Source organism: Lynx rufus, unplaced genomic scaffold (genome assembly GCF_022079265.1).
Source record: "Lynx rufus isolate CCGP_SWC_20201006 ecotype Redwood Valley unplaced genomic scaffold, mLynRuf1.p SCAF_7, whole genome shotgun sequence".
NCBI lineage: Eukaryota > Metazoa > Chordata > Mammalia > Carnivora > Felidae > Lynx > Lynx rufus.
Genome location: NW_025814889.1, coordinates 120,753,599 through 120,997,179, shown reverse-complemented (window position 1 = coordinate 120,997,179; position 243,581 = coordinate 120,753,599). Strand labels below are relative to the sequence as shown.

The 243,581-nt window shown below is 37.8% G+C and overlaps 4 protein-coding genes across 5 annotated transcripts; 1 reads left to right on the top strand and 3 right to left on the bottom strand.

Moving 5' to 3' along the window:
- Positions 1-57,706: 57,706 nt before the first annotated feature.
- On the bottom strand, positions 57,707-107,242 carry SLC17A8 (solute carrier family 17 member 8). Its single transcript, XM_047066853.1, has 12 exons — positions 107,123-107,242; positions 91,936-92,188; positions 82,918-83,036; positions 80,956-81,070; positions 78,802-78,889; positions 74,749-74,835; positions 74,013-74,152; positions 73,737-73,886; positions 72,637-72,769; positions 65,822-65,932; positions 61,119-61,246; positions 57,707-59,102 (listed from the first exon to the last, which is right to left on the bottom strand). Exons 1-12 carry the CDS (start codon positions 107,221-107,223, stop codon positions 58,758-58,760), a joined length of 1,770 nt encoding a protein of 589 aa, XP_046922809.1. The 5' UTR covers positions 107,224-107,242; the 3' UTR covers positions 57,707-58,757.
- A 13,994-nt stretch (positions 107,243-121,236) lies between these two features.
- Positions 121,237-190,072, bottom strand: SCYL2 (SCY1 like pseudokinase 2). Of its 2 annotated transcripts, XM_047065286.1 has the most exons (18): positions 189,877-190,071; positions 173,678-173,876; positions 164,205-164,362; positions 160,195-160,339; positions 154,062-154,211; positions 152,515-152,736; positions 151,103-151,219; positions 150,403-150,528; positions 149,414-149,590; positions 147,313-147,435; positions 143,232-143,345; positions 139,419-139,551; positions 137,488-137,606; positions 127,166-127,266; positions 125,520-125,586; positions 125,289-125,384; positions 124,187-124,306; positions 121,237-122,883 (listed from the first exon to the last, which is right to left on the bottom strand). In XM_047065286.1, exons 2-18 carry the CDS (start codon positions 173,852-173,854, stop codon positions 122,236-122,238), a joined length of 2,793 nt encoding a protein of 930 aa, XP_046921242.1. In that variant the 5' UTR covers positions 173,855-173,876; positions 189,877-190,071; the 3' UTR covers positions 121,237-122,235. The 2 variants fall into 2 exon arrangements, with proteins under 2 accessions (XP_046921242.1, XP_046921243.1); XM_047065287.1 differs by lacking the exon at positions 124,187-124,306 and having other exon boundaries at positions 189,877-190,072.
- Positions 189,585-202,877, top strand: DEPDC4 (DEP domain containing 4). The gene is given in 9 exon segments (XM_053722160.1): positions 189,585-189,856; positions 189,898-190,358; positions 193,144-193,158; positions 193,161-193,218; positions 193,220-193,470; positions 194,396-194,445; positions 194,447-194,483; positions 202,748-202,801; positions 202,804-202,877. Coding segments are annotated over 9 exon segments (1,272 nt in total).
- Positions 202,878-207,601: 4,724 nt separating this feature from the next.
- Positions 207,602-235,265, bottom strand: ACTR6 (actin related protein 6). The gene is made up of 11 exons (XM_047066904.1): positions 235,173-235,265; positions 233,246-233,363; positions 232,693-232,761; positions 230,928-231,051; positions 229,347-229,482; positions 229,199-229,255; positions 221,278-221,376; positions 221,105-221,183; positions 213,838-214,009; positions 211,816-211,954; positions 207,602-208,307 (listed from the first exon to the last, which is right to left on the bottom strand). The coding sequence occupies exons 1-11, from the start codon at positions 235,238-235,240 to the stop codon at positions 208,178-208,180; spliced, it is 1,191 nt and encodes a 396-aa protein (XP_046922860.1). The 5' UTR covers positions 235,241-235,265; the 3' UTR covers positions 207,602-208,177.
- Positions 235,266-243,581: the final 8,316 nt, after the last annotated feature.

The window sequence follows — 243,581 nt, the reverse complement described above, 5'->3', positions numbered from 1 at the left end:
AAAAGAAGAAATCTTTTTAATTAAGTAAATATAGGCAAACTATGAATAAACATAATGATTGCCTTGGGGGTATAAACTCACTTATATACATCTCATAATAGTACGGTCTTCTTAGCAGCTCCTTACTGGGATTGGCGACTTTAGCCTTACCTGGTTTGTCACGTAATGAGCATCTACCATGTCCCAAGCATTTGACAATTGTTTCCACATATATTATTTCTTTCATTAGGGTTACTTCTATGTCCTCCTTTCTGTAATATTTTCCACCCTCTTGTTATGGGAAGAATTGCAATGGAAAGCCTAAGTCCCAGGAGACCCCACACCTTAGCTCTGCAGTCTTTTTTTCCCCTCAAATCCTCCCTTCCATATAAGGAGTCATATTTGTAGGTTGAGAATAAGCAATGAGTATTCTTTACACTAGTGGCCTCGGAATAGTTTTTGTTCATTTATCCCATATAAAATGGTTGAAAAACAATATACTCCATCAACACATTTTTTGGTTTATATCCATAGTTTTTCACATAAAAGTTGCAAAAAAGTTAACTTCTGACATATTATAAAAATTGACATTTTATGTGTTATTACATTATTCTCAACCCTATTCAATTACTCTTAAATCTACTCTTAAATACCACAGCAACTTGATATCCTCCCTTATCCTTCAAAGAAATACTCCCTTATCCTAAAAAGTGTTAACATCTGGAAAAAAATTTTTTATCATTCCTGTTCCTCTCTGAATTCACATTTCATTCCACTAGACTGCAGAATCTTACTCTAGTGTAGCACATTTTAATGACTGGATGTCTATAATTGATTATCATATCATACTTTTCTGTAACTAAAACATGCACATAAATATGAATTTAAAAAGTCTAATGAGCTTAAGATTTTTAATGTTTAAATAATAAATATTCTGGATTGAGTTTATTACTAATTATTATCAGTGGCCATTTCATCAAAACTATACCTTGCCCATTAGGCTTTCTCTACAAATAGCATGGATCTTTCTCCTTGGAGCCAAAGAGCACAGGTAGAGAAAGTCTGTTGTGGATGAATGAGCATGCAGATGAGAAAGGAAGTCACCACTGTCAGGCACCAGCCACACAGCCAGCAATGACTAAGCACATGCATTAAAAGAACACCTGCTTAGAAATACGGTTAAAGGTTCTGTTTAAATACTGAACTTTAAGAAACTATAGACAGAGAACCTAAAAATTCTCTGGAGTTAGTAATAAAAATGCAGATCACAGAAAGCCATTATTTCTATTCAGATAAATTCATGTGTGTGTTAATACACAAAGGATTGAATTTAGAATCAGAGCAAAGAAAGAAAGATGTCTGAATTTGCACACAGGCTTCCCTTTCTGTTTTCCTGAAAAGTTAACATTTATTTTTAAATGAAAGTATTTTTAAAATAAAAGAACCATTGCAGAAAATTCAGACAATGCAAAAAAGCATTTGAAAATGCCAAATTGCATTCTATAATCTTTTTTTAATCTACACTCCCGGCAGCATTCAGTAAGAGTGCCTGCCTTTCTCAGCACACCTTCCTTCAACAATCTTCTCTAACCTGATAGGTGACAAATCCTATCTCACTGTATTAAATCGCATTTCTTTGATTATTAGTAAAGTTGAAAAAAAAACTTTACATCTTTTTTTTCTTTTTATTTCTTTGTTTTGAGAGAGAGACAGAGAGAGAGACAGAGAGGGCATGTGCCCATGAGCTTGGGAGAGGCAGAGAGAGAGGGAGACAGAATCCCAAGGAGTCTCCATGCTTTCAGTACAGAACCCAACACAGGACTTGATCCCACAAACTGTGAGATCATGACATGAGATGAAATCAAGAGTTGGATGCTTAACAGACTGAGCCACCCAGGCGCCCTTTTACAACTTTATTGTCTATATGTGATAGTTTCTTTCCATTTTCTGTTTATGTTCTTTGTCATTTTTCTATGGAAGTGTTCATCTTTTTTGTTGACTTATAAGTTCTTTGCATGTTGAATGTATTCCTATTCTGGAATATCTGGAATATTTACTACAAACATTTTTATTTGCTTTTAATTATCTTCACCTGAAAAGTTTTTCCATTGTATGTGGTTAAATATATCAGATTTTTTAAGCTTATTTTTATTGCTTTTTATTTTTAAGTTTATGGTACAAGGTGACTTTTCTCAGAATTGTTTCTTAAATACTTTTTCCCACTGATCTATGCTCCTTTTATTGACTCTAAATTTAGTTTCCCATTGATCTCACAGTTCTATCTTGTACCAATATTATCCTTCCCTATTAAGGTTCATTCTTTTTCAGTATTTCCTAAGATACTCTCATCTTTTTATTCTCTGTAGTAAATAATCATATCTTGTGTCACATTCTTTTTCTAAAAAGTTTCTTTAGGAGTTTGAGATGGTACCAAACCTATATATTTAGGTAGGAGGATTTACCTCTTTATAATATGCAATTTGCTTTTCATGGGCAAGTATGTCTCTATTTACTCAAATGTGCTCTTATAGCTCTCAGTTTTGTAGATTTTTTTTCCATGTATGCCCCAATTTCTCCATGGACACTCCTCTGTCATTTATCTTTCTCCTCCTCATGTGGTAATTAATGAGTTAGCTACATCTGTCATCTTCCCCTTTGCAGCACAGGATTGTAAATTCGAAGAAGGCTGGAGTCACAACTTATATTTCTTTTGTGTCCTCCTATCACACCTGGTAGTGCTACACATACACAGAAGCAACAGCTGTGGTCTAACAGAGAAGAGAGATGAGACGTGAGATTAGGATGGAGAACTATGCTGACCTTCCCTAGCTTCATGTATGACCTGGGACTATCCACTTAACACTCCCCTCCCCATACTACACTCTGAGCTTCAGGTGAATGAAAACTTAAAAGTCTAAATTATAGGGCTGCTGTAGAGATTAAAAGGTAACCCTTCATAAGTGTTTACATATATGTATAGGTGACATGTACACAAATGTTCACTGCATTGTTTCCAATAGTAAAAAACTGGAAACAGCATATATGTCCATCAACAAGACAATGGACAATAAATAGTACATGTATAATGCAGTAAGTATATTCCTAAATGCTATACAACACTTAAAGCGAATGAACTAGGACTATCCATATGTATTCATATGGATCAAACTTAAAACATCTTGAGCAAAAGAATCAGGTTACAGAAAAATACAGTTTGATAAATGCATGTAAGTTTAAAGATACGCAAACAATGCTCTATATTACCATTGATACTCTAATGCAGGGGTCAGTAAACTAGGATTCATGAGCCAAATGCAGCCTGCCAAAGATCAAATTTGCCCTTTTGTTTACATATGTCTGTGGCTGTCTTCATGCAACAATAGCAGAGTTAAGTAGTTTTGACACAGTCCATATGGTCTGCAAAGCCTAAAATATTCACTATCTGGCCTTTATAGAAAACACTTGTGATCCCTGCTGTAACCTCTAGAGACACGTATGGAAGTGTTGAATCCACATTCAGAACAGTGGCACAGAAAGACTGGGTGGGTACATAAGGGAATTTCCACAGCATCTATAATACTCTCCTTAAGCTGGAGGGTAAATACAAGGAGGCTAATGATATTACTCAATTTTTTGCATATGGGAAATATTTCATAATGAAAAAAGACTCAATGAAACTATGTATGTGAAAAGCTTCCTCATCTGTGAAGTTACACAAGTTCATACAGGATTCTATCATTCTTAAGGCTCTGAGGAGAAAGTATTCCTTTCTGTAAAATGTTTGGGGACTCTGTGTCAGTGTGGAGCTAGTGGAAATGCTGAGCAACACAATGAGATCTATGTTCAAAAGTACTCTAATGAGAAGGTGGCATGGGCAGGGTAAGCAGTAAAAGGAGGAAATTTGCTGCTGAAGTGAGATGACTTTATGCTTAGCACAGTGGTGTCTAGATGGATGGAAAGAAAGAGACTTGAATAGAGCAGATATAAAGGAGGGGCGAGGACAGAAAGAAGCCTAATGATTCAAAGTTTAAGCCTTGAGTATTTGTGGGAGCAGGGATAAAATGTTTATTTTACTTTATGTTTATTTGTATGGTGCTGCAACCTAAGTCTCAACTTAAGGACCCAGGAATAGTTTCAGTAATGGTATGCACTGTTTGTTTTTAATGTGATAAGACACATAGTGACTGGTAACTTGGACTCCCACTTTCTAGTTATCAATTTTTACTTGTTTAGATACTGCGTGTGACAGGAAGTTCATGGTATGTAGAGCTTTTCTGATGCAGCATAAACCATGTGCAAATAGAGATCTTGGAAAGACCCTGTTCCAATTAAATAGCTTTGACTGTGATTTAGAAGAATCTCAGTTTTCAGAAGATGAAGATAAAAACCATTTATATATGTTGGTTCCCTATGAATTCTACACACCCAAGGACACAGTCCTTGGTGACATTTTTCTCAGATGAACCCAGTTGTTGATGACAAAGTATACCTTTTGTTAAAAATGTAAATCATTCTTAAATAGCAGGGAAAAAGTAAACTTTTTCTAGCTATCATTATTTCATGCCCAGGGGAAGCCCTGGATTTAGCCCAAAGTCTGGAAGAATGTTCTTAAGAGAAAGGAGCTCTAACGGAGCTCCTTAAAAAAAAGAGAGAGATTTATCTATCCAGGAACTTAGTTTTCCCAGAAACATTCAAACTTAAGTCATTCTTTTCAGGGCAAAAATACAAATTTAATTTAAGGTAAATAGATCTTTCTCAAAGTCCACAGAGATTTATAGGACAATCTGTGGCCAGTACCAACCACAGGTCAGGCAGGATGACTGCAAGTCAGTACGGCCATTGTGACTACATTATTCTGAGAATGATGCCCTATAGGAACCAGACCATATTTATTACTATCAGAGTAACTAGTACACATTTGGGGAGATATAGATTAAAATAATATCTACCATACTATGAGTACTTAGTATGTGGTAGCATCATCCATGCTATGTTATCTCATTTAATCTATAATGAGCCAAACAAATATTAACATACACACTTTATAGATGAGAAAACTGAGGTTCAAAGAGATTAAGCAAACTTTTCAAGCTCACACTGCTAGTAAAAAGCAGAATGGGGACATAAACCCACATCTAACTCTAACTTCATGCTCTCTCGTGTACTCTCCCACCAAGACTGTCACTAACAACTTACCAGCCCCTAGTAAGGGTGAATTGGCAGTTCTGCAAGGTCACTTCTGCCTAAGGCAGTCAATGTGTTCATATGCACATATTAATGAAGTAAGCCTATACATGGCTTGCCCATTATATTGTTTCTTCTTTTGTATTTCTAAAGTACCCACTTAAAGGTATATTTCCTTGAGGCATTGTGAACCAAAAGTACTTAAGCCAACCAGACCTCGACAGCCCTTTGAGTTTCTGTGCTCTGGAGGTTACACAATGGTGTCTATAGAGTGGCTGAGTTTGGGGCGCTCCCCGGGTGGCTCAGTCATTTAAGGGTCTGACTTCAGATCAGGTCATGATCTCATGGTGTGTGGGTTCGATCCCCACTTTGGGTTCTGTGCTGAGAGCTCACAGTCTGGAGCCTGCTTAGGAATCTGTCTCCCTCTCTCTCTTTGCCCCTCCCCCACTAGCGCTCTGTCTTTCAAAAAATGAAAAAATGTTTAAAGAAATAAAAAAGTGGCTGAGCTTTATTTCCAGCTGACTATAAAAGTTGAGGCCCTGAGAGCCAAGAACTTGACAGTGAGTACTCCTTCCATTCTGTACCTGCTCCCTGCTGGTCTTGCTCAAGCTCCAGCCTGGCTTCTCAACTACCTTCACTAGCACTAACCTTCAGTAGTGTTTGATACCACTCGGTACCTCTTCTTGTCACAGTTGTAACTCTGTCTTTGTGTTTGTGGTGAGTAGTTGTCTATCTCCCCCACTGGACCATCAGCTCCAGGAGAACTCACATTGGATCTCCAGTGCCTAGCAGACTGCCAGGTATGTATTAGATACAAAATACTTACTGATTGAATGAATTAGAAGGTGGACAAATTAACTGCACACACATATGAAAAAATGAATAATATACCTTAGTAGATAACCACCTTTAGAGTCCATCTTGTTTGGGCCACAGGACCATTAGTGAATAGAAATGTACAACAGCAACACACATAGAAACTGAAGAAGGATTTTTTTTTAATCACATACAAAACCTGACAACTAAGGCTGTTTTCTCCCAATGAAGCCCTCATTAGTGAACTGTATCCATTCTTGTTGGAAATCTCTTAACTATTTTAAATGTGAATTGACCATCCAATAAAATAGTTTTAATAATCCTCCCAAATCTCCTTTTGTTAATTTCTCTTCCCTCAGAATTATCAGAAATAGTTTTGTGTCTTCTTAATGTTTATTCTTCATAGTCAAGAAAGCTGTCTCTTTTCCTCCATAATCTTCTATAGTCAGAATGGTCAAGAAATTATTTATGCTTTCTCTATTACTGACCTATCATCTTTTTTCCCAAATAGTTCATTAGATCTCCTAAAATTTTATGATTATTACTTATGTAAATTATTTGTTATTTGTGAAAGTAGACACTATACATTCTTCCATTCTACACTCCATTTTGCAATGTTAGTTTGCCACTACCCCTCAACAGATGAAGTCTATTCTCCAGCCCTCGAACATGAGCTGATCTGGTACCTTTCTTGACAAGTAGAATGGTGAACACAATGCTATGAGACATCTGAGTGAGACCTTAAGAGAACTTTGAGCTTCTTTTCCTCATCTAGGAATGTTGCCCTGAGAGTGGCACACTATGTATAGATGCCCTCAGATACAAAACCTTTAGGACAGAGAAGTCCAGATATCCCAATTGTCCCAGCTGACAGCCACATCAAAACTATAGGCATATTTACAAGGCCGTCTTGGACCTTCCCTTCCAGTTGACCTTGTATCTGAATAAGCCACATGAGTAAGTCCCTGCAAAAATGGCAGAGAACCTACTCAGCTGACTCATAGAAATATGAGAATTAATGAATCATTATTTTTTTAAGTCAGTATGCTTTTGGGTAGCTGTTAACAAAGAAAAAAATAACAGATATAGAAGCAGTACCTGTCAGAGGGAGGATGTAAAAACAACAATACAAAAAGGGCTAAAACGTGTGGCCTTGGCTTTGGGATTAAGGGTTGGGCAGAGCCTAGAAGGGCAGTAAGGAGACTGCTTTGGAAATTGGAAGAACAGTGAGAAAATTACTATAAGAAACTGCAAAGGGGACGGATCACTTTTTATAGTCATGAAAAAATTGGCAACACTGTCACCTGTGGTAACTTGGGAGATGGAGAGTTTTCTAATAAACTTGTGGACCTGATTGAGGAGATTTCTAAGGAGTATAATGAATGTGTCAGTTGGTGTTTTTAGCTACGCATGATAAGGTCCATAAAGAAAGAGATGAATTAATGAAGGCACTGTTCATTTTCAAGTAGAATTTAAAGTAAAATGATGCGTTCAAGACATGCTAAGTTGAAAAGTAAGACTGTTTTGCATTTTTGGTCTCTCCATATGGCAGAAGATTCTCAAGTAAGAAATAGACAAAGGGTAAGTATCAAATCATGGGTGTGGCTGTAAGATCCTTGCTAAGAGTTCAAAAAATTTAAGGAGATGCCTAATAGATATTCACATCTAGGTAAAAAGGCATTCTAGGTAAACGGGCATAATCCCGTTATCTCATAGCATTGTTCCACAATTGCTTGACATGTCCAAAGTAGAAAGAAGTCTGTCTCAAAAAATTATGGATGTAGGTTTTCAGGCACAGAGTGAGTCCTAAAAAGGCTCATAGTAAATCCATAAAGTGTTATGCAAATTGCTCTAGTGAGACCAATGCTATCTTGAACCAAAAGCTGATTTTGCATTTTTTCCCATTATTGAATGAAGTCTATTTCATCAAGTCTATTTCATCACCCCTCTAATGAGCTGTTATTACAAATTTCTTTGACCAATAGAATTGTTTGACTTCTGAGGCTAAGCCTCAAGAGACCTGTGACTTCTGTTTTCACCCTCTTGGAATGATGGGCTGAGGCCACCATGCCATAAAGAGGCCAGGAATAAAATACTCCAGGAGAAAGAGACTTGGTCATTCCAAGCATCCCAATCAACAGCCAATATCAGAGACTTCAGTCATGGGAGTAAGACCTAGTTTATCTTCCAGTTGAAATCAGTTGCATGACTGAGCCCAGGAAAAACCAGCAGAAGAATCACCTATCCAACCCATAGAATTACAATAAATAATAAATCATTATCTTTTTCAGCCATTAAGTTTTGGGGCAGCTTGTTACACAGTATTAGATAACTGATTATAATCCCCTAAATGAACAATATGGCATGCTGGCTTTTGTCTCACTGGTATCTAAAGAAAGTGAGTATTTCCTTTAAAGTAATATATTTACTCTTGGGGCACCTGGGTGGCTCAGTCGGCTGAGTGTCCAATTTTGGCTCAGGTCATGATCTCACAGCTCGTGGGTTTGAGCCCCACATCAGACTCAGTGCTGACAGCTCAGAGTCTGGAGCCTGTTTCGGATTCTGTGTCTTCCTCTCTCTCTCTGCCCCTCCCCTGCTTGTGCTCTGTCTCTTTCTGTCTCTCAAAACTAAATGTTAAAAAAAATTTTTTTAAATGAATAAAGTAATATATTTACTCTTTAAAAATGGTTTCTCAATGTCAAGTTCCAATGTCAATGCCAAGTGAATTCATTTACTCACTTATTTATTCAGCCAATATATATTTATCAACCCTGTGTCAAGCATCAGATATAAAGACAAAAAAAAAAAAGAAAGAAAGAAAGAAAGAAAAATCATGGTCCTTCAGGAAGCTTAGTATAAACATCAGTCAAAGAAACCCAGTTAAAATAGTGCGGGGGCTGCTATGACAGAGGTAAGCATAAGTCCCTTCAGGAACATAAACAAGGACATTCATTTATTCAACATTCATTAATTCTCCACTATGTATCAGACTTTGATTTAGATCTTGGAACTAGAGTGAAAGATGAGAAAGAAAAAAAAAATCAGTACATTCTAGTGCAAGAGATGGATAGTTTGAAAATAAACAAAAAGTGAGATTTCTACTAATGATAATAAGAAAATAAAGGGGACAAGTGATAGCACGGTGCCATCGGACACTGTTTTGGACAGTGGGAACCAGAAAGAGCTCTCTGAAGAGTGGAAATTTAAGCTGAGAAGTGGAGGATAAGCAGCAAAGCTCCAAGGCAGAGTGGTCAGCAAGTTCTGAGAGCCAGGCTCAGGATACTGGAGGACAGCAAAAGCCCAATGAAATGAGTGAGCAAAGGGAGAGAACAGGAGGTGAGGTCTGAGAGAAGACAGCTTTCATACGGCCTTGTTGACTGTGGTAAGCAGTTTGGATTCATTCTAAATGGGAATCACTGGTGGGTGTGAAGCATGTGACTAGGAAATATTTCTGAGGGTGGAGGGCTGCCTCTTGAATTTAATCCTGAGTGGGCACTAGACTAGGAAGAAGGCATGCAGTGGGGATGGCTATAGGAAGGGAAATAGCATGCTGTGTGCAGCATTGCAACAATGCTAGTGGATTCAGCTGGCATCAGTGGGGGAAGAATGACCTACCTCTTCAAGACATAGTGTCCAGAAAATTGACAATTCCTTTGAGGGAAAAAAAAATTAAAGCTTTGTACCTTGTATCATGCTTACAAATAAGTCTCGGGTGGATTAAAAACTTTAAAATTATAAAATTATTGAGAGAAAATATAGGAAAACACATTCATGACCTTTATGAATGTAGGGATTAAGGAGAATCTATTAAATAATAAATAAGTAGCAAAAGAATAAATTTGACTATGTTAAAAGAAAAAAGAAAGAAATCAAGACACCATAAACAGAGTTAAATTTAGGAAACAAACTGGGAGAAAATGTTTACAGCATAAATAGCAGCCAAAAATTAGTCCAAACCATACATAAATAACTCCTATAAATAAAAACAGAAAGGATATACAATCCAAGAAAGAAATTGGCAAAGGATATAAAGAGGAAAATTCACCAACAGGAAAACAAAAATCCAATAAACATACAAAACATCTGAAATTAATTAATTAGAAAAATGCAAATTAATGTAACTAGATAGTGTTTCCACCTATCAGATTATCAAAATATTTTGATAATATGTATTTTCACAGACTGCTAGTGAGGGCATAGGTTTTAGTCTTTTTGGAGGGCCCTTGAGCACTGTATATTAAAATAAAATACAATTCTAATACTTAAATATGGCTCCTGGATAAACCTTTGCACACGTGCACAAGGATGTTCATTGCAACATTGATTCTGTTTAGAGTGGGAAGTAAAATCTCAAAGTTTATTAGAATTTTATCTTGAAAAATAAAAATTAATCAAAATCTATATTGCATTCACACATATTAATTTTTAGTCACCAGAACTCTGTTGTAATACTTGGACCTAACAAAGAAAAAATATGTTACTCTTTCTATGCATTATTTCACTTTGCAATCAAGTTGCATTATATTATTAGCACTGTATTGACACAAATTTACAAAAAGAGAGAGGATAAGAATAGAAGACACTCCTTTATTACAAAAATTGGAAAGGGGCAAAGTGAGGGAGAAACTAACTGCCTGTGGAGGGCACAGGGATTAAAGAATGATAGCATAGGGAGAGAGAAGACAAAGATGGGTTGGTATTTTTATGTAGAGACAACGTTTGCCTTCCCATGCAACTAGGTAACTAAAAACACTCGTATAGTATGTGGCCACATCTCCACTGGCAGGAAATAACACCACAATAGGAAATAACTGGGAAAAAGAAAATTGGTCCTATTTCTTTCGGCCCCTTCATAATCTATGTTGCTAGGATGTAAGAGGAAAATGAGACTATTAGTGAAATGAAGGGGAAACTCTTCCTATCAAGAAAAGAACACATGCCTTCATGTTTTCCTTTATTCATTCACCTGAGGACAATGTGAGCCTTTTAAAATCTATCACATGGTGATGTGTATTCTCCAGGCTTTCATAACCTGCAGACTCTATGAACCAATAGCAGTGTTGAGCTCCTCTTGGACATCCCTAATCACAGCACCATGGTGGGTTCACGGAGTCTTTAATTAAGATACTCTTAACTGAAATCTCCAACCAGCATTCCCAGACTGACCTCTGGGTTAAAGCAAATAGTGCTGAAACTTTCCACTTCCCCTACTCATGGTGTAGTCACTAGAAAACACCCTACGAGGCTTTGGGAATCTTCACAATTGTGCTATGGCTAACGCATCACCTCTGTCATCTGAATTACTTCCAAGCAGATCCTCCTCCTCTCCCATAATTCCAGATTTCAAGTTTTCCCAGCCTCCAACAATGTCAGGGTGGCAAGGAAAGGACTTTGGAGTCAGAAAGACTCCATGTTCGGGACCTGCTACTTCCTAACCATGTCATCGTGGGTAAGTTATTTGTCTTCTTTCATGAGGCGCCTGGCTAGTTTCAGTTGGTAGAAACGTGATTATTGAACTCAAGGTTGTGAGTTCTAGCCCCACACTGGGGGTAGAGTTTACTTTAAAAAAATGAGTTGTCCTCTTTGAGCCTCTGTTTGCTCATCTGAAAAATGAAAGACAAAATTCAAGTAGGCTTATTGTGAGGTGGGAACAGGCAGTTTTAGTAAAGCCTGTGACCTGTTAGTAGACGCTCAAAGCCAGTTCCATTACAAACTCATGAACACACACACACGTTTCTTTTCCTTTCCTTACAAAGTACTCAGGGCCTCACAACTATAGGGTGTTCCATTACAATCTGACCAGATTTGGGAGGTGTAGAGGTGTGGGAAGACCAGATTACATTACTTCACCTCTCCAACTATGGTGAGAGGGCAGAGGAGCCTAGAGAAAAACACTGCTGCAAATAGTGAGGAAGGGTCTCAGGACAAGAGTGTGTTGTCCCTGGCTGGTACTTATCAGCTACCTTCAAGTTGCATCAGCCACATTGCAACATTCTCAGCAAAAGAGAAAAGTCCACGGTGCAAATGGCATAGGTCCATAGTTTGGAGTGGGGCAAGGGGAGCAGTGACTCAAAGATGAAAGTGTCTACCATTTCATAAAATCACAGTGATAGTTCCCTCAACATCTTTCTCTACTTCTCTTGTTAATACTGCCGAAGTCCTTCTAAGGCAGTGCCAGTGACACATCAAATTTCTTTAAAACTCAGGTGAGATTCCCAGAGAAAGAATCCAAAGTGAGTCATGTATATCCCCTCCCCCCTTCTAAATAAAAACTCAGTTAAAAGAAATGATCCAGGCTCACCTTTCAGTTGCTTAATTCACTGTGGCAGTAAGCAGACAAGGAGATGCCTTGTCTGTAGATTCAAACCTTGGACACTTTTAATATCGAAGTTCTTCCTAACATTTTCCATCTTTTTTTAGTATTTCCATCTGATATTAGTATGATAAATGGAAAGCAGCTTTACAACCGAAATCAAAAGAGAAAGCTTTTAAACCTACTCTTCTAGGAAAAACTTTTATTTTAATTAAGAATGGTTTAAATATTGTCCTGTCCCTAGGTCCCAAGTCATTTGATATTAGCAATATTCCCAGACTCACAGCAAGATCTGATAAATCACCAAAATAGAGCACAATATACAGGTCAAATTGTCTATGGAATCAGGACAGAAAACATTTCTGAAATTCACGGTCTCTGGTGATTCTCCTGGGTGACCACAATGTTTAAAAGATATCCCTAAATAATTTGTCAATAAGGTAAGCAACTGTTAGACCCAATAACTCCTGCTGCTTTTTGTTTGTTTTTAGTTTCTGTTTCTCTCCCTTCTTGTTTTCAGGATTTTACATCAAACTCTACTAACTTAGAATTCGTTCATCGACCACACTTCTTAACGTTAAAGAAAAATTTTAAATGATAACTTCCCCTCTGTTGCCTTGAGATAGACACCCCCTCCCAGAGGAATTAGGTACTCACTTGGATTGTCTCAGGTCAGAGATGAACTTTCAAGGCCCTGGGAGGATTCTGAGTCCAGTCTTCCTCAAAATCACAGCAATTCTGCTACAAATGTTCAGAACCTGGGTTTGCATTGGGGTGAGTCCAGGAGACAGTGGGGTGAGGAGGAGGAGGAAGAGGAGAGAGTTCTAGCAAAATCTGTAGATGATCACAGGCGGCCTTCCGGCTCAGCAGCAACATCTCTTCCTTGGCTCTGTGCCTCATGAACACAGATTAGTCATTAACAATCCTTTCCCTGATAAATGATATAAACATAGAAAGGAACCTTGGGAGAGCCTCGAGATTCCCAGGACAAACTCCCAGAGCCCCAGAGTAGGGAATGGGACCCAGTCAAGGAGCCCTGAAACTTGCCTTTTAAAACATTTCTCCTCAGACTGCCTGCAGGATTCTGAGAACCCAGGTTCCTGCACCAAGGCCTTAAACTGGAACTGTCCTCTCCCCTCCCCCCATCCCCAATTTCTTTTAATAGCTCCACCACCTCCCAGGGACTGAAGTTAGCAACTGAGCCTTCTTGACCCTTCCCTCTGCAGGGCCTCCTATATCAAGTAATAACAGATTCATGTGGATTCTGTCTTTGGAATGTCTCTTATTTCCAGCCCACCATGTTCCTCTGCTAATTTGGGCCTACCACAGTCTCCTTCTTGAAGAATGGCACTGGCCTCATATCTCTTTTCCTCTTTTCTTTCTCTGCTTTCCAAGTTGCATAGCGGCATAAAGCGTGGGCTCTGGTCAGATGCCTACTTGTTTGTCACAGCCCTCGGCAAGACACATAGCCTCTCTGAGTCTTAGCTTCCTCATCTGGAAGATGGAAATGGAGTATCTCATGGGCTGTGGTGAGAATTACTTGCATAATTAAAAATGTGTAAAATGTTTGAAAAAAAGTGCCAGCAGGCGCACAATAAATTTTAGCCATTATTATTTCTTTGCTTTATCAATTGAACTAATATTGATTGGTTGTCTGCATACCCTGCACCCAGCAAGCACCCTGCTAGATGCTCTTCTAATCAAAAACCCCCAATGGGTTTCCATTGACTACAGAATAATTTTAAAATGCTATGGTTTGACATTTAGAACCCCTTCCACCTTCTGACAATCTAGCCCTAATCTATCTTTCTAGCATTTTCTCACATCCTGTCTCTCCATAGACCTTAACTTCTTGCCTACATATGCCAAGCTCTCAGACCTCCATGCCTTTGCACAAGTTCTTCCTTTTGCTTAAATCACCTTCCTTTCATATCTTCATGTCTGCCAGGCCCACCATAATTGCTGTGTTCTCCCTGAAGACAACCCCGTTCTTCATCTGTCTCTATGCTGCCCACCAAACCCTCCTCACCCTTTATTTGTAGTTCCCTCAATGTCCCTTAATTCTTCTGACCTTGTCTATTAATGTTACCTACTTATCTCTTCTACAAGAACAAAATTTCTGAAGGACAAGGACGGTAGCCAACTTGTGTTTGTATCCATCTCTGGTCTTAGCATAGTATCTCTCATGGAAAAACGGTTGCATAACTATTTGTTAGCTAAATCAATGAGTGAGCTGAGAAAAGAACAATTTTCCAAAGTAGCATACCTGTGCACACACATGGGTGTGTGTGTGTGTGTGTGTGTGTGTGTGTGCAAGCACCAGTGTTCCCGGTAAAGTTAGTGGAAGGTCTACATTAAAATCTGTTAGGAATGGTAGATTTTACTCCTCTTGTTAAATAGCATGTGTTGGTCCTACAGGTTCACACTCCTTTTACCTGTGGACTCCCTGTATACTGAACCATGCCCCCAGACACACCCTTCATCACAAGGAAGAAGAGAAACTTAGCCCTATAAATTACCCCCTCCCATTTGGAGAGTCTGTGGTGACACTCACCCTGCTCTGGAGCTCTGGGCACCCCGAAGGACTCCTGCATGACTCCCAGACCAGTTCTTCGTGGATGGCAAGAGCCTATGCTATGATTTCATTCTCCCCAGTAGCAGTGGAAGGTGATGGTGGAGGACACACACTCTGGAACCTATCACTTGTGTCCAAATCTCAGCTCTGGCACGTATGAGCTGTGTGACCTTAGACCTTAGGATTTTATTTAACATCCCTAGATCTCCTCATCTGTAAAATGGACATATAATTACTACCCACTTCATGGGGGTTATTATAAAGATGAAATCAATTCATATGTGCTACATGCTAGTACATATAGAGAATCTGATACCTAGAAATGCTATCTAAGCATTAGCGATTATTGTTTTCCCTAGCATTTCATACTATTACATCTGCCCAGCTGGACTAGAACTGAAGGAACTCAGGTGTCTTGAGAGTGAAAGGTATTGAGAAGAAAATTTCAGGCAAGGGTAAGGCAGCAGCAAAGCTCTGAGCCAGGAGGTAGCTTGGAGAATCCCATGAAGTAAACGAAGGCCAGTGTTTTTCAACAGAGTATGGAGGACGCATGAAGAGATAGGGATAGGGGCAGTTGTATGCCCGGGAATGTTTAACAGTCAGCTCTCAGGGAGGTGAGTACATATAAAGACACATCCTCATGTTTCGCCTTTTTAGATATAACAGATGTGTAACATGTTTCACAAATAATAATAAAACATAAAATTTTTGTGTATTGTAAATTCCATGTAGCCAATTGACTCTCACAGAATGCTTTTAGTTAACTTGCTGAATTCTCTTGTATTGGTAACTGGTTTCCAACCATGATTTAACAAATGGAACTGCATTCTAGTCCACTGATGCTTTCCCTAGTATATTTGCTGTCATGAAATCACGTGTGCAATGTACTGTTGAACTGTTACCGTCACACAAATTATATTCATTAAACTGCACCCTCTTTCAGCTCCAACATATATGTTGCATCACTTAATCAGTGATGCAAGCAGCTTCTTTGATGAATCAAATAATAGTTTTCAGACATCGGAAGACATTTCTTCATTTTTGGGTGTGTGCTCCTCACAATGTAAAGCTACAAGCATGAGGTGCTTTTAAGTTTAATCTTTACTATTATCATTTTATACTCAGCAAACTTTTCTCTAAAGGGCCAAAAAGTAAATATTTCAGTTTTGCAGCCACATATGATCTCTGTCAGATTTTTAAAAAATATGAAACTTCTTAGTTTGCAAGCTGTACAAAAATATCCGTGGGCCAAACAATCGACAAAGCAACAAATCAAGTCCTGATTTATAGATTTTGCTCATTTCTGTGGTGTAAATATTCTCATTGTAGCCACACTATCAACAAGATGTTACTCAACCCAAGGTTGGAAAGAAATGTACAGTGGCACATCATTATTTAGTATTTCCACATTACAGATACAACAGATGGAATTAACCACAGGGGCAGAGATAATTGTAAAATATAGTAAAATAACTAGCAAGTGATGAGTTTTGAGTATTTATTACCTCTGTTTTTAAAATGTATTTAATTGTAAGTTTATTTAATTTTTAATAATGGCTATATTTAACAACCAACTCACAAAGCTCCTGAAAATTTACCAGTTGTCTCTTATGAGCTGGGACAAGCCAACTCAGCACATCACTGGGGGCATGAGGGCTTCTTACATTCAGTCCTTATTAGTTAGAAGCTAGGAAGTATTACCTCCATTTTACAAATGAGGAAACCAAGGCTTAGAGATTCAGTGACTTGTCAAAAGCAACAAAGGTGGGCTTTAAACAGCTTTGTTTCCTTCAAAGCTGATCTAGTTTCTCCTATACTTTATTCTACTACTAAGCCAGGCAAAGTGAGATCAAAATATTTATGAAATGCTTATCAGAACTGGGATATTTTAATTAATTGCTGAATAGAATACAGACGAGGGAAGTCATTAACATATTGCTAGTGATCAATTCTGGTATAGTATTAGGTGTGCAGCAGAAAAACCATTCTGTCACAAAAAGATCTCTATTCATAGAAATTAATATTTTTTGACTAATGCTTTGGCTTCTTTATCTGCTAGAGGATTCCTCCTTTTTTTAATTGAAAATTCCCCCCATCTACCCTAATGAATGAGTTTCTCACAGATCAAGGATGATAAAAGATCCTGAAGCAAATGGGAAGCAGAACAGGTACACTGTGAATATTGTAGCAAGGGTGCAACCTAACCTAGGGACAGGAGGTGTGTGTGACCACCACAGTCAGAGAACAGAAACAGGGCACTTAGCTTCACAGGGCAGTGACCACAGTGGGGACACTGAAAAGCACAAAAGGAGAGAAGGAAAGAGAGCATGGATAGTCGAGTTGACCTCTTTCCCCACTGGCTCACTCCTGGATGTGAGTGTGAATCTCTGTCCCAACACTGAACTGGTCTTAGCAGAAGTGTGTGTGCAACAGTCCTTATACTACAGCCTTAAATAACTTCTTTTCTCTGGTTAGGCACCACAACCCTCAAGAAGCTATGCTCTCAAACCAGAGAAAATTTCTAAGACCTAGGACAACATGGTAGGGGCAGTGGCAAAAGCATGGGCTAATATAAGAGTCAGGGACGTAGGTTTGAGTCCTGACTCTGGTTTTGTCATATGACCTTTTGCAAGTCAATCTCTCGATCTTAGTTTTCTCCCTCCAAAATAATATAATAATGGAAAACGATGTCCACAACATAGGATTATTGTGAAAATCAACACGAAATATCATATGAAAATGCATGGTATAAAAACAGCAAAGGGAAGCAACTGCCAGGCACCATCAGATGTGAAATCTTCTAGAAACTGGAAACCATACAAGAGTCTGACCCATCTCTCTGCCATCACCTTTTTTAAGTGACTCCCTAAAGTCATGGGGTCTACATTGCGGAGATAGCCCACCTATAGATGGTGAAGAACATAGCTGAACATTTATCTGAACCCAGACAACCAATCTTAATAATCAGAACCTTTTAAAAATAAAATATTCATAACCTGTTTTAAGATGTAATCCATGAGATAGAACATTACTATATTGTACTTAGGAAGTCTCAAGTTAGCTTCTCCATTCATCCTAGATCAAATGCACTTTGCTTTTTGTATCTTCCTTGCCCCCCCCTTTTTTGGAGGAGTCCTTTATTGCTGTTGTTATTGTTTTTAATTCATAAGTAGCAATGGTAATTGTAGAAAAATAGAAAATACATATAATCATAAAGAAGAAAATAAAATTCACTTATATTCTTACAACCTATAGAATCATAGAATATACTATCCATACTGATCTATTTCCTTCTTAACTTTTAATGCAAATAGGTATATCACAACTTCTCATCTCATAAAAATGATATATGGTATATACTGTTCTGAATCTGCTTTCCTCCTTTACTGTATCATAAATATTTTAATATCACTAAATCTTTTACATATAACATAATTTAATGACAACATAATATTCAGTTCATATATATATATATATATATATAGCCCTCAATTGACCAATTGCCTACTGTTGAAACTTTCACTTGTTTCCAATTTTCCTCCATTATAAATAATATTGCAATGATCACCCTTTGTACTTAAATCCTTAGATTCTAAATCCTTAAAATCCTTGAGATTCTACAGTAAACTTAGCAAACTGATTCCGGAAAGATTGGGCCAATTTATATTCTCCCAATAGGGTCTAAATGTGTCTATTTCTTTGCCAGCAAATGGGGGCCTTGTTGGTTCTTCTCTTTTCCAGAGGAAATGTCCTATGTGATGCCTCCCATCCTCACTTACCCCTCCCAGTACAGAAGCAACATGGACATTGCAGCAGAGTCTTTTGAACTGTGTGACATGACCCATTAGTGGTTCATAAAATCAAGTTAATGGGTCATGACCAGCATTTATTTGTTTTCAATGAAATAGAGCATGTGTTTAAAATAGTATAGCAAATATCACCATTGAAAGTAGAAAAGTATGTACCAATTACTGGAGCTTTTGTTTCACTTATATATGTACATGTTGATGAGGCCTAGATTTCAATATAAAACAGTTGTAAGATCACAGCGTAGATCTAACTAAGCACTGGTTAGTCAAAAGATCATAGAATCCAGGTTGATGGGGTATAGATTCAGGGCATAATTTGGTGGGGAAGGAAGCAAAGGGAATAGAGAAAGGACACACATTCCATTCATATTCCCTGGTAGGAAAGCTATCTTTCTTCAATGGGGAGAAAGCTACGTTATTAATAGAAATGTGATAGAACTCTCAGAGGTACACAAAATTAGCTACTTAAAAAAGTGTAACATAAGTCATGGTTTTATAGTAGGTGAAATTATAAATTTCAGGGTGGGACAAGTAATCTGTACCTCTCTTCTCCACATATTTCTGTCACATTATGTCTATAGTTTTAGATCCAGGGGCTCAGTTGGTTAAGCATCCAACTTTGGCTCAGGTCATGATCTCACAGCTCGTGAGTTGGAGCCCCACATCAGGCTCTGTGCTGACAGCTCAGATTCAGATTCTGTGTCTCCACCTCTCTCTGCCCCTCCCTTGCTCATGATTTCTCTCTTTCTCTCTCTCAAACATAAATAAACATTAAAAAAATTTATAGTTATAGATCTGCCTCTGCTTATCCCACCAGTGTTTGGGGGGCAACTCACCTTATCTCTCTAAGCCCCAGCTTTCTCACCTACAAAATGAGGATATTCAATCAGATGACTGCCAACGGCCCTTCCACATCTGCAGTCCCAGGGATCTGTGCTGTGCTGATCCATTGCAGCTTTCAGTGGCCCATTAACAGGAGCTGTTAATTGCATGGCTGTTCATGAGCATGCAATCTATGCAGTCATACAGGGTCCCTCGCTTAGAAGGCCTTGTGCTTAGTTGAATGCTTTATTGTCATTGTTTTGAAAATTCTTAATAATTTTTTGACAAAGGGTCTCATATTTTCATTTTCCACAGAGCCCCACAGATTACATAGCTGGCCCAGTCTATTAAGTCAGACAACATGAAGTCTTCCTGATAGGAACATGGAGTTCTTTCCTCTGGCACTGCTGGGAGCTGACGCAGTGGCTCTCAACCCCAGTGGATAAAGTACAAGCTGCTTAGAGGGTTTATGACTTGCAAAAGTCTGCGGTGCACTACAAACAACACATAAGGGATGCTGTTTAGAACTTTTGTTCTGCCCAAGGCTTGTGTTCAATTGTTCCAGCCCCAGCTGGAGTGGATTGTCCAAACCGCATTCAACTCTTATAAAAAATAGTCTTAAAATAGGATGACCCATTTAATGCCATGTGCCGCTCTACGGGTTAATTGGATGTGAAACATTCACAGCAGGTTCTCAATAAAAGATATAATAGAAAGATGAAGGTCAGTGTTGGGCCTGAGTACTATATTATGTCCAACCTGCATTTTAAACCCAGAGGCTGCTAAAAAGATGATTAATAGGTAGAATAAAGAAAACATTTGAGGGCATGGTCCATTTTATATTTGAAAAGGCCCCCATCTGTTTGGAAAATTCAACTGATAGCTCAATGGTAAGCTATCTTTCTTCAATAGGGAGAAAGCTACTTATCATCAAGAAGGCATATTTTCAGACTTTTATAATGGTGGTGACATTGTATTTACACTATTCATTTTGTTTTTCCAGGAACCAAATATAGACCATGACAATAGAGCAGCATCAGATATGGTGAAAATCATAATGCTGGTCTCCTTACAAAATCATGACACTGAAACAGAAGAGGCAAACAAGGTACTTAAAATGTCTGTCTTTACACATAGAACAATCATTTATTAAACATCTGGTTTAATAAAGACTTTGTTCAACCTTTGCAGAATTCCCTAATCGGCATGGTCCATGTGAAAATGTTATCTATTTTCTGTACCCTCAAAGCACTCCATGTTCACCCCCCTCCATGCACTTTTTATTCATTATTGCAATTGTTTATTTCCTCATCTGTCTCCTTTACTAGTTTGCAAGCTCCTTGAAGGCAAGTCCTGTAGTGGTGTTTTTTTAGTTTCTCGATCTCTAGTCCTCACACAGCACCAAGCCTATTACAGGTGCTCATAAAATCTCTACAGTTAACTAAAAGAATGAGTGGCACATTATATATGAAGAGCTTTTACAAATCAATAAGAAAAAGATCAACAACACAAAGGAAAAATGGGTAAAATACATGCAAAGATGATACATATAAGAGGTTGCACAAATGACTGTTAAACATATGAAAAGACTTTTTTCCTTCAAATTTTAAAATTCTAGTTAGTTAACCTATAGTGTAGTATTGGTTTCAGGAGTAGAATTGAATGATTCATCACTTATGTATAACATCCAGTGCTCATCACAAGTCCCTCCTTAATCCCCATTGCCCATTTAGCTCATCCCCCCCCCACCTCCCTCTAGCAACTCTCAGTTTGTTCTCTATCGTTAAGAGTCTCTTATGGTTTGCTTCCCTCTCTTTTTTTCCAACATATAAAAAAGACATTTAAACTCAATCATAATAAGAACCATAATAAAAGACAACAAAGGATATATAAATGGCTGATAACACATAAAAGACATTCATATTCAATCATAATAAGAGAAATTCAAGCTATACTGAGATATCATTTTTCACCCATCAGATGGGCAAAGATAAAAAGAAGTTTGCTAACATATCATGCCAGTGAGGATGAAGAAACAAGTACTTTCACATATTGCTGGTGGGGATGTATATTGGTACAATCTCCAAGGAGAACAGATTGCAAGTGTATACAACCTTTTACCCAGTAATTCCCCTTCCCGGAGTCTATCCTAAAAGATACTCACTCAGATGTGTGAAGTGATACTTGAATACAGTGCTAAATTCACCTAGTATGCTCCAGAGGTACTGTACTGATGATTAAAATATTAAAATTCTTATTTGTTGGGAAACATAGCTGTCCTGAGCCCACCCAGCTGCCTACTCCTGCCCTGCCCATCCAGCCCCTTCCCCAAACCCCAGACCTTGCTGCAACCAGGCATTTCAAAAGAACAAACTGAGGGTGGATGGAGGAGGTGGGTACAGGATGGGCTAGATGGGTGATGGCTATTAAGGAGGGCGCTTGGTGATGAGCCCTGGCTGTTGTATGTAAATGATGAATCACTGAATTGAATTCCACTCCTCAAATCAACATTGCACAGTATGTTGGCTAACTAAAATTTACATTAAAAAAAAAAAAGAAGTAACACCTGATACTGCAGGGGCCTCCAGGACCATGCTTCAGCACTGTGGCCAGCCTCATTCTGATTGATTGGTGCTTGTGCTGTAAGGGTTGTTATATATTTGGATAGCACTCCTATGTCCAAGGCTGTTCCCTGAAGCATAGGATGCAATAGCAAAATTTGGGAAACAACCTAATCAAAAGCTAACATTTATTGAGAGCTTACTATGTGCCACTCACTGTTCAAAGCACTTTACACTGATTCTCATATTTAGTCCTCATGACAGGCCTAGGAAGGAGGTACTGTTATAATTCCCATTTTATAGACAAGAAAAGGAGGCACAGAGAAGTTAAGTAAGTTAACATATAGCCAATATCATATACTAATCAGTGATGAACCAGAACTCTGTCAGGGTAGTCTGATTCCAAGGCCTATGGTCTTAAAACAAAATGTGTTTCAGTAGAGACTGGTGACATTAATTAGGGTATACCCATGGAATAGAAACTTATACAGCCACAGAGAAGATGGGGAAGCTCTTTTTTTTTGTAATGTTTATTTATTTTTGAGAGAGAGAGAGAGTGTGAGCTGGGGAGGGGCAGAGAGAGAGAAGAGGACAGAGTTTCCCAAAAGGGCTCTGCACTAAAGGCAGAGACACTGATGCAGGGCTTGAACTCACAAACTGTGAGTTTATGATCCAAGCCGAAGTTGGTCACTTAACCAACTGAGCCACCCAGGTGCCCCAGGGAAGTGCTTTATGAACTCATAATTGATATAGCATTCAAGCTAAACTACTCATTGTAAAGAAAGTACAGAAAAATGTGTGTAGTACTTATCCAATTTGTGGATACACACATGTGTGTATATGTATTTAGATACATAGACATATATATGTATGTATACATATATGTGTGTATATACACACACACACATACACACACACATATATACACACACACACATATATGCACACACATAAAATCACAAATTGGATACGTAGGATGTGTCTGAAATGATACATAAGAAACTGGTAACACTGGTTGCCTGCTTCTGGGGGACAAGGTATTAAGAAAAATGTTTGCTGTGTGTACTTTCTATACCTTTTGGATTGTATACTATATGCACATACTGCCTGTTTTAAAAATTAAACTGCAAATTAGTGTTTTAAATGAATGATATGTACACAAAGATTCTGAGTCAGAAAGTCAAAAGGGCTTAGAGAGAAATAGGAAAGGTGTCCAGGTGGTCAGAGGTGAGTGAGATTACACCCTTCTGGTCATCAGGCAGAGCTGAGCCTTTAAAGAAGGGAAAGTTGTGAGGATATTCGGGGAGTGGGGGAGGGCAGCCTGCTGTGGGGCAGGTAAGGGGCCTGTGATGAACTTTAGCACACAGTGAAGACTGTGTGTCCTCTCTGGATGTGAGTACAAGCATAGGAAGCCAAGATCTGGGTGTGAAGGGTCTGGGAGGAGCCCCTGAGGTTGAATGCAGATTAGAAATCAGCCTTTTGTTGCCCATTCTAGGGAAGTTCAGGGGAACATAAACTAGAAGTGCCCAAACTTTGTCTTGTCTCACATCCAGGGCTGGTAAGGAGTTAAGCTGTGGAGCCATTCTCAAAGGACTGGACAAGAAACAAAGAAGTAATTGAAGGGTTGGTGGAAAATAGGGCTGAGGAAAAATGGTCCAAGGAGCTGATATTGTTGGTTCTGAAGGAGGACAATTACTGTCCCCTTCTTGACGACACATCATTGTCATTGGGAGGGTGACCAGCTGTTCTCTGTCACCACAAAGGAGACAAAGAGGAAAAGGGTTTCAACTGTAGCATGAGCAATCTAAATTAGATTCAGAGAAAATCTTTCATCAGAAAAAAATTAAGTTGTTAAACACTGAGGGAACAGACTCCGAGAGAAGATATGGTATCACTATCCCTCCCTCTAAATTAGACCTAATGGTGTAGAAGCCAAGCTGCACCTGACTCAGTCATCATTTGTGTATCCAGTGTCTTCATCTTAAGCTGTGGGCAGCAACACCAACCTCATAAAGTTGTTAAAAAGGTTAAAAGAGAGCCTGTGTGACCCTGAAGGACCCTGAAGGACAATAGCTGCTATCGTTCAGTAACACTGAACGATAGCAGCTATTGTCCTTCAGGGTAAAATAGACAGTGTCTACTAACCATGAAACTCTTCAGTGATTTAGATGGTCACTTGGGATGGTCCCTAGTGGTCTTTTGAATTCAAGCAAATATCCCAGTGCTTCAATGGTTTTATGTCCACAGCTTTATAAGGAAATTCTAACTTTTCTTGAATAAATAGTAGACCATTCATCTCATCTGCTTTGGTTGTAAAGAGTTCTGATGTCAACCATATTCCCAGAAGTCACATTTAAACAACTTCACTCTCTGGGGAAGTGCAGACCACAGTTGTTCAAATATTTTGAATTGGGACCCAAATAGTAAATAAATTTCATACCACAACGCAGACCACAAATGCACACACGCACACACACATTCATATATGTGTGACTGAAATAAAAGTTCATAAACAAAAATGCTTAGGCTTCTATGTGTCATCTATTCTGATATTTTCTATTTTATTTTATTCTAATTTTTAAAACACTGATCTTGACCCACTAGATTGATTTCATGACCTGCCAATGGATTGTGACCCATAGTTTCAAAAACTTGTGTCAAGTCTAAGAGCATTGGGCAAGTTTCTGAACTGTTCTGGGATCTACTAGAACAACTATAAAAAGAAGATTAAAGTATCTATATCTTGGTGTCTTATGAAGTTTAATTTAGAATATCAAATACACTGGACTTCACTTTCATTTAATAGACCCTCCTCAATTAAAGTTGATAATGTCATTAAAATGGCTGCCACGAAGGCTCTGCATCAAAGCCAGGCTTGGGTCCTGGCCCAGAGCCCATTTGCTGTTATTTGGTAGGTATCATCCCAAGTCAAGGTGCTTGGTTTCCTCTCTGATAACAAATGCTCATCAGCAAACCAGAAAAGAATCTAGAACAAGGTGAGAGGTGGCCACAAGCAGGAGACCAAAGTTTTCCCCAAAATATGAGAGGACTCTGTTTAATATGAAAACCCAGAAGAGAGTGAGTGTTGGGGAGCTGCAGAGAGAGGTAAATTGTGTCCTCTTCTTTCATGTAAAAGGCAGGGTAGAACAGAATGTATTTTAGAGGGCAAAAATCTGTTCCAAGAGGCAAAAATACAAAAAATAACTAAATATTTTGTTTCTTGAAGAATCCATGCTGGGACACCTGGTGGCTCAGTCAGTTAAGTGTCTGACTCTTGATCTCAGCTCAGATAATGATCTCCCAGTTTGTGGGTTCAAGCCCCATGTCGGGCTCTGCACTGACAGAGTAGATCCTGCTTGGGATTCTGTCTCTCCCTCTCTCTGCCTTCCCCCTCCCCAAAATAAATAAATAAACTTTAAAAAAATCCATCTTGGGTGTTGAAAAAATTACTGGAAAGAGCTCTTCCTTCAACTACGACAAATGCAAGAACTATCAGTGCCATTTGAAATAAATTGTCAGAAAGAAAGAATGGGCATTTCACCCATAAACACAGCCCCCTTTTACCTGGTAGTTATGATTCCTTGCTTTGAACCCCAAAAAACTAAATACAAACAGTTTTCAAATTTTGTTTCTATCATGTTTATAACTTCTTATAATGAACTGTGAAGCAGGATATTAATGGGATATATGTGTGTTGTCCCTCTATTCTCCAGTCCCTCCAGAAAAGCCACCACTCTACGCAAGTAGATAGATCTTGTGCATTTCCTTTTCTTTGCCTACCCACCCCCATGGTCCCATATATCCAACTGGGGAAAAAGTAGAAAACCCCTGAAAGACCTCTTCAAAAATATTTTAACGGTAACCTGAGAGGAGAGAGAGAAGAGAAGTGACTTGTGGGCAAGATTTAGAATTTTAGAGATCCTGACTGAGAAGAATATGGTGCCAACATTACCATTCTCCAAACATAAATCAAAATAGAAAAAATATTAACCCATAACATCAATAAAAAGAAATCCAATTAAGGGTGCCTGGGTGGCTCAGTCGGTAAAGCATATGACTTTGGCTCAGGTCATGATCTCACAGTTCGGGAGTTCGAGTCCTGTGCGGGGCTCTGTGCTGACAGCTCAGAGCCTGGAGCCCGTTTCAGATTCTGTGTCTCCCTCTCTCTGCCCCTCCCCAGCTCGTGCTCTGTCTCTCTCTGTCTCTCAAAAATAAATAAACATTGGGGGCGCCTGGGTGGCGCAGTCGGTTAAGCGTCCAACTTCAGCCAGCCTATTTCCGATTCTGTGTCTCCCTCTCTCTCTGCCCCTCCCCCGTTCATGCTCTGTCTCTCTCTGTCCCAAAAATAAATAAACGTTGAAAAAAAATTTTTTTTAATAAAAAAAATAAATAAACATTAAAAAAAAGAAATCCAATTACATTTAGATTTCTTTTGATCAATAAAATGATTTTTTTGTAATATCAATTCTTCTAAAAGTGTGTGTGTGTGTGTGTGTGTGCACCCAAGCCCCTGCATTGCTAATACTCTAATTGACTATTCAACTCTTGGGTTTATTTAACACTTAGTGCTTTAGAGGAAAGATATTCTCAATATTGGAAAGTAGAAGATTAGTAAGAACTCTCACTCTGCCATGTGTAGTGAGGGGACTTCCAAGAAATGACTCCAAGGGGTTTCTAGAAAGTCTGGGCTTGAGGCCCAGGGGTTCCAAGCCTTGCCAAAGATTCGGGCACCCTGCGTGTGGTGCAGAAACCAGTGAGCTGCAGAGAAGGCCCCTGCAGTCTGGGACAATGGGTAGCCCCGTGGTGAACACTGTGGATGGTGTCCCATAATTGATGAAGTTGTACTGTGTGTAAGAGCTTGACACAACACTAGAGTAGAATCCCAATAATGACCAAGACTGATTATCATGACAGCTTGGAAGAATGGAAAATAGGTCTATTTTTCACACACTTGAGTTTCTCGCCAGCAATTTAAACTTGCTCACTGCTGGACCTGACATCTTAGTGATACCTCTGCAGATGTGGCTGAAATCTTTCTTCCTGGACCATGGAGCCTATGGCCTTTGAGAACACTTCTACCAATGTCAGGCAATTTTCTCCCCTGGTCCAGCTCAGCCAATTAGACTTTATACCCTGGGCATAAGTTGTCAGGTTGGTGTCTTACAAGCAAGACTTGAGCAATAGGCAAAAGATGAGCTGAATACCTATACCTATCTCTTGGGTTTTACATTTCAGAAACGAACTCATACTCCTACTACAATAATACATCATCATCTGTTATATCGAAAGGATATAAGGCAAGGTGACACTTTAGGGAGACACATCTCACTAGAAAATGAAAAACTGTTTCAGACATAGGATGCTCTCAGCCCATCCCCCCCTTTCCTATTGGTAGGCAGAGGAAGGGAATGTGTCTGTATCAGATTTGGGGATCAGATATCACAGATGAGGCTGAAAAGAGTGAAAGCTTTGTTCTTTTAACAAAGCCCATTTTCAAAATATTGTCCCTCCCTGCTACTATACTTATCAAAGAGAATCAGATTGTCATCAGAATGAGGCCCAGTATCATTTTATAAAGAAAGTAGATCATTACTCACTGGATTTTAATTACTAGGTTTCATTTTGTCGATGCCACCTCCTTTCATTTTTTTTCCTCCTAAAAGATCTCCTTGGAAGTTTCTTCCATCCTTTCTGATTTATGATTCCATATCTTATGAATATTAAATACTCGGTTTATTAACATTTTTTCTTAATTGATTTTTAAAATTCAGTGCTAAGCATAAGTCTCTATAAATCACTTTGGTAATATCTTCTCTGTGAATCTATAGCCAATGGTTAATACAACCAATCATGGGCTTTTTCATTAGTGGATAGTTTATTAAACTGTTATTCTTATAGTGTAATATTAAAGCATCTATCCACAAATGTGGGCTTCCCTGGGCTCAATTGCTAAACGTACTATATTGAAAAAGCAAAGCTACTATCTACAAGATAAAATGAGCAGAATGTGTCTATAACAATCACATATGAAATCTGAAGTTATAATCAGAGCTGGAGTTCCTCTTCTCCCTCCGAAAAGGTAAAAGGAAATAAGATGGAGAAGGTAATTATGAAAATCAAATCAAACAGATCTTCAGCAATAGTAGAAAGGGAAACGTGTGAATTATCATTCAGACCAATGAGGGTATTGGAAGACTGGACCCCTCATCCTCAGGGGCAATGTGATATTAGAAAGATTTCCAAATCAGAAAACTTGATGCATGGTGTAATGAGGATGAGTACAGTTATGGGCACAAGCACTCCCCACTTCACCCTAATTCATTCATTCATTTATTCATTCAATCATTCATTCAATACATATTTATTGAGCCCTTGGTCTGAGCCAGTCATTGGGCATACAACAGAACACAAAACTGATACATTTTCTATCTTCATGAAGCATATTATCTAGTAAACTCCAAATCTACTTTATATAAACAAACACCATGAAAAAAATGTGTAAAACCAAAAGCAACTGAAACAAACTTAGACCTCCCTGGCTGCAAATAAGAATCAAAGAAAACCAGACAATCATCATCATACTCATTATGTCCTGACCTGCCATTTTACATATAATTATCCTAGTACTTAAAAAACTTTTTAAAGTAGATCCTGTTACCTTCTTTACAGCTGAGGATGCTGAAGCAGGCTAAGGGACTTGCTTAAAGCCAAGGGCTAGAAGGTAGCCACAAGACCCACAACATTCTAGTGCCACACTCTTTCCCTGGACAGGAATGTCTTCTCTGGGCAGAGGGCTTTTCCTGCAACTGAAAAACCAGACTCATCATATTAGAATAACAGAAAGAGGCCTACCTAGAGCATATTAGCTTAACTCTTCATAGAAATGCTTCATAAGGATTTATCATCTCTTTTAGAGATGATATTAGATCATCTATTAGAAAAATAACTGTTATATATAGATCACTTCTGTTTCTTCTAAAATACTGCAGTTGAAGATACCATCATTTACCTTACCTCTATTATTAAAGACCACACAATAACTTGTTTTGCCCAGCTTCCATGTTTTCTTACATTAGATACATAACTCATCATGGTTCCCTTTTTGCTCTAGCTTCTAGGAACTTCTAAGCTTAAAATGTCTGATTTTACTTTAATTCACTCATTTGTTCACTCAACAAACATTTATGGAAAATGATTACTTTAGTGTGATTATCTTGTACCTGCCTCAAAGGCTTTTGATTTCCTTTTTATCTTTATTGTAATTGCTTTTCTATTATATGTTATTATAATGTATTTTATTACTTGTGTTTTTGGGAGTAGGAGAGAGGGTATAAAATGTAAATGACTGACAGCTAAAATGGTTTTACTGTAAAAATGATAGAATCTGGGATACACTGTAGTAGCTGTGACTGAGAGCACAAGGCTTAGGATCTTATAGCCTCCGGGTTCAAATCTTAGTTCTGCCTCACTCACAGTGTAAACTGAGACAAAATACATTTTCTGAGCCTCTATTTCATAAAATGGGACTAAGCATTCCCACACAAGATGTTTCTAAAAACTAAATAGGATAATGTATATAAAGCATCTAGCACTGCATGGCACATAGTGTTTATTAGTCACTACTTGTGATTAAAGCACATAAATACACAACAAATAATTCTACCCGTAAATACCCAGTCTCTGAGGTAGGTTGAGCTTGGTTTCCATGGAAAATAAGTGGACATTTTTAAAACCTCAAAATTTAAATTAATTTTAAACTGCTTCCCTTTGGTCCTCTCCAAGATTCTCGGCAATGTTCCATCACCCCTGGTTGTTGAGCCCTCTTGTCTAATTATAAACCAAATTCTGGCTTGTTAGCAGAAAAGATTTTCTCAGGCTCTGTTCTATAAACAATACCAGAAAAATCACAGATGCTTTGAAAACTGGGAGGGCCCTCCCAGTCTGAAGTTTTTGGGTTTTTTTTTAATCTTAAAGATCCCACAAATGAGTCTGGCTTTAAATTTTGTGTATTTGCTATCAATAAGCACAGTACCTTATACTTTCCTCTTTGATAACATGAATCACACTTTCTTGTTTATGTCCATGTCTGCCTTACCCATAGGAAACGTCTTGAGGGTGGGCAGTATTTCCCATTCCGCATTCATCCCCAGTTCCCAGCCCAGTGGCAGGCATATAGTAGGTGCTCAATAAATATTTTCTGAATCAATGAATGACTTAACCAGTTAATAAAAAGCTACATTAAGCCAAGGACCATATCTAATACCTTGTGTTATCTTCCCATAGCACCTATCATTGTGAATGAATAAATGATCATTTAGCTGAGTCCACTTGAGATACAAAGAAATTTTTAAATAATAATCATTTAAATATATATATTTTAGCTTAAGCCACGAAATAATAACTTTTTAAAATCCCAGAATCAATTTTTGGAGAATTTTCAAAGCCACGACCAGCATTTAAGTATGGATTTCTTTGTGACTATATTCATCAAAATTCTCAAACAAACCTTGTGAAGAAGTTCTCACAGTGTTCTGGTGTGGAGTCTTGGTGTTGTACTTTTTCTCTTAGTGATAGGGGAAGCTGGGACAGAGAGGGGTGAATGGACTCTCCCAAGATCAGACTGAGTTTAGTAAGGTCTGCAGCTGGAGCCTGGCTGTGTTCTTCCTAGAACTCAGGTCTACTTTTCATATCTAGAAGATGTGAAAGAGGACTGTCACTATGAACACCCAGGAAACTATAGAGAAATTACTCTCCAAAATTGGGTTCAAGGACACCAAGCCCATGGAGGGTGATTCTGAGTGCCTACATTCGTGAACTGTTTCCCTGTTCTTTATCATGCATATTATTGACTTGCACATGAAACTTAACCCCTTCCTAGATTCTAACCCATACATAAAACCCAACCTCACAGAGGCTTTCTTTAAATGGCAGACCTGATAAAAATTTGGAGAGTCTAGATTCTTTGTCAAGTAACTTGGTAGCCCTCCCTTTCTCCTCTTCCTGATACCTTCATTTACCCATGCAGAGAAATATCCAAACTCCTTTTATCCTACCTTCTCTTCCTAGACTTTGCCCTGATGCTTTTATTTTTATACCCAACTAACCCATAAATATATTTCCCTAAACAATACACTTCCCTTTATAAGAAGAATCTTGTACCAGCTGTTAAAGAATGATTTTCACCACTTGGGCAGAGATTCCTAATTATTTCCCAATATCCATTCTCCTTTCATAAGCTTAAAACTAGAACTCTTGAATTTTAACTGGGCACATGGACACCCAGAACAAAGACTTTCTCAGCCTCCCTATGTGCCAGGTATAATCATGGAACATAAGCAGAACTAACACGAGAAACTTACTAGTATTCCTTACAAAGAAGGAGCATGTCCTCCACTTTCTTTATATCTGTTTCCTATTGGATGAAATGTGGACATGATGGTGAATGCTGGAGCGACCATCTTGGACCATATGAGGAGGTTGTATGTTGAGAATGACAAAGCAACAAGATCAAAGGAGTCTGGGTCCCTGCCAATGCAGAGCTGCTATTTTAGTCCTGAACTACTTAAACTCAGACCATTGTGTGAGGGACAAATAGATTTCTCCCTTGTTTAAGCTACTTTTATTTTGGTTCTTCATGGCAGCCATTAAAACTGTATCCCGCCTAATACACCTCTTTACACAGATATTGGCAAACATAAGCAACATCAGTAAATACTGTGACAGGCATTCTAATCAGATTATCCATTGGAGTAAGCCCTGCTCATTTCCTATTGCTTTTTTTTGTTTTCCTTTTTATGTAGACTCATTCTGCCAACTCTTATCAAGTTGACAGATCTCTATTGTTTTGGTTATAAGTAAAAAGCTTAGCATTTTATATGAAATGGAATTTTTTCAAACATTTCCAATTAACACTGCATGCTTCTGAATTTAGCATTAGTTTACATTTAACTTAAATTTAAATTTTCTATTTAAATTTTCTATTTAAATTTCAATAAGCTTAAAACTTTTCTTTCAGATTGTGTCCTTCTATAAATGTTTTAGAACGAAATCTTCAGCTATGCAGAGAAAATATTTTTTAAACTCCAAGAAATCACTAATCAATCATATTCAAGAAATTTTAAAGCTTTGTCGTACTTGTTTCATTTAAACTTTATGTATATTACTCTGTGACTTGCTTTTCCATTCAACAGCAGGCTCTATTTCATTCATTTACATTCTCTTTTATAATTATTCTGCAATGTAGCCATCCTCCCATTAATGAACATTAAGGTTGCTTTCAATTTTTCACTATTCTGATCAATGCCAAAATGAACATTCTTACATTCTTACATCTTAATCCCGGGGTCACAGGTTCAGATGTTTTCTAGGATATGTCCCTGGAACTGAGATGGTAGCACTATAGTGTATGCACACTTTCAACATTAATAGACTTTACTGAATTGCTCTCCAAACTTGCTCTACCAGTTATAATCTCATTTCTCTACATCTTCACTGACATATGATATTGTCAGCTGTTTTACTGCCAATACGATGAGTACCAAATGGTATCTCATTTTAATTTTCATTTCTTTGATTACTAGTTAAGCTTCTTTGACATTCAGTTTTGCTACTCTGTGACTTGCCTCTTAATATTCTTTGCCCATTTTATTATTGGGTTGTTTGGATTTTTCATTGATTTGTAGCTAAAACTTTACATATTTGGAATCTTCAATTTTTCTGGTTACATGCATTACAAATATGTTCTCCTTATGGGCTGTCTTTTAACTTTGATGCACAGAATTTGAACACTGTAATGTTGATTCTGTTTCGCTGTGTATTGTGCTTTTGTCCTGATTAACCATACAAATATCCTTCAATATTTTATTCTAAAAATTTTTAAGTTATTTTTTTCAAATACAGGTCTTTAATCCATGGAGAAATAATATAAATTCGAATTAAAAATGTTTAATACTGGGAATACAAAATTATACCTTTTTTGACAATTTAAAAATTGGCAAAAGAAAAAAATTGTGAAAAAGTAGAAATGACACCCAAAGTATCCACAAAAAAGATCAGAAGTAGCTGAAAGAATTCTGTCACATGTATTGTTTCTTTTTATGTAATTTTAAAGTACTCCCTGGATCCTTTCATCCATTTCTCATGCAACATATAACCCTCAGCTTATGTATCGAGCTCATTTTATGCCCCACTCCAGATCTGCTCATCCTCACATATCCTGCAGCCTTGGCCACTTGCCCTTCTTCCCAGGCTGGAGCAATCCCAGAGATGGCTCACATCCCAGCTGCTGCCACCATCACCTCATATTAGGTTATGATCCCACATCTCCAATTTTCTCATCCTCCCTAGAGATGAAGGCTGGGCTTAAGCACAGATTCCTCTGCGCCAGCTGTAAGGGAACTGCAGCAGGTCCAGGGTGCAGCCCCAACCTGCTTTTCCCAGCAAGTCTTTGCCCAAAGTGAGAAACTCAGTGCCCTGTCGGGCAGGCTTTTCCCAAGGAGAAGAAGATGGAAATAGGTTTGCAGATAAATGCCATGCCCTTATTCTTCTTCCACAGTGGACTGTTCTAAGAAGCAATGAATCCATGTGACCACTCAGGAGATGTCCCACATTAGCTAGCAATGTTTTCTTGAGAAGGTGTGCCTAAGCTTGGCAACATACCAACTTGTATTGCTTTCCCTCGTTCTCTGCCTTATTCCCATTTTTCCCTCCCTCTTGCATTCTTAGGATTGCATCCTATTCTCCAATAAGCACTGGCATGAAAGTTTTGCTTCATACTTTCTTTTCCACACTAAGAGAGCTTGCCTAAAATTTTCAAACCTGTATTATCCATCGGTAACTAAAATTTATAATTTTTATTAAAACTAGTAAGCAGTTTTGGATTTGCATATATGACCCATTTCTAAGGCCAGGAAGTCTACTGGAGAACCTCTAGGAGACATTTTTTTCCCTTGATAAAACAGAGAGCCACATAAGAATAAAGCTCTCATCTGCCTTCAAAACCCTCTTCCTTCCCACTTTAAATGTGTTATGTGGAAACCTGAGGTTTGGAGCTTTAGCGGCCATCTTGAAACTGTGAGACAGCCTTGGGAATGGCAGAGCTGAAAGGTAGAAAGAGTATTGGTACCTGATAACATCTCTGAATCCCTGAACTAACCCTGGAACAGACTATCTCCCGACTTCTTGTTCTATAAGATGGTTCTATAAATATCATCACTCTTAAGCCATTATTGGGTATTGTGATGTTTGCAGCCAAAGTCTCCCTAAACAACGCAGATATCATCTGCATACAATAATTGGAGCAATAGGAGTGGATGAGACCAGCAGAGAAGGCCTTGGGTAGGACTCCAAAAAATGCCAATGTTAAAAGGACAGACAAGAGAGAACAGAATCCACCAAGGAGTGTTAGAAGGACTAGCTCAGATGTTAATAATTCCAAATAACAAAGGCAAGAGTACTCATAATCTAGCAGCACCACAGGGAAGAAATGTAACTGAAAACTCACGATTTAGCTCTTTAATTGCAAATCTGTTTAAATATTTGGCCAAGATAAGGTGGAAAACAGGAACCACAGGTTTTTATCTAAATAAATGTTGTTGTTGTTGTTGTGTTGTTTTAATTATGGTAATTTTATTCTTTTTTTCCCCATCCCATTATCCCCATCAAGAATTAGAATGGAGTCATTCACTGATAGATAAAGTGAATATCTTCAAATTCCTTGCTTAAGAGTTTCCTATGCGTTTGGGTCATGAAATTCACTCAGCCCTGGAGAAATAATTGCCTGTCAGCATGAAGCCAGGCTGATGAGTAATTCTGACAATATCACACACCAAATTAGTGAACTGGCCAACTTCAAATTTCTCAACTAGCTACTGTTTCTGCCAAGTTTTTAATTGTGAATGGACGTGATAAGGTTATCCCTGTCCCTTCACTTAGAATAAATATTTGTAGACTCACTGACATTACCCTGCCCATATAATGCATTTATTCTGTCATTGTGTTAATGGTGGTTTAAGGATAAATACTCTGCTAGACCAAAGCATAAAAGATGAGATCGGGAAATACTTCGTGGGAGATAATAGTGTAATTTTAGAAATTTTTAAGGTAAACTAATTTAGCACTAGGAAGAAGAAAGGGCCTGGGAAAGAACTCTGGAGTCAGAGCTGCTGTTGAATTTCAGCCCTGTCACTTGGAAACTGTGAGAAATTAAGCAAGTTGCTTGGACTCTCTGAATCTCAGTTTTTACTCTGCCAGATGGAGATAATATCAACTCCATAGGGTTGTTCTGAAGACTAAATCGTGTCTTAAAAGAGCTAGCACAGTGCCTGGCTTACAGTACATTTTAATGAATAACTAAAACTCCTAAATCAAAACATTTACAGATTGTTTTTAAGAGATTATTGAGGCTAAATATCTATTAACTACATTGCAAAAACATTCTCCCAAGCAGCCTTAAATTTCTTAACTTGTATATAGTGTTTTTCTTTGGGCAAAAAATTTCCACGTTTATGTCGTTGTGTCTGTCCACTTTTTTCTCTTTATGGCTTCTGTCTTTATGTCTTGCTTAGAAAACCATTCTCATTTTCCAGATTTTAATATGTTGCCCCTTATTTTGTCCTAATACTTGAGTAGTTACATATTGCAATAATCAGAGATTTTGTGTTAGATTATGACCTAACTTTTTTTTTTTCAAAATCAATATCCAGTAATCTCTCTCTTCTATTGAAATGACAACTTTACCATAGATTCAATTCTGTAAATGTATACCTCCATTTCTAAACTTTGTCATCTGTTTCATTCATCAATTTATCTATTTCCACATAAGTACTACATTGTTTCCATTAATACTGCCTTATAGTATGCTCTAGTATCTGGTAAGGCAAGATCCTCATTATTCTTTTTTCTCAAAATATTTTTTATTCTAGCACAATTTTTTTTAATCAGATGAATTTAAGAATCAATTTATTAGTTTTCTTTCCCACCCAAAAAAAAATCCAGCTGTAAACATTATTGGGATTGGATTGAATTGATATGTTTATGAAATTCAGTCTTCCCATCCAGATCTATTCAAAATGTCTTTTGTAGCCTTTAAAAGAGGTTCCTGCACATTTCTTGTTAGGTGTATTCATAGACATATTTTATACTTTTTAAATTATAAGAACAATTCTTGTTAGGTTTTTGATCCCCATTTTATAGTTTTGTTGCTAAGATAACAGGAGGGTTTTTTTTTTACACTTTCTAATTGGTCTTCACTGCTATACATGGGAAAGCTATGGTTTCTAGCTTCTTGTGTGATCAGGTGTGTGCTCTTCTGAATCTTTATATTAGTCTTACTAGTTTTTCCCTGGTTTTCTTGAATCTTTAAAAACAGAACATCAGATTTTTACAAAGAGTGACAATTTTATCTCTTCCAATCAAATGTTTATACTTTCTTCTTTTTCTCATTATATTGTATGTTTTAAGCTCTCCAGTATAATGTTGAATATAGTGGTGATAATTGGCCTCTTTGTCTTGTTTCTGACAGCAGTAGGAATTTTTCTGATGTTTCACCATCAGGCATAATTTTTTCAGATTCTACATTTGCTGAGAGATTTGATGAGGTAGAGGCACTGAGGGTCATCAAATACCAGTGTCTATCTACTTGCATCTGTTAGCAAATAGCTTTTCGAATGTTGAAGCATCCTTGTATTCCTGGGATAAACCCTACCTTTTTGTGAATTTTGTTTCTACATTGCTTGATTTACTATACTGATGTTTTGTTTTTTCCCATTCATGTGTCAGTGGGTGAACATAAATTTTCCTTTGTGTGTGTGCTCTCTGTGATAGTTGTTGAGTTACTGTCTCTCAGCTCCAAGCCCACCCTTCTATACTTTGATTTGTGAGGCTAGAACTCTGCAAACCATATTTCTGCTCTGTCAGCTGGCTTTTTATTAGGTTCCGACTAACAAAGGAGACTGCAGGGCTAGAAGAGGAAGAGGGGATTTACTCCTTCCTGACAGCTTGCTGTGATATTCCTGTTTGCTCCATTTCCTGTGTGTGGTTTCCTGGCAACCGCACCACTTCTTCACCCAGGCAGCAGCGGTGCCTTCCCATGGCAACAGCTGAATCCAGACTGTAGTTTTATTCAATACTTGCAGAACCAGCCTCAGCATGTTCCACACCCCTACTCCACCACATCCTAGACACCAGCACCAGTGGGACAGCAGCCTCTCTTGAGAGATCTGAGTTTCAGTTCAGGGGGACCTCTTCCAAACTTCTATATTTTAATAAATTTAAGTTCTTCCCTTTATTTCTTCATGCCCTGGGGTGGAACCTGTTTTTTTCAGTTGCTACAATTCTGATACCCTAGAGTTCACTTTCTATTCTTTCAATTACCTGGGTAACAATTTTACATCTAGTTATCAATTCTTTCCATTATTTTATCATTTTTTCAATAATTGGCAAGGTTTCAGTCTCCTGACTAGACCGTCACTCATCTGCTACCCTATCTGGCTTTTGGTAGGGTCTGCTAGCCTCTTTGAATGAGTTGGAAAGCTTTCCTTATTTTTTCATCTGTTCCATGAAGTTTAATGAAACTCTCCTATAGATACTTCTGGGCCTGGTGCCTTTTAAGAGCTATATATTGAAACTAATTTTTAATTTCTTCTATATAATTCTATTCAATTTTTCTATTTCTTCTTGAGTCAATTTTGGGAATCTAGATTTTCCAAGAAAAGCATCCATTTCAACTTAATTTTCAAATGTGTTCCTATTAAGGTATTCACAGTATTTTCTTAAAATTCAGTTATCACTCATATTTTAATTTGCCTGGTTATAGAATATTAGATTCAAAATCAAATTCTTTCAGGCTTTTGAACATTTAGTCCACTGTCTTTTAGCATTCTGCCAATGAGAAGTCTGTTACCACTTAGCTCTTCTCCCTTTTGTAGAGAAAGCTTCCCCTTTTCTTTCCTTCTTTCTCCCTCTATAAAAGTTTCCTAATTTTTTTCTTTATTCTTTCAGAGTGAAGAATTTTCACCAGATTGATTTTGTTGCAAAAAAATTTCTGCTTGTAATTCTCTGTAAAAATGTGTCTATTTCCATGTAACATGTCTATTCACTTCTAGAATTTTTTTTCTGTTGTTTTGATATTTTTTTATTATTTGCCTTCTCTGGAAATCTTATCAGATGAATGTTGGACCAGCTTCCATTCCTGCCCATGATAGGGTAATAGGGATTGAATTTATGCTCTTGCTTTAAATGATTAGAAAACTGGACAAAATATATGAAACAATGGATGTTAGACATTGGATAATAGAATTTAGGACTATCATCTCTAAGAAAAGTGAAACAAATTAGGTGATTGTTATGATTGGCCCAGCTTACTTTGGGGAGGCAGTTTCCAGGCCATAATGCAGGGAGGATGCTGTGAAACAGAAATAATTTGGCAATCTTGTTAAGTTGGGTAGTTCAGGGAACTACCATTGCTTAGCTATCAGATAGCCAAAAATTAAAAAGTATGATCTCACTTTCTGTTGGCAAGACTGTGGGAAAACAGGCACAGAGGCCCTCATACATGCTGGTGGGAATGTAAACCAGTAAAACTCTTCAGGAAATATATCAGGCAATATATTACAAAAGTACATATGTACTTACCTTTTGAACCAGCAATCTCACTTCTAGAAATCTACCTTGAAGATACACCTTCAATTATATATATTCATCGCATCATTGTTTACAACTGCAAAAATATTAAATGATCTAAATGCACATATATAGGGGACTAGTTAAACTATGATACATCCACATAAGAGAATATAATGCCACTATAGAAAAGAATGAGGAAGACTATGAGATAATAGAGAGTAATTTCTAGGATATTGCCAAATGAAAAAACAAAGTATGAAGAATGTAAATAGTATGTTCTCCTTCCTGTAAGAAAGAAAAGTATATAAGAAAATATATTTCTGCTCATTTGATAAGAAGAATTAACCAGAAACTAATGCGATTGTCACCTGTGAGGCATGGGTGAGAGATGGAAAGAATAGGGGAAGAGGAATGGGGTGATGGGGTGAGAAGGGTAATGACACTTCTCTGAATATACAATTTGAGTAGACTTGAGTCTTAGAATCATGGTATGTTTCATATGCCAAAAGACAAACAATCCATCACCACCAACTAAGATGAGTGTATGCAGAGAGGAAGGGAAGGGGAGGACCCAAAATGGGATGCAAACAGTAACAAGTGAACCGAACCATCATACAAGTGAATAATAGAGTCACACTTGCTGCATCTCTGCAAAGTCAAATCAGAGTCCAAACCAGACAGCCAGGATGCACTGTACCAGCCTTAGACTGCCTCATAGTAGGCTCATACCTAATTTTGTTATGTTTTTCCAATGCCTGTATGTCTGGAGTCCTCCGACTGTTTTACTGATGTTCAGCTATTTGTCATCACCCTAAGTGACATCCTTAGTTAACATCTGAAAGAAGCCATAGGCTTAGGAAAATGTTCATTAATGTTTAGATTTGGCTCTTTTTTTCCATTTTAGAAAATTTGGGGTAGGAGGATGTCAGGGGGAAGGGAGGAAGAGAGGGAGAGCGGGAGAGCGGGAGAGAGAGAGAGAGAGAATGAATCTTAACCAGGCTCCACACTCAGTGTGGAGCCAAACACAGGGCTCAATCCCATGACCCTGAAATCATGACCTGAGCTGAAATGAAGAGTCAGATGCTCAACTGACTGAACCACCCAGGTGCCCCTAGATTTGGTTCTTAGTTTTGGAAATATCTGCTATTGGGATCAGGACCATTCCCTGCCAAATAAGGGGTAGAGAAAGAGAGATTGGTTGGCATAGGGTTGGTGGAAAAGAAAATTCTTCTTTTGTGAAATAAAGAGCACTATGGTGGATGAAAAGATTTCATAATCATCAGTTTCTACATGATTTTAGAATGTTCTTCATGCTGATTAACAAAGATTAATTATAGTTAGCCTTTTCAGTTTAATCAAAATTGGAAGAGAAGTAGGCACAGGTTTTAAAAGCCTGGTGAGACATTGAATATGTGAGTGCTTAAATGATTCACTGCTGAGGACCTGAACTCTCAGCTTATCAAGATGTGTTAGGTATAATACTGAGAGATAATCAATAATCAAGAAGTCATTTTTTTTACCTTTAAAAATATTGACTTGCTGATTTCATGCTCAACAATTTCTCATGAGAAAATCATCAGAGACACATGCAAGTGTTTATGTACAAAGACTGCAGCATTATTTTTCATAGCACAATAATGGATGGTACCTAGATGTCCAACAGCAGAGAAACAGCTAAGGACATTATGTTACAGCTATACTGTGTTATATTATGCATCTATTTAAAATGTTTTCCAAAAAAATAATAAAAAAATGTTTTCCAAAAACATCTAATGAAATGGAAATTCTCAAAATATTAGAAAACAATGCTACAGGGAAGCTTGCCTTCATAATGCTGCCTGCAAACAGAAAAATTCTGGGTATCAATAGCTCAGAGGTATTTTCATTATGTTAAGTTTTTTTAAGTAAGATAAATATGTGTGTGTGTGTGTGTGTGTATACTGCTTTACATATGTATTTATATATTTTTATTTTATGCATACACACACACAGAAAAAGAGCCTAGAACAATTAATAAGGAAGGGGAAAAAATGACTAGATGGAAACATCAAAATTTTAACAATGTTTATCTTTAATAGGAACTTTGGGTAACTATTGTTTTCTTCTATTTTAGATGCTTTCCAGATATCCTGCAGTAAACATGAGTTACTTTTGGTAACTGTTTTTCCTATTGCTCAAGCCAATAATCTTGGAGCTATCTCAATCCTTTTTCTCTAAGATCCCATATCGAATCCATCAGCAAACCTGTCAACTCTACCTTGAAAGCAGTACTGAATCTGTTCACTCACTTATCATCTCCCCTTTTGATGGTCCAAATTGCTCTCATCTGGCACCTGAATTTCTGCCACAGTCTTCTTTCTGGTGTTTTGATTCCACACTTACTCTCCACTCGTATCCTCCATCTTTAGAAGGGCTAGAAGAGGGGTTTTAAGAGAAAATTATGGGGAGTAAAACAGGGTCCCATTTACAGAACAAGCCAAAGTCTAAAGAGGAGCATTTCTAATGGGGGAATTCCAGGAAAGCCTGATACATTTCAAGGAATACTAGAGTTTGACATTGCATATGAAGTTATGCTCCTGTTCTGTTCTTAAATTGCATACCCATATCCCATTATCAACTCAAAACACACAATGAAAATCTCGTCTCCATATTGAGAAAGTAGGAAACAAGAAAGATAACAAACAAAGAGCAGGAAAGAACTGGAGAAAGAAGTGACGGACAGGAATCTTCCAAAAGCACTGAAGTAGAGCATGGAATTTCCCACAGTAGGTGTGAGGAAGAATTGAGCCATTTAACTCCCACAAGAAGAGAAAAGGGACCTCAAAAGTCTGGAGAACTTAAGTACATCCACTCAGGCAATTATGTTACATTAACACAATATCAGGGAAACAATGGTTTGGACAGATGTCATTTCCACATTGCTTTCTTTTTTTTAAGTTTGTTTATTGAGAGAGAGAGAGCGAGAGCATGCAAGTGTATGAGAGGCAGAGAGGGGGAGAGAATCCCAGGCAGGCTCAGCACTGTCAGCACAGAGCCCAATGCAAGGCTCAATCTCACAAAATCATGAAATCTTGACCTGAGACAAAGTCAAACACTTACTGACTGAGCCACCCAGCCACCCCTCTGCATTGCTTTCTAATTGGCTTATGCGAATATCTCATGAGCAGAGGCAGTGCCTCATTAATCTTTATATGCCTGACACCTACCACGGGACCTGCCACAAAACTGGTGTCAGAAAGTCATAAAATTAGTGGATCAGCGAATTAGGAAGGAAGAAGGAAGGGAGGGAAGAAAGAGGGAAGGAAGTAAGGGAGAAAGGAACAAAATAAGGAAGAGAGGGAAGAAGGAAGAAAGGGAGGTAAGAAAGAGGGAAGGGAGGGACAGATGGAGGAAGGAAGAAGAAATGGATGAATTTACAGATAACAGTAAAAATGACTAGTGCTTCTGGAGAATTTACTATATCACGTGCTATTCTAAGTGCTTTCATGTACTAACTCATTGACTAAAAATTAGAATTCAGTTCCCCCTGGCTTTCTGTACCTTGTATATTTTCATTATTAGTGTCACCAATGATCAGATTCATGGTGCAAAGAAACTCTCTAATGAGACTGATTTTAAAAAGCAGATGTCCTTAATTAAAAAAGATGATGCTCATCAGAGCTGTTCTTATATAAGTTGTCCAGGTGCTGTTGGCTTATGAAAATGCGTACGAGCACCAGAGGTTAGAAATGCTGAGGGGATGTCCTCATTATTCCATTATATGAACAACTAGAATTGACAGGCTAAGTCAAAGCAAAGTAATTATGCTGTTAATTCAGGCCTCCCCAAAAGCTGCTGGTCTCGGCAGTTGTCTTAGTTCACTAATAACAAACCTAACAGATTTGTAAATTTTTCCCAAGGGTCTTCGAGTTAATTCTCTTTCGTTTAGTCATTCAATCAGTATTTACTGGGCCTCTACCTTGCACAAGGCACCATTCTAAGTGCCTGGGTACAGAAGTAATGAGAACTCTGTCACTGCTCCGTGGAGTTCACATGACCTCACAACTGAGACAGCAGAGCAGTAATCCCCACTTCACAGAAAAAGAAGTTATGGCTCAAAGAGTTTAAGAGACTCTGCTTATGATCAGAGATAATGACGCTAGATTCTAATTCTTGCTACTTAGAATTTAAAACATGGGAGCTTATATCTCCTTATATAGAGATAAAATAGTTTACAGTATTTTTGTTTCTCCTCAGACTGAGGAATATTTTACCATGTGTCACACACATAGTGTGAAGGTAGAACCCTCTATTCCCTTGTGGCAGTGTTGCTTAGAGGATTCAGTGGGGAGGTCCTTGGTGGGAAAGCTGTAGGCATCCTTGATTCCTTTCTTTCTCTCAAATCTCTCAAAAAATCTTATCCAGAACCCAGTCGCTTCCCTCTACCTCCATTGCTGCACTCTGGCCTAAGCCATCTTGATCTCTTGTCAAGGTGTCTACTGTCCTTGTTCCTCTTTACTTTCCTCACCACAATAACCAGAAGGATGCTTTTAACATGGAAGTTGGATCTTGTCAGTTCTCTGACCAAAACCCTAAAAAGACTCCTCCATTTCACTGAGAATTAAAGTCAGCCAGCATCCTTACAGTAGCCCACAAGGCCCTACACAGTCTGGCCCCTATTTTCACCTGACCTCATCTCCTTCATTCTCCTCTTTGACTCTTGCTGTCTAGTCACACTGACTTTCCCACTGTTTCTCAAACCCACAGGGCCTGTTTCCACCTCAGGCCCTTTGCACTAGCTCTTCTCTCTGTCTCAGAGTTTCACCCCAGATATCTTCTAGTCTTTGCTCAAGTATTATCTTCTTAGGGATAGCCTGCCCTGAGCACTCTATTCGAACTTGTTACACTCTCAGATACTTCTGAAATCTCCCAAACTCCCTTATCTTGCTCTATTTATTTCCCTTGTCACATTTACCACCTTCCAAAAAACCATATGGATTGTTTCTATATTATGTTCATTGTGTTTCTGCTTCCACAAAGTTGGGAATCTCTCTTCCTTTTATTTATTTATGTAATCCCAGAAACTAGATTAATGACTGGCATATTTAAACACCAAGCATGCATAATCATTATTATTACTATTATTTGTGAATGTCAAGGGGCAGGAATTAAGACACCAGACTTCAGGGAAGAAGATGAGAATTTTTCATAGTCAAAGATAATTAGATTTGAATCCTAGCTCTGCCATTTACTTGGAGCCTTGAGCCAGGTACTCAGTGTCTGTGACTTTCAAGTCTCTCGAATGCAAAAATAGGAAAACTATTACTTACCTCACAACGTTGCAGGATTATGAAATGATGTAATATAGAGAAAGTATCTACATGGATAGATACTTGGGATCTGCTTGGGATTCTCCCTTTCTACCACTCTCTGCTCCTCCCCCAACTCATGTTTTCTCTCTCTCAAAATGAATAAATAAACTTAAAGAAAAAGTTTTTGGTGCAATCAGAACACAATTAATATTGACCCTCCCACACTGCTACTCAAGTAGCAATTTTGTTTTACTTTGGCCAGATTCTTACTTAACAGCATGGCTTTGAACACAGTCCTTCCCCTTTCAGTCCATACAGCTATATAATGAAAGGGTTCGTTGAGATGTTCTCGTAGCCCATGACCACTACCAGCTTGGAGACTTCCATGGGAACCAGTGGGAACCTTGGGCCTCACAAGACATTGCTTCACCTCTTCCAATGAGTTAGCTAATCTACCTCTGTTCATTACCCAGCCCTTTAAAAGTCAACAGATAATAACAAGAGATAAATAAAACCTTTGTCACTTACTGCTGCCTCAGTTCTATGCAAGTGAGATGCCAAAAGGAATTGCAACAGGAACCTTTGAACAGGAGACCAGTCAAATGGCACATGCTGATAAACTTGTTTAGAATGCAGTTTTCCACTGAAATTTCTCAGAATTAGCCAACTGCATTAACCAAGACCCTTCTAGACAGCTGTTTGGACTAGTTGTTCCCAGACTTCTCACCATTGGACATCCCCTGTTTTCCCACAACCTCCCCATATAAGCCCAGGTCTCCAAAGTTCTTTCTACCAAATAAACTGATGTAGATGTATCAAGTGATAATTCCTGTATTTTTTCCATTAGTTGAACTAATAGTATGGTCAAAGACTTACGTTCATGGGAACTTCCAATCAGCATGAGGTAGACATATTTTCAAGCTGCATGGTTATCCTTCAAGCCACAAAGAAATGGTGATATTTTTCACAGCCTGAGCAGCCTAATTTGAAGTCTATTCATCTGTTCAACATATATTTAATGAATACCTGTTATCTGCCAGACACTATTCTAGGTTCTGCAATAAATATAGCAGTGAACAAAATGCACAAAAATTCCTACCTCCATGGATTTTGTGTTCTAATGAAGATAGACAATAAGAAGAAAAATAAATAAAATCTACAGATAGCATAAATTCTAAGGAAAAGCAGGAAGGAAGGTGGGATGCTCAAAACATGATAGGGGTACAGGGTTTTTCTCTTTAATGGTGAGGTTGTTCTTTTTAATGGTGAGAAGGTGACATTTGAGCAAAGATCTGGAGGATGTGACAGAGTGATCCCTTGAGGCATCTGGGAGAAAAGGAACAGGCCTGAGGAGGAAGCATGCCCAGTGTCTTTGGGGAGTAACTGAAAGGACAGCTGAGAAGCAGGAGGCAGAAGAGAATAGATCTAAAGAAACTCAGAGTTTTTGCTCAGGATCGGTTTTTACTATTTGTGAGAAGGGAGCCATTTGGAGGGTTTTGAGAAAAGCAATGGCTTGGACTTCTATTTAATGACACCATTCTAACAGTTGTGTGAGGCAATGGGATGTTTCCAGTAGTACCCTTGAAATATTTAAAAGGGCTCCTAAGGGGCGCCTGACTGGCTCAGTAAGTGGAATGTGTGACTCTTGATCTTGGGATTGTGAGTTTGAGCCCCATGTTGAGAGTAGAGATTACTTAAAAACAATACCTTTTTCCAAAATTCCAAAATTGCTTTGTTAAAAAAAATAAGTAGGGCACCTAGGTGGCTCAGTCAGTTAAGTGCCCGACTCTTGATTTGGGCTCATGATCTCACGGTTCATGGGTTCGAGCCCCACATCAGACTCCACACTGATGGTGCAAAACCTGCTTGGGATTCTGTCCCCCTCTCTCTCTGCCCTGCCCCTGCTTGATTTCTATCTCTCTCTCTCTCTCAAAATAAATAAACATCTCCCTCTCTCTCTCTCTCTCTCTCTCTGTCCCTCCCCCACTCACACTCTGTGTCTCTCTCTCAAAAATAAACATTAAAAAAACTTGTTTAATAAACATTAAATAAAAATTTTAATAAAAATAAAAATAAAAAGGGCTCATGAAAGTAGTAAATGCAGAGCTTAAGCATTAATAATAGCCAAAAAGTGGTAACAGCACAAATGTCCATCAATTGATGAACAGATAAACAAAATGTGGTATATTCATATAATGGGATATTATTTGGCCATAAAAAGGAATGAAGTGCTAACACATGCCACAACACGGATGAACCTTGAAAGCATTATGCTAAATGAAAGAAGCCAGTCACTTAAGGCTAATATACGATCCTATCTATACGAAATGTTCTCAATGGGCAAATTCACAGAGACAGATAAAGTAGATTAGTGGTTGCCAAGAGATGTGAAAAGCTGGAGTGAGGAGTAACTGCTAATGGGCACTGGGTTCCTTGGGGGTGATAAAAACACTCTGGATTACATAGGGACGTTGGTCGCACAACTTTGTTAATATGCTAAAAGCTCCTTTAGCTTCACATTTTAAAGGAGGGAATTTTATGGTATGTGAATCAGTCTCAATCTTTTCAAACAAAGGATTTCGCTTTTGGGAAACCAGTGCCAAGAAAATGACTTTCTCTCTGCTCTCTGCCCCACTGTCCTCCCCTCAGGTAACATGCAGCACTAAGTGAAGTCAATTTTGTGAAAGCAGTGAATTGAAGTCACATGCGAGACCCCAGGAGCGACCAGCAGAAGAACCACCTGCCTGATCCCAACCCAAATTGCTGACCTGTAGAACTGTGGGCCATTTCATAGTTTTGTGTTTCAAAACCATAAAAAACCAAAAGTGATGGTTTTCTCTGCAGTGATAGATAAGTACTACAGAAATCTTTGGAGTTTCAAATAAGGTGTGAAATAAAATTTTTATCGTTTAAAGACCAGTTTAATTCCAAATATACTGATGAATCCATCCATAAAAACCATGGTCTTCAGGGGTGCCTGGGTGGCTCAGTCAGTTAAGCGTCTGACTTTGGCTTAGGTCATAGTCTCATGGTCCGTGGGTTCGAGCCCCATGTTGGGCTCTGTGCTGACAGCTCGAAGCTTGCAGCCTGCTTCAGATTCTGTCTCCCTCCCTCTCTCTGCCCCTCCCTAGCTCACACTCTGTCTCTCTCTCTCAAAATTATAAAAATTTTTTAAAAAACATGGTCTTCAAGCTTTCTAAAAAAGATAAAAATATTATAGCCTTCATTAGTGACAGTGCAGCTTACAAGTCTATGCTGGGTCACAGGGGTCTTAGTCCCTTCTCTTCAAAATGAAATCTTAGCCTCAAGCATATTAAAACCATGTGAAACCACAAACACTAGACAAAAAAAAGAGCCAAAAGTCATTTGACTCTTTACCCTATTTCAGCTAAGAATAGTATGAGAAAAATTCTGATGAAAACCAAGATAGCATTTTAGACCAGAATTCATTATGAAATGTGTTTCTAAAGAAGATTAAAAAGGAAGTATCTGTGAGTCCTAAACTGTGGCGTTTAGATTCTGTGTTATGCTGAAATAATCAAGGAACCATTACATCATTCTTAAAAATGTGAAAGACTGAAAGATGATCTTTGAACATACAATCTTGGAAACAACTTGAAAACAACAAGCACTGTTAAAATATAAAAAGCTATTTTGTGAAAAAATTCTGTAATTAGTGAAAGCCAAGATGTTTGCTCTTGCTGTGCATAATTATTTGATCTGCAGAGAAATGAGATTCACTTTTGTTATATAAATAGCATTATTTTTTAAGTGGTTCTTTAAGTGATAATATTTAACCAGGCTTTATGGCTATTTATTCATAGTACCTCATAGTACTTTCCATTAATTTCTCAAGGATGTTAACATTATCTTCCTGGGGTGTTCATCATCATGTTTGATCACATATTTTGGTCAGATGGTATATGGCTTGACAGAAAACTATGCATAATACTTTCAAAATGAGTTTATTTAATTCCAATGTCTTATAATCATCTTATATTTCAATATCTTATAGCAAGGGTGGGAAAACATGGAAGAGAAATAATTTAGAGAAGTTCTTGCCCCACCATTCCAAGCCAAGTTTGCCCATTCAGTGTAGGACAGCAGAGAAAGAAAAGAAGGGTAGAAACAGACAAGAAAGGAGAAAGGAGAATCCAAGTGAAGTAAGGGGAAATATGATAAAAAATAAAGAAAGGAAATTAGATGAGGAAAAAAGGGGAGATGAGAAGGCCAGATCCTTGAGCAAGAGATTTAGGCTTTCACAAACAGCATGTCAAGCAGTGACTACCCAGCTGTTGTGTAACTATTAGGGTTCCTTCAATTTCACACCTGTAGCTCATTCTGGCAAATCTGAGCCTCTTTTGGATCATGGACAACTTTGAGAATATGATGACAGCTATAAAATGTAGATAGAGCCTCTCTCCAGGCAGAAGTGAACATATACACTTACCTTTTACTTCACATTTTCTGGGGGGTGTTCTATAAAATTTGGTGTTCTATCCGTAATTGAGAAGTTTCCAAGTCTCATATCAAGGCACTTGGGTAACTACCCCCACACCAACATTACCTGGAACCGCAGTGGTTTTACCTGGCTTCAGGATCCAACCATAATTGCTCCTCTTTCCCTGTGATACTCTCTCCACATGAAATTTGTGGCAAGGTGAGCGCTTTGCTAGAAAAACTTGGTCTCCTCCCCCAGGAGTAAAGGAGGCTACTTCTACTCTGCCACAAGCCATGACTGAAAGGTGGTGCTATCCACCCTCATTTGAGAAATTTAAGGAAGAAAGGAAATAGATTCACCTGGCAACAACTGCTAAGCCAATCTGCAAATACTACAAATATGGCTGAAAGAGCTGAAAGTCTCTTAAGTTGGTGGTATGTCTTAATTATCTGACTGAATTCAAACTTTATTTCACAATCCAGACATTAGGAGTGGAGATGTGTATGTGGAGTGATAAAGTTAATTCATATATCAGGACCCACAGAATGAAGGCAGCCAGAGTGGCCCAACCCACACCCCAAATCTAAACCTAAGTCAGCCTGCACATAGAGAAAAAACACCTGTCAAGGAAACATAAAATACGCTAATCACAGTCCTGCACCTCAGCTTTAGCTAGCTTACCTTACCCTGGAAAGTACAACCTGCTCAACTTCTAGGAAAATCCCCGACCTCCTAGCCAATCATGCCCTGTTTCCATATTGCCGCCTCTAATGCTCTATAAAACTCCCGCTTGCCCCAAATCCTTCGGGAACAGTGTTCCACGGCTTGTGAGGCACTGTACTGCCTCCATGGGCTGTTTTCCCTGGGATAAAGGACATGAAACTCATTACTAAATGGTTTTAATTTTTAAAAAATTAAAAATAAAAGTAAATTGTTTCATTTTGTCATTTGACAGGATAGAAAGACAAAAGGGGAAGGGAAGGGAGAGATGAGAGAAAAATGCTATTACTTTGTGCTATTCCTGTTTGAAGTATTTTCAGGCCCTGGAATTTTAGTTAGCTATTCTCTTCAAGTGTAACTAATAAAGAAATGCATTTCAAAGCCACCTTGAAACCGTTTTTCAGGCAGCCACATTTTGCATCGTCTGTTCTGTTGTCACTGCTAATAAGTTTGACTGGTCACTTATTGAATGATGAATAATATAGAAATGGAAAGTCAGATTAATTTTCCCTTGAAAATATCTCTCACAGGTGAGGTCAAGGATTTATAATCAAGAACTATTATTTAAATAGTGGAAGTTTAGAAATTGCCTATAACATCTAACAACTGGCCTAGGCACATAAGATGAAATAATAATACCAATTGGCCACTTTAAAAATCATGGTTTCATCTGCAAGGATGTGGAGCAATGGGAACTCCTATTCATAGATAATGGGAAAGTAAACTGACATAACCAGTGTAGCAAAATGTTGAGCAGCTTCTTACAAGCTTACACACCTATGCTATGACCCAGCAGCCCCACTTCTAGAGAAATAAAAACATGTCCACAAAAAGACAAGAATATTTATAGCAGCCTTATTCACAATCACCTCCTCCCCCACAACTGGAAACAATCCAAATGGTCTTCAATAGGAGAATGAATAAACAAATCTTGTTATATCCACACAATACAGTATTATACACCTATAAAAAAAGGAACTGCTGATAAACACAGTAACATATATCAATTTTTAAAATAGTGTACTAAGAGAAAAAATGGTAGGATTTGGAAGAGTTGATTCCATCTGAAGCTCAAAAATAGGCAAATTTAGTCCACAATAATAGAAATCAGAATAGTGATTACCAGTAGGGGTGGTATGCAGGTGTTATGTATGCAAAAGTAAAAATCAGTTCATGTATAAACCTGAGATTTGTGCTTTTTACTCTAGGTACATTATATCTGTAAATCATTTTAAAATCATGTTCTCAGGGCGCCTGGGTGGCTCAGTCGGTTGAGCATCCGACTTTGGCTCAGGTCATGATCTCGTAGTTCACAAGTTCGAGCCCCACATCGGGCTCTGTGCTGACAGCTCAGAGCCTGGGCCCTGCTTCGGATTCTGTGTCTCCTTCTCTCTCTGCCCCTCCCCCATTTGTGCTCTGTCTCTCTTTCTATCAAAAATAAATTAAAAAAATATTTAAATCATGTTCTCAAGGAATATTTAAAGACATGGGAATTTATTATACCAGGTTAAGTGTAAAGAGCAGGACATAAAACCATTTACTCTAGTATGATACCAAATTATTCAAAAATACATTATGTGTAGAGGAAAGACTGGAGGCATGTGTGCTAAATGGCGAGAATAATTAAATCTTCTATAATACTAGGGTAATTTTTATTCCCCTCAATACATTTTTCTATATTTTGAAATGTTTCTACAAGGAGCATATATTACATATTTTAGGGGAAAAAAAGGTTTTCTAAGCATTCTGTAACTACCCTCTCCTCCCCATTTCCATTGCTCCGATCCTGGCTCTGCCCTCATTTCTAAATTATTATAACAGACTCCTAACTGATGTCCCAGACTCAAGAGTCTATCTAGCCCAATCTGCTTCTCTGGATATTTCTTCCTTTTTAAAAAATAGAATTCTATTTTTGTGCCATGCGTGCAATATTTTTTCTTCCCTTTTACATTAAGATTTATTCTTATGTCTACATAGAAAATAAAAAGCCCACCCTTTATTAAACCTATACATCTAAGATTCTGTCATTACCATGACATTAAAACTGCTCTAGTCAAGGTCACCAATGATCTTCATGTTGCTAAATTCAATCATCCATTTCAGTCCTCATCTTCCTTGACCTTCCTTTGACACAACTGATCACATCATAACCCTAAAACCATCTCTGAGCCATACTTTCTTCACTCGGCCACTAAGTTCCTCTGCCCACCCCCCAAAACCCTCCTATCCCCCATGTACCCATCTCTCCTGCTGATTCCTTTTCATCTTCCTGATGGGTCTGTGTTGAAGCATCCCCAGGGCTCAGTCATGTTCAAATCTTGATTATCTCATCTGGTCTTGTGGCTTAAACTACCACTGTTTGATGTGATGATGATTCACAAATATACAACCTCAGATCTGACCTCTGCCCTGAATTTCAGAATGTGTTTCCACTGCCCATCTGATATTGCCACATACATATCAATAGGTAAGTAAAATTCCAAAATCAAACATGTCCAGCTTCCTGATCCCTTCCTCACCAATCCTGATCCTCTTCAGTCTTCTCTCTCTCAGTAAATGTTCCATCTTCCTTCAAAATATCTCTAGAACCTGACTGCTTTAAGAACCTGGTGTTCTTTGAATATGCCAACCAAGTGTGTTCCCACGTGAGGGCTTTTGTACTTGCTTTTTTCTATTCCTGAAACTCTTCGCCCAAATATGCTTCTGACTTGTTCCCTCACTGCTTTCATTTCTCTGCTCAAAGTTCATTTTATCCCTGAACACTCAATATAACACAGCAACCCCTACACTCCCTATCTCATTTACCCTGTTTTATGTTTGTTCTTAGCATTTACCACCCTCTGCTATACTGGATTTACTCATAAACCTGCTTATTTTTTGTGTCTGCCCCCTAGAATATAAGCCCCATAAGAACAGAGACTTACTTTGTTAACTTGCTTTCTATTCCTAGTGCCTGGACCATTGTAGGTACTCAATAATTGACATGCTGATTATGAGTGCTAAATAATTGAAGGATAAATGAATGAATGAATGAATGATGCACTTTCTATTACCACGTCAGGGCTTGGTGGGTGGCCTCCACAGAGAGTGAGTGGGTGGTTATTTTGATGGGGAAACAAACCCTAAATGTCAATGGCTATATGCCTTTCTCTTAGTGAATTCCCACTCCTCACCCCAAGATTCCTTCAATTTCCTGTATAGGGGATATAAACCTGACCACCAGTGTTTTGGAAACTCCACTCACAAATGCAGCTGAAAACTTTCAGTATGCAGTCTGAAAACTGTTAATTAATTTCTCTGTGTTTAGTAAGTTTCATTCATTCATTCATTGGACAAATATTTACCAAGTACTGTTCTATGTACTTGAGATATATTATCGGTGACCACAACAGACTAAAATCTTTACCTTTGGAGCTTGTATTGAGCTACCATTGGTGTTCTCGAGTCCAGAGATTCCCTGTCCAGAAGATAGAACTACTACTGTTTTTCCACTAGGTACGGGGAGAAGCAGTTTCTTGGTTGAGCTGGTCAGGAACAGACTCTGGGGTTATAACTGCTCCTTATATACACTTCCAGCAGGGTTGCGAAATCTGGCAACTCTCACTTTCAACCAATCCTTGTGTTTTCAACCCCCCTCCTCTGACCTCATTATACCCACTCTGTCTGTGCTCCAGAGGTACTCGGGGCTGGGGCCTTCAATTCTTCAGCTTCCATGGGTGCAGTAACTCAAAATAGCTTCCTTCTTATTTCACTCGGTTCTGCTGAGGTCAGTTAAGAATGACATATCCCCATTCAACTTTCTAAATGCAGTTTTCACCTCCTTTCTTTTGTGTTTGTGTTGCCATACTTGGGGTGCCTGGGAGAAATTCAGTCCTGTGAAACCTGTCTCCACCCTACTCCCCAAGACACACACCCAGTAAGCATTGGGTTCAGCCTTTCCATGTTACTGTTTGTGTACCCAGGGAAATAGGGAAAAGATAAGGACCTCTAGTTCTTAATCTCACTTCAGTCCAGCAGTTGGTGAGATGAGAGATCTCACCTGTTCATCTGCTGTTTCACCTGTCCCTGTGCTTGGGTCTAAACTGTCATAACTCATTCCATCAGCTGGTTCATGTCTCGCCGAAATAAGTAGGACACTCTCCTGACTTTCAGAATCACCATTGTCTGGAATTACCACAGCCAGGAGAAGCAGTGGAGAACAGAATAAAAATTAAGAAGATTAAAATATGGCCATTAGAGCCTTGCTTAGAGGTTCTGCCCAGAAACACCATTTACTTCTTAATAAATGCTTGGGAATAGATAGTTGAACCTTCCTCATGGGGTTGCCACGAAAATTAAATGAGATCATGTATGGAAAGGCCTTAGCATAAGGTCTGGGGCATAGTTACACATGATATCTAAAGAAAAGTTCAGTTTCTCTGGTCCTTCAAATTGGTCCATATGGTTATTAACTCAAGTTTGAATCAGGCCAGAATCTATTCTACTCTAATGAATTGATATCTTTATGGTGTCTCCTGGAGGGGGCTCAAAACTCCCTCCCATTCAAGATTTCTTTCCTATAACCTAGTTAGGAACTTCCAGAATGCCACATAGCAGACTCATATCATTTATGGAACTTGGGGTTAGGAGACTAATTCAACATGCCAAGTAAGAGTTCAAAAGACCCTGAACCTGGGTCACCTGGGTGGCTCAGTTGGTTAAGTGACCAACTCTTGACTTATGCTCAAGTTATGATCTCATGGTTCATGAGTTCGAGCCCTGAGTTGGGCTCTGTGCTGACAGCATGGAGCCTGCTTGGGATACTTTCTCTCCCTCTCTCTGCCCCTCCCTCTCTCTCTGCCTCTCCCCAGCTTGTGCCTGTGCATGTGCGCTCTCTCTCTCGCTCTCTCTCTCTCTCTCTCTCAAAAGAAATAAACATTAAAAAAAGATGGGGCACCTAGGTGGCTCAGTCAGTTGAGCGTCTGACTTCAGCTCAGGTCATGATCTCACAGTTAGTGAGTTTAAGCCCCACATTGGGCTCTGCTGACAGCCTGTCAGCACACAGCCTGCTTCATATTTTCTGTCCCTCTCTCTCTGCCCTGTCCCCGGCTTGTACTGTCTCAAAAATAAATAAACATTTTATAAAAAAAAGAAAGAAAGAAAGAAAGAAAAAAGACCCTGAACCTAGGCTAGAACTAAGTGGCAGATGTAATTAGTGTTCACTCAGTAATCCACATGCTCCCCTTCATTCCACAGCCACCTCTGAAGTTAAGTTGGGACTATATGGCTAGTGTAGGTCAATGGACTAGAAGCAGAGATGACAGTGTCATTTCCAAGTGGGGGCCCTTTTGCATGGTGATATCAGAGGTTATATGTTCCAAATGGTGAACTACAAGATGGTGAGTGGAGAAAAAATAAATCCTAGATACCTGAGTGACTGTCTGAAACAAGTTTCCAGTCTAGTCAATTAGTATACATAAAAGAGAAACAACATTTGCTGTTAAGCCACTGAGATTTGAGACTTACTACCACACTATCCCTAGGGAAATAAATCAGTTCAAGAGAACTTGTGAAGATAAAATTAAAAGAGACTTCAGCGTCCATTAATGGTAGGCTATGTAATTCAGATGAACCTTCACACTAGAAAAGCTGAATAAAATTTATTTATTTTTTAAAATATCTGCTCAACAGCATTGGAGACTCATCATAGAAGTGAAAAATTACCCGGTTACCATCTTGCCATCTGGACAAAGATAAAAATCCAGAGAAATAATCCTGACATTTGAGGCCGCTTTTCTCCTGGGAGCATTTGTTAATTATAACAAAGCCAATGTTTGATAGCTGAGCAGTTTGATGGCTGGGTATAGAAACAAAAGTTGGATGCTAGTAGAGCATGGTAGTATGGGTTGGGACCACGAGGTTTTGTACTCTAGGAGTAAAGTTGAATTGAAACTACTGAGCATTCATGCTGCCTGTAGCCCAGCTTCAAATCATCTGGGTGGCCCAGAAGATCTCAGACTTTGCAACTGGAAAGTCTTTGGGCTCTTGGAAGAAGCAAACAAAAATCCTTTCTGGAGAGGGAGAGAGAAAACCAAAAGGCATTATTTTAAACCTAAAATCATTTCTACAAACAACTTTTCAAATACAATTTTGGATACAGACTGACATAAGATAATGTGAACAAGAATTAGCAAAACCAACAGAAAATGGAATCACATGGTCTCCAGATATTGGCACTGATCAGACTTTAAAATAATTATCTTACTGCTTTCTAGAAAATAAAATACAAGATTGAAAATTTCAGCAGAGAACTGGAAATATTTTTTAAAAGACAGCAGAATTTTAAAAGAATCGTTAGAAGTTCTAAAAGTAAGAATACAATAACTAAAATTAACAATACAATGGATTGGTTTTTTTTATACCAGATTAGACCTTGCTGAAGAGAGAAATAAAGAACTTAAAAATAAATCAGAAGAAGATATCCATGATGACACAGAAAAAGGAAAAAGCCTGGAAAATATAGAAAATGTAGAAGAGATTTAGAAGAGACTGTCCCATACACTGTCCAGCATCTATTTAACTGGACTCTTAGAAATTGCACAGAGATGAAGCAAAAGCAATACCGGAAGAGAAAGCAGCTAAAATCCTCCCATAATGGATGTAAAACATTGAGCCACAGACTGAAAGCAAAATTAAATGGATTTGGCAGGGAAGAGAGAGAGAGAGGTTTACTTTTTTAAAAGTCCAAGGTGACTCCAAGATTTCTAGCTCCAGCAAAAGCTTGATGTGATGAGCTAAGAAACACAGAAGGAACAAGTTTGTTGGGGTCAGCAGGAGGCAGTGTGAAAGAGAAACAGTAGGTTCCAATTTTTATCTGCTGAATTTAGCATCTATACAGGGATAGGAAATGTGTCATAATTTCTTGAATAATTTTTTTTGGGGGGGTCATATTTAGGAGTCTCCAAGGCTTGCATTCTCTAAAAAGGGCCAGTCAAACCTTTCTTGTGTCAACAATCTGACACTCTCAGATTTTCCCTTCCCTTCTGCTAGAAGCTATGGTTTGCTTTCAAGGGCTGATCTACAGATGGATATTGCAACAAATTGTACAATGACTTGAAAACTGTATCTGCCTGGTGTTCAAATGTAATTACCTGTACAATGCAACCCTTGGAAAACCCATCACAACAAAATAATGTGTTTTCATTTTTAACACCATGATCCAGAGCTTCATAGGGTTTTTTCTGAATATTAGAAGAGCAAGTTACAGGAACCCTACATGCTTTGACTTATCAAAATGTGGACTTTCTGCATATGACATTGACTTTAAATGATGGAGCAAACACAACTTTGTATTGCAATCTGTAATACTACCTTAGGGATTGTCATGAGTTTTTTAAATAGTTGTTTGACTTTATTAACAGAAGAAAAAATAAAACACTGGCTACCATAAATTTCTCATTTTTTTTTTACTTAGAAAACAGCACGAGTTTCACAATAAATTCTGGCTTATGGATGAAAATTATATAGCATGCTTTTTCTTCAACAGAAGAGTCCCAAAAAAGGTTGCAAGATGATAGCTAATGTTTATTGAGCACTTTCTACATGCCAGGAACTGTTCTATGGGACTTACATGCATTCACCCATGAAATACATTTAAAAGTATATAATAACATAAATTATATACAATGATATATTGGATATTATTTACTAGAGAGTCAGGCAATTCCTTTTTACTCTCAAAATTATTCTTTTTTAAAAATACACTACAACTCTGCTGGTACAATAAGGGACCAGAAATGTATATAGAAGAAATTACAAAAAACACTTTATAATAATAAGCTACAAGCAAAGCTAATTTTTTCTTTAATATTATATTTTTCTTCCAAAAGTAGAAATGAAATTTTCAAACCAATAAACAGGAAAATAATTTTATTTTCAAACAATCCTTTATGCGCCAAATTAAATTTTTTTTAATGTCATTAAATTTTAAGATTTATCCAGAGAGTATCCATGCTATTGCCTTATGTGATCAAAGATGAATTTTTCAGCACTGTTGGTCTAGTTGTCACAGGTGTTTTCTGTCATGCTCTCATTTCATTTCCCTATATAATTACTGCCATATTATTATGGTTTTCCTCAGTAACATTCCAAATACACTCATTAGGAATACTTCAATCATAGTTGTGTGTAGTTTGATCAAACTTCCAAATATGACCAGCAGAAATGTCTAAAGACATAAATTTTTTTTTATTTTTTTTTTCAACGTTTATTTATTTTTTTCTTTGGGACAGAGAGAGACAGAGCATGAACGGGGGAGGGGCAGAGAGAGAGGGAGACACAGAATCGGAAACAGGCTCCAGGCTCTGAGCCATCAGCGCAGAGCCTGACGCGGGGCTCGAACTCACGGACCGCGAGATCGTGACCTGGCTGAAGTCAGACACTTAACCGACTGCGCCACCCAGGCGCCCCAAGACATACATTTTTTAAAACAGAAGACTCTTTCAAGAGAATTTTACCTAATAAAACACGTGAACCAATTTCTTAAATTACTAAATGTCTTAAAGATGTATAAGTAATTTGGGACATTATTTACTTAACTAAATTCTTGATATTTTGAAGGGTTGAAATTCAGCCAAACCCTTCTTTACTTCTTCTCAGCCATTCTGGACACCAGATTCTTAGAAATTTAGCCATCTTATTCAGCTTTTTCCCTTTTCATTGTTCCTTTTCTTTCTTTCCTTTTTATTTTCTTTTTGTGTTCTTTTCTTTTCTTTTTTATGGTCTAACCTCTCTCTGAACCCAGGATCTTTGAATCCAGCCCCTGCTACAATGACAATGCTTTCTGCCATATCAAACCAGATGTTGATATGGCAGATGTTTCCCATTCTCCATGCCTGCCAAAATAGGGAATTATCCACAAGACCACCCTCTCCATTTTCAGTTTTCATTATTAAAAAAAAATGTGCCTTCTCTATACTGAGGTGAAAACTTCCCCAAGACTGCCACCTATTTTGGACCCTGTGAATCTCAGCCCTGGCCCTCGGACAAATCAATATTGTGTTGCTTTAGCTTCCTTAGTTGTAAAATGAAGATAATAAATGTATGTCATAGAGGTGTGGAAATGAAATGAGAAGGTTTATAAAGCTCCTGGCACGATGCAGGGTCCCCATGAGCAGTAGCCTTTATTTGGAATAGGAAACCCTCTTCTGCGTGGCTGTCCTCAGAAATGTGATGACAGCTCTTGTTTTCTCTGCTCCAGGCCAAATATGCTCAATTCCTTCGATTTTTCTTTGCATCGCATGGCATTGTCTCCCTTATTCTTCTAGTCATTCCTTTCTGAATAAGTTCAGAGCTTTGAGAACTGAACTTTGAGAACTCTTCTTTGAGAAGAGTCTACTGACAATCCAAAAATATTATATTTTTATACCCATTTTGTCAACTGAGAGCAAGCTCCATACCCATAAGTGTCATTGCAAGATATTTTTCTTTTCTCTTCTCTATTGCTGGTCAGGTTTCCTTTCCTCCCCCTCCTACCTCCAGTGTCCCCATATTGACTCTCCGGTAAGCCAGGCTATGGGGAAGGTAATAGGTATGGATACTTTCTGGTTCTAAGGTGAGGAGAAGATGGAAGTGCCCTTCAGACACTAGGCTGTGTCTGAGAAGTTTCCCTCTTCATTCTGGTAGGATGTCAGCTCTTCCTCATCGAGGGTCACTCCTCTCTGTCCTCTCCATTTCTCCTTCTGGACTTCACAATTCTGGGTGGTGGCACCATAAGACATCTTCTTTTTGGGACTTGCAAAACTCTCATGGTTGAGTTCTGTCTCCTCAGCTAACTCATCTTGGTCAATGATTCCACACTTCTCCTCAGAGAGATTCTCAGGGTCAGCCCATTCCTGTTTCTCCCCAGAAGCAAAGACCCCATAGAAGATCACGCCACTGTAGTGCACCAGGGCAGCTATGAGGAACACATTCTGCCATTCCTCACGAGTCTAAACAAGGAAACACAGTACCAATTAATGTGTTTTAACCAAAAATAGAATTTTTTTTAAATTTATTTTGAGAGAGAATGATATCAGGGGAGGGGCAGAGACAGAGGGAGAGAGAATCCCAAGCAGGCTGGTGCACTGTCAACACACAACCCAATGTGGGACTTGATCTCACAAACTACAAGATCATGACCTGAGCCGAAATCAAGAGTCAGGCACTTAACCAACTGAGACACCTAGGCACCCCTTAACCAAAAATAGAGATTAACAGTAGGTTCTAGAGGCTTTCACTGGGACAAAAACTCCTGCCCACCCCAAAGGCAATACTGTGCATCTAGGAAAGACGTAAGTCAGAAGCATGCCCAGGAGTCAAACAGAATTTGAGTGTTTAGAAAATGAATGTTAAGGGAACGTCTGGCTGGCTCAGTTGGCCAAGCAAGTGACTTTTGATCTTGGGGCCATGAATTTGAGCCCCATGTGTGGTATAGAGTTTACTTAAAAAAAAATTTTTTTTAATGAGAGTTAACACTACAATGAATATAAAAATTACAGACTACAGTACATGTGCTTTTTTTAATTTATAAAAATACTTTTTAATATAAACAATATGTAAAAATCCATGCAGCACCATTTCACAGGTCTTTTAAATATACAATGTGGTTTCCCTTCACACGGTAGTTTAAATTAAGCTTGCTTTAGAAACCACCATTTTAAATATCAGACATCTCCTTCTTGCTTGCTGTTGGATACATAACAATATTTGAACCATGAAAATGCTGACTCTTAGTTGTCAATAACTTACTTATAATCATATTTTCTGTGTAAATACATTAAATCAAAAAATAATGGGAATTTGTGTGTAAAGTTAGAAGAAGTTGGGGCACCTCTGTGGCTCAGTCTGTTAAGCATCTGACTCTCGCTTTTGGCTCAGGTCATGATCTCACAGTTTGTGAGTTCAAGCCCCACAATAGGCTTTGCACTAGGCAGTGTAGAACCTGCCTAGGAATCTCCTTCTTTCCCTCTCTCGCTGCCCCTCCCCCGTGCTCCCTCGCCTGCACGCTCTTTCTCTCTCTCTCTCTCTCTCTCTCTCAAAATAAATAAAATAAACTTTAAAAAATACATAAAGTTAGGTGAAGTTAATATCTGAGATTTATTAGTCATGTTACCCATCCCATGATCTCATGAACAATGAGGAAGAACCTAGATCTTCTGCCTCTAAAATCCCCAAATCCACCTTCATTTTCTATCAAAAAATAAGAAAAGTTAACCTACACTTTCTCCTCCAAGAAGCTGGAAGATTTTCTGAAATCATATTAGTAATAGACAATCCAACTAAGAAAATAGTTGAGTAAAAACTCCATAGAATCAAAAAATTCTTATTTGTGGAAGGTAGCATCCTAAAACCTTTTCAACGACAGAGATTAAGAAACCATGTGGCCCGTGATTGAACTCTGGATAGATCTGGGTTCCTCCTCTATACCCACCCTCGTCTGAACACACAAAGGCTCAGTAATGACTGAGTGCCACACCTTTGTAGTTCTTATGGAGGGCCATTAATGTATTGTTCATTTTCTTCATAATAAGGAAGTCTAACAGCACTAATATCTTTACGCTGGAACATGCTAAGTAATAGATGGAGACAGGCTATAAAGTTTAATTGCTTAGAATTATAAAGCAATCTTGGGTAAATTATTTATCCTGAGTTATTGCCTCAGTTTCTTCTTTGTGTCTCTAAATAGTCATTATGATGATCGCTTCCCTCCCCCACGCCCCCGAACACATGCCCCTTTTACTTCTCTGTTGAGAAAATGTGGAAACAAACATCAATCAGCCCTACTGCCATCAATAAATAATAATTTTTTTAAAAAATAAGAAGGAAGAAAAAAAGAACTTCAAATGACTCAGCCAAGGTCAAGGACATACACATTTACAGTCTGGGGCAGGACCTTGAGATCTCAAATCTGTATAGTACTTCAGTCCTCTGATACTGCAACCCACAGCCCCAAAAGAAAACATTACCTTGTGCTTGGTCATTGCACCGACAATGAGGGGACAGACCATTCCAGAGAGAGTTCCCACTCCATTTGAGATCCCCATGAGAATGCTGGCATAGCGCGGGGCAATGTCCAGGTGGTTGACGTTAAAACCTACAGTGAAGCCAAAACCTCAAAATCAGAGTCAAGAACATTTTGGGAACTACACAGCTTTTCCCAACTCTCATCAATCTATTTGGTTTCCTCTGTGATATGACCAATGGATACCTCTACCGAGAGGGCTGGGTTGAGGATTGTCAGGCTGTGTCTGCACAGCGCAGAAAGATGTGCTGTGACTGATTAGCAATGGCTCCCATGGGTTCTCCGTGGGGAGAATTAGGACACCTGTGCTTGTAAGTTTGGAACTCCAAAGTAACCGTGTTTGGGGCAATACTGAAAAATTGAACGGCTCACACTTACTCAGAGGAAACAATCACACTGTTTACAGTTTGATTAGAACCAGACGGGACCTCATAATACCCTCCTTCCCAGTCCTCAACTCACTCCCAAAAGGCCACCCAAGGTAAGCCTGTCTTAGATGCTGCATGGCACAGTGAAAAAGGTACTTTTTTAATAACAAACATTTGCACAAACATTGGCGGAATCCTCTGTAACTTACAAGAGACTTTCACATAATACTTGACCTGGAGTCTGTAAATCTGGATCCAAGTATTACTTCTACCACTTAAGTAATTTTTAGGCCTTTGTTTTCTCCTCTCTAATATGGGGATAAAATGACTAATGCATAAAGATGCGGTGAGATGAGCCTCAGGAAATGCGTATGCAAGAGCCCTTGGCAAGCAGCTAAGCTCTGCCAAACTGTGACCACTACACCTGGGACTCCGCCCACTGCTGCCACTGGGCTAAGTGTCTCCCTCTTTTGAGGTCTTCTATCAAAAGATAATGCTGCTAGGAGGGGTAAAATAATAAGTTTCCAACACCTCACTATTTACCTGTTTATCAATAGAGAAGAATGAGTGGAATGAAGGGGGAGGAGTGAAGACAGGGGAAGGGGCTCGGTTCTGAGAGAGGAGGCCACCAGCCCTGGGAACCAATTCTATCAATAGTGCCCAGGCGTGCATTGTAGAGTTGAACAGACCTGCCTCCGGCAGCTCAATTGAGATGCAAACCTGGACAAAGGATTTAAACTTTCTGAACCTCTGCTTCTTCATCGATAAGCAGGAATAATCATTCTTATAAAATTGTTGTAAGAATTCAGTTAAATAACATATGTTAAATACATGGTACATACAGGTAAAAACCAACATGTATGTTCCTTATGGGTGGTTACCCATCTGTATCATTTACCACCATCTTCCCTGAACTGGAAAAGTGCTTGGTACATAGTACACACTTGATAAATAATTATTTAATTACCCATTTGAGCCATTGAAATTACAGCAGGGGATTGTAGGTTTTGTTTATTCATGTTTTTGTTTTCCTTTGCCTTGCTTTTTAATTCTCTATTCTGTGCAAATAACCTGAAAATAGGATTTAAAAAAAAATTTTTTTTCCCGATCTGGCACATTAGTTGTTTTTCCCTACCTCCATTCAGGGAGAATTTTGAGAAAAACTTTTTTGCAATAAATATACCTTCCTTTCAGATCCAAGTGGCAGACCATCAGAATATAAAACAGCTGCAAGATTAATTAATCTTACTGTTGATTTGCAAGCGATAAACACTTTATTAGAAAAGAACCCAGAGATAAGAAGCAATTAATATGATCGTTGAGTATTATATTCTGATACAAAGCCTAGGCATCTGTGCTCAGCTGAAGATAATGTGAGAAAAGCCACTTAGATTTCTAGTTGCACAATCCTGGTGTTTAGAAGAAAAAATTCATTGAGAAACTGAGCTATTGATTATTTTGTAGTGGATTAAAAAAAATACACACAAGCTGGGAGAGTCTGTCTTCTCTACATAGGACATTTTTTAAAGTAAGTATCACCCTTCCTAATCTCACCTGTCTCAGCTCTCATGTTGATAATTCCCTAATGGTACCTCTCTTCCCGGCATCCCAAACCCCTTATAAAGTTGGCAGATAGTAGGTCCTGAGGAATCATCATCCACCCAGAGCCACAGTCCTTCCCACAGTGTCACTGTTGGGTCAGATAAAACTTCCCCCCACCCCACCCCCATCCTAGCTACTCAATTTATGTGGGCAAGTTAAGTCACCTTTCTAAGCCCCAGTGTCTTCGCTCTGGTAAAACGGATATAGCAATATCCTTCTCATAGGCTTGTCAGGAGGATTAAAGGAGGTATGTCAAAAAGTTGCTAGCATTGAGTAAGTGCTAAAAAAAATGGCAGAACTGTTTTTTAGTATTTGGGGTTTCTCTCCTTCTGATCATGGCATAATTGGCAATCCAGGAACAATGTGAAATATTTCATTACTGCTGAGGACAGGATATGAATCCCTTTCGCATCACAGAGCTATCAGGGGAAGTTGTTCCTCAACATCTACTGGAAATAAGTCATGATTGCCCTATCTTTGCTGCTCAAAGTATAGACCAAAGATCAGCAGCAGCAGCATCACTGAGGAGCTTGTTAGAAAGGCTAAATCTCAGGCCCCAACCTGAACCTGCTGAATCAGAATCTGCATTCTGTAAGATGCTAGGGTGATTTGTGTGGGCATGAAAGTTTGAGAAGCCCTTGGCTAAAGTGTATAATAACTGAACAACACGATTCACAATACTGAATACTTATTAATTTTGTTGTGCATCTGGCACTGCTAGGGGTTTCAAATGCTTTATTTCCACTGGAATGTAAACTTTATGAGGACACCATCTGATTTTTTTCCACTGCAATATCCCTTGTGCTGAAAACAGCACCTGGCTCATAGGAAGTATGAGCAAATGCATGAATTATCTGAAGTTCATTGCAATCTCCCAACAACGCTGTGAGGTTGTCATTATACCTCTCCAATTTCTGAGTGAGGAAACCAGGGCTTGAGAATTTAAATGAATTAGCCAACTTTTCCTTTTATAAGTAGCAAGTAGTAAAGAGAAACCTCAAAATCAGGTCTATGCAAGGGCACCTGGGTGGCTCAGTCAGTTAAGTGTCTGACTTCTGCTCAGGTCATGATCCTGTGGTTGTAGGTTTGAGCCGCACATTGGGATCTGTGCTGACAGCTCAGAGCCTGGAGCCTGCTTCAGATTCTGTGTTTCTCCTTCTTTCTACCCCTCCCCCACTCACAGTCTGCCTCTCTGTCTCAAAAATAAATAAACGTTAAAAAAAATTTTTTTTTTAAATCAGGTCTATGTACCACGAAACCCAAGCTCTTGGTTGCAAGCTACTTTTAAAATAGAGGGTTTTTTGGGGCGCCTGGGTGGCGCAGTCGGTTAAGCGTCCAACTTCAGCCAGGTCACGATCTCGCGGTCCGTGAGTTCGAGCCCCACGTCAGGCTCTGGGCTGATGGCTCGGAGCCTGGAGCCTGTTTCCAATTCTGTGTCTCCCTCTCTCTCTGCCCCTCCCCCGTTCATGCTCTGTCTCTCTCTGTCCCAAAAATAAATAAACGTTGAAAAAAAATATTTTAAATAGAGGGTTTTCACCCCTAATTTCACTGTTTAACAGCTCTATTAATTTGAAAAGATCACATCTTTATTTTAGGGTAGTTTAGAAAACTACCAGAGGTTCCACATTTCCCTGTCTTGGGACATTGATCTTTCAGGCAGCCTGGAATGGTAAAAAGAGCACGAACATGGAGACAGCCAGAAATGCACCTTACTTGTTCCTTTGCCACCAATTGTATGCCAGTAGAAAAATACTTTTTCTGAGTTTTAGGTACCTCATCAGTAAAATAGTGGTATTATCCACTTCCTTCACAGTGCTGTGAGATACACATGATATTTGTAAACTGTCCTGTAAGTGATCACTGTCAGTGTTATAGTACGTTTTAAGGGTAAAAAAAAACAACTAAATTTTACTTTTTCACCCAGTTTTGCATAGGGAGCTTCTGAAGCCCGTAAGACAGGGTATGATAGCACCCTGGCCTGTCACACAGTTGGTCTCTGCTCCTGTAAAACAAAGAGACTGATGCCACCTAGGGTAGTGTGAGAATTACACAGAGGGCTTTGAACAGTCCCAGGCACAGAGTTGTGCTTGGTCAAAGTTAGCTCTCACTGTCATCATTATTATTCTTACTATGTACTCTCGCCTATTGGGAAAGTCACTTCCCCTCTGCATTTCTTTCTTTAGAAAATGAAAGCCATGGAGAAGACAAAAGCTTCTAAAGACGCTTTCCACTCTAAAAAAACTTCTGACTTTATGGGACTATGTCAAGTGACTACATCATGTGACTTTTGAGCTAATATTAGCCATCTCTAGTTAGAGGGAGGATAGAAAATCAAGAGCCTCTGTGAGGAAGAGTGACCTGGTCCTGAAGTATCAAGTGGCACTTAACCCAGGACACATGCTTGTGCCTCTGCCCACAGCTCAGGGGCGTTGCCTGAACTTTGTGTCTTCTTCAAAGCAGGGAGGTAGGGACAATTCCAGCTTGCCTAGGCTCCTAAGCCTAGTCCTCAATGATCTTACAAAGTCATTCCCACATGATGAAATTCTCCAGCCGGTAGCCTGCTCCTTGGGAATGGCCTGGCTACTAAAGGAAAGTAATACAATATTTTTTTTCCTTCCTTCCTCCCAAGACTTGCTGAATCTGTAGAAAAGATTTGGAAAACCAAAGGACACCTCACCTGAAATAGCAAAGCCACTAAATCCTACAGCAAGCACCAGAAAGGAGATGGCCACCCCTTTGGTATGGGAAAAGCCAACCACCAGGAGTAAGGTTGCCTCCATGCCAAAACCTGCAAATGCAAACAGCAGGAAAAAAAAAATATTGTTTTCATGTCAGTCAGCTCAGTTTACAAATTTATCAAATAACAATCTATTCATATTTCCATGGGCCTAATTTTTTAGTATGTACATTCTGGCACATTGCTTACAATATTACCTGCGTGCTTCATCACTACATGACTATGCTAATATTACCCCAGTGTTCCGTGAGCCTCCCAACATGTGTCCTGGTGCATGTTGAATACTGAGAAGTTCCAGCACATTCCAATGATGCCCCTGGGGTGGGGGATGTTTACTATCAGTTGCTTCATGGGTAGTTGCCCCTGCCATTTCTAAATACTAAAACTCTCTTATATACTGTCAGTGATCCCCTCTTTGGTTATGTAAGTTATGGCCTCTCACAGAAAAATACAATGACAACACTCTAATATATATCACCAGAAATGACCAGAACACTGTAGAGAATATCAGAAACAAAAAGCAGATCTTCATCTCTTGTAAAGCATAAGGCAAAAATTTTCCCTTTCAGAAGTTCACCAAGCTCTCAAGCTTCTTTATAAAAGCCATGAGACATTTGCACAGAAATAAAGCAGAACAAAAGTACTTTCTGTTCCTTTCATTCTAAATAACTGAATCCAGTACAATAAAAAAGGATGAGGAAGTTATGAAGATGTTCCTTCTCACAAAACACACACCACACACATACTCACACACACATGTACACACACTCGATTTCAGCCAACAGCAGACAGAAAGAAGATGTAAGTGCCATTTCCAGGTATATGAAGTGCCCTGGGGTATATGAAGACAATGATGCTTCATTCTGGAGACTGTCTGCTGATTCCAGACATCTCCACCCGACTGTCCTGTAGTCACCTCCAAGACCATAACAGATAGAATTAATCTATCAACCTATGTTTAGAACCCAGACTTTAGATTCAGACAAGCCTGGGTTCCGGTTCTACCACAAAACCACTAACTATGTGACCCTGGACAAGTCCCTTCACCCCTTAGATGCCTCATCCTCAAAAATGGGGCTAATGATACAACCTTGTAGGATGCTGGAAGAGTAAATAAAATTGGGTTTATAAGGCATCAAGTGCAGTCCCTGTCACATGAGCACAGCTCAAGTCAACCAAAAGTGGGATGCCTGGCTGGCTTAGTCAGTGGAGCACGTGACTCTTGATCTTGGGTTTTGAGTCATACCCCACATTGGGTGTAGAGATTACTTAAAAAAAAAAAAGACTTAAAAAAAAAAGTCAACCAAAAGTCAAATGTTCAAATCACAGAATCATCTTGGACACTTCTCACTCTTCCTCAGCTTTCACATACAAATCTGTAGGTGTCAAATATGACCTCTTTTTATCCTCCTCCACTGTCTCGGTCCTGGGTCCCACTACTTCTCACCTGGACAAATTCAATAGCTCCTTTATTGGTCTCCCCACCTCTTCCTCTGACCTGTTCTCCGCATCACTAGCTCTCTAAACTACACATTGACTCCATTGCCCTTTTGCTTAAAACTTTTGTCAAGGGTCACACGTTGTCAGTACAGCACTTATAATAAACCCTCCTGCTGGTCCAGGTTCATCTGCCAGCCCTCACCGCCCTTCCCCTGCCCCATATAAAGCCCTCTGTTGTAGTCGCATAAATCTATGAGCATTTCCTACTCACAACACTGTTTCATCCCCCTGACGTATTTTTATAGGCTCTTCCTTTGCCTGCGATACTCTTCTCCAGCCACTTATTTCTCTTTTTCTGGAGCAACCTTACTATCCTTTAAAGGCCGTTTCAAATATTACTTCTAGGAAGCGTCTCTGACAACACTGCCCTTCCCCACACTGGTGAAGCTGACATCTCCTTTTTATTCCTCATATTACAGAACCTTTCAACATTGCTTTGTAATTTTTCGTTTATGTGTCTGCCTCTGCCACAAACTGTGACATTATCCAGAAAGATACCAAGTAATAGCACAGAGCCTGGCTAGCATGTAGCGGGCACTCAATAAATAATGGTTAATGAATTAATGTAAAGGAAAGAAAATAAGACCCAGAATCAAGACAGATTGAAATATAAGCTAAAATACCTTTTGTAGAACTTGGTGAATTGCTTACCTTCTGAGTTCGTTTTCTCAAAACTATCATAGAAATAGAGCAAGCATCAGTAATTGTTTTAGATGGCCATTCAAAGAGAATCAGATGAAATGGGGGAACAGTGGTGCTTTTCAACTGGGGGCTTTATACCACTACTACTTGTTAATTTTGTTTCAAGATTTTAAATTATACATAGGGAAAAATTGCTAGTATTTTATATGCTAACTAAAAGTGCTTTTGAAGTGGCCCATTTTAAATAACAAGGCATCTTGCTGAAACTTTTTTTAAAATTTTATTTATCTGTTTTGAGAGAGAGAGAGAGGAAGAGAAAGAATGTGCATAAGCCCACAGGGGAGGGGAAGAGAGAGAGGGGGAGAGAGAGAATCCCAAGCAGGCTCCACACTGGCAGCGCTGAGCCTGACACAGGGTTCGAGCTCACAAACCATGAGATCATGACCTGAGCAGAAATCAAGAGTCTGACGCACAACCGACTGAGCCACCCAGGTGCCTTTGGCTGAAACTTCTTTTATCTTAGTACTCTAGACAAAGGTTGTAAGGAAAAATTAATTCCCCCAAAGAATTAGAATGGAGACATTTTGTGAAAAATAAAACTTACAAATGACACACTGGTTCACCTATAAGGGGGAAAAAATGATCTTTGCCAAATAGTTAGTAGATTTCCAAAGGACAGGGCGGGGGGGTGGGGGGGTGGGGTGGGAAAACATTTAAGAGCTTAAATAGTTTCTGTCTATAGTGAAAAATGCTAGAGATAGGACGACTATGTTCCAGGAGCTTAAGGATAAAATTTGAACGTCAGAGGTGATCAAAAGACCTTGAAAGTGAACCTATTCAGAGCTGACCAGAAAAATAGAACTAGGATTTAAAGGTCTGAGAAAAATGTTCACTTCATATTAAAACAATCTAAAGTTCACACAGGCAACTGATGGAGCCAGACTAGAATTTTTTACCTCAGTCACACTTAACAAGTACCATAGAGGGAAGTACAAGGATTTGACATCTGTTTTCGAGGATCTTGGAAATGTGCCCTGACTGAGAATGAACTAGAACAGACCTTCATGTCTTAGGTGATCTGTTTGTTTTAAATGATTCTAGCAGCAAACATCCCTTGCCTATGGAAAGAGAAGAAAGTGACAGACTCTAGCAAATGTGCGATCCTTCTCAGATGAGAAATGTCCTCTATATTTCTTCTTAGAGAATATGAAACCAACTAAAATTACCTATAAGATCATGCAAGTGCTTCATTATGTCCAAATCAATCTGGCTGGTTCAATGATGGCACAAAACTCTCTCTTCATGTATTTATTTCTAGTCTAGCATCTTCGTATATAAGCAAAATAAGACAACTATTTTTTAAAACATTCTATGTAGAACTCACTGGTCCTGCTATTTCAAAATATAAAGTGACATGACAAGATATGCAAAGAGGTTTTGGGGATTTTGTTTTGTTCTTTAAGATGGGAGAGAGGCTAGGGAGTTTCTATGTTTATGTTCTAGTTTTGGTGGGGTGAGGGGAAGAGATCTGCTTTCAACAGTCACTTTGTTAACACTTTAAAATCTTTGAGAATTCTCACCACCCCTCCTCCCAATGCCAACACTATCGATTGTGGAGGATCAACGGGTGAAGTGATTGGGGCAAAATTAAACACAAACAAGACATTCCTATAAAGTATGTTCAGAGTCTCCAAGACATCTGGCTTTAGAAAAGTTTGTACAAGTGGAATTGAAATCCAGAATTTTCTTTCAAATTCCAGGTTAAGAGGTTGCATATTTTTGGCCGTGGGAAATACACTTGAATAGCAAATACTTATTGAATGCCTCCTTAGAAAAACTTCTATTTTGTTAGTGTCTTAAACACAGGAAAGGAAAAATGCATTATCTACCAAAAACCTTCTATAGGTTGGACCCATGCTAGGTGAATTTGTACATTGTCTCATTTAACATTTGTAATAATCATTGAAAGAAAATATGATTATTCAGATTTTAAAGAAGAAAGTTGGGCTCAGAGAATTTAAAATCCACCCAATTTTCTCCACCTCCATTGACACCACTTTAGTTCAAGTTACCATCTTCTCTTGAAAGAGTAACCAAAATAGCCTCCTAACTGCTCTCCCTTCTTTTACTCTTGTGTTCTTTTTTTTTTTTTTTTTTTTTTTAATTTTTTTTTTCAACATTTATTTATTTTTGGGACAGAGAGAGACAGAGCATGAACGGGGGAGGGGCAGAGAGAGAGGGAGACACAGAATCGGAAACAGGCTCCAGGCTCTGAGCCATCAGCCCAGAGCCCGACGCGGGGCTCGAACTCACGGACCGCGAGATCGTGACCTGGCTGAAGTCGGACGCTTAACCGACTGCGCCACCCAGGCGCCCCCACTCTTGTGTTCTACATTCTATTCAGATTTGAAAATATAAGTCAAATCATGTCACTTTCCCTGTTTTAAACCCTCTACTTGCTTCCCAGGGCATTTCAAATAAAACGCAAGCTCTGCACGTGTCTACAAAGCCTCCCAAGATCTGGCCCTCATCAAGCATTCTGGTCCCATCTCCTGTCACTCTCCACCTCACTCCTTAGGCTCCAGCCATTTTGAATTTCCCTCTGCTCTCTAACATGCCACATTAATGCCTGCCTCAGGGCCATTGCACATGCTATTACTGCTGCCTAAAATGCTTTCCTGCAAGAGGTATAATAAGGTACCAATCAAGTGCATGCATGGGCAGGAGCAGTCACTGGAGGCTGATGTAGACTTCACAAGAAGGAGGATGAACTCATGTGGAAGGATGTGTGGATAGGACTAGGGTGAGAAGAGAAGGTGAGCATAACTCACAGTCAAGAGCAAGGGAGTAGGCAAAGTCAGAGGTGGAAAGGGATATCCAGGGCCTACTGTGGAGGGCTATTCAGCTGGAGCACAATGTGGTAATCAGAGGAGTGGCTCCTGTATGAGTTTCTGATTGCTGCTGTAACAAATTATCACAAATTTACTGGCTTAAAACCATACAAACTTATTACTGTATAGTGCTGGAGGTCAGAAGACTGAAATGGGTCCTGGAGACCTAAAATTAGGATGTTTACAGAACTGTGTTCCTTCTGGAGGCTTTAAGGGAAACTCCATTCTTGCTTTTCCCAGCCTCTAGAGCCCACCTGCACTCCTTGGCTTGTGGCTGCACCACTCTGATATTTGCCTCTACCATCATATCTCCTTCTCTGACTCTGTCCCTCCTGCCTCCTCTTATAAGGAACTCTGTGATTGCATTGGGTCCACCCAGATAATCCAAGATCATCTCCCCACCTCAAGGTCCTTAACTTGATCATATCTGCAAAGTTCATTTTATTATATAGGGAAACATAAGCACAAATTTTGGGAATTAGAACATGGACATCTTTGGGGGACCATTATACTGTTTACCTCAGCTACCTTGAATGCAGTGCCTCAGAGCTTCACCTCTCACCTTCCAGAGAGCAGATCCACACCTGCCAAACTTCAGTCTCCTACAGAGAAGTTCACATCAATGGCAGGGCCAAACATCTCTGCCTGGGACCAGCAGTCAAACTGCTGGGAGAACTGATGCCAATAGGCTATTCCCAAGCTCCCTGGTCAGACTTTATACCTGAAATGCTGTTGGATCAGATTATGTCTGCTCTTGTGTAGCCTTCATATAATCTTCACTTTTAAGTGGTCCTGACCCATCTAATCTAGAGTGACCGTCCACCCCTTCCCTCCTTTCCAACTTAATATTGCAGCTGTGACCTTTCACCCATAGATGGCACTGTTCTCCACCTCCTGCTTGCCCATCCTGACCCCAATGCCCTGGAGGAGTAGCTTCAGTGACCGGGACAATGAGCTCAGACAGAGATCTTGCACAGGATCTGCCATGTGAGCAAGTCACTTTATTTTACCCCAGTTTCTTCACTGTAAACCACAGTGAGGACATAGCTTAGTGTCTGACACAGAAAGCATCCAATAAATGCTAATTTAAACACACACACACACAAAAAAGATTTTTAAAAAAGTGGAAGGTTTAAAAAAGGTGAGCAGTCATAAACATTGTAGGGGTTCATGATTATCTTTACCTCCCTCTTTAGGAAAATCACCCAGCTTCTAATTTGTCTTTGCAAAATCGAAACATAAAGCAGAAACTAAATAAAACAGAAAAGACTTTGTGTGTGTGTGTGTGTGTGTGTGTGTGTGCACATGCATATGTTAAGAAAGAAGACTATTCAGAGGAAATACTTTTCTTGTATTTCTTACCAAAACCTGTATATACAGAAAGGGATAAGGGAATAAACTACAAAAGCAAAGGATTATGTGTATGGGAGAATATATGGGAAGGATAAACAATAAAGATATGTCGCAGGAAATCAGTTTGCTTCGGCTTAAGAGTAAACGAAAGAAGCATTTCTGCAGTTGGAGGTGAGCACTGATCTATCAACTAAGTTGTCCTATTTCAGGCTGCACAAGCTGGATGACCAGTTAGCAGGGGTGTGCTGGGGGATGGATTCAGAGGCCTTTAAGATCCTTTCTAATGATTACACAGAACCCCCAAAATATGCTCTGCAGTTCATCTCATTCTGTAAAGGCTACTTAAGCCACCTATGAAATCCACAGTACCTCCACAGTTCATGATTTTTCTGACAGCAGTTGTGGTCAAAATTTTTCTGCTTCTTAAATAATCAGCCAATTGTCCTCCAATCGGCACAATGATGGTCATAACCATGTGTGGGACTGCTGACAAGAGACCCACCTGGAGAGAAATAAAAAACAATGAGCTATTTTTAGCTGCTTCAGACAGATGCACTTCCCCAATTCCTTGCCCACTCCCCACCAAGTTTAATCATCTAATTATATGAGACCCAGATAGGCCTGAATTTTATAATAAATAATGAATGAGTGAATGATTTTAAGTATAGACCTGTCTCTCCCACCAGACTGGAAGCTCCTTGAGGACAGACCTGACTTGTATTCATCACAGAGGCCCAGCACCTGCCAAAGGGCCCAGCACATAGAAAACACTTGGCACAAAGTGAGCATTCATGGATGGCTTCATGGATATATATATATATATATATATATATATATAGCTCCTCCATGGTCACCCCAGACAGTACCTGGGGCTATGAAAACATCTACCTCTACAGGCCGCTGTTCTTTTCCTGTAGGAAGGTGGTTAATTCTTTCATGATGATGGCTATATTTCACCATCTATACCTTTCCTCCCTGAAACGCAGACAATCTAATCACAGTGGCTGGAGACATTGAAGGAGGTTTTTTCTAAACCATACAAGCCAATGGTTGTTATTACTATAACTACCATTATGGAGAGTACGGTGGTCTGCAAAACAAGCTTTAAGTCTCTTACTGCTACTCACCAAGTACATTATAAGGGGAAAAAAAACCTTCTTGCCTTCAAATCTTTTTATTCTTACCTAATATGCAGTTCATGAGTTTAGCTTCAAAAAAACCTTTGAGATAGAACAGAACATAAATCTTTAAAAGCAGCTTAAAACAGCTTTGATCCTTACAAAGAAGAAATTAAATAGCTATGTATACTGTGCCCAGAATGTACAACTTGTCTGACCTCTAGGGTATTAGGTGTCACAGAACTGTTATGAATTTTGATCAGCAATTTAATTATTTTATCATGCAAAGATTTTCTCAGTAGAAGCAAGAAATTTAAGGTTAAAGAACATTAGAAGCATCTATGTGTTTACCTTACTTATTGCAAATCCAAAGACCTCTTCAAAATAAGCAGGCTGACTTATTAACAGCAAATAAAAGGTCCAGCTTCTGCAAAAATTTGCCACAATGATTGCATAAACTGGCAACGATGTGAAAAATTTTTTCCATGGTGTGTTAAATTTCTAGAGAGTAAAAATACCAGGAGATTTTTAGTGACTATATTGACATATTTTTTTTCTTGAGAGGACAACACAATCACTAAGAAAAGTAGAAAAGAGGCAAGTCTTCATCTGTCCATCTCTACTTACACTGAGACTAACCACGTTGGCTCCTTCTCCTATACTTGTCTCTATGTAGGTCCTCTCCTCACTGGATATTGTTGGGTGAGCAGCGGGACATTCATAGGCCTGCAGCAGCCAAAATGTGTACCAAATAATCCCAAACATACCTGCAGTAAAAAACAAAAGGCTTAATGATATGGTTTCCTGGTCTTTTGTCTCTAAATTTCCCAAATCTCAAAATATTGCCATATAGCATGAAGTTCATCTAGAAAGAAGTATTTCTTTGCTTTTCCTGTTGTTGTTGTTGTTGTTAGCTTCTATTTAAAGAAAGGCAATATTGTTCCCATTAAGAAAGTAACTTTAATACAAGCATTAAATGAATCATAAACAGACAAGTATTCCACTTACATGATAAACTTGTTTTAATAATCTCTATTTTCATATAGTAAATTCTTTTTTTAATGTTTATTTATTTTGAGAGAGAGAGAGAGAGAGAGAGACAGAGCAAGCATGGGAGAGGCAGAGAGAGAGAAAGAGATTGCCAGGTAGGCTCCATGCTGTCAGCACAGAGCCTGACGCAGGGCTCAGTCTCACTAATGGAAAGATCATGCATGACCTGAGCTGAGATCAAAAGTCAGGCACTTAACCAACTGAGCTACACAGGCACTCCATTCATACAGTAAATTCTTAGCCAATCCCAATATACAATAAAATTCCATCTCTATGAGTCAACCATGGGAACTCATAAAGTCCAATTACTCACCATAAATATAAAAGACAGAGGCCCATCCAATGTACTGTACCAACACCCCAGCCAGAGGCATGGCAATCACTGCCCCCGCATAGGAACCTAGAACAAGGAAACATGGATGGAAACTTAGCAACAGTCACTCATGCCGCCTCAGGTCATCTCAAGTTCCTGCTGAGATGATGAATCGAACGGAGCTAGAGTCACAATGCGCCTGTGCAGAAGGACAAACTCCCAGGGTGCCTTACCACAGGGCTTCCAGCAGAGAAAGGTCACCAGGTGCCCTTTAACTACATCCAGGTACCATGGAGGAATGAGACAAAGATTGCTTGGGCACAGCAATTTGGAATTACATGAAAAAATAGAACAAAGTGGTGAGAAAACTCTCAGAGAAATTTGAAAAATTCAACCAGGTACAATATTTTTTTTTAATGTTTATTTTATTTTTGAGAGAGAGAAAGAGAGTGTGACCAGGGGAGGGGCAGAGAGAGAGAGAGGGACAGAGGATCCGAAGCCGGCTCCACACTGACAGCTGGGAGCCCAAGTCCGACGTGGGGCTCGAACCCATGAATCGTTAGATAACGACCTGAGCTTGAAATCAGACACTCAACCAACAGAGCCACCCAGGCCCCTGGGAGAGCCACCCAGCCACCCAGCCACCCAGCCACCGGGTACAATATTATGTACTGAAGACAGCAAGCAAAGGCACAAATAGATCTTCCTTTCAGAGTTCACAGTTCGGAAGAATTATCACCTAGGTCTTTAAATGAGGGACTTCAAACTATTAAGAAATCAGGGTTTTTAGAGTCTTGATTTTTTTTTTTTTAATCAGGAAACAGTTCTGTTCCAGGATGGCAGTAGGAACAGGATGGCTGCTCTCTCCACCTACCTCCAGAATGGGCATATGTTTAAGTTTATTTCTTTGTAAATACTTAACCTTGTAAATACCTATATGTGGATGTTTATCTTGTCTAGACAAGATAACGAAGGCTAGAGGTCTGGTGTCCACTATGCCCTACAGCTCCGTGATATCTGCTGTAGAAACATGAGCCCTGAAAACTCCTAATCAATATTAACTGAATCAAAAAAACAAAAAAATTACTACCTGAAATTCCCTCTGGGCTGTGAATGAAAAAATTCTTGCTCTGAAAAAGTGAGTAGCAACAAGATATTCTATATCTCAGACTTCAGTGCTAAGGAAGACCTTCAGGAAATGGGAGTTTGGGGATCCTCCCAGAGAAAGAGATTAAATTCCATCTGTCCAAGCTGGGACTGACTGGCCAGGAAAGGCCCAACCTGGAATCTCAAATCTGAGCATCATGACACCTGAAGGAGTTTCTCAATCTGTGGGAATCATTTTCCTCAGATAGAAGATAGGAATGAAATCTCCATCTCACATAGTCATTTTGAGAATCAAATAAACTATGTCTGTGAAGATGTTTTGTAAGCTGTAATTAGAGCTGCACAAACGCCAACTATTATGCTACTGTAATGTACAGAATGACAATGCATTTTTTTTCAACCTCAGACTTCCTCAAACGAGGAAGACAAGCATTCCAAGGCAATTGTTTAGAAAGAGCTGCAGGCCTAACTCTGCTGTGGGTGTGGAGAAGGTGGTCTTTCCTGGGCCAAATTTCCTGGAAGTGAGGGGTAGGGAAATGCTAGGGATAGGGAAGGTCAGGGAATAACCACCACCAGCTAAGGTGCATTGGATGCTTTGTGTGTGCCCTCTACTAGGTTGAAGATTCTAGACCCAAGATTGTATTTAACCCTTTTTTCAACCTCTTGGCATTGGTACCAATATCATCTCCATTTATGGGAGAAACCAAGGCTGGGTGAGGGGAGGTAAATTGTCTGAGGTCACACAGGTGTGAGTGATAGGAATCCAGAGTCTTTATCCTTAACTATTTAATAATTCAGTCCTGCCTCCTCCACTTAAATATGCCCATTATTTCCTCATACTAGGAAGCATTCTTCCATGGAGGACATTTTACACTTGAAACTGTCCTTCCCTGTCTAGTAGACAAACTCTCCCTCATCCTTCTGGACATGGCTGAGTGTCATCTCCGGTCATGCCCACAGCCTCTGAGCATACCCCCACGGGGTGCATCACCCAAACTGCCCTAGGGGAGCTGACTGTACCTTGATCCTTCTGTGGGCTGGCAGCGGAGGACAGAGGAGCCCTCCAATGCTTGTGGAATGGTGGGAGAAAGTGGAGTAGCCATTAGGGGTAGGAGAGTCCCCAGTTCTGTCCTCACTAGCTGGGAGAACTTACTTGACTCGATATTTCCTAAAGTCCCTGTCAACTCCAATATTTTTTGTGTAAGAACCGATTAACCCCAAATCTGGGTTTCCTTCTAATGACATTTCTCTTTGGCTGTTCTTTCAAACCAAGGCTACACCTTAGCCAGGAAAAGTAATAAAGCCTATGACTTTGATCAGGTAACTTTCCTTGAGAGTCAAACCATTTCTCAAATCAGCGCTTTGAGGGTTATAAAGACACTAAGAATGGAGAGTGGCAGCTAGTCATTCTTGCTTTGCAGGCAAATCAAAATGAAAAGCCTTATAAATAAACCATCCAAAGAAAATAAAGTCAAGGATCTGACAGTTCACAAGGTCAAAATCTTATATTCTTCTAGAGCTGGCACAAGGTCAGTAGTGGAAGGGGAGATGATCCTGAACTACAAGTGAGAGGAGAAAAATGGTTTCTAAGGACAAGAGAGGCTAAAAATACAAAGACATCTCGACTTTGCATGTAGTTCCAAACTAGGCATAAAATAGGTACACTGGTGAATATTCACACAAAGTCCCAAAGATTCTATAGTATTATTATTATCATTATTATTATTATTATTTAAGGAAGTAAAGAGAGAGAGCAAGGGAGAAATAAATTAAAAGATTCACAGAAATTAAGAGGAAACTTTATTTCTCCCTTTAGCTAAGGAATACAAGTTAGTTTCTCTTAGGAAAGGCACACTAGCTTGAAAAACTAGACAGAACTAAATTCTGATCCTAATTTTGCCGAGTCCCCATTGTAACTTTCATGGCCTAAAGCACTTTTGTCTTCCTGGGCCTCTTCCCACATAAATATATATATATATATATATATATATATATATATATATATATATACACATATATATATATATGAAAATATATTTTACAACTGTGTTGATGGTGTCAGCATGCACTGTCCTTGTTCAATTATTGAAGGTAGACCCTTCAAACACCGATTATTTCAGAAATTCTTAGAGGGCCAGTCCCCAAAACATGACCTGGAGTGAGACAACCTTAGCAAGGTGAGGTTTGGTGACCCAGGAATTAAAGTCACATCACTACTTAAGGACCACTAACATACTTTCAGGTAAGATGGATGGCCTCCATTTTCATCTGGAATGTAATGGCAAAAATTAATTAAAAGACCTCTGTGACAATGTGTACATAGTAATGCAGTGAGGAATGTTCTGAATTAAGAACCAGGTGGTACAGGGGTGCCTGGGTAGCTCAGTCAGTTAACCGTCCAACTCCTGATTTCAGCTCCAGTCCCACATTGGGCTCTCTGCTGTCAGTGCAGAGTCTGTTTCAGAGCCTCTGCCTCAATCTCTCTCTGACCCTCCCCCCATCAAAACTAAATAAATAAACGTTAAAAAAAAAAAAAGAAGAAGAATCAGGTAGTCTAGCTCCCCTTCCATACCCCGTGTAAACTTGGATCTTAATTTCTGTTCAATGAAACTAAACTATAAACTTTCATTTCAGTTTCTCCATCTGTAAAAAGAAGAGGAGCAAAAGGTTTGATGATTCTCTCTCTTCTGCTTTTGATCTTGGCAAATATCATTTGTTGGCTAATTCAACAACCACATCCTTCTTTTTTACCTTTCTCTACTAAAGGTGCTGGAAAAGTTAGCTTTTCCTAGCTGCCTCTGTAGATGATAAAGCATTTGATGCAATTAGGGCCAACTGCGTCACTCTGGGGCTTCTATTATGTGAAAAAAATAGACTGTACCTAGTAGGATCTTTACTTGAAGCCAAAGCATTCCTAAGTAAAACTTGCTATTCTAATACACTTACCACAAAAAGAGGTTGTGGCCAGTCGGCTTCTCTCCAAAGGTGGTGCCCACTTACTCCACATCCCGTGGCAGGCTGGGTAAGTCACACCCTGGCAAAACAGTTGAAAACAGACTATTTTATTTGACTCCAGTTTCTGTTTGTTTAAAATATAGATCCTGCTTCTTTAAGACAGGCTACAACATAAAAGCCCAATTCATAAATACCAAGTAGCCTGTGTCAGCTATTTTAACTCACAGCACAGATGCTGAAATTTGAATATCAGTTCAAATGTAAGAATGGTGGGGAATGGGGAAGAGGTCTTTATATTTCATATTATTATAGAATATCAGTATAGAAAGGGACTTCTGCAATCAATTGATCCATCCCCTTATTTCAAGATACAGAACCTGAGGTTAAGAAGCATTCAGTGACTACACTCTAGTCTTCATGGCTGTTAATAGCATATTCTTTCCACCCATCATTATTTTCTAAAATGCAGTATATGTCCCTCTAGTGGCACTAGAGTTAAATTTGAGTTGCTACAACAACCTACATTTTTTTTAAGTTTATTTATTTATTTTGAGAGAGAGAGAGAGAGAGCACAAGCAAGGGAAGGGCAGAGAGAGAGGGTGAGAGAATCCCAATCCACATTGTCAGTGCGGAGCCCCAATGCAGGGTTCAAACCCACTAACTGTGGGATCATGACCTGAGCTGAAATCAAGAGCCAGATGCTTAACCAATGGAGCCACCCAGACGCCCCACGACCTACGTTTTTTATCATAATTGGTGCATGTATATTCTAACAGGTTTTAGAAAAAAATGTAACTGGCACATCAAATCCATGATTTCAAAGATATTGTTGCTTATGATGAGGTTCTTTTGGGGTGTGGGTTTTTTTTTAATGAATTGATCTAGGGAAACACTGTAGGTAAAAAATAGTACAAATTGTATATGGATATGACAAAAGTGACAAAGGCTAGAGGTGAATGACTGAGCTTGGGAAACACTGCTCTACATCAGGGCTTGAGAAACTATGACCTGATTTAGCACACCATCCGTTTTTGTACTATTCATGAGGAAGGACTGGTTTTCACATTTTTTTTCTCAACTCACATTTTTATTTTCTTATTTTTTATTTTTTCATTAATTTTTTTTTTAGAGGTGCCTGGGTGGCTCACTTGATTAAGCATCTGACTCATGACTTCAGCTCAGGTGATGATCTCATGGTTCATGGGTTTGAGCCTCCCCCCCCCACCCTCAGTTGGGCTCTGCGCTGAGAGTGCACAGCCTGCTTGGGATTCTCTCCCTCCCTCTCTCTCTGCCCCTCGCCCCCCACGCTCTCTCTCTTCCTCTCTCTTACAAATAAATAAACATTTAAAAATTTTCTTTTAAAAACTTTCTTTTTAATTCCAGGATCAGTAACATACAGTATTATGTTAGTTTCAGTTGTACAATATAGTGATTCAACAGTTCTATACATTACTCAGCATTCATGGTTTTCAAGCGAGTAAAAACAAATTGAAAGGAGAATAATATTTCATGGCATGTAAAAATCATATGAAATTCAAATTTCAGTGTCCAAAAAGTTTTATTAAAGCTTGGCCATGCCCATTTGCTTACATATTGTCTCTGGCTGCTTTTGTTCTACAATGGCAGAGTTGAGTAGTTGCCCCACGGAACATACGGCAAAGTCCAAAATATTTACCTTCTGGCTCTCTACCATGCTACCTCTTTCTCTGAGTTAAATCTCTGTGTAACACTACACCCTGGAAATTTACATATTTACATATTTACAAATTTACATATTTATTAATAAATCCATTTAAATTGCTTTAGCGGAAAGGGACCCTGCGATGTGAACTAAAGGATTTGGGCTGTGGTCCTATCATTTATTAAAGGAAAGAGGTTGGATTAGATTATCTCTAAGATCATTCCTGGTTCATCTGAAATTCTGCACTCTATGAAATGGTTATTTATTGTGTACAAATTTGTAATCACGCAAGGCATTTTAATTAAAGTACTCATAACTGTAGTCACAAACAGAGAGTGAAAATAGCAGGACAATGTGGAAGATTGGAAAACTAAGCAAAGCAGGTTTTCTTCAGAAGCTGAATTTTCTAAAGGACCATACTTTATCTATCAATATCAAAAACCATTAAGGAAAGAAACTCCTACCTCCACTAGACCTTGCAAAATTCTGACACCCATGACACAGCCGTAATGCACTCTGGCTGCAGAAGGGATGAACATGTTCAAGGTTGATGTTAAGAAGATGGCAGCTCCAAAGACCCTGAGGGACCAAAACACTGTATTAGTGGGCAGGCCCACTCATCGATGTGGTACTTTAGTCACACATCAGTAATGAACCTCACCATTCATGGAAAATCACCATGGAAATTAATAGAAAGAGAAATAGATGTTATGTTAGGATCTGGTATATCCCAAGCTGGACTCTTAGGCTGCTTTCCTTTCCTTTCCTTTCTTTACTTTGATACCTGAGCTCATCCCTGGACCAATTACAGACAGGTTTTTGGCAGTATAGGGATGCCCTTCCTGAATGAGGTCCTGAAGCTGGAGACTGAACAACAGGAGGTGAGCTTGCTGGAGATACACCATTCTGCTTGGTTCTACCCAACTGACTCACTCTATTACCACATGACATCTGCACATTTGGATTGCGTCTCCTGCTTCGCAATTCTGCTCTGACTTTACTACAAGGCCACCCTACCTAAAAGCATGCTGTGTCATAAGATTAGCCAAGCACCAAAGAGGCTGTGTAACTCCGTCTTAGCGCCCAACTCGCTGCCCAGTGTCATTTGCCTTCTCTGCCCTGCCTGGACCAGAATGTTCTGGGAAAAGACAGCAGGCAGCATTTTCTTCCTTTCTCACATATTAATGATGCCTCAGCACTTTTAACATGCTGGGAAATATTATGTGTGATTTCTTTTTATGGCAGAAGTGTAAGCAGTAAACTCGAAGACCGTATGAGCCGATATTCTATCACTTTTTGAAAAGAATAGATAAGTGACAATGAATGAAGGACACAAATTGACAAGAACATAGGTAAATACAGTCATGCTTGTACATATTTAGATATTATGGTAGTGACTTTCAAATTTTTTTGACCTTGACCTACAAAATAAAATATATTTTATATTGCAATCCAATACATAATCATATACACAAATGTAACTAAAACAAGTTTCTCAACCACTACTTTGTGTGCAGTGAACTAAGATATTTTCTATTCTGTTTTATTTTATTTGATTATCTTCTCTTCTATTTTTCTCTCTTTTCTTAGAAAATGCTCATTGGTAAATCACTATGTTGCTTTCATTATCATCTAATGAGTTGTGTTTTAGAGTTTGAGAAACACAACTTTAGAAAATGTACAATTCATGAATTCCATATATGTACAAATCACACAGGACATACAATTGGAAAGAAGCTGGAAACATTTAGTACACTCCTTTTCTGCTACATATATACCCTACATCTCCTCCAAGTGGCCATCTTCTTCTGCTTGAATACCTCTACTGACAGAGAACTCAACTGCTCCTTGAGGCAGCTCATTACATCTTGGACACATTTAATTGCTCAAACAGCTATTACAGAATCTCAAGGGCACTGAAGACATCTTGCAATCTAGAGGCAAGCCCCTACTACCCACATGACAAAACCTTTATGGTACAGGACTATATTAACATAGTATATAGGATCACAGAATGTCACTTGTCAGAGAGAACTCAAACACAATCTAAACCATGCTTTATATCACAGATGAGGAAACAAAGACCCAGAGAAGGAAGAAAAGTGACTCAGTAGAGGTTACCAAGTGAGTTATTTAGGGCCCAGGAACTAAATAACTGAGTCTCCTGACTCAGATTCAATTGCTAATTTTACTACATAATCACTAAAGGAATTGAAAGATAAATTAAAATTAGACAAGAAAGTAAATAAAAGGAGACTCTTAAGAACAGAATCATATGGGATCAGTATCTGTGAACCACATCTATTGGAATGCCTCCTGTCTCTCATTCTGCAACTCTAAATTGAGAGCCAACTGTGCAGATTTTGTAAAAACACAAAATCATGTTATGATCTGTACTGCATTCATGTTATGTCAGTTTGTCTTACCTGTTAGCAGCAAACTTATTTGAAATGAAACCACCTGGAATTTGTGTCACAATATAACCCCAGAAAAAAGATCCATGGATAAGGCCCACTGTCTCTGGATCCCAATTAAACTGTGCTGTCTGAAATGAGAAATCAGATATAGTTACGTTTGTAAAAGAAAATTTGGCCATCGTTTTTCAATGATGATCTTACATAGTAACCCCACAAGGCCCTTCTTTCCTTCCCTTATCCAACAAATATTTTTGGAGGGCTTCTTAGATGCTTGGGATATAGCAATGGATGCAAAAAATTCCCTGTTCTCAATGAGCTTCCCTTTTAGTGAGGGCAAGGAAAGATTATGTACAAACTTAAATACACCCATATGTATTTAGTAATGATACAACTTTTAGGCCATTGAAAATGTGAGTCTCCAGGACTGGACTCCCTTTCCTTACTTTCTTCCCAAAGTAACTCATTCTTTTCAGACTCCTTGAAAATGTCCCTTCTTGGCACAAAAACAGACACACAGACCAATGGAATAGAATAGAAACCCCAGAACTAGACCCACAAACATATGGCCAACTCATCTTTGACAAAGCAGGAGAGAACATCCAATGGAAAAAAGACAGCCTCTTTAACAAATGGTGCTGGGAGAACTGGACAGCAACATGCAGAAGGTTGAAACTAGACCACTTTCTCACACCATTTACAAAAATAAACTCAAAATGGATAAAGGACCTAAATGTGAGACAGGAAACCATCAGAACCTTAGAGGAGAAAGCAGGAAAAGACCTCTCTGACCTCAGCCGTAGCAATCTCTTACTCGACACATCCCCAAAGGCAAGGGAATTAAAAGCAAAAGTGAATTACTGGGACCTTATGAAGATAAAAAGCTTCTGCACAGCAAAGGAAACAACCAACAAAACTAAAAGGCAACCAACGGAATGGGAAAAGATATTTGCAAATGACATATCGGACAAAGGGCTAGTATCTAAAATCTATAAAGAGCTCACCAAACTCCACACCCGAAAAACAAATAACCCAGTGAAGAAATGGGCAGAAAACATGAATAGACACTTCTCTAAAGAAGACATCCAGATGGCCAACAGGCACATGAAAAGATGTTCAGCGTCGCTCCTTATCAGGGAAATACAAATCAAAACCACACTCAGGTATCACCTCACGCCAGTCAGAGTGGCCAAAATGAACAAATCAGGAGACTATAGATGCTGGAGAGGATGTGGAGAAACGGGAACCCTCTTGCACTGTTGGTGGGAATGCAAATTGGTGCAGCCGCTCTGGAAAGCAGTGTGGAGGTTCCTCAGAAAATTAAAAATAGACCTACCCTATGACCTAGCAATAGCACTGCTAGGAATCTACCCAAGGGATACAGGAGTACTGATGCCTAGGGGCACTTGTACCCCAATGTTCATAGCAGCACTCTCAACAATAGCCAAATTATGGAAAGAGCCTAAATGTCCATCAACTGATGAATGGATAAAGAAATTGTGGTTTATATACACAATGGAATACTACGTGGCAATGAGAAAAAATGAAATATGGCCTTTTGTAGCAACGTGGATGGAACTGGAGAGTGTGATGCTAAGTGAAGTAAGCCACACAGAGAAAGACAGATACCATATGGTTTCACTCTTATGTGGATCCTGAGAAACTTAACAGGAACCCATGGGGGAGGGGAAGGAAAAAAAAAAAAAAAAAAAGGACGTTAGAGTGGGAGAGAGCCAAAGCATAAGAGACTGTTAAAAACTGAGAACAAACTGAGGGTTGATGGGGGGTGGGAGGGAGGGGCGGGTGGGTGATGGGTATTGAGGAGGGCACCTTTTGGGATGAGCACTGGGTGTTGTATGGAAACCAATTTGTCAATAAACTTCATATAAAAAAAAATAAAAAAAAAATAAAATTCTCTTCATAAACTTAATTTTCTCCCTAAATGTAAACTTACTAATTGTGGCAATTAAACATAAGAATTACTGAGGTCAAAAAAAAAAAAAAAAAAAAAAAAAAAAAAAAAAAAGAAAATGTCCCTTCCTCTGAAAAACTCCCCAACTCCCTTTTGAAGTGGTCACTTTTTCCTGCACAGACCTCTGTTCTTACAGACATGGCCACTGCAACATGCTGTTCTCAAACTAGCCATTCACACATACATTTCCCGCACTGGTGGCAAGCAACTCTAAGGTGGCAGCCATGTCCTTTTGACTTTATAGCCTTAGCACCTAAAATAAATTCCTGGAAGGTACAAGTAAATATTTGCCAAATGAGTGAATACATGAATGGTTTCATAAAGCATTGGGGAACCTGACTGAGTCTGTACAGCATGTAACTCTTGATCTTCGGGTTGTAAGTTCAAGCTCCAGGCTGGGTGCAGAGATTACTTAAAAATAAACTCTTAAAAAAAAAGCATTGATATCAAAATGTAAGGTGTTCCTATCATGGAGGAAGGGTTCTTAATTATCAAGATAGTATGCCTTATAAATTTTCATCGGTTTATTTTCCTGTCACAAGTTGTTACGTATTTATTTGCTCATTTATTCAACATTCACTTAGTGCCTCCTGTGTGCCAGGTCAGGTGCTAGATAGTGTAAATACTAACTCAAACAAGAATTGCCTTCGTGTCGTAGGAGATCACAGTCCATGTAACACTGGCCTGTCCTCTATGCTGTATTTCCCGTTTTGCCAATTCAGAAGTTGAAATTTAAGAGCAAAATGAAACTGGGGTGTCTGGCTGACTCATTTGGTGGAGCATGCAACTTGGGGTCATAAGTTCAAGCCCACTTTAGGTATAGATTACTTTTAAAAAAGAATAAAAAAGGGGTGCCTGGGTGGCTCAGTCAGTTAAGCGTCCAACTTCAGCTCAGGTCATGATCTCACGGCCTGTGAGTTCGGAGCCCCGTGTCGGGCTCTGTGCTGACAGCTCAGAGCCTGGAACCTGCTTCAGATTCTGTGTCTCCCTCTCTCTCTGCCCCTCCCCTGCTCATGCTCTGTCTCTCTGTCTCAAAACAACAACAACAACAACAAAAAAAAAAACATTAAAGAAAATTAAAAAAGAATAAAATGAAAGTAACAATCATTAATTCAAATTAACTCAGTAAATTTTTATTTTATGCTACTATGTGCCACACATTGTTCTAGGCACTGGAGAAGACAGTGATTGCTGTTCACAAAGATGCCAGTGAGGACAGAAGATAGTAAACAAGTACAGACTGTGTTAGATGGTGATCAGGGATGAGGAGAAAAATAAAGCAGGGAAGGGAACAGGGAGGGCTGGATAGGAGTGCAGTAGAATGCAATTTTAGACAGAGGAGCCAGGGAAGGCTTCTTTTGAGTAAAGCCATAAAAGAAAGAAAGGAGCAAATCATGCTCTTCATTATCTGAGAGAACTTTCTAGGCAGAGAAATAGCAAGTGTAAAGGCCCTAAGGTTAGAGGAATAGCAGGATGTCAGGATAACTGGAAGGTAATGAATGAAGGACAGGAGAGTAGGAGTTAAAGTAAGAGAGGTTCAAATGATGAAAGGCCCTTTAAATCACCATAAGGACCTTGGTTTTTATGCAAAAGGAATGGAAACCATTGGAAGCTAGGAGCAGAAGAGGGACATGATTTCGTTAAGGCACTGTCTATATATTTCCTCCCTTCATTCTTACACCTGGAGGTAATTATTGGCTCTTCTTTTGTAGATGAGGAAATTGAGGCTTAGAGAGATTAAGCTACTTGCCCAGGGTCATACAACTAGTTATAAGGAGAGTCAAGATCAGGACCTCTTATCTTCTTGACCCAAAAAACAATGTTTCTTTGCACTACTTGTAGAGACTTGACTTTCTTACTAAGAAGTAGAGATTAGACTTCTTTGTCATTCATTCATGGAATAACCCAAGGAACCAAGGATCCAAGACAGAGGGATCTGCTTCATCCAGAAGCTAATTATCACTCACAGTGACCTTTGCTCATACTTTTCTCTGAGGGAATGGTGCTTAGGTCCATTCTCCAAAGGAGATGATACATGACAAAGAGCATGTAGGCTTCCTGAGAACTGATTTCATCATCTCTTGAACCCCATTAGAATCATAATGGCCCCATGTATGCACCATTACTATAAGCCAACCACCTTGTCAGGTACTGTGTTAGGTGAAGAATGACCCCCAGATTTACACACAAAATCTCTGGAACCTATGAATGCTGCCTTATTTGGGAAAAGGGTTTTGTGGATGTGATAAAATCAAAGATCTTGAGATGAGTTATCCTGGATTATCCAGCTGGGCCCTAAATCCAATGACAAATGTTCTTATAAGAGAAAGGCAGAGAGAGATTTGAGACAGAAGAGGAGAAGATACACAGCAAGAAGCTCACATGAAAACAGAGGTAGGATTAGAGTTATGTGTATGTATGTTAAATACGTAACAACTTGTGACAGGAAACCAAGGAAGGCAAGGAACACTTGGAGCCCCCAAAGATGGCAGAAGCAAGGAAGGATTCTTCTGCAGAGCCTTCAGAATGAGTGTGGCCCTGCTGACATCTTCATTTCTTTTTTTTTTTTTTTTTTGAGAGCGAGAGATGGCACGCGTGTGTGAGAAGGGGGAGGACAGAGGGAGAGACTGAATCTCAAGCCAGGCTCCATGCTGTCAGCACAGAGCCTGACACAGGGCTCCATCCCACAACCCTGGGATCATGACCTGAGCTGAATTCAAGAGTCACTAGGCCAAAGGAGCCACCCAGGTAACCCAACACCTTCATTTCAAATTTCTGGTCTCCACAACTGTGAGAGAATAAATTTCAGTTGTTTTAAGCCACCATGTCTGAGGTAATTTGTTACAGCAGCCTTAAGAAACTAATATAGGCACTTGATATATCAGCACCAAGTAACTCATTTGATCTGCAAAGTAGGCCTTTTATTCCCATTTTACAATGAGGGTCAGCAAAGAGTTGCTAGAAATGCCAGGTTCCCGCCTCCTTGCTCACATTTCCTTCAGACAACATTCCCCACCCCTGCCCCCCATCTCAGCACCCTGGGCCTCCCCACTCCTGAGTGGCCAATCAGGATCTCTCTGTCTGTCTCTCTCTGTCTCTCTGCATCTCTCTCTAATCTGAACCCAGAAATTGTACTTAGAAAACATCGAACACTTGAACTGAAAACAAGTCTCATTGGAGTCAAGGCCAACCAAGTACATCAGGTCCCAGGCAAGGCACTTCAGCTTTCGAGTGCAGTGAGAAGCCATGGAAAAGGAGAGAAGACAGTCCGTGGAGAGGCCTGGGACAGTAGAGCATACTCAGAGAGAAGCAGATTAGGGACCATTTGGAACAAGGAAGCTGGAGACCTGAGCTAAGGATCTCCTAGTTCCCAGTAGGGTCAGCTCCACTCTGTCTTCCTGGCAGGGCCTCTGTTTATGCCTTGGAAAGAATTAGATAAAGACTCCTTTTCTGCCCCTCAGGAAGACAGACTAGATTTCAGTCCCACTGCAGGGCACAGACCCCACTGTCCAGGGCACAGACCCCAGTGTCCAGGGCACAGACTGCACAAATATATACATCAGACCTGCTTTCTGCTCTTCACTTTCATGAGATCCCCTACAGCCCTACCATAATTCCCTTTTTAACTTGACCTGGTTTCACTGCATTTCTACTCCTTGCAACCAGCAATTCCTGACCAGGACATAAGGGCAATTCATTCAAGGTCCCAGAAGTCAAGTTTGAAACAAGGTCTGGCCAATTCCTAAGCCTATCCTAACTCTTCAGGACTCATGTTTCATGGGACTGAGTTTGGACTTGTCCTGAGGGTAAAAAGAGATGATTGCAAAGTTTCTCAAACATCAGTCATTTATTGCTTGCCATATGCCAGACGCTATTTTAAGTGATTTTCATGTTTTAAAATTCATAATTATTAAACTAAAAATGAATATTCACACATCAGCTAAAACTACGCTGTGTACCTTTGGTAGAATATATGACACTTATTTGCGAGACCTACATATCTATACTGCTTACTTCTCTCTCTCTTTTGAAAATGAGTATTTAAAAATATTTTAGTAAAAAATATCTAGTTTTATCCTCCCATAAAATGAAAAACCAAATAAACAAAAATTCCAGCCATTTAGAGCCTTTCTTAAAACAGTGAAATCTTTGTCATCAGGTTGAACATGTTCACCTGGTATGTAAGCTTTGTTCTGTTTGAGTGAAAGGGAAACGGCCTGCTATAAATTGGATTTGCCATAGAGTTTCCAAAATGCTACAAACTCCTGTTTTTGAGACCAGAAAAAAATGATGCAAAGCATATTTTAGATCTCAGTCAGTTTCTCTAAGACTTCAAAGGGAAAACCATAGACACAAGAGAGCACACACTAGCATTGTTCCTTAGGTTTATCAAAATGTCTTTTCCATATGCCTCAAAGCAGATTCTGTTGACCTAGGCCTATCTTTCCAGGCAACAAACAAATGCAAACCAGCATCTCATTTGATCTGGGCCTCGGCAGACAAGTTTTAATTAGCTGGCCTTGCTCACAAAAGGCTGGGAGAATGCATGTGATACACATCTGAAACTTCACTAATATATGTCATCCTTTATTTAAAAAAATGCATGGCTTGCCCCATCACACTTCTACTGCACTCCCTCCCCACCAAAAAATAAACAACTAGCATATCCTTTTAGAACAAATTCAGCCATGGTATCAAAAAGAGGCTAGAAGACTCTCCATTGTGCTCTTTTCATCTGGCAGAATAATCTCTTAGCCAAAAACAAGACAAAACGAAACCAAAAAACCACACAAACTTGCAGAGCCATCTAAAGACTTCTTTTTAATGGATCAAAATCAAATTTTCCCAAATCAGTGCTTGGCAGGAACTGTTCCAGGTAATGCTAATAGATGTGGCATGAAAGAAAGTGCTCCACAGTAAAGTCCGGGAAATAATGCATACCATGCACACACATCACACACACACACCCCACAATTGGAGTTCTCACAGGACACAGCACAGTAAAGGCCCCCATTTCATATAACACCTTCTTCACAGCAGAGCCAGCAGAACAGTGATTTGCCAAACACAAGTTTGGGAAACTCTGATCTAAATGTTTCTCCACATATGGGCAAGGACCAGACAACTATTAATGCCTCTCTACAATCTGTATGTATTTCCACATGACTTATTCCAGTGTGTGTGTTCAATACAATGAAGTATGTGTTTATTGGGTATCTACTGCACATACATTTTCCTTTCTTTCCCCATAGCCTCCATACTTCTCTAGGCCCACTATTTAAGAAGAAAGCCAGATTGTATCTTTCCAGTGATTCATAAAAACAATGCTTTTAAGTCACATCAGAGTATGCTTGCTTATGACTACAACAGCTTTGGTTAGAACTGTGCCTCCTACTTCCCCTCACTTCTATCCCAGTCCACCGGGAGATCACTGGCTGGACAGCAATTATTCCAGAGTGGATTTGATCATACCACCTTTCTGCCTAAAGCCCACCTACGACTCCCTACATGGTTTAACAGGCTTTACCTGGCCTAACCCTTATTTACCTGGGTGTCTCCCTGTCTTGATGTTCACTCTAATGCTCTACTATATTAACAGAGGTCCTCAGCCTGGAGTCCAAGGATGGAATCCTGTTGATCTGTGAACTTGGATGGGAAAAATCATCATTTTTATTTTGACTAACTGCTAGCTGAAATTTAGCATTTTCTGTGATCATGAATGTAGGCAACAAACCACAGTAGTTATCACTACCTGTGACTCTATCACTAGTGGAAATTATAAATCTGTTTGCATCACAACTGTCACCACTATCTTAAACTATGGTTTATACTTCAAACTTCAAAGCTACAGCAATCGTTAGACCCATTACTAGATTTTATCATCTGATGTGTTCATAAAGAAGTCCATATGTCTCTATATCATGAATTTTATTTTTAAACACTTTGAGGGGTGCCTGGGTGGCTCAGTCAATTAAACGTCCAACTTTGGCTCAGGCCATGATCTCATAGTCCATGAGTTTAAGCCCCACGTCAGGCTCTGTGCTGACAGCTCAGAGCCTGGAGCCTGCTTCAGATTCTGTATCTCCCTCTCTCTCTGCCCCTCCCCTGCTCATGCTCTGTCTCTCTCTCTGTCTCAAAAATAAATTTAAAAAAACATTAAAAAAATTTTTTAAATACTTTGACATGTGTCCTATTATAACTAGTTTCCTTTATAATCACGTGCATTTTATTGCAAGAATTTAAAACATTGTTTTGACAAAGTGTTTAAAAATCTACCACAGGTTGCCAAAGGGGCCCTGGCTTTGCACAGAAAAGATGAAGATGAAGATGAAGATTTCTATCTCAGTTCCCAAACACCATCCCCTCTCTCTCTCTGTTTCTTTCCTTCTCTCTCCCTCCCTCCCTCCCTCTTCTCTCGGACAGTCTTTAACACATGATATGTTCCTTTTTCTTCACTCTTCTTCCCACCCCACCAAACACTCTTTGTCAATTCCTCCTTATCTTTCGAAGCCAGCCATCACTTCCTCTGGGAATTCTTTCAAAATATCAAAGTCTGGTGTAGAGTTCTCCTATATGACACCCAGCATTCTGAACACCTTTAGCTTAGCACCAACAGCTATGAATTTTTTTTAAGTGTACTTATTTATTTTGAGAGAGACAGAGACAGTGCCCGGATGGTAGGGGCAGAGAGAGGGTGAGAGAAAGAATCCCAAGCAGGCTCCACACTGTCAGCATAGAGCCTGATGCAGGGATCAAACTCATGAACTGTGAGATCAAGACCTGAGCAGAAACCAAGAGCTGGAAGCTTAATCAACTGAGCCACGCTGGCGTCCCAAACTATGAATTATAATTACTTACTTGCACATCTCTATGAGGGCAAGGGCCCATCCTGTGATGTTCACCATTCTATTCCCCTCACCTTACACAGTGACTGGCAGGTGGTAGCCATTCTAGCCATTCTACATTTTTGTCACATCAATGGAAGAGGTGCATGCTTTCTTTCCTATAACAAATCATTTGCACACCTATGGCCAAAAGAGCCCCCACCACATTCTGACCTGAATTTCTGGTTTTCCGTCAACATATACAGTGCTGTTGTTGACCATTTCCACAATGGCAACTCCAAGATTGCAGCGAATCCCAAAGGAAATGCAGAATCCCAGCCCACTCATAATGGCAATGATGTAACGCTTGGGGATGCCACAGCAGTGGCAGTTGCAGAGTGGGGGCCTCTGCCTGGAAGTCTGCACTGGCCTTCCTTCTTCATTCAGCTCAGTGTTATCTTCTTCATCATTGGTCCCATCGATTTTTCTACAGTGGAAGAAAAATGGTCAGAGAAGAAAGGCCAGGATTAGAGAAAAAAGTAAGTGTACTAGTCACAAAGAGTATACCAAAGAAGAAAAAGGGAAACCCAAAGTAGGATGTGGCCTGAATTTCTAAAAGTTGTTATTGTCATTAAAATAAATGATAATGGCTAAAATTACTGATATTCTGGATATTGTATTGCACTTTTATGGGCATTAAATCATTTAAATCTCATAACAACTCCATGATGTAGATAGTGTTATCTTGCCATTATACAGATCAGGAAACTAAGTCATACTAGGTGGGATACAAGTCAAGTCCAAGTCTGTGTCCTCAACAATATGCTTTACTGAATTTCTTGCTGGAAGAGTATTGACAGACTTCAACTATATTGAATGACCCAGCTAACTATCACACTTGACCTTCAATTTAGTGTCACCTAAAGTTTGCTAAAAAGATACACAGTGGAAAATCAACCCATCTGCAGATTCTTTTCTTAGCTAGAGGTAGGGAGGTACATTTTCTCTCACAACATGTGCCCAGTTGGTTGTATATCCTTTCTTCCTAGGTGGTTCTTCTAAGGAGGTGCTCCTTTGGCACCTTTTAACCAGATGGTAGGATTTTTCATTGACTTCTATAGGTTCAGATTATGGTATGTCAGTTATAGTGAATTTACCCTTTTCTCAAAAAAAATAAAAAGTAATTTGGCAAACTGAACACTATGTCAATTATAAAAGGAGCTATTTGTATCTTCTTATATATTGTAACCCTTTTGAGGATGTTGCCAGGCCTAATTAATGTTCAAGTTTTTGTAAAAATGAGCAAACTTTGTAAGTTTCCATGAATATGAAATTCAGTAATAAGTAGCTAATACAATGATTAACAGAATAGATTGAAACACGGAATAATTTTCCCACCAATCCGTAGAGAATATGATCTTGGAAGCTTCTTAATTCTCAAGCAAAATCAGGTCTAAAGTATATGTATAGAGAAACAAGTAAGCTAGATTCAATTCAATTCATCAAGTATTTATTCAGTGAGTACTGTGTGTCAGGCACTGTGCCAACTGTTAGGGAACAATGAAGAATGTGACATGTTCTCTGCCCTCCTTCATCTCTTAAGCTGATGAGGAAGAAATACACATATACAGGGAGCTATAATTACTGGAAGATGCAGGTTTTATTGAAATCAAAGTGAAGAGCAATGATAAAACAAGGGAAGGAACTTTCAATTTTAACTGAGCTCAGAGTGGTAGCTTAATAAATGTGTGCACGCTGAAGAAACCAGAAGAGAACTTCAACAACCTCTCAGTGTACCTATCTACCTAACTGCACTTATACTGATGTATTCTACCTTTTCTTCAGTAATTATCCATGCTTCTACCCAAGGCCAACCAGATCTCACACCCTCTCATCTACTCAAGGATATTGTTCCAGAAATTCCCGCTCCAATATCTCATCAATTATTTTCTCCTCTCTACTAGATCATTCTTATTGTCTACAAACATGCTCTTATTTTTCCCACCTTAAAATTTAAAATAAAAACACTTTCTCCTCCAGCTACCTCTCCCTCCCATTTTTCATCTTCCTTTTTTAGAAAAATTGGAAGTTACTGTCCTCAATTCCTCTCCTCCCATTCTGTCTTGGACACACTCCAACCAGGTATCCCCCAACCTGTCCAAGAAAATTGCTCTTCTTAAGGTCATCAGCTCATTCCAATGGTCCCCAATCTTTGGTCATCATGTAGCCAGCCTATCAGCAGCACTTAATACAACTGATTACTCTCTCTTCTTTATTTTCTCTCAGGAAACCACACTCATGTGCTCTTCTTCTTAATGCTCTGACTACTCCCTCTGTTTTGTCCCCTTAGACTGATTCCCTACTTCCTTGACCTATAAGCACTGGGATGCCCAGGACTCAGCCCACAGATCTCTTTTGTTTTCTATTGATACTCTATAGATGACCTTATTCCATCTGTGGGCTTTAGATACAATGCATATGTTGACAGATCCCAATTTTCATATAGAGACTTAATTGACATCTCCTTGGACACATAATCAACATCTCAAACCTAACATACCCAAACTGAGTTTCCCCCAAAAATATTAATTCCTAAGATCTTTCCCATCCCAAGAAATGATAATTTTGTTCCACTGGTTGCTCAGGCAAAAATCTTGAAGCCATCCTGCATGCTTCATTTCTTCTCCACCCCATATCCAATCCAGGAGCCAGTGTGACTTAGCTTGAATATTTACACTTCCACTTACTTAACTGTGTGACTTTGGCCTAGTTAACATGTCTGGGCTTCAGTTTCTTCATCTGTAACCTAGGAATTATAAAAATAGTTTCTTCTTTGTGGGGTTCTGCTCAGGATTGTCATAAGTGGATTATTATATTTAGATCATGTAGAACAGAACTTAACACATGTAAAAACTCAATATATACCAGCTACTTTTATTATATTAATCCTCACAAACATTTAATAGTCCATTCTGCTAGACTGAGCATTGATGCCATGTATTGCCATTTACACTGATGTCTAAGAGTCCTAGGACTCTGCATAATGTGCAGCCCCAGTGTTCTCCATGAATTTCTGGCATCAGAACATATATAATTTGAATAGCATGGAAAACTAAGGCTCTAATGTTGACAGAGCATTACTATAGTACTCTTAGTATTTGCTAAAACAGGGATAATATACAACCACACTAATATTTGTATAAAGCAAATTCAGTTCTCTCTCCCCACACTTTCATATCATGATTTCATTATGGTTAAAACAGTTCAGTGAGACATAGGAAGGCTAATACTTCCATTTGGCACAAATGTAACTCTAGTCCAGAAAGCAGGAGTGGATTGGCCAAGACCACACAGCCAGAAGAGGGTAGAGGCAAGGTGGAAAGGTTTTCTCCTATCAGGTCTCCTGGTTCCCTCTCATGGGTGTTCCCAGCTTGCCAGGCTATGTTCTGCCTCAGTGATCTTCCTGAGTCACCTTGCCATCTACATTCCATGACTTTGTGGCCCTTGCCCAAGCCACCCTGAACAACCCAAGTAGAGGGAAGTAAGAGAATGGACTCCGGAATGAAAGCAACTGAGTGCTATTTCTCCCATGTGCTAGCCTGTGACTTTGGCCAAGCCACTTGAGCATTCTAAGCCACAATATGCTGGTATTAGTTTGCCAGAGCTGCCATAACAAAGTACCACACACTGAGTGGCTCAAACAACAAAACTTTATTTTTTCACAGTTCTGGAGGCCAGAAGTCCAAGGTCAAGGTGTCGGCAGGATTGGTTTTTCCTAAGGCCTCTCTCCTTGGCCTGCAGATGGCTGTCTCCACATTACCTTCCCTCTGCATATCTCTGTGCCCAAATGTCCTTTTCATATAACACCAGTCATTTGGATTAGGACCCACCCTAAAGACTACATTTTAACTTAATTACCTATTTTGTTTGCTTGTTTAATCTTTGTATTCTTTTGTTTGTTTTATCTCTGCATTCTTTTATTTATTCTTTTGCTAAGCTTTTCATTTTGACTCCAGTATAGTTAACATACAGTGTCAAATTAGTTTCAGGTGTACAATATAGTGATTCAACAATTCTATATATTACTCAGGGCTCATCAAGATAAGTGTATGCTTAATCCCTTTCACCTATTTCAACCATTCCCCCTCCCACTCTCCCCTCTGGTAACCATCAGTTTGTTCTCTATAGTTAAGAGTCTCCCTCTCACTCTCTCTCTTTTTAATTACCTTTTTTTTATTTACTTTTTAATTTACATCCAAGTTAGTTAGCATATAGTGAAATAATGATTTTTTTAATTACCTTTTTAAAGAGCCTATCTCCAAAAACAGTCATATTCTGAGGCACTGGGGGTTAGGACTTCAATATATGAATTTGGGGGGAACACAATTCAGTCCATAACAACACCCATTTCTAAAATGGGCTAATGATCATAGCTATCTCATAGGGTTGTTTTAGTGATTAAATGACACAATATGCACATAAATTATTTAGTGCAGTGCCTGGTACATAAAAGAGCTTTCTGTAAATGGTAAGTACTACTATTACTGCTAGTAATAAAATTGTTACAAGCTATAAGCTTAACATTTCTCTATAATCAGTCACGTGCTTTGGATGAAGAGTAACACAGACTAACATTTTCAGGCACCATGGAGTCTTGAGGAGCTTAATTAAAGACAATCCCAGCTGATATGCTCTGAATGCACCAGGATTTTGGCTGGAGTACTACCTTCCCACAGGCTGCTTCCCACCAAACACTGAACACAGCAGGGATAGAAGGCAGGCCCTTTCCTGCAAGAGGTGGGATGCCTCTGATAGGCAACTGGCTCCAGAACTCCCCATTGTTCTTACAAAATCTTCTAGTACTGGGGTGTAGTCTGAGACTCTTTCTACAAAATCTCCCCACCCTTTCCCCTACACAGATAGCATTGCAGTCCAAATGCTCTCCCAGCCCCCCTCAGCTCTTTCCCTATTTTCCCTTAGAGAATCTGTTCCTGTCCTAGCATCTCCTTCTTGGAGGACCTGAACCAACACAAGCACTCTCTGTGTGCATGATGCCATCTGGGGTGTCCTGAGAGTTTCCAGACAAAGGATACAACAGTATGGGGGACAGAGAGAAAGGAAAGAGGAGTGTGGTAAACAGGAAGATATACCACAAGGAAAGAAGTGTGGGCTCCCCAAGTAGCAGGACCTATAGCTGCCTCACCTCAATTGAACCACCTCTTACAGCACTCCCCTGAGTTGGAGATAGGATACGGGGAGCTGTGGAGAAGAGGCCTGGGCCCTGGGTCCCAGTTTCCCTTGCTTAAAGTACTAGCAGAGTCACCAGACTTCAAGCCACCATGGAACCAGACCCAAACATGGATCACCCCCACTAGAGGGACCTCCTGAGTTGTATGTGGGTCCTTTGCACAATCTGTTTGTGGCAGGAGGGGCCCACCCATATCAACTGAAAGTTCATTTACACCAGGCTAGGGCCTCAGAGTCAGGTTTGAGTTGTTTTAAAAACAGTTAAATAGTGGAACAAAGATCTATTCACCCTTGCCCAGAAACGAGTTTGTTTGTTTTTTTAAAGAGGAGTGGGGTCATAAGAGTAAGAAAAAGGGACTCCTTTCTTCGGAAGTGGAGAGCTTTAATTATCCTAAAGAGCTCTTTATCATATTAGGTTTTTAGGTGTTTGTCTGCGCTTGGTCTATAAGATCAAAGAATCTTCAATCTTGCCAGGGCAACGTCTGTCTTGTTGTCTCTCCAAATACAGAGAGCTGCTATCTGTGGGCTGCTGGCTCCTTACACACTAGAGAAGTACAAGCTCACTGTTCACAAACAGTTGTCCAGTAAACAGCTCAGCCCCAGGAGTCTAACTGCTTACTTACTTAAGAATTCAAATGTATCCAGTAATTATGGAGCAGGTTTGGTTTGATTTGGTCTGGTAGGCAGTAAGGTCAACATTTGGAGCACAAAGCAAACAGACTTACAGATCATTTTATGACTTTTAAAATCCATTCACTTGTGGGGCACCTGGGGAGCCCAGTTGGTTAAGTGTCCGACTTTAGCTCAGTCATGATCTCACAGTTTGTGAGTTTGAGCCCTACGTTGGGCTCTGTGCTGACAGTTCAGAGCCTGGAGCCTACTTCGGATTCTGTCTCTCTCTCTCTCTCTCGCTCTCTCGCTCTCGCTCTTGCTCTCGCTCTTGCTCTCGCTCTCGCTATCTCTCTCTCTCTCTCTCAGATTCTCTCTCTCTCTCTCTGTTCCTCCCCCACTTGCTCTCTGTCTCTGTCTTTCTCTCTCTCTCTCAAAAATAAACAAACATTAAAATAAAATAAAATCCATTCACTTGCTCACTTATGGTGTTTATTTTTTTTAATGTTTATTTTTTGAGAGAGAGAGAGAGAGAGAGAGAGACACACACACACAGAGCGTAAGCGGGGGAGGGGCAGAGACAGAGACACAGAATCTGAAGCAGGCTCCAGGCTCTGAGTTGTCAGCACAGACCCCAATGTAACTCAAGAACCACGAAATCATGACCTGAGCCAGTCAGACCCTTAACCGAATGAGCCACCCAGCTGCCCCTGATAAGTATGTATTATGGGCTGAACTGTGTCCTCACGGTTCCCACCTTCAATTCTTATGTTGAAGCCTTAACCGTCAGGACCTCAGAATGTATTTGGACAAAGGGCCCTAAAGAGGTAATATGTTGGACTTGGAGCCTCCAAAACTGTGAGAAAATAAATTTCTGCTAAATTTGTTACCCAGTCTCTGGTACTTTGTGACAGCAGCCCAAGTAGACTAAGGTGGTACTCTAATTTACCTTCCAGAAGGGTCACATTTACTTCAGACTGGTTTTTACACAATCATTAAGTTGCTATTCTACTGGAAAAAGCGAGGGAATTGAAAAATATCAACTACATCCTACACTAGTACAGGCTGAGGTATTATATATATGTGTATATATAATATCTCCCTTAATCCTCAGAACAATCTTGAGAGATAGAATTTATTCCTCTCTTACAGCTTGGGAGACTGAGACTCAGAACATTTCAGAAACTTGCCCAAGGGGTGCCTGGGTAGCTCAGTTGATTGAGCATCTGACTCTTGATATCGGCTTAGGTTGTGATTTTGCAGTCGTAGGATTGAGCCCACCTCAAGCTCCAAGCTGACAGTGTGGAGTCTGCTTGGGATTCTCTCACCCTCACTCTCTCTCTCTCTGCCCCTCCCCCACTTGAGTTCACTCTCTCTCAAAATAAATAAATATTTAAAAAAACATTTAAAAACATTTAAAACACTTAAAAAGGAAAAGAGACTTGCCCAAGAGTCACCCAGCTGCAGTGGGTGAAGTGAAAACACCAGATTTGATATCAGGCCTACTTCTAGAATGCTGCAGGACCTAACCAGAAAGAACCTTACAAATATCAAGTGCTTCACCTAAGTAAACATTTTTAAAGGTTCTGAGAAGCAATACTGAAGAGGGATTGAAGGAACATGCTCTAGAGTCAGACAGTCCTGTGTCAAATGCTGAGTTTGGTATTTATTAGCTGTCTGAAATTGAGCAAGTTACTTAGACCTCTCTGAACAAAACTATTGTGAGCACTAAATGAGATAAAACTTATGAAGTACTCAGTATCATTCCTAGCACCTGATAAATAATCATGAATGATAACTTCTTTTTTAATGCCTTATTTATTTTTGAGAGAGAGAGAGAGACAGAGTATGAGCAGGGGAGGGGCAGAGAGAGAGGGAGACACAGAATCTGAAGCAGGCTCCAGGCTCTGAGCTGTCAGCACAGAGCCCGATGCAGGGCTCGAACTCATGAACCATGAGATTGTGACCTGAGCCAAAGTCGGATGCTTAACCAACTGAGCCACCCAGGCACCCCATGAAATGATAAGTTTTAAAAAAGGGGGGAGGGATTTAATATCTGACTCCCAGAGCTAGTTTGGGATTTGAAATAGGATCTCATGAGTGTGGCTCTCAGGACATCAGATTCAAAAAGATCTCAAAATAATGCACCTGGTCAACTCCTACGCAATCAATAATGTCATAGTACCTGTATTTTTGTAATTTTTCAAATTAATATCTCCCTCTTCCAGTAGACTATAAGCTCAAAGTCAGGAGCCAAGTATCCCTAGCACGTAGCACATTTCCACAAATTTTGAAGTGTTAACTTGTTTTTATTTTTCTCCAGGTAATTTCAACATTTCCTGTCCCCTCATTCAAGGAGAGAGTCAGTTCTTATTACCTAATCAGGACATGATAAGATAGATCATAAGGAAAAGAAAAAAAAATACTTGGTCTCTATGGCTTTTTCATTCCAAAAGCCTAAGCTACAGGTGACAAACTGACAGCTCAAAGGCCAGTCTGGCCCACAGACAGGTTTCGGTTTATGGTTTGGTGTGTGTATGGTTTTTTAGAATTTGGATTAATTTCCAGAGTTTAATGTTTATTTTTATTTTTGAGACAGAGGGAGACAGAGCATGAACGGGGGAGGGCCAGAGAGAGGGAGACACAGAATCTGAAACAGGCTCCAAGCTCTGAGCTGTCAGCACAGAGCCCGACGCGAGGCTCGAACTCACGGACCGCGAAATCATGACCTGCGCCGAAGTCGGCCGCCCAACCAACTGGGCCACCCAGGCGCCCCTAATTTCCAGAGTTTAAAAATCAGGACAGTGCTTCCAAATAAAAACAAAAATATATGTTCAAATCTTAACCTTCCAGTGCCTGTGAATATGACTTTATTTAGAAATAGGGTCTTTGCAGATGTAGTCAAGACGAGGTCATACTGGATCAGAGTGGGCCCTTAGCCAACAACTGGTGTCCCTATAAAAATAGGGGAATTAGCAGATAGACACGGAAACTCTGGGAAGAAAGCCATGTGACAACAGACGCAGAGACTGGAGTGATGTGTGTCTACAAGCCAAGGAATGCCAAGGACTACCAGCAGCCTCCAGAAGCGAGGAAGAGGCAGAGATAAATCCTCCTCAGAGTCTTCAGAGAGAGTGTGGTCCTGCTGACACCTTGCTTTTGGACTTCTGGCCTCCAGAATGGTAAGAGAATAAATAAATGTAAGCCATTCAGTTTGTGGTGCTTTGTTATAGCAGCCTTAGGAAAAATTAATGCAAGGGGCATTCTCCCTTGAGACAGGATTTAACATCCTGGCAAAGGCCAGAAGAAATAGTTCTGAGCTACTAGTATGGCTCTCAGAGGTTTAGACAAAGTAGAGATGCCAAGAAGAGCCTGACAATTTCTCTCTCGTTTAAAAAGAATAATTATGTACTAATTTCTAGTCATTATTGCACTGTGGGCAGAGATTGGCCACTCTCACGTTTAAAAAAAAAAAATGACTCAAGAGTTTCTTGTGGGTCAATAATTGAGCAGAGCAGATTGTTGAAGTGGATTTGACTATCAGTGACTTCTGACCATGAATGACTTCACCCTTTGAATAAGAACATAAAGATAGGGACCAGGAGAAGTCAGGTCATGGTTTAATAAGCATGTCCAACATCATTCCTCTTGTCATTCAGATTCATTTCAAAGAGAGAATAATCAAGGCCAGAAGAATATTCTTCTTTGGGTTCAGGGGCCCACTTTCTCTCCTTTCCTTCTTTGTCCGATAAACCTAAATTATAGGCCTATTTCATTTTTTAATGCCTATTACAGTGACTACTAAATTTGAGTGGCCCATATAGATGAATTAGTGAGGATTAAATTAGCTAAAATTTTGAGGTCTGTTATTTAGAATAAAAATTCATGACATATTTTCAATGTCAATCAGAATCGTCAATAAATTGGTGTCCCTTTAACCATTTTTGTTTTTTATTTTTTCAAAAAAATTTTTTGATGTTTATTTATTTTTGACAGAGAGACAGAGCACAAGCAGGGGAGGGACAGAGAAAGAGGCAGACAGAATCCGAAGCAGGCTCCAGGCTCTGAGCTGTCAGCACAAAGCCCAAGGTAGCGCACGAACCCACAAGCTGCGAGACCATGACCTGAGCCAAAGTCGGACACTCAACCGACTGAGCCACCCAGGAACCCCAACTGTTTTTGTTTTTTAGGAGAAATGCCAGAACTATTATGGCAGGTTGTAGAGAAAGGGACTGAAAGTCTCAAAAAAGGAGATATGCTATACGTATTTACTAGATAAGGCAGAAAACCCACAAGCTAACTATATTCCTCAGGAAGCCAGAGGAACCACATTCCATTTACCAAGGCAATAAGGAATGCAGGGTCATGGGGCCATCAGCACCAGTGAGCCTCTCTGCAGTGGCTGTCCTAGGCAGATCCCGTCTGACAGCAGGGGATACTGTTCCAGAACTGGGCTCCCCGGGGCAGTCAGAACACTAGAATCTGGCAGTAGCAGAGGCCAATGGCAGCACTTCAAGATCAGAGAGAAGGATAGCAAGGTCAGAATGGCGTTTGAGGGATCTGACTCACAGCAACTGACAGACAAGAGGATGAACACAGAGTACGGACAGAGTGTGAGATGTTTGGGCCGCTCATGAACACACATCACAGACCTTCCCTTTGGAAAGGGAACTGAACGGTCAATGGACGGCTGGCTTGGCTGGTGGATATTAGCCAGCTTCTGCTCTCAGCCGCCCAGTTCTAGAGCAGTGGCACATGGAGTGGCCATGGTAGCAGAGCTAGAGACTGTGCTTGGGAACCCACTCACCAAGACTGACGTGGCTACCACTGCTGTCAGCACCAAAACCAATGCTGAGTCCCTGCTATGGCACAATCCCTCAGGAGAAACCAGCCTCTTGGTGGCAAACTATTTATATCTGACTCCTTCCGTCTTGGAAAGAGTAGCAATTCATCTTGAGTGGGTGGGGCTGACATATATTCCATATATGAGCCTGCAAGTCTTGGCCAGTATCACTATCTGAGGATTCACAGAATCCTGATCAGCCAACATGAAATCCCACATAACATCACCTAAGACCAAGACACCCAATTTATGGCAAAGGAAATATAGCAGGGGGCGCATAACAATGGCATCCACTGGACCTACCACAAGCTGCAGTGTGCAGAAGGGTAGCCTGCCAGAGCTGAGGAAGCCTCTTAAAGATGCCACTGAGGCATCAGTTCAGAGAGGAATGCCCACTAGGATAGAGCACCATCCTTCAGGATGCAGTATGTTCCATAAACCGATAGTTATTGTAATAGTGCTATGTCCCCAACAGGTGGAATACACTGGTCTGAGAAAGAAGGGATGAAAGTAGAAGTAGTCCATTTATCATCATTCCCAATAACCCACTTCTGGAATATCTCACCTCTTCAATTTTAGACCCACTGGGTTTAGGAGTTCTGATGCCCAAGGAAGAATTCTTCCACTTGGGAATGCAATGAAAATTCCATTAAATATAGTTATAACTGCTGCCCAGTCATGTTGGTGTCCTCAGGCCAAGACCAAAAAGCAACGCCAAAGGTCACCATAGTGGCATGGCTGACTGGTCCTGAACTGGTTGTAATCCTCAGCAGGGACAGCCCACAGTCAATGACTGATGCAGAGACATAAAAGACTGGCTCTTTTGCTTAAAGGGACAACTCAGTGCCAGTTATGCCCCAGATCCTCCCGCTCTGACCCCAGTGCATTACCTAAGATCACATCTTTGCTTGGTGTTCTCCTTTACTATCCTGATTTACTCCCTCCCAACTTCATCCCCAATAAATCATATCCTAGACTCTCCAAATCCCTGTTTCAGGCTCTGCTTTTAGAGGTAGAAATGGAGCAAAATAAAGCAGGGAAGAGAAACAGGGAATGGGGGAGAGGGGCTTTATCTTTAAATAGGATGGTCAGGAAAGTCTTCCCTGGGAAGGTAACCTTTGATGAGAGACGTGAACATGGGAAAACAAACCATCAGCCTATTAGAGAGAAAAGCTTCCAGGGTGAAAAAGATAGGGTGCATCATCTGGCACAAGAGTAGGTCTGGGAAGACAGTGGGTCTGGGGAGTTCCAATAAAAGTGCAGAGTATGGCTGGAGCAGAATGAGGCAGGGAAAGAAGGCCAGAAATGCCAGACTTCTCAAGTTCCCACAGCCCATGTAGGGCCTTGAAGACCATTGAAAAGATGCTTGCTTTAACTCTGAGAGAGGTGGGGAACCGTGGGGAGGTTTTGAGCAGAGGAGAGATGTGATCTGACTTTGTTTTTCTAGAATTACCCTGGCTGCAAAAGTGGAAGCCAAGCTGCCTGAGGTTGTACAGGCAGAACGTAAATGATGTCACAGCAATTAGAACTGCCCACCTGACCTCAGAGCCTGCTCTCACGCACTTGTGTTTATCAATGGAGCACACGGGGCATGTCTGGTGCATATGTTGAAATCACAGGCACTGAATGCTGAGGATGGACACAATACCCAGGGATTTGTCCATCTCTTTAAAGGGAAGATAAAAATATTTATAAGGAGAGTAGGCACCCCTTCAGTTTCCCTTGTGGGAAGTCTTCAATACTACATACTACAAGTGATTAGGAGAAAAGCCCATACTTGCCATAAGATCCAGAGGTTGCTGGCTACGCTGCGGCCCAAGTGACTCCCTAAGCCTACATGAGTCATTAAGTCTCAAGTCAGTAAGTGGGAAGAGCAAAGACACTTAGAGAGGTCGCATAGTGTAATGAGTAAGAATAGTGGTCATAGAAGTTCTGGTCGGAAACCCAGCTCTGCCACTTATAGTCTGTGTGACCTTGGACAACTTACTTAACCTCGCTGTGCCTCGGCTTTCTCATCTGTAAAATGGTAACTGTAATAGCCCCCACCCCATAGGGTTTAATACAAGTAAATGAGTTTACAGTGCCTGGAATATATAATGTTTGCCATTATCATTTTATTACACATAGACAATTAGAGGACACTCATATTGTCATGTAAGTTGAACAAATCTACATGTCAATTTCTAGATGTTAACTTCCAAATTTAATGCCTTCTATGTCATCTGTTCTAATACTGGACTATAAATAAATGTATTCTTTGTTCCTACGCTTCTGAAATATTATTGTACTTTTAGCTGATTAAACTGTCCAGCTCCTTTTTATCAATAACTCTTCCAGGAGTAACAGGAAGGCTAATAATGCCTGACTGTAATCAGCCCCAGGTGCAAACTTCAAATGCTTCCCTATGCATTTGCCACTCCCCTGACTGTGCAGAATGCTCAGTAATTAAAAAGCACCCCAAGAATTCCATTTAGATGATGATTTCAGTATCAAATATTACAAGACAGTGAGTTATATACTGCTTGGTAAGTTAGGAAGTCAGAGTTTCTAACTTCCAAATGTTCTTGTTCCTTACAAAACAGAAAACAGTTTCTTCTGATTTTTGTTTTCCCCATTGGATTCTGCCAACTGGTTTTAGGTGAAAAATTAGCAAGTGGAGGGAATGGTCATTATATACCAGACCCTGGGCAAGGCCCTTTATATATAAATACCTCTAAGACAAGGTCAACATCGAGTGTGTGGCAGAGTTGTTCTCGCTGGAGGAGCCCTAATTCTGGAGCTTTGTTCAACGACTGCTAGAGCTTAGGGTAAACTTGGCTTGCTGGTCAATTAATGCCTGTTTGTTTGTTTTTTAACCATCCTCTGTCAATAACTTCTTTCTAGAATCACTGAAAGAAGGGGTTCTAGTTTGGCTCTATTTTTTCTCAAGTCATTCTCCAATTAAGACAACAGTGGTAACATCTAGCATGCATTTTAGTGCATTCTGCATCTCTAGCCCTGTGTTAGCCATTTTTCTATTGTGTCATGATTCAGTTCCAAGGAAACCATTCAGAGTCCTAAACACATAGCTTTGTTTAGGGCTGAGGTCGCACTACTGGGAAATTATGAATTTTGTTCTATTCCTAAGCAAACCAATCTGGCAAACAAAAAGATCTTCAAGAAGATCATCCAATCAAACATAGCAAAACCAGTTCTTACAATAGTCTCTTACCAAAGAAAGTGATTAAATTTCAAAAAAGCAGTTCAACTTAACGTTGGAAAGAAAATTCCTAAGTACTTCTTTGTCAAATATTTTATAAACTAAGGTACAGAGTCTGGTGATTATAATGGTGATTGTAGTCAACTCTGGTTTTTATGCCTGACTTTGTCAAATTCCTTTGTCATTATACTTGAATATGCCAATCAAGACAACTGTACCTTCTTTTTCCATTTTTAATCAAATGAACACCACCACAGTAAGATGGACATTACCCGGGGAGTGTGCAACACAAAGATAAAACATTCTTCAAAGAAAAGGTCATTACAATCATTTGCTATGTCTGGTTGGTTTATCCTGCTGTCAGCTAGGTTTTTACCTATACACGATAATTCAGTGTAGGTCTAATCGAAACCTCTTCGTTTTTAACTTTTAAATTAATGAGGGGCTGACCCCAGCTCTCTTACTAGGAAAGCTCATCAAGAGTGATATAGTGGAAAATTTCACACTGACAGGAGCCCCTGTGTTATAAAATCCAAGGAATGGAATGCATCTCTGTGTGACTAGAAATAGTCCTTTGAATACTAATTTTTTTTTCATTGAAGAGATAACATATACAAGTTAAAAGGAGATGCCAGATGGCATTTCACTCATTAGGATTAGAAATAATCATTCAAACATATAAAAATCTTATCAGGAGTATTTTTCACATTTATTTATATCAGAGGGATTAAAGAAGTTGTCTTACCTTGTACATAAGGACTGCTTATTAATTCATCTATAAAACCTAGAAAGGCATTTACTATGTCTATAAAAAAATCACAAATTAAAATGTCACATCAATTCATTCATTTGTGACACACTCTCCTTCTAATAATAATATATTTAACTTTAAAAAAGATTTATCTTTTTGGTTTGGACAAAAACATTCACTTTAATGATAGTACATAATATTTTCCCATTGTAACCATGTAAGGCTTTTTGTCTTAAATACTAATTTTTAAAGATACTTTCTTTAAACTACTGTGTAACTATTCTTTTCTTTCAAAACCACACAATCAGCAACCCCTCTAGTTTATATAACAATCTAAACACATACTTAATTTTGATTTATAGGGAAAAATTCCTAAAAATTATTTCAACCAAAAGTATACAATATAAAGTGGTTCCTGATTTTGTCATTATTATTGAGTTAACATGAAATATTATCTCCCTATACCTCTTCCAACTGAATGCCAAACACACAATATGCAATATCACCATCTCTGGTAAGTACCAATACTACCATATAAGCAGAACGCCTATCTCGGTATTTTCTTAATTCAACCCTATACTTTCGATGCATCTTTTTTTTTCCCCCTCCAGACGTAGCGTGTTGGAGCTGGAAGGGGATCCAGAAGCCATCTAATCTGACCTACCCACTCCTCTTTAAAAATGTGGCTTTTAAAACATGAAGCAAAGCCTCTCAAACATTGGCAATGTGAAACTACTCAGAAATAAACCTAAAGTTTGCATTCAAACTTTACCTTTGTAAAATCCCCAACGAATCTCCCACGGCGTTCTTCACTCCTTCCTTTCCAGGTTTCAAAATTTTTTCTTTGAAGGTATCAAATGCTTTAAAAGGCATTTTGAATGGGTATGGGGGACCTCCGAGCACTAAGAGTCAAGTCTCAGAAACTGTCATGCTTTCTCATTTCCAGCATGGGGACCACTCTGCTTCCCTCGATGAACACCCTGAAGTCAATTCTCATGGAGGTAACTACTTAAAATCAAACAGGAGATGAAACCCAGCCCAGATCTTTCAAGAGGAGACAAACCGCTCCCCCTCCCCGCAAAAAGAGGCCAAGTAGTGTCTGGCTGGGAATTCAGTCCCTTGAAAGCTACAAGCTCAGCAGCAGCCTGTGGCGCTGTCTCTGGCAGCCACTCTCAGGCTGAGCGCAGCCTCACTCCCTCCCTGGGGCTGCAGCTGGAGAAGCTGAAGTGGGCTCCAGCCCACGAGGTGTCCTGAGACCAGCGACAGCAACTGCAGCCTTTCTCCAGCCCCTCCTGCTGCTTCTGACCACATCCCCCTCCTGCCTCACTCAGCCCGTGGCTCTGTGGCTCTCACGGAGTGATCCTTTCCAAGGTGATGCTATAGTAACCGGCACAATACCTGCCCCTCAGCCGCTGGGGCTTATTAATGGGCTCTCAGCCAGAGCAGACACCCAGGGTGGAGTGTATGAAGCATTTACAAGTCCTCTGCTTCTCTGAGGTCTGGCCTTATAGACAGGCTCTCAGCCACCACATGATGCCTTTTATGCCCCTCGTGGGAAACATGAAACAGTTTTTCTGCCAGACACTAGTAGGGATGTGGTCCTTGGAGGGGCGCTTGCGCTCAAGTAGGCTAAAGGCAAACATCTAGGAAGGCATTTATTTTCTCCTGATCAACAGAGCAGGATCCCTCAAGGTGTGGTGTGGGGGTGCCATTGGGACCACCTCACTGAAGGTATCTGAGCTGGTCCTAGTACCTGCTTAGGCTTCTTCACTGATCCTCACTGTCCTCAGGAGAAATCCACATTCTTTATTCTCTATCATGGCTCACAAGGCCCTCCATGGGACCCCAGCCTTATTTCTTATTACTCTGCTCTTCATATCAGCCCTTTACTGAATTCATCAAGCTCCATGTCGCCTCTGAGTTTTGCTCAAGCTATATCCTCTGCCTGGGTAACTCTCCTCACCCTTTATCTGGGAAATGTCAGGGGATTCTTAAGTCTCACTGAGATGTCTCTTCCTCTAGAAACCCTCCTAGGCAAGGCGTCCCTCCTCCATGCCTCCAAATCACCTGTCCTCTGCCCCAGGAGGACCTGCTCCATTGTGGGATATAACCTAAAAAGTTGTTGGACTGGGGTTAAAATATCACGTTGCTCCCATGTTTATGGGCAGCAGCTAATGCCTCTATATACGACGCTGTCATGAAGAAGCAGCTTTCGTCTGCAAGGTTCCAGTGCTCCAACCCCCCAGCCTGCATGTGCCTGACAAATCCTGTGTTTTAGCCTTTCAGATACCCCAAAAGTCATGTCCACAGGACTAGTAATTGCCAACCGCAAGCTGCATTCCAATCCTTCTCCAAGGTTTGAATTAAGTTATCTAAATCAGAGCTGGATCCTTGGTAGGTTAACTACTACTATCAATAATAACTATTATTATTGTTATTATTATTATGGCTAATATTTTATTGAGTCCTCTCTATGGTCCAAATTCTGTTTAGTATTCTTCATGTACTATCACAATCTTTCCAGCACTGTTTTGTGATTAGTAACTTATTTTTCCCAATTTTACTAACAGGAAGCTGAGGCAAAGAGGTTAGACTTGCCAGGTTTCAGATCCAAACAGCCTGGCTCCAGCCATTCTCATCTGTCTCTCTGTGTGTCTCTCTCTCTTCCTCCATCACACCCTTCACATTGCCTCCTCTGACTTTATGAGGTATGTTTTGTATATCTGATAGTTCATCCATTTCAAGTGGACAATGATGTTTAGCAAATTTACCAAGTTGTGCAACCATCACACTAAAGCACAAAGCAGATAGAACATGTCTATCACCCCAAAAAGATCCTTTATACTCACTGTTAATCCCCATCTTCCACCCCCACCCCCTGTCCCAAGGCAACCAGTAATCTACTTTCTTTCTCTATAGATTTGTCTTTTTTGGACACTTCGTATAAATGGAATCATACAATATACGGTCTCCTGTTCCTGGCTTCTTTCACTTAGTATAATAATTTTGAGGTTTGTCCAAGTCACAGCTCATATCAGTAGTTTGTCCCTTCTTTTTTCCTTTTCTGTGGAATATTTCAATATGTGGACTTACCACATGATGTCTATCCATTGACCTGTTGATGAACATTTAGGTTGTTTCCAATTTCTGAGTACTATGCAGAAAACTGTCAAGAATATACCCATGCAGGTCTTTGCGTGGACATCTTTTCCTTTCTCTTGGGCAAATACCTAGGAGTGAAATTGTTGGGTCATATGGTAAGTATATGTTGAACTTTTTAAGAAACTGCCAAATTATTTTCCAAAGTGGCTGCATTATTTTATATTCCCACAGTATGTATGAGGACTCCCATTTCTGCACAACCTCACCAATATTTGCTGTCTTTTTTAGTATAACCATTCTAGTGGGTATGAAATGGTATCTCATTGTGGTTTTAATTTGCATTTCCCTGATGACTAATGATATTGACCACCTTTTCATGTGGATATTGCCCACTTGTATATCTTCTTTGGTGAAATTTCTATTCACATATTTTAACCATTTTTTAAATGATATTTTTGTCTTATTATTGAGGTGCATATATTTTCAATCCTTTTTCAGATCGTTTTACAAATATTTTCTCTCAGTCTGCCATTTGTCTTTTCATTTTCTTCATGCTGTATTCTGAAGTGTAAAAATGTTTAATTTTGATGAGGTCCAATTTATCTATTTTTTCTTTTATAGATTGTGCTTTTGTTCATATATCTAAGTAATCTTTGACTAACCTGAGGTCTTGAAGATTTTCTCCCATTTTTTCCTTTACAAGTTTTACTGTTTCAGCTCTTACATTTAAGTCTATGATCCATTTTGAGTTCATTTATATATAATGGTGTGAGGCGAACATCTAAGTTCAACATTTTCCATGTGAATATCCAGTTGTCCCAAAACCATTTGTTAGAAAGGCTATCCTGGATTAATTGCTATCCTTGGCACCTTTGCAAAAAAAAAATCAGGTGAACATAAAGATTTATTTCTAGACTGTCAATTCTTTTCTATTGACCTTCATGTCTACCTTTGTGCCAGTATCACACTGTCCTAACTATAGCTTAATATAGAGTATAACAAAAATTCCCGTCAGCCCCATGCTTTTAAAAGGCATAGTTTCTGGCCACCAATCTTGCCACCTATAAACCCTCAAGGCTGAGAATCCTAAGACCCCAGCACATCACACATCTAATCAATCCACCACCAAGTCTTTACCCATTTCCAAAAAAGCTCACTTATTCATCAAAAGCAAATACAATCAAAATATGACAAACATACCTTCTTGCTATGGAAAGCATCCACTGGTAGAGCTTCTAACCTTCTTCATTCCCCAGATACTCTTAGGTACTTATCTCTTAGAGCACACATTGGAAGCACTACTAGGCAAAGACCACATGACTCTTCTTTCTTAAGGGTCAAGTATTTATCTAAATTCAAGTCACTTAACATATAGTATTGGTTCCAGGAGTACAATTTAATGATTCATCACTGCCGTATAACACCCAGTGACATAAAAACCCAGTGACGTAAAACACCACATATAACATCACAGCAAATGCCCTGCCTAATGCCCATCACCCATTTAGCCCATCCCCCCACCCACCTCCCCTCCAGCAACCCTCAGTTTGTTCTCTACAGTTAGGAGTTTCTTATGGTTTGCTTCCCTCTCTGTTTTTATCTTTTTTATTTTTCCTTCCCTTCCACTATGTTCACTTGTGTGTGTGTGTGTGTGTGTATAATCTTCTTTACCCATTCATCAGTTGATGGACATTGGTTTTTTTCCATAATTTGGCTATTGTTGATAGTGCTGCTATATAAACATTGGGGTACTTGTGCCCCTTCAAATCAGTATTTTTGTATCCTTTGGATAAATACGTACTAGTACAATTGCTGGCTTGTCAGGTAGGTCTACTTTTAACTTTTTGAGGAACCCCCATACTGTTTTCCAGAGTGGCTGCCCCAGTTTGCATTCCCACCAACGGTGCGAGAGTGTTCCCTTTGCTCATGAAACATACTTAAATCTACAAAAGTTTCTTAGTGGTGATTGAGATAGTTGATAAAGGTGATAACATTTGTGAAGTAGTTTCTAGGTATCAGACTTTAAGCACTCAACTCATTTAACCACCACAATGACACTCCAAGGTAGGCACCATCATTATATCATCTACAGATGAGGAAACTGAGGCACAGAGAGGTTAGGTAAACTTGCTTAAGTGCACACAGCTAAGAAACTAAATAAACAGAATGGAATATGGACCCAGGAAGCCCGGCATTAGAGCCTGTACTCTTAAACTCCACACTAGAACTGTTGATAAGACAAGAAAATAAAAAGCCAGACTTTAAAGAATTGAGGCTCATTTTATTTATTCATTTGTTATTATTCTTGAAGGCCTCCTATGTGGCAGCCCCTTTGAGGCACTGTGATGGGCTGAGATGTGATATTCCTCTTGAAGAAACAAAGAAATCAGAAAAATGAATGAGTCCTTTCAGTGTAGTGAGCCCCGAGTATGGAGTTATGGGAGCACCAGCAAGGGCTCCTCCTGTGCCTTGCTGATGGGGAATAGAGAGGGCTTCCTAGATGAGGAGGATGATAGTGTAAGTGTTCAGGAATGAGCAAGAGTGAGGCAAACAAGAGGAAAAAAATGTAGGAGCAAAGACTTACATGAGACAGCATGACATCTGAGGGAACCACGTATACTTTCAGAGATGGGTGAGTGTGCCATGTGGTACAAAACAGGGCCAGAGTGAAAGTCTTGAGCTTTATAGACTTTAGTTATTAAACATGTGATCCCCATCTCAAAACATCAAATGGTGCAAAGATATAGGAGATTGTGTGCAGAGCAGAACCTCCGGAGGGCCATGAAACTAAAGCTTTGGTCCATTTTGGGATATGTAGACTGAATGTTTACTAGAAAAAATTCTAGCGATTGACATATAGTAGATGACTTCCTGTCATCCTATACCAAAAAAAAGCCTCTTCCATTAGAGAAAATATTGACTATGACATCTTTAGAAATAATAGCCCAGTAACCCCAATTCCTCATTCTCAGGGACGAGCACAAAAATTTCTATTTTATCCAGCACTTACTTCTCTCAATCTTTAAACATTTTAAATTATATTGTTGACAATTATCATTTGTACTTCTAAAATGATTTTTTCATTGAATTTCCATATTTAACATTCATTCTTCTATTAGTCAAATTTGTATACAAAGCAGTTTCAAGTATTTAATCTGATTCTCACAACGACCCTGTGGAACACATAAGCAGATATCAAGACTCAATTTTGCCCAAGGTAACCTGGCTATTAGAATGTGGAGACCTGGGGGTAGGTCCTTACACCCATTTCCTGAGCTTGCAATACCACAGTACACAGTACATTGTGATCTTATAATCCCATGGGTACTAAAGAATGCCTTTAACATAACTCAGGAAAGATGTACTCTGAATCCTTATGCCTTCAAAAATGTCACTGAGGGGTGCCCGGGTGGCTCAGTCGGTTAAGCATCCGACTTCGGCTCAGGTCATGATCTCCCAGTTTGGGAGTTTGAGCCCCGTGTCAGGCTTTGTGCTGACAGCTCAGAGCCTGGAGCCTGCTTCAGCTTCTGTGTCTCCCTCTCTCTCTGCCCCTCCCCCGCTTGTGCTCTGTCTCTCTCTGTCTCTCAATAACAAATAAACGTTAAGAAAAAAAAAATTTTTTTTTAATGTCATTGAGCACCTAACTATAGGTAAGCTTGTGGAGCTATTGTGGAAATTGTAGAAATAAATAAGACTGGGTGCTGGTTTTTAAGATTACAAACTAAGCTGTTGGCTTTCACTAAAAAGTTCCACTAAAAAGAAGGGCCAACCAATAATAAAATCAAGAGAAACTGACATAAAATACTGATGTACTAGCCCCTGGATTTTTTTTTTTTTTGCCCCTGGATTAAGATTGCCACTATCCACCCAAGCCTGACAAGATATCCTTTTTAAGGCTAACAGGGAACTTTTAGCCCATTCTGTAGTAATTTCTTCCTTATTTGTCTTTTCTGACTTGAGTTTCCTGATATCATTTCATTCTTACAAAGTAGAATGACCAAACAGATATTTTCTCTCCATCTTAAAAATCAGCAAACAGGCTGAAACTCAAGAACTTGTTCAAAGTTACATAGTTTGTGGTGGAGCCAGGATTTAAACCTCACTACAAATGTTCATTATACCATGCTGCTTCCAGAACACCAATAAAGCATTATTACTCCCATTATATTTCAGCTCACTGTGAGTTGGGTACTAGAATTCAAATAATTTAGCTCTATGTTCCTAAATAATAGGAATATAATTTTATACCAATATTAAATAAAATACATCTCCATATACTTTGCAAACATAAGGTGGCATGTATAGACACCCTGGAAACATAACAAGTTCTATTTTTGGTTCATCATCGTAACTGCCTAAATATTAGGTGTCATTAACTTTTTTCCCAGTTAATGAAAATGTAAAAGAAAGTCCAATAATCAAAATATAGAATTACAGGATGTCCACATAGCATAGAATAATTTTTTTCTTTCTTTCTTTCTTTCTTTCTTTCTTTCTTTCTTTTTTTTTTTTTTTTTTTGTAGGCTTCACGCCCATTGCAGGGCCCAACAGGGAGCTTGAACTCACAACTATGAGATCAAGACCTGGGCTGAGATCAAGAGTCAGATGCTTAACCGAGTGAGCCACCAGGTACCCCTGCATAAATTCTAAGTGTTTCACATTTTTTCATAGAAGAATTCATTCATAACATGAACTCCTTATTTTTATGAAGCACTTTTCATTCTTAACTGCTGTTTTGAGCCTTATAACTACCTAGAGGACCAAATAGCAGACTACCCCCACTTTACCGTTGAAGCCAACGGCATGGAGAAAACCAATGAAGCACTTAATTCTTTTCAGGTACTGGGCAGAATTTCACTAGAAATCATACCCATATAGTCATCTGATGGCTGTCACTAGATGCCTTTAACAAATTATTTATCATTTCATCTTGGAGAAATCCATTCCCCACAGCACCCAGCATAAGACACTTAATTATCAACTCTCAAGTCTATTTTCTGGCTGTAAAGACCAGAGAATTTATTTTTCTTTAATATGTGTTATTGCCTGGACACTCTTGAGTATATATTGGTTCAGACTCAGTCTGGTGTCCCTATTTGTAAGTAATTGGGAAAATACTGGTTCATTTCACCCATGGAAAACACTTTCCAGTTCTGCTTTATACACCATGAATGGTAGCTTGAAAAAAAGATTCAGTGCTATCTTAGGTCGTGTCCAAGGCCAAAATATCTTAGGAAATCTGATAACTTAGTAAGTACAGTTGCATCATAATGCAACCTAAAGATGTGAGAGAAAGTAAAATCAGGGAGGATATTTTGAAGAATTTTTCACCACCTTCACCTTCAAGTGCAGATGGAACCAAGTGTCCAGATAATTTCAGTATATGGAGCAGCTAACAGGGTTCATGCTTAGGACATAAAGAATCAAAACAGAACAAACCTACACACATTGGAGACATATTTCTTGTGATGTCCTATCCTTCTCATAAATTAAATACGAAAAGCCAAATTTTCTTATCAGTCTATCACAGCCTGCTGGTGTTCAAAAAACGTACCTGCAAAAGTGCCAGTGTCATGGACCATTAATTGGGAGACAGTGACATCTTCTGGTAGTTTATAGACTAAATACATTTATGCCAGACAACTTTTTCCCTGGAAGCCAGCCACTGTTTTAAAGGAATAGATTTACTTATCTTTTGGTATACCTTTATTGTACCCATAAGTGTGAATCATTAAATTTCTGAAATGAATGAAACATAAATTAGCTAAAAATGACATTATAGCTCACCTGCTCCTTGCCTTGTCATCCCTAGGTTCATCTAATATGGAAGGTTTTAAGCAGCCAATGTTAATTCCACTTTTCCTGGTAATCAAAAGTCATTTAACCAGACTTTCCTTAAATCAAGCATTTTTCATATAATCTTAAATTTTAAAAAACAGTGCTCTATTCCCCTTCCCAATGTAACCAGCTTAATTTGGGGAAATACAATCCCTAAATAATCATGTGATAGCATCCAAAACAATTTTAAAAAGGCACTATGCAAGGCTGACCTCATGTCCCATCTCTGGGAAGCCTTCCCCACTCCTAGTCTAGGTTGTGCTTGCCTCCTGCGTATATCTGTCACATTACTATCCTATAATTGCTTACTCCGCTACCTTTATAACTATAGTGCAAATCCCTTGAGGGCAAGGCCTATTATCTCATAACTATTTGTGTCCCAAGAATCTCACTTTGCCAAACCTATAACCTATTTTTTGAAGAATGAATTCAAACCACGCTAGGTGATGTGTCTGTTCTTCTTCACACAGATACTATTTTAGAGGCCTATGTCCATCATAAGGAAGATGAGGATATCTATTGAGCAGCTACCATGTACCTGGAGCCTTGCCAGATATTTCACACACTTTATTTCATTTAATCCTAATAAGCCTGCAAAGCATGATCCTCAATTTATGGCTGGGAAAACATATTACAGTCAGCTATCGAAAGAGACAAGATTTAAACCCATTCATTCTGTGTGTTTATTTATACACTATTCCAAAATGAGAATTTCTAAAGAAATTATATAAAACTTTGAAGAAAAAAAAAAAAAGGAAACCAGAACAAAGGAGAAATAAGAATTTAAAAAATCAGATAAAGCCAGAAGGTAAACACTGAACAGTGCATACTATCAATATCCTATACATTTGCTACAAGTGGACTGCAATATCCTATACATTTGCTACAATATCCTATACATCAATATCCTATACATTTGCTATCAATATCCTATACATTTGCTATCAATATCCTATCAATATCCTAAACATTTGCTACAAGTGGACTGCAAATTTGGCTGAACTTCCAAGCTGTTAATATGTGATTTTTTACATTATTCAGAGACATTATCTTTTAAAGGTTAGGGCAAACCAGTTGCTTAGAAGCACATTTACTCCTGAACTGAAACCTGAAATTTCTCCTATGGGTTCTCAAAGAAACTGTTGCATGTTAGAGTGAACCAGCGTCATCCCTGGCATGGATGTTCAGTTTCCCTATACAGTCCAAAACTAAGTGTGGTAAAGGAACTTGATGTGTAACCAAAGTTACCCCAGACACAAAGGCCTCCATTTAGAGGGCTTAGTTTCTAGAGAATTGGATTGATTACTCAATATATGCTTCTTCCATAAACATTTCTTAAAAGTGAGATTTTAAATGCTGGACAATAGACTTAAAGGCTTTCTCTGACAGGTACCTGGGGCATGGATATTATTGCTGATCAAGGGCAGGTGCATAGAATCACTGGTGCTGGGGAGAGAAAGAACATCCCTTCTGAAAGTGGACCAGTCTAATGAGGATATTGTTTCAGGGAGAGGCCTTTCCATCACTTCACAAGAGTGATCTTAAGAGTACCTACTGTTAGAGACAAGATTTTCTTAAAAACAAGTTTGGATCTCTTTCAACACATGAACAAACATATGAATCATGCCACCTCCTTACAGCATGAATGCTAGAATTTTAACTTGAAAAATTCTAAAAACATAACAAAAAAGCCTGCCAACTTTATCTGGCTCCAAAGTCCTATGCACTCTGTATGCTTCTAGTGTGTGCCCATGCAAATGCCCCATATCAGACTTTCATTTAATCACTGCATTTAGAAAAACTGGCAATCTTAAGGACAGAGACTTGGAAGAGACCTGAATGAATGTTGATTACTATATTCAGACTCTAGACATTAAAGTCTCAGTTTCATTTACTTATTTATATGAAAGTCAAACACTGGCTTTCCTAACAGCCTAGGCCAACAAAGGAACATATGCAAAAAGTAGAAGGAAAAAAAAAAAGATTATAATTGGAACTGTATCAACTAGGTATAATTAAAATAGCTAAACCATATTTCCCCCACAAGCACATTTAAAAAGAATTTTTAGAAGGTTTTAATATAGGCTAGGTATATAAAAATCAACCCCATTAACACTTTTGCTAGCAGCAAATATGTATCATATGGCCCCATTTTTAAACGGCTTAGTAACATTTAGTTGTCAGATCACTACCTTGTACACCTGAAACTAATGTAACATTGTGTCAACTTTATACTTCAATACAAAGATTTTAATAATATTTTTAAATGTTTAAATAAAATGGCATAGTACTTTCAGGATCTATCAGTGAGTGAGGTCAGTAGGCAGAACCCACACCAGGTATTTGAATGAGGAAATTTTAATAAAATAATTGTTAACTAGTAGAAGGTGGTTAATTAATTAAAGGCACAAAAGAGGCCTGAGTACAGAAGTAGCAGTTGCAGGAAAAAAAGGAGCTACCTCTAGGCTGAGAGGAAGTGAAAAAAATTAAGTAACTAAAGACCAAGAGAGGCTCTCTTCCCCACCCCGACCCCCACCCCCCAAGCTGAGCACCAAGCTTCTCTGGAGTGGGTGTGGTTTCCACAGGAACTTTCAGACTGCCAGTATTGTAGAAATTTGTCAGAGTTCATGGACCACAGAGTGGGAGACAGCTGCTGAGTTGTCCCGGAAGTAGATCCCTGGAGCTGTTCCAAAGGGACAGCAAGGTTGGGAGAGTCTAACCCCGCGCACAGCTGGAACTCTCCTGCTGGGCTCCTGAGCTCCAACAGTAAATTAAAACAGAGAACCAGGACCCAGAAGTGAAGTGTCTTCTTGATGCTCTTGCTTTTTTGCAGGGCCACTTCAGGGCCCTCTATCAGTGAAGACTAACATTCTGCTAAGCTCACGGAAGAGAGAAATTTATAAGGTCCAGGCTCCAGCATCACAAAGTAGGACAGAAAAGGTTGGATTTGGAGCTGGGAGATGGTTAAGCTGACAACTGCCATGGTTCACCCCTATGGCTGCTTAGCTTCCATATACACCTACACTATGTAATACAGTAGCTACTAGCAACATGGGGCTACTGAGTATCTGAAACGTGAGTAGCCTGAATTGAGGTGTGCTAAGTGTAAAATATATACTGGAGCTCAAAGACTAGGTATAAAATGTAAAATATCTCATTAAATTTTATATAAATTCTATGTTGAAATACTTTGGCTCTGAATTATTTATTCAGTTAAACGTTAATTTCACCAATTTTTACTTTTTAATGAAGTTACTAGAAAATTTTAAATTACTTATGTGGCTTACATCTTGGAGATAATCCTCCCTTGAGTGGCAGGAGAAACTTGGCTGCTTTGGACAGAAAAAGTTTTTAATATCCAACAAGCTCCATTTTGGTGAAATGGTTTTTCCCACTGCACCCCCTCCTCCTCAGGGTTACATACTTTAATTCTGCTTCATGTCTGGATACCACAAGCACTGCTAACCCGGCTCCCCAGCCCTCCTCACCCACAATTCAGAGAAGCAGCCCAGAGGCTGATTTTAACCATAAACATTTGTTTCGTCACCTCTCTCTCCTTCAACGTCAATTTTTCCAACATAAATATACTTACGGTATCAAATGAGTACTGAACACATATTGCTACATAGAACATTCTCAACAAAAGCAACTGCAGAAGAATTCATACAATAAAGGATGCAACATGGTAAAGCATCAGACTGCAGATTAGGGGGGAAAAAATCTAGCTTCTATTCCGGGCTCTGACCTCCTTGGGCTAGGCCATGTAAGTATCTGGCCCGCTATTTCTATAACTTGGAGAAAGGGCTGAATTATTCCAGTTTTATCCACACTACACCATGAAATTGTTTTGAGACTACAAAGGTGTTGTTTTTTTTTAATGAATAGGATAGAATAAAAAAATCAGAATATTCCACATGTGTTAAGGACATTTTCTAAAACATTTGTTTCAGGTATATATTTCATATGCTGGTTTGCAGTGTAACATGTATTTCTGAGTGTCATAGTTACAGTTTGAAAGCCACCAATGTAGATTATCTCTTAAAATCCTATATAGCTTAAATTCTTAGATTCATTTTGCTCAAAAATTATTTCAAGACCAGTAAATCACAAAGCATAAAATCACAACTTAATATAGAGATTTTTATCAAAGCTAAAATTTATTTGGTGCATACTCTGTGCTTGCTATCAGGTACTGTCACATATACGTTTTCTTTTAGTCTTGTAAAAGCAACCATGTGAGGTATTTTACAGGTTAAAAATAACAAAAACCTACTTCCTTAACTTCTTCAGGTGAAAAGAGGGTTATAAGCATTCCAAAACAAAAACAAAAACAAACAAAAACCAGCCAAGTACACAGTCTATTTCCATTTCCTTTTATACATCCTCTCTCTATATATATCACACATTTTAGCATTAGGAGAATAAGGAACCAACTCAAATAAAGGGAATCTTTCTTGTAATTTTTGTCTATAGGTACTTTTTAACCCATCAACTTTCTACTCTAAGCACAAGGACTTAAATGTTGTCAATATCTGAAATAATTTTAAGATGATCTAGTATTATGAAAATTTTGTTCACACAGAAATACAAGCCTAAAAATGGCACTATATTTCAGATGTAATTCTTTCTTTCTTTCTTTCTTTCTTTCTTTCTTTCTTTCTTTCTTTCTTTCTTTCTTTCTTTCTTTCAAGTAAGCTGTACGCCCAGTGGGGCTTGAGCTCACAACCCTGAGATCAAGAGTTGCGTGCTCTACCGACTGAGCCGGCCAGGCACCCATCAGATGCAATTTCTCAATAGAAAAAGGGAATGGTAACAGTTCAATTGATGGACATGATTTAGGTAAAATATCTTCAAGAAAACAGAAAAACTATACGAAAAGATTTCTAAAACTGTAGCACCATTACCTCAATGAATGAGCACATTTCAAGATGTAAAAATTACCTAAGAATTATATATTATATTCTTTCAAATAATCTATTTTTATATTTAGAAGTTCAAATTATATGTTGTTATATTCAACTTTCCTTCTAATTAGGAGTTCCACACTGACATCAAGTTATTTTACAAAATAAAAAGCAATTTCCTAATAAACAGTTACTACAAAATTGTTACTAAGGAAAATTCTTCAACATTAATTTTATTCCATATGTAAACTTTCCTCAAGAGAAATATTAATATTGTGTTACAAATAAGACCAGTAATCTGGTCAGAGTGTGAACGTATTTGACAAAAACATTTGATCTTCCTAGTGCCTTTCATTTCTTGGATAAATTTCTTCAACATTCCTATGAATCTTTTTTATAAAACCATGCAGTAACAAAGTACACCTCATACAGAAACCAGATGTAAAGCTGACCTTTTATTTTTTAAAGTACCCCCTTACTGAATACTGCCAGCAATATTATCAACAAATAACATTTTATAACCAAGAACTGTACATTCAATGTATATATATTGTGTGTGTGTGTGTGTGTGTGTGTGTGTGTATTTCAATGAATAAGCTTGGTATCAGCACACTAAACTTCATGTGATTTATTTTAAATGATTGCTGGTTTCAGAGAATTAAAAACCACGAACCCTATGGCAGCAACTATAATGCATATATAGTTCTCTGAAAGATCATTTTGAAGTTATCACATAATGGTGGAATATAATTTAAACAAAATACAAATAACATTTACAGCATAAGGCTCTGTGGTTGAATAATCAGCACATCAAAGAAAAATATCAGAGAAAGACTTTAAAAATAAAGCAGATTTCCTATTAGAAGAATTTTTTTTTTTGTTTGCTAACAATAGCTAATTGTGGACATAAAAATGTTCAAACAAAAGTTTCCTAAAATTTCTAGAACACAGTTAAACTTTAGTTGCAGTAATTGATGAGGTCAGACTTTATCATGGTAAACTGAAAGTTAATCTGTTGGTAGCGAGAAGATACAACCGCTCATTTTTAGAGAAGTAAAGTTTATTACATTTGAAACGATACAGCAGAAATCTCAAAAGTTTACTCATTAAATATAGTTTCTTACAAATATCCTTTTGAAAATGCAATTCATATGTGCTACAACCTCAGAAGTTTGAATTCAAAATGAAATATGAAGGCAAGAGTCAGGGAAATCACATCAGAGGGCTTTGTCAAATATCTGTACAAATCAGTACATATTCTTCTATCTGTCATACAGTAGGAAAGAAAGTGATTCTAAATATATCCAAGTAAATGCAGAAAAATACATTAGTATTTGAGGCAGACCATGCTAAAATATAATTTACAATGATTAGTTTGCATTTAAGATGGTTAATAATGCCTTTAGTTTGAACCAATGAAATCAACATTAAGTTAAATTTTGTAGTATTTGTTCAGTCTTTTGTATTGAACATTAGTTCATCTGTGAAGTAAATAAGATTGGAAAAAGCAAGTGACCTGATCCTTTTCATTATGTTTATCATTATCTCCTTCAGTCATACTAAATGCAAACAAATCAATAGAGCATCAGGATTTTTCACACATTAAAATAAAGACTAATGACTTGTGAAGGCAGACTGTGTACCATGTAGTATTTAACATATGAAACTTGCATTAACCATCAACTCAAAATTTCTTAAATAAACCAAGATTTACAAGCTAAAATAAACAAACATTTGATTAAAAAATTCTGCTATTCAAGATACTCAGGTGTCTTTTTTCTCTTAGAGATTGGTAAGGGTTGGGTCTTTTAAAAACTTGGAAGAGGAGGTGGTAAGAGGAAAAAATTCCTCAATGCTTTAAAAAACTCAACTGTTACGAGTCCATACAATTACTATGCTGGCATGGAAACAAGGTGTTTTCTGTCATGGAACCATTCACTTTCCCATAGAAGTAGTTCCTCCAAGCCAACTGTACAAAGATGTAAATTCGCTTACCCATGATTAAAATTGAAGTAATCCTTCAAAAACAGAGCAAGACACCTCACCCAAAAAGATCTTTTAAATCATTGCTAGCTGAACTGCTATTGGTCATTGTAGTTGGTGGCTGTGCAAAGTTCTGCGGGCTAAAGAAAGGATTAGCCTGCATACCAAAGGCAGACTGTCCCATCATGTTCATTGGTGTTCCCATTACTGAACTGCCCATACCTGGAGACCCTTGCGGAGGTACAAATTGATTAAGCCACTGATTTGGTTTCTGTTGTGATAACTGGTTCATGCTAACTTTGGGTTTCTGAGGGCCAAAGAGATTATTAAGAGCAGACATATCTGTGGGTCTTTGTTGAGTCTGCTTCGCACCAGCAGGAGGAACACTCACAGCACTGAAGTTTGGCAAAGTGGAAGGTGTTCCCAGTGTCATCTTGGTCACTCCGGGTGTGCTTGGACTACTGAATAAGTTCTGGTTTGTATTAACCGGCATGTTGAATCCTGAAGTCTGAAAGCCCATGTTAGCATTTAGGCCGTTGGTCAAATTTCTCTTGGTGTTATCAACTGGTGTAGAAAACATCATGCCAAGGCCCATAGAAGGAACAGAAGTGAAGGTACTTGAAGCAGAAATTTTAGGGGTACTAACAGAAAGGCTGGTCAAAGATGACATGTTATTATCCATCAATGTGTCTGTCAAGTCCTTAGTCTGAAAAATATGAGGGAATTACTTTACCTCCAAGATTGCCAAATTCTTTACAATCAGTAACATTTGACAGGTTGTACTATAAATGACAACTCCAAATTAAGCTCAACAGTCTATACCAAGTTGGCAAACCACAGCTCACAGGCGAAATCCAGCCTGCCACATACTTTTACAGATAAACATTTGCAATCAATTTGATGACAGGGTTCACTAACTTTGAATTCCAATTAAATAAAATGCTGGCTCCGCCCACCACTCCCCAAAATAGAAATTCCTTCTTCTCATTAGATCTGCATTGCAAAAATGATACTCTATTTAATTTTTATATTTTGAATTGCATCACAATTTTGTAGAAATTTGTTTTCTCTCTTACGTAAATACCTACAAAATATTTTTGATTTTGCCTCTTGGCCCATAAAGATTTTTCTCTGAAGAAGAATTTTAGTGATTAGGAGGTAACAAAAAAGGGGTGCCTGGGTGGCTCAGTCAGCTGGGCGTCCAACTTTGGCTCTGGTCATGATCCCACCATTCATGAGTTCAAGCCCCACATGAGGCTCTGTGCTGACAGGTCAGGGCCTGGAGCCTGCTTTGGATTCTCTATCTCCCTCTCTCTGTGCCCCTCCCTCATTCGTACTCTGTCTCTCTCAAAAGTAAACATAAAAATTTTTTTTTCACAAAAAAAGAGGTAACAAAAAATAATTTAAAGAAAGCTTTTAAGATAAAGTTATTTCTGCAGTCTGTGTGAGTTTGAACTCTCTACCAGCAAGAACCTTAAGCCCTGCCATAGCACTACCACCTAGGACAGTGTCTGGTACATAATAAGAAATAAATACTGGTCAGGACATATTGGTAAGTATTCCTAAATCAAATTACAGACCTGGCTATAACTGAAACACCAAAAATTAAAAATTACTTTTTGGTCAAAAATATATAAATGCCTGAACATAATATTACTGATCATTTCAAGGTGAACAGAGTTAATCAGTACTATGAAACCTAATATTTTTTAAGAATATCATTGCCTTCTCTTTATTGGTATTTATCTAGCTTTCTGTTTGTTTGGTAACAAACACTATCTCAAAATATTATACATTAGCGCAGGCTATTGAGGAGTGGCTGGAAAATCCTTTATGCCCATAGTTCTTAGAAACTGCATTATTGAAATTTCTTAGAAATATATTTTTAGACAAACACTAATAGGTAGACTAAGTTATATACTCCTTAAGTATCGTGCGCTTGAAATTATACACAAGTATAACCTGAAAGTAAGTATGCTTGAAATTCTGCAAGAGAAATCAATTCTGACCTGTTTGACTGGAGCAACAGGTGTGTGTACTTGGGGTTTAAGAGGCTGCTGGCTTTTCAACTTCTGTGCTTGCTCCTGTTCTTTTGCTAATTTTTGTTTTTCTTCAAGTGTAAGTGATGCCTCAGAAAAAAAAAGTATATATATATATATATATATATCAATGAGCAATTTCATAATTCCACTTATAAAACAGAAGACTTCTTTTTTTGTAAGGTATGTCTTAGTATGTTTGATGATAGCAAATAATTTGCAAATTACTCCTGTAGTGATTGCCACAGGTACATTATATTTTGAATTATTATAAGCTTTTACTTTAAGTAGAAACTCACAAAATCTCTGCTAAAATAGTTCCAGTATGAAAACAGTTACTGTTTTAAAACCATTCATCAAAATGACTTTTTTCCAGACAAGGAGAATATGACTTGATGACTTCATTTTATAAAATTGGGAGATTCCTGTTCAACCCTATCTCACTCCAAAAATATTTTAGGAACTCACCAAAAAGCTAAGGAAAACATAAACAGTGTCTTTCACTGCTAAAGGTCTGCATCAAATTTGACATTTGTCTTTTTCCTTTATCAACTTTGCTAAACTATAAACTCACAGTATGTTCTCTTAAAATTTTGTAAACCATGCCTGGTAGCTCCTTGGCTTTACACATATAGGTACTCGTTTTTGTCAAATGAATAGAAGAAAAGTTGCCCACAGGAGAAATTCAAAATTAACATATTATATTGAATATTAACAAATATTTCAATTGGAAAGTATCATTTTATAATTTATTATTCAAAATCAGAGTCAAGACACAGTGACATTTATCAAGAGGTATGACTGGCAAAGTCCAGCAGAAAGGACAAAGGAGGCAGGCAATCTAGAAGTTACCATGTGGGAGGCTGAGTAATAAAAGAAGTTAAAATTCTCAAGTCTGTATATTCTCAATGTGAATCACGTCATGTTCCCATGATAATTTTTAAATTTCATAAAAATATTAAAAAATGTTTCTTGTTAAGATGCTGAACAGTATTTCCCAACAAAATCTATAATTTATAGGAAGTCCTATAATATAAATAAGTACACTACAGGAGTAAGTGAAGAAACTTACTCTTTTATGTTTATTCTGTAACCCATCCTCTTTATTTTCTGATTCACCGCCAGTAAGAAAGTCTGCTCCAATGTTGTTAAAGACTTTGTCAATATGCTGAAAAGAAAAATGTCAAACCACCTGAATGACATCAAAAAATTGTGATATTACTACTTAAAGGGCAAAAGCCTCTCAAATGAAGCACACTGTCAAACTCTTTTTACAAAAATTAAAATAATCTAAATGTCTTACCTGAGATCCAACATTTGTAACTTTCGTCTCCTCAGAAGCATTCATTTGATTTCCTATATCCAAAGATCTGCAGGAAAATTGAATTATGACAAAGCAATGAAAAGAAATGCTTATTTTTAAAATACTCATACAAAAAATGGTTCTTCCACATGGGGGTTATTGTAACCTAAACAAACTTCTTTCAGGACAGTCATACTCTTTTTCATTATTTGCTACAATTAATGTCTGCTTGCTCAAAAACAGTAACATTTGCATAACAAGTCTTTTTTTTTTTAATTCAATATTCAAAATTTACTGGAGAATTTACTCAGTCTCATAAAATCAGGCAAGCATGATTCTTACTGTGAGAGAGCTTATAGATCACTGAGAGACAAGGTATGATATATACCACTTGATGTGATTAAATTCAGAACCTGATTCTAATAATAAGCGCTACAATCACTGTGATGGGCCAGATCCATGCCTTGAAAACCAGGCAAGATTTAGATAAGAAAAAGAAAAAAGAAGAGTTCGTTTACACCTCAAGTACAAATACTAGATATTAAAATTTTCTCTTATAAATTTTTAAAAATTATTTTTCAGGGTTCCTGTGTTAATACAGTCAACCCATGAAATGACATAAATATCTACGTCATTGAATATTTAGAGAATAGAATATTTAGAGCGTACAAAGGGCTATTTCAAGTCATCCTACACCTGGTGTATTTGCTTCCATAAGCCTTCATCTCACTCTGGGGCAGAACCTAAAAAATTTTATACGTGGGGACCTTGCTCATAATTGGTATAAATTTTAGTGAGTATCTGATGTCTTTTGGCTCAGGATTTAACAGCCATCTTAAAATCACGTGTTTTTTTCTGGGAAACAAATATAGTGATTTTATTTTAATAAACCGGCATTCTCCAGTGTGTAATTTTATCTTTCCCTTCTTTCTTTGAAAACTAGTATTTTGCAAATAATTTGGAAAATCCTCCCTTAAAGAAACGGAAGTGAATGCTGTGGTATTAAATATGAAATGAATGTTCTATAAATGTTTCTGGAATCAGAGAAAAGAAAAAGGGTGAGATCAAAATACTAGGGTTTCATAGATTTGAAAAATATTTGTAAGCGGTGCTCTTCGTCATTAGCACTCTGAATTTACAACACTAGTAGCTAATGCTGACAAGAGACTTTCTCAGCAATAGAATTTTCTTTACATATAGAAAATCTTACAATTAGCATATTACACTTTTGCACTCAGAAATGACACTGGATTTTCCACAATATTCTATTTTAACTCAGTTCAACTTAACATGTTGGAAAATTTTTAAATGTTTTACATGTGATCAAATTGAAATCCATCAATTTTTTACTATGCAGAACAAACTGATGGTTACCTGAGGGGAGATGAATGGGGGGATGTGTAGAATAGGTGAAGGGGATTAATAATGAGCACTGAGTAATAATGTATAGAATTTTTGAATGACTATACTGTACACCTGAAACTAATATAACACTGTATGTTAACTATACTGGAATCAAAATAATAAACTTCATTTAAAAAAACAGGAATCCATCAATTTTTTGGGTCCTTATTCCAGAAAATCAATCAAGAGGTCACTTTAGTGTCACTGTTGGGCCATGTACAATTCATATGCAACCTACTTACTTCTGCTGTTCTTGCATTATTTGAAGTTGTTCCAGTTTAGTCTTATGTTCAGACTCCAATCTGTTAAGCATCTCTTTTATGACGGAAATGAAAGAATTGAACTGGTGTAATAAGAAAGTGATACAGTTACAATGTTTCAAGTTAGCAGCAAATGTAATGTAATAAGAGAATTTAACAAATTAATCATAATACTCTCATTTTTACCAGTATACGACCCACTCAGAGTACGGATGTCACAAAAATAGTATATTTAAACTCAGCAATCACAGCAAGCTTTTACAATATCTCTGTATGATGGTGGTAAGGTTGATGAGGCTTTCTAACTTCCAGAAAACCTATCTCAATGGGTTTTCTAGCCTGAGTTATCTAACAGCTATTATTCAAGGGTCTTATAAATTTACCCCCACCAGTTATTACATATTGACTTTCCTAGAATAATCCAAAAGTGACCATCTGAATTTGTGCATATCTGGAAACAACCCACTTAATAGTGCATTAAAAAATTAGTTTATTGGAAGATCCTGGGAAGATGGCGGCTGGGCTCACCGCGCGTCCTGCTGATCACTTATTCCACCTACACCTGCCTAAATAACCCAGAAAACCGCCAGAAGACTAGCAGAACGGAGTCTCCAAAGCCAAGCGCAGATGAGAGGCCCACGCAAGAGGGTAGGAAGGGTGGCGAGGCGGTGCGCCCTACACGGACTGGCGGGAGGGAGCCAGGATGGAGGGGCGGCCCGCCAGCCAAGCAGAGCCCCAAGTCTGGCTTGCAAAAGCGGAGGGGCCGGACAGAGTGTGTTCCGACAGCAAGCGGGACTTGACATCTGGAAGGTTATAAGCTAACAGCTCTGCTCAGAGAATGGGAGGGCTGGAGGACAACGGGAGGGAGAGTTGTTGAGCCCCGGAAGACAGAGCTCAGCTTGGCGGGGAACAAAGGCGCTCGCCAGCACCATCTCCCTCGCCCATCCCCCAGCCAAAATCCCAAAGGGAACCAGTTGCTGCCAGGGAACTTGCTGGCACTGCGCAAACACCCAAAGCTGTGCTTCTGAGGATCCATCCCTCCGGCGGGTCTGACTCCCTCCCAGTGCCGCAGGGCCCCTCCCGAAGTGGATCTCCGAAGGAAAAGTGAGCTGAGCCTGCCCCTCCCACCCCTGTGCACCTTGCCGATCCACCCCAGCTAATACGCCAGATCCCCAGCACCACAAGCCTGGCAGTGTGCAAGTAGCCCAGACGGGCCACGCCACCCCACAGTGAATCCCGCCCCTAGGAGAGGGGAAGAGAAGGCACACACCAGTCTGACTGTGGCCCCAGCGATGGGCTGGGGGCAGACATCAGGTCTGACTGCGGCCCTGCCCACCAACGCAAGTTATTCAAGGCAGCACAAGGGAAGTGCCCGCAGTCCCACACCACTCCAGGGACTATCCAAAATGACGAAATGGAAGAATTCCCCTCAGAAAAACATCCAGGAAATAACAACAGCTAATGAACTGATCAAAAATGATTTAAACAATACAACAGAAAGTGAATTTAGAATAATAGTCATAAAATTACTCGCTGGGCTTGAAAACAGTATAAAGGACAGCAGAGAATCTCTTCCTACAGAGATGAAGGGACTAAGGAACAGCCAGGAGGAGCTAAAAAATGCTGCAATGAACTGCAAAATAAAATGGAGACAACTACGGCTCGGATTGAAGAGGCAGAGGAGAGAATATGTGAACTAGAAGATAAAATTATGGAAAAAGAGGAAGCTGAGAAAAAGAGAGGTAAAAAAATCCAGGAGTATGAGGGGAAAATTAGAGAACTAAGTGATACACTAAAAAGAAATAATATACGCATAATTGGTATCCCAGAGGAGGAAGAGAGAGGGAAAGGTGCTGAAGGTGTACTTGAAGAAATAATAGCTGAGAACTTCCCGGATCTGGGGAAGGAAAAAGGCATTGAAATCCAAGAGGCACAGAGAACTCCCTTCAGACATAACTTGAATCGATCTTCTGCACGACATATCACAGTGAAACTGGCAAAATACAAGGATAAAGAGAAAATTCTGAAAACAGCTAGAGATAAACATGCTCTAACATATAAAGGGAGACCTATAAGACTCGTGACGGATCTCTCTACTGAAACTTGGCAGGCCAAAAAGGAATGGCAGGAGATCTTCAATGTGATGAACAGAAAAAATATGCAGCCGAGAATCCTTTCTCCAGCAAGTCTGTCATTTAGAATAGAAGGAGAGACAAAGGTCTTCCCAAACAAACACTGAAGGAATTCATCACCACTAACCCAGCCCTACAAGAGATCTTAAGGGGGATCCTGTGAGACAAAGTACCAGAGACATCGCTACAAGCATGAAACCTACGGACATCACAATGACTCTAAACCCATATCTTTCTACAATAACACTGAATGTAAATGGACTAAATGCGCTAACCAAAAGACACAGGGTATCAGAATGGATAAAAAAACAAGACCCATCTATTTGCTGTCTTCAAGAGACTCATTTTAGACCTGAGGACACCTTCAGATTGAGAGTGAGGGGATGGAGAACTATTTATCATGCCACTGAAGTCAAAAGAAAGCTGGAATAGCCATACTTATATCAGACAAACTAGACTTTAAATTAAAGGCTGTAACAAGAGATGAAGAAGGGCATTCTATAATAATCACAGGGTCTATCCATCAGGAAGAGCTAACAATTATAAATGTCTATGTGCCGAATACAGGAGCCCCCAAATATATAAAACAATTACTCACAAACATAAGCAACCTTATTGATAAGAATGTGGGTAATTGCAGGGGACTTTAACACTCCACTTACAGAAATGGATAGATCATCTAGACACACGGTCAATAAAGAAACAAGGGCCCTGAATGCTACATTGGATCAGATGGACTTGACAGATATATTTAGAACTCTGCATCCCAAAGCAATAGAATATACTTTCTTCTCGAGTGCACATGGAACATTCTCCAAGATAGATCACATACTGGGTCACAAAACAGCCCTTCATAAGTATACAAGAATTGAAATCATACCATGCATACTTTCAGACCACAATGCTATGAAGCTTGAAATCCACCACAGGAAAAAGTCTGGAAAACCTCCAAAAGCATGGAGGTTAAAGAACACCCTACTAAAGAATGAATGGGTCAACCAGGCAATTAAGAGAAGAAATTTAAAAATATATGGAAACAAACGAAAATGAAAATACAACAATCCAAATGCTTTGGGATGCAGCGAAGGCAGTCCTGAGAGGAAAATACATTGCAATCCAGGCCTATCTCAAGAAACAAGAAAAATCCCAAATACAAAATCTAACAGCACACCTAAAGGAAATAGAAGCAGAACAGCAAAGACAGCCTAAACCCAGCAGAAGAAGATAAATAATAAAGATCAGAGCAGAAATAAACAATATAGAATCTAAAAAAACTGCAGAGCAGATCAACGAAAACAAGAGTTGGTTTTTTGAAAAAATAAACAAAATTGATACACCTCTAGCCAGGCTTCTCAAAAGGAAAAAGGAGATGACCCAAATAGATAAAATCATGAATGAAAATGGAATTATTACAACCAATCCCTCAGAGATAAAAGCAATTATCAGGGAATACTATGAAAAATTATATGCCAACAAACTGGACAACCTGGAAGAAATGGACAAATTCCTAAACACCCACACACTTCCAAAACGTGGAAGGAGGAAATAGAAAGCTTGAACAGACCCATAACCAGCGAAGAAATTGAATCAGTCATCAAAAATCTCCCAACAAATAAGAGTCCAGGACCAGATGGCTTCCCAGGGAGTTCTACCAGATGTTTAAAGCGGAGATAATACCTATCCTTCTCAAGCTATTCCAAAAAATAGAAAGCGAAGGAAAACTTCCAGACTCATTCTATGAAGCCAGTATTACTTTGATTCCAAACCAGACAGAGACCCAGTAAAAAAATAGAACTACAGGCCAATATCCCTGAGGAATATGGATGCAAAAATTCTCAATAAGATACTAGCAAATCGAATTCAACAGCATATAAAGAATTATTCACCATGATCAAGTGGGATTCATTCCTGGGATACAGGGCTGGTTCAACATTCGCAAATCAATCAATATGATACATCACATTAATAAAAGAAAAGATAAGAACCATATGATCCTGTCAATCGATGCAGAAAAGGCCTTTGACAAAATTCAGCAACTTTCTTAATAAAAACCCTTGAGAAAGTCGGGATAGAAGGAACATACTTAAACATCATAAAAGCCATTTATGAAAAGCCCACAGCTAACATCATCCTCAATGGGGAAAAACTGAGAGCTTTTTCCCTGAGATCAGGAACACAACAGGGATGTCCACTCTCACCGCTGTTGTTTAACATAGTGTTGGAAGTTCTAGCATCAGCAATCAGACAACAAAAGGAAATCAAAGGCATCAACATTGGCAAAGATGAAGTCAAGCTTTCACTTTTTGCAGATGACATGATATTATGCATGGAAAATCCGACAGACTCCACCAGAAATCTGCTAGAACCGATACATGAATTTAGCAAAGTTGCAGGATACAAAATCAATGTACAGAAATCAATTGCATTCTTATACACTAATAATGAAGCAACAGAAAGACAAATAAAGAAACTGATCCCATTCACAATTGCACCAAGAAGCATAAAATACCTAGGAATAAATCTAACCAAAGATGTAAAAGATCTGTATGCTGAAAACTATAGAAAGCTTATGAAGGAAATTGAAGAAGATACAAAGAAATGGAAAAACATTCCATGCTCATGGATTGGAAGAATAAATATTGTTAAAATGTCAATACTACCCAAAGCTATCTACACATTCAATGCAATCCCAATCAAAATTGCACCAGCATTCTTCTCGAAACTAGAACAAGCAATCCTAAAATTCATATGGAACCACAAAAGGCCCCAAATAAGCAAAGTAATTCTGAAGAAGAAGACCAAAGTAGGAGGCATCACAATCCCAGACTTTAGCCTCTACTACAAAGCTGTAATCATCAAGACAGCATGGTATTGGCACAAAAACAGACACATAGACCAATGGAATAGAATAGAAACCCCAGAACTAGACCCGCAAACGTATGGCCAACTAATCTTTGACAAAGCAGGAAAGAACATCCAATGGAAAAAAGACAGTCTCTTTAACAAATGGTGCTGGGAGAACTGGACAGCAACATGCAGAAGGTTGAAACTAGACCACTTTCTCACACCATTCACAAAAATAAGCTCAAAATGGATAAAGGACCTGAATGTGAGACAGGAAACCATCCAAACCCTAGAGGAGGAAGCAGGAAAAGACCTCTCTGACCTCAGCCGTAGCAATCTCTTACTCGACACATCCCCAAAGGCAAGGGAATTAAAAGCCAAAATGAACTACTGGGACCTTATGAAGATAAAAAGCTTCTGCACAGCAAAGGAAACAACCAACAAAACTAAAAGGCAACCAACGGAATGGGAAAAGATATTTGCAATGACATATCGGACAAAGGGCTAGTATCCAAAATCTATAAAGAACTCACCAAACTCCACACCCAAAAAACAAATAATCCAGTGAAGAAATGGGCAGAAAACATGAATAGACACTTCTCTAAATAAGACATCCGGATGGCCAACAGGCACATGAAAAGATGCTTAACGTCGCTCCTCATCAGGGAAATACAAATCAAAACCACATCAGACATCACCTCACGCCAGTCAGAGTGGCCAAAATGAACAAATCAGGAGACTATAGATGCTGGAGAGGATGTGGAGAAACGGGAACCCTCTTGCACTGTTGGTGGGAATGCAAATTGGTGCAGCCGCTCTGGAAAGCAGTGTGGAGGTTCCTCAAAAAATTAAAAATAGACCTACCCTATGACCCAGCAATAGCACTGCTAGGAATTTATCCAAGGGATACAGGAGTACTGATGCATAGGGGCACTTGTACCCCAATGTCTATAGCAGCACTCTCAACAATAGCCAAATGATGGAAAGAGCCTAAATGTCCATCAACTGATGAATGGATAAAGAAATTGTGGTTTATATACACAATGGAGTACTATGTGGCAATGAGAAAGAATGAAATATGGCCCTTTGTAGCAACATGGATGGAACTGGAGAGTGTTATGCTAAGTGAAATAAGCCATACAGAGAAAGACAGATACCATATGGTTTCACTCTTATGTGGATCCTGAGAAACTTAACAGGAACCCATGGGGGAGGGGAAGGTAAAAAAAAAAAAAAAGAGGTTAGAGTGGAAGAGAGCCAAAGCATAAGAGACTCTTAAAAACTGAGAACAGGGGCGCCTGGGTGGCGCAGTCGGTTAAGCGTCCGACTTCAGCCAGGTCACGATCTCGCGGTCCGTGAGTTCGAGCCCCGCGTCAGGCTCTGGGCTGATGGCTCAGAGCCTGGAGCCTGTTTCCGATTCTGTGTCTCCCTCTCTCTCTGCCCCTCCCCCGTTCATGCTCTGTCTCTCTCTGTCCCAAAAATAAATAAACGTTGAAAAAAAAAATTTTTTTTTTAAATAAAAAAAAAAAAAAAAATTGAGAACAAACTGAGGGTTGATGGGGGGTGGGAGGGACGAGAGGGTGGGTGATGGGTATTGAAAAGGGCACCTTTTGGGATGAGCACTGGGTGTTGTATGGAAACCAATTTGACAATAAACTTTATATACTGAAAAAAAAATACATAATAAAAAAAATTAGTTTATTCAGATTGTTACAAAAATGACATGTTTGGCTAAAATAAATCTGCTTTCTACAAAGAAATATTAAATGTATTTAGTTTAACTTTCAAATAATTAAAGTTCCTAAAGTATATCTAATACCATGCCATAATATGGTTCAGGCTTTGGTTAAATGATGATTCTTAGAGTGCCTCCAATCATCATGAACAATTTATTTGAATAATACCATACATTACAGGAAGAATCCAGAAACTGTGTTCTTCCCCTCCCAAATCTTCTATTTTTGTGCTGGGTGCTCCTCAAAATAGGTTTATTAATATCTCTATCTTATAAATGAGGAACTTCTGGCTTAGTGAGAGACAAAGCAACTTAGTATGAGATACTAAATAACATATGGCAGGATTGGAATTCATAAAAGTCTGTCTCCAGAGCTTGTACTAGTTTCTACATGATCCTGCTTCTCACCGTGCTCAACCATCTGTTCATCCTTTGCCTTACCATGAGAGTTAACAAAAGGCATTATTTTCTTAGCGGTTTACTTTGACAGACTCTCTGCTGATTATTTTTCTTTTTACTTTGCAATGAAGTAAAACATAGTAGCAGAAAAGTATACATATAGGTGCTCATATCAAAAAATTCACAAACTGAATGCAGAAAAAGAACATTAGCAGCACCCCACAGGCTTCCTTGTGCCCCCTTCTCGGTACTTCCACCACCTTACCCTCTGAGTAAACACTAGTCTGACCTCTGGCAGTGTAGTTTTGACTGCTTTTTGTACTTTATATAGAATCATTAGGTAGATCTTCTTCTGTGTCTGGCTTCACTGGCTCAACATATGTTTGTGAGATTCATCCATACTGTTGTATATAGTTGGTGCAGAAGAATTAACATAGTAGGCCTGAACTTCCATCTTTGAAAAGGCCTGCTTGCAAGGTTGGCCATTGGCCGGTATCCAGAAACTCAGATTTTACAAGGGTTCCCACCATTAATTGATGACAGTGGCTCACTAAACTAAACAAAGACTATGTTTTATGCTAAGCATCTGCTTTTCTTCTGGGAGTCTGGAATTTGAGTACATGACAGGCAGATGGAGCTACAACACTTCACATGTACTGTCACAACTCATTACCAGGGAAAATAAGTACATTGAGGAGATGACTCTGGAAGCTTGAATCTCGTTTCCTCCAGACATTGCCCTATAAGCCTTCTCCCTTTGCTGATTTTGCTTTATACCCTTTTGCCATAAAAACCATAGCCACGAGTACAACTATATGCTGAGGCCTGTGAGGACTCCTAGTGAATCAATGAATCCGAAGGTGGTCTTTGGAACCCCCACTCAACATAAGTTGTGATGTGTTTTGACTGTTGCTTGGTATTTGCTATTTTACAATCAAATGCAAAAAATGTACTTTCCTAAATCACATTATCTTTCTCACATAATGCAAAATACACTTAGATTATTTTAAGTCAGAATTTACAGAAGAGGGCACTCTTTCTTTTTTTTTCTTTTTTCTTTTTTTTCTTTTTTATGTTTTTATTTTTGATACAGAGAGAAAGCACAAGGTGGGGAGGGACAGAAAGAGAGGAAGACAGGAACCAAAGCAGGCACTGCACTGATAGCAGATATCTTGATGTGGAGCTTGAACTCAAGAGCTGTGAGATCATGACCTGAGCAGAAGTTGGATGCTTAACTGACTGAGCCACCCAGGTGCCCTGAGGGCACTCTTAAATCAGGAACCCTGTCCATGAAATGAATAGGAAAGCAGACCACACCCATGTTAACTATCTCGAAATACCAGAAGATATGAATCAAAGTATTCTGTTGATGAAAATAGGTCCCTAAAAATATCAACCATAAAGCTGAAGAAAACAAACACCACATTTCATATGAAATTATAAATCCTGATATAAGCATTTGGGAATATTTAAAAACATGCTAGATCATATATATGAGAACTAAGAACAGAAATGACCAAAAGCTGGATTTGCTTAGGCATTATCATCATCCTATTTTTCCTCAATATTATTCATTGTTTCCCTTTTTGCCAGTTATAACCTCAACCCTGCCACCCAAGATATGAAGAAACTATCAAGCCAAAAATTGAAATTTAGGGACACAAACTTTCAGAGGCTTACCCAACCACTTCATAGGGAATTTTAGATCTGATTAATTTTATAAATTTCCCTAACTCCAAAATTCGTTTCCCTAGGCACTCTCCCCTATAAGCCAAAAGCTTTCCTGCTTAACTCCAGCTTCTGTTTCCTTCATTGCTCTAACTCACTTTCAGTACTTAATTCCCAATCTTGTCTGCCTATCCATTTCTGACACTCCCTATTAAACAGTAACCAACTAATCCCAGTATTTTTCCATCATACTCCATTAAACACCAGTTCTATGGTAAACAAAATGACTTGTCATTACTCGGTAACTCAAATTTTCTCTCAATTTAATAAATATTTTTGTTTCTGGCACTGCATTAAGTGCTGGGGATATAATAAAGAAAAAGATATAATAACCAGCCTTCTGGGAAAGGCAGACAATACCTATGACAACTACAGTGATAGAGGTATACAGAGAGATAATTGTATAATAATGTTTGAACACATTACCTTTTTGCTCAAATGTTTACCACATCTTGGAAGTACAAATACCTAAGTACACCTGAAACTAATATATCACACTGTATGTTAACTATACGAGAATTAAAATAAAAAACAAACACAACAACAAAAAGCAAACACCTAAATCAGACAGCCATTTAAAGTCTACTTGTTCTAGTCTCAATTTATCTCTCTTCTATTACTCCCCTACTGATTTACAGGTATCTCTCAGTCAAACTGGATTATTCATTCTCTGCTGATTGACTCTAAATTGGTTCCCAATTATCTCCTCATTCTGCTGCTCAGGCCTTTGCGTAATTCCCTATTTTTGAGTGTGGGCAGGACCTTGCTGGTCCTGACTTGCAAAGGTAATAGGACGTCATTTTCTTGATTACAATATAAGATGCTGTAACTTCCATCTTTCTAGCAGACTCTCTCTCCCACTTTGATGAAACAAGTTGCCATGTTGGAAGACCCATGAAGCAAGGAGAGCTGACACAGCTAGAAACTGAGGCCCCTGGTCAAACAACCTAAAAGGAACTGAATCCTGACAACCATGTAAGTAAGCTTAGAAGCAGATCTGTCCTTCCCCCATTTGAGCCTTCAGATGAGGCCCCAGCCTTTGACTGCAGCACTGTGAGAAACTCTGAACAGAGAATCCACGCCCTGGCTTGGCTGACCCACAGAAACTATGAAAACCATCTAGTTTGTGGTGATTTGTTATGTAGCAATAAATAAGAAATACACACCCCAGACACATCACATTCATTTTTAATTTGTTCATGTCAACTTTCCAGCCCCAAATTTGAATTAGCCCAAAATCCTACATATCTTTCAATGTTCTAGTCATTTACTATCTCCCAATGAGGCCTTCAATAATCCATCCTTCCAACTCACATACTCCTTACTTTGAACCCACAACTTTCTTTATTGAACTCTGTGACATATTTTTCCTTGTTTTAGCAACATTTAAATGTAATATATTTATTTATTTAATTCCAAGAAAACAATAAACTGGACAAACTGAATAAAACACAAAATACTCCTACCTGATTGAGATTAAGATTGTTTTCAATACTCAGGGGAATCAAATGAGGCAATACTTTTCCAGCAAGCTGCTCTTTGGTGATTCCCAACTTCTTATGTGTAAAGGTACATTTATAAATACCTGATAGAAAACAATGAGACAAATTTTATAATCCAATACCACAAATTCATAGATACTAGGAAAATATTGTATCTATATGAAATCTCTTGATAATCAGTTTAATTACAAATTTTTTCTTATCAGTGCCTAGAATGAGGATGCTCTTAAATATGGATAAGAATGATTTCAGCTTTATCATCAGTTTAAACCATGACATATTTAACCTGTACTTGCTTGGCTTAAGAGCACACTTAATATTAGCATAATATTAAAAGCCTTACTACAGTGCAACAGTAAGGTTACAGAATGATCCTCTCTCCTGAAAACACCTAAATATGTATTTGAGACTTCTCACCCAAACTCGAGACATCTATTTCACAAGTATGTGAGTATAGGTTACACCTTTATTCACTTCTTTAACCAGATTTAACATGTTTAAAACTTTAATAATTTAATTCAACTCCACACAATCCTTTCCTAGTGTCTCACCTATTTACTCAAACTTCCAGAGCCTGCGTATTACAACTATTCCACAAAGCCTTCAGTTGGTAAACTGAGCACATTTGTTTCTCATTCTCTGAATGCTTGTGTTATAAGTGTTTTGTATATAATCCATAGCTTTAGAACACACCATATGTTATTATTTTCATGTTAATGTAAATTTCACTTATATACTCAAAGAGTAACTTTACTGAGCACCTATTAAATGCTTATTTGCTAGGCACTATGCTCATTACTTCTCCCTGCCCATTTTCTCACTGAATTCTCATAAAACTCCTATAATGATGTATTTTTACCCTCATCTGACAGATGAAATTTTTCTAAGTCATTCCAGGAACTGACACAGCCAGGACAGAAGCTAGGGCTCTTTCCACTATGCTAAACTCTTTTTCAGGAAGACTAATTTATTTGAGCCCAAAAGTCTCATACCATATACCATGTCTACAAAGGTCTACAATAAATTACTTGCTGACCATTCCTACAAATATTTACTGAGGGCGTTCTATAGACCAGGCACCTTAGTACTTTAGTAAGTGTTAAAAATACACGGCTGAGTAATTTCATTTTTCTTTAAAATTAATAAACTTTAACTTCAGTAAAAACTAAACTTGCTAATGTTTTTGTGATACTACAAGTATGTCTGTTTCCATTAGTATAGCAGACCCCAGCATTTCCAGATTGGACTATCAAAACTGTAACTATTTACAAACAATTTCAGTTTCTTGACAGAGTAATTTGTAATTATGCTAATAGAACAGAATGTGCTGTAAAGCTAATATGCTTCATCAACACATCACTTAGCAGTGAAACATACTGGTTAAGATTTAAACATATATAAATTAAAAACTAGCTCTACCACTTTTCAGTTGTGTTATCTTGAATAACTTACTTCAACCCTGAGCCTCAATTTCCGTACTGTAAAACAGAAATAACAGTAGCTATCTCATTGGAATTTGGAGAGGACAAGAGATAACACAAAGAAAATACTCAACACAGTGCCTCTTACAAATTGGGTACCAAATAACTATCAAATTTTACTATTAAGACTGGTATCAGCATGTCATGTAGCTTTGTTTGCCTCTCTTATTTGGCATCATTTTATAGGGAAAACTACATGCTATCATGGTATTTGTGAAGCTAGGATTCCCAAATGTCTAATTTGCTAAAATTAACACAAAGAAAAGTTATATCATGGTATTTATCCCATCATTCTTCAATTACTGAATGCTATATACTTGAAAAAAGGATACAAAGGTTTTATAATTTGGAAAATTCATTTGCGTGACTATAAAACAATAAAGTAGCATCAAATAACATTAAGTTTTCAGCTACCTAAAATTCCCATGAGGACTGCGGGTTCCTTGGATGGAATCTGTTGTAAGAAGGGCAGGATATCATCAAGAACAAACCACTTATCCAAGTATTCCAAAATCTTTCCTAAGCACACTAATGAATTTACACGAACCTATTAAGAGAGGTAAATTGCATTAGTCACTTAAAGTCTTGCAATCTAGAACAAAATGTTTAAGTATAAATTTAATCTTCATGTAGATATGTTAAAATCTCAAGAATAAAAGTAGGATGAGGTTTAAAAGCTCTCATCCTTTATTAACATAGGAAATCCATGTATTTACTAACTCCCCTAGACTTGTTTCAGGAAGAATTTATGATTGCTTTACCAGGACACGAGTTAGGTAAAGGTAAGGAATGACTTCAATTTTGTATCCTTTTAAATGAAGTGATTAGGATTTGAGAAGCTTTACTATATATGTGTTTATTAACAATATTTTTGGGGGGACATCTGAATTATAAAAAGGACTACATTCTTCTACCAAGTGATCAAGTTTACTAGGCTTCCAGTACTTTTCTCTAACTCAGGTTTAATTCATTCTTAAATATTTCAACAACATGTGAAAATTATCCATACTTTACCCTACCTGAAGTTTTCTATTTCTAAATATATCTTTAATACAGACATGAAAACCTAATACTTAGGAACTCTTTCACCAAAATTCTATCTATATTTGCTTGACTATTTTGATAAATATTTCACACCCTATTTTTTTGGCTTGAATTTATTAAGATAATTACTTCAAGGAGGAAAAAAGAGACAAACCAAAACCAAAACCAAAACCAAAACAAAAACAAAAACAAAAACAAAAACTGGTGGTTGCCAGAAGAGAGATGGCAGAGAATTGAGTGAAATAAAGGGGATTAAGAATATACTTATTTGATGTAATGTACAGAATTGTTGAATCATTATATTGTACACCTGAAACTAATATAACACTGGATATTAATTACATTTCAATTTTTTAAAAAAGAATAAAATCAATAAAATTCCAGTTAAAAAAACTAAGAAAAACAAAATAATTTAGTTGGTTAAAAAAACACCATATTTCTACAAGAAAGATAGAAAAAAATCTGAAAAATAACATACAATTGTTTTCTGAAATTCAAAAATAAGGAATATTACAAATTCAAAAAAAGATAGCTAAAGTCTTAATTTGCTCTTAGAATCAGTATTTTAAAAGGAATTGCCGTGTGTGTGTGTGTGTGTGTGTGTGTGTGTGTGTGTGTATGAAGAGAACCTAGAAGTACTAGTTTACTTTTATTTTTATTTTTAATATAAAATATTAGTCATGTAAGTCATGAAGAAATAGAGCTCTTATTTTACCTACCTCTGTGTAGAATTTATTTTTTCTTTATTTAAACAGTATTAAACCACAATTCTAACTCATGACTCACATTTTAGGAACTTCCCAGTTAGAATCTTTTAACCTTATGTCCATGAATGCAATTCAGGAATTCACATTTGCCCCTCTGAAGGCAGGAGCACCATACATGGTATATAAAATGCAAATCCATTCCAGAGTTACTGCTCTAAATGCATTCATTATAATTCTTTGTAAACATGCCTTTGAGGGCTCAGTTGCCATCTTAAAATGAGATATAAACATCCCCAGGCATTAATACAGATCATTTAAGTACCTATGCTTCCCACCTCATACATACTTGGAACTGAACTAGAACATGCACTTTGACAAAATGTATGCTAAAATAAATGTATGCTACCATAAAATAAAAGTGTGACTTAAATGATTTTTCTTTTTCCTTTTTTAAGCTTTTTTTATTTTACTTTAATCTGTATACTCAATATGGGGCTCGAATTTACAACTCCAAGATCAAGAGTCCCATCCATACTCTACCAACTGAGCCAGCGAGGTACTCCCAGATTTTTAAAAGGCATTTTGAAAATGAAATTTTAGGGGCACCTGGGTGGCTCAGTCGGTTAAGCGTCCGACTTCGGCTCAGGTCATGATGTAGCAGTCAGTGAGTTCGGGTCCTGCATTGGGCTCTGTGCTGACAGCTCAGAGCCTGGAGCCTGCTTCAGATTCTGTGTCTCCTTCTCTCTGCTCCTCTCCTACTCATGCTCTGTCTCTATCTCTCAAAGATGAATAAATGTTAAAATAAATAAATAAATCAAAAGGAAAAAAGAGAAAAAAAAGAAAATGGAATTTTAAGCTGTATATTACTTCATCTATTTTGAAAATTCAATCAAAAAAATTAGAAAATTTCAGAGAAAAGAACTAGATTTCAAGTCTTTTTAATACTGATGAAGAAAAACACTCGGGGGTATAGTAACTTGCCCCGTGGCACAGGAAGGTTAGTAGAAGAGTCAGAATAAGAAAGAACTCAGGTTTCTTGACCTCATTTCATACTTGTTCATTTTGGTAAACAATGATACTTTTTCCTATTTTTGTATTGTTTTCTATCTCAGGGCCATTAGAACCAAAAAAAAAACATAAATTAAAATGGATTAGGTAAATCATGTCATTTTAATAAGGTAAAATCATGTCATTTAAATTGCTTTTGCCTATCATTCCATTAAGCTACAAATGCTTATATTTATTTAAATTCACATTTCACCTAATAAAGATGAATGAGATCACCAAAGAACTATATTTACAAAATGCAAATTTAATGACCATTATCAAACAACAATATAAAGAACTGATCAGATGAATGAAGAACATTTCTCCCTCTTTTCTAAAGCTGCCATTTGAAGAGAATATTCAATGTTACTTCTTAAAAGAATTATTTGTGGGATAAATTCTTATGATCTACCGTTAGAGAAAAGGTTGAGAATACATATGCCTCTCAATATGAGATAATGAGAACTGTTATTTATTCTACTTCCTTGACCAACAACTATAAGTGTTAAAAATTCTGTATTCAAAGGAATCAACTGCCTTTGGCATAGATTTTTGAGTACAACTATTTCATGCCACTTGTATTCTTGTTAATGTATTGTTTTATTGTACCCTTATTTTTTTTTAAAGTAGGTAAGTGGTGGATATAAAAATATAGAGATAGATTACTAAAAATAAAGGCAGTTTACAAAAGGAAGCTATTCAGAATGATTATAGGCTTATACACCAAATTAAACTCTCATGATTATTTCAAAACTACCAACAAAATAAATTGTGAATTAAAGCAGAAAAGTATTAAGAAAGAAAAATTACTCAGATTTTCTAGTGAAGCACTCAAAGTTAGGGGACAGGAGCAAGGTCAGGGGTGTAATAGTGCAAAATTATGTATCAGGGAAAACTAAAGCTATTGCTCACTTTTTTTTTTATTGCTCACTTATATAGTACTATATTATATAGGTTACCTATAGCCAAGATGAAATATATGAACAAATTACAAAAGGGTTATTTAGGGGCACCTGGGTGGCTCAGGCAGTTGAGCATCCGACTCTTGGTTTCAGCTCCGGTCATGATCTCATGGTTCTTGAGTTTGAGCCCCACATCAGGCTTCATGCTGACAGTGCAGAGCCTGCTTGAAATTCTTCTTCTCTCCCTCTCTCTCTGCCCTTACCCCCATGCGAATGCGCATGCTCTCTCTCTCAAAATAAATAAGATAAACTTAAAAAAAGATAAATGAAGTTTGTTGAAGTTAATACACTGACAGTGCAGAGGCTGCTTGGGATTCTCTCTCTCTTTGCCCCTCCCCTGCTCACTATATCTCCCTTTCTCAAAATAAATAAATAAACATTTTTTTAAAGGGTTATTTAATAATAAGAAAGTGATTTAAAACAATGAGAAGTGAAAGAAAAGCAAAAATTAATATGCAATTACTTACAGCAAGGGAAGATGTCTGTAGACATGCATTTTTAATTCTTGGTATCAAAGCATTTTTCATGGATGGGTAGTCTATAAGATTTGCAAAGGTTGGAATGATGTTTAAACAGAGTTCCTATTAAGAAAATACACTGATTCAATCTTAGAGAAAGACTCTCTTCATCCTTTCTCCCACATATTAAAAACATTTTGCATTTACATAGCTAATTTGTCACACAGTTTGAAATAAACTTTTATTTATGTTTTATCATTTGCTCCTTTCAACAACTAGTTGAAAGAAGAGTTGTCACTAATTTTCAATTTTACAGATGAGAAAACAGACTCAAAAGATCTTATTCAAGGGGCACGTGGGTGGTTCAGTCGGTTCAGAGTCCAACTCTTGGTTTCAGCTCAGGTCATGATCTCATGGTTTGTGAGTTTGAGCCCTGCGTCAGGCTCTGCTGCTGACAGTGCACAGCCTGCTTTGGATTCTCTCTCTCCCTCTGTCTGCCCCTCCCCTGCTTATGCTCTCTCTCTCCCTCTCTCAAAATAAATAAAACTTTTTTAAAAAATTTAAAAAGGACCTTACTCAAAATCATGCAAAGTCATATAACTAGCTTATGGTAACAACAGTCCTTGGTCTTCATTCCTAATTTCTTTCCATGATAACACAATTCATCAATTCATCATTTATTATTTAAAAATGGGAACACCTAAGTTTTGCTATCTTTCACAATAAGGATTAAATACAAAGTAACATAGAACTATTCCTCTTAAATAAGGGATTTCTTAGCTTATCATAAAATAGAATATAAACATTTTCTTTAACATATTTTAAAAGATTGTTTTATAATATTGGGGAGAAATACAATAAGACACTATTATGTAACCCCAGTTTTTAAAACATGTATGCATATGTGTCTGTCTACAGGCTTAGGGAAAAAGACTCAAGGATAGATACGGAAATGTTAACTATGGGCATCTCTGAGAGAGGATTTTAATTTTCTTTATATGTTTAAGCACTTTCAAATTCTAAAACTTAAGCAAGTATAACTCATAGAAACAGGAAAAAGTTATTTAAAACATTGTTAACTAATATTGGCCACAATGTAAATGACTATAACTGGGAACTCTGAATGAGGCTAACAGAGGAAAAGGGGGACTAAATGAGATAAGGAAAAGAACAAGAAATGGCTTGAGAACTAACTGGCTCAAGAACATATATCTCAGATACCTTATAAGAGCAGAATGTTCCTTGTAGCAAAGCAAAGAAGAAGGGATTACTAAAGAAAATGGAGGCATAATTGTGTATCAGGGAAGGAGTTAGACAATATTCGGTATACTTAAAGACATTCATTTGTAGTTAGCAGACAGAAATAAATTAACTACTAACAATCTGTTATCAAAATAATGGCCAAGTATTTTATTTGCTTTACTCCCAATTTCCAAAAAGCAGCTATTAAGAGTTGCATGTTTATATCCACTCAGAATTGTAATTAATAAGTGTGACATAACTTGAGGATAAGAAGTACAAGCTACGTTCAAGGACGCCCATTTTCCAAAGATGGGCAAGAATAGGCAAGAGTGAGCAGTTTATGAGATACTGTACTCCTGTTACCAGAGGGGACCTCTGTAGGGAAGGTCAGCCTTTAATTCATGAGAGCAAGCATACATGTGCACTATGCTGTATAACCTAGCAATAGGTTATAAAGAGGCAAATCTTAAATTACGTCTAAATCATTTAGCTAAAAGTGGGGAGGAAGAGCTCTTTTCCAAGAAGGAAATATGATGAAGAACCTAGAAACAGGAGACTGAAACAAACCAAAACTCAAGGAAGTCATTAGCTTATTCTCAGGAATTTCTGCCTCTTAGTTTATACTTTATAACTGGTGGTGGGGAGAGGAGAAAAAGTATAGCTTCTAAGTTTAATTTTAAAGGTAAAAATTTTTTATTTGGTTCACATATACATTTCTATTCAAGCCTCTAAGCACCCTAATTTTTGTACATCATTTTCTACTTTCCTAAATGTATTTCTGAACCCCCTTTAGCCTCCTAAATATTTCTAATCAAACTTCACTTTAAAAATATCACTCCAGAGGCACCTGGGAGGCTCAGTTGGTTGAGCATCTGACTCTTGATCTCAGCTCAGGTCATGGTCCCACGGTTGTGGAATGGAACCCCAAGTCGGGCTCCACACTGAGTCGAGATTCTCTCCCTGTGTTTATGATTCTCTCTCTCTCTCTCTCCCTCTGCCCTTCTCCCCACTTTGTGCTCTCTCTAAAAAAATAAAAAAATAAAAAATTAAAATTAAATAAAAAATATCACTCCAAAAATGAATTTCCAAAGTTACTTTCCAGCCTTCTACTTGCTTGAAACTTGAAGACTTTTGTTTCTTGGGGTGCCTGGATGGCTCAGACAGTTAAGTGTCCAATTCTTGGTCTCGGCTCAGGTCATGATCTCATGGTTTGAGAGTTTGAGCCCCACACTGGACTCTGTGCTGATAGTGTGGAGGCTTCTTGGGATCCTGTCTCCCTCGCTTTCTGCCCCTCCCCCATTCGTTCTCTATCTCTCTCTCAAAATAAATAAACATTTAAATAAAGACTTTTGTTTCTTGCTCTTATTCTAGTATTCTCCCAAAGATCAGATAGTCTTTTAACTTTAACACTCTTACCAAGCAATGATGATACTAATTAATTGGACTGGTGACTAAAGACATACTGAATGATGCAAGAAATGTGGGTTTCTAAAATTCAGCAAAGCTGCACAGGTCAATCTGATTTAAATATTAACTATTTCAATAAATACTTATTGGCTGATGTGTATTGGCCAAATGAACCCCCTTATGAAGAAAAATTAGCTTTCACATCACTCAACATTTCTCTCCTTCCTAATCTCAGTGAACATAAAACCAGGTTGGCTACACAGGGCCTGTGGGAATGTTTTAAGAAGCTATAATTCATAACTCCTTTGGAAAGGCCTAAAAAGTAAAAGTAAGTACTTCTTTGTCCCATGTCATTTGGACAAAACCAGCATATCCTCACCTTTAAGAAGGCATGACGTTATATGGAAAAAATGTAACATGAACCTCACAATTTTGAATAAGCAAAAACCTAGACAAAGACTAAAATGAGTCAAAAAAGTGACCTTATACACGTGGTATTAGGTTCACATTATTTTTAAGTAATCTCCATACCCAACATGGAGTTTGAACTCACACCCCAAAATCAAGAGTCGCGTTCGCTACTGACTGAGCCAGCCAGGTGTCTCTGGTATTAGGTTCACATTAGAAAAAAAAGGCTTTGGTCAATAACCTTTAAAAAATAAAATTCTGTTTTTCTTTACTAGAATTTCTATACTGGCAAAGAAACTTTAAATATAAAACCATTTATGCAATGAGATGTTCTTAACATAGGTACTTATTTTCCAAAGTAAAAAAAAAAAAAAGAAAAAGGAAAAAATTATACTTTTAACAGCAATCCAAAATTTTTTTGCCAGACAGCCCTATAGAACCAAAATTTTAATAGCAAAGCTAAAGAACTAAGTTTGGCAAAGTACATGATGTTTTAACATAACCTCTATGACACACAGAAATAGCTATAAATGCATTAGGAATGGTCACACTAAATTACTGTCTGGTTTGCTATCTACTTGCTACACAAATTAACTTCAGTATAGAAGGAACACTTAGAAAAGTAAGTTATCAAGTATGAAAAAAAATTAGGAATATGGGAATACCTACTTAATGTTTTCATTAAAAAAGTCACATGTATCTTTGACATTTCATTCCTATGTTAGTTATTCATTTAGGAAGAAGATATACAATGATTCAACTATAAGAAATCAAATCTTTCAGAATAGAACATTTTTGATAAATAAAAGCAATGAATCTTTTACTTTGTTAATACAGATATTTGTCAATACATTCTTTAAATTAATTGGGAGCAGATACATTTTACTAACAGTATATAATGCAATTCAATGGATTAATAATATAGATCACTATTGAGCTTTATATAAAAGATTTTATAATTCAAACCCAAAATGTACTTCTTTCTTTTTTTTTTAAATCAAAATCATTATTTAAAAAAAATCAAATATTATACCTGGATCTGAATGGAAGGAGCCTCTAGTGCTCTATAAACCATTGGTAAGACACTGTTCTTTATCTCATCAGGAGGAGTTTTGGTTAGTAGCAAATCCATTTTTTGTAGGAAAATTAACAAAATCTGTGTAGAAAAAAGGAACAATGTATTAAAGCCTAGAATCTTTATAAGATTTCACATATGACAAAATTTAAAGTCTCTTCAAAAAAGTAAGTTCTGTATTTTGACACTCACCATGTTGCTAGCCTGAGGGCATGGAAGACAAAAACATACAAATCAAGTTTCTTAGATTTCTGGAAGCACAATATTTAACATTTGCTCTCAGTTTAAACATTTAAGTGAAGACTAATTTCCTAACTCTCACATATCTTCGGCAATACATTACTCACCTGTAAGTACCACTATCTGGGTATCCAATGGGTTTAAAAAAAAAAAAAGAAAGAAAGAAAGCCTGAGAACAGCAAAGTCAGATATCCCAAAGAAGTAGTTCACTTGGCTTCTGAGTTTAAGAACAGAAGAAAAGGTACAGAAATGAAAAGGTCTGTCAGGAAAAATTCTAAAAAGAGACATTTTCAATGGTCTCCAATCATGTTTTCTCACCTAGTTGCCACACATACCTAGATTATAAGGAAAAAATGGCCCCTTCTATTCATGCAGACTACATGAGTGTTTCATGAGTGAACATGTGGCTCCGCCACTTTCACTCCTAACATCTTGACCATATTTGGGGAACTCTGCTTCAAAGCCTACAGTTCCCTCATCTGCCCTTTCTTAGCCATAGGAACTCTTGCTTTACCACCACAGACTTCCTTCTGTTCCCCTCCTTTTAAAGGAAGGACCGCAAATAGCCTCTCATAAAACCATTAAATCACACAGCTGATGGTTTATTAATATGCTACTGCCATGGAATGGCAGAAATATGTAGTAATATTTACTATGTGTCTAGAAATTTCATTTAATGTCAACAACCCCTTTTGTTTCAGAAATGAGCAAAACTAAGGTTTTAAGAGTCTAATGACTTGCCCATGTTATCCTTCTAATAAGGATGAAGAAGACCAGATTCAAACCCAGGTGTGTGACCCTACTGCTCTTAAATCCAAGACTACCTTGGGGCACCTGGGTGACTCAGCTGGTGAAGCATCTGACTTTGGCTCAGGTCATGATTTCACAGTTCGTGAGTTCGAGCCCTGCATCGGGATCTGTGCTGACAGCTCAGAGCCTAGAGCTGCTTCGGATTCTGTGTCTCCCTCACTCTCTGCCCCTCCCCAGCTCATGATGTCTCTCTCTCACAAACAATTTTTAATTTTTTTTAATATCTATTCATTTTTGAGAGACAAAGAGAGACATAGCATGAGTGGGGGAGGGGTAGAGAGAGAGGGAGATGCAGAATCTGAAACAGGCTCCAAGCTCTGAACTGTCAGTACAAAGCCCAACACGGGGCTTGAACTCACAGACTGTGATATCATGGCCTGAGCTGAAGTTGGACGCTTACCCACTGAGCCACCCAGGCGCCCCTAAAAAAATTTTTTTAAAAACCCAAGACTACCTTGAATCTGACAAATATTAATAATAGAGTCTAACATCAGAAATTAATTACATTTTAACTTATAATACACACACACACATTATTTCCATGGTGCTGTAAGCATTTTCCTCCTCCTGGTAAAACTATTTATCAGCAATAAAATAAAGAGAAACAACTGGCATAAACTATCTACAAGCTAAAGACCCTAAATAACAAAAAGAAAAACAAAAACAAATATTTAAAAGTACAGAAGAAAAAGAAATACTTCTTTTCACAAACCAATAACTTTCAATAAGTCCAATAAGAACAGTATGCCAGATCTCAATATAACTTATTTTCTGAGGTGGTAACTTACGGAGAGCTATCAACATTTACTTGCAAAGTTTAATTATAATTTTAGGAATGGTTCACTTCAAACATATGCAAAATAGGTTCTAATGGAAAAAAAAGTCTCTTATACTTACCTCAATTTTTAAAAAGTCACACATCCATTTCTTTTGTTTTCAGTGATAGTCATCATTGGCTAATATCATTAAGTAACAGAAAACAAATAGGAAAGAGTATTTACATACATACCTGGATTGGCTCCTGCTGTTTAAAAACAGGGCCAAGTTCAGGTAGAATTAATTTGACATATTCTTCTTTGGTGCATTCTTCAGCAATCAGTAGAACATTGGGCAAAACAAAAGGTACCATATCAGGGTTTACAAATTCTGAAGTCAAACAAGGCAAAATTCTCTGCACAATGACACGCTGAAAGGCAAAAATGTTTTCATAAAACTAAATTTGACTTCGGGTCTTTAGTGTTAATATTGAAGTTACAGTCTAAAATGTCCAATCCCTTTGGGGAAGATGACCATATAATTTCCCTCAGGAAACCTTCCTTCATTAAGTCTTCACTAATTTGTTTCTCCTCTTCATTACTTATGATTCATACCACACAATTTAAAAACCGTCCTGTATTATTAATTGTTGTTTCATGCATATTGACTCTATCTACACTTACTGAAAGAGCCTTGAGAGCAAGAACAATATTTATGTTTCCTTTTTATTCTCCATAGCATCTAAGTAAAGGGTTAACTAAACAGTGAATAATCAAAGAGTATCGGCAGATTAAACACTGGAGATATTTTTGCAGGAATCACCAGTTTTCCAACCATTGACTTCTATGGCATTCACCAACATATTTTAGACTATATTACACTCATGATTTAATAAGCCAGAGAAGGAGAGTTACAGGAACTGGAGAGGCTAGTATCAATACAGAAGTATCACTTAATTGCTGGTGAAGCAATGATCTCCACAATGACAGCTTATGGACCTGTCTTCTGACATTTAATGTGCAAGCACTACCTTTGCATAGGTAGTATTCTTGTAATTTTTTTACCTAATTTTTTAGGTGATTTTTGGACCCCACGAAAAAGGTCCACTAAACTTTTAGCTTCAGTCTGCAGCCTTCTATAGTCATTTATGTACCTAAGGCAAAAGTTCTATTTATTTCTCTGGAAGAGTTATTATAGTAAATGAAAATCCTGTCTATAAGAAAAAACTGATCAACAACAAACCTTGGGCAGTTTTGGTAGAACTTTTGGCAGTCCTTTGAAAAACTGTGATTTCTGAAGATTATCTCTTTGGAATAAGGTATCAAAATACTGCAGTGTTACTGCACCAACATCATCAAAGAAGGGAATCTAAAAATAGAGAAATAAAATTATTTTGGTAAATATTAAAGTACTTCTCATACCTGAAACTGCCATAATATAGTAAAAAAAATTTTAGAAATGTTTAGCAAAATACTAAAAAGCACTTAATAGTTCTAATTATAAAAATCAAAATAAGGAATAACCAAATTTCTTTTCAGGTTCAAATTTTTCAGTCGGTACCTGTGAGTTCCCTAGGCAGTAACATTCTCTTTACCTAACTAATAAATGCTGAAAGATTTAATATCTTGAAGGCATAAAGAGCACTATTAAAATCCATGCTTACATGAGTAAATTAGAAGGCCATGAATCCTTGGGGTGTCCAGAATTTCTACACCTGTATAACTATTAGGATTCTAATTATCTGAAATCTTATTTTATATCACAGCAATTATACACATAAATTATTTAACTGTTTAAAGATTAAAAGAAGTTGCATATTTAACACATTTGAGAATACAGATGTTATCTGGGGCCTCTGGCTAAATCTTGCTTTAGAAGCACTTAATCTACTTTTAACTCCTTGTCTCTCTTCCACCTAAGGCAGGAATTCATGTGTACTCACCTTGGTCATTTGATCTGCATCTGGTCTTACAGTCGGAGTTACATTTAACAGTAGTTTTACATGTTCACGGACTTCCTCGGGTATATTTGAAAGTGAACTAGATCCTAAACGACTCAACTATTCAAAAGAGTAATACTATTAAATATGAATATAAAATATTCAAAAAGATAATGCATTTACAGTCAACAGTCTATTTAAAAAACCTTTTTTTCCTCAAAAAAACTAAAAACAGAACTACCCTACAATCCAGCAATTGCACTACTAGGCATTTATCCAAGGGATACAGGGGTGTTGTTTCAAAGGGACACATGCACCCCCATGTTTATAGCAGCACTATCAACAATAGCCAAGGTATGGAAAGAGCCCAAATGTCCATCAATGGATGAATGGATAAAGAAGATGTGGTACATATATACAATGGAGTATTACTCGGCAATCAAAAAGAATGAAATCTTGCCATTTGCAACTACGTGGATGGAACTGGCAGGTATTATGCTAAGTGAAATTAGTCAGAGAAAGACAAAAATCATATGACTTCACTCGTATGAGGACTTTAAGAAACAAAACAGATGAACATAAGGGGAGGGAAACAAAAAGAATATAAAAACAGGGAGGGGGACAAAACAGAAGAGACTCATAAACTGAGGGTTTATGGAGGGGTTGTGGGAGGGGGGATGGGCTAAATGGGTAAGGGGCAGTAAGGAATCTACTCCTGAAATCACTGTTGCACTATATGCTAACTAATTTGGATATAAGTTTTAAAAAAAAATTAAAATTAAAGCAAAAACAAAAAACAAAAAAAACCTTTTTTAAGTTTATTCAAAAATATATTTTACCCTGAACAAACTGCTAATTCTACTGTGGCAAGATAATTAAAACACTTATCTTCAATACCTGAAATTGTTTCTATGACAAAAACAAAATGCCCATCATTTTAGATCATATTTCAGTATTCACTCTAGTAAATAAATGCCACAATTAAAGTTGTGGTAACAAACTTTGATCCTCATTATTTATAGAATTACTTTTGTTAAGTTGATTTTATGCAAACTTAAAATATGAGACACTCGTCTCACTTTACAGAATTTTCTGGGGACATTTTATTTTTGTATTTTATTTTATTTTTTTAACCTTTATTTATTTTTGAGACAGAGAGAGACAGAGCATGAACAGGGGAGGGGCAGAGAGAGGGAGACACAGAATCTGAAGCAGGCTCCAGGCTCTGAGCTGTCAGCACAGAGCCCGACGCGGGGCTCGAACCCACGAACCATGAGATCATGACCTGAGCCGAAGTCGGACGCTTAACCGACTGAGCCACCCAGGCGCCCCTTTCTGGGGACATTTTAAAAAAATCAAAGAAAAATTTAATACATTGTTAATGCAAGCAAATATTTATATATAAGGCAAATTACCTGATCCAACTGCCTACTAAAACTCTTGTAAATATCTTGCTTGTTAACTTCAAATATGGGTTTCCCTTTGTTAAATACAGCATACATGACAGTTCCTAGAGAGTACATATCACTGGCTGTTTCACAGCTCACAGAAAGTATGTATTCAGGAGCCAAATATTCAGGATTTGGAAGACACAATGATGGTAGATTTGGGTCCCATTCTTTACAAGGAAACTTAGGCTATAAGAACACAGAAAAGGGATTAGAAAGATTAAATATTTCAAATTAAGGCAAACCACTATCAAACAGTAGCAACCTAATTTTAAATTCATACTCAGTCATGCAAGTAAAAACACTACCACCTTCAATCCTAAAATTCCCAAATTCTCAAATCTGGAAAGGACACTAGACAAACTGAGAGATATGAATAAGAACTCTTGCAACTTTCAGATGATTGGACCTCTCTTCCAGAAGACAAATTATCACTATAAGATGCAATATGAATATGAAAAGGTAGAACCTATGTTCTATGATACATAAGCTTCAAGTTTTCTGGACTCAGATTATCATTTGAAGCCTTGTTCTTTCACTAACTAGCTGCATGATTTAGTTAACAAGTTCAAAAGGTTGTTGTAAGATTAAACAAATGCATGGGAAAAAATGAACCTAACAAAGTGTCTGACCCAAAGTGTATATTCAACCAATACTAATTCTTTCTGCTTCCTTTAAAAGAGTTTACTTCAATTACAAATCTATCTTAGGTCAAATCAGGATCCCTTTAACAACTACATATATTAAAAACTTGAAATATTACAGTATTTCCTAAGTATAAATAGGCAGATACGATAACCACTAAGTAACAGGTGCTTTGGAACCAGACAGACTGGGTTCAAATCCTAGCTCTACCACTTAACCACCCGCCTAAACTTAGGCAGATTATTTTATTCTATGAGCCTAACTTAGTCATCTATATTATTCCTGTATCTCACGGACTGTGGTTAAGAAAATACATAAAAAGTGTTTAGTAAAGTGCTTCAATAAACATTAGCTATTATTATCACTGCTACTGTTGTTATCATGCTCCCTGTAGAAGATTCTGTAGTCCAATAAATTAGGAAAACACTACTAGAGATTCACAATGTTTCTTTAGTGTATTTGACATCCTAAGGAAAAAAAAGCCTACCTAACCCAACAGTTCTCAGATTTGTTTAACTCTAGCATCCTTTACTCAAGTAACATTACTATGGAATTACCAAGCTGAAGAATACTCTTAGGTAAAATGAACACTAGAAATTTCTATAAAGTTAAACATTTAAACATACATTGTACCACATAGCCTATTTCTACACACTTATCAGGCATGCAAATTCTCTAGTCCATTCCAGATGCATCACAAATTTCCATAGCTTTAAAAAAAATTAGAAGACTGGGGCACCTGGCTGGCTCAGTCTGTGGAGCACGTGACTCTTGATCTCAGGGTTGTGAGTTCGACCCCCATTTTGGGTGTAGAGATTGCTTACAATAAAATCTTTTTAAAAAATTAGAAGATTTAAAACCTTCATTACCTCTTGTTCAGAAGGATTGGATGATGATACACAAAAATCAAACCCCATTATTTTCCAGGCTCCACTTTTATTCAAAATTATATTTTCAGGTGTGATATTTCCATGAACCATTTTCACACTGCTGTGCAAAAATGACAATCCTTCAGAAACCTGTAAACAGGGGGAAAAAGACTTTTACATTAAATAAAATTCCTTTCAAGTACAATAATAAAATGTCTCTTAAAAATCATAATTGCTGCTTCTCCCAATAGAAGATTTTTTTTACATGCAGGTAACCATTAATTTAATCATAAATGCAAAAGAGAAGATATTCTCAGTTGCCACAACGATCAAAGCATTAGTGGGAAAACCCATTTATAAAACCAGAATACACTCTTCATTAAAGTTCCTTTCTATATCCATATAAGCAAAAGAAAAGAATTTAAAAGCACTTTGCTATCCAAATTTATCAAGTTCCTATGTTTGAAAAATGAAGGAATCTTTGGTTCCCAAGATACAGATAGTAAGTATCAAGGGACACCTTTGTCAATTTTATTCTAATTCTTAGTATTTTTACATACTCACACTTCATATTGAAGTTCGGTTTTTCTGAAAAGTATTGTGCTTAGTTTTCAAATATTAATTGATGCTCACTCATTCTCAGGCTGGATTAGTATCAGGCAATTTTTATATCTGTACCTGAGACTACTATGGAATCTGTTAACCAAAAATGAAGACTGGATTTCTGTTTCCAGGAGTAGATTTTGGCAGACTAAGGCTCCCTGACTTCCAAGACACCATTCCCCCAGGTTTTTCCCCAACTCCACTGGCCGCTGCTTTTCAGTCTGTTTACACTGCTGGTTCCTCCTCAGTACCCCAACCTCCTGGACTCAATGTTTGGACATCTGAAGTTTCCATGTACTCTTTCTCAGTTTTCTCATACCTTTCAATACCATCTATATGTTGACTGTTCCCAAATTCTCTCCAGCCTGGCCCTCTTTTCTAAAGTCCAGACTTGATTATCTGACTGCCTTCTGGATTTCTTTCCCTGGAATGTTTTACAAGCATTTCAATCTTAGAAGAATCTGAAACTGAGCTTCCCCTACAATTCGGTTCTCTCCTCTTGTAGTCTTTTCCCTGTATCAGTTAATGGCCACTTCATTTTTCCATTTTCAAAAACTTTTGAGTTATCCTGCACTACTCTATTTTTCTTATACGACAAAGCCATCTGCAAAGCCCAATACCTTTACTACTAAAATACATTTAGAATCTGATCCTGTCTTACCACCTTCCCTACTCTAGACCATCATCATCTCTGGCCTGTATTACTATAACAGTCACCTACTTCACCTCTTTGTTTTTGTTCTTACTCTTCTACATAGTTTAATTCTCAATAAGTAGCTACCATGCCAAGTCACTTTCCTACTCAAAGACTTCCAAAGACCTTTCCTTTCTCTCAGAGTAAAATTCAAAGTATTTCTCTGGCTCTCAGGGATAACAGGACTTAACCGCTCATTAACTCCATGACCTTGTCTCCTACTACTCATCTTCTTATTTACTCCTCTCCACCACTCCAGGTATTTCGCTACCTCTTGAACATGTCATGCATGATTCTGTCTCAGGGACTTTGCACTTGCTGTTCTTTCTGCCCAGACCATTCTTTCCCTACATATCTATATGGTTCGCTTCTTCGCTTTTTTCAGGTCTTTACTCAAATGTCACCTTTTCAGTTATAGATTTCCTGACTACCTCCACCCAAAAGTACAACCTTTCCCTCCACATCCAAACCATCCTCTTCCCTCTTCACCTTTTTTCTCCATGTGCACTTATCATAATCTAATATATTTACTTATTTTATTGTCTCTCTTCCCCATGAGAATGTAAGTTCTGAAAAGCAAGAATTTGTGTCTGTTTTTTTCACTGCCATACTTTCAGCATCCAGAACTGTGCCACACATACAGCTATCCAATAAATATTGCTTAATGATTTAATACAAAAACAAATTCTCTAAAAAAAATCCCTTACAGTTTCAACATGAAGACAAGTCAACAGTAAAGAATGTAAAGAGTACTATTTTAGAAGATATCTGAATTCCTGTCCCCACTTCATTACTTACTAGTCTTGCAACTTTGAGCAAGTCACTGAACCTATGTAGGTCCCAGATGGTAAATTACTTCAAATAATGGCATATTAACCTCTTAATAAGTGTGGGAAATCATAAGATTCCATACCATTCTCAATTCCCATCCCCGTAGTCAGTCAACTGGGCCTATTCTAATTCTGCATAACATCACTCTATACCTCTAGTACTTCCTATGATTTTTGACCAAGACTTTTTAACTATCATTAACTATTTTTACCGGCAAGCACTATGCTAAGTACTTACAAATTTACACATTTGACTCTGAAAATAACCCCATAGGGTAAGAATTATTTCCCATACATTTTCCCTACCCCCCAAGTTCTACTCTTCTAGCAAGATAGTTCTAAAATGCTTATCAGACCAGGTCATTTACTCTGCTTAAAATCCTTCAGTGTTCCCCATCATCAAAAAGGTCTTTTTCTATCTTTTCAGTTTCATTTTTCATCACTCCCTGAGACGCGATGTGCTACCTCTAACTGCCTGATATTTACCCTGAGTAACTAGTATAATAAGCAATTAGGGGCTTAATATTTCTCAGATGAATGTTCTCTAGTTCTAACACATTTGAACCCATGAAATTCATATAAGATTTGCATTTTAAAAAATGCTTATTCCTCAAATTTAATTTATAAAATATACAAAGTTTATCAGTCTAGAAAAGTTTTCCTAACTTTACAAGGAAAAAGAAACCCCTATGCATGCTTATTGTATATTTCAGGCATTAATTTGATAGATACTTTTATATAATTATCTCAGTTAATCTTTGGAACCATTTTATGGTTGGGGAAAAAAAAGTTCAGATGCTTATTACAAAGCTACAGTAATCAAAACAGTGTGCATTGGCGTAAAGACAGAAATATAGACCAATGGAACAGAATGGCATATATAGTCAAATGATTTTTGAGAAAGGTACAAAGACCATTCAATGAGGAAAGGATGGAAGTTTCAACAAAGGGTGCTGGGAAAATTGGATATCCATAGTCAAAACAATGAGGTTGTACCCTTACCTTAAACCATATGTAAACATCAGCTCAAATCAAAGGCCTAAACGTAAGACTAAAACTATAAAACTCTTAGAAAAAAACAGGGGAAAAGCTTCATGACACTGGATTTGGCACTGACTTCTTAAATATGACACCAAATGCAACAAAAGAAAAAATAAATTGGATATATCAAAATAAAAAACTTCTGTGCATCAAAGGACAAAATCAAAAGAGTGAAAAGGCAATCCACAGAATGGGAGAAAATATTTGCAAATCATATATCTGATAAGAGGTTAATATCTGGAATATACAATGAACACCTACAACTCAACAACAAAACAAACAACCTAATTCAAAAATGGGCAAGAGACTTGAATAGACATTTCTCCAAAGACAATATGTAAATGGATAATAAGCACATGAAAAGATGCTTAAATTCACTAACCACTAAGAAAATGCAGATCAAAACCACAACAATCTACCATCTCATTACTATGAGGATGGCCACTATCAAAAACTAGAAAACAAATGTTAGTGAGGACATGGAGAAATTAGCACCCTGTGCACTACTGGTAGAAATATAAAATGGTATAGCTATGGAAAACACTATGGAAAACATTATGCCAGTTCCTCAAAAAATTAAAATAGAATTACCATATGATCCAGCAATTCCACTTCTGGGTATATCCCCAAAAGAACTTTGAAAGCAAGATCTTGAAGAGAAACTTCTACACCCATGTTCACAGCAGTATTACTCACAATAGCCAAGATATGGAAGCAACCCAAGTGTCCACAGACAAACGAATGAATAAATATAATTCCGTAAATATATACAATGGATTATTTAACCTAACAAAGGAAGGAAATTCTGATACACACTATGACACAGATAAACCTTGAGAACATTACAGTAAGAGAAATAAACCGGTCAAACAAGAAATAATAATGCATGATTCCACTTATATGAGGCACCTAAAGTAGTCAAATTCATAGAAAATGAAAGTAGACTGGTTGCCGGGGGCTGAGGAGTGGTGGGGTTGGGGGATGGGGAGTTACAGTTGCATGGATCCAGTTTCAGTTTTCCAAGGTGAAAGAGTTCTGGGGATGGATGATGGTATGTATGCACAACAATGTGAATGTACTAAATCCAACTGAACTACACACTCAAAAATGGTAGGACAGTAAATTTTACATTATGTGTATTTTATCACAATTAAAAAATATATACTGTTAAGCAAACAAGATAAGCCAGGCACTAGATACTAAAAGAAAATATTTGTAACTCATGTATCTGACAAAAGACTTGTGTCCACAATATATAAAGAAACCTCAAAGCTCAATAATAAAAACCCATTCAAAAAATGGGCAGAAGAGCTGAATAGACATTTCACCAAAAAATATTCAGAGGGCAAAGTATATGAAAAGGTGTTCAACATCATTATTCATCAGGGAAATGCAAATTAAAGCCCCAACAAAATACCACTGCATACTGATTAGAATGGCTAAAATTATAAAGACAAACCATACTTCTGGCAAATATGTGGTAAAAATGGAACTCTCATACACTGCAATAGGAATGTAAAATTAAAAGAAATTTAAAAAATTAAAAAAGGAATGTAAAATGGTATTACCACTTTAGAAGAGTTTGAAGTTTCCAAAGAACCAAAATGTATACATACCATTTGATCTAGCCATCCCATTTCTAGGTACTTAACAAAGAGAAATTAAAGCATAAGTACAAAAACTTGTATATATTAAAGCACATATACAAAAACTTGTATATGAGTATTCACAGCAGCTATATTTGTAATAACCAAAACCAGACACAAACCAAATGACCATCAACTGATGAATGGATAAACAAACTATGGTATATCCATACAATGGACTACCACTCAGCAATAAAAAATTATTGATATGCACAACGATATGGATGAATCTCAAAAGAATTAAGTGAAAGAAGCCAGGCAGACAAAAAAAGAGTACATATAAAATGATTCCAGTTAGAAAATTGTAGAAAATACAAACCAATTCATAGTGACAGAAAGCAGGTCAGTGGTTTCCTGGGACAAGAGATAGAAAGATAGCAAGAAGTAGGAGGGAAGGATTACAGTGGGTATAAGAATACTTTGGGGGGTCATGAATATGTGCATTATTTTTATTGCAGCGATGGTTTCACAGGTATATATGTCAAATTTATAAAACCATATAGTATTTTAATATGTAAAGTTTATTGTATACCAATTAATAACTTAATAAATCTGTTAAAAAATCATAAAATGATCTCTGTCCCCAAGGAACTAAAATTCTACTGCACAAATTTACTCTATAGAGTTGAAGATATTTCATTTTGGTAAACAGGGAAAGGAAAATTAGAAAAAGTGGACATATAAGAAAAGGCTAACAATATCTCTTGATGCCTATTAAATAATTTCCTTAAAGACGTAATTTTTAATTTTTATTAAATACTTAAGTACTTCAACTTAATAGTTTGTTTATGAAATGCATTAACGAGGTTTAGAACTCAAAAAAATAAAAATGGAACCACCCCAACCACCAGTCAGTAAGTGCCCTTCTACAAAGGTTACCAATGTTATGTTTCATAAATTTAAAATATAATTTGGGACACCTGGGTGGCTCAGTCAGTTAAGCATTTGACTTCAGCTCAGGTCAAGATCTCATGGGTGTGTGAGTTCAAGCCCCGCATCAGGCTCTGTGCTAATACCTCAGAGTCTGGAGCCTGCTTTGGATTCTGTGCCTCCCTCTCTCTCTGCCCTCCCCCTACTCACTCTCTCTCTCTCTCTCAAAAATAAATAAAAATTTTTAAAAAAATAAAGTAAAAAAATAAAATATAATTTAAACCTAACAACAAACTGTAGAAAAACTAAAAAATACAGAAATAGTTTTAAATTACTGAAAGGATCCAAAGGTTTACCTGAAGCAGTTTATATTGCTAATAAGTTTGAAACAGCCAAAAAACAATTTTGAAAGAAAAAACTCTTTTCACATGATGAACAAAAATACATACCTGGAGCAAACCATATTTGGTTTCTACATCATAAAGGTTATAATCCTTAATGTCTGGAGATACAGGGGAAGGTAGATTTTCCCAGTTACCTAAAACATTGGCTAAACTGGCAAAAACTGGTTCTGTACAAAATGCCAAGCAATCCCTGTTTTAAAAAAGAAAAAGATTTATTTATCACCATTTTTTCCCACATTATCAAAATCAAATGTACATAAAATATTAGTGGTCAACAAGAAAGTAGACTCAGATTTATTTTCAACATTAATATAATACACAATTTTCAGAATATGCTCAAAGGAACCTGCAAGTTTCCCACAGACCGCCCTGGAGCAAGAGGAGTCAGAAAAGGGCACAGAGAACAGCTCCAGGAGCCTCTATAACTACTTCAATCAGAGCAGCTTTGCTTTTACCTACTTTATATATAATTTTAAAAGGTGTCACAATTTTTAAAATTTTAAATTACTGCTCCTTGATATATAAGAATATTTAGAAATTCAGAAAACATTAGATATTAACATTCAATAGGCTTTATGGAGTAATTATAAAGATCTCAGGCTTTGAAGATGGACAAATACCCAACTTCAAGTCCTAGCATCCCTATCCCCTGACTACGTGACTTGGACACCTCAGCTCTGAGACTCACTTTGCCCATTCGTAAAATGCTGATAAAAAACCACCTTGAAGAGTTACGCGAAGATCAAAGGAGATATTGAATGTAAAGCACACAGCACAGTGACTAGCATGTAAACTCAATAAGTCTTTACTACTGCTATTATCGTTACCAAGTGTTTGAGACTCAAGTGCTAACATTTTATGACTTGGGCTTAGGCTCTGGCAATGGAGAACTACAAGGTAGTGTGGTAACAAAGCTAAACCAAACTTCTGCACCTGGATTGTAAATGCTTAATGGCAAGTATGCCCTTTGCTGTTTCATCTTCCTCCTATTCCTGTGTACCTTTTCTTTCACCTTAAACTCATTTTTCAAGTAAAAGTGAATGCAGAAGCTCAATATACATGAGAGATTAACACAAAGCTCCTTAGGGTGAGGGAGACAGTTACACCTGCTCACTCATCAACAAAGATGCTACCTTGTTCTTTACTCCCTCATCAAGCTCATTAACACAGTGGACACCAGGCTTTCATCTGCTGAACTGTACTGGAGGAAAACTGATCAAATACGCTAAAGTCTTTCCTACAGTTTTCTGTAATTCCCAGGATTCATGTATTTGAGTTACTCTTATTTTTTTTTTCCTCTCTGTCTTGACCCCAACATCATCCTTGGTCACATCAACACCCATATGATTATTCCTCCAGCTGAAGCCCCCTTATTTTTTTCAAGCATATTCACTTCCATCATCATTTTTACAGTTACATGTGAGAAGGGCTATATCCTCTTCTCAAGAACCACCTCCCAGCCACAGCTACTTACTAGACATTATCTCCTACCCCTTTACTACTTCCACCAAATCTAGCTCACTGGCATCTTTATTCACCAAATTCAAAGTATTGAGTCCTGACCATACATGATTGATTCCTTTCTTTCTCCCAACTATCTCAACAATAAACCATCACCCTTTATTACCCTTTACTGAAAAAACCCTTATGAATCCTTTAATAATCATTACAAGTTTCTTCTACTCTCTTCCTTATGTCATAGGCAGAGGAAAGAAATAGAAAACCCCAGTCTTTTTAAATTCAGTACTAAGTCACATAATGTACTTCAACCTTGCTCTTTTTATTTTTCAGCATTCAAGGACATTCCTTTATAGTTCTCTCATTTAGCTCCTTATTCCATGGCCCCCTTTCCCCATTACTCACCTATTATCCACGTTCTACTTTAAAAAGCATAAAGTTCATCTAACATGAATGACCTCACTTCCCTAAACTTTACCTCAGTATATTAGTGATTAAACCATCATTCTAAAATTTCCTTTGAATTCCTCTTATGGGACTTTATTCACATGATGTCTTGTCTACTGGGCTCCTTTGTACCTATTTTCTAGCTTCCAAACTGCCTTCCTGCTACTGAAATTACTGATTATCAATAATAACCTCTCACTAGTCAAATGTAATGAATTTTTCTCAGTCCTTATTTTCTCTTTACTCAGTGGTCCTCGGTGACTAGGACCACTAGTCCCTCCCTCAGCTCCCTCAGCTCCCATGATGTGCTGTTTTTCTCCTGCTATGTAACAATGATGGCTCATTTCTTTCCCTCACTCTTTTTTTCTCCTCTACATTTTAAGTTCTGTCCTCAGTACTCTGCTCTTTCTACTCATGCTCTTGAAAAATTCTTTTATTCATAGTTTTAATTACTGCCTCTGTTACCCTTAATATACATCACCAACTCTGGGCTTTCACCTGGATTACTTTACTATATAGCACATTTCTTTTGGATAACTCCAGTGTTATTTCTACATTAATTCATTAAAAACTGGAAGTTATTTTTTTCCTACCCTAAAGTTGTCCTCTTTCTATCAATTTTACAGTTTTACAACCTAACAATGAAGATGCCTTAAAGTAACCTTTGAATTGTCTCTCTTAATGACTGCCCATAAATCCCTTCTGTAATATTTAAGTCACTACAAAAGAAGCTACAGAGAGAGCTTCTCCCCTCAAGAGACTTAAAATGTAACGATGAACTATAAGACACACTGATACAAGTTAAAATAACAAATATGGGCAGGATTCTAATAGGTGACATGGTAGAGGCTGATAGAATACACTCTAGAGGAAAACACACAGTTAGGAAAGCTCAGGACAAGCGTGGCAAACAAAACTTAGTCCACTTTGGGATACAGAGTTCACAATAGTAAATGTTACATAAGAGTCAACAACTACACTTTTCTTCTGGGTTTATTCATGAAAAGAAGAGCAATGAAAATATTATCGTGATAAGAGAAATATGGGCATATATCTGGATAGGTACACCATGGTACAGTGGGGAAAAAATATGGGCTCAAGAATCAAGGTGTCATAAGTATGTGGCTTAAGTAATGTCTCTGATCCTCAGTTCTTCCACATAATTTTGAGAGTCGGATAAGTTAAACAAATGTAAAGTATCTAGTACAGTTTTCACAGTAAATATTAGGTTTTTTTCTTTTGGGTTGAAAGAAAGTATCTTCTGCTCTTGAGGGGAGAGGGATCAGTGACAGTGGATTACTGAAGATTCCAAAGTAAGAATTACACAGAAATCCAATATATATGAAGAGATAAAAGCAAAAGTGTCCTGGCTGAAGGTGGACTGGAAGCCTGGAACTCTGCCAGCTCTGTTCCTCTACCTGCCTGTTCTTCCCCATCCTTAAAATTCCAGGGTCCACAGAACACAACTGGCAAACCATTTGGTTAAGATCTTCTGAATTTAGAGAGAGGAATACAGTCTGCTAGGTAGGAAGGAAGGAAGAAAGAAATTAGGGGTTATGACTAATGTGGAAAAAGTTTATATAGCTAGGGTATCATTAAAAGCACCATAAGCTTGAAGATCCAGTTAAGACTACACAACATTAATTTCATATTCTTGTCATTCTCAGCAACAATTCCCAAGATACCCTTGAAAAAAATAAATGGTAGAGTAACTGAGGGCTACGGACTGATATGCTGAGCATATCAGAAAGTTAAACGTCTAGAAGAGTACCTGAAACATACATAAAAATAGCCTGCAAATATGGAATAAATGCAAAGAATACAAAAAATTCTAGCAAATTAGCAAGGAGAGCTACTTTCAGGCAGGGACTGTATGCTATCCTTCTGCATCTTCCACTTTGACTACTGCAGTGCTGAGCACAAAGTAAGCAAATACAGATTGATGGCAAATGTGAAGAAAAGTCCAAAGAGGTAAATACACATAATATACAAGTAAATTTTAGGGAAATAGTAAATCCATAAGAGCTCAACACTCAGTTTATAAGAATTTGTCACTGATAGCATGCCGTACAGACAGAATTTAAATATAAAATTATTTTTAAGTATTTGTTCAAAACAAGTCTTTTATGGAAGTTTTTATAAAAATTTACCTGGACTCTTCTAAAGGATGCTGGACAGTAAGAAGTCGAGGGTGTCGTAATCGAGTTAACTGTTGGACTCCTCGTTTTAGAGAATCGATGATTTGATCCTTTTCAAATTTTTGATATTTGTCAATCAGCTTTTTATCAAAGACAAAAACAGCCACTTCCTAATAAAAGAATAGTGTATCTAATTTTAATCAAGAGTATATAGAAGTAATAAAACTTTACCCGAGTTTCACAATAGTCTACAAATGGAAATAACTAAAATCTAATGTCATAGAAATTATAGCACCACTGTAATACTTTCCTGATATCAAAAAGTTGGTTTCTTCATGATTAGTAAATCTAAATGTTTTTAAAAGTATTAGACCCCGAACCCTCATCTAAGGAGAACATAGGAAAATCTCCATCTTTGAACTCTGGTACACAAAAGGTGCATGTAATGGGTTATATCCCATGTAGTAATCTCTTATTTAACGAGAATTCAAATAAAAGCTAAAATGTTTAAAAATTCAAAATGCTATTCATAATGATAACCCTGGAGTATACTATAAAATCTTGAATCACTTTTTGAAAGAAAGCTTATATATGTCAGGAAATGCTTGTTTACACAAAAACCCATTTTGTAAGCACCTTTTACATATGAATAACCTATATTCACTCTCTCCTTCCACCCTATCCCCATCTTATGGGTAGTAACTGGGAATGAATGAGAGGAGTACAGGAAGCTGCTCACCCACTGTGACTCTTTGAGATCATTTATAGCTTATTATCTACAATATTAAAAGCACATATTGTACTTAACTATCTTCTTCCTTTCATTTTCTCTCTTATCCAAAGAAAAATAGTTCCCATCCAGTTACCCAGTCTTAACAAATCACTCAAAAAATAGCTGTATTAATAGTTGATATATTACCATTGTGTAATGCATCAGTGATGCTACATCTCCATCCTAAATGGAAAGAAAAATGATAAAGCTGGAAGCAAAATTAGCAAAGAATCAATGCTAGCTTTCCAAAATTCTTTGCAAGATTTTGAATGACTTTCAGAATGTCTATAGAAATCTCTTTCAAAAACCTCTAATTAAACCTACTACTGCTCAACTACCAATATCTAAGACAGTATCTTTCCATTTTATTGTTCTCTCCTCATTATTTCTGCTACATTAGGATTACTGTTTTTCACAAGTTAGCCTGGCAACCTAATTACCTAACAGAGATTCACTGGAGAATCCCAAACCAATCAATTTCTCAAACACAACTTGTTTTAGGTCGGAGGCTCCTTAAATGTATACAAATAAGTTAAAGGTTTTAGAGGATTAAGTCTCTGAAAAGTGATAACATAAAGGGACTATTTAGTAACTCAACTTGAACATGCCATTCCCAAAGCATTTATGTACTTTTAAGGAATTGTTTCATTCTTCACAATAATCCTACAAGTTATTACCCTCACTTCACAGATGAGGACACTGTGGAGAAGATAAATGTACTATCTAAAGATCTCACAATTGGTAACATCAAGATTTGAATCCAGTCATTTTAACTCTAAGGGCCACATTCTGTCTCCCCAGAAATAATAGAGCCAATAAACACAGAGTACCCCAGTAAAACATAACACATGCCTTCAGGAAAACAATCATTTAAGAGATTTAAATAGCACTCACATATAAATACATAATCTTAGCGCTTTTGATCATTGTAAGACACAGAACTATCAAGAAAGAGCTAAGAGCATTATGTAATATTAATTTGAACTAAAAACAAATGACCTAGAAGTTCAAGTTCCTATCTCACTATTCATGAGCACAATCTTATTTTAGTAAGTATTCTGCTATAACACATTTTATAAATGCATCTAATTTAATGCGTTTATTTTTTCAAGATGTTTTGAGTCCTTAAAAAAAAGATCACATGAAATGGCTCTTTGAGCACTTGCAATTTCACCACTCTTAAGGAAAAACACTACAGTTCAAGAGAAAAAAAGACACATCACAAAATTCTCTCCCTCAGACATTCATTTATTATTTTAGGTCACAGATAAAAGATTTCTACATAGATCAGAATAGATTATCAACTATATTAAAATGATTTTCTCTTTGTTCCAATCAATTGAAATTAACCAGTTTCAACAAAGTTGTGACTAACACTTAGACCTCATACTGATCTCCTAAAACTCTTAGCTGCACATCAAAAGTTTTCTTCAGAACAGACAATCACCTAACTTCTATGTTCTCCTTCTGCTACTTCACTACCCACCCTGTTAAGACATCATTTGTGTTAAAGTCCTCTCACCTTAGAAGTATTACAAGCTTCTCAAAGAAGCTTATTAAAGAAACAATGCCAACAAAAAAAAAAAAGAAAAGAAAAGAAAAAGAAAGAAAAAGAGAAAGAAACCATGCTTTAAGCATCTCTGTATCCACCACAGGATTTACACCTAGAAGACACTCAGATGTTTATTACCCCGTGGCGGTCAATAAAGATAAGCAGTTACTGGAAGCTTTCCATTATTGTCCTAAATTAAAACTTTTTTGACTCTTCATTATGAAAAGTTTCAAATATATAGAAAAGCTGAGAAAAGATGAAGGTATCTTAAGTGGATATTTTCCACTTAAGAGTCAACTGTTAACTCTAATTAAATTTTGAGGCTCTTTTTTATACAAAAATTACTAAAACAAAATGTAAGACAATCTTTTGCACTCTATTGTTTACTTATTCACTTCATATTCTTTAAAATAGATTGGCAAAGAAACTGAGGGTTGATGGGGGGTGGGAGGGAGGGGCGGGTGGGTGATGGGTATTGAGGAGGGCACCTTTTGGGATGAGCACTGGGTGTTGTATGGAAACCAATTTGTCAATAAACTTCATATAAAAAAAAAATAGATTGGCAAAGAAAGTTACCTACTCAAAAGTATTTTTTCTCAACAACCTATCTTTAAGCAGAAAATGGCTGTAAAATAACCTACTGTAAAAACTACTGGTCAAAATGTAGACTACATATTGATACAAACCTAATTTATAATTTTTTAAAGCTATTTTGCTAACTACAAAGTTGAACTCTTGCTGAAAACCAGACAGCTTAAGTAATAAAAATCTAAGTAGATATACACCAATGTGTCTAGGATTTCCTAATAGTAATCATGACCTCCAGTAACCTATCCCTCAAAGCCACCAGGGATGGTTTCTGAGACATAGATATTCCCTGTGAATCTCTATTTTACAGATCTTTTGTGACTGGTCAGTGGTGACAACCATCGTGCACTGTATTTTTCATATGATTTGGGGACAATGTTCCTTTCTCAAAATGATAAAACAAAACCTAAATTTTTATTTAGATTAAATTAAAAACAACTTGTTATTTAAGAAGACTCAGAGATAACAAGATATACACCTTAAAATTATTAAAGATAGTCTATGGTCATTATTGACCTAAGCAACTTGACTAACACTTTCAGCTTTCTACAATCATTTCTTTTATTTAAAACTTTTATTTATTATCATTTAACTTTTTATAATAATTATGCCTTTGCCTACACAATATCAGCAAGCCTCACCCATGAATACTGGCATTTGTATAACATAATGTAGATTTTGCAGTAAGGAAGGGACTATGTCCAAGCCTACATTTGGTAGAGCGGCTAGAATAATGAATATCAGTTAAATATTTATTACATATTTTTAAAATCAGTCTATCTTCATTATCTTCATAGGAAGAGTCATTTAACTGAGGGTGTTTTAAAGCTTACACAGCTGTCAAAGCAAAAGAAACAGGGCAGCAAATGTAACTTTTAAGACAAAAATAAGATTAAAGCTGACTTATTTAAAAAAAAAAAAGTCTATTCTAAAACTGGATAAAAAATAATCATAAATATGAGACTAGAAGACTATTAATAAATGTTGTTAAATTCATTTTAAGAGTAGTCTCCTGGCAAGAGAACCTTGTGTCAAAATAAACAGAAATACCTAATAGTAATAAATGAATGTTTAAACAGTAAACACACCCACATATACACTCATTTTTAAAAACATCTTCCCCCAGGGGTGCCTGGGTGGCTCACTTGGTTCAGCATCCAACATCGGCTTAGGCCATGATCTGATGGTTCGTGAGTTCAAGTGCCACATCAGGATCTGCCCTGAGCATGGAGTCTGCTTGGGATTCTCTTTCTCTCCCTCTTTGCCTCTCCCCAGCTTGTGCTTTCTCTCTCTCTCGAAATAAATAAATAAAATTAAAAAATATTTTTAAAATATTTCTTTAAAAAAAAAAATCTTCCCCCAAAATAAATGCCCGAAGTTGATACAGTAGAATTGAAAGATTTTTCAAAATGTAGAGTTATTTTTCTACTCAAAGGAAGTAAAAGGTATACTGGTGAGACAAAAACTATATTTATATAGTGCTTTTATTATAAATTAAATATAATAGCAGCCTTGATAGTTATAATATTCTTACCTAACAGAGATGGTGATACTTCAATTTTTAAGGGATATGTATGTATGTATATGTATGTGTGTGTGTATATATATATATATATATATATATACACACACAAAGCGACCATTTCTCACTTATGATTGATACATATAATTTGGCCAAAGATTTCCCTTTAATGGTTTGTGTAATAAAGTAGAATTTAAAAACTAGAAAAGTTAACGAAATCCAATTAAAGGCATTTATCTCAGAAATCTCTCTAAAATACATATTTTTATAAAGGAAATAAGAATATGTTTGAAAAGAACACCTATATTTAGATACCATTTTAATCCTAAACATGCTACTCTGCAGAACTACAAAGTCAGTTATAAAGTTATAACAGAAACACAGCAGAACAAACTCAATGCCCAGTAATTAACTACCTATCAGACATCATAAAAGTTTCAGAAGTAGAGGAGTAAGGAATATTTCACTGAATTTTCAAAAATTAAATGACCCTGAGATCTTGCCATTTGCGACAACATGGATGGACCTAGAGGGTATTATGCGGAGTGAAATAAGTCAGACCAGAAAATCATACCATATGATTTCACTTATATGTGGAATCTAAAAAACAAAACAAATGAATAAACAAACAAAAAGCAGAAACAGACCCATAAATACAGAGAACAAACTAATGGTTGCCAGATGAGAAGATGGGCAAAATGAGTGAAGAGTGGGAGGTACAGGCTTCCAGTTATGGAATAAATAAATCACGGGGATAAAAGGTACAGCATAGGGAATATAGTCAATGGTAAATAGCATTGTGCGGTGATAAATGGTAGCAACACTTATGGTGAGCACATCAAAACGTATAGATTTGTCAAACCACTAAGTAGTACACCTGAAAATAATCTAACATTGTGTATCAACTATACTTCGCTAAAAAATAAATTAAATAAATAAGATAAAAGTAGATCCTCTGCTCCGAATGCCTAAAATAAAAAAGACTACAAAAAAGTTTGGCAGGAATGTGAAGAAACTATAAATGCTGATGGATACAACCGCTCTGGAAAAACTGACGCTGAACAAACACGAACACTATTACCCAGCAATTCCATGTCTAGATAATGTGTCATATATACCAATGGCACATTAAGAATGTTCATAGCAGTTCCCCATATATTAATGAAAAACTGCTATGTTCAGCAACATAGATATATCCCATGAACATACATTTAAGGAATGGAAGCCAAACTACAGGAGCACAAATACCATGATTCCATTTAAATAAAGTTCAAAAACAGGAAAAGTTACTCTCAAGTGTCAAAGGACCATATAGCAGTTACCCCTAGAGAGAAGGTGGGGAGAGGTAATGACTACGAGAAGATATGAATATTAGCAATGTTTCCTTGATCTGGATACTGGTTATACAGGTGTGCTCACTATGAACATTCATCAAGCTATACGCTCATGATTTGTGCACTGTTCTGCATAAGTTCTTAAAAATACATTTATATTTAAAACTCTAAATAGGCACAATTTTCATTCCATAAATGTCACCCTGAAATGTCTTACGTCTCTATTGAGATTCTAGAAAGAGTAAGGGTTAGGAACTAAATAGTATTTAGTCTAAATACTAGTAAATTTAGTATTTAGTATTTACTAGTATTTTACTAGTATTTAGTATTTACTAGTATTTAGTATTACTAGTATTTAGTCTAAATACTAGTAAAAAATAAATAGTATTTAAGTCTAAATAGTAGCTTCAAATGCTAAGAAGCTATAATTAATTATCCATTTTAACATGTTTACAAGTTGTGTTTGGTTAAGCTTACCCAAATAATACCTTTTTAAAATCTTAATTTTGCATACAAAATTATTTTGTATACAAACCTAGCCTAAACACCTTATTTAGTTGCAAAAAAAAAAATCAACTTTACACTTTTCTTGAAACTCTTAGGAATTGTTCATTGCACTTCATGAATTACTCACTATGAGATGTTTCTTCAATGAATATCTTTCAAAAACAATAAAAACTAGCAAAAACTGGTTTTGGAAGCATAAAGCCAGAATAATAATAATAACAGACGTCCAATCATGTACAATGACGTTACCATACACACAAGTAAATTTTTATTTACCAATTCTTTTTATCTTGCTACATTCCAGGTTTCATAAATATGTACTTTTTTTCATCTGTTCTGTAGGTGCTTTTATTACTACTCCACTCCTCTCAGAAACCTTCATTTAGGTTAAAAAGTCAAAAGTTGTACATGATCTGAAATTATAATTCATCGTGTACTGTTGTGAACTTCAAATAACTTTGGCAAAAAGTACACAGGGAGAATCTCCTAGCCCTAGTACCTAACCTGATGTTTACTTCAAAGTCAAATTTAAGATCATATAATCTGCTATAAAACACAAATGCAATCAAGTACACTGTATGCTAGATCAAGAAAGACTGCGAGGGGTGCCTGGGTGGCTTGGTCGGTTAAGCATCCGACTTCGGCTCAGGTCATGATCTCACGGTCCGTGAGTTCGAGCCCCGTGTCAGGCTCTGTGCTGATAGCTCAGAGTCTGGAGCCTGTTTCGGATTCTGTGTCTCCCTCTCTCTCTGCCCCTCCCCTGTTCATGCTCTGTCTCTCTCTGTCTCAAAAATAAATAAACGTTAAAAAAAAAAAAAAAAAGAAAGACTGCAAGAGTTTAAAAAAAAAAAAAAAGCTCTCAGTCTCAGTGTCCCTTTATGTGGGGGAAAAAAGACGAAGAAGAATATCCTTTTCATTATTTTTCTCCTGGCTTCTCTAAGATCAACACTGTCATACATAACTTTCTGTGATGATAGAAAGTTCTATGCCTGCGATGTCTAATATGGTAGTACTAGTCATATATTGCTAAGGAACATTCCAAATGTGACTACTGCAACCAAATTTAATTTTTACGAATTGTAACAGGCATATGTAGCTTGTGGTTACCATACTGGATAGCACAGCTCCAGATTATCTATCTTCTATGATTCCCTTTTAATAAAAAATGAGATAACTAAAAAAGAATTAAAACTTCGAGTAAGGGAAAAATTAAAATGAGGCTTCAACTCCAAGGTGGTTACAGATATAGCTATTCCTTAAGGAACTAGTCAGTAGTCCAGATAGGATACTCAGTTTAAAACACCTTAGGTTTGAAAGAGGCAAAGAAAGAAGATTCAAAACTACATCCAAGAATGTAGATCCATCCACAAAACCACGAATACATTCCAAAACTATCTTTTTCCACAAAGCAATAAATTTGGGTGTGGGGGGTGGGGGATATAGTGGTTTCCTAAGAGAACCCAATTCTGGCAGTGAGCAGTGAGAATGGCTGTATTATTGTGCAATATCTAATTAATTACCTATTATTTGTGCCTGGTTTTCATGTTCTATGAACAACAACAGAAGCTTCAACATTATCAGAGAATTTCAGCATATGAACTGCTGATATAAACACAAACACCTAGAAATTCTTTCGGTTAAGCACAAAGATACTATTAGGTTACATCCTTAATAAATAATGCAAAATTTAGTACATTTGGTGTTCTTTGATTTGCCAATAATATAACTGATTATAAAAGCTAGTGTTGGAGGTTGATCATTTACATAACTTCGTGGCCTCATTAATAGCTTAAGCATTCAATACTCCAGAAACCACTTATTTTTTAGTGAGCTTGGTGAACTGAGAAAACAATGTTGAAAAATGACGAATCAATCAGCATTTAAGATAAGATCAGCTCTGAACTTAAAGACTTCTAACCAAATGGCAATAAAAACAAGATTTACAGTCAGATACATACCACATACCAGCAATCTATCACAAAACCAAGGTTCCTACTTCATAAAAGGATAACCAAAGCCAATTGAGTCTTTAATATACTTGTTTGGCAAATAAGCTGATTTTGGAAAAGTCACAAATAATGTATATCCACAACTGTATGACTGTGACAGTTACTGGAAAATATGTGTAATAAATCCCAAACGCCTTACAATCCATATGTTTCACTTGTAGAGAAATAAAAGTACTTTTAGAAACAGTAATTTTTATTTTTAAAGAATATATTTCTACAGAGGTTTTAAACCTGGAGGTTTTTCAATCCTTTAAAAATTCCAACAGAAAACTGTTAGTAAAATTTAACACTAACAATCCTCCACATTTCTGAGAACCATCTGTTGCTCTCTTAAGTCAAATTAAAAAATAAAAAATAAAAATACAACTCATTCAAATGACTCTGCTAAAAGAACAGTTACTTTTAAAATAACTTTGAAATCAGTATATCTCAAAACACATTTACCGACTATTCCACAAATGTACCCCCTTCTGATAATAAAATCAAGTTAAACACAAAAGAATGTTACAGAAGTCTATTTTCCAGAAAATAGACTTTTATTTTATATAAAATAAAAGGGGAATAAGAATGCACTAAATAAGAATGCATTTAATGTTGGAAAATTTAACTGAGTATTTTGCCAATAGCTTACTGACAAATTTGAAAAGGAACACAATTTTTATTCCAAAACAAATACTTTGCTAAAAATCTAATATGCTCCTTTACTCAACAGAAACATTTATTTTATTAAGTAATCAAAATTAAATTACAAGATGGGGTGATATATCAAACAATATATTTGTAACCAGGAGATTCAGGGCATGTTTAAAAGCGTTTATTTTTGTATGACTTCATTAGATGGAAATGAGAAGTAAAGAACCCATTACTTTTGGCATTTCTTAACATAAAAACATATATGCACATTATACTACTTATTAACATGTGCATTTTTGCCAATGGACTCTGAATTAAAACTTACCTGTTTTGGGGCGCCTGGGTGGCGCAGTCGGTTAAGCATCCGACTTCAGCCAGGTCACGATCTCGCGGTCCGTGAGTTCGAGCCCCGCGTCAGGCTCTGGGCTGATGGCTCAGAGCCTGGAGCCTGTTTCCGATTCTGTGTCTCCCTCTCTCTCTGCCCCTCCCCCGTTCATGCTCTGTCTCTCTCTGTCCCAAAAATAAATAAATGTTGAAAAAAAAATTAAAAAAAAAAAAAAAAACTTACCTGTTTTGTTGACTTTTTTGTGCCATTGAAAATCTTCCAAGCTAGCCCATTGCCACCACTGGCAATGTGTCGACCAACATCAAATTCTCTAGTGACAGGATTTCCCATTACAGCACTAGTGACATCAGCTGTTACTTTCGTAACAGTACTCTTTAACTTATTAAGCATGGACTCCATGGCTGCAATATTGAGTAGTTACCTAGAAACACAGGGGAACGGGGGAACGTTGATCATTTGTTTTTACTTGTTTCAGCACTTAACATTCATTATTTAGTCTGAAAACTTAATATACCCCAAAAAGGGAATGAAACAATTCTAGAGTATAAAAGCTACATGTTGGTTTTGTCTTCAAAGAACCCAATACATTCTAATGCAATTTAAATCTAGGAACCAAACTGTTCCTTTCAACCTCAATTATTACAGACCAGGAAGAGAAAAGACACTTGACGCTGACATGAATGTTGTTCAACTATATAACATGAACCCTCAATACTTTAAGGGTATTAGAGGGCCCAAATCTTTCTTCAGACTAAAAACAGCCATATAAAACCTGAAAGGAGCTAATGCTATCTATACTAAACAAGAAGTTTGTATTTGATACAAGTTTCATTCACTAATAAAATAATCATTGAGGGGCACCTGGCAGCCTCAGTCACAAGAACTTGTGATTCTTGATCTTGGGGTCGTAAGTTTGAGCCCCAAGTTGGGTATAAGATTACAAAAATAAATAAATAAACTTCAGAAAAATAAAAAGAATAATGATATAAGGCGCCTTGGTGGCTTGGTTGGTTATGCATCCAACTGTTGGTTTCAGCTCAGGTCAGGATCTCACGGTCATAGGATCAAGCCCCACATTGGACTCTGTGCTGGGCATGGAGCCTGCTTGGGATTCTCTCTCTCCCTCTCTCTGCCCCTCTCCCCAGCTTATGCTTGCGTACACTCGCTCTCTCTCAAAATAAATAAATAAGCATTAAAAAAAAGAGAGACAAAGAAAAGCATTTGGAGAAATTTTAAAAATAATAAGTAAAATAACTACTGTTGACCTATGAAATCACTCAAGAATATCTTCTGAAAGAAAAGCATTGATGGCAAAAGGACAGTAAAACATGCACAAGCAGTAAGTCATAAAATATTTTTTCTTTTAATATTTATTTATTTTTGAAAGAGAGAGGGAAGGAGGGGCAGAGAGAGAATCCCAAGCAGGCTCTACCCTGTTAGTGCGGAGCCCAATGCAGGGCTCCAACTCATAAACTGTGAGATCATGACCCAAGTCAAAATCAAGAGTCAGATGCTTAACAGACTGAGTCACCCAGGCACCCCTCATAAAATATTTTTAAAATTTTACACACTTCTGGCCATGATGTAGGAACAAAGACTGAATTTATCCTCTTACCTTTAACAGCTAGAAGCTGGACAAAATGTATGAAATAAATGTTTTCAGGCAGCACAGGTAGGTAATCCCAATGAGAAAGCAAACTAACAAGGTAAACCCCAGGATTGCTCCAACTTTCTGCCTAGAGGTACACTGCAAACCACAGAGTAGAGAGCAGAATTCCAAGCAGCGGTCTAGCTGAGTTAAAGAGTTGAGGAGAGGGGCTCCTTGGCGGCTCAGTTGGTTAAGCGTCCGACTGCGGCTCAGGTCATGATCTCACAGCTCATGAGTTGGAGCCCCGCGTCAGGCTCTGTGCTGACAGCTCAGAGCCTGGACCCTGCTAAAGATTCTGAGTCTTCCTCTCTCTCTGACCCTCCCCCGTTCATGCTCTGTCTCTTTCTGTCTCAAAAATAAATAAATGTTAAAAAAAATTTTTTTTTTTTTTTTTAAAAAGAGTTGAGACAAATTGGGAGTTCAAGGATGCAGAAGTGCCTAGGAGTTCTGGGATACAATTTCAAAGAGAAAGGGGAAAATTAGGGAACAAGAGAGAAAGAGAGAAGGAAACTATGCTAAGAAAGAGCTCAGAAATTTTCAGAGAAATCTGATGCACTGTTGAACACTAAAATGCCCACACATGGTATGAAACTCCACCAGGTCAGGCAAGGACCAACTAGAGAGCTGTAAGCTGAATAGTTCCAGAGTCCACACAGGGCTGCAATTCATTTAATTTCTCACCAGCTAGAGTAAAGTACTCAATGCTCAACCAAAAGCATTCAGTAGAAACCCCAAAAGAACCATGCCTTAGTAGTGAGAAAAACTGTTCTCAGAGTAAAATCTACTCTAAACCTGCCCTAAAAAACTAAAAGTAAGCCTCAAATGATCAAACTAATCATGAATTACTTAACTGACCAGAATGAAACCCAATACTCATGAAAGAAAGACAAAAAAATTTCAGAAACCTAACAATGTAACATTCACAATGTTCACCATGCAATCAATAAATATTAGATTTGCCAAGAAGAAAATGTGCTCATAATCAAGAACAAATCAGTCAATAAATCCTCCAAAATGATAGGTTATAGACATTAAAAACATTAAAAAGCTATCATAAAGGAACCTGGGTGGCTCAGTTGGTTAAGTATCCAACTCCTGGTTTAGGCTCAGGTCATGCTCTCACAGTTCGTGAGTTTGAGCCCCCTACTGGGCTCTGTGTTGGCAGCACAGAATCGGCTTGGGATCTTCTCTCTCTTTCTCTATCTGCCCCTCCCCTGTTCACTCACTCACTCTCAAAATAAATAAACTGAAAAAAAAAATCTATCACATATCTAAGTATTTCAAGGAAAACATGAACATAATGAAGAAAATAGAGTCTTTTTTTAAAAACCCAAATGAAAATTCTAGAGATAAAAAGTAAAATATTTCAAATAAAAAATTTAGAGGATATGATTAACAAATTAGAGAAAGTAGGAAAAAATAATTAGTAAAACCTGAAGGTAGAGTAAAAGCCTAGGGAAAAAAAAAATGAACAAAGTCTCGATGACCTGTGAGACAATATCACAGTATAACATATATAACTGAATCCCAAAAGTAAGAAGGAAAAGGGAAAAATAATATTGGAAAGCATAATGGCCAAAATGTTTCTGAATTTGATGAAAACTATACAAGGTGTCAAGAAATTCAATAAACCACAAGCAGGATAAACAGAAAACCATGTTTGGACATGTCATATTAAATAGCTAAAAGTCAGTAAGAGAAAATCTTAAAAGCAGCCAGAGGGAACAGGAAAATTACATAGAAAGGAAAAAAGATAAGAATTTTCCCCAGACTTCTAATCAGAAACTATACAAGCCAGGGAACAACTGAATGGAGGTCTGTAAACTGCTAAAAAAAAACAAACAAAAAAACAAAAACACCTGTCAACCTAGAATTCTATAAGGCAGGGGAAAAAAACTTACAAAAATAAATGTGAAATATTTCTTCAGGAAAACAAAATCTGAGAGAATTTGTTGCCAACAAATATTCACTAGAAGAGATATTAAAAGAAGTCCTTCAAACAGAAAAGAAAAAGATACCAGATGGAAATGTGAATCCATAAAAAGAATGGAGGACACTAGAAATAAAAATTACGTGGGTTTATAAAAAAAACTTCTCAAGTTATTTTTAAAAGATAACTGATCATTTAAAGCAAAAAAACAAAATACATATACATATATATATATATAGGTATATGTAGAAGTAAAAAATATGACAAAACAAAACAAGCACAGGAGAGGAGAAATGGAAGTATATATTTGAGAGATTCTTCTATTATATTTCAGGTAATATAACATCACTTGAAAATAGATTATAGCAAATTAAAAAAACATTAAATCCTAGGCTAATAAGTAAAATAATAGATACAGCTAAAAAGTCAATAATGGAAATAAAATGGAATCCTAAAGTAAGATGAATACAAAAAGATGTAGGAAAAGACGAAGAAAGGAACAAAGAAGAACTGTAACAAGTAGAAAACAAATAGCAAGAGAGTAGATTTAAATCTGACCCTATAAATAATTACATTAAGTGTAAATGATTTAAAATTCCAATTAAAAAATGAGACTGTCGGCGCCTGGGTGGCGCAGTCGGTTAAGCGTCCAACTTCAGCCAGGTCACGATCTCGCGGTCCGTGAGTTCGAGCCCCGCGTCAGGCTCTGGGCTGATGGCTCAGAGCCTGGAGCCTGTTTCCGATTCTGTGTCTCCCTCTCTCTCTGCCCCTCCCCCGTTCATGCTCTGTCTCTCTCTGTCCCAAAAATAAATAAAAACGTTGAAAAAAATAAATAAATAAAAGATGAGACTGTCAAATTAGATTAAAAAGCAAGACCCAACTATGTACTGCTAACAAGAAATCCACTCCAGGGGTGTTGAAGTGGCTCAGTCGGGTAAGTGTCTGACTCTTGATTTCAGCTCAGGTCATAATCTCATGGTCGTGGGATCAAGTCCCACACTGGAGCCTGCTTGGGATTCTCTCTCTCTCCCTCTCTCTCTGCCCCTCCCCAGCTCATGCACGTTCTTGCTGTCTCTCTTAAAATAAATAATACACATTAAAAAAAAAAAAGTCCACATTACAGGATGACTTAAAACTGAAAAAATGTTAAAATATACCAAGCAAGAGTGGCTATATTAATTACAAACAGAATAGGCAACATTTCATAATAACAAAGATGTCAATTCATCAAGAAAACATAAAATCTTAAATGTGTACAAACTGAATAGGAGCTTTAAAATAAAGACAGCAAAAAATGACTGAAAGAAACAGACAAATCCATAATTATACTTAGAGACTTCAAGGATCCTCTTTCAGAAATAAATGGACATAGACTGAGCCGACAAAAAAAAAAATCAGTAAGGATATAGAAGACGTGTAAACAACACTATCAAACAACATGACCGACTCATAATATCCTACTTGACAAGAGCAGAATGCATTTTGTTTTCATGTGTACATGGAACATTAATTAAGACTAACTATACTCTTGGGGCTCCTGGGTGGCTTTGTCAGTTGGGCGGCCAACTACAGCTCAGGTCATGATCTCGCAGTCTGTGAGTTCGAGCCCCGCGTCGGGCTCTGTGCTGAGCACTCAGTCTGGAGCCTGCTTCCGATTCTGTGTCTCCCTCTCTCTGCCCCTTCCCTGCTTGCTCTCTCTCTCTCTCTCAAAAATAATTTAAAAAATTTTTAAAAATAAAAAAAAAGACTAACTATATTCTTGGCCATAAAACAAATCTCAACATATGTAAAACTACTGAAATATAAAATACATTATTTGACCACAAGGAAATTAAACTAGAAATCAGTAGTAGGTAAATATCTTTTTAAAAAAATTCAAAACATATTTGAACTTCTCAAATATGTATTAAATACTTCTCAATAACCCAAGGGCTAAAATAAATAAGTCACAGAAATTTTTAAATACTTTGAGGTGACTGAAAAGTAAAAATCTGTGGGATGTAGGCAAGCTGGTGACTAGTGGAAAATACACAACTTTAAATGTTTATATGAGGGGGGAAAAACACCAAAATTAGTGCTGTCACCTTCCATCTTAGAAAGCTAGGGGAAAAAATAAAAAAAACAACTAAACTCAAATTAAGTAGGAAAAAGAAAATAATGAGTAGAAATCAATGAAACACATTGAATTTAATGTAACACTCTATTTTACAGAAATAAAAGAAAAATCAATGAAGCCAAAAACTATGGCTTTAAAAAGCCACTAGCTACATTAAGAAAATGTTTAAAGACACAAATGACCAATATCAGAAATACAGGAAATCCTACAGATTCTAATCCTATATAAACCCCAGATTTTAAACAATAAGGTATTATAGATGACTTTATGCCAATTAATTCAACAACTTGGATGAAATGGAAAAAATCCTTGAAAGCCAAAACAATTGACTTAAGAAGGAACAGGAACTCAGAATAGTCCTACATAAAAGAAATCCAATTCATAACTACAACCTTTACCACAAAATATACTCCAGGCTCAAATGGCTTCCCTGTTGAATTCTATCAAATATTTAAGGAAAAAATAAAAACGAAATCTGTACAAGCTCTTCTAGAACATAGAACAATTTTCATGTCATGTTATATAGTCAGTATTGTCCTGATACCAACAACTAATGACCCAAGAAAACTGCATACCAATATTTCTCATCAACATGCAAAAATCCTTAACAAAATATTAGCACATCAAATCCAATAAACCCAACCTTATAACCAAGTGAGATTTATCTAAGGAATGCAAGGTTGATTTAACACTCAAAACAAATTCATGTAGGGGCGCCTGGGTGGCTCAGTAGGTTGAGTGTCCGGCTTCGGCTCAGGTCATAATCTCGCAGTTTGTGAGTTAGAGCCCCTTATCGGGCTCTGTGCTGATAGCTCAGAGCCTAGAGCCTGTTTCAGATTCTGTGTCTCCCTCTCTCTCTCTGCTCCTACCCGGCTCATGCTCTGTCTCTTTCTCTCTCTCAAAAAATAAAAATAAAGATTAAAAAAAAATTAAAAGAAAAACAAATTCATGTAATTCACCATACTAACTACATAATGGGGGAGGGGCGTGTGACCATCTCAATAAAGGCAAAAAAGATTTTTTACAAAATTCAATACATATTCACAATAAAAATTCTCAGCTTAGAACAGGAAAACAAAAAACAAAAAAAAACTTCCTCAGGGCTCCTGGCTGACTCAGTTGATAGAGCATGATGCTCCTAATCTCAGGGTTGTGAGTTCAAGCCCCACATTGGGCATGGAGCCTACTTTAAAAAAGGAAGGAAGTAAAGAAGGAAAGAAAGGAACTTCATCAATCTGATAAATAGAATCTTTGAATACCTACAGCTACTATTATATTTAAAAATAAAAGATTGATTGCTTTCTTCCTAAAGTAAAAATTTTTACTTTTACCACTTCAGTTCAAAATTCTAATGGAGGTCTTAGCCAAAGCAATTAAGAGAACAAAATAAAAAGGTATTCGGATCATGTACAATGAAAGTCAGAAGGAATCTACAAAAATGCTACTAGAATATGAGTTTAGCATTACAGTAGAATGTAAGAATGGAATATTTTTTTAAAAAAGACTATTTCTGGGGCACCTGGGTGGCTTGGTTCGTTAAACTCCCACTTCGGCTCCGGTCATGATCTCATGGTTCACGGGTTCAAGCCCTGAGTCAAGCTCTGTGCTGACAGCTCAGAGCCTGAAGTCTGCTTCAGATTCTGTGTCTCCCTCTTTCTCTGCCCCTCCCCCACTCACGCTCTGTCTCTCTCAAAAATAATCATTAAAAACAATTTTTTTAAAGACTATTTATACTAGAAACAAACACTGAAATTTCAAAAATACCATCTCAAGAACATGAAACACCTATCTAAATTTAAAAGATATATAAGACTTGTACAATGAAAATAACAAAAACTGCTGAGAAAAACTGAAAAGACTTAAAGTAAAGATTGTGGGGGCACCTGGGTGCCTCAGTTGGTTAAGCGACCAACTACTGATTTCGGCTCAGGTCATGATTTCATGATCCTGAGGTTGAGCCCCATGTCAGCTCCTCACTCGGTGTGGAGCCTGCTTAAGATTTTGTCTTTCCCTCTGTCCCTCCTCCGTGCATATGCATGTGCATGTTCTCTAAATAAATAAATAAATATAAAAAACTTAAAAAAAAAAAAAGGAAAGATTGTGTTTATGAATTGAAAAACTGAATAATGTTAAAATACCAATTTTCCCTACTGATCTATATACTCAATGTAATCCCAGTGGAATCCCTGAGGCTTTTGTAGAAATTGATGAGCTGAACCAAAAATAATACTCTTGAGTAGGGGTAAAGCTCAGTGGTAGAGCATTTGACTGCAAAAATAATACTCTTGAGGATACAGGCTTCACTAAATTGTCAAAGAGTCCATGGCACAAAAAGAGGTCTAAACCCTGTAACTTTCTTCAACTTCTGTGTTTACTCCTTCCTAAAACTGATTTGCCTGACAAAGTCTGTGTCCTACAAATCTTCCTTAACCCACACTTTCCTTACAATTTTCTCCCACTTGACCAAAGAAAAGTATTTTCTCAGCTATCCCAGTCTTATTATAGGGCATTTCCCTGGATATAAAAAACTTTGAAGAGTAGGGTAAATGCAATTCAAGAATGCATTAATACTGAAAGTCCCTTAAGAATAAAGCAAAAAATATCGGGGCGCCTGGGTGGCTCGCTCAGTTAAGCATCCGACTTCAGCTCAGATCATGATCTCAAAGTTCGTGAGGTAGAGCCCGGCATCGGGCTCTGTGCTAACAGCTCAGAGTCTGGAGCCTGCATCGGATTCTGTTCTCCCTCTCTCTCTGCCCCACCCCTGCTTCTTGCACTCTCTCTCTCTGTCTCTCAAAAATAAATAAACATTAAAAAAAAGTTTTTTTAATAAATAAAAAAATAAAGCAAAAATAAGTTCGGGAAAAAATACTAAAGAGGATGTATGTGCTTTATTCCTTCCAGCCCAGATATTAACAGCAAGACCCCATGCCTTATCTATCACAGATGTACAATTAAGAAATAAGATGGCTGTCATAGGGATATATAAGAAGAAGTTAATTTCAATCAACAGGCAAAAACTCCAAGGTTTTGATAAAAGTAAAACATAATCGCAATATGCAAGTCTAGAAATTAGATCCTTTTTAACAACTGAAACTCTTTTTTTTTATGTTTATTTGAGAGAGCACATGAGAGGGGGAGAGGAGCAGAGAAGGAGAGGGATAGAATCCAAAGCAGGTTCCGTGTGGACAGCACAGAGCCTGATGCAGGGCTCAGTCCCATAAACCATGAGATCATGACCTGAGCTGAAATCAAAGAGTCCAACACCCAACCAACTGAGACATCCAGGTGCCCTGTAACTATCTAAACTCTTGACAAAAATTTCAGATACCATCAACTTAAAAACATGCAAAGGAGTATATTGCTTTTCAAAATTATTTAGAGAACACACAAGCAAAAATATTTGGAAGGCCACTGGACTAAGGCAGCACTAGTTTATATCTAATTTTCTCTGTTAATTTAAATTGTGTTGATGTAAATATGACCTACTTTCTTCCATGACAGATTTGAAGTATCTATAAACAGAAATAGAAACTCACTTTCCCTTTTTAATTTAATGCATTTCTATAAGCAGTTAGAAAATGTTGCTGTTGGCATTATGAAAATATTTATTGCATGCCAAGTTGTTCTCTATGAACATCTGCTGCTGATTTTGATGGGGGAGGTTAAGGGACATAAAAACCCTATTTAAAACCTACATACCCATTCCTCTAATTCTGCCTAAGTCGCTATGTATTATATGCCATGTGCTGGTTATACACTGGAAATGCAGATGTAAATAGAAACACGTCTCTCTTTAGGGACTCAGTCCTGTAGCTAACTCAAACCTGCAAAGGTTTACAGCAATTAACAAGACAAACGTGCCATGCTCCAGGAGAGGAGCAAGACCATGATGTGATTTGAGAACTACAAATAGCTCAGTATGAAAACAAAGGATAGTTTCAGAGGTAATATTCAAACTTGAGATGCCCATCCATCATCCAAACAGAGCCACCCATAGTGTGTGTACACATGATGAGAACAGACATGGAAATTCACCTGGTAAATTATTTAATATTTATTGAGTACCCACTGTGTACGTGATACCATATAAGAAAGTGGGGGAGAAAGAAGGAAAAATAAGCCATGAAAGATCTTACCATCAAAGGGCCAAGAGACAGAGAAGTAAACCATCCATAGCATTAGCCTACAGTGATAAAATGCTACAGAATACACATACAAAGTCTTACATAGCAAAAAAAAAAAAAAAAAAAAAAAAAAAAAAAAAAAAAAAAAAAAAAACACAAACAGGAACAGAGGGAAGGAAGTTTTCCCAAAACAGTAAAGCAAAGCTAGAGATGTCTCTAACGGTGAATAGGAATGAACTAGGTAGAGAATGGGAGAAGTGTAGGAATAAAGACAAAGAGTAAAAACAAAGCAGTTCAGATAAAGCTGGAGGAAACAGGGAAGTATGGCAGAAGAGACTTATAAAAGCCAGTTCACCAAGAACAATTAGTAGTAAGCAATCAAGCTATAAGCCACAGAAGGGTTTCAAGCATGAGTAAGATCAATCACTCTATCAAGCAAAGTGAAAGATATACTAGGAGTGGAAGGAGGGAATATGGCAAGACTAAAGGGAACATCAGTGTGATGAACTACATACATAGTGAGGGATGATATAATTTACAATGTATACAAAGCAAGAAAACAAAGAAAAGGACAAGGACACTTGGAAATAAGGACAAGGAAGATAGGGAAGAGATGGCGGGAAGAGGGGATGTTTCAAAGGTGTTAGTTATATGGATGCTTATTTTATAACTACATATTAAACTTTGCTATGCACTTTTACATACATCAAATTTTAAACAAATTTTAAAAGAGGGAGAGGTTGAGGTGCTGGGTGGCTCAGCTGGTTGAGCATCCAACTTTTGATTTCAGCTCAGGTCATGATCCCAGGGTCGTGGGATCAAGCCCCATATCGCTCTGCACTGAACATGGAGCCTGCTTGGGATTCTCTCTCCCTCTGCCCCTCTCCCCTACTTGCTCTCTCTCTTTCTCTCTCTCTCTCTCTCTCTCTCTCTCAAAAAAAAAAAAAAAACAGAGGGAGAGGTTGCTGAAGTAAGATAATAGCAGTAAGGAAGGAAAAGAAAGGAAAAAAAAAACAAGTACGAGTTAGAACTAAGCGAACTTCGTGACCAATTAGATAAAGGAAAGGGACAAAACTAGGAATCCCAATCAGGTCTCCCATTTCAGAGTCAAGGTGGAGAGTGAAGCCATTCACCAAGGCTTATAAGACTTACAAGAGATAACTCTGTTTTTGAGAGGAAGAATTCAATTTTTGACATTTTGAAGTTGAGTTGCCTGAATGACATTCACATGTAGATAGATCTAGTAGGTTTTTAGATATATAGGCCAAAACTTAGAAAAAAAGTCTTGACTGAAGACTAAACTTTGGGCACCATGAGCTTATAAAGCAGTACAGTAGTTAAGGCTGTGAGCTTGAAAAAGGTTGCCAAGGAGAGCTTTTAAAAGAAACCTTGGGAATGCAAGCTTGGTGCAGCCACTCTGGAAAACAGTATGGAGGTTCCTCAAAAAACTAAAAATAGAACTACCCTACAATCCAGCAATTGTACTACTAGGCATTTATCCAAGGGATACAGGGGTACTGTTTCAAAGGGACACATGCACCCTCATGTTTATGGCAGCACTGTCAACAGTAGCCAAAGTATGGAAAGAGCCCAAATGTCCATCGATGGATGAATGGATAAAGAAGATGTGGTATATATATACAATGGAGTATTACTTGGCAATCAAAAAGAATGAAATCTTGCCATTTGCAACTACGTGGATGGAACTGGAGTGTATTATGCTAAGTGAAATTAGTCAGTCAGAGAAAGACAAAAATCATATGACTTCACTCATATGAGGACTTGAAGAGACAAAACAGATGAACATAAGGGGAGGGAAACAAAAAGAATATAAAAACAGGGAGGGGGAACAAAACAGAAGAGACTCATAAACTGAGGGTTTATGGAGGGGTTGTGGGAGGGGGGATGGGCTAAATGGGTAAGGGGCAGTAAGGAATCTACTCCTGAAATCATTGTTGCACTATATGTTAACTAATTTGGATGTAAATTAAAAAAAAAAAAAAAAAGAAAGAAAGAAAGAAACCTGAACCTGGGGCAGCTGGGTAGCTCAGTAGGTTAAGTGTCCAACTCTTGATTTCAGCTCAGGTCATAATCTCATGGTTCATGGGTTCAAGCCCCACATCTGGTTCTGCACTGACAGTGTGGAGTCTGCTTAGGATTCTCTCTCTGCCCCACCCCTGTTCACACACTCTCTTTCTTTCTCTCAAAATAAATAAATAAACTTTAAAAAAAAGACCTGAACTTAAATGAGATTTTGAATTATTAGCAATATTCCTCTGACATATAAGTAAACTAGAGTCCAAATATCCTTTCTTAAAATGTTAGCTTTTCAAATTTTCACTTGATTGTTGAATAAAGAAAAATAGCCAGTATTTTTTTCGAAAGATAGTTACAAATGATAGAAATATCCATTCATATAAGCCATTTCCCCTTGTATACCATTTAGTAGAATACATGTGAAATTCACTCATCTTTCCCTCCTGAATCCAGGCAAAATAAGATTTGGGACAACTTAATTATGATTCCAAGATTATATCTCTCTGTATCTGGCTCAGTCATCACTTGGTTTTTGGTAGAACCAGAAGGTAAATCTGCTGTAATACCAGATTTCACAAGCAGCTGGCAGAAAGTGGGTTGACTGTTACAGCACCTGATGGCAGGTAGCTGAAAGGAATTGGCAATTCTTTCAGTTCTGCCTACTTACAAACTCTAGATACAGCAGGAATAGAGTAGGTAAAATTAGATTTAAACTTAAAAAAATTCCTACATTTTCAAGTAACACAACTGCCAAGAATCCCTTACTTCCCCAAGAATATCAAAAAGTAGAATTAGCTCACACTTATGTTGTAAATACTGTAATGCAAATTTAAAAGTTACTATAATTACATCTGATAATGAAATAAAGTTTAGTACTTGTTAGTCTCACGGCACCTAGCAGAAACGAGACTTTCAATAAGCACAAAATAATACACACTGACCACTAGTGAACAGTACAAATAAATACCAATGAACTCAAAATAGTTTGCTTTATTCGTTAAAGAAGCACAAGGGTCGGAGATTTCTCTCCATATAAATGCCTGAATATAAAAGAATACCACTTATACAGTGATTTATACAGTTAGGTATTCGTAAAATGAAATTTTGTAATTCAAAATAAGAATTACATTAACATGACACAAATGCTTTTGGTAAAATGATTCATAAAATTTGAGAAAAAATGTCGTACCTACACTCCCATATGCAATGTGTATCTGTTTACATCTAAAGTAAGATGGTTCTGAGATATATTCTTGAAATACATTTTTTTCTTGTGAGAACACTCAGAGATCACTACAAGCTTTAAAAAGATATAGTTTTCAAAAAAAAAGATTGACACTATTCTTTAGCCTTTCCATCATGGTTAATCCTACTCAGAAAACAAAGATTACACAAGCAGAGTACAATCATTCTCTTTACAACTACAGAAAGTATCTAATTATTATCAGTTGAGCTAGAACAGATTACTTACAGGAGACAAGCTGATTTAGGAAAAACATAAAACACTAAAGAGACTTAGGAATGAACAATGATGCACACATCTGTTCAACAAATTAGTGGTTACCTACCAGGTAGAAAGCACCATACTAGGTACAGTAAGAGAAACAAGAAGTAAAACATTCCATCACTATTTACAAACTTAAGACCACTGTACAATAAGCCTTAGAAAACAACATAAGAAATTACAAGGCAATATATGCTTAAACATCAAATCAGCAATTTAAACAGTAAGATCTGAGGAGAGATTACATCCAATTCTTGTGAAGGCACTTCAACCCCATGTACTTAGTGTAGTTTTTACTACAGGAAGTCAAGCAGATTCTTGAAATTACCATAATTTCAAAAAAGTAGCAGCACTGGGGTGGCAGCATCTCCCTATTCAGCCCCTTCAGCTAGAGAACGGGGAAAAGGAATAATCAGGTAGGAAATTAGACTAAATGACCACTAAGGTCACTTTCTTACATCTACAGTTCTTTCTTGATTTAAGAATATACAAAATCTGAAATACAATGGAGTAAAATGTGTGAAAACTGAAACTCATAAAGCACTGAACTGTTGTCTAAGGCAACAGTTTTCAAACTCTGATGAACATCTAAATTCATCTAATAACATCCAAAGGACTGAATAATTTGTTAATTACATAGATGCCTATCTACCGTCTCAAACCTTTGGAATCAGAACCTATAAATGTGCCGTCAGGGCAGCATTTGTATTTTGAGCAGCTCCTCAGGTGTTCTGATGCACAGTGTGAGAATTAAATGTGATATGACTAAGTACACAATCTGCAGTGACAAGGAAACCTGGGTTCAAATGCCTGTTCTAATACTTACTAGCACTGTAACCACCAACTACCTCCCTAACACTATTTCTAATCCATAAAAAGGGGGAAATGCCACCCACATATCATGTGGTTGTTCAGAGGATTAAAGATGATGACACATAAAATGTTTAACACAATTCCTGGCACATTTAGTAAGCACTGAATTCATTCATTCATTCATTCATTCACTCATTCAACAAACATTTATTAAGCACTTACACAGTATCAGATGAGAAACATCTCATTAATTTATTAAGTATTAATAAATATGGCAACTCTGCAATGGTGTCTTGTGAACATATAATTATGAGACTCTACCTTAACCAGGAAAGTCTTCCCTGAACCAGGAAAGTCTTCCCTGAACTGGATGAAAAGGAAAAGAAGCGCACTTCCAAGCAGAGGAAGCATCATAACCAAAAGCCATGTACCTGAAGCAGAACAGAAAGAACAAGGTGACTAGGGGAGAAAGGAATGCCAGAAAGCACTGTGGAGATGAGGTTCAAAAGGCAACTGGGAGACCAAACAGGTTGTTAAGGATGTTAGTTTCTCTTAAAAAACAATGGAAACCACTGAAGGGTTTTAAACATGAAGACAATGTGATTAGATCTGCATTCTGAAACAGTCACTCAGTCTGGTGTGGAAAACTACAGAGCAGGCCACAGAAAATACAAGTAGACCATAATGAGGAAGCTGGTTATACCTCAGATGAGAGATGATGATGGCTGGAATGAGAGTACTAGTAGTGACAATGAAGAGTGGACATATTCAAGAAGCCAAATTAACAGGACATCGAGAGAGTGATATGAGTCATGAGAGACAGGAAGATGTCATACTCTACTCCTACAAAAAAGGGATGGATGATGAAGCTAGTCACTGAGTTAAACACAGTAAGAGGACCTATTTTGGGGGGGCGGGGGGTAAATAATGAATTTCAAACATGTGAGTTGGGTAGTTATTCCTAATGATAATTGATTTGTTCAGAAGTATTCTATGATACATGTCTGTTTCTGTTGCATGTTTACCGATCTTAGAAGACTAGGTTTCAGCATGTGTGTAAAGTGGATCTGAAAAGAATGAAGGTCCTTACCTTCCATTAGGTTCCTTTCCTTGACAACAATCCTCCAAAAGTTTCTTTTACGACTAGTTTAAAAATGACAAACCATATTTAAACTTTAAAATTAATATTTTTATATTAAAGAATAAGACAAATGCCAAACCACAAAAAAAAAAAAAAAAAGCCTGTAAAGAAGGAAGCTTCAAGTACCTGACTTTCAAGCCATTACCAGAATACAACTGGCTTTTAAAGTGACAGGCAGGTCTGGAGCATTTTCGTTAGACTATGTTAATTTTCCGGAATGGAGAGGGATGCAAACGCTACTTTAAAAAATTATTATTCACAGAATCCAAATTGTAAAAAAAAAAAAAAAAAAAAAAAAGGTCATCATACAAATAATTCCTGAATTTGATCTATAAAAAACTAGTTTCCACTTACAATTTTAAGTCACTATTTGCACGGCACTTTTAAGTGGCTCGAGTGCAGTGTCTCATTAAGACTGTCATAAGGGCTGACCTGACAGTACTGGTATGTATTCAGTCGGATCCCAAGAAGTTTTTGCAAGCTTTACGGATCTAAACCTTCCTCCACCCTTTCTCTCCCGCTTAGAAAAAGAAGAGTGAGGGAGCCACCGAGGGGAGTGTTAGTCTTCGCAAAACACCTGCCCCACCCACCTCACCCACAATAACCTTCCGTTCCAGAACTAGAGCTACTGTCTGAAAAGGACGCCGGGCCGTAGGGCGCTGTTTGGTAACCCAGGTAATGAGGTGCAGACCTCAGAACTGACTGGAGCGGTCTCACCCAGCCGCGGAGTAGTATCCAATTTCCCAAAAGGGAACCAAGATCTCCACCACGGAAACCCGAGCTCCAAGGCCTGAAAGAGGGTTCTCCCTCCCACAGATGGCTCCGGCCCCGGTCTCCCGTCGCCTCAAGGCCTCTTCGGGGAACTCGGGCCTCTCGGATCCCCTCCCCGGAGCTCGCCAGTCCCCCAGCTCGGCTACACACGGGCGTCCACCGTCCCGGCCCGCAGCCGGCAGGCCCGTCACCAGGCAACAGTCACCAGCTCCAAGGGCCTTGGGAGGCCTACCCCGGGTGCGGGTCCTTCCCCGTTCCCTCCTTGCTGGCCTAGAGAGCCCAGATGGGAGTGTGGCAGGTGAAGGAGATCGCCCTGTGCCCGTGGGCGGTCACTCACCTCTTCCCTCTTTCCCGGGAGGGGCGGTGCTGGGGCTCGTTTCCCCCGCCCCCCCAAACGCTTCCTGGCTGCCCCTACTCAGCCTCAGAGCCTTGCCGCGGCCGCCGGCTTACTCCATAGCCTTCTCCACCCGCGCGGCCTCAAAGGCTGGAGCCGGAGGAGGGAAGGGGGAGGGGAGGGGAGGGACTGGGGAGGAAGAGTACGGGAGGGGGAAGAAGACCGAAAGACCGGCCGGCCAGGGCATGACGTCACTTCCGTCAGGCTTGGAGGGGCGGGGCCTACGCTCCCTGGGCCCCGCCCACCGAGTGCCAGGTGGGGGCGGTGTTACGAGCTAGGGGAGGAACCCGAGCGCTAGCTGACGGCGGTCCTTTTGACTCCGCGATTCCGGAGCCTTGGCAGCCGGAGTACGCTTCCGGGGCCAGGACCGAGCGAGCAGAGTTTCGTTAGCCCTAAAGGTGGCTTCTGCCGGAAAAGGAGGACAGGTAGCCCTATAGATCCTAACCAAATATGTTCTGAAGGGAACGGCAGCTGAGAGGAGCGGGTGGTTTGGACTTGCCTCCTGAGGGCCAGCCCTTTCCTGACCCCGCCCCTTTCTCAGCCCACCTGCTGTCTGGTCCGCGGTAAAGAATCGCTCGCTATTCGGCTTTTTCCGGAGCTGCTCTGCCCAAGGTGTCCACGAAAGCAGTGCTTCACAAACATGAATATGCACACGAATCATCTGGGGACTTTGTTAAAATGTAGTTTGGATTCAGGGATTGGGTCTGATACTCCGCATATCTAGTAAGTTCCCAGATGACGCCAATGCTGCTGCTGGTCAGCAGGCTGCACTCAGAACAACAAAGGATTAAAGTACGAGGTGGCAAGCAGGAGAATTATTTTCTTAACCTAGATTACTTATTTAATGAAAGTTAGAGAAGCAGATGGCCACACCCTTGTCTGCACCGATCATAGACTCCTAGCCTTTTCCACCCCACTCCACCCTACCCCCGTCCCTACTCGCCCATCACTCCCTGGTCCCCTCTTCCTCTAATTCCTCCCTTTCCACTATTCACCCTCTATCCCCTACTCCTGTCTCCGCATTGTCCACAGGGTCTTGGGCTAATATTTCAAGGATAGACAGCTTCTGTTACTAAAGGCATTTGAAGGTGATGGACTTTTATTTCTGTCATTTTGTCATAAACATCAGACTATTATGCAAAATTGGGCATCCTGTTTCCAAAGGAGGAGAGAGCTTAAATTCTTGGATTCTAACAACAAAAGACCTAGAAACAACAATCTAGATGTTTCAACTTATTCCATTATCATTCTTAAAATTGTTTAATTAAAAATTTACTGGGGTAGGGGCGCTGGGGTGGCTCAGTCGGTTAAGCGTCTGACTTCAGCTCAGGTCATGATCTGGTGGTTCAAGCCCAGCTTCCGGTTTTGTGCTGACAGCTCAGAGCCCGGAGCCTTCTTCCATTTCTGTGTCTCCCACTCTCTCTGCCCCTCCCCCGCTGGTACTCTGTCTCTCTCAAAAATAAATAAAACATTAAAAATTTTAAAACAAAAGAAAGTTATTTTAAAAATTTTACTGGGGTAGAGAGGAATGAGGAGTGACTACTAAGGTCTGAGGGTTTTTTTTGAAGTGATGAAATGATCTGGATTTAGATAATAGTGATGTTGCACAACTGTGTGAGTGTACTGAAAAACCATTGAATTGTGCATTTTAAAAGGGTGGATTTTGGGGTGCCTGGCTGGCTCAGTTGGTAAAGTTCATGACTCTTGATCAGGGGGTCGTGAGTACACACCGATGTTGGGCATTAGCGCCTACTAAAAGATAATAATAATTAAAAAATAAAAGAAATAAAGGTGAATTTTGCGGTATGTGAGTTTATCTCAATGAAAAATTTTACTGTCTCCAATTAATTGAAAAAAGTATGTATATTATTTAAAAGCCCACAAATAAATAAAAAGTGAACATCCTTTTTCATTATAAACCTACTTCCCAAAGGTTAATAGTTTGAAGGTTAGCCTTCTATACCTTTCCATTTATTTACATATACTTGTATGTAATTCAAGAATTCATTTATATATAACTAAGATGATGGTATACACATTCTCCAAAAAAACTAGCAAGTTTTTTTGGTTTTGTTTTGTTTTTTCTATTTAATGAAATCCTTCCATGCTATAAATCTCATTCTTCCAAACTGGCTGTTAAATATTCCATAGTGAGGCTATGACATAATTTATTTAAATGTTCCCCAAGTGATGGACATTTTTATTGTTTTCAGGTTTCCGTTATTTCTCACAAACTTTTTTCTTACAGATCAACTGGCAGATAAATCAATTAGTTTTATTCAGTTGCTTGCCCTAGATCTCTTTCATGAAGGGCTTGCCATTGGTCAAAAAAGGCAAAAAGAAAAAGAAAAGAGCCTCATGAAGCCACAGGTCTGTCATAATTAAGACTCCAATGTGTGTGTGCATTCCTTTTAAATATTTTCTTAAAAAAGTAATGGGGCGCCTGGGTGGCGCAGTCGGTTAAGCGTCCGACTTCAACCAGGTCACGATCTCGCGGTCCGTGAGTTCGAGTCCCGCGTCAGGCTCTGGGCTGTTGGCTCGGAGCCTGGAGCCTGTTTCCGATTCTGTGTCTCCCTCTCTCTCTGCCCCTCGCCCGTTCATGCTCTGTCTCTCTCTGTCCCAAAAATAAATAAAAAAAACGTTGAAAAAAAAATTAAAAAAAAAAAAAAGTATTATTCAGGGGCGCCTGGGTGGCTCAGTCAGTTAGGCGTCTGACTTCCGCTCGGGTCATGATCTCACAGCTCATGAGTTGGAGCCCCGCATCAGGCTCTGTGCTGACAGCTCAGAGCCTGGATCCTGCTTTGGATTCTGTGTCTCCCTCTCTTTCTGCCCCTCCCCCACTTGTGCTCTGTCTCTCTCTGTCTCTCAAAAATGAATAAATGTAAAAAAAAAATTAAAAAGTATTCTTCAAGATTAAGTATAGCTAGTCATCATGTAATATTAAGGCTATATAAATTCACATAATAATGCATTTGATATCAGTAAAGCAAGTTCCTACATTTACTCTGTTTTTATTGGCAGACAAACATGGTGCAGGGTTAGTAAATAAATTATGGTTTACATAGGATGGGAGGAGAAGAAACAAGAGAGACACTGGCAACAGATATGCCACACAAAAGCATAAGGTTGTCAAAACTGGGAAACTTACATATTTTTGTGTAATCTAAATTGTAAGAAACCTGTTTATTCATTTTTTTCTTTTCTTTTCAGGATGCTCTAGTCCTTTCAAGCTACTCAGCTATGGGATGATATTATTCACTCCCTTCAGACTCAGGTGGAAATAAAAAAAGAAGCATCATTGACGAACATACAAGAACTGTTTTACTGGCTCTGATGCTGTTGATGTAGCATCAAGTCATCTTATGCAAAACATGTGCTTAAGTAGTAATGACACCTCTCCTCTTAAAGGAGTTTGTCTTTGCCAAGTTCTAATGAATCATCAAGTACTTGAACCAGTAGGAATGAAGCTACTGAAAAATGAAAAGGAACTCTAATTTGAAGATTAAAACAGTAGTCCCAACAAGTTTCTAGGCAATAAATCATATATATATATATATATATATTTTTTTTTTTTCAAAAGAAAAAAGCATGCTGGGAATGGGTTAACTGATGAAATAAGAGCAAAGAAATATTTAAGGTTAGTGTTAACCAAAATACTATAATATATTGTATTTAGACTCTGACAGAACAGTCTTCATTGAGTTAAACTTAAATGTTATACTTTCCATTTTATTCAGAAGCCAGTAAAAGAAAAGCTGCGTAGAAATTAATCTATGTCCATGTCTGCTCTAAAACTGCTGTGGAAGACATTACCACATAATTTTTTTCAGAATTTATAGAAGGAAAAACTTTTACCTTCTTTGATGAATTGTATGCTTTATAATTTTGAAACATGACTTAGCCAAAGTAAAAAGAGCCAACAGTATGTGGGAACTCAGAACAAAAGTTTTCTATTCAATCATTGCAAAAATGTTAACTTTACATTTAGCATATATTCTTTCTCTTTATTTACAACCCTACTTGGTCCTCTTTTGGTGATATCCTATTATCTAATGTATTACTTGTGTTTTTTATTTTTATCCCCATGAAATCCTTTGTGAAAATAGGGAATGTCTAAATAAGTTTTAATAAGTTAAAACATAGATTTGAAATTTTGATCCTTTATACAATATAATAGAAAAGTCCACATATTATTTCTTAACAGACCAGGAGATGAAATGATTTGGAATCCTATAGCACAAGAATTGAGGAACTTGGGGCATCTGGGTGGCTCCATTAGTTGAGCATCCAGCTCTTGATTTTGGTTCAGGTCATGATCCCAGGGTTGTGGGATTGAGCCCAGCACCAGGCTCTGAGCTAAGTGTGGAGCCTGCTTATGATTCTCTCACTCTCTCTCTCTCTTTTTCTCTGCACCACCTCCATCCTCTCTCAAATTAAAAAAAAATAAAAATAAATAACTGAGAAATTATCCATACAGTAAGTGGAAATGTGGTTATACCTCCAAATATCACAAACCTGTGACAAACCTGTTCTCTCACTTTCAAAAGAAGGTAATTTCATTTTTCATAATTTTTTTTTCAGGAAGAACTGATATTTTAATTATTTTTTTAAGAACAGTTTCAGGGGCGCCTGGGTGGCTCAGTTGGTTGGGCGTCCGACTTCGGCTCAGGTCATGATCTCACGGTTCATGGGTTCGAGCCCCACATCGGGCTCTGTGCTGACAGCTCAGAGCCTGGAGCCTGCTTCAGATTCTGTGTCTCCCTCTCTCTCTGACCCTCCCCCGTTCATGCTCTGTCTCTCTGTGTCTCAAAAATAAATAAACATTAAAAAAATTTTTTTAAAAAGAACAGTTTTAGGTTCACAGAAAAAGTGCACAGAAATTGCACAGAAAGTAGAGTCCCCATATATCCTCTGCCCCCGTAAGTATATTTTCCCCACTATCAACGTCCTGTACCAAAGCGATACATTTGTTACAATCTGTGAACATACATTGATACATCATTATCAAGTTTACATTAGTTCATAGTTTACATTAGTACTCTTTGTGTTTTATATTATGGGGGTTTTGACAAATGTATGACATGTATCTACCATCAGAGAATCATACAGAAATAGTTTCACTGACCTAAAAGTCTATGTTTCACCTATTCATCCTTCCCTTCCCCCCAACCACTGGTGGTAACCACTGATCTCCAAGAATTGACTTTTCAGATATGATAAAAGTACTGTGTTTGGTGTATTGATTTTCTGCTCTTCTGTAAGAGTTTCCTTCTACATAGCGATTATATCAGACAAGACAGGTGAGGCAACATAGATCCAATAACATTTATTTTTTACAATGACCATGAGCAGATTAACTGGAGGTGCTACAGTCTATACTACCAGAAAAAAAGACATATAGACTCCTTACTATTTATAATCCTAGACCATCTTCTTGTGAGCATTTACTTTTTCCATTCCATCCTCCCTCCCAAACATCTCCCTAACCTTCACCTTTCAGGAAAAAAATAGGCAACCTGTTACTCTACTCCTCTTCTCTATTTACTTCACCTACTTACTTGTGGTTTTTTTCTCCTTCTGATGACACAAAAGGTGCAAAGAAGAGCCCCATCCCCAGGACAGTCAGAAGGGATACATACCCAATTCATTAATGGTTACATCTTTTACTGCATTTAGTCAAACCATGACAGAAGCAAGACAAGCCTAATTTGCACCTTGGAGGTGCAGAAGATATCAACAGCAGTTAGGAAAAGTGTGATAAGGGAAAGACAAGGGGCCCAAAGGAAAGGTAATAAGAAGAGAAAGGGACTAGAAGATAACTCTGAGGAAGACCAGTGGACAGGCAGAAGAAGAGCCAAACAAAAGTGATTTTTATCTACTACAAATGAAAAACCCAACTGTCCTATTACTTTCCCCTGAGGATATAGGGTACCTCTAGAAATTCCCAACTACAGATGGATGTAATTTATCAGTAAATATGCTAATAAAATAATTTCCAGTCATTGGCCCTTTCCCTTTCTTTTGTTAATGTTTATTTATTTCTGAGACAGAGAGAGACAGAGCATGAGTGGGGGAGAGACACAGAATCAGAAGCAGCCTCCAGGCTCTGACGTGGGGCTCAAACTCAAACCATGAGATCATGACCTGAGCCAACCGACTGAGCCACCCAGGCATCCCTGTCCTTTCCCTTTCTTAAGCAGTTTGTTAAACATTTTATATGTATTGTTTATAATCTAACAATAGGCCTCTAAAGTAAGAGGTAAAACTCCCATTTTATAGTAGGGGAAATTGAGATTTAGAAGGATAAATAAATAAATAAATAAATAAGACACAGTAGGGAAGGAAAGCTGTTATTTTGATATTCTTATAGGGATTGCATTGAATGTGTAGATTGCTTTGGGTAGTGTAGACATTTTAACAATATTTGTTCTTCCAATCCATGAGCATGGGATGTTTTTCCATTTCTTTGTGTCTTCAATATCTTTCATAAGCTTTCTAAGGTTTTCAGCATACAGATCTTTTATCTCTTTGGTTAGGTTTATTCCCACGTATTTTCTGGGGTTTGGTGCAATTGTAAATGGGATCATTTCCTTGATTTCTCTTTCTGCTACTTCATTATTGGTGTATAGAAATGCAACCAATTTCTGTACATTGATTTTATATCCCGTGACTTTGTTAAATTCATATATCACTTCTAGCAGTTTTTTTTGGTGGAGTCTTTAGGTTTTTCTACATAGAATATCATGTCATCTGGGAAGAGTGAAAGTTGGACTTCTTCCTTGCCAGTTTGGGTGACTTTTATTTCTTTTGTTGTCTGATTGCTGAAACTAATAAGATTTCCAGTACTATGTTCAATAGCAATGTTGATAATGGATATCCCTATCCTGTTGGTGACTTTAGAGGAAAAGCTCTCAGTTTTTCCCCATTGAGGATGGTGATCACTGTGGGTCTTTTATATGTGGCCTGTATGATGGCAAGGTATGTTTCTTCTATCCCTACTTTCTTGAGGGTTTTTATCAAGAAGGGATGCTATAAAGGGGCGCCCGGGTGGATCAGTTGGCTAAGCATCCAACTCTTGGTTTCGGTTCAGGTCATGATCTCACAGTTTATGAGTTAGAGCTCAGCATCGGGTTCCACACTGACAGCGTGGAGACTGCTTGGAATTCTCTGCCCCTCCCTAGCTCTTTCTCCCAACACACACACACACACACACACACACACACACACATACACACACACACACATATATATATACATACATACATACTGTAGGGGCTCCTGGTGGCTCAGTCGGTTAAGCATCAGACTCAGGTTATAATCTCACTGCTCATGAGTTTGAGCCCCACGTGGTCTCTGTGCTGACAGCTCAGAGCCTGGAGCCTGCTTTGAATTGTGTCTCCCTCTCTCTCTGCCCCTCCCCCCGCTCATGCTCTGTCTCTCTGTGTCTCTCAAAAATAAATAAACATTAAAAAAAAAAGGATGCTGTATTTTGTCATGTTTTTTCTACATCTATGGAGAGGATCATATGGTTCTTACTCTTTCTTTTATTAATGTGGTATATCACGTTGATTGATTTGCATATATTGAAGCACCCCTGCAGCCAAGGAATAAATCCCATTTGATCGTGGTGAATGATTCTTTTAATGTACTGTTGGATTCGATTTGTTAATATATTGTTGAGAATTTTTGCATCCATGTTCATCAGAGATAATGGTTTGCAATTCTCCTTTTAAAGGGGGTCTTTGTCTGGTTTTGGAATCAAGGTAATGCTATCTCACTGAATGAGTTTGGAACTTTTCCTTCCTATTTTTTATTTTTTAGAAAAGCTTCAAAACAACAGGTATTAGCTATTCTTTAAATGTTTAGTATAATTCCCCTGGGAAGCCATCCAGTTCTGAACTCTTGTTTGTTGGGAGATTTTTTTATTACTGATTCAATTTCTTTACTAGTTATGGGTCCATTCAAATTTTCTATTTCTGTTTCAGTTTTGGTAGTTTTTATGTTTCTAGGAATGTATTCATTTCTTCCAGATGGCCCAATTTGTTGGTATATAATTGCTCATAATATTCTCTCATAATTGTTTGCATTTCTGCATTGTTTATTGTGATCTCTCCTCTTTCATTCATTTTATTTATTTGGGTCCTTTCTCTTTTCTTTTTGATACGTCTGGCTAAGGGTTTATCTATTTTTTTAATTCTTTCATAGAACCAGCTCCTAGTTTCGTTGATCTGTTCTACTGTTGTTTTTTTTTTCAATAACATTTATTTCAGCTCTAATCTTTATTATTTCCCTTCTTCTGCTGGCTTTATGCTTTATTTGCTGTTCTTTTTCCAGCTCCTTTAGGTGTAAGGTTAGGTTGTGTATTTGAGACTTTTCTTGCTTCTTGAGTAAGGCCTATATTATTATATACTTCCCATAACTGCCTGTGCTGCATCCCAAAGGTTTTGCACTATCATGTTCTCATTTTCATTTGCGTCCATGTATTTTTTATTTCTTCTTTAATTTCCTGGTTAACCCATTCATTCTTTAATAGGATGCTTTTTAAACTCCATGTATCTGTGGTCTTTCCAAATTTTTTCTTGTGGTTGACTTCAAGTTTCATAGTGTTGTGGTCTGAAAATATGCATAATATGATCTCAATCCTTTTGTACTGGTTGAGGCCTGATTTGTGACCCAGTATGTAATCTATCCTGGAGAATGTTCCATGTGCACTCAAAAAGAATATGTATTCTTCTCCTTAATGATGAAATGCTCTGAATATATCGGTTAAGTCCATCTGGTCCAGTATGTCATTCAAAGCCATTGTTTCCTTGTTGATCTTCTGCTTTGATGATATATCTATTGCCATAAGTGGGGTGTTAAAGTCCCCACTATTGTTGTTTTTTTTTAATTGTTTTTAACGTTTATTTTTTGAGACAGAGAGAGACAGAGCATGAATGGGGGGGAGGGTCACAGAGAGAGGGAGACACAGAATCAGAAGCAGGCTCCAGGCTCTGAGCTGTCAGCACAGAACCGGATGCAGGGCTCGAACTCGTGAACCACGAGATCATGACCTGAGCTGAAGTCGGACACTTAACCGACTGAGCCACCCAGGCACCCCAAAGTCCCCACTATTGTATTATTACACTATTATCAATGAGTTTCTTTATGTTTGCTATTAATTGATTTATATTTTTGGGTGTTCAAGTTGGGGGCATAAATATTTATAATTGTTAGATCTTGTTGGATAGACCCCCCCTTTATTATTATATAGTGCCCTTCTTCATCTCTTGTTACAATCTTTGGTTTAAAATATAGGTTTTCTGATACAAGTATGGGTATTCCAGCTTTCTTTTGATGTCCATTAGCATGATAAATGCTTTGCCATTCCATTTCAATCTAGAGGTGTCTTGTATGCATCATATTGATGGGTCTTCTTTTTTTAATCCATTCTGATACTGTATGTCTTTTGATTGGAGCATTTGGCCCATTTACATTCAGAGTAATCACTGATAAATATGAATTTAGTGCCACTGTATTACCTGTAAAGTCACTATTCCTGTAGATTATCTCTGTACCTTTCTAGTCTTATTTGCTTTGGTCTCTCTTTCCAGCTCAAAGGTTCCCCTTTAATATTTCTCACAGAGCTTGTTTAGTGTTCATGAACTCCTTCAGTTTTTACTTGTCTTAGAAACTCTTTATGTCTCTTATTCTAATGGTAGCCTCGTTGGATAAGTATTCTTGGCTGTATACTTTTCCCATTTAGCATGTTGAATATATCATGCCACTCCCTCTGGCCTACCAAGTTTCTGTGGACAAGTCTGCTACTAACCTCATGTGTCTACCCTTGTAGGTTAAGGACCTTTTGTCCCTGGCTGCTTTCAGAATTCTCTCTTTAACTTTATATTTTGCAAGGTTCACTATGATATGTCTTGATGTTGACCTGTTTTTGTTTATTTTGAAGGGAGTTCTGTGTGCCTCTTGGATTGAATGCCTGTTTCCATCCCCAGATCAGGGAAGTTCTCTGCTATTATTTGTTCGAATAAACCTTCTGTCCCTTTTCCCCACTCTTCTTCTTCCAGAACTCCTATGATATGGATAACATTGTGCTTTCTGGAATTGCTGAGTTCCCTAAGTGTGTATTTGTGATCTAATAGTTTTCTTTCCCTCTTCTTTTCAGCTTTATTATTTTCTATAATTTTATCTTCTCTATCACATAGTCATTCCTCTGATTCTTCCTTCCTAGTTGTGATTACATTCAGTCTGTTTTGTATGTCAGTTATAGCATTTTTTATTTCGGCCCGACTAGTTTTTAGGTCTTTTATCTTTGCAGCAAGGGTTTCTCTGGTGTCTTCTATGCTTCTTTCAAGCCCAGTTAGTATTCTTATGATTACTGTTCTAAGTTCTTGTTCCGATATATTACATATATATGTTTTGAGTAAATCCCTGGTTGTGATTTCTTCTTGATCTTTCTTTTGGGGAGAATTCCTCCATCTTGTCATTTCGTCTAGGTTTCTGTCTTTTGTGTGCTTTGAAAGCTTGTTATGTTTCCTGCTCCTGAGAGTAATGCTATATTAAGAAGGGGTCATACACTGTCCATGGCCTGTTGCTTCAGGAAGTGTTACTGGTATATGCTGTGTGCATTTTGCTGTTGTGTTTTGGTTGCTCTTTCCCACAGGTCGGTCCTCTGCAGAGTTCCTCTTTGCTTGCAATGGGGACTGTTTAGACCTTTAACTACGTGTGTTTTGATTTTTCCTTAAAATAAGCCTGATTTTTGCAATCCCTATCAAAATAACACCAGCATTCTTCACAGAGCTAGAACAAACAATCCTAAAATTTGTATGGAACCAGAAAAGACCCCAAATAGCCGAAGCAATCTTGAAAAAGAAAACCAAAGCAGGAAGCATCACAATCCCAGACTTCAAGCTGTATTACAAAGCTGTAATCATCAAGATAGTATGGTACTGGCATAAAAACAGACACTCAGATTAATGGAACAGAATGGAGAACCCAGAAATGGATCCACAAGCATATGGCCAACTAATCTCTGACAAAGCAGGAAAGAATATCCAATGGAATAAAGACAGTCTCTTCAGCAAATGGTGCTGGGAAAACTGGATAGCAGCATGCAGAAAAATGAACCTGGATCACTTTCTTACACCATACACAAAATAAGCTCAAAATGAATGAAAGACCTAAATGTAAGACAGGAAGCCATCAAAATCCTTGAGGAGAGGGGCGCCTGGGTGGCTCAGTCGGTTGAGCATCTGACTTCAGCTCAGGTCATGATCAGGTCCGTGAGTTCGAGCCCCGTGTCGGGCTCTGTGCTGACAGCTCAGAGCCTGGAGCCTGCTTCAGATTCTGTGTCTCCCTCTCTCTCTGCCCCTCCCCTGCTCATGCTCTGTCTCTCTCTCTCTCTCTCAAAAATAAATAAAAACATTAAAAAATAAATTTAAAAAATTCTTGAGGAGAAAGCAGGCAAAAACCTCTTTGATCTTGGCCACAGCAACTTCTTACTCAACACATCTCCAGGGGCAAGGAAACAAAAGCAAAAATGAACTATTGCAACCCTATAAAAATAAAAAACTTCTGCACAGTGAAGGAAACAATCAGCAAAACTAAAAGGCAACCAATGGAATGGGAGAAGATATTTGCAAACGACATATCAGATAAAGGGTTAGTACTCAAAACCTATAAAGAACTTATCAAACTCAACACCCAAAAACAACAAATAATCCAGTGAAGAAATGGGCAAAAGACAGGAATAGACACTTCTCCAAGGAAGACATCCAGATGGCAAACCAACACATGAAAAATTGCTCAACATCACTCATCATCAGGGAAATACAAATCAAAGCCACAATGAGATACCACCTCATACCTGTCAGAATGGCCAACAATAACAACTCAGGCAATGACAGATGTTGGCGAGGATGCAGAGAAAGAGGATTTTTTGCACTGCTGGTGGGAATGCAAACAGGTGCAGCCACTCTAGAAAACAGTATGGAGGTTCCTCAAAAAACTAAAAATAGAACTACTCTACGACTCAGCAATTGCAATACTAGGCATTTATCCAAGAGATACAGGGGTGCTGTTTCAAAAGGATACATGCACCCCCATGTTTATAGCAGCACTATCAACAATAGCCAAAGTGTGGAAAGAGCCCAAATGTCCATCGATGGATGAATGGATAAAGAAGATGTGGTATATACACACACACACACACACACACACACACACACACACAATGGAGTATTAACTTGGCAATCAAAAAGAATGACATCTTGCCATTTGCAACTATGCGGATGGAACTGGAGGGTATTATGCTAAGTGAAATTAGTCGGTCAGAGAAAGACAAAAATCATATGACTTCACTCATATGAGGACTTTAAAGACAAAACAGATCAACATAAGGGAAGGGAAACAAAAATAATATAAAAACAGGGAGGGGGACAAAACAGAAGAGACTCATAAATATGGAGAACAAACTGAGGGTTGCTGGAGGGATTATGGGAGGGGGGATGGGCTAAATGGGTAAGGGGAACTAAGGAATCTACTCCTGAAATTGTTGCACTATATGCTAACTAATTTGGATGTAAATTTAAAAAAATAAAATAAAATAAAATAAATAAAAATAAATGACTATGATAAAGCAAGGAAATAAAAGAGTTACTATGAATAAGGGTACTAAAATAGGCCTACTTCCTTGAGTCCTCAAATTGTTGTTTAATTTATAAACATTAACTAATGCCCTAAAAAAAAAACAACTAAAATAAAATAATTTTATGCCACTGGAAGATGTAACTACCCTAATCTGTGTATGGTTCTGTTTGAGTTGAGGAGGAAATTAATATACTTCTGGTAGAAGCCCTGGGAGGGTGGTTATAGAGAGATCAGAAAACCCTGGAAACATGCAGCCACATGCTCTTTATTGGAGGGGATGCAGGGCAGAGTCTCCTTATTAGTAAAGGCTCCATTTTAATATTCTATGTGAACATTGCTTACCATTACTATGAAAGGCTGGGACTTTGAGAAATGCATTAAGAATATTACCATATCCTTCAATCTGCTGCTCAGAAGATTGTATATAATTTTAAGGAAACATCTTCCCTCTGAGCCTATTTTATTTTGTTTTAAATTTTTAGAATAAAAATATACATGTTTAGATTTGTATTTCTAAGATTGGACCAGAAATATCAAAGATACAAAGGTATGCATGTGGTATGGTAGGTAACATGAGGATACAGGCTCTGGTGTCAGAGACCTTGATTTACTACTTCACCTATTTGAGTTCAGGAGGGAAAATGTTAGCAAGTGAGCACCCTGGATTTAGGCAAAATCCAAATTAGAATTAGTAGAATTACTAAGAACTGTTCAGCAATGCTTAAAATGTTTTACTACTGTATGAAGTGAATGACAATTTCTTATAACATTCCCTAATAAAGCTTATTTTGATCAACACATATACATACCATTATTCAACTGAACTTGTTTACAAATTGACTTCTACTGAATGGTTTTTGAAAGTTCCCAGGCATGAATTCCTAACCCAACAGTGCCACTCCACCTAGTGACAGTTCCACAAATTACAGTTATTCCACTTAAAAAGAATTCCCAAGGGTATTATCATTCGATTTTAGGTTAGACCTTTTAGAGGGAGGACTTACACGCAAAACCTTTTTTTCTCTGCATAAATAAAGTCCAACTCCAATCACTGAGAAGATTACCTACTGTTGGAACATTCAGTAAATTTCTGTGAGAATTAACAGTCTGATTCATAATGCTTAAGACTCTGTTTAACTTCTTATGCACATTCTCAGATACTACCCAGGTAAATAAAAGATTTTCTAACTCAGAGAAATAAATGTTGAGATGAAACTTTTCTCCTCTTATAATCTATAGAGAGAATGTTTAAGACTGAAAGGCCTTCTTGAGACCTTTTTTTCTAGAAATCTTTCTTCCCTTTACTCTGTACAAGTGGATTTGGAAGTGCCTTTATAATGCAATTGCTAATGTGCTAGAAAGCTTTTTGACCATAAAAACCAACAAGTTAGCATTGCAGCCCCAGCTCTTGTTACTTAACTCTGTGGCCAGTGATACTATTGGGTAACTCTTGTTGTCTGATTCATACATGAGTATAATAATTCAACAATTGATCTGTGCCAGCACTGTGTTTCTGGCTGGTACTACCCATATCACGTAGAACCACCTGTAAATCAGGTTTGAATTTTTTCTCTGGTATTAGGTAACCTCCATAAGGTCACAGATATGGGCCAGGTGAAACATAAACAGTGCAGTAAGAGTAGGTGCTCTAAGTGTGAGCTCATGGAATTTACTTGTCCAGCCTGAGTCCAATCTTGCAGATACCACCGTCCGCTTGACATTGACATGCTGCTCTGTGCATGCCTAACCTGCAGTGGGGAAGAGAAATGATCCCAGAGGGCAGAACCAAGAGCAGCATCTCTTGTCCAATGTGCATGAACATATTGGATGGGGATAATGGCTAATGGTTTGACCAGAGGATGAGACTTGAAAACTACAAGAAACCTGGGAACTAGAAGCTTTAGGAAAGAAGTATGTGGATGAATGGTCCCCAAGTGTGAGGTGATTTGTGTTTTGTGTGCAAGCTCATCAAAAGGCCTCTCGATAGGAGAGGATCATAGTATCAGGGGGACAACATAGCCTATATTGTCAATGTTGGCTAGCTTCTTTCCCCAGCCATCCTAGAGCTTGCTCACTTGTGCTACACTCTGGGAAAATTCCCTCAGCTTCTTTTTTTTTAATTTTAAGTAGTGTCCATTTTGCTATTCAACCCATCAATTAAGCGTAAGTAATCCTATTTTTAATTTCTATGATCTTTGTTATAGTAACCTGTTGTGATAGATACAATTGCCTCATTAGTCTCTCAGAGAATAGTATAAAGTTTACTTTATTCCCTTAGGGGTTCATTCTTTTTTTTGGATTTGGTGTACCTCTTGTGGTGTTTAAGTATCATTCAAGTGTTTAAGGCTTGGTTGTCTTTTTTTTTTTTTTTTAATGAATTCCTGTTTACTTGTTGATGAATCTAAGTTCTAACTGTGGTGCCTTTCCTCGGCAAGAGAGAGGTGTGTTAAGTGCCCGAGGGCCCTGCCCTGTCAGACTTCTTTCTAATGAGGTCTGAGCTTCTATCTTTAGCCAGAGATGAGTGCCACAATCCACCACTCCCTTTAATATTTTTTTCCTTTTACTCTGATGACTTTAGTGAATATAAAACTATTTTAGATTGTTTCCCTGTCCAACCTTTACACTTTCTCTTTTTGCTGAGCCTCCATTCCAAGAAAGTGAGTAGGGCTCAGTTGTTTCCAATTCATTCTTTTAATGGCTCACCCATTATCTCCTATTCTCCTGACATTTGTCCTGACATTTAAGTATCTCTGGAATTATTTTATCTTTAGTAGTTTTCTCCTGCCCTGATTTGGAACATGAATATTCTTCTTGATTCGCTAACAATCTAACGCCATTGTTTTCCATCTTTTAGGAATTCTTCCACTTTGTTCATCAATAGCACCCTTTGTGTTTCCTAGAGTCACTTACAGATTTACTCTTCTATCAAAATACAGTGTGAACTATTTCACATACACAGTGTAGATTCTAATACAATGAGCACCCGTGTGCTCACCATCCAGCTTGAGAAATAATATATCACAAATAGCACTGAAGTGTTCCCTGTGTATTCCTCCCTGATCTCATTTACTTCCCTCCCTTCTCCACCTGAAATGTTTAAAGGGATTTGGGACATGAAGGAGGTGAACAGTATCAGTTTGCTATGCAAAGACAAACACCACCAAATGAAAAATTTCAAAACCAAGATAAAAAACTGTTTGAGAGGACTGTTCTATCTTACTCATTGATATAAATCCTAATTCTTTATTGTCTTAAGGGGAGTATAATGCATGGCCAACACTGAAACATGTTATTTCCATGCATGCAGTTTGCGTTAAAAAAAATAATAAACTCTAGAGGTGCCTGGGTGGCTCAGTGGGTTAAAGCATATGACTTCAGCTCAGGTCATGATCTCACAGTTTGTGTGATCAAGCCCCATCAGGCTCTATGCTGACAGCAGGGAGCCTGCTTGGGGTTCTCTCACCTTTGCTTTCTCTCTGCCCCCTCCCCTCTTGTGTTCTCTCTCTCAAAATAAATAAATAAACTTGAAAAAAAATTATAAACTCTAATGTGGCTAAGTTCTCATTCTACTTTTTATGAATTGTAAATTAGGATTTTATGACTATCTTTCCAAAATAATAGATATCTTTAATGCATCACCTCAATGTTATTATTTATAAATAATGTTAAAGGTTCTCTTTGAACTCAACTTACTGTATAATATTAAAACAAAATCTCTAGCAATAAGCTTTCTAAATTAGATAGGTATTGAAATGGAAGGGAGTTTCAATGCTCTAGAAATAGAGGAGTAAGGACTATGTTCATTAATTTCAGAAGCGAATGTTTAGTGTCTCAAAGATGACCACTATGATACCTACACTGCTTACAGAAATTAGTTTACTGTAGTAAGCATATGCGCGCGCACGCACACACACACACACACACACACACACACACACACAATCATTCTCAGCAGAACATAACGGAAGACTTCAAGGCCAGGGCATGTTTTGGTAATGCAGCTTTGAGGAATGTTTGTTCCTCACAGGAAAAACACCTGGTCAATGATGATAAGTATTCTGCCTGTCCAACATGAAGTCCTGACAAGTCAAGGAAAGCCCTATAAATGGGGATTTGCCTTTTTTTTTTTTTCTTTACCTCCAACCACATCATCTTGAAATTCTAACAGTTATACTGTATGGCTGCAAAAATTTATTTTATGCTATCAGTATCTTCTTGCTACACTATTCAGATTATATGCTCATAACTGGGTATCACACAAACACTCTACTTGCAACTCTGTAATGATAACCAGCCTAAGTCTAGGAAGGACTGACCAGGCCCTAACCCAACATGATCCAAATAAAATTGTAATTAACAGCTCTTTCACTCTGATCAGCATCTGTCTCTTCATCTTAATTTTCCTTTGGGAAACTACCTTCTTTTACTCTATGCTATCTTAGTAGTACTGTCAAAGTCCCTGAAGCCATGGGATAGGTGCATGATACTAACTAGGATAAAGAAACTGGTAGGAATTTGATTCATGAGCATAACTATATAAGATAGAAAATAGAGAAGCTGAGATATTTTGATGGCAGGGCTCTAAAAGGATTGTCTCTCACTCAGTTTCTGTAACCTACATTCCTAAGGTTATCCTGGTTTTCATCCTTCCTAAGGCTGCTGGTCATTTTTCTTTAGATTTGATAAGCTCCCCTTTGTCCCACTGATAAGTTTTGTTTTGCTTAGGATAGCCCAAATGAGTTTCTCCTGTTTGCAAGCAAAGCCTACCTGACCCATTCATTAATGTCATTGCCACCTGTTTCCTTAAATTGGAAATCTGTAGCTTTTAACACCTTAATATGCTTACTGTGGATTATACAAGAGGTGTTTTGTGTGTAAGTGTGCCTCTATATAAAGTTTTTAAAACAAAACACTAACATTTGTCTCAAGAGTTTTTGACCAACCCTAAGTTAACTTCAAATTTCTTTTCATCCTAAAAATGGTACAGTATTTTTGTGAGTGAAATAATACATTTCTGCCAACATAATACTGATCAAAAAACACTTTAATACATTGGCTTTAGTTTCCACCCTTTCCAATTTATTCTAAATAAAAACCAAATGTTAAACACAAATAAGATTAGTCTTCCCAACTTTAGTATGTATGAATAAAAATGGCAATTTTTATATAAACTACTCAGTTCTAAAAGAGAAATCATATCAGCCAGAAAACATTTTAGCCAATCCCTCCCTATTCATAGTAACACAAAACAGCTTTCCAAGGAAAACTGACCAGTGAGACAGTTATGTTTGCGCTCTCGGCTATAAAGAATTAAATTCAAAATGCATTTACTCTTCTAATGAAAGATAACCTAGTCTCAGGAATAGTGTAAGCACTGTTATGGTAGTCTAACTCTTAAATGAAAATATGAGCTGAGATACAGTTTACTGTAATAACTTAGCTAAGCAACCTTTGAAAATTAGCTGAGGATCAAAGTATTCACATAAGTTTAAGATCTAATCTTAGGATGAAAGGTAACACAGATCCTTAACCTACTTTAAAAAGAACACTGAAATTAAACCTTTCGATCACAGCCATTCAAAACTTTAATTCAGAATGTTTCTTAAATATCAAATTTCTCTTCACAGACGCTATGTCCATTTTCTTCATAATCTTCTCTTGTTACTACCATATCTTCAAAATCATCATTCTCTGATATCAATTTTCCACCTTCCCAGGCATAAGTAATAGGGCTAAAAATAAAGTTAAAATAAATGAACCCAGATGATTTTACAGAACTGAAATGCAGAAAACATTCATTAGTGGCTAAAACGTGGCAATCTCTACCCAACCTGATTTAACAGAAAACAAAGTGTAAAAATAAAGCATACGCTTCATAGGAATAAGGCAAACTATTAAAGAAAAGAACCTTGGTCACTAGTACAACTAAGTGGTTTCTTTCTTTTTTTTTTTTTTTTTAACTTGTACCCTGAATTTATGGACCCTCTCTACTTCTAAAAAAACAAGATTATAAGCAAAAGATCAAAAATGCATAAAAGTTTGAAAAACACTGTCATAACTGAATCTAAATTCTGTAGGTGGCAAAGATATGTCACCTCACTAATTTGCACAGCAACCCATGAAACAACATATTATAACATTTTACAGATTTGGAAAATGAGGCTCAGAGAGGTTTTCAGTGCTTTCAGTGCTTTTGCTGCTATGCTTTCTTCTAATAAATGAAACATTTAGGAAACACAGCGCATGATACACAGTTACATGGTAGGACAAAGACCTTAAGTAAAATTGGGACATATAAAACATCCAGTTTGGTTTGTGAGTTCAAGCCCAGCGTCAGGCTCTGTGCTGACAGCTCAGAGCCTAGAGCCTGCTTCAGATTCTGTCTCCCTCTCTCTGCCCAATCTCCTCCACCCTCCCTCCCACTTGTTCTCTGTCTCTCTCTGTCTGTCAAAAATGAATAAACATTTAAAAAAATTTAAATAAGGGGCGCCTGGGTGGCGCAGTCGGTTAAGCGTCCGACTTCAGCCAGGTCACGATCTCGCGGTCTGTGAGTTCGAGCCCCGCGTCAGGCTTTGGGCTGATGGCTCAGAGCCTGCAGCCTGTTTCCGATTCTGTGTCTCCCTCTCTCTCTGCCCCTCCCCCGTTCATGCTCTGTCTCTCTCTGTCCCAAAAAAAATAAATAAATAAATAAATAAAATTTAAATAAATAAATAAATAAATAAATAAATAAATAAATAAAACATCCAGTTTGGTTTTATTTCTAACCAAGGTTATATACCTTATGTTATGACTCAATTCTGTTTCTAATGTTCCTCTCCCCCAATTCAGTTTAAAATCTGAAAAATGGTGAAAAGCTAATAAATGTTTTCCTTATTGTATTCCATACATGTAACATTTATATATGTATATGTAAAACAGATATGCAATAAAGACTTGATGAATGAAAGAATGAAAACTCTTTCTGTGGATCCCTTGGCATGTAATGTGTGATGACTTCCATTTAAAATGCAGGATAAAAAACATGTGGGGCAAACAAAACAAAACAAAATAAAAGTGTGGGAAATAAAGAGACATAGTGGAAAAAATAATAATAAAATAAATAAACAGGATGAAAATCCAGTATGCAAAGTATATGGACATTATGCTGATAATCATTACAATATCCAGCAATTGTTTACTCTTTAATCTGATAGCGATAAATTAAGTGAGCAGACAAGGGCCTTCTAGTAACTGCTATTGATTTAGAAAAATTCTATTTTCCTTTAAAACGAGACTCTAAAATTAAGTCTGGATGGCTCAGTTGGCTAAGTATCCAACTTTGGCTCAGGTCATGATCTCACAGTTCATGAGTTTGAGCCCTGTGTCAGGCTCTGTGCTGACAGCTTAGAGCCTGGAGCCCGCTTCTGATTCTATGTCTCCCTCTCTCTCTGCCCCTCCCCTGCTCACACTCTGTCTCTATCTGTCTCTCAAAAAATAAACATTAAAAAAATTTTTTTTTAATTAAGAGTCAGGTATATGGGGTCTTATTTCTAACTCTGCCACTTAAGACTGGGACAGTGGGGAGGGGGCGTTATTTAGACATATATTTGGTAAGAGACATGTATTTGCTCCTGACTCAAGATAAAGAGAACTAGGTTTTAGCCTGGCCACTGCTATTAACTTCCTGTAAAGCCTCTGCCAAATCACGAGCCCTTATTTCTTTATTTACAAAGTAAAAACATTGAACAGGAGGACTTATAAGCCTTTTTTTTTAATGTTTTTTATCTTTGAGATAAAGAGATGGAGTGGGGAAAGGGCAGAGAAAAAGGGGGACAGAGGATCCAAAGTGGCCTCTGCAGAGAGCCACAGCAGAGAGCCTGATGCGGGGCTCAAACTCACGAACCACAATATCATGAACTGAGCTGAAGTTGGATGCTCAACTAGTGCCACTCAGGCACCCCTATAAGCTTTCTTAAGGTTCTAAAATTATACCTTATTTTTTTTCTCCACAAAAGTGGAGAAAACACTTTATGAGAAAGTGTTTTTCTCATAAAACAGGATAGTGGGTAGATATAAAAGATTTCTGAATCCAAAAAAAAAAAAAAGACCACTGTGGCATGTCGGTGACTCCAGTCGGTTAAGTCTCCAACTTCTGATTTCAGCTCAGGTCATGACTTCCCAGTATGTGAGTTCCAACCCTTCATTGGGCTCCACACTGACCATGCGCTGACAGTACAGAGCCTGCCTGGGATTCTTTCTCTCTTCCTCTCTCTCTGCCCCTCCTGCATGCTCTATCTCAAAATAAACTTTAAAAAAAAAAAAGGCTACTTAAACATAAAAGTTTACTAAAATACAGGTATCCCGTTTTTCAAAAGTTTGCATTACGCCACTTCACTTTTACAAGAGACTACATTAGTACCTCGTTTTGCTAACTGAAAAGGATTTTTGCTTTTCCAAATAAAGGCAAAAAGCAAAACAGCATTCAGCATTCATTTTGCAGCGAGCCATTACAGAGGCGGCACACACCTAAGCAGCAAGAGTGGCACCGCTAAGCTTCTCCCCAGGAGCTACACACGGCATCTCAGCATTGAGCTGCGATAGCTGTGAACTGCGTCTGTGAGCATCTATGTGTTACCTCCATTTATTTTGCATATCCGTTAGCAAGATGTGTCCCAAGGTATCAGAAAAGCCTAAGAGAAATTATTCTTTGGGTCTGCAAATGCTCAAAATTTTTCTATATAAGTTAATAGTAATTGCTTCTTCATTTTAGGCCATTTGACTTAGAAAAGGTTTCAAAGGAATGTTCTACTTTTGGATAGCAGGGGAAACCATTTTTAACAATGGTTTCCAAAACAACTTACAAATTGACATAATTTATCTTCATGGTTAGTTCTTACATTTCTATTATTCTTGATAGAAACTGTCAAGAAATGACGCATCTTAGATAAAAAAATCAGATTATAACCTGATTGCTTTGCCGGTAAAAATCTCTTAGGAATGAGGATTGATTTACTATATGGATACTATCTTATATTAATTGAGCACCCATTATGTACCAACCATTATGGCTGGCACTTTACATACTTCATCCCATTTAGTCCACTGAAATGTCAGGTTTATTGATTCAATTTTTGAGAAAGGGAAAATGAGGATTCCAAAAGTGAAATAAACCTGCCAGAACCAGGCTTAAACTCAAGTCTGCCTATTGACCATTTTACCTACAAAATGACTTCCATGTTTTATCTATCAGCCAACACTTACTTTTCAGGCAGCACAACTGAAACATCATAATCTGTTGGAGTGAGACATCGAACTTCTGAGTAAACCCGATCTCTAAATCCCGGGAAAAGGGAATTTCCTCCTGTCAAAACAATGTTCTTAAAAAAATGCGGCTGCATTTCTTTAAGGGGGGGGGGGAAGAAGAAGAAAAAAAGGCATCAGAAAATCTGTTTACTTATCTTTCTGGAAAGACGAATATAAGGGTTTAAGTAAAAGCCATCAGTTATAGTAACTGGTTTGGAAACTATATACTTTTTTAATAACCATAAGAATTATTTATAATATTTCATAATGAGGTTAAAATTTACAGAAATTGACACATCAAACAGAATGAAATATGACCTCACAGATCTTTAAAAGAAAGGCTAAGGTGAAGGAGGTGAACTACTAACTACTTGTTACATACACATATAAGCTACACATAAATGGGTAACATTCTAGAAGCAGACAGTTGATAATTATACTTCTTCCCTAAAATAGAGGAGGTCTTTCCGTAAGTTGAGATTGTAAGCTAGTGTAAGGCTAACATGGAGGGCCTTCAAGACATTTTAACTTGGAAGCCCAAATTTCCATGTTATCTCATTGAGACAGACATAATTATTTACATTTGATAGTGAAAAATACCCATAATCCATAATAATAAAGCATCTTTTGTTCTACACTCATTAAAGTTACATACTGGCAAACATTAAGTGCCACATTGTTAGCTGGTATTAAAAGTCTACTAAGCATCATGGGGAAATCTATGAGGAGTCAATTAATAAATACCAGCCACCATACCCAAAGCTTCTGTTCACAAAACAGGGGCAGAGTTCCCTTATATTGACACTGAGCCTCATGACATTAAAGCAGTATGGTATAAAATGCTGTATACCAATAACTGCAACCTTGTATAAAATGTGAAATTAATGAGACAACACAGAAACAGTTGTGAAATAATTATACTAAGGTGATAGCATTATGTGATTTTCTTCTCTCTCTCTCTTTTTTTTTTTAAATGGGAGGAAAGGACATTGCAAGTGCTAGATTTGTTCCAATCTAGGAAGACACTTGGAAGATATAAAAGTACTCTCTAAAACTCTAGAAAATTATGTAGGTGAAGCTTGCTTCAGGAGAACTCACACATCACTGAAAAGCACCATACTTCAGCTTCATTAAAGTTAACTTCCTGTAGGGATGCCTGGGTGGCTCAGTAGGTTAAGCATCTGACTCTTGATTTCAGCTCAGGTTATTATCTCACAGCTCGTGAGTTCGAGTCCCATGTTGTGCTCTGCACTGACAGCGTGGAGCTTTCTTGGGATTCTCTCACTACCTCTCTCTCTGCCTCTGCCCCCGCTCTCTCTCTAATAAATAAATAAACACTAAAAAAAGTTAACTTCCTGTATATTATTCCAAATAAAACTAGAAGAATCCAATCCCATCAATAGCTAGAAACTATAGCTTTGTTAAATTATAAATTTTGATTCTCTGTAAATAAATATGAGTTAAATTAAAACTTTTCTAAAATGGACATGGCAACTTAATAGTCATGGAGAGATTAATTTCTTCAAGGTTTTTTTTTTAATGTTTACTTTTGAGAGAGAGAGACAGAGTGCAAGTGGGGGAGGGACAGAGAGCAAAGGAGATGCAGAATCTAAAGCAGGCTCTAGGCTCTGAGCTGTCAGCATGGAACCTGATGCAGGGCTCAGACCCACGGACCGGACCGTGAGATCATGACCTGAGCCAAAGTCGGTCGCTTAACCAACTGAGCCACTGAGGCACCCCTAATTTCTTCAAGTTTAAATAGACCATAATAACATTCCCTGTATCAAATTTCTAATCTAGGACCAATAAAGTAAGAATTATTCAAGTGCACTATGGAATTTGGAAATCTATGCAAATAAAACAGACTTTGCATTTGCCCAAAATTACTTAGAAAGTTCAGATGATTTCTCTATGGCTCACAGAGCTTACGATTTTTTTTAGAAATATCATTACGTCTCAATACTTTAATTATTCATGTACCTTCAGGTAAGTTCTGAATTGAATAGACAATAGCTTCTGGAATACCCATTTCTTGAATGCCTATATCAGAAGGATTAAAGAGTATTTCTGGAACAGCAAATCTCTCATTGGCCAGACGAAGAATTTGTTCCCCAGATTTATATTTTCCACTTAACACCATCTCTTCCCTTGGCTTAAAGAAAAATAAGATAAAAAAGTTTAAGCTACATTTTCTAGTTCATATGACTAATAACATTTAGTAACATGCTATTTTAACATATTAATCATATTCTTGGAAGTTTCAGGATTCTCAAAAGTTAGAAAAATGTGGCCTTCTCTGTTGCCTAATCTACACGAAGAAATAACTGCTGACTCTACTGTAGCTGTTCCCCAAAAGATGATCTGGCTAAATTATTCCACACATTTTAAAACAGAAAGAAATAAAAGGAGAAAAGAGGAGAGGGGACCTTATATCCTACCTATAATAATAGACCAATTTCAGTTTCTAGAGAACAAAGAAGATACTCTAAAAAACATTTACTAAGTCTAGAGGTGCCTGGGTGGCTCAGTCAGTTGAGTGTTGGACTCTTGATTTTGGCTCAGGTCATGATCTCATGGTTAATGGGATCAAGCTCCGCATCAGTCTCTGCACTGATGGCATGGAGCCTGCTTGGGATTCTCTCTCTCCCTCTTTCTCTGCCGCTCCCTCACTTATGCTGTTTCTGTCAAAATAAATAAACATTTGAAAAAACATTTTCTGGAGCGTCTGGGTGGCTCAGTCGGTTGGGAGTCCGACTTCAGCTCAGGCCGTGATCTCACGGTTCATGGGTTCGAGCCCCATGTCAGGCTCTGTGCTGACAGCTCGGAGCCTAGAACCTGCTTCAGATTCTGTGTCTCCCTCTTTCTCTGCTCCTCCCCCACTTGTTCTCTCTCTCTCTCTCTCAAAAATAAATAAACACTTAAAAAAATTTTTTAAATCACTTACTGTCTTATGTTTCTATCACTACCTACCTTGACTCTCTTTTATTTATTTATTTATTTATTTATTTATTTATTTATTTATTTATTTATTTATTTTTAAGTAAGCTCTATGCTCAACATGACATTTGAACTCAGGACCCTGAGATGGAGTTGTATGTTCTACCAACTGAGCCAGCAAGGAGCCTCTACTCTCCTATTTCACATGTTTATTGGACCTTGTGGCTCTGTTCAGTAGGATTTCTCCCTTCCCTTGTATAAAAAAAATTAAATATTTAAATTTATTTATTCAATCTTCAAAAATAAATTTTGAAATCCATGGACTTTATCAATGAAATTTTCTTGTTATTTACTGCTGAGATGTGTTCCTGAAGAAACTAGAAAAAAATAATCTTTTTTTTTTTTTTTTTTAAATAATCTTCTACCACATTCTATACCATTAAAATAATGGTCCTTTCCAATTTTACTAAGAATCATCAGCTTGGGCACCTGGGTGGCACAGTTGGTTAAGCATATGATTTTGGCTCAGGTCATGATCTCACAGTTCATGAGTTTGAGCCCTGTTGACAGCTCGGAGCCCGGAGCCTGCTTCAGATTCTGTGTCTCCTCTCTCTCTGCCCCTCTCCTTCTCTTTCTCTCCCTCTCTCTCAAAAAATAAACATTAAAAAAAAATTTTTTTTTTAGTATCATCAGTTCTTCTAGATTCAGTTATAGACATTCATTTGCAATTATATATGCAATTTTCCTCCTGGAACAGAGTATAACCCAATCCTTTATATAAGTATAAAATACCTCAAATATATAAAAATATTAATAATTACTAAAGACTAGGGGACCTGGGTGGCTCAGTTGGTTAAGCATCTGACTTTGGCTCGGGTCATGACCTCCTGATTCATGAGTTTGAGCCCCGCAACAGGTGCTGTGCTGACAGCTCAGAGCCTGGAGCCTGCTTCGGATTCTGTATCTCCCTCACTCTCTGTCCTTCCCCTACTCGTGCTCTGTCTCTTTCTTTCTCAAAACTAAATAAACGTTAAAAAAATTACTAAAGACTAATGTATTTAAAGAACATTATACATCCTTTAATATAATCAGTACATACAATATATTCCTTCCACTACATTGCCGCTCTTAACCTGGATATAATTCTAAATTCTATCATTGGAAATTCCAAGCTCAAAACATTATTCTTAAATAAGAATATCCAAAATTACGTAATTTTCATAATACTCTAGGTAGAACAAGGAAAACTGCAAACCACTTTTAACCCAATAAACTACTATTACAGTAGCAAAAGAAAAAAGTGTTATTCCTTCATAGTATTCTTCCTTCTCAGGCAGAAATAAAAAATATTTCCTATAAATTTATTAACTTATAAATTCACTTAAAAGTGATATTGGCTTGGGTTTAAAGGATATAACTCATTTTTTCAACACTCAAAATAATCTGGAACGGATGTAAACTTGGGAGAAATTCAAGTGACAAAACATTAGAGATTATGTAGTCCATTACCAAGATTTTACTAAAGAGGATCATGGGACTATCCCCGGATCAAATATCTAAACTAGGGGAAAGAGCCAGAACTAGATAGCCTTGTTGACTGTTGGCTCTAAAGCCATTAATCATTAATACGTAATCTGGAACTACAAGTAGTTTCTGTTTTAAGAGTACAACTCCAAAAAGATTTTTTAGGACATAGACAAATGAAGGAATTTAGAAGAGTTGCTATTTTAGTCAATGTAGGCCATGATTACCACACAGTCTCATAAATTTTGTTCCACTATTGTAAAAGAAATGATCAGTTTAAATTATAATGGCTCTGCACAAGGTGTTACCATAATCATTATGAACCTGATTTTCTCAACTTAAGTCCATTTTACTTTATTAGGCATCCTCTTTCTGATAAGAAAATTGCAATTTGTATCAGTTGTAATCAGTAAAAATATCACAGAGCCTATTACTGTTATTGTTACTATCATTAAGTACTAGAAAATGGAGGTTGTACCTTTTTCCAAGCACTCAAAAATACTTTTTTCTTTATTTTTCTTTATTTTATTTTTTATTTTTAAAATTTTTTTTTTATGTTGATTCATTTTTGAAAGACAGAGACACAGCACAAACAGGGGTGGGGCAGAGAGAGAGGGGGACACAAAATCTGAAACAGGCTCCAGGCTCTGAGCTGTCAGCACAGAGCCCGACGCAGGGCTCAAACTCACAAACCCCGAGATCATGACCTGGGCCGAAGTCGGATGCTCAACCGACTGAGCCACCCAGCACCCCTCTTTTTTTTTTTTCTTGTAGAGAGAGGAAGCATGAGAGCAGGAGCAGGCAGAGGGGCAGAGAAACAGGGAATCCCAAGCAGGCTCAATGCCCAGTGTGGAGCCAGGTGTGGGGCTCGATCACACAACACTGGGATCATGACCTGAGCTTAAGTCAGGAGTCAGACATTAAACAGACTGAGCCACCCCAGCACCCCTAAATATATTCTTGAATAGTTTTAACAATATTCTGAGTATAAGAGCTCTCAAATAATTATAATTTTTTCATTTCATGTAGTTATTATTTTTCTAATTTCATAAACATATAAAAGCAAATAAATAAAAAATTAAAAAATATAAACATATATCAGCTCTCATCAAAGTTGTTACATATCAGGCAAAAATGAAGTTAACCAAGTACTAAACTCAATACACTTTAGAATTAATTCTAACACATATGAAATAAAACTGTTTCTAAATCTTAAAATTATTGGAGTGCCTAGTGGTTAAATAAAAAAAATAAAAAATAAATCTTAAAATTATTAAGAGATACATATACATAATTTTTTTGTTTGTATTTTGTTATTTTTAGGTCTTTTTTTCCAAATATGCACATGATTTAACATGTACAGGTCGCCTCTGAACATCAGTTTGAACTGCATGGGTTCACTTATATGTAGATTTTTTTTTTACAGTACATTACTGTAAATGTATTTTCTCTTCTTTATGATTTTCTTAATAACTTTTTCTTTTTTCTAGCTTACTTTATTATAAGAATGTAGTATATAATGCATACAGCATACAAAATATGTGTTAATCAACTTTATGTTATCAGTAAGGCTTCTAGTCATCAGTAGGCAAGTAGTAGTTAAGTTTTTTGGGGGAAAGGGGATGGGTCAAGGTATATGCAGATTTCAACTGCATGGGGGCAGGGGGGTGTCAGCTGTTCAAGGGTCAACTATATTGTGAATAAATTACAAATTTTAACATTGACAAAGTAAAGATTAAACCATTATTTTTGAAGTAAAAATTCAATGTAACATTCTATCATCTAGCAAAAGTTGAGGCCAACTGACTCTGTCTACTCAACTGATATTAAAGTCCACAGGTTAAAAAGGAGTCTATAGCCTATGACCAGATATTGTTCACAAAACCAAAGGCCAATAAAAGAGCTGCAGGGATGCCTGGGTGGCTCAGTCATTTAAGCATCTGACTCTTGATTTTCGCTCAGGTCATGATCTCATGGCTCCTGAGCTCGAGCCCCACATCGGACTCCTTGCTGACAGTGCAGAGCCTGCTTGGGATTCTCTCTCTCTCTCTCTCTCTCTCTCTCTCTCTCTCTCTCTCTCCTTCTCCCTCTGCCCCTCCCCTGTGCTCACTCTCTCTCTCTCAAAATAAATAAACTTAAAAAAAAAAAGAGCTGCAAACAATATTATGTACCTTCTGCCTTTTTTCTCCAAAGACAATGAGTAAAACAATGGTCAATTCAAGGAATAACATCTCTATTGGCTAACTATATAAGATGCAGGTTTGAGTAAACAGGGCTTAAAATCTGGCAAGGAGAAAATCGGTGGCATTTAGCAGATAATGTCTTGTAAACTGATAGGGTGTCATTTGCAGGGCAGGAGAGAATACATTTTAAAAAAGAAAAAAATTTATAGACTTAGTTGATGGTACAATTATCTGGAAGAGATTTTTGTAAGATGAAGTTATCAAACTTAAGCACTAAGCATTTCCAGGGACAGGAACTAAGAACATGGATATAGATTATTTTTCAAGTGCCCTGGGTGATTCCAACAATCAGTCAGGTTTGGAGAAATTGGGAATCACTGAGTCTTTACTCAGGGTCCATCCCTGCAGAAATATAGATGACTTTACTACCATTAACTCTACAAAGTGCTTTAAATTATCCGTAAGGTGCTTTATATAACTGGAGTATTTTATTTTTTTTTTTTTTTTTTTTGAAGTTTATTGACAAATTGGTTTCCATACAACACCCAGTGCTCATCCCAAAAGGTGCCCTCCTCAATACCCATCACCCACCCGCCCCTCCCTCCCACCCCCCATCAACCCTCAGTTTGTTCTCAGTTTTTAACAGTCTCTTATGCTTTGGCTCTCTCCCACTCTAACGTCTTTTTTTTTTTTTTTCTCCCTTCCCCTCCCCCATGGGTTCCTGTTGAGTTTCTCAGGATCCACATAAGAGTGAAACCATATGGTATCTGTCTTTCTCTGTATGGCTTATTTCACTTAGCATCACACTCTCCTATAACTGGAGTATTTTAATGAGTAATAATATATGAAGATGGTGTTGTCTATATATTTGCAGTTTTCATTGTCTTGTAAATAAAGTACAACTTGGGCTTCCAGTTCACGAACAAGCAACCTGATCTCATAATTTGTTCCAACACCCACTTCTAAAAGCCAACCTACGACCTTCCACAAGGATCTGTTTCTAAGAACATTACAGGATGACTTCAATTTTATGAGGCTTTGGGTAGTCTTCTCAGAATTCTGACTTGTATTTCACTTCAATAGTATGGTAAAAAAAAATATATATATATATATATATATATTTAATTTTAGGCATATAAAAAAGTATAAATAATTTAAAGAAGTATAAAACCCATGTATTCATGAATTAGTTTGATACTTTATACATTATCACTCCCCCCTTTTTTTTTAAGTTTATTTATTTATAGAGAGACAGAACGAGCAGGGGAGGGGAAGAGAGGAGACCCTAAGCAGGTTATGCACTGTCAGCGCAGAGCCCAATGTGGGGTTCAAACTCACGAACTGCAGGTCATGACCTGAGCCAAAACCAAGAGTCAGAGGCTTAACCGACTGAGCCACCCAGGAGCCGCCCTCCCCCACCCCCTGTCTTTTAAATTTTTTTTTTTATCACTCCCCTTTTTAATTTGGTGTTATCATTCCAGTTTTATACTTTTAATTCACACTTATGTATTCTTTTTTTTAAATGTTTATTCATTTTTGAGAGAGACAGAAAGACAGAGCATGAGTAGGGGAGGGGCAGAGAGAGAGGGAGACACAGAATCCAAAGCAAACTCCAGGCTCTGAGTTGTCAGCACAGAGCCAGATGCGGGGCTAGAAACCCACCAGTCGTGAGATCATGACCTGAGCCAAAGTTGAACACTCAACTGACTGAACCATCCAGGCACCCCAATACTTATATATTCTTAAACAACATAAATTATTATTCCACACAGCCTGAAACTATATATATCCTCCTAAAACTTGCTTAAAGACATCATGTTTTAGACAGAAACATGTTTGTGAGATTTATCCATGATTATCATGTAGCGCTACTTCATTTTCACTATTGCTTATTTTATGAACATGTCAAAATTTATTTATTCTCCTCCATTAGCAGATATTTGGGCTTTTCCCTATCTTTCACTCTTTTAAAGTATACTGCAGTGAATGATACCATAAATGTTTCCTTGGAGAAATATGCTTACATTTCTGACCAAAGATTTTTAACTTCCCAACAGTCCTCCATCAAGCCAGCTAAAAGGGCAAACTTCACATTTACCCAAACATAGAACTGATAGTTTACCTGAACAGATCAAAGATAAGGAGAAATTATTTTGACATCCAAGATAAACTGCTGCTCAACACTTTGAAAGTGCACTGGATTTTGCCCTTTTCAACTACAATTTGATCATATCAGACCAAACAAGTAAAATTCAGTCATGTCTGCTATGTCAATAATTTTCACAACTGGAAAACAACCAAGCTCTAACTGGATTTAAACTAATTCTTAAGAAAATAGAAAAGGGTTAACCATAATATAGGTAATGATCCTATCTATCTCCAGATTTGTCCCTTGTGCTATCATTCAGCTGACAGTCCTTTTTCTAAATAACTTTAATGAGATATTTATTAATCACTTATACACTTGTGCCTGGAGAAAAGGCCACCAGGAAAGCAGTTAGTTATCAACAACTCTGTAAGACTCTACCAAACCCAACTAGATTTTTTCAAATCTGCCTGAGGTGGTCACTTCAAGAAATGTCATTGAGGATTTTTTAAATTACCTTACAAAAGCCCTTTTTAATTGTACTGAAGTCAGGCAAAACATAGTCTATCATTACTGTATTTTCTTCTCCTTTCAACCTGGAAAACGAAATAGAGATACGTGAAATAATTAACTATGTATAAAATTACCCAAGAATCAACTTTCTGATTCTTAGATTACTATTATACATACTTTGCAATATCCATATCTCTATAAAAATCCTGAGACACATAGCATACATCTTCTTTCACTTGATTAATCACATGCGTTTCATCCATAACATGTAGCTGCCTAAATGGAAATAAAAACAGTAAAATTTGAAATGGAAAAATGTAAGTCTAATTTATAATTACCACTTAAAATATTTTTTCTGGGACGCCTGGGTGGCTCAGTTGGTTAAGCGTCCAACTTCAGCTCAGGTCTCAAACTCTCGGTTTGTGAGTTTGAGCCATGCATCAGACTTTGTGCAACAGCTTGGAGCCTGGAGATGGTTTTGGATTCTGTGTCTCCCTCTCTCTCTGAGCCTCCTCTGCTTATGCTCTCTCTCTCTCAAAAATAAATAAAGATTAAAAAAAATTTTTTTAATAAAAAAAATAAAATATTTTTTCTGGAATTAAATCTTTGGGTAATTGATTTTTTAATATTAAATTTCTGAATGTGTAAGATATTTTCAACTTTATGGAATAATTATACTTCAATTGTATATAATCTCCACATTACCCCTCTGAGGGCACATATCAGTTCAATTTGCACAAAGAAATTGAAAATGAAGGCTTTAAGTATGGTAAGGCTTATCCAATTAGAGAGCAAACCTTTTCCTCTAACCATTCTGAATAGAATCTTGCTAAAATGACTTAATTCTTTACACTTTCTTTTCTGATTATAGCAGTATTGTGGGTTAGCACACAGTACCTGGCACATAGTAGATGCCTAATAAATATCTGATGAGTGAATCCAAGAAAACACAGGCTTAATGAAGAAAACAAAGATGCTTTAAAAACCAAAACTGAAGACAACACAAACAAATGGAAAGATATTCCATGCTCATGGCTTAGAACAATAAATGTTATTAAAATGCCCACACTACCCAAAGCAATCTACAAATTCAATGTAATCTCTATCAAAATACCAAAGTATCTTTCAGAGAACCAGGACAAATAATCCTAAAATTTGTATGGAACAACAAAAGACACCAAAAAGCCAAAGCAATCTTGAAAAAGAACAAAGCTGGGGTGGTATCATAATCCCAGACTTCAAGATATGCAACAAGATAAACTACAAAGTTATAGTAATAAGAACAGCATGGTACTGGCAGAAAAACAGCCACATAGATCAATGGAAGAACATCGAGCCAAGAAATAAACCCATGTTTATATGGTCAATAAATCTACAACAAAGGAAGCAAGGATATATAATGGGGGAAAGATAGTCTCTTCATTTGGTGTTGGGAACACTGGAGAGATACATGCAAAAGAATGAACCTGGGCGACTTTCTTACTCTATACACAAAAACAAACTCAAGATAGATTATTAAAGACCTAAATGTGGGATCTGAAACCATAAAACTCCTTAAAGAAAACAAGCAGTAATATTTTGGACACTGGCTTCAGCAACATTTTTCTAGATATGTCTCCTCAGGCCAAGGAAACAAGCGAAACAAAAACTATTGGGAGTATACCAATATAAAAATCTTTCACACAGTGAAAGGAACCATTAACAAAATGAAAAGACAACCTACTGAATGGGAGAAGATATTTATAAATGATATATCTGAAATGATATATCTGATAAGGGATTAATATCCAAAATATATAAAGATATTTTATAGCTCAACACCAAAACAAACAAAGAAACAAACAAACAAATAATCTGAATAAAAATGGGAAGAGGACCTGGATAGACATTTTACCAAAGACAACATGTAGAGGCCACGAGACACATGAAAAGACACTCAACATCACTCTCATCAGGGAGATGCAAATCAAAACCACAGTGAGATATCACCTCACACCTGTCAAAATGGCTAGTATCAAAAAGACAAAAAATAACAGGTGTTGGCAACAATATAGAAAAAGAAAAACTCTCAAGCATTATTGGTGGGAATGTAAATTTGTACAGCCACTGTGGAAAATAGCATGGAGTGCTCAAAAAATTAAGAATAGAGGGGTACCTGGTTGGCTCAGTTGGTTAAGCATCTGGCTTGGGTTCAGGTCATGATCTCAGTTTGTGAGTTCAAGCCCCACATTAGGCTCTCTGCTGTCAGCCCAGAGCCCAATTTGGATCCTCTGTCTCCCTCTCTCTGTCCCTCCTTAACTCTCTCTCGCTCTCAAAAATAAACCTTTTTTTTTACAGTTAAAAACAGAAATATCATATGATCCACTAATTTACCCAAAGAAAACAAAAAGCCTAATTTGAAAAAATATATGCACCCCTTTTTTTGAAGCATTATTTATAATAGACAAAATATGGTAGCAACTTTAGTGCCAATTGATAAATGGATAAAGAAAATGTGACATACACCCACACCCACACCCACACACTGAAATACTAAGCTGTCATAAAAAAGAATGAAATCTTGCCATTTGTGACAACATGGATAAACTTAGATGATTTTATGCTAAATGAAATAAGTCAGATAAAGACAAATCATACATGATTTCACTCCTTTGTGGAATCTAAAGAACAAAACAAACAAAGCAAAAACTGACCTGTTAATACAGAGAACTGGTAGTTGCCAAAGGGGAGAAGGTGGGGGGATGGGCAAAACAGGTGAAGAGGTGTAGGAGGTACAGGCTTCCAGTTATGGAATAAGTCACGGACATGAAAGGTACAGCACAGAGAATATAGTCAACGGTAGTGGTGACAGATGGTAGTTACACTTATAGTAAGACAACATAGAGTTGTCAAATTACTATGTTGTACACCTGAAATCAATGTAACGTGTGAACTATGCCTCAACTAAAAAAATGCAAAAGAAAGAACAAAAATGTGAAGTTATTTCCTTTGAATATTTTTCTCTACACATATATACTACATTTACTTTTTTAGACTAAACATCATCTCACATTTTCTTATGCTATCATTCTTTAAAAATATGGTTATTTATGGTCCCATGATATTTATTAGAGCGATCTATGAATATGTACTTATTAGCATTCCTAGTGTTGGAAGTTTAGGTCAGAGAAGAAAGATACTTGTGTGTGTATAAACATGGACTTTGGTTTTGTTGTTGTTTTTTTTAAATAGGCTCTATGGCCAACTTGGGGCTTGAACTCATGACCCCAAGATCAAAAGTTGCATGCTCTACTGACTGAGCCAGCCAGGCACCCCAGACACTTTGGTTGAATCACAACTTAGCAACCAAGCTACTTGACCTCTCTGGGACTCAATCTCTTCAACTCTAGAGGGGTCATGATAATAAGATCACCAACAACACATCTGTGAGAAGTAAATGATTCTAATTATACGTAAGTATTTAGCATAATCCTTATACTTAATAAGTAAAAAACATTATTATTGCTTCCTTTTGCTTTTTGTTACCTTCATATACACCATGTTTTACCTTAAGACTCACTATTGCACCAATGAAAAGAAAAGATGGTAATTAAACTATGACAATTCTAAGGTATCAACAGCTGGAAGATCTGTCCCAACTAGAGATGTGGAAAAAGTATACCTCAAAATCGAAGCACTACAGGTATTTTTATCTATATCTCGGATTATCTCATTATTTATTCACACTCTAGAACACAGAATTTGAAATACTGTTAGTATCTTGGTATATTGCCAAACTGTTTACCAGAAAAGATATTTCAAGTTATGCTCTGATCAGCAGCTCTACTAGGAAGTACCATGAAAAAGAGGAACACTTGGGGTGCCTGGGTGGCTCAGTCGGTTAAGCATCTGACTTCAGCTCAGGTTGTGATCTTACAGTTCACGAGTTCGAGCCCTGCATCAGGCTTGTACTGACAGCTCAGAGCCTGGAGTCTGCTTCAGATTCTGTGTCTCCCTCTCTCTCTGACCCTCCCCTGCTCACACTCTGTCCCTCTCTCTCAAAAATAAACATTAAAAAATTTTTTTTCTAAAAGAAACAGAGGAACTCTTATTGTTAACCCATATATCCCAACCTCCTAAATAAATGCTCAATAAATATTTTAACTGAGTCTGTAGTTATTACAGATGTTTAACATTTTTTTATGTCTGAGAATTATCCATTTATATATTGTGACTGTATGTAACTCTAATGATTAACTGTGCTACTGAACATTTGTTTTCTGAGAATCATCTAGTAACCATTTCATACCAAGGTAATGCTTTTTTTATGGATCAATAAGAGCCCTTAATACATTAAAGATAACAATTTGGTGTCACATTTATTCCAAATTTCTCAGGTTTATGTTTGTATTTGTTTTCTTTACAAATGCTTGAAATTAGTGGTTTTCCAGACTAGAAGGGGACAAAGAGGGATGAGAATGTTGGTAATATTCTCCTTGAACTGTGTTCTGGTTACCTGGGTATATTGTTTTTAAAAATTCATTGGATTATACATTCCAGGCTTGTAAACTTTACTCTTTTAATTAAATATTTTCTTATTGTGGTTTTATTTTTATATTTAAGTCTTGAATCCATTTGAACTTTAGAATACGACGCAAAGGAAAATTTTTCTCCAAACAGCCAACTTTCCCTGTATCTTTTCTTAATCAATCTCCTCTTCAATGGTTTCTGATGCTTTCTTTTTTTCTTTCTTTTTTTTTTTTTAATTTTTTTTAATGTTTATTTATTTCTGAGACAGTGAGAGACAGAGCATGAACGGGGGAGGGTCAGAGAGAGGGAGGCACAGAATCCGAAACAGGTTCCAGGCTCTGAGCTGTCAGCACAGAGCCCGACACGGGGCTCGAACTCACGGACCGTGAGATCATGACCTGAGCCGAAGTTGGCCTCTCAACCGACTGAGCCACCCAGGCGCCCCCCTGGTGCTTTCTTTAGTATACCTTACTTTTTTTTTTTTTTAACACGTTTGATTCAGAATTAACTGTTTGGTCTCACTGGTCTCTCATTTAATTCTCATTCAAGTATCACTTTAATTATTACAATTTTAAAATGCTTTATCATCTACTAGAGAAAGTCTCCTTTCACCATTATTGTTTCTCATAACTGTTTATTTTTTACTTTTTTTTACATGTATTTATTTTTGAGAGACAGAGTGCAAGTAGGGAAGGGGCAGAGAGGAGACACAGAATCCGAAGCAGGCTCCAGGCTCTGAACTGTCAGCACAGAGCCCTATGTGGGGCTTGAACCCACAAACCGTGAGATCATGACCTGAGCTGAAGTCCGACGCTCAACCAACTGAGCCACTGAGGCTCATAACTGTTTCTAAGTATTTTTGCCACCTTGTTCTTTTCAAGCTGAACTTCAACAGCCTTCCTTTTTAAAATATATGAATTTTTTCCACTCAGCATGGAGAAATGATTAAGTGCACAGGCTCTGGACTCAGACTGTCTGGGTTTTGATTAACATCTTCATCTGCCTGAACTTTCTCTGCCTTTCCAATTTGCTGCTTCTAATCTGATGGGGATAGAGGAACTAAATATCCAAACCTTTTGAAACTGAGCCCAATTCTGTTTGGTTCTACAGTGAATAATATTCACATAATCTTAACACTGTAAATGCTACTTATGAGCCTTCCACTTTTAGAATTAATATATAAGCAAGGCAAGAAGAGTTAACTATAGTAAAAAGTAATATGTAAATATTATCTCACTAATTAAGAAGTGGTATAGTATTATGTTTAATGAAAAAAGTGACTCTATGAAGGTTACATACTATAGGATTCTGTTTCTTGAAACAACAAAACCACAGAAGTGGAAAACAAATTAGAGATTGCCAGGGGAGAGGGACACGGTGGCAAAGCAAATATAAAGGATTAGCAGCACACAGGAGTTCCTTCGGAGCGATGGAATAGTTCTGTATCTTGACTGTGGTGGTGTTTACATGAATCTATACATGGGATAAAGTTGCATGGAAATACACACACATGAATGCATGTAAAAAATGTTGAACACCTAACATTACCTGTAGTCTGGGTAACAATATTATACCAGTGTCAATGTCATCATTTTTATATTGTAATAGTTATATAAGATGTTACTAAGGGTACACAGAGCTCAATGTACTATTCTACAACTTCCTGGGTCTGTAATTATTTAAAAATAAAAAATTTTACAAATGTACTAGAGGGGCGCCTGGGTGGCTCAGTCAGTTGAGCCTCCGACTTCAGCTCAGGTCATGGTCTCGCAGGTTGAGTGGGTTTGGGCCACACAATGGGCTCTGTGCTGGCAGCTTGGAGACTGGAGCCTGCTTCAGATTCTGTGTCTCCCTCTCTCTCTACCCCTCCCTGTTTGTGCTCTGTCTCTCAAAGATAAATAAACATTTAAAAAAAATTAAAAAACAAAAACAAATGTACTAGAGCCGTGAGGGATGGCTAAGGGGAGTGGGTTTCTTTTGGGGGTAATAAAAACATTCTAAAAATGTTCTAATACACTACAACCCATTGAAAATGTACCCTTTAGGGGCGCCTGGGTGGCGCAGTCGGTTAAGCGTCCGACTTCAACCAGGTCACGATCTCGCGGTCTGTGAGTTCGAGCCCCGCGTCGGGCTCTGGGCTGATGGCTCGGAGCCTGGAGCCTGTTTCCGATTCTGTGTCTCCCTCTCTCTCTGCCCCTCCCCCGTTCATGCTCTGTCTCTCTCTGTCCCAAAAATAAATAAACGTTGAAAAAAAAAATTTTTTTTTAAATAATAAAATAAAAAAAGAAAATGTACCCTTTAAATGGGTGAACTGTATGGGATGTGAATTATCTCTCAGTAAAATTGTTTAAAAAACTGGGGCGCCTGGGTGGCTCAGTCGGTTAAGCGTCTGACTTTGGCCCAAGTCATGATCTCACAGTTCGTGTGTGAGTTCGAGTCCCACGTCAGGCTCTGTGCTGACAGCTTGGAGCCTGGAGCCCACTTCGGATTCTGTATCTCCCCCCCTCTCTCTCTCTGCCCCTCCCCAGCTGATGCTCGCACTCTGTCTCTGTCAAAAATAAACTTAAAAAAAATTTTTTTAAAATAAAAAAAATTGTTTAAAAAACTAATGGTATATTGACAGAATAAAGAAGGAAAATGTGGGAGGAAAGGTAGAAGGAAATGCAGATTCACTTATTTTCTCATATGACATAGAGGGGAACTGAGAGAAAGTGACAGTGTCATACAAGCCAAAGTTAATGTAGCAAGAAATTGAGATTTAAGAATCCTACTTACAAAACAAAACAAAAAAATTCCACTTACATTTTTAAACAAAATAAAATTTAAAATAATAGCATAAATAAAATTTAGGAGCAGGAGAAGAGTTGGATGTGGCTAAGTACACTAATTCCTCATCTTTTAACGATGGGCAGTCAACTAATACTGGTTAATCCACAAACAGAAATATCAATATATTATTAAGGCTCATAGAGACTAAAAATATAAAAAACACAGTTTAAAGATGATACTTTGTGTGGAATGGAATGGACGAGAGACAGGGGAGGTAGAGATTTATTTTCCTTTGAAACTCTTATTCCCTTAAATGCATTTTTAATTTGTTTTATAATGTATAACATTTACAGTTTTTATAACATTTATAGTTTTAAAATATTATAAACATATTAAACTCCCTAGAGTTTGGAGATACCCAAACTTTGGTGGACATTAGCATTTTATATGCTAGAAAGCTTTTCTTTCTTTTCTTCCTTCCTTCCTTCCTTCTTTCCTTCCTTCCTTCCTTCCTTCCTTTTTTTTTTTTAGTGAGCTCTACATCCAATGTGGAGCTTGAACTCCCAACCTAGAGATCAAGAGTTGTATGCTTCATCGACTGAGCCAGCCAGGCACCCTACTAGAAAACTTTTCAAGTTGAACATCATTTGTATTTATATTATATGATACAGTTTTTAAAGCAATAGTATACAACTGTTACCTGAAGTTACAACTAATGGTTAAAGAATTACTTTATTATGTTTTTAAAAATAATTTTAAATTACTTTAAAAAGTTCATCACCAGCAGCCAACCCACCCAAGGACTCAAGCTAAGTATTACCTGTAAGATATAATCTCCTTTAGATGATTGGTTAGGAGTTTTCCTCCCACATTTATCCTAAAAAGGGAGAATGCAAATTTGGTTCAGTTTATCACACCTTTCATTCAGTTTTATCCTATGAAAGACATGAAAATTAAGTACAACTCACCGAATAATTGCTTCTTTTTTCTTTTTACTTCTACAGTAAGGAACTATATGTGTAAAGGAATATCCACTATCTACAATGATACAGCATAATTCGGAAGGATTATCTCGAAAATACCTATGTGCACTGAGAGCACCAGCTATTAAAAAAAAGATAAAAAAACTGCATTAAATAAAAGTATAATTAATTTAAAGCAATAAAGAAAGGTAACAAATTAAGGCAAGCACAAAAACAAAAACTTTCTTTTATTTCTATATGCTAGCTTAAAACAATATCCACATGGGGCACCTGGGTGGCTCAGTCAGTTAAGCATCTGCCTTCAGCTCAGGTCATGATATCACGGTTCATAAGCTCAAGCCCTGCATCAGGCACTGTGATGCCAGCTCAGAGCCTGAAGTCTGCTTTGGATTCTGTGTCTCCATCTCTCTATGCCCCTCCCCCCCTCCCTTGTGTGTGTGTGTGTGTGTGTGCGCGCTCTCTCTCTCTCTCAAAAGTAAATAAACATTAAAAAAATTTTTAAAGATTGTGCTCTTAACCATTGTAGCATAGTATCGCTCATATAGACTCAACACCTGCAAGTTAAATATTTCAATACTTTCATTGTACAGTCCTGTAATGTAATTCTAGCTTTTAATAAACTTACTTCTAGATGGTATTTTCAGATTGTTTTTCCTCATATTGTCAGGCTAAGTAAGCTATTAACATTATTTCAATGAATGATAATAATAACAAACACATCAGTGACAGAAAAGATAACTACCACAGAGACAATAATCTTTTAGAAATTAAAAATATGTGGCTAGTGGAATCCCTAGCTGGCTTACTCAGTAGAGCATGGAATGCCTAACCTAGGGGTTGTGAGTCTGAACCCCACATTGGGCATAGAGATTACTTAAAAATATATATACATGTTGGGGAGCCTGCCTGGCTCAGTCAGTTAAGCCTCTGACTCTTGATTTTGGCTTAGGTCATAATCTCAAGGTTTGTGGGATCGAGCTCCACATCGGGGCTGTCAGTACTGAGCCTGTTTGGGATTCTCTCTCCCTCTCTCTCTGCCCCTCCCCTGCTCACATGCATCCACACTCTTTCTCTCTCAAAATAAATAAATAAACTTTAAAAAAAATGTTGCGGGGCTCCTGGGTGGCTCAGTCGGGTGAGCATCCAACTTCAGCTCAGGTCATGATTTCACAGTCTGTGAGTTCAAGCCCCATGTTGGGTTCTGTACTGACAGCTCAGAACCTGGAGCCTGCTTTGAATTCTGTCTCCCTCTCTCTCTGCCCCTCCCCCGCTCATGCTCTGTCTCTCTCTCTCTCTCTCTCTGTCAAAAATAAATAAACATTAAAAAAAATTTGTTTTTAAATATGTTGCTAGTAACTTCACTGGGGAGAAAATATTGTACTAGTAAAAAGATGAAGTAAAATAAGTCTGACTAGATAATCTCTAAGAGTCCATCTAATTTTTAAATCCCATATTTTATTTCCTCCAAATCTAAAAGAATGTCACCCAGTATTCTTGGATTTTGAATGTTCCTCTTTATTCATTCCATATTTCTGTAACTTAATTGCCATCAAAATTTTAACTCACCATTTACTCTTAAGACTGCTTGGAACTGATATTCTTCAAATAGGATTTCATTCATTGATTCTTGAATTGAAGTGAAGTTAAAATATGGTTCTGTGATAATAATATTGGTATCTAAAAAATCAACCTATGAGAGAAAAAAATCCCAGAAGTTTTATAACTTTGTAGTTATAAATACTTGTTTTACATATATAAACAAATGTATTAAATCCTCAAAATAATCATAGAAAACAAGTCTTATTACTATCTCCATTTAATCAGAGGGCAATCTGAGGTACAGAAGAGTTGAATAAGTTACCAAGCTTCATGGAACTAGTTAGGGACATAGCTAGGGTTTGAACCCAGAAAATTTGGTCACAAAATTCATGCACTTTATTATTTAATTTTAACTCTCTTAATGGTAGCATTAATAAAATGGAACTGTCAAATTGCTTGAAGATCATTATGTAAAAGTAATGAACAGTATAATTACAAGCATTAGGGATGTTATTTTGTTTTCAAAGTTAAAAGACCAGAAGCTTTAGGATATTTAATGTTTAGATAATTCTCTACCACACCCTTCAGAAGCATTAAAAACTGAATATTCACTCACTATTCCTAAAGTTACACTATAGATATTAAAAGCACAAAATTCTCACATAATATTCACAATTCAGATATGTGGACAAAAATATTTTACTGTGAAAATAAAAATGAGATAGTGAATTGATCTAATAGTAGACATGTGAAGTGAAATTTTAATCTTGAGTTTCACAGACCATCTCTTAACCTCCAATTCCACTTCAAAATGGAAATTCTATTCACTTGCACTTATTTTATTTTTAAAAAATCAAAGCTAATAACAGTATATGAAGTCACTTAAATATATACTAGAAATATGTTTAAAAGTTAAAGCTAGGCACCTCAATTCTCTTCAACTCCAATCCTTGACTTACTGTCTAGAATTAGTCCTTGACCTTTCCTCTCTATTCATACTGCCTTATCTTTCACCTGAAATCATACCACTGCCTTCCCAATGCCCTTTCTGCCTCCATTCTTTTCTCCTTCTGATCTGTCTTCCGTACTGCTAGCATAATTATCACCAGATATTTTCCTAATTCAGAAATCTGATCATCCTCCCCAAATGTATTACTCACCACAGAAGTCTTCTCTTCCATGGCTTGACAATGCGTATGAAATAATGTCCATACATTTGCAATCTTACCCCCTTCACCCCATCTTACAGTGTGTGCTGGTAAATGTTCAATAACCAGATTTCCGGAAAAAAAGAAAGCGCCCTGATTTGTAGAGCTTACCACAGTTATAAATATGGCCACAAAGACCGATTTCAAGCTATCCTGAAGTCACCAAACACTGAACACAGTTAGGAACAGATGCACGTAATCGGTTCTCATGAGCCAGTATGAGGAACTTCAGCACAGGACTATTCAGTAAAAACTCTGACTCTATTCACCTTCATACCATGCACTCTCCCCCTGTAGCATAATAATGCTCCCCCTGTAGCATAAATAATCTCAAGCATGTATTACTTTTCAGATACATGTATATTGTCACAGTATGCATAATCTTAAAAGTTAAAAATATGATTGTTATATACAATGAACATGTACAATAAGATTTATTTATGTCATATTAATGAGTGAACTAGCTTCATATCCTATCTTATTGGTTCTTTTATTAACATTAGTTAATACATCTTTGATGCTGTAACTTTTCATTTGAATAAGACATGGAAATAGAAATTTGAATACATACTCCAATTTGTTACCTGATACATTTCTTTTCCAAAAAGGTAATCCCAAACTTGTCTTTGAACATCCCAATTCACCAAGTAGCCCTAAAAAAATTCTTGTATAAATTATCACAAATATTTGAACATTTAAAAGTGACATTAATATATTACAAACCATTAATTTCTCTTTATGGTTACCTCCAAACCAATTATAATGGCATGTTTTTCTCCTTTTAAATATTCTAAAATTTACAAATTAACAATAAGCAAACATCAAAGATTCAAAAGACATATCAATATATGGAGATGCCACTCCATTCTTACTTTTATTTTAATGTGTTCATCTCATTTAACTTTAACATAAACAAGTAAAATTCAGTACCCACAATCAGCAACTAAGCCATGGTCATTTATTGCTAACAAGACAAGTTAATTTCAATTTTTGGATAATAAGACCTTATATAAATTTTGAATAACTTTTCTCTGAGATCTAAAAATATTTCCATACATACTAAATCTTAATTTTACATTTAAAAATTGTTTTTAAATTTAGGTTTAGATTGCTAGAAATGACATATAATTGAATTACCTTCTGAAAAGGAAGAATATAAAAGAGTCCAGAAGGGTCCTTTATTTCATCTATCTGGTTGGCGGTAAAAGTTTTAAGACGTGCCGTTTTTGACCTGAACTGACAGTTAGGAATTACCCTATTAACAAAGAAACAAATAATATAATTATTCCCTAAATACTTCCTAAAAATGCAATTACTTAACCACCCCACTGCAGGCAAAAAATATCCACAGTGTTTCTCATTCTGTCTTCAAATAATTTAAAAAAAATTTTTTTTAAGTTCTAATACATACCACATGCTACACTGGACCCTTTATCTTTCTCGAGTACTCTTGAAGAAACTCTTCTAGAAAGAAAAGAAAAGAAAAGAAAAGAAAAGAAAAGAAAAGAAAAGAGAAAAGAGAAAAGAAAAGAAAAGAAAAAATTCTTCTAAGTGGGTGCTGATCCTGCCACCACATAGATGACAGTCAGGGCTCAAGTAAAGTCATTCTGGCTTTAATGTGGAAATCTTAATACCACTCTGGTAAAAGATTTACAGATTCAAATTTCTAGCTATTAAAATTAAGTCACTAGGAAGTCAAAGATTTTCAATTAGCAAGATGTTATAAGGTACAGAAGTAGGAAGTAGTTTTAAACATGGTTGCTGCCCACCATAAGCTTACAATCTTGTTAGGAAGACAAACTAGAGTCCTATCAACCATACACAGGTGTACACATGTATGTGTGTGTGGAGAAAGAGGGGAACAGAGAGAGAGAGGGAATTGAGACAATTCTATGTCCCAATAGTATTGGGACAATACTATGCTGTCACTTTTCTATATGTTTAAATATTCTTTGAGGACATGATGTTTTATCTTTTTTTTTTCAACATTTATTTATTTTGGGGACAGAGAATGAACGGGGGAGGGGCAGAGAGAGAGGGAGACACAGAATCGGAAACAGGCTCCAGGCTCTGAGCCATCAGCCCAGAGCCTGACGCGGGGCTCGAACTCACGGACCGCGAGATCGTGACCTGGCTGAAGTCGGGTGCTTAACCGACTGCGCCACCCAGGCGCCCCGAGGACATGATTTTTTAAAACTGCATTGTAGTCAATCTTATGGTTGTATTATAATTGTAGTCAATTTTCTATTCTTAATTATTTAGCTTGCTTTCTTTTTTTTAACTACATACACAATGTCTAAAATATAGAGCATGCTGTATTTACTCTTATCAAACGCTTCCTATTTATTCCTTAGGTAACTGATAACAGAATTGCTGTGTCAAAGGATAAAAACAATCATACACATTGCAAAACATTTTCCAGACGACTGTTATCAATTTACATTCCTATGCGGTCTGATTGTCCTCTTAAAAAAAGAAAGGAAAGGAGAAAGGGGGGGAAATCCTCTGTAAACATGACATATTCTACATATATAACATAAATATTTTGATTGCCATTGTAGTAATTCTGTTAAATCGACTCTATCAATCAGGTCAGCCATTGAGCACTACGAAGGACTTAGGCACAAAGCCTTCAATGTTTCCAATTATTAAGGCCATTGTTTTTAAACTTTTTGGGGGTCACAGAACCCATCGAGAATCCGATAAAAGCCATAATTGCGTCCTCAAGAATATGCATACACACAAATGTCCACGATTCCTGAGGGTTCATGAATTTTGTGTATGCACCCCTCCTTCAGGAACCGCTTCTCTAGAAGCCTATTTTCCTGAGCTATTTCCTGTTATGAAAGGAAACACATGTCCCACTTCCGGGGCCGCGTAGCCTAAATTAACGCCAAAATCCCAGTTCAAAGCATCCCAGTCTCCCAACTCCAAACAGAGCATCCCTCTGGCTCAGGTTAGGGCCACGTAGGGGCATTTGCAATTTACTGTGATCCCAAAATGAAGCGTAGCATGTGAAACAATTAAGGGCCTGTCTTGTCCTAAGGAGCGAGAGAACACTTACGACACATTTTCATGGCTGTAACCGATTTTGGCATTATAGGCTCCGTTATCCAGCACTAAGGTTGTCATCTTAACGTGAACCAAACTGCACTCGCTTTCCTCTTCTGACACTTCCGTTCACTCTTTTTCCGGTACTCTATGGTTTGCATGGGCAGAGCGTAAGCGCGCTTCCGGTCTCCCTTAGCAACTGAGGACGCCGGAAGAGAGAGACTGCACAGTCTCTCGGCGGGTCCTTGAGTCCTGCAGGGCTTCTAAGACTATCCCTTTTACGTCGGGGCGAGATCCAACAAGAATGGAAACGGCTAAGTGCTTTTTCGCCCATTGCATGTTTGTCCTCTACTTCGCAGATTGACTCGTCCCTACAAGTTTCTTCTAATCCCTGTAGCAAACCTGTAGCTTTGTGCCTCTCTCTCTCTCCCTGTGTGTGTGTTAACAATAGTATTGTTCAGTGACCTTTCCTAAAGTGCAAAACCATAAGCAATATGGAATTGGATATGAAGTCTCTTCAGCTTCATTTCCCGCCACTGCCCATTCGACTGTGGGGTCCAACCACCCTTACATTACAAATATTTGTTCCCTCGACTGTCTTGCTTTTCTATTCAATCAGACTCTTTCCCTGCGTACCTGTTCTTCATAACACTACTCTCTCATTCTTATCTAAAAAGGTTTCTTAACATCTAACAACTACTCCGTTCTCCGTCTTAAAATTGGGTGCTCCTCCTCTGTGTTCCCCTAATGCCTGGGGCTAACTCCTACGTATAATAATGGTTAAGAGGATGAAATTTTAATCCGGATTCCACCACAAAATGTGTAACCTTGGGCAATGAAGATGATAATGGTTAACACTTACAAAAAGCTTAATATCTGTGGGTAAACTTTCTTAGAGGTTTATAGACATGTATATACATATACGTGTGTGTGTGTGTATGTATATATATACTAACTTAATTTTTAAATTTATGAAGTATTATTGAAATCAAAGAGATAGTGATTAATAGTGCAATCTCTGAATTCAAACTCCTGGGCCAAATCCTGGCTCTTAGTAGATACTGTGGACAGGCTAGTTACTCTATGCCTTAGTTTCCTCATCTATAAAATAGAGTAAGCTAAATAACACTCCCTTGAAGAATTGTTTTATGAATAGTAAAAGATAAAATTCAAGTACCTGGTAGTAGTAATGCTCATCATCATTTCATCATATAATCGTCTTTTTTTCTTAAAATTTTATTTTTAAGTAATCTTTACACCTAACCTGAGGCTCTAACTCACAATCCTGACATCAAGAGTCACATGTTCCATAACTGAGCCAGCCACGCACCCCGTATAATCATTCTCATAACGTGCGTAGATGGAAAACTTCTTGAAGTCAGGCACTTTATTCCATTGGTGTCTATATCCTTTGTATCAAAGTCATTGAATGCCCAAATTTAATTATGTCCAATTTTAGTCATTCTATTTGCTCTATTTTATTATTAAATTGATAAAATCCCTTACTATAAACATGTAAACAATATTTTATAAATCTTACATCATAGAGCTGCCCATCATTTCTTTTTTTTTTTTTTAATTTTTAAAAAATTGTTTCAGGAGTAGATTTAGTGATTCATCACGTATATATAACACCCAGTGTTCATCCCAACAAGTGCCCTCCTTAGTACCCATCACTCATTTAGCAACCCCCCCTCACCTCCACCTCCTCTCCAGCAACTCTTAGTTTGTTCTCTATGGTTAAGAGTCTATTTCTTGGTTTGCATCTCTCCCCCAGCCGTGTTGTGTTCATTTGTTCTGTTTCTTAAATTCCACATATGAGTGAAATCATATGGTATTCATCTTTCTCTGACTTATTTTGCTTAGCATAACACATTCTAGTTCCATCCACGTTGTTGCAAATGGCAAGATTTAATTCTTTTTAATTGCAGAGTAATATTCCACTGTATATATGCACCACATCTTCTTTATCCATTCATCAGTCAATGGAAATTTGGACTCTTTCCATAATTTGGCTATTGATAATGCTACTATAAACATTGGGATGCATGTGCCCTTTTGAATCAGCATTTTTGTATCCCTTGGATAAATACCTAGTAGTGCAATTTCTGGATTGTAGGGTAGTTCTACTTTTAATTTTTTGAGGACCCTCCATATTGTTCTCTAGAGCGGTTGCACCAGTTTGCATTTCCACCAACAGTGCTAAAGTGTCCCCTTTCTCCCCATCCTCGCCAACATCTGTTGTTTCCTGAGTTGTTAATTCAGCCATTCTGACAGATGTCAGGTGGTATCTCATTGTGGTTTTGATTTGTATTTCTTTGATTATGAGTGATGTTGAGCATCTTTTCATGTGTCTGTTAGCCTTCTGGATGTCTTCCTTGGAAAAGTGTCTATTCATGTGTTTTGCCCATTTCTTCCCCGGATTATTTGGGTTTTTTTGGGTGTTGAATTTGATAAGTTATTTATAAATTTTGGATACTAGCCCTTTATCAGATGTGTCATTTGCAAATATCTTCTCCCATTCCATTGGCTGCCTTTTAGTTTTGTTGGTTGTTTATGAGCTGCCATCATTTATATTCATCTCTCATCTTTTAAAATATGCTCTTTCCTTCTGAAAAAAAAATAAAATATGCTCTTTCCTTCTGGTTATCAGACCTTTCTCATTTAAGGTTCTCTTTTTGCTTTCCTCAACATTTACATACTCCTTGATCAAGATCATTTTTGTTCTTGGTTTCAGATATCATTAAATACTGATAAATCCTAAAGCAAAATTTCCACCTCCAACTGTAACCTGAATGTTTCTACCCAGATATCCTAAAATAACTTCAAAGGCAACAAATCCAAAACTTAATCTTATCTCCAAAACTGTTTGTTCCACCTAAATACTTACCTATCTATATTAGTGGTGTGTCCCAAGACCCACTTGATGCCCCAAGTTAGATACCTCAATTACCTTCAACTCTAACTTTTGACCTACTCTCTGGAATCTGACCTTGACCTTTCCTCTCTATTGATACTGCCTTATCTTTCAACTGAAATAATGCCACTGCCTTCCCAATGCCCTTTCTGCCTCCATTTTCTTTTCCTTCTGATCTGTCTTCTGTACTGCTGTCATAATTTTCACCAAATATTTTTCTAAATCAGAAATATGACCATTCTCCTCAAATGTATTACTCACCACAGAAGTCTTCTCTTCCATGGCTTGACATTGTCTATGAAATAATGTCCATACATTTGCAATCTCATTCCCTTCACCCCATCTTACAGTGTGTGCTGGTAAATGTTTAACAACCAGATCTCCAGTAAAAAAAAAAGTTCTGATTTGTAGTGCTTACCACAGTTATAAATATAGTCACAAAGGGCAATTTCAAGCTATCCTGAAGTCACCAAACACTGAACACAGAGTTGGGAAGAGATGCATGCATTTGGTTCTCATGAACTAGTAGGAGCCAACTTCAGAATAAAACTGTTCAGTAAAAACTCTGATTCTATTTATCTTCACACCATGCACTCTCCCCTACAAGATTTTAGTGCGAATAATCTCAAGCATGTACTACTTCTGTTAAATATAATGTAACTGAGAAAATTTGAAGATGTAACTGGCTTTACTGAAGAAACAATAATTGGCTTTACTGAAAGATTCATGAACTAGGCAGTATCCAATCTAGCAACTAGAGGGGAACTCCAAGGAGAGGTGTTGTACAAAATGGAAGGTTTTTATAGGAAGGAAGGTGGGGCTGGGAATGCAAGCTGGTCCAGCAACTCTGGAAAACAGTATGGAGGTTTCTCAAAAAGCTAAAAATAGAACTACCCTATAGGACCCAGCAATTGCACTACTAGGCATTTATCCACAGGATACAGCGGTGCTGTTTCTAAGGGACACATGCACCCCCATGTTTATAGCAGCACTATCAACAATAGTCAAAGTATGGAAAGAGCCTAAATGTCCATCAATGGATGAATGGATAAAGAAGATGTGGTATACACATATATATATACAATGGAGTATTACTCGGCAGTCAAAAAGAATGAAATCTTGCCATTTGCAACTACGTGGATGGAACTGGAGGGTATTATGCTAAGTGAAATTAGAGAAAGACAAAAATCATGACTTCACTCATGAGGACTTTAAGAGACAAAACAGATGAACATAGAGGAAGGCAAATAAAAATAATATAAAAACAGGGAAGGGGACAAAACAGAAGAGACTCATAAATATGGAGAATAAACTGAGGGTTACTGGAGGGTTTGCTGGAGGGGGGAGGGGCTAAATGGGTAAGGGGCACTAAGGAGTCTACTCCTGAAATCATTGTTGCACTGTATGCTAATTTGGATGTAAATTTAAAAAAATAAAAAATAAAACAAGTTAATAAAAAAAAAAGGAAGGAGGGTGGGGCAAGAAGATATTGTCAAAGGACAAGAAAGGATTGTTTCAGGCAAGGTCATGTTCCCTAAAGGTGAAGGGCATGGGGTCTTATTAGGTGGATTACGTCATCTTCCTTTGTGGGGGGGGTGGGGGATGGAGGGTCCATGTGACAGATTACCTCTTTGGTGCTGATCAGAAAATTCTTGACTGATCAGTTAAGACTATATTTCCCGAGGGAGTTTTAAACTTTAATTAGGTTAGTTATTAAGCATTGGTTTTATGACATGGCCTAGCACAAATGATTTCATTTTGGGCATATGTCTTTTTTCTTTTCTTTTTTTAAATGTTTATTTGTTTATTTTGAGAGAGAGAGAGAGAAGACATGCAGGGGAGGGGCAGAGAGAGAGAGAGAGAGAGAGAGAGAGAGAGAATCCCAAGTAGGCTCCATCACAGAGCCCAAAGTGGAGCTCAGTCTCACGATGGTGAGATCGTGACTGAGCTGAAATCAAGAGCCAGACGGATGCTCAACCAACTGAGCCACCCAGGTGCCCCTCTATGGTTTCCTTTTTAACACTTTTCATGTACATGTATATTTTGGCAATGTATAATTGTTACCTGAAACTGTGTCCACCTCTTGGTGGGCAGTGAGCCAAAAGACACAACCAATACAAAAAATAAGAAAAGGAAAGGTTTTACTTGCAAGAAGTGAAGGAGACCACCAAAGATCTTTCCCAAAGCAGTGTCTCCTGAACAACAAAACTGGGGGAGTTATAACTTAAGAGTGCATAGATATTCATGAAGGGGCTTGTGCAATGGGGAATACAGCATAGAACTGGAACAAAAGTTATTTTAAGGTGACCAGGTCAAAGTTGGAAGGGCGGCAAGGGTTAACATCATCAATTCTCTGGCTCTAGTTGGCTTGGTATCTGGGTGCTTAAAGGAGCTTAGATCTTGTAGATAACTCAAGTGTGTGAGTCAGGTCAGGCTTCACTTGTGAATATGATTAGACTATCTCCTGGCCTTATGGTGTCTGTTATATTCTTTCAGAAGATGGCTTGGAGGCTAGAATGACTTATGTGAAGGAAGTTATGTCTGTCTTTTTCGAGACACTCCTAACTCTTTCTGCTTACATAATCTTAAAAGACTTAAGGGGCATCTGGGTGGCTCAGTCAGTTAAGCGTCCGACTTCGGCTCAGGTCATGATCTCACGGTTCATGATTTTGAGTCCCGTATGGGGCTCTGTGCTGACAGCTCTTAGCCTGGAGTTTGCTCCGGATTCTGTGTCTCCCTCTCTCTCTGCCCCTCCCCGGCTCGTGCTCTGTCTCTCTCTTTCTCAAAAATAAATAAACATTAAAAAAATAAAATAAAATAAATAAAAGAGTTAAAAATATGACTTTGCTATAGGTACATAATAAACAGGTGCAGCAGATTTATTTAAGTCATGTTAGTGAGTGAACTAGCTCTATATCCTATTTTGTTGGCTTTTGAGTTAATATGAGTTAATAAATCTTTGGTGCACCTTGATTATATAGTTGTCTGACGGTCATGTTTTTAACTTTCTAGAAATTATACTTTAATAATTAAAAAGCAATTAAGAGAAATGTTAACTAATATAAAACACTGAATTTGTAGTGGTTTTGTGACGTTATATGTTCTCTCAATCCAGGGAGAGAAAAATTGAAGATGCATTTTCTCAGTAAAAAGATATTGAAAAGAAAACCACAGGCTCAAGGTAGAGTCAGTTGCCCACAGCAAACCAAGACCTAATTGCAGTTTCAACCTCTCTAGGTGTGGAATTTTAAGCCAATTAGCCTGGAATTTTCTGGTCTGCACCAATGAGGTAATCTGTTACTCAGGAGGTCCTTCCACCTGCCACTCCCCTCCCCCAAGATAAAGTAATCCACCTAATAGGACTCTCTGCCTTTCCCTCTAAGGAAAGGTGACCTTGACTGAAACAATCTTTTCTTTCTTTCTCCCTTTCTTTCTCTCTTTTCTTGCTAATAGCTTTCTGCCTCACCTTCCTTCCTATAAATACTTCCCATTTTGTATAACTCCTCTCCTGGGATCTTCCTTCTACTTGCTATGTGGGATGATCCTCCATTCATGAATTGCTTAATAAAGCCAATTAAATTCTCAGATCTGCTCAGTTGAACTTTTTTTTAAGTTTTTTTTTTTTCAACGTTTATTTATTTTTGGGACAGAGAGAGACAGAGCATGAACGGGGGAAGGGCAGAGAGAGAGGGAGACACAGAATCGGAAACAGGCTCCAGGCTCTTAGCCATCAGCCCAGAGTCCGACGCGGGGCTCGAACTCACGGACCGCGAGATCGTGACCTGGCTGAAGTCGGACGCTTAACCGACTGCGCCACCCAGGCGCCCCTCAGTTGAACTTCTTAAAAAATATTATAACTAGAGTTATTAAGCTGTGAGATTCTTTGACACTTATTACTTTCAGGTTTTTTGTTTATTTAGTTATTTATAAGTAGGATTCATACCCAGTGCAGAGACCATCATGGGGCCTGAACTCACGACCCTGAGATCGAGAACTGAGCTGAGATCAAAAGTTGGACGCTTAGCCAACTGAGCCACCCAGGTGCCCCTCGTATTACTTTGAAAAGGAATCCAGGTTTTGTCTAGCCACAACAGTAAGCCACTTGCCATTTATAAGCCATGAATTTTGACACTCCCACCTGCTTGAAACATCCTCTTCTAGGTAGTGAATTAATAATAATAGCTTCCATTCTATTGTGTCGGGCACTCATCTTAAGTACTCAACCTTCATTAGCTTGGTTTAATCTTCAGAACAACTATCATAGAGCCTGAGAGTTTCCATACTTCTACAATCACATAGCTAAAAATCTGCAAGGCTAGATTTTATATACAAATCTTGGACTTCAAGGTCTGTTCTGGTAACACATTGGGCTGATTTAGTCTCATTTTTGAAATAACATCTCCACTGTAAATCCGTCAATGACTCAAGGTTGAAGGAATCATTTCTTCCTTTGTGTTCTCACACACTTTGCTTCTGTTTTCAACAATGCTAATGATAACAATGACATTATTAAGAGCTTGTCATGTGCGGAGCACTTTGCTGAAAACTTTATATGCATAATCTCATTTAGACCTCATAAAGTTCTGAGTTAGAAAGTTTTAATATTATTTCCAATAGATGAGATAACTGAGGCTGACAGATTAAATGATTTCCGCAAGTCTACATAGCTACAAAACGGCTGAGATACCACTTGGCCCATAGACTAATGACATAGCTCAAGGTCTTAGCACTAAGACCTTGCTAGGCTGTTAACTCTTTCATGACAGAACAGGTTTTTTCGTGCCCCCCCCCCCAATAGTTTTTTTGGAGGGGTTTGTTTAGGTAATCCTAGATACTTGAATAGTGCTTAGGTTATAGTGCATGATAGTCAACCCACTATCTCCTTTCCTCTTTAAAAAAGGCCAGGTTGTTAGACTAGGTGAGAACTATCCCCACTCCTCCATACATAACCACATTCTTCCTGATACATTCCTGAGAGGTAGTCTAATTTCTTTCCCTCCTTTAGACATCACTGGGTGATCATTTTCACCTCAGAAAATGTTGGTTTAAGGCTGAGGGGGAGGAAGGATGGAGTTCAGAGCTGTAATAGTTCCCCCTACTTCAGGAATTTCCTTCTTTTTATAGAAATTTTCAAGTGAAATTTTACATTCTGATTTCCTTAGGTACAACAACCTAAAGAGATGAGTAAGGAATACATTAACCTATTTTATAGATGATTAAACCAAAGCGAAAAGTAAGGAAATTATTTTCTCCACCCTAATGCGGCTAGAATAAAATATAGCTAGGACTTGAATTTAGGACTTCTAATTCCTAGGTTCTGGAATCTTTTAAGATAAGTTGTCAACTTTTACTTCCCTTAGGATTGGAATCGCCAGAGGAAACATTAAATTATAGCATTGAGGGGTGGGGGGAAGGAGGGAGCAGTATATCTTAGCAAAGGGGAAGAAACTGAGGCAAGAATATGAAGAAAGCTGAGTAGAGCAGGTAGAGAGCAATGCATGCAGG

What these genes read in the sequence shown, in the direction of transcription:
- SLC17A8 (XM_047066853.1), bottom strand. Translation starts at nt 107,223, where the DNA reads ATGCCTTTTAAAGCATTTGATACCTTCAAAGAAAAAATTTTGAAACCT. An exon ending in CTCTGTCTTTTATATTTATG is followed by an intron (nt 74,153 to 74,748) that starts GTGAGTAATTGG and finishes TTTTTACTGCAG; the next exon opens with GTATGTTTGGGATTATTTGG. An exon ending in CCAACGTGGTTAGTCTCAGT is followed by an intron (nt 73,887 to 74,012) that starts GTAAGTAGAGAT and finishes TTTACTCTCTAG; the next exon opens with AAATTTAACACACCATGGAA.
- SCYL2 (XM_047065286.1), bottom strand. Translation starts at nt 173,854, where the DNA reads ATGGAGTCCATGCTTAATAAGTTAAAGAGTACTGTTACGAAAGTAACA. An exon ending in TTAGTAGGCAGTTGGATCAG is followed by an intron (nt 151,220 to 152,514) that starts GTAATTTGCCTT and finishes TCTTTTGAATAG; the next exon opens with TTGAGTCGTTTAGGATCTAG. An exon ending in TACAGAATAAACATAAAAGA is followed by an intron (nt 124,307 to 125,288) that starts GTAAGTTTCTTC and finishes TTTTTTTCTGAG; the next exon opens with GCATCACTTACACTTGAAGA.
- ACTR6 (XM_047066904.1), bottom strand. Translation starts at nt 235,240, where the DNA reads ATGACAACCTTAGTGCTGGATAACGGAGCCTATAATGCCAAAATCGGT. An exon ending in TTGGAAAAGAAATGTATCAG is followed by an intron (nt 231,052 to 232,692) that starts GTAACAAATTGG and finishes TTTCTCTCATAG; the next exon opens with GTTGATTTTTTAGATACCAA. An exon ending in AGAGATATGGATATTGCAAA is followed by an intron (nt 221,184 to 221,277) that starts GTATGTATAATA and finishes TTCGTTTTCCAG; the next exon opens with GTTGAAAGGAGAAGAAAATA.